The sequence below is a fragment of the Stenella coeruleoalba genome, assembly GCF_951394435.1.
Source record: "Stenella coeruleoalba genome assembly, chromosome: 15".
In the NCBI taxonomy this organism is placed as follows: Eukaryota; Metazoa; Chordata; class Mammalia; order Artiodactyla; family Delphinidae; genus Stenella; species Stenella coeruleoalba.
This window is the reverse complement of record NC_137161.1, coordinates 31,873,185-32,111,916: the sequence shown is the minus strand read 5'-3', so window position 1 is coordinate 32,111,916 and position 238,732 is coordinate 31,873,185. Positions and strand designations below refer to the sequence as shown.

At 41.0% G+C, this 238,732-nt stretch overlaps 1 protein-coding gene across 2 annotated transcripts; it reads left to right on the top strand.

The window, feature by feature from the left end:
* The first annotated feature begins 80,692 nt into the window (after window positions 1-80,692).
* On the top strand, window positions 80,693-229,040 carry SLC23A2 (solute carrier family 23 member 2). Of its 2 annotated transcripts, XM_079944026.1 has the most exons (17): window positions 106,478-109,423; window positions 110,601-110,690; window positions 132,199-132,452; window positions 169,510-169,608; window positions 184,640-184,756; window positions 186,815-186,972; window positions 198,608-198,696; window positions 199,718-199,788; window positions 200,737-200,918; window positions 209,704-209,824; window positions 210,352-210,508; window positions 214,055-214,202; window positions 215,326-215,431; window positions 220,811-220,940; window positions 221,629-221,766; window positions 222,621-222,716; window positions 224,290-229,040. In XM_079944026.1, exons 3-17 carry the CDS (start codon window positions 132,345-132,347, stop codon window positions 224,520-224,522), a joined length of 1,953 nt encoding a protein of 650 aa, XP_079800152.1. In that variant the 5' UTR covers window positions 106,478-109,423; window positions 110,601-110,690; window positions 132,199-132,344; the 3' UTR covers window positions 224,523-229,040. The 2 variants fall into 2 exon arrangements, with proteins under 2 accessions (XP_079800151.1, XP_079800152.1); XM_079944025.1 differs by lacking the exons at window positions 106,478-109,423; window positions 110,601-110,690 and adding an exon at window positions 80,693-80,790.
* Window positions 229,041-238,732: the final 9,692 nt, after the last annotated feature.

Genomic DNA, 238,732 nt, shown 5'->3' with positions numbered 1-238,732 from the left:
TTTAAAGTGATGAAGGAGAAAAAACTACAACGAAGATTACCCAGCAAGGATCTCATTCAGATTTAATGGAGAAATTAAAATCTTTACAGACAAGCAAAAGCTGAGAGAGTTCAGCACCACCAAACCAGCTTTACAACAAATGCTAAAGGATCTTCTCTAGGTAAGAAATACAAGATAAGGAAAAGACCTACAATAACAAACCCAAAACAATTAAGAAAATGGGAATAGGAACATACATATGAATAATTACCTTAAATGTAAAGGGATTAAATACTCCCACCAAAAGACACAGACTCACTGAATGGATACAGAAACAAGACCCGTATATATGCTGTCTTCAAGAGACCCAGTTCAGACCTAGGGACACATACAGACTGAAAGTGAGGGGGTGGAAAAAGATATTCCATGCAAATGGAAATCAGAAGAAAGCTGGAGTAGCAATTCTCATATCAGACAAAATAGACTTTAAAATAAAGACTATTACAAGAGACAAAGAAGGACACTACATAATGATCAAGGGATCGATCCAAGAAGAAGATACAACAATTGTAAATATTTATGCACCCAACATAGGAGCACCTCAATACATAAGGCAAATACTAACAGCCATAAAAGGGGAAATCGACAGTAACACATTCATAGTAGGGGACTTTAACACCCCACTTTCACCAATGGACAGATCATCCAAAACGAAAATAAATAAGGAAACAAAAGCTTTAAACGATACATTCAACAAGATGGAGTTAATTGATATTTATAGGACATTCCATCCAAAAACAACAGAATACACATTCTTCTCAAATACTCATGGAACATTCTCCAGGATAGATCATATCTTGGGTCACAAATGAAGCCTTGGTAAATTTAAGAAAATTTAAGTTGTATCAAGTATCTTTTCCGACCACAACGCTATGAGACTAGATATCAATTACAGGAAAAGATCTGTAAAACATACAAACACATGGAGGCTAAACAATACACTACTTAATAACGAAGTGATCAGTGAAGAAATCAAAGCAGAAATCAACAAATACCTAGAAACAAATGACAATGGAGACAAAACGACCCAAAACCTATGGAATGCAGCAAAAGCAGTTCTAAGAGGAAAGTTTATAGCAACACAATCCTACCTTAAGAAACAGGAAACATCTCGAATTAACAACCTAACCTTGCACCTAAAGCAATTAGAGAAAGAAGAACAAAAAAACCCCAAAGCAAACAGAATCCAACAGCACATTAAAATGATCATACACCATGATCAGGCGGGGTTTATTACATGAATGCAAGGGGTCTTCAATATATGCAAATCAATCAATGTGATACACCATATAAACAAATTGAAGGAGAACAACCATATAATCATCTGAATAGAGGCAGAGAAAGCTTTTCACAAATTCAACACCCATTTATGATAAAAACCCTCCAGAAAGTAGGCATAGAGGGAACTTTCCCAACATAATAAAGGCCATATACGACAAACCCACAGTCAACATTGTTCTCAATGATGAAAAACTGAAAGCATTTCCACTAAGATCAGGAACAAGACAAGGTTGCCCACTCTCACCACTCTTATTCAACATAGTTTTGGAAGTTTAGTCACAGCAATCAGAGAAGAAAAAGAAATAAAAGGAATCCAAATTGCAAAAGAAGAAATAAACCTGTCACTGTTTGCAGATGACATGATACTATACATAGAGAATCCTAAACATGCTACCAGAAAACTACTAGAGCTAATTAATGAATTTGGTATAGTAGCAGGATACAAAATTAATGCAGAGAATTCTTTTGCATTCCTATACACTAGTGATGAAAAATCTGAAAGTGAAATTATAAAACACTCCCATTTACCACTGCAACAAGAAGAATAAAATATCTAGGAATAAACCTACCTAAGGAGTCAAAAGGCCTGTATGCAGAAAATTATAAAACACTGATGAAAAAATTAAAGATGATACAAATAGATGGAGAGATATACCATGTTCTTATATTGGAAGAATCAACACTGTGAAAATGACTCTAGTACCCAAAGGAATCTACAGATTTAATGCAATCCCTATCAAACTACCACTGGAATTTTTCACAGAAGTAGAACAAAATAATTTCACAATTTATATAAAAACACAAAAGACCCCGAATAGCAAAAGCAATCTTGAGAAAGAAAAATGGAGCTGGAGGAATCAGGCTCCCTGACTCAGACTGTACTACAAAGCTACAGTAATCAAGTCAGTATGGTACTGGCACATAAACAGAAGATAGCTCAATGGAACAGGATAGAAAGCCCAGAGATAAACCCACGCACATATGGTCACCTTACCTTTGATAAAGGAGGCAAGAATATACAGTGGAGAAAAGATAGCCTCTTTAGTAAGTGGTTCTGGGAAAACTGGACAGGTACATGTAAAAGTATGAAATTAGAACACTCCCTAACACCATACACAAAAATAAACTCAAAATGGAATATAGACCTAAATGTAAGGCCAGAAACTATCAAACTCTTAGAGGAAAACATAGGCAGAACACTCTATGACATAAATCACAGCAAGATCCTTTTTGACCCACCTCCTAGAGAAATGGAAATAAAAACAAAAATAAACAACTGGGACCTAATGAAACTTAAAAGCTTTTGCACAGCAAAGGAAACCATAAACAAGACAAAAAGACAACCCTCAGAATGGGAGAAAATATTTGCTAATGAAACAACTGACAAAAGATTAATCTCCAAAATATACAAGCGGCTCATGCAGCTCAGTATCAGGAAAAACAAACAACCCAATTCAAAACTGGACAGAAGACCTAAATAGACGTTTCTCCAAAGAAGATATACAGATTTCCAACAAACACATGAACAAGTGCTCAGCATCATTAGTCATTAGAGAAATGCAAATCAAAACTACAATGAGATATCATCTCACACCGGTCAGAACAGCCATCATCAAAAAATCTAGAAACAATAACTATTGGAGAGGGTGTGGTGAAAAGGGAACACTCTTGCACTGTTGGTGGGAATGTAAATTGATACAGCCACTATGGAGAACAGTATGGAGTTTCCTTAAGAAACTACAAATAGAACTACCATATGACCCAGCAATCCATCTACTGGGCATATACCCTGAGAAAACCATAATTCAAAAAGAGTTATATTCCAAAATGTTCATTGCAGCTCTATTTACAATAGCCAGGAGATGGAAACAACCTAAATGTCCATCGACAGATGAATGGATAAAGAAGATGTGGCACATATATACAATGGAATATTACTCAGTCATAAAAAGAAACAAAATTGAGTTTTTTGTAGTGAGGTGGATGGACCTAGAATCTGTCATACAGAGTGAATTAAGTCAGAAAGAGAAAAACAAATACCGTATGCTAACACATATATATGGAATCTAAGAAAAAAAATAAAGTTCATGAAGAACCTAGGGGCAAGCCAGGAATAAAGACACAGACCTACTAGGGAAGGGACTTCATATGGGGAGGGGTAAGGGTAAGCTGTGACAAAGTGCGAGAGTAGCACGGACATATATACACTACCAAATATAAAATAGTTAGCTAGTGGGAAGCAGCCGCATAGCACAGGGAGATTAGCTGGGTAGTTTGTGACCACCTAGAGGGGTGGGATACATAGGGTGGGAGGGAGGGAGATATAAGGGGGAAGAGATATGGGAACATATGTATGTGTATAACTGATTCACTTTGTTATAAAGCAGAAACTAACACACTATTTTAAAGCAGTTATACTCAAATAAAGATGTTAAAAAATCTATGATGTACTTCATTACATTAAAGGAAAAAAATCATATAACCCTGTTGATAGATGCCAAAAGGCATTAGATAAAATTCAACATGTATTCCTGATTTAGTAACAAAAGGAATTAAAACTCTCTGCTCAGCTTCAAAGAGGTAGACCTTAGCATCATAAAGAATATGAAAAATCAACAGCAAATGCTATAGAGTAAAATACCAGGTGCATTCTAATTAAAATCAGAAATAAGGTCAAGGTGCTCACTAACACCTGTTATTCTGGTTAAAGCAAAAGCAGGCATAAATCTCAGCTCATAGACTCAAGTTTGCAAGAAGTTAGGTGTTCCAGTTTTTTTTCTGCTTTTTAAATAATTTCATTGAATTTCAATCATGAGTCACTGTTATATATACCAGATGATCGAAATTTGCTCTTGGTCATTATGAGAGTTCCCCTTCCTGCCAGATTTGCCATCTCAGTTGGAGTGGGGAGGTATCCAATACCAGGGAAAGGAAGCATCTGGCCCATGTGTATCCACAGTGGCATTTGCTGTGTTGAACTTTGTTTTGTCTAAACCTCAGATGTTGGTCCATACATGTAGCTGTGGTGTTGTTGCTTGTTCTCAGCTGCACAGTTTCTTAAGTTCTGTCTCTCAGCTCCTTCTGCACCCCATTTGGGCACCTGAGAATGTTAGGTGACCCTTGTGCCTCCATTGTGGGAGTGTCTCAGGTTCGTCACTGTCTTTGGGCTCCTTCTGGACACACGTCAAATTATTCTGCTGCTCCCACCCCCATGCTGGGGTGCATGGGAATTGTGTGGGCTTTCTCCAGTCCAGTTGCCCAGCTCTGCCCATAGCCTTTTCATTTCTCAAAGAAATGATACAGATATGCTGCTTTCCAGGCTCTACCTAGAGAAAGGGCATGGATCCCTTCTGATTCCAATTTCCCAGTCTATCAAGGATACCTCTTGTTCTCCTGCTGGCAGCTCTTCCCTTCCGCCCCCCACCCTCCATTTATGTCAATGCTTGGGCTTCTGGGAGAGGGGGACAGGATGGATGCAGGGACACATTGAAGTTTTGAACCCAGTTGCTTCCCTCTAACTCTTCTCTTTTCTCTGAATCCAGAGCCTTTTATTTAATCTAAAGAAACACTAAACTAAAGCACATTCATCTAAACATCAAATAATTTGTAGTGAGTAACCTTTAGTTTAACTTCCAATTGTCGTGAGTTAATAATTTTGGTTTATACCACTGTTCAATGAGATGAGTCTGCCAATCATGCATTTGGATGTTGTGGCAGCAACAAATTGCTGTAAAGGGTTATAAATGCTTGCTCTTGATATCTGTACTTAACTCATCATGGGCCAGTGACAAACAACTCATGGACCAGCCATGGTCCAGAGGCCACAATCAGTAACTTGATTCAAAGACTTGGTCACCTCCACATATGCTTTTCTAAATCTGGTAGACATTTGAAATTAAAAATTCCAAGGACTTGGGGACTTCCCTGGTGGCACAATGGTTAAGAATCCGCCTGCCAATGCAGGGGACACGGGTTTGATCCCTGGTCTGGGAAGATCCCACATGCTGTGGAGCAACTAAGCCTGGGCACCACAACTACTGAGCCTGTGCTCTAGAGCCCGGGAGCCACAACTACTGAGCCCATGTGCCACAACTTCTGAAGCCCATGTGCCTAGAGCCCACGCTCTGCAACAAGAGAAGCCACCGCAATGAGAAGCCCACGCACTGCAACGAAGAGCAGCCCCTGCTCACCGCAACTTGAGAAAGCCCGCGCAGCAAGGAAGACACACCTCAGCCAAAAATAAATAAATAAATATTTTTTAAAAAGAATGTAGTTGTGGAACGGAGAAGAGCAAAATGTGGTGTCGAGAGGGACAGTCAAGAGCAAGGGGGACGAGGGAGCCCTTTTCCAGTTTCCCTCACCTTGGTGCATCAACCCCACAAGGAGGCTGGAACTGTGCAACTCAGATTGGGGCTTGAACCCATGGTCTTTTGATTGAGACCACACACCTGGTCTCAGGACTTAATGAAGCTCAGGTTCTTGATGTCTAGTTACAGAAAGAATTCAGTGAGAGACAAAATGATAGGTAAGAAGTGGATTTATTTAGAGAGAAACACACTCCATAGAGTGTGGGCCATCTCAGAAAGCGAGAGAGGCACTAGGGTATGGGGTTGTCAGTTTTTATAGCGGTGGGTAATTTCATAGGCTAATGAGTGGGAGGAGTATTCCAGCTATTTTGGGGAAGGGGTGGGGATTTCCAGAAATTGGGCCTCCGCCCATTTGTTGACATCTTATGGTCGGCCTTGGAACAGTCATGGCGCCTGTGGGTGTGTCATTTAGCATGCTGATGTGTTACAAGGAGTGTTTACTGAGGCTTAAGTTCTAGTGGAAGTCTCGTCCGCCATCTTGGACCCAGTTGGTTCTAACCATTTATGTCATGTCCCAAGGCTATGTCATTCTTTTAAAGGTTGTTCCCTGCCCTCTTCGCTCCTGTTTCAGAACTAGATCTTTAGGAAGCTCCAGCTCATGCTCTTACAGCCTCATGACCAGCAAAGTAAAAGGCTCTTCCCTGCCAGCTTCAGGTAGAAAAATCCCAGAGAGTGTTCTGCTTGGCCAGTGTGGATCATGTCTCCATCCCTGCAACCATCACCATGGACAGGAAAATGGGGTTTTGCAAACTCCCCAAGAACTACATAGTTAGAAAGTAGGGAAGCATTTCCTAAATGACAGTGGAGCTGTTCTGGCCAGACAAAACAATAAATGGTAACTGCACCTGTGAGAATATAGGCTTGGCTGCAAGTGACAGAGACCAAAAATAATACCACCTTAAACAGATAGAAATGGTTTTTTTTCTCTCATGAAAAGGTCCAAGATGGTATAACATCTCAGCTCTATCATGTTGCCAGAAGCTCTGGCTCCTTCTCACTTCTTGCTCTGCCCTTCCTGCTCTGTGTTGCTTTTGACCACATGATTCAATATGGCTCCCCAGCCCTCTGCATTCCATCACTGTAGTGGAGGAAGGGAGAAAGAAGAGGGGGAGAGTATACTCCTCTTTATGAGCACAATCCAGCACTGAGTCCCATGGCCCCATCTAGCTGCAAAGGAAGCTGGGCAGAGCTGACTTTATTCTTGGCAGCCATGTGCCCAACTAAAAATTGTTATTCTGGAAGGAAGAGGGAAGAAATATTGGGAGACAACTCGTCTCCAAGACTATTTCCAAATATTATATTTATGGGCATTTAGGGAAAAGACTACTGGGATTCAAAAAAATTGGTTGATAAGCCACAGTGAAAAAGGACCAACTTAAAGTAATATTTCTCAGTCACATCTTACAAAATGCTTCTTCTAAGGCATGCTAATAGGTGTGACAGGGAATCAGAGTTCCATGATCAAATTCATTTGGGAAATGATGGGCTAAATGCTAGGGGTTCTTCTTGTTGTTGTTGTTTTAATCACATGACTTCTGTGATGCCCTCATGGACATTATGACACACCCGGGAGGACACAGATTGCATTCACACTTACTGACATCTCCATGAGGAGTGTTTTCAGGAAACCAGTTGGAAAATATTATCTTCAAAAAGGGTCATCTTTTTCTCCGGCTCTCTAATTGACATTTTTCCATTGTAACTCCTACATTAACAAAGATAACTACTATACGTATGGTCATTTTTCAGTTTGTTTCTACTAAAACTTTTGTGTAGGCCCCAAACTGGGTCAGCTTTGGAGAGGTGGAGAGATCTGTGCACACAGTCCCAAAGGTAGGGAGGAAAGAGCATCTACCTCAATGGGGTGCTGACCAGATTGATTTAACTGAAGTCAAGTACATGCAGAGTTGGTTAGTGTCAGATGATGACAGACTAGGAAAATAATTAGACTATCCAGCAGGCACTGAGGAGTCCTTGAAGGTTTTTGATCAGGGAAGTGGTATAAGTATATTTGTATTTTAGCAAGATTATTTCATGGTAGTAGGTGTGACAAACTGGAGATGGGAAGAGGATGTACAAAGTAAATGAAAGTCACTTTTGTAGCCAACCAAGTTCACATGGTACCAGGCCCAAATGTTTCTCTGTACCCTCTAGCAGATTTGGCAGGTTAGGAGGGACCTTGAAGACAGGGCAGTGCAATTCAGCGGGTAGAGCCACAGCCCCTTAAGAATGTCCTCAGACGATAAGCTTCTATCTTCTGGAATTAAGGTGACCCCAGGTCTGCAGTTCGGCACGTCTAGGTACTGTTTCTCCCACTGTTTCTTAGCCTCAGCTCCATTCACAGCTCTGTCTCTGTGGGCATCCCTATTATTGACATCCCTGACCCTGATTCCTGGGCCTTGGGAGAGGTTAAGCTGCCCTTGAAAGTATCACAAAGGTCCACAAGGATGGGTGGTCCAAGGGCTATTCTGGGCATGTAGATGGTCCCAACACAGACCACAGAAGGCCAAGGTCTGCTGGCTTTGTGCAGCCCAAATGTAGGCCAGTCAAACCCCCTAAAATGGAGGAACAAGAGCATGAATGAGTCAAAGCTTTCTTGTGTTTACTTTTTGGCATGGTTTCCTACAGAAGGACTCAGAAAACCTCCACGTGGCCAGAGTCTGCCCGTCACCATGCTAAAGTTGCTCCAGTGAACTTAGAGGCCAAACTTAGTGAATCCTGGGTCTTGAGACACATAAGAGGCAGCATCAAGGCAGGCCACGGCTCCTTCTTGGGTGAGCCAGATTTTTAAATTTCAATGTTTAATTTTCTTTCTTCTTTTTCCCTTTTGCTTTTAAATTGTTATTGAAGAATAATGTAACATTAAAAAATTATGCATAAAAATAATTACCCTCAGGGAATTCCCTGGCAGTCCAGTGATTAGGACTCAGTGCTTTCACTGCCAAGGTCCCAGGTTCAATCCCTGGTTGGGAAACTAAGATTCTGCAAGCTGTGCAGTGCAGCTGAAAAAAAAAAAAAGAAAAATTACCCTCAGCCCTTTCCCTTAACACAATCCCACATGTTTCGTATTTGATTCCAGTTTTTGTCACTGGAACATATTTTTGTACGTAATTGTATTCATAGCACACATGCTATTCTGTACCATTTTTTAAACTTGGCATTAATTAATTTTCAGGTTGCTTGAAAAGATAACCTAACAACAGTAAAAAAAAAAAAAAACTTTTAGAAATACTTTTAAAATTACCAGCCCTCTTAACCTTCTATCCCAGTCTTGTTTCAAGTTCCCAATCTGGAGAACCGTTAAAATACAGAGGTTGTCTGGGTAGGCCTGATCAAATCCCACAGGCCCTTTAAAAAGCAGCAGAAGAAGGCAGAAGAAAAAAAGATTCTTCGCATAAGAATGACTTTACATGTCATTCCTGGTTTGAAGACTGTGGGGACCACATGAGAAAAATGTGAGTGGCATTAAAGAACTGAGAGTCAGCAGCCAGTGAGGAACAAGTCCTCAGCCCTCTAACAACAAGAAATTGAATTCTGCCCACACCCGAAGGAGCTTGGAAGTAGATTCTGCCCCAGTAGAACCTCCAGAGAGGAATGTAGACCTGCCCACACTTCAATTTCAACCTTGTGAGACCCTGAGCTGAAGAACCAGCCAAATCTGCCCAGATGCCTGATCTATAGAGAAGTGTAAGATAATAAAGAGGTGTTGTTTTAAGCTGTTAAGTTTATGGTAATTTTTATGCAGCAACAGGCAACTAATACAATGCCTCTTCTCAACCATCTTAGTTCTCATATATGGTTAGTAATAATTTTTGATGCTTCATATTTCAAATCCTTCTGCAAAGGATGAGAATTGTTTACAATAAGGTGAATCCATTTTATCATGGACCTATTTGTGTGTTATCATTAATTAAACGATGTGCCACAGATTCTGAAAGCAATGTGCATGTAAAAAAAGCCTTTTTGGATCAGGAATACTCACAAAGAATCACTACTATACTCCTGAAACAGCTTGGTTGAAAACTGGATATTTATCATAGACAGTCATTTTTCAGTAGAAAAATTTCACAGAAATAAAACATAACTAGGTACATTATTAGCTTACATAATTAGGACATAGCTTTAAAAATTTCCCCTTTTTCCTGATGCTGGAAGCCCTCTATTTGCCTCGACACCCTAACTAGATGGGAGATAACTAAATGTGTCTGCTAGTCGGAAGCCTTTCCTACAAAATGTTTTATACTTTTTCTGTATCTTTAGTCTTTTCTTAAAAAAAAAACAACTTTCTTTTTGGATAAATGATGCAAGTTCATTTTACAAAAAACAGAATATATTAGATGAGCAAAAGGGAAAAACATTTACCTGCAATTTCACCATATGTAGGGAAATAAACTCTCATATATATAACACTTCGTAATACTTTTCTGTCTATCTCTCTACATGCACATATTGATATCTATATTCATCTTGATATATATGTATATATATATATATACACACATATATATATAATTGCTATAATTATGAATCTATATATTCTTACATGTATATTCAGGTCCCAGTCTTTCTCCAGCTCCCCATCTCCACACCCGTTTCTGCATCTGTCTGTGTATTTGTGTGTTCTTGACTTGCTCCTGCCCTGCATTAAGCCACACATAGTCTAGTGATCCATACTTCCTGAGCTGAGACATTCCCTAATGACTGGAGTCAAATATATTCCCACTTCCAAATTTTACCATCCAAGTTTTACCGGGCATCTACAGATGTGATCTTCTGATTTTTGAGTACCTCCTGACAACCACTCCATTGCCATTCACCTGGAAACAAGACATTGTCAGCTCCTAACAAATAAGAAAGAACAAAAAAACAAACAAAAAATCCCATACATCTTCTGAGAAGTCTATTTCTTTTCCTCTGCCACATTTGCTCCAGAGCAACCAGCAACAATAGTAACAAACAAACAAAACCTGCCAGCTATTTGCCCAAGAGGAGTAAAATCCTTTTATGCAAATATTTGTTAAGTCTTCTCCCACTCAATAATTAAATACTGCTTTCCACTTCTACCTGGATGAATGGAGCCAATGTGGTGGAAGAGTACCACCTGTCACCTGCCACAGCCCTTAGCGCTAGTGCACCTGGAACAGGGGTATGGCAGAGTAGGTGCTGGGCTGTGCTTTCTCACCAGTCAGATGCCTGGGTAATCAAGACAACTTCTTCAGGATTCTCTTCCTTAGATTTCCTTCTTTCCCTGTATCACTTCCCCACTTCTTCCTGGAATCACTTCCAGACAAACTACACATACACAGAACCTACTTTTGTAGGAACTCAAACTAAGACTGGCTGGAGGTCAATGGGAGCACCTAGAAGCTTTAAACAGGGGCTCAGATATGTGTGAGTTGGCAGCTGGGGACCCTAGCGATCAGGAGATGTTAAACAAAGAGGTCAGTCAGGAGATGAAGACGCTCATGTCCGAGAGGGGTGATGAAAGCCAACCCAAGTCAGTGATGTTCTGTCTGATCCCAGAAACATTCAAGGTGTAAATTTCATGAATCACAGGTGTGTGTAACTCTGGAAGGAGGTTCTTTGGTTATGTTTGGGGTTTTGACATATTTGTTTTTGAGCACATGCTCTTTTCCTCTGCTTCCCAGTCTTGCCTTTTCTGGAATGCTCCAGAACTCTAGGAGGACAGAGCAGCATTTCACATCCTCCATCAGGAAAGGCAGCATCCTCCAAGGAAGAATGACTCCATCCTGACTGGCCAGCATAGTGACCCAAGGGCAGTCCCAGCCCAGTCCATAAGGAGGCCTGCCACGTTGGCAATGATGTGTCACCTACTTGGTTTACTGGCCATAACTAGCCTGACCATGACTTAGCAAAGCTGTGAAGTTTCCCCGTCTGGGCCAGTGTGGGTGTGTAGGCAGAATAGAGCAGGGGGTGAGGGCAGAGGCCTGGGCAGAATGCCAAACCTGGGAAATTTTGTGGGCTACAACATGGCGGCCTCTTGCTACCCTTACTCAGTTTTGCTCTTGCTTCTCTGATCCTCACAGGGATGGGGTTTCCAGTGCAGCCCAGCCCCCATCATGGTATTGCCTATCCCCAGTGCAACTCCAAGCTGACCTACAGTTGTAGTGTCAGCATGCCAGGGGCATGACCTGCACCTGAACAACCAGTGAGTCACAGCCTATGTGGTCCAGTCCGTGGGCTGGTCACTTCCTGTCCTTCATTCTGGAGCCCTGCCCCAGAGTTCAGTCATTAGGCCCTGGTTTTAACCCAGTTATTCCGAAAGTATCCCCGTGTGAGTCCAGGGAGCCTGAGAAGCTGGTGGCAGTAAGGGGTCTCTGCTCTGGCCACCTGGCCTCCTCTAGGCCCAGGCAAACAGGCCATACCAACTGCCTGTCCCCAGCCTGCTAGTCTCTAGGAGATCATCAGAGCAACTTTGCTGCCCGTAACAATAAGGGCTGTTGGTAAAAACAACACACTGCTAAGGGAGGTGGATCAGGGACATCAAAGAAACAGAGAATTCTCTCCTCCAGTCTCCACCAACACAAAGCATCAGCCTCATTTCTCCTTATCAGGAGCAATGTCTGGTCCACCTCTCAGACCGCATGTCTGGTCCACCTCTCAGGCATCTGAGCCTGAGATGTTCCCTTCTTTAGCAACATAGGTCATGCCATTCATGAATAATTCCACTTTGTTAAGAAGTTATTCCTTATAATGAAGCCAAACCTGCTTTCCTATATTTTCCATCATTTCATATGTTTATTGTATATTTGTATTTCATTCACAAAATATCATAAATTTTGTTCAAATTTTTAAAGTTATTGCTATAAAGTTGTGCCAATTTTTTAAATTTATTTATTTTTTATTATTTTTTTTATCTATTCATACCCGACCAGGGATTGAACCCATGCCCCCTGCAGAGGGAGCACAGCGCCAAGTCTTAACCACTGGACTGCCAGGGAAGTCCCAATAATTTGTTCTTAATTAACATTTTTCAAATGTTATTTTTGTTTTTTCCTTTTTTTCTTGGATAATACTTTTCAAACATGTCTATTTTATTGTTTTTCTTCCAAACAATTAGTATTTAGTTTTATTTAGGGGTTTCATTTGTCTTCATTGTATTCATTTCTGCTTTTTAAAAACATCTTTTTTTTCCCTGCTGTGTTTACAGTTTTTTTTTTCCTTAAATTTTTGGCTGTGTTGGGTCTTTGTTGCTGTGTGTGGGATTTCTCTAGATGCGGTGAATGGGAGCTACTCTTTTTCTTGGGAGGGGCTTTATTTTACTTTATTATTTTATTTTTTTTTAACATCTTTATTGGGGTATAATTGCTTTACAATGGTGTGTTAGTTTCTGCTTTATAACAAAGTGAATCAAAGTTATACATATAAATATGTTCCCATATCTAGTTCCTCTTGCATTCCCTCCCTCCCACCCTCCTTATCCCACCCCTCCAGGTGGTCACAAAGCACCGAGCTGATCTCCCTGTGCTATGCGGCTGCTTCCCACTAGCTATCTACCTTATGTTTGGTGGTGTATATATGTCCATGCCTCCCTCTCGCTTTGTCACAGCTCACCCTTCCACCTCCCCATATCTTCAAGTCCGTTCTTTAGTAGGTCTGTGTCTTTATTCCTGTCTTACCCCTAGGTTCTTCATGACATTTTTTTTTCTTAAATTCCATATATATGTGTTAGCATACGGCATTTGTCATTCTCTTTCTGACTTACTTCACTTTGCATGAGAGACTCTAGGTCTATCCACCTCATTACAAATAGCTCAATTTCGTTTCTTTTTATGGCTGAGTAATAGTCCATTGCATATATGTGCCACATCTTCTTTATCCATTCATCCGATGATGGGCACTTAGGTTGTTTCCATCTCCTGGCTATCGTAAATAGAGCTGCAATGAACATTTTGGTACATGACTCTTTTTGAATTATGGTTTTCTCAGGGTATATGCCCAGTAGTGGGATTGCTGGGTCATATGGTAGTTCTTTTTGTAGTTTTTTTAAGGAACCTCCATACTGTTCTCCATAGTGGCTGTACCAATTCACATTTCCGCCAGCAGTGCAAGAGTGTTCCCTTTTCTCCACACCCTCTCCAGCATTTATTGTTTCTAGATTTTTTGATGATGGCCATTCTGACTGCTGTGAGATGATATCTCATTGTAGTTTTGATTTGCATTTCTCTAATGACTAATGATGTTGAGCATTCTTTCATGTGTTTGTTGGCAGTCTGTATATCTTCTTTGGAGAAATGTCTATTTAGGTCTTCTGGCCATTTTTGGATTGGGTTGTTTGTTTTTTTGTTATTGAGCTGCATGAGCTGCTTATAAATTTGGGAGATTAATCCTTTGTCAGTTGCTTCATTCGCAAATATTTTCTCCCATTCTGAGGGTTGTCTTTTGGTCTTGTTTATGGTTTCCTTTGCTGTGCAAAAGCTTTGAAGTTTCATTGGGTCCCATTTGTTTATTTTTGTTTTTATTTCCATTTCTCTAGGAGGTAGGTTAAAAAGGATCTTGCTGTGATTTATATCACAGAGTGTTCTGCCTATGTTTTCCTCTAAGAGTTTGATAGTTTCTGGCCTTACATTTAGGTCTTTAATCCATTTTGAGCTTATTTTTGTGTATGGTTTTAGGAAGTGATCTAATCTCATACTTTTTTTTTTTAATCTCATACTTTTACATGTACCTGCCCAGTTTTCCCAGCACCACTTATTGAAGAGGCTGTCTTTTCTCCACTGTATATTCTTGCCTCCTTTATCAAAGATAAGATGACCATATGTGCGTGGGTTTATCTCTGGGCTTTCTATCCTGTTCCATTGATCTATATGTCTGTTTTTGTGCCAGTACCATACTGTCTTGATTACTGTAGCTTTGTAGTACAGTATGTAGTCAGGGAGCCTGATTCCTCCAGCTCCGTTTTTCGTTCTCAAGATTGCTTTGGCTATTCTGGGTCTTTTGTGTTTCCACTCATATTGTGAAAACATTTGTTCTAGTTCTGTGAAAAATGCCAGTGGTAGTTTGATAGGGATTGCATTGAATCTGTAGATTGCTTTGTGTAGTAGAGTCATTTTCACAATGTTGATTCTTCCAATCCAAGAACATGGTGTATCTCTCCATCTGTTGGTAACATCTTTAATTTCTTTCATCAGTGTCCTATAATTTTCTGCATACAGGTCTTTTGTCTCCTTAGGTAGGTTTATTCCTAGATATTTTATTCTTTTTGTTGCATTGGTAAATGGGAGTGTTTTCTTGATTTCACTTTCAGATTTTTCATCATTAGTGTATAGGAATGCCAGAGATTTCTGTGCATTAATTTTGTATCCTGCCACTTTACCAAATTCATTGATTAGCTCTAGTAGTATTCTGGTAGCATCTTTAGGATACTCTATGTATAGTATCATGTCATCTGTCAACAGTGACAGCTTTACTTCTTCTTTTCCAATTTGGATTCCTTTTATTTCTTTTTATTCTGTGATTGCTGTGGCTAAAACTTCCAAAACTATGTTGAATAAGAGTGGTTAGAGTGGGCAACCTTGTCTTGTTCCTGATCTTAGTGGAAATGCTTTCAGTTTTTCACCATTTAGGACGATGTTGGCTGTGGGTTTGTCATATATGGCCTTTATTATGTTGAGGAAAGTTCCCTCTATGCCTACTTTCTGGAGGGTTTTTATCATAAATGGGTGTTGAATTTTGTTGAAAGCTTTCTCTGCATCTATTCAGATGATCATATGGTTGTTCTCCTTCAATTTGTTTATATGGTGTATCACAGTGATTGATTTGCATATATTGAAGAATCCTTGCATTCCTGGAATAAACCCCACTTGATCATGGTGTATGATCCTTTTAATGTGGTGTTGGATTCTGTTTGCTAGTATTTTATTGAAGATTTTTGCATCTATGTGCATCAGTGATATTGGCCTGTAGTTTTCTTTCTTTGTGACATCTTTGTCTGGTTTTGTTATCAGGGTGATGGTGGCCTCGTAGAATGAGTTTGGGAGTGTTCCTCCCTCTGCTAAATTTTGGAAGAGTTTGAGAAGGATAAGTGTTATCTCTTCTCTAAATGTTTGATAGAATTCGCCTGTGAAGCCATCTGGTCCTGGGCTTTTGTTTTTTGGAAGACTGTTAATCACAGTTTCAATTTCAGTGCTTGTGATTGGTCTGTTCATATTTTCTATTTCTTCCTGATTCAGTCTTGTCAAGTTGTGCATTTCTCAGAGTTTGTCCATTTCTTCCAGATTGTCCATTTTATTGGCATAGAGTTGCTTGTAGTAATCTCTCATGATCTTTTGTATTTCTGCAGTGTCAGTTGTTACTTCTCCTTTTTCATTTTTAATTCTATTGATTTGAGTCTTCTCCCTTTTTTTCTTGATGAGTCTGGCTAATGGTTTATCAATTTTGTTTATCTTCTCAAAAAAACAGCTTTTAGTTTTATTGATCTTTGCTATCGTTTCCTTCATTTATTTTTCATTTATTTCTGATCTGATCTTTATGATTTCTTTCTTTCTGCTAACTTTGGGTTATTTTTCTCTCTTTCTCTAGTTGCTTTAGGTGCAAGGTTAGGTTGTTTATTCAAGATGTTTCCTGTTTCTTAAGGTAGGATTGTATTGCTATAAACTTCCCTCTTAGAACTGCTTTTGCTGCATCCCATACGTTTTGGGTCATCGTGTCTCCTTTGTCATTTGTTTCTAGGTATTTGTTGATTTCCTCATTGATTTCTTCAGTGATCACTTCATTATTAAGTAGTGAATTGTTTAGCTTCCATGTGTTGTATTTTTTACAGATCTTTTCCTGTAATTGATATCTAGTCTCATAGCGTTGTGGTCGGAAAGGATACTTGATACAATTTCAATTTTCTTAAATTTACCAAAGCTTGATTTGTGACCTGTTATATGATCTATCCTGGAGAATGTTCCATGAGCACTTGAGAAAAATGTGTATTCTGTTGTTTTTGGATGGAATGTCCTATAAATATCAATTAAGTCCATCTTGTTTCATGTATCATTTAAAGCTTGTGTTTCCTTATTTATTTTCGTTTTGGATGATCTATCCATTGGTGAAAGTGGAGTGTTAAAGTCCTCTACTATGAATGTGTTACTGTCGATTTCCCCTTTTATGGCTGTTAGTATTTGTCTTATGTATTGAGGTGCCCCTATGTTGGGTGCATAAATATTTACAATTGTTATATCTTCTTCTTGGATCAATCCCTTCATCATTATATAGTGTCCTTCTTTGTCTCTTCTAATAGTCTTTACTTTAAAGTCTATTTTGTCTGATATGAGAATTGCTACTCCAGCTTTCTTTTGGTTTCCATTTACATGGAATATTTTTTCCATCCCCTCACTTTCAGTCTGTATGTGTCCCTAGGTCTGAAGTGGGTCTCTTGTAGACAGTATATATATGGGTCTTGCTTTTGCATCCATTCAGCCAGTCTGTGTCTTTTGGTGGGAACATTTAATCCATTTACATTTAAGGTAATTATTCATATGTATGTTCCTATTCCCATTTTCTTAATTGTTTTGGGTTTGTTATTGTAGGTCTTTTCCTTCTCTTGTGTTTCTTGCCTATAGAAGATCCTGTAGCATTTGTTGTAAAGCTGGTTTGGTGGTGCTGAACTCTCTCAGCTTTTGCTTGTCTGTAAGGGATTTAATTTCTCCATCAAATCTGAATGAGATCCTTGCTGGGTTGAGTAATCTTGGTTGTAGCTTTTTCTCCTTCATCACTTTAAAGATGTCCTGTCAGTCCCTTCTGCTTTCAGAGTTTCTGCTGAAAGATCAGCTGTTAACTTTATGGGGATTCCATTGTGTGTTATTTGTTGTTTTTCCCTTGCTGCTTTTAATATGTTTTCTTTGTATTTAATTTATGACAGTTTGATTAATATATGTCTTGGTGTGTTTCTCCTCAGATTTATCCTGTATGGGACTGTTTGTGCTTCTTGATTAACTTGATTAACTATTTCCTTTCCCATATTAGGGAAGTTTTCAACTATAATCTCTTCAAATATTTTCTCAGTCCCTTTCTTTTTCTCTTCTTCTTCTGGAACCCCTATAATTCAAATGTTGGTGCATTTAATGTTGTCCCAGAGGTCTCTGACACTGTCCTCAGTTCTTTTCATTCTTTTTTCTTTATTCTTCTCTGCAGTAGTTATTTTCACTATTTTATTTTCTAGGTCACTTATATGTTCTTCTGCCTCAGTTATTCTGCTATTGATCCCTTCTAGAGTATTTTTAATTTCATTTATTGTGTTTTTCTTCATTGCTTGTTTCATCTTTAGTTCTTCTAGGTCCTTGTTAAATGTTTCTTGCATTTTCTCTATTCTATTTCTGAGCTTTTGGATCATCTTTGCTATCATTACTCTGAATTCTTTTTCAGGTAGACCGCCTATTTCCTCTTCATTTGTTAGGTCTGGTCGGTTTTTATGTTGCTCCTTCATCTGCTGTGTGTTTTTTGTCTTCTCATTTTGCTTATCTTACTGTGTTTAGGGTCTCCTTTTTGCAGGCTGCAGGTTCGTAGTTTCCGTTGTTTTGGGTGTCTGTCCCCAGTGGCTAAAGTTGGTTTAGTGGGTTGGGTAGGCTTCCTGGTGGAGGGGACTAGTGCCTATATTCTGGTGGATGAGGCTGGATCTTGTCTTTCTGGTGTGCAGTTCCACGTCTGGTGTTGTGTTTTGGAGTGTCTGTGGACTTATTATGATTTTATGCAGCCTCTCTGCTAATGGGTGGGGTTGTGTTCCTGTCTTGCTAGTTGTTTGGCATAGGGTGTCCTGCACTGTAGCTTGCTGGTCGTTGAGTGAAGCTGCGTGTTGGTGTTGAGATGGAGATCTCTGGGAGATTTTCGCTGTTTGACTTTACAAGGAGCTGGGAGGTCTCTTGTGGACCAGTGTCCTGAAGTTGGCTCTCCCACCTCAGACGCACAGCACTGACTCCTGGCTGCAGCACCAAGAGGTTTTCATCCACACAGCTCAGAGTAAAAGGGAGAAAAAGTAGAAAGAAAGAGGATAAAATAAAGTAAGGTAAAATAAATTTATTAAAATAAAAAATAATTATGAAGAAAAAAAATTTTTTAAGTAAAAAAAAAAAAAAAAACGGATGGATAGAACCCTAGGACATATGGTGAAAGCAATGCTATACAGACAAAATCTCACACAGAAGCATACACATACACACTCACAAAAAGAGGAGAAGGGGAGAAAATAATAAATCTTGCTCTCAACGTCCACCTCCTCAATTTGGGATGATTCGTTGTCTATTCAGGTATTCCACAGATGCAGGGTACATCAAGTTGATTGTGGAGATTTAATCCGATGTTCCTGAGGCTGCTGGGAGAGATTTCCCTTTGTCTTCTTTGTTCACACAGCTCCCAGGTTCACCTTTGGATTTGGCCCTCCTCTGCATGTAGGTCGCCGGGAGGGCGTCTGTTCTTCGCTCAGACAGGACGGGGTTAAAGGAGCCGCTGATTCGGGGACTCTCGCTCACTCAGGCCGGGGGAGTGAGGGGTACGGAGTGTGGGGCGACCGTGCGGCAGCAGAGGCCAACATGACGTTACACCAGCCTGAGGCGCGCCGTGCGTTCTACCGGGGAAGTTGTCACTGGATCCCGGGACCCTGGCAGTGGCGGGCTGCACAGGCTCCCCGGAACGGGGGTGGGGATAGTGGCCTGTGCTCGCACACAGGCTTCTTGGTGCCGGCAGCAGCAGCCTTAGCGTCTCATGCCTGTCTCTGGGGTCCGCGCTTTTAGCCGCAGCTTGCGCTCGTCTCTGGAGCTCCTTTAAGCAGCGCTCTTAATCCCCTCTCCTCGCGCACCAGGAAACAAAGAGGGAAGAAAAAGTCTCTTGCCACTTCGGCAGGTCCAGACTTTTTCCCGGACTCCCTCCCTGCTAGCCGTGCACTAACCCCTTCAGGCTGTGTTCATGCCGCCAGTCCTCTCCCTGCGCTTCGACCGAAGCCCAAGCCTCAGCTCCCAGCCCCGCCCGCCCCGGCCGGTGAGCAGACAAGCCTCTCTGGCTGGTGAGTGCCGGTCGGCACCGATCCTCTGTGCGGGAATCTCTCCGCTTTGCCCTCCACACCCTGTTGCTGTGCTCTCCTCCGTGGCTCCGAAGCTTTCCCCCTCAGCTACCCGCAGTCTCTGCCCGCAAAGGGGCTTCTAGTGTGTGGAAACTTTCTTCCTCACGGCTCGCTACCGCTGGTGCAGGTCCCGTCCCTATTCTTTTGTCTCTGTTTATTCTTTTTTCTTTTGCCCTACCCAGGTACGTGGGGAGTTTCTTGCCTTTTGGGAGGTCTGAGGTCTTCCGCCAGCGTTCAGTAGATGTTCTGTAGGAGTTGTTCCACGTGTAGATGTATTTCTGATGTATCTGTGGGGAGGAAGGTGATCTCCGCGTCTTACTCTTCCGCCATCTTTCCCCTCTTCCCAGCTATTTCTTTTTCATGGCCCAGACCATAAACTAAAACCCCAAGCCAGTGTTTCCCACACTGTGTTCCATAACATCAGTCCTGTAGATATTAATAGGTGATATACAGAAAGGGTTCTGTTTTGGGACTGCTGAATTAAACAAAGAGAACTGACTACAATGGGTACCTCAGAGCCTCTGTATTTTCTAGTGCATTAATTGACTTAATATGAGCAGGGAAGAGCATGGTTTTGTGTCCCAACCTAATCTGGAACCCAGCCTTTCTGTGTGACATCAAGGGTAATGTTTCATAACAGACACTGCATGCCACTGCTATTCTCTTTTTTGTTGTTGTTATTAGATGTTTATTTTTACTTTTAAAAATTTAAGCACAGTTAACTTACAGTGTTGTGTTAGTTTCAAGTGTACAGCAAAATGATTATTATACATACATTTGTGTGTGTGTGTGTGTGTGTGTGTGTGTGTGTTTGCGGTATGCGGGCCTCTCACTGTTGTGGCTTCTCTCGTTGTGGAGCACGGGCTCCGGACGCGCAGGCTCATCGGCCATGGCTCACGGGCCTAGCTGCTCCACAGCATGTGGGATCTTCCCGGACCGGGGCACGAACCCATGTCCCCTGCATCGGCAGGTGGACTCTCAACCACTGTGCCACCAGGGAAGCCCCATACATGAATGTTTATATGCCACTGCTATTTTCAGATATGCTCCTATGAAGTCTTTTGTTTGTCTTGGTCAAATTTTATTTAGCTCAATGGTTAGAGCCTGTACTTCACTCCACCCTCTCGGTGTGCTTGTATCATGATTCTGCAATCCAGTGTTTCTGCTACCCCTCTAGAATTCTTACTGTAGACACATCAGATCAGCCTGCCACCTATGTTCCCATGAAGTGCACAGATAAACGCTTTGGAAGAACAGGACCAAGGACAGAGGCTTGCAGTGTGCCTCTGGAATAGGGAGGACACACACATTTCACTGGTATTTTGTAGATGCTGCCTAAGCCAGCACTTCTTATACTTCCTTATGCAGGTGAATTACCTGGGAATATTTCTTAAATGCAGACTCTGATTCAGTAAGTTTGGAGTAGAGTCTGAGATTCTGCATTGCCAACAAGCTCCCAGGTGATGCTAATGCTGCAAGCCCTGGGACTACATTTTGAGTAGTAAGGTATTAGAGCACTGAATTGAGAAGGATTCTAAGGCTACATTTGTGCTCAGTGGGAAAGAGTGCCATGATCAATTAGTAATGTGTGCCATGAACAGAGGAATGAGTTGTGAATACATGCCATCTTTGTCCTACAGCTCTCTCTCTATGTTGAAAATGATTTATTATTTAAGATAGTAGAGAAAATAAAAGTCATAACTAAGAACTTTAAGCAAGCATGAAAATGGATGTCTATATATTCTAGATGGCATACATTCCAAGATGTATTTTTATATTTTTAAAAAGGCAAAGTTGGACTTTTCTCTGCCATATTTGCTAGGAAGGCCCATCTCTATCTTTTCTGAAGTGAGTCATTAGGTTTTATCATAGGGATTTTTATCAACTGTTACTATCCAATCAAAGAATTCAAAATAAAATGATGCTGCTATATTACCAAAAAAAAAAAAAGGCAAGGTTGGAGAATGAACTTTACACTACTTTCCTATTTGTGTAAAATAATAATATACTCTGACAGTACCAAGAGTTGATAAAGCTATAGAAATTTCTTATACTGCTAGTGAGAATATAAGCAGGTATAACCACTTTGGAGAACTAGCTGGCATTATTATTAAAGTTGAAGGCGTTTGTACTCTATAACCCGGTAATTTCCCTTCTGGGTACACACATGAGAGAAATTCATGCACTTATGCACCAAGACCCATGGACAAGGATGTTCACAGCAGCATTGCATTTAACAGCCCCAACTGCAGACAACTCAAATGTCTATCAAGAGGACATTAAGATGGAAAAATTAGAAAATTTTTAAATGGAGAAATTGTGATGTTTCTTTTTTGTTGTTTTATTGTTTTGTTTTGTGGTAAATTTCTAACAAAATACTACATGGTAATAAAAATGACAAAACTACAGCTATGCGAGGATGAATATCACAAACAAAATGTTGATTGAAAGAAACAAGACTCAAAAGACAATACAAGACTCAAAGGATTATACAGACTCCGTTTTGTAAATTTTGAAAACAGGAAAAATTAAATTATATCACTTAGGGATATATATGAAGGTGCTAAATTTTTTTTTTTTAAGGCAAGGAAGTAACTATCACAAAAGTCAGAATCATGGGCACCTAAAAGGATGAGTCAGTTATGACCAGGGAGGGGCACACAGGGAGATTTGGCAAGGGAACTTCTCATTTCTATTCCTTCATCTGGGTGTTGATGAGTTGTTTTTTTGTTTGTTTTTTTTTTGCGGTACGCGGGCCTCTCACTGTTGTGGCCTCTCCCGTTGTGGAGCATAGGCACTGGACGCGCAGGCTCAGCGGCCACGGCTCACAGGCCCAGCCGCTCTGCGGCATGTGGTATCCTCCCGGACCGGGGCAGTGTCCCCTGCAACGGCAGGCAGACTCTCAACCACTGCACCACCAGAGAAGCCCCGATGAGTTTTTTTTTTAGTTAAACTCTACATGCAAGTTTTTTTGTTTCTTGTTTTGCATTTTTCTTTATGCTATATACAACACATACTATATATAACAAACTCATATTTTTATAAACATGTGTGATTATTTGTAGATAATTTGGAGGGAAGGAGACACAGAAAACTGGTAATCATGATTGCCCTGTAGAGGAGAACTGGTGGTTGGAGTATCCAAGTGACAGGTTGACTTTTCATTTTATTTCTTTAGTTCAGATTGAGGGATTCTTTCTATTAAAAATAATTAGAAACCAGTATCTCCCATTGCCTACCTCTCCCTCAGCTCCACAAATTAAAAAATAGCACCATTCTACTTATACATAGAGCCTGTGACTGACATTATTCCATTTGCCAATTTCTAATCTCCCTCATATCTGGACATAGGGGAGGATTCCAATTCCCTGTCCCCTTAAAGTTAGGTATGACCATCAACTTGCTCTTGCTAATGAAATAAGGACAAAAGTGACATGTGCCACATCTAGGAAAAAGCAACTAACAATCAGTACGTGTCCTCCATCTTCCTTTCTCTCTGTGGTGGTGACCAGTGGTGTTTCAGATGGGGCAGCCCTGTTAACTTGTTTCCTGAATTGCAATGTACATGTTATGTGAGTGAAAAATAAACTCTAGTTTTGAGCCACTTAGATTGTTGTTTGATACTGCAGCTTTACCTAACCTATACTGACTAAAACAGAGCCCTCATTTTTCCAAGCACACAGTTTCATGAAGGCTTGAGCTCTAAGTACTTATTTTCCTTTTGATGACCATACTCAAACATCCATCTTTTAACCTATTCCCTCTAGGAAAAGATTAATGACCATGAGTGATCATGGTGGTTTCTTTAGGTGTCCAAAAGATGAAAGTCAGATCCTGTGAAGTTTAAAGAAAAATCCAAAAGGATAGTCATCTATGGAAAGGACTATCTTACACATTTCCACATAGGTAGACTTAGGTGAGGGATAGTATGTTTCCTTATGCGGAGGAGAAGAATGGAGGTTAGAAGAGGGACAAAGGATGCTGATGAGGCCTACTCAGTCATGAAGGGGTTTTTCTAATCCAGTTCCTCTGCATTTATTTCCCCATAACCCTGAAGACCCTCCTAGTCTGGCCCTGGAGAAAGGATGCAGAACCTGGAGGAGGGTCTACCTGTCAGAATGGGGTATCAGAAATAGGGAAGAGGGGGCATTTCCCAAGAGTGACTGGGCCATGCGTGCTCTCTAATGGAAGGGACATGTGAGTTGAGGACTTAGAAGACTTAAATAACTAAGTGGATCTGAATATCAGCCTCTTCATATGTCCCTGTTAAGTTTGCTTTTACTTGTTCAGTCCATCATTCTAGCCCATGGGAATTGCCCTAAAACCTGGTATTATCATCTCATGTAGTAACTATTCCTTCAAGCTTGAGTCATTTACAATTTGATAAACATTTTTTCATTCCAAACCACTGATTAATACGTTAAACAGACAAGGACAGTACAGGCCTCCATGGGGCACTTTTAAAGAGTACTAAGGTAAGACTCCTTTAACAAAGGATCCACACAATTTCTTGATTATGCGCACAAAGTTATCTCAAATTCAGATTGCTTATTACCATACAAAAGTATTGGGAAGTATTGGGATTTGGCTTGTAGCAGGGGATACTATGTAAGGCTATGGGCTTTTATCTTTGAGATCCATGAGCATCTTGAAGTATTGTTAAATAAATGATAGTATTGATTAAGCTATAATTACTGCTGGTGATGTGTCTGAAATTCTCTCTTCCTTCTGGGCATGCATACAATTTTTTCCAGCCCTCAGGATTTTAGGAACAACCTTTGGAATGTATCACGTAAGGTCTACTAATCACTTGGTACATTGTGTTCTTTATTTCTTTTATCATGTAGTTATATAATAAGATACATCTTATCTTTCAGTCTAGTTGTAGTCATCAGCTTTCAGGAGGGTCCTCATGATAATCACCTCATGGTATTCTTGCCCTTGTGTAGTCTCCTCCCATCTTGAAGTAAGGCTGGCCTGTGTGATCAATAGAATATGACAGAAGTGATGGTGGGTGTCTTCCAAAGCCAGATCAGAAAAGGCAACACAGCTTCTGCCTTGGCCTCTTACATTGCTTGCTCTGGGAGAAGCCAGCCTCCATGCCACAAGACCATTCAGCAACTTCATGGAGAAACCCATAAGGACAGGAACCAACTTGCCAGCCATGAGAGAGCCCTGGCCAAGCCTCCAGGTCACTGCAGTCCCGGCTGACATCTGTGACCTCAAAAGAGATCCTGAGTCAGGAACACAAAGCCAAACAACTCCCAAATCCTTGCATGGCAGAAACCATGGGAGATGAAATTTATCACTTCAGCCACTAAATTTAGAGTATTTGTTACACAGTGATAGTAACTAATGTACAAGTCCTTGAGCTCATGGCATTAATCAATATCCTTAAGGTTGAAGATTTGGCAGGGGATAGTGTAGCAAACAGATGGAAAGTTAGGTTAGGGACAAGCCCTGCTTACCAGACTTACCAAAAAAATTCTCCCAGAAGCTTTTCTGGCTAAATCCCAGGACTTCCTACCATATGCGTGGGGAAAATCAGGCTCTTTCTGCCCCTAAAACATGTTTACTTCAATTCATGAGAAATTTAGTGAACACCTGCTATGTGACAGGTCCTGTGTGAGATCCTGGGGGTCCAAGAACAAGTCATACTGCTTTTCCTCCAAAAGTCCACATTTTAGCTGAAAAGGCAGCCTCGCATACAACTAATAAGTGGGTAGTGAAATAGCAGTTCCTGCCATGCTGTTATAATGGGGCTGGAGGGCTTGGACCAGAATGGGGGCACACAGGTGGTGAGGCCTTGAGAAAAAGCAATGTCTTCCCAGATGAAGTGGGAATGCAAGGGCAGGAAACAAGCATTCATTCTAGGCAGAGAGGGCAGGCAACGTGAATTAACAACCATCTGATGAGTCCAGGGGACTGGAAGGTTGAGAAGGAGCCAGTCTGGGAAGGGCCTTGAAAGCCATGCTAAGGAATATGGACTGTCTCCTGTAAGTAAAGAAGGGTAAGTGATGCAGGATGATATTAGGAGCAATCTGGGTGGGTATTAAAAGGTTTCAAGCTGGACCAAAGTCAATCCTAATAGTTTTACAAAAAGGCACCATACACTTCTGTACTTTAATTGAAGCCAAGAAGAATTAATAGGGACTCCCCTGGTGGCTCAATGGTTAAGAATCCCCCTACCAAAGCAGGGGACACAGGTACAAGCCCTGGTCCAGGAAGATCCCACATGCCCCGGAGCAACTAAGCCCATGTGCCACAACTACTGAGCCTGCACTCTAGAGCCCAGAGTCATAACTACTGAGGCTGCGTGACACAATTACTGAATCCTGCACACCTAGAGCCCATGCTCCGGAACAAGAGAAGCCACTGCAATGAGAAGCCCATGCACTGTAACGGAGAGTAGCCCCAGCTCGCTGCAACTAGAGAAAGCACTTGAGCAGCAATGAAGACCCAACGCAGCCAAAAATAAGATTAATTAATTAATTTTTAAAAAGAAGAATTAATAAAGAGAAAAATTTATTCAAAAACTAAGTTAAAAAAATTTATAGATTAATATCAACAAGACATATGAACAGTAAACTTTGCTGTTATAAACAAGCACTACACATACTGTATAGCACTTTGGGTCAAACATGTTTAGGAATATTTGCACCTTGGGTGGCTATAACTCTATATATTAATGATATAAATATATTATCTTTGTCACTGCATTCTAATAAAAATGTGACATACATTTGAGCGCATGAACACCAAGTATTAATTATTAATCTTAAGCTGGTTTGGGTTCAGCAAATTGTTCCTAGTAAAGTGTAAATTTTTTTTTAAAGGAAGCATTTATTATAAGGATATGAGGTACATCTTTACAATACAGAAATGCACTAGGCTGCAGGAAGGGACTGGAACTAAGAAGTTGAACAAGTCAGGAATCCAGGCCATAGTTCCCTTAACCTCTCTTACCTTTACCTTTCTTTGCATTCTTGTTCTTCTTATTCTCTTTTACTTTGTCTTCCTTCTCTTCCTCCTCCTCCCCCTCTTTCTTCTCTCTTTCTCATCTCTGCAGATTGGCTTTCTCTGCTTCTTAGGCCTTACTGCTGATGGCTACAGTGGTATGCTGGAACTAGCTCTTACAGACTCTTGAAAGAAGATTGTTATTTTTAGGAATTTTGTAGTCTAGCTCTTAAACACACTCATTATTAAAAATTAAATTATAGGGCTTCCCTGGTGGCACAGTGGATAAGAATCCACCTGCCCATGCAGGGGACATGGGCTCGAGCTCTGGTGCGGGAAGATCCCACATGCTGCAGAGCAACAAAGCCTGTGCGCCACAACTACTGAGTCTGCACTCTAGAGCCCACAAGCCACAACTACTGAAGCCCACGTGTCACAACTACTGAAGCCCGTGTGCATAGAGCCCATGCTCCTCAACAAGAGAAGCCACCACAATGAAAACCCCACGCACCACAATGAAGAGTAACCCCGCTCTCCACAACTAGAGAAAAACCAGCACGCAGCAACAAAGACCCACTGCAGCCAAAAATAAATAAATAAACTAAATGTATATTAAAAAAATTAAATTATATAGGGACTACCCTGGTGGTGCAGTGGTTAAAAATCCACCAGCCAAGGCTTCTTCAATATACACAAATCAATCAATGTGATACACCATATAAAAAAATTGAAGGATAAAAGCCATATGGTCATCTCAATAGATGCAGAAAAAGCTTTCAACAAAATTCAATACCCATTTATGAAAAAAAACCCTTCAGAAAGTAGGCAGAGGGAATGTACCTCAACATAATAAAGGCCATATATGACAAACCCACAGCCAACATCATTCTCCATGGTGAAAAACTGAAACCATTTCCACTAAGATCAGGAAAAAGACAAGGTTGCCCACTCTCACCACTATTATTCAACATAGTTTTGGAAGTTATAACCACAGCAACCAGAGAAGAAAAAGAAATAACAGGAATCCAAATCACAAAAGAAGAGGTAAAGCTGTCACTGTTTGCAGATGACATAGAGAACCCTAAGGACACTACCAGAAAACTACTAGAGCTAATCAATGAATTTGGTAAAGTAGCAGGATACAAAATTAATGCACAGAAATCTCTTGCATTCCTATATACTAATGATGAAAAATCAGAAAGAGAAATTAAGGAAACACTGCTATTTTCCATTGCAACAAAAAGAATAAAATACCTAGGAATAAGCTTACCTAAGGAAATAAAAGACCTATATGCAGAAAACTATAAGACACTGATGAAAGAAATTAAAGATGATACAAACAGATGGAGAGATATACCACGTTCTTGGATTGGAAGAATCAATATTGTGAAAATGACTCTACTACCCAAAGCAATCTACAGATTCAATGCAATCCCTATTAAGTTACCAATGGCATTTTTCACAGAACTAGAATGAAAAATTTCACAATTTGTATGGAAGCACAAAAGACCCTGAATAGCCAAAGCAATATTGAGAAAGAAATAAAGAGCTGGAGTAATCAGGCTCCCTGACTTCAGACTATACTGCAAAGCTACAGTAATCAAGACAATATTATACTGGAACAAAAACAGAAATATAGATCAATGGAACAGGATAGAAAGCCCAGAGATAAACCCACACACATATGGTCACCTTATTTTTGATAAAGGAGGCAAGAATATTCAATGGAGAAAAGACGGCCTCTTCAATAAGTGGTGCTGGGAAAACTGGACAGCTACATGTAAAAGAATGAAACTAGATCACTCCCTAACACCATACACAAAAAGAAGCTCAAAATGGATTAAAGACCTAAATGTAAGGCCAGACACTATCACACTCTTAGAGGAAACCATAGGCAGAACACTCTATGACATAAATCACAGCAAGATCCTTTTTGACCCACCTCCTAGAGAAATGGAAATAAAAACAAAAATAAACAAATGGGACCTAATGAAACTTCAAAGCTTTTGCACAGCAAAGGAAACCATAAACAAAACCAAAAGACAACCCTCAGAATGGGAGAAAATATTTGCAAATGAAGCAACTGACAAAGGATTAATCTCCAAAATTTACAAGCAGCTCATGCTGCTCAATATCAGGAAAAACAAACAACCCAATCCAAAAATGGGCAGAAGACCTAAATAGACATTTCTCCAAAGAAGACATACAGATTTCCAATAAACACATGAAAGAATGCTCAACATCACTAATTATTAGAGAAATGCAAATGAAAACTACAATGAGGTATCACCTCACACCAGTCAGAATGGCCATCATCAAAAAATCTACAAACAATAAATGTTGGAGAGGGTGTGGAGCAAAGGGAACCCTCTTGCACTGTTAGTGGGAATGTAAATTTATACAGCCACTATGGAGAACAGTATGGAGGTTTCTTAAAAATCTAAAAATAGAACTACCATACAACCCAGCAATCCCACTACTGGCCATATACCCTGAGAAAACCATAATTCAAAAAAAGTCATGCACCACAATGTTCATTGCAGCTGTATTTACAATAGCCAGGACATGGAAATAACCTAAGTGTCCATTAACAGATGAAAGGATAAAGAAGTCGTGGCACATATATACAATGGAATATTACTCAACCATAAAAAGAAACGAAATTGAGTTATTTGTAGTGAAGTGGATGGACATAAAGTCTGTCACACAGAGTGAAGTAAGTCAGAAAGAGAAAAACAAATACCGTATGCTAACATATATGGAATCTAAAAAACAAACAAACAAAAAACGGTTTTGAAGAACCTAGGGGCAGGACAGGAATAAAGACACAGACGTAGAGAATGGACTTGAGGACACAGGGAGGGTGAAGAGTAAGCTGGACAAAGTGTGAGAGTGGTATGGACTCTCTCCATGAGAGTATATATGTACAGACTTATATATACTACTAAATGTAAAATACATAGCTAGTGGGAAGCAGCCGCATAGCACAGAGAGATCAGCTCTGTTCTTTGTGACCACCTAGAGGGGTGGAAAGGGAGGGTGGGAGGGAGACGCAAGAGGGAGGAGATATGGGGATATATGTATATGTGTAGCTGATTCACTTTGTTATAAAGCAGAAACTAACACACCATTGTAAAGCAATTATACTCCAATAAAGATGTTAAAAAAAAAAAAAAAGAATCCACCTGCCAATGCAGGGGACACGGTTGGAGCCCTGGTCCAGGAAGATCCCACATGCTGCAGAACAACTAAGCCCATGCACCAGAACTACTGAGCCTGCACTCTAGAGCCTGCGAGCCACAGCTACTGAGCTCGTGTACCACAACTACTGAAGACTGTGCAGTTAGAGCCCGTGCTCCCCAACCAGAAAAGCCACCACAATGAGAAGCCCGTGCACCACAACAAAGAGAAGCTCCCACTCGCTGCAACTAGAGAAAGTCCACACACAGCAACAAAAACCCAGTGCAGCCAAAATAAATAAATTTTAAAAATTAAATTATACAAATTAAAAATACATACATTTGGCCTTCCCTGGTGGTGCAGTGGTTGAGAGTCCGCCTGCCAATGCAGGGGACTCGGGTTCATGCCCCTGTCCAGGAAGATCCCACATAATGCAGAGCGGCTGGGCCCGTGAGCCATGGCTGCTGAGCCTGCGTGTCCGGAGCCTGTGCTCCGCAACGGGAGAGGCCACAACAGTGAAAGGCCCAAGTATCACAAACAAACAAAGAAACAAAACAAACAAACAAAAAACAAGCATACATTTTATTAAAACTGAAAGTAATAAATACTTGAAAGCCATCAATTCCTAATTATGTATTTTACTACATTTTCTATTGTCTATGCTCTGGAGGCTATTTGTATCTATTTTATCTGTATGTTGGAAATATGATATAATGGTATAGCATTGTGCATCTATTTCCAAGTCTGCATTTGGTTTATCTTCATGTCTGTAGCTTGAAATTGGCCATGATAGGAATATTTACACCACAGAAACTGGCAAAAATTATCATCAAGACTTGATTCATTGTTTTGTTGATTATCAAAACTTAAGAAAGTAATAGTAAAATGTTAATAATGCAGAGTAGACCACGTGAAAGTATTACCCATTCAAAAATTAAACTTAATGGGACTTCCGTGGTGATCCAGTGGTCCAACTGTCTCGCAATGCAAGGTACATAGGTTTGATCCCTGGTCGGGGAACTAAGATTCCACATGCTGCTGGGCAACTAAGCCCACACACCACAACTACAGAGCCCACGTGCTCTGGAACCTGCGTGCCACAACTAGAGTGAAGCCCACACACCACAACAAAGAGCGTGTGTGCTGCAACAAAAGATCCCGCATGCTGCAACTAAGACCTGATGCAGCCAAAAAATAAATAAATAATATTAAAAAAAATTAAACTTAAAATAGTGTATTTTGAATTCCAAAATAGTATACAATTTACATTTTTTATATATGTAGGCTTTGCATTGGGAATAGCACAAAAATTTGAGGAAATATTCTTACCATCATATTTTTCAGCAAAGATGTCCTCATGTCACTGATAAATATATAAAGATTTTTTTGTAAAGTTTTTTTTTTTTTTTGTGGTACGTGGACCTCTCACTGTTGTGGCCTCTCCCGTTGCAGAGCACAGGCTCCGGACGCGCAGGCTTAGCGGCCATGGCTCACGGGCCTAGCTGCTCCATGGCACGTGGGATATTCCCGGACCAGGGCAAGAACCCATGTCCCCTGCATTGGCAGGCGGACTCTCAACTACTGTGCCACCAGAGAAGCCCCCTTTTGTAAAGTTTTGAAATATGTTTTTGTTGTTTTACTTTTACCTTCCTTGGTAACATAAATGAAAATTCATGTTCATAAACATTCATGTTGAAGCTATACTCACTCATCAATTGCAACTATAATTTTGCTACAGATACAAGGGTTCAGCAAAAATCAATGAAAGTTTTCTGTTAGAATCAGTTGGCTAAGTGGAATTTGCAATAAACAGTATTGTATATTTTATTATCTATAAATTTTAAGCCATACATCCTTTATTTTATTTTACTTTTTTTTTTTTTTTGGTTGCATTGGCTCTTCTTTGCTATGTACAGGCTTTCTCTAGTTGTGGCGAGCGGGGCTACTCTTTTTTGTGGTGCAAGGGCTTCTCCTTGTGGTGGCTTCCCTTGTTGCAGAGCACGGCTCTAGGCATGCGGGCTTCAGTAGTTGTGGCTCGTGGGCTCTAGAGTGCAGGCGCAGTAGTTGTGGCACAGGGGCTTTGTTGCTCCTCAGCATGTGCAATCTCCCCAGACCAGGGCTCAAACCCGTGTCTCCTGCATTGGCAGGCAGATTCTTAACCACTACGCCACCAGGGGAGTCCCAAGTTATATTATTAAAAACAATGCTTTGCAGATTGGGACACAAAATCATAACCATATGCTGGTTTACAAGCCACATCTATAATGAAGTACCAAAAAAGTATAAAATGGAAGACAAGTAAAAATTCTATCAGGGAGGAGGGAAGATGGCAGTGTAAAAGGACATGCATTCACTCCCTCTTGTGAGAGCACTGGAATCACACCTAACTGCTGAACAATCATTGACAGGAAGACACAGGAACTCACCAAAAAAGATACCCCACATCCAAAGACAAAGGAGAAGCCATGATGAGATGGCACGAGGGGCGCAATCACAAAAAACTCAAATCCCATAACTGCTGGGTGGGTAACTCACACAATGGAGAACACTTATACCACAGAAGTCCACCCACTGGAATGAAGGTTCTGAGCCCCATGTCAGGTTTCCCAACCTGGGGGTCCAGCAATGGGAGGAGGAATTCCTAGAGAATCAGACTTTGAAGCCTAGAGGGATTTGATTGTAGGACTTTGACAGGACTGGAGGAAACAGAGACTTCACTCTTGGACGGCACACACAAATTAGTGTGTGCATCAGGACCCAGGGGAAGGAGCAGTGACCCCATAGGAGACTGAACCAGAACTACCTGCTAGTATTGGAGGGTCTCCTGCAGAGGCGGGGGGTGGATGTGGCTCACCATGGGGACAAGGACAGTGGAAGCAGAAGTTCTGTGAAGTACTCCTTGGCATGAGCCCTCCCAGAGCCCACCATTAGCCCCACCAAAGAGCGGGGTAGGCTCCAGTGTTGGGTCACTTCAGGCCAAACAACCATCAGCAGACAAGTGGATTAAAGTTTTACTGAGCTCTGCCCACCAGAGCAACACACAGCCCTACCAAACACCAGTCCCTCCCATCAGGAAACTTGAACAAACCTCTTAGATATCTTCATCTACCAGAGGGCAGACAGCAGAGGCAAGAAGAACTACAATTCTGCAGCTGTGGAAGGAAAACCACATTCACAGAAAGATACACAAAATGAAAAGGCAGAGGACTTTGTACCAGATAAAGGAACAAGATAAAACCCCAGAAAAAAAACTAAATGTGGAGATAGGCAACCTTCCAGAAAAATAATTCAGAATAATGATAATGAAGATGATCCAGGACCTTGGAAAAAGAATGGAGGCAAAGATTGAGAGGATGCAAGAAATTTTTAACAAGAACCTAGAAGAGTTAAAGAACAAACATCTAGAAAAATTAAAGAATAAACAAAGAGAGATAAACAATACAATAACTGAAATGAAAACTACACTAGAAGGAATCAATAGCAGAATAACTGAGGCAGAAGAACGGATAAGTGACCTGGAAGACAGAATGGTGGAATTCACTGCTGCAGAACAGAATAAAGAAAAAAGAATGAAAAGAAATGAAGACAGCCTAAGAGACCTCTGGGACAACAGTAAATGCAACAACATTTGCATTATAGGGGTCCCAGAAGGGGAAGAGAGAGAGAAAGGACCCAAGGAAATATTTGAAGAGATTATAGTCGAAAAAATCTCTAACATGGGAAAGGAAATAACCATCCAAGTCCAGGAAGCACAGAGAGTCCCAGGCAAGATAAACCCAAGGAGAAACAGCTGAGACACATAGTAATCAAATTGACAAAAATTAAAGACAAAGAAAAACTATTGAGAGCAACAAGGGAAAAACAAAAAATAACATACAAGGTAACTCCCATAAGGTTAACAGCTTATTTCTCAGCAGAAACTCTACAAGCCAGAAGGGAGTGACACCATATATTTAAAGTGATGAAAGGGAAGAACCTACAAACAAGATTACTCTACCCAGCAAGGATTTCATTCAGATTCGAAGGAGAAATCAAAAGTTTACAGACAAGCGAAAGCTAAGAGAATTCAGCACCACCAAACCAACTCTACAACAAATACTAAAGGAACTCCTCTAAGTGGGAAATGCAAGAGAAGAAAAGGACCTACAAAAAACAAAACCATAACAATTAAGAAAATGGTAATAGGAACATACATATCGATAATTACCTTAAACATGAATGGATTAAATGCTCCAACCAAAAGAACAAGCTTGCTGAATTAATACAAAAACAGAATCCATCTATATGCTGTCTACAAGAGACCCACTTCAGATCTGGGGACACATAGAGACTGAAAGTGAGGGGATGGAAAAAGATATTCCATGCAAATGGAAATCAAAAGAAAGCTGGAGTAGGAATACTCATATCACATAAAATAGACTCTAAAATAAAGAATGTTACAAGAGACAAGGAAGGACAGAACATAATGATCAAGGGATCAATCCAAAAAGAGGATATAACAATTATAAATATATATGCACCCAACATAGGAGCACCTCAATACATAAGGCAACAGCTAACAGCTATAAAAGGGGAAATCATCAGTAACACAGTAATAGTGTGGGACTTTAACACCTCACTTAAACCAATGGAAAGATCATGAAAACAGAAAATTAGTAAGGAAACACAAACTTTAAATGACAAAATAGACCAGAAAGATTTAATTGATATTTATAGGACATTCCATCCAAAAACAGCAGATTGCACTTTCTTCTCAAGTGCACATAGAACATTCTACAGGTTAGATCACATCTTGGGTCACAAATCAAGCCTCAGTAAATTTATGAAAAATGAAGTCATATCAGGCATCTTTCTGACCACAAGGCTATGAGATTAGAAATCAATTACAGGGGAAAAAAATGTAAAAAACACAAACACATGGAGGCTAAATGATACATTACTAAATAGCCAAGAGGTCACTGAAGAAATCAAAGAGGAAATCAAAAAATACCTAGAAAGAAATTACAACAAAAGCACAACAATCCAAAACCTATGGGATGTACCAAAAGCAGTTCTAAGAGGGAAGTTTATAGCAATACAAGCCTACCTCAGGAAACAAGAAAAATCTCAAATAAGCAATGTAACATTACACTTAAAGAAACTAGAGAAAGAAGAACAAACACAACTGAAAGTTAGTAGAAGGAAAGAAATCATAAAGATCAAAGCAGAAATAAATGAAACAGAAACAAAGAAAACAATAGCAAAGATCAATAAAACTAAAACCGGGTTCTTTGAGAAGATAAACGAAAGACTCATCGAGAAAAAGAGAGGACTGAGATTAATAAAATTAGTAATGAAAAAGGAGAAGTTACAACAGACACCACAGAAATACAAAGTATCCTAAGAGACTACTACAAGCAAGTCTATGCCAATAAAATGGACAACCTGGAAGAAATGGACAAATTCTTAGAAAGGTATAACCTTCCAAGACTGAACCAGGAAGACATAGAAAATATGAACAGACCAATCACGAGTAATGAAATTGAAACTGTGATTAAAAATCTTCCAACAAATAAAAGTCCAGGACCAGATGGCTTCACAGGTGAATTCTATCAAACATTTATAGAAGAGCTAACACCCATTCTTCTAAAACTCTTCCAAAAACTTGCAGAGGAAGGAATACTTCCAAATTCATTCTACAAGGCCACCACCACCCTGATAAAGCAGACGGAGATACTACAAAAAAAGAAAATTACAAGCCAATATCACTGAACATAGATGCAAAAATCCTCAACAGAATACTAGCAAACAGAATCCAACAACACATTAAAAGGATCATAACCATGATCAAGTGGGATTTACCACAGGGATGCAAGGATTCTTCAATATACACAAATCAATCAATGTGATACACCATATTAACAAACTGAAGAAGAAAAACCATACAATCATCACAATAGATGCAGACAAGGTTTTGACAAAATTCAACACGCATTTATGATAAAAACTCTCCAGAAAGTGGGCATAGAGGGAACTTACCTCAATATAATAAAGGCCATATATGACAAACCCACAGCAAACATCATTCTCAAAGGTGAAAAACTGAAAGCATTTCCTCTAAGATCAGGAAAAAGACAAGTACGTCCACTCTCACCACTATTCTTCAACATAGTTTGGGAAGTCCTAGCCACGACAATCAGAGAAGAAAAGGAAATAAAGGGAATACAAATTGGAAAAGAAGAAGTAAAACTGTCACAGTTTGCAGATGACATGATATTATACATAGAGAATCCTAAAGATGCCACCAGAAAACTACTAGAGCTAATCAATGAATTTGGTAAGGTTGCAGGATACAAAATTAATGCACAGAAATTTCTTGCATTCCTATACACGAGTGATGAAAAATGTGAAAAAGAAATGAAGGAAACACTCCCATTTACTACTGCAATGAAAAGAATAAATACCTAGGAATAGAGCTTCCCTGGTGGTGCAGTGGTTGAGAGTCCGCCTGCTGATGCAGGGGACACGGGTTCATGCCCTGGTCCAGGAAGATCCCACATGCCATGGAGCGGCTGTGCCCTGAGCCATGACCGCTGAGCCTGCGCGTCCAGAGCCTGTGCTCCACAACGGGAGAGACCACAACAGTGAGAGGCCCGCGTACCACAAAAAACAAAACAAACAAAAAAATCCCCAAAAAATCTAGGAGTAAACCTACCTAGGGAGACAAAAGACCTGTATGCAGAAAACTGTAAGACTGATGAAAGAAATTAAAGATGATACCAAGAGATGTAAAGATATACCATGTTCTTGGATTGGATGAATCAATATTGTGAAAATGACTATACTACCCAAAGAAATCTACGGATTGCGTTCCCTATGAAATTACCAATGGCATTTTTTACAGAACTAGAACAAAAAATCTTAAAACTTGTATGGAGTCAGAAAAGACCCCGAATAGCCAAAGCAGTCTTGAGGGAAAAAAACGGAGCTGAAGGAATCAGGCTCCCTGACTTCAGACTATACTACAAAGCTACAGTAATCAAGACAGTATGGTACTGGCACAAAAACAGAAATAGGGATCAACGGAACAGGATAGAAAGCCCAGAGACAGACCCTCACACCTATGGTCAACTAACCTATGTCAAAGGAGGCAAGGATATACAGTGGAGAAAAGACAGCCTCTTCAATAAGTGATTCTGGGAAAACTAGACAGCTACATGTAAAAGAATGAAATTAGCACACTCTCTAACACCATACACAAAAACAAAATGGATTAGAGACCTAAATGTAAGACTGGACACTATAAAACTCTTAGAGGAAAACATAGGAAGAACACTCTTTGACATAAATCACAGAAAGATCTTTTTTGATCCACCTCCTAGAATAATGGGAATAAAAACAAAAATAAACAAGTGTGACCTAATGAAACTTAACAGCTTTTGCAAAGCAAAGGAAACTACACACAGGACAAAAAGACAACCTTCAGAATGGGAGAATATATTTGCAAACGAATCAACAGACAAAGGATTAAACTCCAAAATATATAAACAGCTCATGCAGCTCAATATTAAAAAAACAAACAAGCCAATGAAAAAATGGGCAGAAGACCTAAATAGACATTTCTCCAAAGAAGACATACAGATGGCCAAGAAGCACATGAAAAGCTGCTCAACATCACTAACTTTTAGAGAAATGCAAATAAAAACTACAATGAGGTATCACCTCACACCAGTCAGAATGGCCATCATCTACAAAATCTACAAACAACAAATGTTGGAGAGAGTGTGGAGACAAGGGAACACTCTTTTACTGTTGGTGGGAATGTAAATTGATACAGCCACTATGGAGAACAGTATGGAGGTTCCTTAAAGAACTAAAAATAGAATTACCATAAAACCCAGCAATCCCACTACTGGGCATATAGCAAGAGAAAACCATAATTCAAAAAGACACATGCACCCCAATGTTCATTGCAGCACTATTTAAAATAGTTAGGTCATGGATGCAACCTAAATACCCATCGATAGATGAATAGATAAAGAAGATGTGGTACATATATTCAATGGAATATTACTCAGCCTTAAAAAGGACTGAAATTGGGTCATTTGTAGAGACGTGGATGAATCTAGAGACTGTTATACAGAGTGAACTATGTCAGAAAGAGAAAAATATCGTATATTAATGCACATATGTGGAGCCTAGAAAAATGGTACAGATGAACCAGTTTGCAGGGCAGAAATTGAGACACAGATGTAGCGAACAAACGTATGGACACCAAGGGGGAAAGCGGCAGGGGCAAGGGGATGGTGTGATGAATTGGGAGATTGGAATTAACATATATACACTAATAAGTATAAAATGGATAACTAATAAGAACCTACTGTATAAAAAAATAAATTAAATAAAATTCAAAAGTTCAAAAACAAATTCTATCAGGGAAATACCAAAAAAGAAAACAAGGTAGTAAATTGACATCAACAGGTAAGATTCAATGTGGTCTTGTTACATTGATAAAATTCACAATTTTACTATTATGCATTAAAATGTTTGAAATAAAAATTGTTTGCAATCTTAAGAGGAAGTAAATAAAAGGTAATAATTATAGAGATTTACCTCACTCTCAGTATTAACCTATCAAGGAAGATTAGCAATAAATAACACTCTAGAGGATCTGAATACCATACTTAATAAAAATGATTTATGAATTAAAAATCAACACCTATCCTTTAGAAGCATAGAATATGTGATTATAATCAGCATCCAAGGGAAACTGGAAACATACACTATTTACTAGACTAAAAAACAAAATCAAAACCCAAAAAAACCACAGTATGGGGCTTCCCTGGTGGCTCAGTGGTTAAGAATCCATCTGCCAATGCAGGGAACATGGGTTCGAGCCCTGGTCCAGGAAGATCCCACATGCCGCGGAGCAATAAGCCCGTGCACCACAACTACTGAGCCCACATGCCACAACTACTGAAGCCTGTGCATCTAGAGCCTGTGCTCTACAACAAGAGAAGTCACCACAATGAGAAGCCCATGCACCACAATGAAGAGCAGCTCCCTGCTTACCACAACTAGAGAAAACCCACGTGCATCAACGAAAACCCAACGCAGCCAAAAAATAAATAAATAAAATAAAGTAACATAAATAAATTAAAAAAAAAACCCCACAGTATGTTTGCAGAAGCAGAAAACATCCAGGCCACTTTCTCTGAGCATATTGCAGTAAAAGCTATAGGCGAAAATAAAAGTTTAAATTAAAAAAATAAAAATTAGCTACTTGGAAAAAAATTTTAAATCACCCTCCTAAATAACATTTAAGGGAAAGAAGAAAGAAAAATCAAACCACAACTGTTTAGAAAATAAAAGTATACATCAAAATTTGTGCAATAGTACCAAAACTGTATTCAGAGGAAACTTCATGTCTTTTAAAGTTTTCAAAGTTAGTAAGACATAATGAAAATACATTAACTAATATAACTCAAGAAGTTGAGAAAATAGCAATGAGGTAAAACTAGGGAACATAAATAAAAGAAATCAATCAGTTAAAGGTATCAACTAATAAATTAGGATACTAAATATACTTTTAATTTTTATTTATATTAATTTTTAAAGAAAGATCAAACTTTGCCACTATTGAATAATATTTATCATGACAGTATCATAACTTTTCAGGGATTCTGTCAGGAATGATACAACACAAACTCACCTAGATTATCTGATTGTCATACTTGTGACTTTGTTGAAGCCATAGAAACTTTTTATTAAAAAAATTAATAAATCATGAACATTAAGCAAACTTTTAAAAAAATTATTTATTTGTTTATTTATTTATTTAGGGCTGTATGGGTCTTCATTGCTGCACGCAGGCTTTCTCTAGCTGCAGCGAGTGAGGGCTACTCTTTAATGTGGTGCTCTGGCTTCTCATTGCTGTGGCTTCTCTTGCGGAGCATGGACTCTAGGCACATGGGCTTCAGTAGTTGTGGCACATGGGCTCAGTAGTTGTGGCGTACGGGCTTAGTTGCTCCGCGGCATGTGGGATCTTCCTGGACCAGGGATCGAACCCATGTCCCCTGCATTGGCAGGCAGATTCTTAACCACTGTGCCACTAGGGAAGTCCAACAAACTTAAAAAACAAATTATTTGGAAAGATTGATACAATGGACAAGTGTCTAGCAAGTGTATCATTAGGAGTGATCATATCCAAGATTTTAGAGATTAAAGGGTTTAAAGAACTTTGGAGAATTAGAAAAGAATTCACAGATTGAGAGAAGAATTAAGAAAAGTTTGATGGGAATAGCATGTTCAACAAATCACACAAAAGAACAGGGAGGGATCATTCAATAAATCATATTAGGATAACTGATTAGTAATTGGGAAGGAAGATACTTAATGTCTTCTTTCACATAATTTACCAAAAATCAATTTACAGTATATTATATGCTTTCTCTAAGGCTGATTTTTTCAGCTTTTTTAACGAAAATTTTTAATTGTGGAAAAATACACATAATATAAAATTAACCATCTTTACCATTTTAAAGTGTATAGTTTATTAGTACTAAATACATTCACATTTTTGTGTATCTAATCTCCAAGACTCTTTCATTTTGGAAAACCTATACTCATTTAACAACATGTCCCCATTCCCTCCTCCCCTCCACCCCTGGCAACCAGCATTCTACTTTTTCTCTTGATGAATTTGATGACTGTAAGTACCTCAAATAAGTGTAAGTATATGGTATCTGCCTTTTTGCGATTGGATTACTTCACTTAGCATAATATCCTCAAGATTTATGTATGGTGTAGCATGGGCCAGAATTATCTTGCTTTTTAAGGCTGAATAATATTCCATTGTATGTATATAACATATTTTCCTTATTCATTCATCCATCCATGGATATTCAAGTTGCTTCTATATTTTGGCGATTACAAACAATGCTGCCATGGGAATTCCCTGGCAGTCCAGTGGTTAGGACTCCATGCTTTCACTGCTGTGGGCCTCGGTTCTATCCCTGGTTGGCGAACTAAGATCCTACAAGCCACTCAGTGCAGCAAAAAAAAAAACCCCAAAAAACAAAAAAAAAACAAACCAAACAAATAATGCTGCCTTGAACATGGGTGTAATATCTCTTCAAGATCCTGCTTTCAATTCTTTTGGTTATATACCCAGAAGTGGAATTGCTGGATCCCATGGTAATTCTATTTTTAATTTTTGAGGGGAACTGCCATAATATTTTTCATTGTGGCTGCACCATTTTACATTTCCACCAGCAATACACAAGGGTTCAAATTTCTCCACATCCTCACCAACACTTGTTATTATCTGTTTTTTTGTTTAAATTATAGCCATCCTAACAGATGTGAAGTAGTACAATATCATGTTTTGATTTTCATTTCTGTAATGACTAGTGATGTTAAGCATCTTTTCATGTGCTTTAATAGCTGTTTGGAGAAATGTCTATTCAAGTCCTTTGCCCATTTTCAAACAGGATTTTTTGTTGTTGAGTTGTATGAGTTCCCTATATATTCTGGATATTAATCCTTATCAGATATGTGATTTGCAAACATTTTTCCCATTCTGTGGGTTGCCTTTTCCTTCTGTTGATTGTGTCCTTTGATGCACAAAAATGTTTAACTTTGATGGAGTCCAAATTTTCTATTTTTTCTTGTGTTGCCTGTGCCTTTGGTGTCATATCCAAGAAATCATTGTTGAATCCAATGTCATGAAGCTTTTGCCCTATGTTTTCTATAGGTCTTTCATCCATTTTGAGCTGATTTTTGTATATAGTGTGTGGATTTAAAAAATTATTCACACTAAAAGTTGAGAGTTTTGCTTAAATCAGTGGGAATTTTTAGGACTTCAAGCCTGGGAGGCAGCATCTCAAGTAACCCTGAGAAAAATACTCCGAGGAGGCTGGGAGGGAGCCAGGTTATATAGATGTTTTGCAACAAAGGGCAAGTAGTCAGGAACATCAAAAGATTATTGTTAATTAAAGAAAACCAGATATCCCAAGTTAAGGAATTTAGCTCTTTTCTATGTATGGGAATACACTCTACGACATAAATCACAGCAAGATCCTTTTTGACCCACCTCCTAGAGAAATGGAAATAAAAACAAAAATAAACAAATGGGACCTAATGAAACTTAAAAGCTTTTGCACAGCAAAGGAAACCATAAACAAGACCAAAAGACAACCCTCAGAATGGAGAAAATATTTGCAAATGAAGCAACTGACAAAGGATTAATCTCCAAGATTTACAAGCAGCTCATGACACTCAATAACAAAAAAACAAACAACCCAATCCAAAAATGGGCAGAAGACCTAATAGACATTTCTCCAAAGAAGATATCCAGACTGCCAACAAACACATGAAAGAATGCTCAACATCATTAATCATTAGAGAAATGCAAATCAAAACTACAATGAGATATCATCTCACACCAGTCAGAATGGCCATCACCAAAAAATCTAGAAACAATAACTGCTGGAGAGGGTGTGGAGAAAAGGGAACACTCTTGCACTGTTGGTGGGAATGTAAATTGATACAGCCACTATGGAGAACAGTATGGAGGTTCCTTAAAAACCTACAAATAGAACTACCATACGACCCAGCAATCCCACTACTGGGCATATACCCTGAGAAAACCATAATTCAAAAAGAGTCATGTACCAAAATGTTCATTGCAGCTCTATTTACAATAGCCAAGACATGGAAGCAACCTAAGTGTCCATCATCGGATGAATGGATAAAGAAGATGTGGCACACATATACAATGGAATATTACTCAGCCATAAAAAGAAACGAAATTGAGATATTTGTAGTGAGGTGGATGGACTTAGAGTCTGTCATACACAGTGAAGTAAGTCAGAAAGAGAAAAACAAATACCATATGCTAATATATATATATGGAATCTAAGAAAAAAAAATGTCATGAAGAACCTAGGGGTAAGACAGGAATAAAGACACAGCCCTACTAGAGAATGGACTTGAGGATATGGGGAGGGGGAAGGGTAAGCTGTGACAAAGTGAAAGAGAGGCATGGATATATATACACTACCAAATGTAAGGTAGATAGCTAGTGGGAAGCAGCCGCTTAGCACAGGGAGATCAACCTGGTGCTTTGTGACCGCCTGGAGGGGTGGGATAGGGAGGGTGGGAGGGAGGGAGACGCAAGAGGGAAGAGATATGGGAACATATGTATATGTATAACTGATTCACTTTGTTATAAAGCAGAAACTAGCAGACCATTGTAAAGCAATTATGCTCCAATAAAGATGTTAAAATAAATAAATAAATAAAAATAAAATTTAATTGTCTTTTTAAAAAAAAACAAGAGTCTTGGCTCACTGAACTCATTCTTTTGATATGCACCTCAGCTATCTGGGACCAGTATCCTGAGTTTTCACATCCTGAGTTTCCTCAGGGCTCACATTGGAGGGTTGCAACTACTGATGACCGTGACATCCTTTGTTTACTGATACATCAGTAAATATTCCACTTCTCAGGGGTTAGGTAAGGGTCCAACTTCATTGTTTTTTTTTTTTTTTGCATTTGGATATCCAGGTTTCCCAACAACCACTTACTGAAAAGACTGTCATTTCCCCCATTGAACAGTCTTGGCACCCTTGTCAAAAATCACTTGACCATATATGGGTGGCTATTGGCACAAGACCTCAGTTTCCTCAGACATTGCAGCTGACTTCCTCCAGGGTGAATGATCCAAGGTGACACAGCCAAGCTGAAGAAGCCATCCGCCATCATTTCTGCAATGTCTTCTTCATTACACAGGTCACCACTGCAGCCCCACAACCCCGTTCAAGGTGGGAGGGGATTGCACAGGGGCTGGAGGTTGGGATCACTGGGGACCACCTTGGAGACTGAATACCATACCACATAGATAAAAATATGAGCTAACATGACTGTAGTGCTTATTTTGAGCAAGGCACTGTCCTAACACATTAATACATTTAATTCTCCCTATAGCCCTATTAGGTAAATATTGTTATTTTACATATGAGAAAACTGAGGCACAGAGAAGTTCAGTTAATGGCCCAAGATTCCACAGCTAGCAGGGATGGAGGCAGAACTTGAACTCAGATGACCTGGTGCCAGAGTACTCCTGTCACACAGGATACACCACTGCCTCAGTGGGCACTGAATTGGTGAGCAGTAAAACAATGAAGATTAAATCAAAAGGGTGAGAAAGAAGATAAGGGAAACAAAAATAGAGCAGGGGGGAAAAAAGCAGGGGCTCGGGGACAGAAAACCAGTGAAAAGAAAGGGAGAAAGTAGATCAGTAAAATGGTGATGGTTCAAAATGGAAGCTATAGAAGGCAAGAAGAAAAAGCAGAATAAGACTATAGCTTAAAATTCTGCAAAGAAAGATTAAGAGTTTTGGAAAGAACAATCAAGGGAGAAGCACAAAGCTGAAACATATGGAAAGAAGGTTTACAAAACTATCAAACAAACTGAAACAAAACACATGCATAAAAGGATAATCAGTGAGAAGGTTAAAAAGGATATAGTAGAGGGTAGGAACATCTTGCTTGAGGCAGCTAAGAGGCTGGAATAGGGTTTTTAGGACACTTGAAGTTCCTCCCCTGTCTGAAAACAGACAGGAAAGCCTCAGGCAACCTCCGCATCTGCAGCCTCCCTCTCTGTGGCTCGCAGTCCACTAGGCTGGGCCCCTCACTGCCACCTCAGGAGGCCTAGGGCAGAGTTTTCTAGAACACTACTTCTCAAAGTGGGGTCTTTGAACCAGCAATATCTCATCACCAGAGCTTGATTGGAATGCAGAGTCTTATGCCCTCTGACTCAGCAATTTACAACTGAGATACAGCAAAAGTTAACATTTTAACATATTTCCTTCAGATCTACCTTTTTTCCTTAATAAAATATTAGAGATATCCATTCCTCTGTTGATGGACATTTAGGCTACTTCTATGTCCTGGCTATTGTAAATAGTGCTGCAATGGACATTGGGGTGCATGTATCTTTTGGAATTATGGTTTTCTCCGGGTATATGCCCAGGATTGGGATTGCTGGGTCATATGGTAGTTCTATTTTTAGTGTTTTTTTATTTTTGTGGTTCGCAGGCCTCTCACTGTTGTGGCCTCTCCCGTTGCAGAGCACAGGCTCCGGACACGCAGGCTCGGTGGCCATGGCTCACGGGCCCAGCCGTTCCGTGGCATGTGGGATCTTCCCAGACCGGGGCACGAACCTGTGTCCCCTGCATCGGCAGGCAAACTCTCAACCACTGAGCCACCAGGGAAGCCCTATTTTTAGTTTTTTAAGGAACCTCCATACTGTTCTCCATAGTGGCTGTATCAATTTACATTCCCACCAACAGTGTAAGAAGGTTCCCTTTTCTCTACACCCTCTCCAGTATTTATTGTTTGTAGATTTTTTGACGATGGCCATTTTGACCAGTGTGGGGTGGTACCTCACTATAGTTTTGATCTGCATTTCTCTAATAATTAGTGATGTTGAGCATCTTTTTGTGTGCCTCTTGGCCATCTGTATGTCTTCTTTGGAGAAAAGTCTATTTCAGTCTTCTGCCCATTTTTGGATTGGGTTGTTTGTTTTTTTGATATTGAGCTGTGTGAGCTGTTTGTATATTTTGGAGATTAATCCCTTGTCAGTTGCTTCATTTTCAAATATTTTCTCCCACTCAGAGGGTTGGCAAAGCAGAAAGAGAGACACAGAAGTAGAGAACAAATGTATGGACACCAAGGGGGGTATGGGGTGGATTGGGAGATTGGGATTGACATATGTATACTACTATGTATGAAGTAGATGGCTGGTGAGTGCCAACTGTATAGCACAGGGAACAAAAAAAAGAGGGTACAGTCTGTTTGCAGGGCTTAAGTTAACCTTAAAAATGCATTCCAATATATCAATACATTAGGTGCAGACAAATGCTGTTCGATTCCACTTATAGGAGGTACCTATAATAGTCAAATTCATAGAGTCAGAAAGTACATTGGTAGATGCCACGGGCCAAAAGGGGGCAGTGGGGGGAGTGGGCAGGTGGAACAGGGAGTTAGTGCTTAAAGGGGACAGAGTTTCAACTTAGGAAGGTGAAAAATTTGGGAGATGGATGATGGTAAGAGTTGCACAACAATGTGAATGTACTTAGTGCCACTGAACAGTACAGTTAAATATAGTTAAAATAGTATGTTTTATATTATGTGACCTTTACCACAATAAAAAATATTTTTTAAAAATTAGAGGTATAGTGTCTTCCCACATCCACTCCCTCTCTCCCCTCAGTTCTCTTTCCTTCCCTTGAGATAGCTGCTAATATGAAGTTGGTATGTTTCCTTTCCTGAAGTTTATTTACACCTTTATTGTAAATGATAGAATAAACACAAAATTTTGTGTGCATTTCATTTTACATAAATATTATCATACCCTATGTACCTTTCTGCAACTTGCCTCTTTAACTCAGCGCTGAGTCTTTTTGTTTTTTACCCATACCCCCTACTGCGGAAGCACAGACCCTTAACCATTGGACCACAAGGGAAGTCCAGCATTGAGTCTTAAATGTTTGTTTATGTTAACATATAGAGGCTGAGTTCACTCATTTTAATAGCTGTATAGTATTCCTTTGGTTTAATATTGTGAAATGTATTTATTAGTTCTCTTGAGTAACAGTTGGGCTATTTCCAATTTTTTGCTATTACAAAAAAAAACAGAAAAAAAATGCTGAAATGAACATTTGCATATCTATGTGCACACGTGAGAGTTTCACAAATGCAAACACCTAGAAGAGGGTTTTCTGGGTTGCCCTGTATTTATATCTTTATATTTACTGGATATTGCCAAATTGCTTTCCAAAGTGATTGAGCCAACTTACTCCTGCCAACCAAGTGCAATTTTTTCTACGTTCAAACCCTCACCCTCACTTTATTGTCTTGGTGTTTTAGACACTGTGGGCTGGCTAACCAAATACCCTGGTCTAATCCTTTTTGCCTGGCATACCTCTGTTACAGATATTGGAAAACTAAATATATTCCTTTCTCCCTTTCCTCTGGGGAGAACATGAAACATAGTTCTGGACACTGTATCCCTCATGTTTTATTAAAGAAAAAAATAAGAAGTAAAATTTGCAAAATATCAACATTTGTTAAGAATTTATTGTAGGCACGTAAGTCTTACGTTATATCATTCCCTGTTTTTTTCTGATGTGTGAAGAATTTAAAAGTTTTTCCTTTTCTGACAAAGAGGATGGGTTCATTAGCTTTGCTCTCTCTTCCCTGATTCTGTCTTTAAAACTGGGTGAAATCCCTGAAGGCACACCAGCTACCTTGAAATCAGGTAGCTGAGCTACTGAACTGATGTCCACAGTTGCTTACCTCCAGACTTCTTGTTATGTGAGAAAAAGAATCTCCCATTTGTCAGTCACTGCTACAGTCTCCTTCCGTATCCGCAGGAGGAATTGGTTCCAAGATCCCCCTGGATAACAAAATCTGCGGATTTCAAGTCCCTTGTCTATAGTGGTGTGGTGCTCACGGCCCTCTGCATCAGCTGGTTCTGCATTCTCAGATTCAACCAACCATTCCATCTGCAGCCTAGTGTCCTTAGATCTTCTTTTATTTGCAGCCTAATGCATTCCTGATAAATATAGCCAGGCTTGCTAATTTTTGCCAGTCTGAAGGATGTAAATAGCATCTCATCATGTTTTAAGATGCATTTCCCTGCTTATGGAAGAAGTTGAGCTTCTTTCTATATGTTTCATGTGTTTATTGGTCATAGAAATCATCATTTGCCCATTTTCCTTTTGGGTTGTTTGTCCTTTCCTCATTAATTGTAGGTTAAAAAAATATTTTGGATACCAATCCTTTCTCAATTATATGCATTACATATATCATCTTCCAATCTGTAGCTTTTCTTTTATTTCCCCCAGTTTTATTGAGAAATAGTTGACATTCATCACTGTATAAGTTTAAAGGGTACAGCATGATGGCTTGATTTACATATATTGTGAAATGATTATCACAATAAGCTCAGCTAGCATCCATCATTGTAGCTTTTCTTTTTCACTTTGTTCATGGCTTTCCATGACATGTGTCTGTAAAAAAGTCTTAAATTTCAATGTAGTGTAATTTGACAGTATTGAATCTTATTAAGAATTCTTGGGACTTCCCTGGTGGTCCAGTGGCTAAGACTCCATGCTCCCAATGTAGGGGGCCCGGGTTCAATCCCTGCTCAGGGAAATAGATCCCACTTGCCGCAACTAAAAGATCTCACATGCTGCACTAAAGATCCTGTATGCCACAACCTCACAGGCCGCAATGAAGATTCTGCATGCTACAGCTCAGACCTGGCTCAGACAAATAAATAAATAGATTAAAAAAAAAAAAAGGACTTCTCCAGTGACACAGTGGTTAAGAATCCACCTGCTAGTGCAGGTGACACGGGTTCGAACTCTGGTCTGGGAAGATCCCACATGCTGCAGAGCAACTAAGCCCCGGCACCACAACTACTGAACCCGTGTGCCACAACTATTGAAGCCCGCACACCTAGAGCCTGTGCTCCTCAACAAGAGAAGCCACTGCAATGAGAAGCCCTCGCACCGCAACAAAGAGTAGCCCTCACTCGCCACAAGTAGAGAAAGCCTGCACACAGCAATGAAGACTCAACGCAGCCAAAAATAAAAATAAATTAAAAAAAAAAATTCTTCCCTATCCAGAAGGCATAAACATACTCTTCCAATATATTCTTCTGAATGTTTTACTTTTAATATTTAATTTTAATTAATTAAATAATTAAATTTAATATTTAAGCCTTTAACCCACTTGGAATTTATTTTGAGTGTGGAATAAGCTAGGGATCAGGTTGGTGCTTTTTTCTATCTGCATAACCAATTGTCCCAGTCACATTTATTGCAAAGTCCACTCCTTTTCCTGCACATTTGTAACTACACCACTCTTATGTACTATGGTGGGTAAACCCTAATATGATCCCCAATGATCCTGCCTCTCAGTACTCAGGTTCTTATGTAGTCCTCTCCCCTTGAGTGTGAGCTGGACATAGTGATTCACTTTGAAAAAATGGAATACACATCAGTGAGGGTATGTCACTTATGAGATTAGATTATTATAAGGTGTGGCTTCCATCTTGAGTTTTCTTTCTCCACTCATTCTGGGGGAAGTCAACTGCCATGTTGTGTGAGAAGCCCTCTCTATGGATTGACCTGTATAGTGAAGAAGAGGAGCCTCTTGTGTTAATGAGCTTGGAAGTGGATTTTCTTCCCTTCATAAAACTGCAACTCTGGCCAAAAACTTGCCTACAACCACATGAGAGACCCTGAGCCAGAACTACTGTGCCACTCTTGGACGCCTAATCCTCAGAAAGTGTGTGGTAATAAATGTTTGTTGTTTTAAGCTGCTAAAATATGGGATAACTTGTTATACCTCATTACTTAACTGACACAAATACCAATTCCATATATGTGAAATTCTTCAGGATTTTCCCTAAAGACAATTATATTATCTGCAGATAATGACAGGTTTTTTTTTTGTTTGTTATTTGTTTTCTTTCCAATACTTTCACTTTTCATCTTTTTCTTTTTCAATCTTTCTTTATTGTGAACAAATGTACTGACAGAGGCCATCCTTGTTTCTATCTTTAAAGGTAATACTTCTAACATTTCACCACTGAGAATGAGGTGTTTTGTTTTAGTTTTTTTGTTTGTTTTGTTTCTGTTTTTGTTTTTTTCAGTAAAATTCTTAACAACAAAAGACAGGTTAAAGTAATTAAGTAATTCTCTTCTGTTTCTAGTGTGCTGAGTGTGGCCCCTTCCATATCTTAGAGCTTCAGGGTGCCTAGGCCCACATTCAAATACCAGAATCAGCCTCTCTCAGCCTGAGGCCTCCGCTGATCCCCCCCAAAACTTAGGAAGGCTGCTCTGCCTCAGTGAAGAGAAGCCTAGACTTGCTGTGGAATCACAGCTCCAGGAGCAGTACTCAAGCAATGACTTTCTCTTAGGAATTGAACTTCAAATCCCCTAGCTCCCTCACCCCTCTGGTGGGATCATTGTAAGGGTCTGCTTCTGGGGAATCCAAAAGAAGACTGTTTTCATAAAATGGTTGTTGAATTTATCATTTGGGTTTTTTTTTTCCTGAATCTATTGAGATGACTTTTGTTTCTTGATCTGTAGCTGGGAAATTATATTGCTATTCTCTACTGGCTAAATGACATCCTTTTCTTCCTGGGATATTTCCTACATTGCTGCATTTGGATAGCTAGTGGTTTATTTATAATTGTTATATGTGTAAAGTGAAACTGAACTGTCAATTTCACTGTCCTTTCTGATTTGGTGTCAGGGTTACACTAGCAGTGGTCAGTGAATAGCCTCATACAAATTGTTCAATCTTGCTTCTGAGTTTGGGTAAGATGGAGGTTTTCTGTTCCTTGAAGGTGACAAAAGTGCCTATGAGGACATCTAGGCTTAGTGAAGTATTTTTGTGCCTAGAATTTTTATTTGGATTCAATTTCTTTAATGTATAAATCTATTCAAGTTTTCTATTTCTTGAATAATTTTTGGTAAGTGATATTTTTCCAGGTAATTGTCCACTATATCTCATTTTTCAAATGCATAGTTTAACATACAGAGCTCAGAGTTTTAGGAGAGCTGCTCATCTCTCCTCCCTTGCAGGGCTGGGCAGACACAGAAAGGTGGCAAAGAAAAAAGATATTTTTGTTCATCTCTGAGATAAGCCTCAAAAAGACATGGAGGAGGAGCTGTTAATTTCTCAGACACTCCTAGTTATATTCGTTAAAGACTTTTCATTGTAATTTTAAAAAAACTCACTAACACATTCTGAGTGTGTAGGGGATAGGGTGAACCAGGGCCCATAGGCTAGGCAGAGGCACCAAAGGTGACTTTAGGTGAAGGTGAGCACCAACTGGGCAGAGAGGAGGTTTTCTTGGCAGGATGATAAGGCAAGATGCTTACTTGGCACAGAGGCCACAGCCACATGATGGAGACCTAGAGGCCAAATCAGGAGGTAGAACTTTATCCCATAGTTACCTGGTTCCCCACATTTTGCCAAATACACCATTTTGGAGAGAACTGCAGGGTAAGAGAGGGGTGAAAGACACAGACTTTTTCTTAGTACTTTTTTTTTGGCTGCATTGGGTCTTCATTGCTGCACATGGGCTTTCTCTAGTTGTGGCAAGCAGGGGTTACTCTTCATTGCAGTGCACGGGCCTCTCATTGCGGTGGCCTCTCCTGTTGCGGTGCACAGGCTCCAGGCATGCGGGCTTCAGCAGTTGCAGCACGTGGGCTCCAGAGCTCAGGCTCAGTAGTTGTGGTGCATGGGCCCAGTTGCTCCGTGGCATGTGGGATCTTCCCCGACGAGGGATCGAACCCGTGTCCCCTGCATTAGCAGGTGGATTCCTTTTTTGTGTGGTACGCGGGCCTCTCACCGCTGCAGCCCCTCCCGCCGCGGAGCACAGGCTCTGGATGCGCAGGCCCAGCGGCCGCGGCCCACGGGCCCAGCCACTCCATGGCATGCGGGATCCTCCCGGACCAGGGCACGAACCCATGTCCCCTGCGTTGGCAGGCGGACTCCCAACCACTGCACCACCAGGGAAGCCCAGCAGGTGGATTCTTAACCACTGCGCCACCAGGGAAGCCCTACATATGTGTTTCTGTAGAGTTGCAGTCAAGAGGTCCTTCTTAGTACTTTTAAGCCCTATTTTAACATAACTTGGTGGGGAAAGGGAGATAAGGTTAAAGAGATAAGGGAGAGGCTGGATCAGTAGAGGTAGTGCCCCTAGAGCAGCTAAGTCTTAGGTGTGACCAGGGTGGGAAAAGCCTGTAATCAAGTGGGAGAATTTGACCTGGGTGTTGGGAGGAAAGGGTGTGAATGTAGCCTTGGGACAAGAATGCACAAGGGGTTTGGGAAATCCAGTGCTTTGCAGCTGTGTGACCTCGGGCAAGTTACTTAACTCCCAAAGCCTTGGAATACCAGAATAAGGTCTCTGGCTTTCAACTGAGTTCCATGCAATTTTAAATTCATGTGGCTTTGCCACAGGGATCTGAGGATCAGTGGGGTGGGTGGAAACTTTGGGACATATTTCCCAAGGCCCCGTCTTCAACCTTAGTAGCACCCGTATTCTATCTCATTTGTGCACTGGGGCTCAGAGCAATAGTGTTGTTTGGGAAAACAAAAGATTCTGTGGTTTAAAAATTAAAATACTAAAGAGAAACTGCCATGGATATTCAACAACCACTGGGATTTTTAAAATGATGAAACATAGCGTTCTAGAAAAGTAAATGCACAATGATATGCAAAATGGATTAGAGAAGGGAGAAATTAGAATCTTGGTTCTCAAGGAGTGGTCTGTGGACCAGGAACATCAGCATCACCTGAAAGCTTGTAAGAAAGGCAGGATCTTGCGCCCTGACTCAGAACAACTGAATCAGAATTTACATTGACTTTAGATGATTTAGAAATACTTCAAGCCTCTGTTAATGCGGGCCCAAACCAGGGGCTTCATTTTTAGTGACCTGCTAGGACTGAAACCGTGTAACTCAGATTGGGACTTGAACCCACATGCCAGGACTCGAACCCAGCCAAAACCCACATTGGGACTTGAACCCATGGCCTTTTAACTGAGATCACACACCTGCTTTCAGGACTTAATGAAGCTCAGATTCTTGATGTCACAGAAAGGATTCAGTGAGAGATAAAGTGATAGGTAAGAAGTGGATTTATTTAGAGAGAAACATATTCCACAGAGTGTGGGCCATCTCAGAAGGTGAAAGGTCTTGGGAGAAACACACTCCACAGAAAGAGTGTGGGCCATCTGAGAAGGCAAGGCAGCCTTGCCTGATAACTGGGGTTATCAGTTTTTATAGGGGTGGGTAATTTCATAGGCTAATGAGAGGGAGGGGTATTCCAGCTATTTCGGGAAGGGACGAGGATTTCCAGGAATTGAGGCACCACCCACTTTTTGACCTTTATGGTTGGCCTTGGAACTGTCATGGTACCTGTGGGTATATCATTTAGCTTGGTGATGTGTTACAATGAACATATACTGAGCCTCCAGGTGTAGTGGAAGTCAACTTGTCTGCCATCTTGGACTTATTTGGTTCTACTCAGTTTATGTCATGTCCTTGGGCTATGCCATTCTTTTAAAGCTTGTGCCCTGACCCCTTCCCTCTGTTTCAGGACCAGGGAGGTCCAATAAGTGAAGGAGGAGCCCACTGTGCGAGACTCATGAATGGCAAAGAGACCCCACTCCTCACCCCCAGGGGGGAAGGACCCTCAGATCCAGCCTTGAAGACGGTGGTCATACCAGAACAGAGGTATTGCTAGGAATTTTGATTTTTCAAGAGAAGCATGAAATCCAGATTCCAATGTTTAATCTCCTGACTTTTTAATCTTGACAGCCAATTTTTTAAATTGTTCCTAATTTTGAGAAAAAAAAACTGAAAAGAGAATAATAAAACAAACTTGTTTTCTTTTAACCCAGGGTTGGGGGGTGGCAAACCAAGGAGGGTATGAAACAGTGTATATGGTATACTATGTGTCTTGGTTTGGGTTTCTCCCAAGGTAAACTCTGAGACCAGAATTTGAGTGCAAGTAGTTCATTTGGGAAGTGAGCTTGTGGGAAGTGAAGAAGTGAAACAAGGAAGGGAAAGCAGCCTATAATGAGTGGCTTATTCAACAAATTACTGCTATGGGAAACTGGAGCCCAATGCTGCTGAGAAGCTCTTGGAACCAGCATAGAACTTGCACTCCCAGTTATCCCACCAGAAGGATAGGTGGCGAGTTGGCATGTTAAGATACCACTTCCTGAGCTTCTTGGATGGAGCTGTTCCTGGGTAGGAGTAATTCCCCCCTACACACGGCCTGCTGTTAGTGCTTAAAATAGTCTTCCCAGCTTCCGTCAAGTCTTCAGGCACAAAACTACACTCTTGGTAAGTGAGTCTGTAGGAGCACACTGACAAGAGAAGGTCCAAAGGATACAGCAGAGTACTGACAGCAACTGCTATGCAGCTGTTTGCGAGAGGAAGTTCTTTTTACTTACCTGTGGCCCAAATGTGTATGGATATGAAAATACCAGAAAACAATAAGAATGGTTGCTGCTGGGGAGGATAATTGGAGAGAAGGGACAGGGATGTCAGGGAGGCTTTCATCATGGATCATTTTACCTTTTGAATTTTGAAACTGGTGAATGTATTACTTATTTTTAATCAGTACAATTAAAGCATAGAGTTTTAAAAGTGTCCTGCAAGAAGAGAAAAGAATAAAAATAGATTACAAAATGACTTGCATGTGACATCTGAATTCAGGAAAAAGGAGGTAGGTGGTGGGTGAGGAGAAGTAGAGCACACTTAAAGGAAAGACAGGTGTTCAGATGGGCTGAAGTGATGAGTGTGTACAGTGACTAGGCAGCTCAGATATCTGATTCCATGCTACTTTATATATTTTAGTATATTAAATTTTGTGTAACACTTAACTAAATGGGATTTAATACTTTTATCTTTACCAGGCTATGCATTCTACTTCTTGGTACAAACATTAGGGTCACCAAACCATGAGATGGGTTTTGAAGGCAGCCAAACACAGTCACCAACATTCTTCCTAAAGTGTGTAAACGTTGACTGTTATGGATCATCTCTTCCTTTTTTTTTTTTGGCCACACAGCCTGGCTTGTGGGATCTTAGTTCCCTGACTAGGGATTGAACCTGGGCCCAGCAGTGAAAGAGCTGAGTCCTTACCACTGGACTGCCAGGAAAATCCCAATCATCTCTTCCTTAATATCAAATGGAGTCTCCAGGAGTCCTGTTTAAAAAGTAACTGCCCTCCATGAATAGCCAACACAATGTTGAAAAAGAACAAAGTTGAAGGACTTATACTTCCTGATTTCAAAAATTACTACAAAGCTACAGTAATCAAAACAGTGTGATACTGGCATAAAGATAGATATATAGATCAACAGAATAGAATAGAAACCCCAGAAATAAATCCTTAAGTCTATGGTCAATTGATTTTTGTCACAGATCTCAAGACAATTTAATGGAGAAAGGACAGTGTTTTCAACAAATGGTGTTGAGAAAACTGGATTTCCACATGCAAAAGAATAAAAGTTGGACCCCTACCTTACAACCATATACAAAAAAATTACTCAGGGTGGCTCAAAGACCTAAACATGAGAGCTAGAACTATAAAACACTTAGAAGAAAACACAAGGAAAATCTTTATGAAATTGGTGTTTATAGCTGCGTTATTCACAATAGCCAAAAAATGGAAGTAACCCAAGGTGTCTGTTGATGGACATCATGGACAAAATGATGTTTTATCAAAAAAAAAGAAAAGAAAAGATTTCCCTACATCATCAATAATGGGACAAAACAACAATGCTTCCAGATGTCATGCACTGAGAAGGATACATCACATTTGTGATTCTTGCCAAAAATGTTTAAGTCAAATCTAATCACGAGGGAACATCAGCAAATCCAAATTAAGGAACATTCTGCAAGATAAGTGACCCAAACTCTTCAAACACATCTACATCATGAAAGACAAAAAAAAAAAAAAAAAGCAAAGAGGAACTTCCCTGGTGCTCCAGTGATTAAGACTCTGCCTACCAATGCAAAGGACATGGGTTTGATCCCTGGTCTGGAAGATCCCACATGCTGCAGAGCAACTAAGCCCGCATGACGCAAATACTAAGCCAACGCGCCACAACTACTGAAGCCCATGTGCTGCAACTACTGAAGCCCATGCACCTACAGCGTGTGCTCTGCAAGAGACACCACTGCAATGAGAAGCCCACGCACCGCAATGAAGAGTAGTCCCTGCTCGCCGCAACTAGAGAAAGCCCACACACAGCAACGAAGACCCAGCACAGCCAAAAAAATAAAAAAACAAACAAATAAATAAATAAAAGCAAAGAAACTCCTGCAGATTAAAAGATTAAAGAGGCATGACAGCTAAATGCAACATGGGATCCTTAATTGGATTTAGGATCAAAAAGAAAAATATATACAAAGGACATTATTGGGACAATTAGGGAAATTTTAATATAGACTGAATATTAGAGATTGGTACAATAACAATGTTAAATTTCCAGAGAGTGATATTATGGTTGTGTAGAATGTTTTTGTTTGTAGGAAATTTATGGTGAAGTGTTTAGAGGTGAAATGCCATGATGTCTGCAGTAACTCCCAAATGTTTCAGCCAGGGGAAAAAATGAGAGAGAGTAGGTACGATTGGAGAATCTAGGTGAACGATTATGAGTGTTTATTATATCTTTCTTGGGACTTTTCCTGAGGGTTTGAAATTTTCAAAATACAAATTCGTGGATTAAAAACAAAATAAAAACAAAATTTGGGGTTAAAAAGGAACTGTGCCAATAGGTGCAAACTACTGTGGATTTACAAATGTGCCCAGATGTGGGCTCAAGGAGGGCAGATACCTCACCTCTGGGTTTTCTAGTAGAGGTGAACAGAAAAGCCAGATTTATCTGCTGCTGTGGTGGAGTCAACAGGTAGTGAGTCAGAAGCCAAAGATGGGGCGCTGAGATGGGCTGTGCCCTTGGAGCGATGGGCAAGGATGTAGAGTCAAGGAAAGAGGTACAAATGTATGATTTCCAGTCCTGATGCTTGGCTGGGCTTCCCTGCTCAAAAACATCTCTGCCACCCCTATTGCAGTGCCTAACAAGAGAGACATTACCTTACTCTCCCAATAAACTCATATTAATTCATTAAACAAGTAGGTGCTGAGCATCTACTACTGGGGTATAAAAACGGACAAGACTGATGTGGTCCCTCTACCTCACAGAGCCCAGAGTCCAGTCTTGAGGACAGATGGGGAAATGGTGTGACAAGTGATTTGGAAAGGCCCCATAACCTGAGCTGGTGAACTGGGCAGCGGAAAAGGCTCCCCAGGGGAAAGTAACCAGCAAGTTGGGGAGTAAGACAAGCTAGCTGAGGGTTACAGGAGATGAGGGTGTTAAAAATGAAGAGAGGGGGCTTCCCTGGTGGTGCAGTGGTTGAGAGTCCGCCTGCCGTTGCGGGGGACGCGGGTTCGTGCCCCGGTCCGGGAGGATCCCACATGCCGCGGAGCGGCTGGGCCCATGGGCCATGGCCGCTGGGGCTGCACGTCCAGAGCCTGTGCTCTGCAATGGGAGAGGCCGCGGCGGTGAGAGGCCCGCGTACCGCAAAAAAAAAAAAAAAAAAAAAAAATGAAGAGAGGGCTTCTCTGGTGGCGCAGCGGTTAAGAATCCTCCTGTCAGTGCAGGAGACACAGGTTTGAGCCCTGGTCCAGGAAGATCCCACATGTCGAGGAGCAACTAAGCCTGTGCGCCACAACTACAGAGCCTGTGTTCTAGAGCCCGTGAGCCACAACCACTGAAGCTCGCGTGCCTAGAGCCCGTGCTCCGCAACAGGAGAAGGCACGCAATGAGAAGCCTGCGCACCGCAACAAAGAGTAGCCCTCACTCACCGCAACTAGAGAAAGCCTGCGCACAGTAACAAAGACACAACACAGCCAAAAATAAATAAATAAATAAATTATTTTAAAAAATGAAGAGAGGGCTTCCCTGGTGGTGCAGTGGTTGGGAGTCCGCCTGCCGTTGCGGGGGACGCGGGTTCGTGCCCCGGTCCGGGAAGATCCCACATGCCGCGGAGCGGCTGGGCGCGTGAGCCATGGCCGCTGAGCCTGTGCGTCCGGAGCCTGTGCTCTGCAACGGGAGAGGCCACAACAGTGAGAGGCCCGCGTACTGCAAAAAAAAAAAAAAAAAAAAAAAAAGAAGAGAAAGAGAAGTGGGAGGCATCAGTTTAAGTGTGCTTTCTTCAAGGGACAGAATTCACACAGATTTCTTTGAATCCTAGCTCTTCACCTTAAACACTGTGCAGCATTGAGCAAGTTGCTGAACATTTCTGGGCTCTGGTATCTCAGAATGAAAATAGAGAAAATAATGCCTCCCTGCAGTGTGAGGGTGAGAAAAATATGGTGCAAGGAGCACCTGGTACCTGGTAGATACACATAAATATTAATGTGGCACTCTCTTCTCTTCTCCACCATCTTATGTGCGGTTGAACTTGCTCCTGGCCAAGAAACAAAAGCAGTATTGTCCCATTCCCCAACGTATTAGAATGAAAACTGATAATACAACAGGTAAAATTCGGAGAGAAGACATTGGAGCAGAACCAAGCGGGGTCTATAAGCAGCCCCACACATGAGGAGGCAAACATATTTATGCTGTGTCAAAGTCACTTACATCTTACCATATCACCCTGAGAACATCACTATCTGAACAGCTGGATGTATTTTATTGGGAAAATGATTTTTCTCTTTGTGTCAGTGTTTCTGCACTAGTGCTTTGGCTTGGTAATAAATATGTAAGACCTTTTGTTGGAAGGAAAAAAATGTCAATGTGAACTTCAGTTTCACAATTTTGCCTGAGGCCAGCTCTTGCAATACATGTACATGTATGTGAAAAACTCAGATAACCAGTGTCCAGAATGTATGAAGAACTTTTTTTTAAACCATGATGAAATGCTATTTATTACCACTTAAAACCTCTTACTAATTGTCTATAGGCACAAAGCACAAATTTCCATATCTTAAGTTACCAGTTGGTCATTTTATTTATTTATTTAACATCTTTATTGGTGTATAATTGCTTTACAATATTGTGTTAGTTTCTGCTGTGTAACAAAGTGAATCAGCTATATTAATACATATATCCCCATATCCCCTCCCTCTTGTGTCTCCCTTCTACCCTCCCTCTTGTGTCTCCCTCCCACCCTCCCTATCCTACCCTCTAGGTGGTCACAAAGCACCTAGCTGACCTCCCTGTGCTATGCGGCTGCTTCCTACTAGCTCTGTATTTTACACTTGGTAGTATATATATGACAGTGCTACTCTCTCACTTCGTCCCAGCTCACCCCTGACTGCCATGACCTCAAGTCCATTCTCTATATCTACGTCTTTATTCCTGCCCTGCCACTAGGTTCATCAGTACCATTTTTTTTTTTATTTTTCAGATTCCATATATATGTGTTAGCACACAGTATTTGTTTTTTTCTTTTTGACTTACTTCACTCTGTATGACAGACTCTAGGTCCATCCACCTCACTACAAATAACTCAATTTCATTTCTTTTTATGCCTGAGTAATATTCCATTGTATATATGTACCACATCTTCTTTGTCCATTCATCTGTCAATGGACATTTAGGCAGCTTCCATGTCCTGGCTATGGTAAATAGAGCTGCAATGAACATTGTGGTGCATGACTCTTTTTGAATTATGGTTTTCTCAGGGTATATGCCCAGTAGTGGGATTGCTGGTCATATGGTAGTTCTAATTTAGTTTTTTAAGGAACTTCCGTACTGTTCTCCATAATGGCTGTATCAATTTACATTCCCACCAACAGTGCAAGAGGGTTCCCATTTTCTCCACACCCTCTCCAGCATTTATTGTTTGTAGATTTTTGATGATGGCCATTCTGACTGGTGTGAGGTGATACCTCATTGTAGTTTTGATTTGCATTTCTCTAATGATTTGTGATGTTGAGCATTCTTTCATGTATTTGTTGGCAATCTGTACATCTTCTTTGGAGAAATGTCTATTTAGATCTTCTGCCTATTTATGGATTGGGTTGTTTATTTTTTAATTTTATTTAAATAAATAAATTTATTTATTTATTTTTGGCTGCTTTGGGTCTTTGTTGCTGCACGCAGGCTTTCTCTAGTTATGGCGAGCAGGAGCTACTCTTTGTTGAGGTCGCGGGCTTCTCACTGTGGTGGCTTCTCTTGTTGTGGAACATGGGCTCTAGGTGCATGGGCTTCAGTAGTTGCGGCACGTGAACTCAGTGGTTGTGGCCCATGGTCTTAGTTGCTTAGTTGCTCTATGGCATGTGGGATCTTCCTGGAACATGGCTAGAACCCGTGTCCCCTACATTGGCAGGTGGATTCTTAACCATTGGGCCATCAGGGCAGTCCCTGTTTGTTTATTTAATATTGAGCTGTATGAGCTGTTTATAATATTTTGGAGACTAATCTTTGTCTGTTGATTCGTTTGCAAATATTTTTTCCCATTCTGAGTTGTATTTTCATCTTGTTTGTAGTTTCCTTTGCTTTGCAAAAGCTTTTAAGTTTCATTAGGTCCCATTTGTTTATTTTTATTTCCATTTCTCTAGGAGGTGGGTCAAAAAGAATCTTGCTGTGATTTATGTCATAGAGTGTTCTTCCTATGTTTTCCTCTAAGAGTTTTATAGTGTCTGGCCTTACATTTAGGCCTTTAATTAATTTTGAGTTCATTTTTGTGTATGGTGTCAGGAAGTGTTCTAATTTCATTCTTTTACATGTAGCTGTTCAGTTTTCCCAGCACCACTTATTGAAGAGGCTGTCTTTTCTCCATTGTATATTCTTGCCTCCTTTATCTAAGGTAAGGTGACCATATGTGTGTGCATTTATCTCTGGGCTTTCTATCCTGTTCCATTGATCTATATTTCTGTTTTTGTGCCAGTATCATACTGTCTTGATTACTGTAGCTTTGTAGTATAGTCTGAAGTCAGGGTGTCTGATTCTTCCATCTCCGTTTTTTGTTCTCAAGATTGCTTTGGCTATTAGGGTATTTTGTGTTTCCACACAAATTGTGCAATTTTTCATTCTAGTTCTGTGAAAAATGCCATTGGTAGTTTGACAGGGATTGCATTGAATCTGTAGATTGCTTTGGGTAGTAGAGTCATTTTCACAATGTTGATTCTTCCAATCCAAGAACATGGTATATCTCTCCATCTGTTTGTATCATCTTTAATTTCTTTCATCATTGTCTTATAGTTGTCTGCATACAGGTCATTTGTCTGCTTAGGTAGGTTTATTGCTAGGTATTTTATTCTTTTTGTTGCAGTGGTAAATGTGAGTGTTCCTTCAATTTCTCTTTCAGATTTTTCATCATTAGTGTATAGGAATGCAAAAGATTTCTGTGCATTAATTTTGTATCCTGCTACTTTACCAAATTCATTGATTAGCTCTAATAGTTTTCTGGCAGCATCCTTAGGATTCTCTATGTATATTATCATGTCATCTGCATACAGTGACCGCTTTACCTCTTCTTTTCTGATTTGGATTCCTTTTATTTCTTTTTCTTCTCTGATTGCTGTGGCTAAAACTTCCAAAACTATGTTGAATAACAGTAGTGAGAGTGGGCATTCTTGTCTTGTTCCTGATTTTAGAGGAAATGGTTTCAGTTTTTCACCATTGAGAACAATGTTGACTGTGGGTTTTTCATATATGGCCTTTATTATGTTGAGGTAAATTCCCTCTATGCCTGCTTTCTGGAGAGTTTTTATCATAAATGGTGTTGAATTTTGTTGAAAGCTTTTTCTTCATCTATTGAGATGATCATACGTTTTTTATCCTTCAGTTTGTTAATATGGTGTATCACATTGATTGATTTGCGTATATTGAAGAGTCCTTGCATTCATGTAATAAACCCCACTTGATCATGGTGTATGATCCTTTTAATGTGCTGTTGGATTCTGTTTGCTAGTATTTTGTTGAGGATTTTTGCATCTATGTTCATCAGTGATATTGGTCTGTAATTTTCTTTTTTTGTGACATCTTTGTCTTGTTTTGGTATCAGGGTGATGGTGGCTTCATAGAATGAGTTTGGGAGTGTTCCTCCCCCTGCTATATTCTGGGCAAGTTTGAGAAGGATATGTGTTAACTCTTCTCTAAATGTTTGATAGAATTCGCCTGTGAAGCCATCTGGTCCTGGGCTTTTGTTTGTTGGAAATTTTTTGTTTCTTTTTTTTGGCTGTATTGTGCCGTCTTGCTGTTCGTGGGCTTTCTCTAGTTGCGGCGAGCGGGGGCTACTCTTCATTACAGTGCTTGGGCTTCTCATTGCGGTGGCTTCACTTGTTGCATAGCACAGGCTGTAGGTACACAGCCTTCAGCAGTTGTGGCTCATGGGCTCAATAGTTGTGGCTCGCAATACAGGCTCAGTAGTTGTGACACATGGGCTTAGTTGCTTCATGGCATATGGCATCCTCCCAGACCAGGGATGAAACCCGTATCCCCTGCATTAGCAGGCAGGTTCTTAACCACTGCACTACCAGGGAAGTCCCTGTTGGAAGAATTTTTAATCACAGTTTCAATTTCAGTGCTTGTGATTGGTCTGTTTATATTTTCTGTTTCTTCCTGGTTCAGTCTTGGAAGGTTGTGCTTTAGTAAGAATTTGTCCATTTCTTCCAGATTGTCCACTTTATTGGCATATAGTTGCTTGCAGTAATCCCTCGTGAGTCTTTGCATTTCTGCAGGGTCAGTTGTTACTTCTCCTTTTTTTTTTTTTTGTGGTACACAGGCCTCTCACTGTTGTGGCCTCTCCCATTGTGGAGCACAGGCTCCGGACGCACAAGCTCAGCAGCCATAGCTCACGGGCCCAGCTGCTCTGTGGCATGTGGGATCTTCCCGGACTGGGGCACGGACCCGTGTCCCCTGCATTGGCAGGCGGACTCTCAACCACTGCGCCACCAGGGAAGCCCTACTTCTCCTTTTTCTTTTCTAATTCTGTTGAGTTGAGTCTTCTCTCTTTCTTTCTTGATGAGTCTGGCTAGTGGTTTATTGATTTTGTTTATCTTCTCAAAGAACCACCTTCTAGTTTTATTGATCTTTGCTATTCTTTCTTTCATTTCTTTTTCATTTATTTCTCATCTGATCTTTATGATTTCTTTCCTTCTGCTAACTTTGGGGCTTTTTTTTTGTTCTTCTTTCTCTAATTGCTTTAGGTGTAAAGTTAGGGTTTTTTTTTGAGATTTTTTTGGTTTTTTGAGGTAGGATTTTATTGCTGTAAACTTCCCTCTTAGAAGTGCTTTTTCTGCATCCCATAGGTTTTGGGTCCTCGTGTTTTCATTGTTACTTGTTTCTAGGTATTTTTAAATTTCCTCTTTGATTTCCTCAGTGATCTCTTGGTTATTTAGTAGTGTATTGTTGACCCTCCATGTGTTTGTATTTTTTACAGTTTTTTTCCTGTAATTGATATCTAGTCTCATAGTGTTGTGGTTGGAAAAGATACTGATATGATTTCAATTTTCTTAAATTTACCAAGGCTTGATTTGTGACCCAAGGTATGATCTATCCTGGAGAATGTTCCATGAGCACTTGAGACAAATTGTATTTTGTTGTTTTGGATGGAATGTTGTATAAATATCAATTAAATCTATGTGGTCTATTGTGCCATTTAAAGGTTGTGTTTCCTTATTTATTTTCATTTTGGATGATCTGTCCATTCATGAAAGTGGGGTGTTAAAGTCCCCTACTATTATTTTTTTTAATTAAAAAAATTATTAGTTTATTTATTTATTTTTGTCTGCATCGGGTCTCCGTTGCTGCATGCGGGCTTTCTCTAGTTGCCGCAAGCGGGGACTACTCTTTGTTGAGGTGTACGGGTTTCTCATTGTGGCTTTTCTTTGTTGTGGAGCATGGGTTCTAGGCATGTGGGTTTCAGTAGTGTGGCACGTGGGCTCAGTAGTTGTGGCTCGTGGGCTCTAGAGCGCAGGCTCAGTAGTTGTGGCACATGGGCTTAGTTGCTCCATGGTATGTGGGATCTTCCCAGACCAGGGCTCGAACCCGTGTCCCCTGAATTGGCAAGCTGATTCTTAACCACTGTGCCACCAGGGAAGTCCCCACCTACTATTACTGTGTTACTGTTGATTTCCCCTTTTACAGCTGCTAGCATTTGCCTTATGTATTGAGGTTCTCCTATGTTGGGTGCATAAATATTTACAATTGTTATGTCTTCTTCAAGATCAAAGGATCGTTATGTAGCATCCTTCTTTGTCTCTTGTAATGATCTTTATTTTAAAGTCTATTTTGTCTGATTTGAGAATTGCTACTCCAGCTTTCTTTTGATTTCCATTTGCATGGAATAGCTTTTTCCATCCCCTCACTTTCAGTCTGTAGTGGGTCTCTTGTAAACAGCATATATACAGGTCTTGTTTTTGTATCCATTCAGCCAGTCTATGTCTTTTGGTGGGAGCATTTATTCCATTTACATTTAAGGTAATTATCGATATGTATGTTCCTACTACCATTTTCTTAATTGTTTTGGGTTTGTTTTTGTAGGTCCTTTCCTTCTTTTGTGTTTCTTGCTTTGAGAATTTCCTTTAGCATTTGTTGTAAAGGTGGTTTTGTGGTGCTGAATTCTCTTAGCTTTTGCTTGTCTGTAAAGGTTTTAATTTCTCCATCGAATCTGAATGAGATCCTTGCTGGGTAGAGTAATTTTGGTTGTAGGTTTTTCCTTTTCATCACTTTAAATATGTCCTGCCACTCCCTTCTGGCTTGCAGAGTTTCTACTGAAAGATCACTATTAACGTTATGGGGATTCCCTTGTATGTTATTTGTTGCTTTTCCCTTGCTGCTTTTAATATTTTTTCTTTGTATTTAATTTTTGATAGTTTGATTAATATGTGTCTTGGTGTTTCTCCTTGGATTTATCCTCTATAGGACTCTGCACTTCCTGGACTTGATTGACTATTTCCTTTCCCATGTTAGGGAAGTTTTCAAGTATAATCTCTTCAAATATTTTCTCAATCCCTTTCTTCTTCTCTTCTTCTTCTGGGACCCCTATAATTTGAATGTTGGTGTGTTTAATGTTGTCCCAGAGGTCTCTGAGACTGTCCTCAATTCTTTTCATTCTTTCTTCTTTATTCTGCTCTATGGTAGTTATTTCCACTATTTTATCTTCCAGGTCAGTTATTCGTTCTTCTGCCTCAGTTATTCTGCTATGAATTCCTTCTAGAGAATTTTTCATTTCATTTATTGTGTTGTTCATCATTGTTTGTTTGCTCTTTAGTTCTTCTAGGTCCTTTTTAAACATTTCTTGTATTTTCTCCATTCTATTTCTGAGCTTTTGGATCATCTTCACTATCATTACTCTGAATTATTTTTCAGGTAGACTGCCTATTTCCTCTGTATTTGTTTGGTCTGGTGGGTTTTTACCTGGCTCCTTCATCAGCTGCATATTTCTGTGTCTTCTCAATTTGCTTAACTTACTGTGTTTGGGGTCTACTTTTCACAGGCTGCAGGTTCATAGTTCCTGTTGTTTTTAGTGTTTGCCCCCAGTGGGTAAGGTTGGCTCAGTGGGTTGTGTAGGCTTCCTGGTGGAGGGGACTGGTGCCTGTGTTCTGGTGGGTGAGGCTGGATCTTGTCTTTCTGGTGGGCAGGGTTGATTCATTGTCTATTCAGGTATTCCAGAGATGCAGCGTACCTCAAGTTGATTGTGAGGCTGCTGGGAGAAATTTCCCTTTCTCTTCTTTGTTCGCACACTTCCTGAGGTTCAGCTTTGGTTTCGGCCCCACCTCTGCGTGTAGATTGCCCTCAGGCTTCTGTTCTAGCCCAGACAGGAGAGGGTTAAAGCAGCAGCTGATTAGGGGGCTTTGGCTCACTCAGGCCAGGGGGAAGGAGGGGTACAGAATGCAGGGCTCGCCTGTGGTGGCAGAGGCTAGCATGATGTTGCAACAGCCTGAGGCACACCGTGTGTTCTCCTGGGGAAGTTGTTCCTGCATCATGGGACCCTGGCAGTGACGGGCTGCACAGGTGTCCAGGAGGGGAGGTGTGGATAGTGACCTGTGCTTGCACACAGGCTTCTTGGTGGCTGAAGCAGTAGCCTTAGCATTAAGCCTCAGCTCCCAGTCCCCACCCACCCTGGCGGGTGAGCAGACAAACCTCTCAGGCTGGTGAGTGCTGGTCAGCACCGATCCTCTGTGCAGGAATCTCTCCACTGTGCCCTCTGCAGCCCTGTTGCTGCTCTCTCTTCTGTGGCTCCAAACCTTCCTCGCCCCCACCCCCACACCCCCGCCCAGTCCCCGTCTCCACCAGTGAGGGGGCTTCCTAGTGCGTGGAAACTTTTCCTTCTTCACAGCTCCCTCCCAGAGGTGCATGTCCTGTTCCTATTCTTTTGTCTCTGTTTTTTCTTTTTTCTTTTGCCCTACCCAAGTATGTGAGGGTTTTCTTGCCTTTTGGGAAGTCTGAGGTCTTCTGCCAGCGTTCAGTAGGTGTTCTGTAGGAGTTGTTCCACAAGTAGATGTATTTTTGATGTATTTGTGGAGAGGAAGGTGATCTCTTCTCCACATCTTATGCCTCGCCATCTTGAAGGTCCCCCCTCCTGTTGGTCATTTTATATTAAAAAAATACTTTATTGAGTGTGCAATTTAAAATTGAGTGTATTTTACAGAGTGTGTGCATTCATGAGCACAATCAAGTTTTGATCATTTTCATCACTCCCATTAGCAACCATTCTCCATTTCGCTCCAATTCCCCCAGCCCTAGGCCACCACTAATCTACTTCTGTCTTTATGGATTTGCCTATTTTGGACATTTTGTATAAATGGAATCATACAATGTGTGGTCTTTTGTGACTTGCTTCTTTCACTTAGCATGTTTACAACGTTCCTCAATATTGTGGAAGAACTCAGGAATTAGTAATCAGAGACAAATAATTTTTAAAAATGGGCAAAAGTCTTGAACATTTCCCAAAAGAATATATTACAATGGCCAATAAGCACATGACAATATGCTGTTTATCACTGTCATCAAGAAAACATAAGTTAAAATTACCTCAAGATACCTCTTTACACATACCAGAATAGTTAAAATTTTTAAAATTGACAATACCTAGTATTAGAGGGTACGTGCAGCAACTGAAACCCTCATACACTGCTGGCAGGAGTGTAAAATGGTGCAATCATTTTAGAAATCTGACTGGCAGTTTCTAGTATAGTAAAACGTACATCTACCCCATAACCAGCAATTCCACTCTTGGTATTTATCCACATGAATGGAAGATATATTTATCTGTAAAACGGCTTGTACACGAGTATTCATAGTAGTCTTAGTCATAAGAGCCAAAAATTAGAAAAATAATTCCAAATATCCATTAACAGTATCTTCATACTGAAACAGGAGGGAAGAAGGCAGGGCACAACCTTTGAAAGAATGACATAGCCCAAGGACATGACATAGACTGAGTAGAGCAAAATAGGTCCAGGAAGGCAGACAAGTCAACTTCCACTAGACCTAGAGCCTCAATATATGCTTATCGTAACACATCAGCAAGCTAAATGACACACTCACAGGTGCCATGACAGTTTCAAGGCCAAACATAAGGATCAAAAAGATAGCGGTGGCCCAATTCCCAGAAATCCCCACCCCTTCTCGAAATAGTTGGAATACTCCTCCCACTCATTAGCCTATGAAATTACCCACCCCTATAAAAACTGACAACCCCATACCCTGGGGCCGCTCTTGCCTTCTGAGATGGTCCACGCTCTGTCTATGGAGTGTGTTTCTCTCTAAATAAATCCACTTGTTACCTATCACTTTGTTTCTCACTGAATTCTTTCTGCAATGAGATATCAAGAACCTGAGCTTCATTAAGTCCTGAAACCAGGTGTGTGACCTCAGTTGGAAGACTGTGGGTTTTGGCTGGGTTCAAGTCCTGGCTGCGTGGGTTTGAGTCCCAATCAGGATTTTGGCTGGGTTTGAATCCTGGCTGCATGGGTTTGAGTCCCAGTCTGATTTTTGGCCAGGTTGGAGTTCTATCCACGTGGGTTCAAGTCCCAAACTGGGGTGCATGGTTTCAGTACAATGGAATGAAACACCTCTCAGCAATAAGAAGGAATGAATGATTGCTATATGCAACAGTAAGGATAAACCTCAAAAACATCATGCTGAGTGAAAGAAACCAGACACAAAAAAAGTATATATACTGTGTGATTTCATTTATGTGGCAAAACTAATCGATGGTGAGAAAAGTCAGAAAATGGTTACCTCTTGGGAGGTTACTAACTGGGAAAAGGCATGGGGGAAATTCCTAGAGTGATGGAGACATTCTGAATCTTGAAGTGGATGGTGGTTACATGGACGTATACAAGGGTAGATAGTCATCCAGATGTCCACTTAAGAAGATCTGCACGTTACTCCATATAAATTATACCTCAGGTAAAAATGTTAAAATTGTTCCTTGGCTTTGACCAGCAGGCAACTTATTCTTGTTTGGTTCAGCACTCCAGCAACACCCCCCACACCCCCTCCACTCGTGCTGTACCTTTAGTCATAGCAACACTAAAAGAAGATGGGTATTCTGCTTTTTGAGCAGGGCTAGGGCTGACCCTGGCTTGTGGGTGGAGCTGGCAGTGGTGGTGGGTGGCTCAGGGCAGCTACTCAGCAGTGCCCTACCAGGGGGAAAAAGAGAGTCAAGATTTATAGGGAGTTTTGACTCAGAAAGGAAGGAATTTGCTAGAATGAAAAGTTGTGTGTGAAGCACCTGGCACTGGGCTAGGAACCTTGTACTTTTGATCTCATGCTTCCTTCTGCTCCTTTTTGAGGTCTTTGCACACCTGCCTCCTCTTTTTGGCCCCAGGGCCAACATGCCTCTTCAGAGAGGCTGTCCTGGTTGCTGTATCAACATGGCACCTACCTCTTACTCTCATCTTGCTCCATTTGAATAATAAGTCGTGATCTGGAATGATCCCCTGGTATCTGTTGATTTGTCCTTGACTCCATTTTAATTGTAAACTCCAAAAGAGCAAAGACCATGTCTGCCCTGTGTGCTGCAATAACTGCAGGCTTAGTGCAGTGCCCCACTCAGAGTAAGTCCTCTACAGATATTTATGGCATCAGTGAATAGTAGCTGTTATGAAGCTGGAGCTATTACTGATTTCACTGTTGTTGAATCAAAGAGGAAAAAGGTGGTTTTGAGAAAGAGCTTAGAGGAGGCTGAGGGGTGGCAAATAGTGGGGAAGTCCAAGGTTGGTGAGAATGACAAAAAAGTCAGTGAAATTGGAGATTGGCTGGTGATGATGGAGATGGGGGTTGATGGAAGATATAAAAACTCAGGGAAAATAGTTTCGTTCCAACAGAAACAAGAATCAGAAAGTTTTGAGGCCCATAAGCCCAGGCCAGGCCTTGGCTGACTCTCCCCTGTTCTGTCTCTCCAGAATGAGGTATCCCTGCTGCTCTGTGGCCCCCAGTTTCCACTGGGTAGATTCGTGAAGATGAGGGCCAAGTCTTTATCTCCAGCCCTAAGCTGTCTCCCAAGCTCCTGACTCATGTTTCTAAATATCATCAGACATCCCTAGTTTGGTGTCCCACAAACATGCAAACCTTAACAAGCTCCAAACACAAAGTCCTTTTCCCCCTCTGGTTTCCAGCCTCTCGACTCTCTACTCACAATCCTGTGTTCCCAATAACACAGTGTCATCTGTGAAGTTGACCTCTAACCATCCACAAAATTGGGCTCTTAGATGATTTTCATCTTTGGTCTTTCTCTCCAAATCCTCTGTCTTTCAAATCCTGTCATTCCTAATAACAACAATAAAAATAATGATAATTATTATTTTTATGGCTGCCATTTAACTGTTTCAACAATATTTTGAGAAAGGTACTAGCCATGGGACCTTAGGCAAGTTAACCTCTCTGAGCCTCGGTGTCTTTGTCTGTTGTGTGGAGACAAGAATTTTGTTACCTCATAGGGTGGCTGTGAGGGTTACACTAAGGATAACAATGGTAAAGTTTTTGGAACAATCAGTATCTTGATTGTAGCAAAGTGCTCGGTAAACATTATTGCCACTAATATTGTTTTTTCACTATTATTATAATTGACCCATTTTGCAGGTGATGCCCAGTTAGGTTAAGTAACTCTTCCAAGCTCACATAGATGGGTTTTACCAGTCTGGTTCTTCATGTCTATCCCTACTGCCATAGCATTAATTATCACTTCTCATCTAGACTTTTTCATCACCTTTTAAGTAGTCTTCTCTCCAGCCATCTCTTTGCCTACTCTCCATTTTCCACACTTAGTGCAGAGAGTTTAAGAAACATCTCAAATGCCTATATGCTTTCAGTGCTCCGCCCAGATGCTCAACCCACCCAGGGTTCCATTGACAATTTCCTTATGTCACTCACCTGGTTTCTCTGTGCTTTTGCTTCCAGTGGCCTACATCTATATTCTCTTTAGAGGACTGTCTTATATCTGTACTGGGCTACTGGAACTGCTCTGCCTAAAAGCACAGAGAGGACAGGAGCTTATGACTGAAAAGTGCTGACTGAAAAGTGCTGGGGTATGAGCAGCCAGCTCCCTTGCCTTGAGATATAATTTATGCTCCAGAACTACCCTATGAGATCAGGATGAGGCTGAGAACTTACCTAAAATTGCCTGTCTTAGCTTCTGATCTTTTCCTGTTCTGTTTTCCCCACTGTCTTAGCAATTTCTCCTGGCAGTCTTTCCTTCATAAATCACTTGCAAACAAACTCTTATCTGAAGTCTGCTTCTGGAAAATCTGATCAAAGACATTGGGTCTTAGGGTGATATACAAGGCTCTCAGAAATTTGGCCTGGCCTCTGTCTTTAGTTTTGTAGTGCTTGACCTCTGTGAATGAACTATGTAGTATTTGTCTTGTGGATCACCTGGAGAGAAGAGAGAATTTGACTCTTAGGTGAGGCATCACAGTGTAGGCCAGCCAAGAAACTCATGACATGGTGTAGGAGACTAACCTGAGTACTGTGGAAAAGCAGGTGGGAAGAATCATTGACTAGAGAGAGAAAGGTAATATGCAGATTCTAGTACACGTTTATTGCAGAAACTTCAGAACTTCAAATACAACAAAGAAACTGATAGTCACTTGTTTTTGTTTTGTTCTTTAAAATATTTAATTTATTTATTTGGTTGCTTTGGGTCTTAGTTGCAGCAGGCAGGCTCCTTAGTTGCGGCTCGCTGGCTCCTTAGTTGAGGCTCGCTGGCTCCTTAGTTGAGGCTTGCCAACTCCTTAGCTGTGCATATGAACTCTTAGTTGCGAGATGCATGTGGGATCTAGTTCCCTGACCAGAGATCGAACCTGGGCCCCCTGCATTGGGAGTGTGGAGTCTTAATCACTGTACTACCAGGGAAGTCCCCTGAGAGTCACTTGTAATCCTACCACCCATGGATAATTACTATTGATATTTTATTGTATCCCTGTTAGTTACCTGTTGCTGTACAATAAATTATCCTCAAATGTAGAGGCCTAAAACAAAAGTAAACATTTATTATCTCACTTTTGTGGTCAGGAATTCAGGACCAGCTTAGCTGGGGCTCAGGCTTAAGGTCTTGGGAGGTTTTAGTTTAAGATATCAGCTGGGCCTGCAGTCAGCTGAAGGTCTGACTGAGACTGGAGAATCCTCTTCCAAGATGACATGCTCACAAGGCCTTTGGCAGGGGGCCTCAGTTTCTTGTCATATGAACCTCTCCCAAGGGCTGCTTGAGCATCCTCATGACATGGCTGCTAGCTTCCCCTAAAGCAAGTGATCCAAGAGAGAGCAAGATGAAAGACACAAGGTTTTTTATAACCTAGCCTCAGAAGTCACACACTGTTCTTTCTGCTATATTCTTTGATTACACAGGTCAGCCCTATTCATTGTTGGAGGGATGTTTACCCTGTTTACCCATGTTTACCCTGTAAACCATTCACCTACCCATAAAACATTCACAAGTGTGTGAATAATAGGGGGCAAGGGTCACTGGGGGGTCATTTTGGAGGCTGGCTATCACAATCCCCCTCCACTCTTCTCTCTCATCTTCTATTTATCTCTTTTTTACTGTACACACTATCTTTTGTAGGAAATAATACAGGTTGCTCACCCAACTGCCATTCCCTTTTTCTTTCTTGTTAATGGAGCACCAACTCATTAAGGTTTTATTTTTAAGGATTCTTAGTAGCAGACAACATAATCTTCTCTAGCAGAAAGTGATATGTGTTGCTCAAAGAATCATTGGCAGGGCTGAAGAAACATGGTCTATGTTAGAGGTAGGTACATTATGGCCAGCAGGCTTGCTGCCAATTTTTATAAATAAAGTTTTACTAGAACACAGTCACACTCATTTGTTTACATATTGTCTCTAGTTGCTTTCACACTACAATGCAGAGTTGAGTAGTGAAGTTCTAATGATGGCCACTGGAAAAGAGTTCCTTGCTCTTAAAAAGCTGCATAGGCAAAATAGTCCCTCTTCTTCAGTTGGGCATTACTGTGAATGCATGCTACACCTGGAACCACGTTGCAACCATGAGGAGAGTTAAGCTGATATGTTAAAGAGATGGGATGGAAAGATGAAAAGAATTTGGGTCTGCGAAGATGTCATTAAGCTACTAAATAAACCTAAACCCATCCTTACCTCTGGGCTTCTTGTTAGCAGAGAGAATACATTTTCCTTACGCACTTATATTCTTTATTCCTTACACATAAATAGGACTCCGCATTCTTTGCTATTTTCAGGCAAAGGTAATCTAATTTATATGCATTTCAAACTGCTTTTGGCTTAGATTTCATGAACACTTTTTCCTGTCATTTGATATTTTTCTACATCATCAAACAAAATGGTTGCAAAATGGTTGCATAACTCTTGTGTTGAAATGTATTTAACAATCCCTCTTGAGAATTCCCTGGTGGTCCAGTGGTTAGGACTCCACTTTTCCACTGCAGGCACGGGTTTGATCCCTGGTAGGGGAACTAAGATCCGTCATGCTGTGTGGCTCAGCAAAAAAATAAATAAATAAATCCCTCTTATTAAATATTTACATTTCCCATTTTTATTATTACAAATCATGCTATGATAGACATCCATGTCTGTAAGTCTTTGCACACATTCATAATTATTTTCATAGGATAAACTTCTATGGGTAGACTTGTAAGATTAAAAGGTAAGCACTTTTTAAAGTCTTACAATATATATTACTAAGGTTTCCAGAAAGGTTGTACCAATTTAACTCCCACCAGGAGTGTGGGAAAGTTTTCATTTCCTCATATCTTCACCAACACTGGGTATTATACAGTCTCCTGTGCTGGAGGAGCCCCCTCAGGCTCATCTCTGGGGCTTCACTCCTCTCCAACTGCACTCTCTCCTCCTAGATGATCCTATTGGATCCATTGGCTTTATTTATTTTTTAAAATATTTATTTTATTTATTTATTTTATTTGGTTGCGCCAGGTCTTAGTTGTGGCTGGCATGCTCTTAGTTATGGCAGGCGGGCTCCTTAGTTGAGGCTTGCCGGCTCCTTAGCTGTGGCATGTGATCTCTTACTTGCAGCATGCAGGTGGGATCTAATTCCCTGACCAGGGATTTAACCCAGGCCCCCTGCATTGGGAGCGCAGAGTCTGAACCACTGCACCACCAGTGAAGTCCCTCCATTGGCTTTAAATATTACATAGCACTGATGACTCCCAAGTGTGTAACTCCAGCCCAGTCCTCCTCCCTGAGCCCATGTACATGAATCTGGATGAAGCTATCCAATTGTTCCCTCTTGAGATGTCACAGATAGAAGTCTCCCAGACTGTCCTCCATCCCAACCCTCCTCCATTCTTCCCATCTATGGAGTGGCCCCTCACCTACCTGGCTTCCCAAGCTCCAAACCCAAAAGCCTTCCTTGATTTCTCCCTTTCCTTTATGCTCCATATACAGCCTGTTAGCAATCCCTGTCATTTTATCTTCCAAGGATATTTTGAATTGGCCTCCTTATCTCCATTTCTACTGCTCTCACCCCAGGCCAAGCCACCATCTTCCATCTGAACTACTGTAACTCCTCTCTGTTCTGTTTGCTTTACCCTTGACTCCTCCAATACATTAACCACATGGCAACAGAGTGATCATCTTAAAACAGAAATGAGATCATGTTATTCCCCTGCTTGTACCCTCTAATGACTTCCTATTATACTTAGAAACCCTGTTCCATCTGAGCCCCTCATGACCTCTTCCTCAATCTCATTTCATCACATTCTCCCTCCTACCTTCCATGTCCCACTCACACCAACTGCTTTTCAATTTCTCAAACATGACATGCTCTTTCCTGTCTCAGGACATTTATCCTTGCTATTCCTCTTTCTAGAATGGTCTTTTCACAGCTCTGCATAACTGGCTTCCTTGAGTCTTGGCAATAATGTCCCCTCTTTAGTCCTTCTTTACCACTTTACCTAAGATGGCCCCCCAACCTGGATTACAGTCAGCCCCTTTTATTGTTCCTTTTTAGCACTTACCACAGACACAAATATTATTTACTTGCTGGCTGCCATTTCATGTCTTAGAACACAAGTCTACTGGGTACCAGAAGCCCAGCCAGACGTTGGGTATACAATTATTTCTCTTCTGACCTCCCATACTTACCAGTATGTAGGCTCACTGGGGCAGGTGAGGTGAGTTTTGTCAATGATGTCTAGCCCAGTGCCTTCCAGGTAACATGTGACCAGTGAAGATTGGCTATACTAACTTATATCAGATGTAAGTGGTGCAGCCAACAATCTGGGCACAAAGGACCTGAATTCCAAGTGACCTTATATAACTGGAGACGTTATTGAAAAAAAAGAGAATGAAATTTAATATGGATGGAGTGTAAACATAGCCCATGGAAAGAATGAGTGTGTGATATTACGACTCAAAACAAATTGTGGGCTCAGTTCTACAGCTAGATTAGGCCTCTTATACTAATAGGTATTTTGTATTTGTAAAGGGCTATGAAAAACATTTGCAGAAAACATGTTCACAGTAATTATATCATTTAATCCTTATACCCACCTAGGTGGTAGATAGAGTAGACAGAATTGTCTTGAGTTTGCATAATAGGACACCTACGTGTAGCTTGGTTAAATGGTTGCCCCAAGGTCACTCAGCAAGGCAGAGATGGGGCAGGGACCCTGTGCCTTTTCTCTAAGGCTGCAGGAATAGTATGTCACATTTATCCTAGCACTAAAGAATATTCCAAATTAAACCTTCACATCCTACAGTATATATACACACATCCCTGTTTCCTAAAGTGCACATTCCTGGAGACAATAACTTGTATCAGTTCACCTTCTTGGGCCTGACCTTTTGCCCCAGAACCTACTCGAGACTGGGGCTTCATTGCTACTTTCTTTTGGAGATGGACCATGTTATTTAAAATGGGGAATACCCAATTTATTGGATATAAATCTGTTAACTGGATTTTTTTCTAAGTCTAGTTATTGCATTTACTTAATAAAGACTTTTTGTAGTATACATACAGAAAAATGCACATATCACAAGTGTGTGGCTTAATGAAATCTCACAAAGTGAATATGCTCGTGTGCCTATAGCACCCAGATCAAAGCAAAGAACGTGGCCAGCTCCTCGGAAGAACCTATGGTCTTCTCTTTAATCATTATCCCCCGACAGGGCAACAGCATCCTGAATTCCAACAGCCTGGATTAGTTCTGCTTCTTTTCTACTTTATATAATTACTGATGGATTTTTATTCTTTTTCCATTTTTTCCCCAAAGACTAAGTGTCTCCATGAGGGTCTAGGTTCAAATGAATCCCTTATTGAATAAAGTTTTATTTTATTTTTACCCTGCATTTGAGGCCTTTTGTGTTTTACCTCTAATTTGTGTTTCTCTCTTAGCTTCCAGTTCTCCAGGAACCTGGAAGTTAATCCTGAGTCTTTCTCTCCCTTCACATCTCACCTTCCATCAGTGGCCAGACCCCATTGGTTCAGTCCAACCTCTGAGATCATTAAGTACTTACTGAGAATCTACTGTGTGGCAGGCACTATTTTAGCTGCATGCAGAGTTATATAGATCAAGATCTCTGTCCTGGAGGAACTGACAGTTAGTGAGGGAGGGAAGTGAGACAGAAAAACAAATCATTTCAATATAAGTCCATTCTAAATACTAGGAAGTACCCCAGGCTACACTTACACCAGCTGAGGGGCTCAAGAGAGGTTTCTAGGAGAGGCCAAGGTGAGACTTAAAGGATGAGCAAGAATGATCCAGAAGAAAGAGTAAGATGTCCAAGCAGAAGAAACAGCTAAGCCCCTGAAGGGCTTTTGAGGGGAAAACAGAAACAGACACAACCACACTCCCCCCACCCCCACCCCTAGTGTTTGAAGCAAGCAGGAGGAAAAGGAATCTGAGAAGGAGACAGAAAAAAAAATGGTCAGAGATGTAGAAGAACCAGAAGGAAATGCAGCCACAAAGCCAAGGAAAGAGAACTTTTCCTGAGGGAACATAGCACTAGCTATGCCAAATGCCTCCAGAAAGTTCTAGTAACATGCGTACAGAAAAGATCCCTTGGATTGTGCAGTTTGGAGGAAATGGCTAATCTACCTGGGCAGTTTCAGAGGAAAATAGGGACAGAACCAGATTGCCAGACGGTGAAGAGAGGAGGGATGTCAGGATGAGGAGACAGGGACTGGAGGCAGCTCTTTCCAGAAGCTGAGCTGAGAAGGGGAGAGAGGTACATGAACTGGGAAGGAGGCAGGTTTTAGAAAGGAGTGGTCAGTGCCGGAATGCAGGGCAGGAGGACAGCTGAGGGAGGGAGGCCTCAGAGGGCTCTTTAGTCCAGAGGCTGGGAAGAGGGAACACACCGCTCATGAATGGTCTCCTGGGAGCAGGAAGCAAGTAGGGAGTATGGACAGATAGGGAATTTGAGGTTGATGGGGATGGGTAAGAAAGTTCACCTGTGAGGGACTTATAAAGGGTGGTCTTTGTCCTTTTGTATCTGACTTCTTTCACTTAGCCTAATGTCTTCAAGAATCCTCCTGGTTGTAGCACATATCAGAATTTCATTCCTTTTTAAGGTCAAAAAATATTCTATGTATAGATGTACCATAAGATGACATCTTCATCACCAGGCTGACCACCAAGAGAGACAGCTGTGGGTACCAGCAGTCAGGTAACAGTGTCCTCAAGGTACAAGGAGAGGCTGGGAGTGCAGGTGAGAAATCTGCAAGGAGTCAGCAGATAAGAGGCTAAGGCTGCCTCGGCAGGAGGGCTGGGCTTGGTGGAGAGAATACCAGCGTCTTTGTGGCTGACAGGGCTGGGCTTCAGCTGCGCTGGGTGTGGGGGTGAGAGGGGCTGAGGAGGGAGGGATCTGAGGTCAGGAGGGGCTGCTGAGCAAATGGGGACATGGAGGAGGCTGAAGGGGCAGGGGACATGTCTCCTTGAGCATCCTCAGTCATAAATCCCTGTGCTCTCCAGTGTGTGTTTGTGTCAGGTAAATTCCCTGAACTTGTATTCTGGGTTAAGGGTGCATGCATTTAAACAGATATTTTAACAGATATATGTGCATTTAAACAGACAGATATCTCTAAATCCTATTCCAGAAAGGGCAGACCAATTTAGACTTCCTCCCACAGATTTTGAGAGGATTCATTTCCCTTTGCCATAACCAACCTTGGATGTTATTAATCTTTGCCAATCTGATGGGTGGAAAATGATGTAATGATGACTAAATTTTTGTTCCTTTTTGGGGAATAGAGGCCCCAGTCCTCAGAGAGGGACTGGGTTGTGTTCTGTAGTGATCAACCACTAAGCACATGTCCCTCCAGGCCTCAGGCTAGCTCTTTCCTGCCTGCTCACCACCTGGATGCTGGTATTCTCGCTTTGCCGACCTCAGTTCCAGACTCCAGAGAGATATTGGAAATAAATATTGTAAAGATAGCCCCGAGCTACAATTACCTCTCAAAAATAAAACAGCCTGGAAATGACAGAAATTTCAATCAAATTATCCAGGACACAAGATGTTCTTGATAAATTCTGTTGATTTAGTTTAGAGAATGGAGTGGGGGAGGAAAAAACCCTGCTTGTACCAACTCTAATAGGAAAGGAAAATGAATAGGAAATAAAAGGAAATTAATAGGAAAATATTCATGTATTTTTTGAATTAATAGTTAATTGATGATAAAAATAATTATATATAAATACGGATGTATTCAAGCACTAAATAAGCATTTTAATCCTCACAAAAACCCTGGTAATGTTGAAGTCAGGGTCAGCCTCTGACATCAACTCCAGTCTGCCAGCAGTAAAAAGTAGTACTTTGTACAGAAAAAAAAGAAAAGCAGCTGGAGACGACAGAGATGGGTCTTGAATGCTGTCCTGTCTATACTGTTTCTTTTTACCCAGTTTTTCTGTAGACCAGGAGGCCCTGAAGAATTTCTAGGAGGGGTGTGAGGTGGTCAGTTCTGTGCTTTGAGATGATTACAATGATGGCTTTGGGAGATAACTCTTGAGGCCAAGAGGCGAGAGAGAAGTTTTTTCAACAGTCTGAGGAAGAACAAGTGAGGGTTTGGGATGGTGGACACAGAGAAGAGAATTCCAGACACACTTTCCCACTCCAGCTGACCATAGGTGACAGTCAAAGTCAAAGTTGATTTCAAAGTTTCTGGTGGCAAAATGAGAAACCTCAGATAGAAGCAAGTTTGTGAGAGGAGGATAAAGAGTTCAGCAGTGGAGGTGCCATATTTAAAATTCCTGGGGACTTCCCTGGTGAGAAAACTCCGCGGGCCTGGGTTAGATCCCTGGTCGGGGAACTAGATCCTGCATGCCACAACTAAGAGTTTGCATGCTGCTACTAAGAAGTCCGCATGTTACAATGAAGATCCCGCGTGCCTCAACGAAGACCCGGCGCAGCCAAAATAAATAAATAAATAAACAAATATTAAAAAGAAAAATTCTAAAAAAAAAAAAATTCCTGGATAATATCAAGGAGAGGTTATCTGGAGGACAATTGGAAATGTGTGCCTAGAAGTTCAGAAAGATGTCTGTCTGGTCTGGAGAGAGATTTGGGAGTCATGAGGAGATGGCTGATCTTTGGAGGACAGGGCAGGGGAAAAGATGGAGAGAAAGGAGATATTAAGGAAAACAAACATTTTTAGAGGTGAGCATAGGTAACTCTTACATCTCTGAGAGGGAAGTGGGGGGGGGGTGTAGGAAAAATTGTAAGACCCAGTGGTATTATTGCTAGAGAAGAGTTTTGAGAAAGAGGGAGAAGTCAATGGAATGTTACAGAGCCATCAAGGAAGAAAAGGACTGCAAACAGGCAACTGGATTTGGCAACTAGAAGGTCACTGGTGACATCGAAGAAAGCAGAGAGTGACATCACCTGAGGAGTGATGGGGAGGATAGGAAGGAAGACAGGCAGGAAGGTGGGAGAGGCCAGGCCAGAGGAAGTTTTTTAGGATAGAGAAAATCTGTAAGTGAGGGAGAGGGAGACCCTGAGGATGCAATAGTTAGCTCTCCCGTTTCTGCACTCGGGCTTTCTCTAGTTGCGGAGAGAAGGGTCTACTCTTCCTTGCGGTGCTCAGGTTTCTCACTGCGGTGGCTTCTCTTGTTGCAGAGCACGGGCTCTAGGCGCGCGGGCTTCTGTAGTTGCGGCTCGCGGGCTCTAGAGCGCAGACTCAGTAGTAGTGGCTCACCGGCTTGGCTGCTCCCTGGCATGTGGGATCTTCCCGGATCAGGGCTCCAACCCGTGTCCCCTGCATTGGCAGGTGGATTCTTAACCACTGCACCACCAGGGAAGTCCTGTTAACTCCCCTTCTTTTATCTGAGATATCTCATCCCTGGCTGAATAAAACACTTAGTACCTCCTTCGTGGCTCCACACTGATACCCCCGCCCCCCCCGCCACCCCCTCCTCGCCAAAAAAAAAGGTTGGCTGGAAAAGGCTCTCTCTGGTATAAGAGGATGGTAGAGATGTTAGATGGACAGGGCAGTGTGAATTTTCTCACTGGTCACAGAATTTTTGTCCTTTATTTTCTCCATCTTCAATGTGGATCAAAACACCTGGTCTTCCAGGGTGTACTGAATTTTACAAGCCAACTCTTGTATTTTAAAAATACATGTTATTAGAGAAGTAAATAGGATGACATTATTGATTCTCAAAGACTTGGACCACATCTCTCTATTTTATAAAATTCCCACAGTTGATGGTCACTCCCCCGCCCCCCCATCGATATCTGTGATATCTATAACATCCAGTCCCTCAAACTGTGTAAAACAGGCAGAAAACTCTGATGATAAAATCTGCTCCTCCCCATGTAAGGTCAGACACCGTTCACGGTTCTTTAGCTCTCTCGAGTTGCTTGGGGCACTAGTCGGTTATTACTCGGTTGTAATAGCAACTAGACTGCAGCCTCAAGATGGAAGGTGCTATGAGAGTGCTAATTATTAGGTTTTTGTTTGTTCGTTTGTTTAGCCATGTGTTCAGATAGTCTTCAGTAGTGGCTCGCAAAGGGTAAACCCCAGAGAACAGCATTATCATCACCTGGGAATTTGCCAGAAATGCAAAATCTGGAGCCTCACTCCACACCTCTGGCCTCAGAAGCCCTGGGGGTGGGGCCCAGCCACGTGCATCTTGAGGCAGTTAAGGTGAAGTCGCGCTAAAGATTGAGGGCCACGGATTTACCTGAGGCCTTTCCGCTCAGCCGCCCTTACCCAGCGGCATCTCGGGCTGCACCCTGACCCACGGAATCAAAACCTGCACTTAAACACGACCCTCAGGGGAGTCTGAGAAGCCTCGGTCTATATTACCGTGTTTGTATAAGGTAATGAGGACCTCTTCCCCAGTAAGTTAAAAAACCTGACAGCCTAACTGGAGAAACGGTGAAAGCGCCTTGACATCCAAACCATTGAGCCCAAGGCGCCGCAGATTGCTTATCTTCACTGAGAAATGACGGCTCGGTGTCAGGCTGAGTAAAAAGGGGGTACGAGGAGGGGGAGACTCCGGGCGAGCACTCCGTATTCCAGGTGGGTCCCCAGAAGCAGGTGTGACTGGAAGGCAGGAGAAGGGGGGCGCTTTCCACGCAGGGGGGCGGGAAATAAAATGAACTTGGAGGGCGGAGAGGACGACGAGGGGGGGCGCCTGGGAGGCCAAGCGGCTCGCTTAGCTTGGCAGGCGCTGAGGGGGAGCCCCTCCCTCGGGGGAGGCCAGAGGGCGGGGGTCGGGCGCGGAGAGGGAGGTGGGTCCGGGCCGGCGCGGGGGCGGGCGGCTCTGCGGCTCCCCGCCCCTGGCCCGCCCCTCCGCGGCGCCATTTTGCAGGCGGCTGTTGCGGGGACCGTAGGCTGCGGCGGTTACTGCGGAGCCGAGGCGCGGCGGCAGGACGGGAGCCCGGCGATCTGCAGCCAGGTGAGAGCCGGGCCGCCGCGCCCCCCGCCCGGCCCAGGGGCCGCACCTGCCGGGCCTGGCAGCGAGGGGCCCGCCGCGCCCACGAGGCCGGCCAGGCACGGCCCCCGCGCGCTGTCAGCGGCGCGGCCTGCGCCCCCACACCCTGGCCTGTTTCCGGGGTCCCCCGGCCACCCTGACCGCGGGGCCCCGGGATGCCCGGCGACCCGCAGCCCCGCCGGGTCCCCGGGCGCTCAACCCTGTCTGCGGCCGGGGCCGCCGTGCGCTCGGGCCCTCAGGCCGCGCCGCGGGGAGGCGAGTGGGGTCCCCCCCAGGACCCGGTCGCCGCCGCCTCCTCCCCGGCCCTCGGCCCGCGCGGCCTGGGGTCGCTCTCCGGTCGGCCGTCCGCAGGCGGTGCGCGCGGGCATCTCCGTGCCCCCAGGAATGCAGGGCCATCAAGAGGGGCAGCGGAGGGGGGTGCCTTTTACATTTTTGCCTTTTTTCTCCCCTACAGTGGCTGCGCCGAGTAATTTTAGGAGCTCTCGCTCCGACCCCAGGGCCTTTCTGTCTGGCTAGTTCCCCGGGGGTCGCCGTCCCCCTTGTTGCCACCTTGCTGGAAAGAGAAATTGTCATTTTCGAGTGTGACTAGTTTATGGGCGCAGAAATTTCTCCTTCCTATGACTCTAAATGTCCCTTTGATGGGCAGCTGATAGGGATTCGGCCTACAGGCTGGGGGTTTTAAGCATGACTGATGGGAAATTCTTGATTGTCAATCCAAAGGGTAAGTGAGGGCAACTGCGGGTGGAAGAAAGTCACTTATAAGGGATTTCTGGGTCTGAGGCATTAGCAGTTGCTGACTACTTTTAGTCGTGCAGTGATGGGAGAGAGGAGGGGGAAGATGCTGTCCCTGCTGATATTTGGACGTCTGTGTGCAGAGAAGGCTGGGCAGTGTGAGGACGTGCACAGTCTGATTTGAGCTGTCGTTAATTGACATGTGATCTCCCTCACCCAGTTTCTTCCTCTCTGAAGCCAGAGGTTAGAATCACGGATGGTTGGAACATTTTAATTTTTATATTTTTGCATTTGAATGCTGTTGGACTGGGGCCTCGCCCTTCCAAGTTGTCTAGACCTGCCTTTTCACCTTTGCATATGACTTGGCCCACTTGACCCCTGAAGGTGAGTCTGGTGAGATTTATAAAAAGGGCCTTTTGTCTCAGAAATTCTGAATTCTGTACAGGGTCATGGTTGACTCTTATCAGGGTCACTTGTGAACCTATCACTACTGGTCTCTTTTCACTCATCCAAAATTTAATAGCTTTGGGTCTCCTGCCTTCTAGAAGCCCAGCAGTGGGTGTGCACAGTGTAAGCCCTCATGACACACCTGTTAGTTAAAAGGGGGTGAGTAGGTGTGTCCAGCTGACAACCTGTTTCACCTGACAGCCTGAACATGCGCTGTCTGCTTTCTAGACTATATTGTTGCCAAAATGGTGACCAGCTTCTTTCTTTGAATACCAGGGCATTTCTCTTTTGGTTTCTTTGCTTGGAGTGAGGAGTGATTTTTTTTTTTTTAAAGAAACTAGGTATTTCAATAACTTTTCGTAGTAGTTCCCTCCCGCTCCCAAAGATGGTTGTGTGGCAGTTGTGTTTTCTGACTGTGGCACAGCCAAGCCGAGTTTTAATGTCTGTTAGGATGTTTGAAAACTGCTTATGAAAGTACCTGTGTAGAATATTGGATAGGGTTTTGCTAGGTTTCATGCAACACTGCCTATCTGGTTTGTGTAGCAAAGGCTAGTGGATTTATAATAGCATTGCAGAAATGAGTTAGATGTACATCAGCTAATTTGGTGACAAGTGCTGTTAATCCAAATATTATTGACTAAAACCCAATCTTTTGCCTTCAAGTAGCCTAAGGTCTAGTGTGTTGGATACTGGAAATCCTGAGTTGGTTATTGCCACCATCTTCAGTGTCTCCAGAGACAAACTGGGGATCCATTTGGGTACTCATTTCTGGCATCACTGGTGACTTAAGGGTTTTTCCCATTATGGTTAAGGGAATTAAAAGTCAGCAGTCATAATTTGCAATTACATAGTGCTTTGTACTTGTAAATGAAAGCTTTTTAAAAACTTTATTTAATCCTCTTATGCTGTATTATTTATTTATTTTTGGTTGTGTTGGGTCTTAGTTGCTGCGTGTGGGCGGCGAGCGGGGGCTACTCTTTGTCGCCGTGCTCGTGCTTCTCTTTGGGGTGGCTTCTCTTGTGGAGCACAGGCTCTAGGTGCACGGGCTTCAGTAGTTGTGGCATGTGGGCTCAGTAGTTGTGGCTCACAGGCTCTCGAGTGCAGGCTCAGTAGTTGTGGCCCACGGGCTTAGTTGCTCCGCGGCATGTAGGATCTTCCTGGACCAGGGCTTGAACCCATGTCCCCTGCATTAGCAGGCGGATTCTTAACCACTGCGCCACCAGGGAAGTCCCTCATGGTATTCTAACTTAAACATTTTGCAGTCCTTCCCTGACCTGTTTCCAGGCCTTGCCTAAAAACCTCCCAACATGCTAGTCTGTTCCCAGTGCCAGGTAACCTCATTAATTCATTTTCATTCCCTGCTGTTTTTCCAGTTATTCTCTCCTCAGAGGGCCTGAGTCTGGGCTTTCTTTCTTTCTTTTGCTGGGGAGCATTCCTGCTTCAGGTTAAGCTGTGAGCTACTACTAAGCGGTTTAAACTGGTCCTTTGTGCTCCTTGTGGCACTCTCTTCATTTTCTCCCTGGCTTTGCTATTTCTGGCCTGTTGTTTTGTCACCGGTTCTAGATTGTTGTCTCTCTAAGAATTGAGGTCTGCTTGCAACTTATGCTTTTCACAGGCCTCCCCACATTTAATACATGTATTGACTGCCGACTGTGTGCCAGGTAACGATCTTGGTGCTCCAGTTGCTGCATAGAGATTTCTTCCCCACACAGAGCTCACACTCTAGTGTGGAGGCAGACAATGAGACTTTGTGCTCTGAAGAAGAATCTGGCAGAATTGGGGGTATTAAGTGTTGCCGTGGGAGCTGAAATTGTAGGAAATGTAGAACGGGAAGCTCTGAGTCATCTTTGAGTGAAGATGTGAAGGAAGTGAGTCATATGGATATCTGGGGGAAGAACATTCCCGGGGAGGAAACTGCAGATGCAAAGGCCCTGAGGCAGGAGAAAGAGAATAACAATGGGAGTTGAATCATTTAAGGCTGTGTGGCACCTAGGAAGGCCTGTAGATTTTACTTTGAGGTGGGGTAGGAGCCATTGGAGAGTTTTGAATAGAGGAGGGATAGAGACATGCTGGTTGTTGATGTGTGAGAATAGAATGAAGTCAGGGTGAGCAGGGTAGGGCTGCAGGGCAGGCAGTGAGTACAGGGCTGAAGATGGTGATTGAGTGGAAGTGGGTGCCAGTAAGGTGGTGGTGAGAAGTGTCGGATTGTCAGGTGGGGCTGAGGAGATTGCTGATGGACCATCTGTGGGGGGTGAGAGAGGGAGTTCAGGGCAACGGCAGGGTTTCTGGCCTAAGCACCTAGAAAGAAAGTGGCTGCCCCAGGAGCCACATGCCGCATGATGCCAGCCTGATGCAACTAAATGCAGTGGTAAGGAGAGGGTGGATGTTTTGGGGGAGGTCTTCTTCCATGGAAATGTAGCTCTTCTTGGGAGCTTCTCATTGTCCTTTGTCTTAATTCTCTCCTCTGAGCTCAGGCGGGTAAGTCCCTCACCTCAGGTCTAGGTGGCCTCTAAGATCCTCCTTACCCCATGAAGGAAAGTTCCATCTACTCGTTTTTTCATAACCATGTCTTGCATTACTTCATATTTTTGTTGTTGTTGTTGTTATGCAGGCCTAAAATCTAAAGGTAGCACAAAAAGCAAAAATTCGGATTCATGAAAAATGGCCTCTGACAAGTCCCTACATCTTAGAAAGTGTGGTAGACATGATTTGCATATACACTATATACAGAAATATCTAAGTATTCAAGTGTAATGGGTACAGTAGTGGATACTGCATAGGCTCATGGAGAATCATACTTAGGACTTCAATCAAGTAGTCTCACTGCCTGTGAACTTTTCAGCAACTTAAGGGTGCAGCTGTCAGCCTCTTCCTGTTGGCCATGGTCTTGACCCCAGTTCTTCCTTCATCATTGTTTCTCTGTAGCCTTGATGAGTTCTTCAGTTTCCTCCTTCAGTGAGGGGGTCAGGGTTGCACTGGGCCTCATGTTGCCTGGTTGCCACAAACCATGGCTTTTTATGGTCTGTGGTCCAGAAAGCCTTCTTTATTCACGGGTTCTTTCCACAGTTTTTCCCAAAGCAGCTGATCTTTAAGTCGCCTTGTGTCAGTTGCCCTGGGGCATCTCAATGAGTGCCTGGTGGCCACCTCTCTCTCATTTATGTGCATGTGACTCTTACTGAGTTGAATCTTCCTATCTTCTAAGTTGAACTCAAGAGCAGTTTAAAACTCTTCTCTCCAGGAGCCTCTCTAAGCAGTAGAGGGGACCCAAGAAAGACTAGACAGTGAGCCCCATGTGATAGGGCCAGTGCAATAATGATGGTGCCAGTGGTTATTGGCTATGTGCTGAACACTTGAGTTCACTATTGTTGGTTTCAACAGCTGGCAGCCAACATGGTTCTGGTCTGCATCTTATCAGTGAAGGAACTGGAGCTTGATAAACTTTTCTAACTTAACTCTTGGGTCTTGAATTCTGCTCTTAATGCGCCAGTAAACCTTGGGACCCTCAATGATAGAATGCTATTCCCAAGTCTTGCCTGAAGGTCTGTGTTTCTTAGCTCCTGTTGGCATAGAAGAGGGCAGGGAAACTAGTGTCAGTTGGTCAACGGGTGCCTAGCACTTCCTGTGTTTACTAATGGCATTTAATCACAACAGCCCTATGGTAATAGGTATTACTATTCCCATGTTACATCTGAGGATGCTGAAGTTGGTGGTAGGCAGCTCCTTGCCCAAGGTCATAGTAGCTGAGTCAGAATTTGACCGAGGGCTGGTCTGATTGCCATGCTCCATTGGGTGGGTGTGGGGGAGGGGGAGGTGGGAATGGCGTGAGTAAAAGTGGAGAGGCTTGTGAGAGGCTCTGAATGTGTCAGGATGGTTGGAGGGAGGCTGAGGCTGAGGTAGGTGGAAAGGGTGTACAGAGCTTAAAGGTCCTTTTCATACTATATTATGGGGCTTGAATTTTGTCTGGGAGACCACTAAGAAATTCCCAGAAGGGGAGTGACTTGTAAAGATGTGCATTGTAGGAAACTCTGGGGCAGTGTGGAGGGTACATGCTGAGGCTGAAGGAGAACAGATCGTCCTCGCTTTCTCCTGCCTCCCCTTATCCATCCTGTTGTTCATAACAGGCTCAGTGTTTTCTTCTCTGCACCCCAGCTTGGGTCCTTTGTTCCTTCCTTTCCCTCATTTATTCCTGCAGGCTCCTCCCACAACCCCCTACCCCAACACATGCACATTTCCTTTATACAGGCTTCCTTTGAGGTGGCTTCGCTTTGTTCAAGTGAAGACATACATGACCCAGCGTTAATTAAACCTGCATTAACTTTTCTATTCTGGACCAAGGCTTCATTACAGAGGTCTTGGTATAATGACTCTGTGGATGGTCTTCTCCCCTGCTTCTGATGAGAAGCACTGCTTGAAACGCTGTTTCTCACAATTCAGCTGTATTGGGATTTCAGTCTCCAATTCGGTATGGCTTTCTTGTCCCCTCTGCAGTGCTGGCTTAAATTCTTTGCTGTCTCCGAAGACATATCACCTGGTTGGGGGTACAACCTCTTCCTTGTCTAACATGACAGATGTTAAACTTGAGAGTTTCTCATTCAGAAGGTCTGGGATGGGGCCTGGTCTGCATTTCTAACCAGTTCCCAGATGATGAGGATGCTGCTGATTGGGGAACCACCAGCACCTGTTTTTGTAAATCAGGTTTCACTGGGACATAGTCATGCCCATTCAAGAGACCATATAACCTGCAAGCCTAAAATATTTGCTATCTGGCTCTTGTAGAAAGTTTGCTTATCCCTGCTTCATAGTAATACTTATGTGGTCAGTGCTGAAAAGTTTGAGTTCAGGACTTCCCTGCCAGGGTAGTGGTTAAGAATTTACACTGCCAATACAGGGGGCGTGGGTTCCATTCCTGGTCGGGGAACTAAGATCCCACATGCCGTGTGGTGCAGCCAAAAGACACAAAAAGTTTGAGTTCATATTTTATTATCAAGAGCTCTTCCTTTTTCTTTCTTTTTTAAAAAAATATTTATTTATTTATTTAGGCTGCATGAGCTCTTGAGGCACGTGGACTCTTAGTTGCGGCATGCAGATTCCTTAGTTGTGGCACACGAACTCTTAGTTGCTGTATGCATGCAGGATCTAGTTCCCTGACCAGGGATCGAACCCCAGCCCCTCTTGCATTGGGAGTGTGGAGTCTTACCCACTGGACCACCAGGGAAGTCCCTCAGGAGCTCTTTCTATATTAAGACATTGCTTCACAAATTATTCCACAGAAGTATGGTATGGGGGAATATATGCATATTTTGAAGTGTTAGAGAGTATAAAAAGCATGACACTTTTAAGTCTTTTTATCTAAAATTAATGTAAAGTTTATATTCTATTCCAGAAACATCAGTGCTTGGTTTAACATGAAACACTTTTCCTCCCTAATCTTTGAGTAAAGTTGATGCTGCTAGACGTGTTACATTTGATCCTGCTTTCACTTTGTTTGAGAAATATGCTATTAAGATTTGCATTTTAAAAAAGTGCTAGAGAGGGTGTGGAGAAAAGGGAACCCTCCTACACTGTTGGTGGGAATGTAAGTTGGTGCAGCCACTATGGAATACAGTATGGAGGTTCCTCAGAAAACTAAAACTAGAATTACTATACGATCCAGCAATCCCACTCCTGGGCATATATCTTGACAAAACTATAATTCAAAAAGATACAGGGACTTCCCTGGTTAAGAATCTGCCTTCCAATGCAGGGGACACGGGTTCGATCCCTGGTCAGGGAACTAAGATCCATCTGCTGCGGGACAGCTATGCCCGCACTCCACAGCTATGCCTGTGCTCCGCACCTACTGAGCCCACGTGCTCTGGAGCCCATGTGCCACAACTAGAGAGCCCACATGCCACAACTAGAGAGCCTGTGCGCCACAACTAGAGAGCCCGTGTGCCACAACTACTGAGCCTGCATGTTCTGGAGCCCCGGCGCCACAACTAGAAAGAAGCCCGTGCACTGCAACAAAAGACCCCACATGCTGCAGTGAAGATCCTGTGTGCTGCAACTAAGACCCAACATGGATAAACAAATAAGTAAATAATTTTAAAAATTAAAAAGAAAGATACATGTACTCCTATGTTCATAGCAGCACTGTTCACAGTAGCAAAGACATGGAAGCAACCTAAATGTCCATCGACAGATGAATGGATAAAGAAGATGTGGTACATATATATATAATGGAATACTACTTAGCCATAAAAAAGAGCAAAATAATGCCATTTGCATCAACATGGATGCACCTAGAGATTATCATGCTAAGTGAAGTAAGTCAGAAAGAGAAAGACAAATATCATATGATATCACTTATATGTGGAATCTAAAATATGGCACAAATGAACTTATCTATGAGACAGAAACAGTCTCATAGACATAGAGAACAGACTTATGGTTGCCAACGGGGGAGGAGGGGGTAGAGCAGGAATGGAGTGGGAGTTTGGGGTTAGTAAATGCAAACTATTACATGTAGAATGGATAAAGAACAAGGTTCTACTGTATAGCACAGGGAACTATATTCAATATCCTGGGATAAACCATAATGGAAAAGAATATAAAGAATGTGTATATGTGTATAACTGAGTCACTTTGCTGTACAGCAGAAATTAACACAACATTGTAAATCAACTATACTTCAATAAAAAATAAATTTAAAAATATTTGCATTTTTTGGTCATAAGTTGCGAATATATGCTCTATGCTTTGAATTCAAATCTGTCAGTTTATCTTTCCCATGCCTTCTCTAGCCCAAGATTTTATAAATATGCATGTATATTTTCTCTTAGTTCTTTTTTTAATATTCAGCTATAATTAGTATTTGTGTTAGAGTATGGCATGAAGTAAGGATTTTTTTCTCTACATTAATTCCAACACCATTTATTCATTAATTCATTCTTATTAACTTATTAACCATAATAATATGCTGAATCCTTATATCTGTCATGGGACTTAATGTGTTATTCCATTTATCTGTGTATTCCTTAGCCATGACCTTGCTATTTTCATCATAATAATCACTTTATAGTAGGCTTTACTATGTAATAGTGCCTATGCTCAATTTTTTTCCCAGTATGTTTCAGTTTAGGGTTTCAAAATAACTTTTAATGGGCAGTTTCATTGAATGTATGTTAATTTGGGGAGACTTCTCATCTTTATAATATTGAATTGTTCTGTCCATAAACAAATCTTTTGATTCATACAGATCTTTAATAGGTCTCATTTTTTAGATTCTTCCTAATGTATGGTCTACAGATCACTTACTGATTGCTCTTTATTTTAAAATGCTTGCTATTTAGAATAAGGTGATTTTCCTCCTTCTCCCTTACATATATACTGTTTCCTAATTGGTATAAAGCAAGTATACTGCATGCAGTCTATATCTCTTCTAACTGACCTCTAATGTTGTTCAGCTTAGTTAATGCTAGCCAAAATCTGTACACTTAACAAAATAAAAAGTTATTTCTTGCTCACAGGTTCTCCCCTAACTGGTGAGTTGGGGATTTAGACTCCTTCCATCTTATAACACAATTGACTTCAAACTCTGGCCTCTAAGTTTGCCAGACTTTGGCAAATTTTGTGTATGGACGATTTTTTTTATGGGTCAAGCTTGGAGTTAGTAGTATTTTCTTCCACAGTCTCTTAGCCCTATCCTAGGTGCAAGGGAGCTGGGAAACAGTCATTTTGTGTGTCAACAAGGAAAATGAAATAGCTGGTGCTGGTGTACTACCTAACCAAACTCTGTTATTCTTACTTTTCAGTTGATTCTCTTTAGTTTCTTAGATAGGCAGTCATAATAGCTGCAAACCATCATTTGTTGTTTTTTTTTCTTCTTAAATACCTCTTTTTCTTAATATAAACTGCAGAGTACTTACAGAACAGGTTTAAATGTGGTAGTGGTCCTTCTTATTTTCAATATTTATTGGAATGCATTATTGTATATAATCTTTAATGATAGTAAAGTGTCCTATTTTCAATGTCTTTTTCACTAAATTACAATATACATAGTGTTTTGAATGAACAAAGTTTGTCACCTTGACATTGACCCTGGAATTTTATGTACCATAAAAAAAATTCTTTGTAGAGTCTGTTCCTGTTTTTGTGGTAATTCTCCAAATTCAGTTTCCATGCTGATTTAAGGATGACCTCAAATTTCTTGCTGGAAGGAATTATACAAGTTATATCTTTCCTTCAGGTTCAGATATTCTGTGCTGTTTGCATCTTTTGTGTCAGGGATTCTGACCCTCAGTCTTTGAAAATGTTCTCTCCCTCAGAGAAGTTTTGTGGGTTCTTGTTTCTCATTATTTTTTCATCCCTGTGAAGATAAACAATATACTAGCAATATCGATTTTTCCCTTTTCTGTTCTCCTTTTTGTACCTGCTTTTTGACACCTAGTGTAAGTTGGGGCCCTGCATTTCCGGCAGGGATCCTGAACATCCTAGGAGCAGGAGGCTCCTCTGAACCCACGCAGAAGTCCTGGGAGGTAAATGGGGTAGGGAATCTTTTATTACTTCACTAGATCAATAAAAACAGACATGGGGTCCAATTCACTTTTTCTTTTTTAGATTAATTTATATTTTGGCTGCGTTAGGTCTTTGCTGCTGCGCGCAGGCTTTCTCTAGTTGTGGAGAGCGGGGGCTACTGTTTGTTGTGGGGCGTGGGCTTCTCATTGTGGTGGCTTCTCTTGTTGCGGAGCCTGGGCTCTAAGTGCATGGGCTTCAGTAGTTATGGCACGTGGGCTTGGTAGTTGTGGCTCTTGGGCTCTAGAGTGCAGGCTCAGTAGTTGTGGCGCACGGGCTTAGTTGCTTCGCAGCATGTGGGATCTTCCCGGACAAGGCCTTGAACCCGTGTCCCCTGCATTGGCAGGTGGATTCTTAACCATTGTGCCACCAGGGAAGTCCCCAGTTCACTTTTTCTAATGTTTAGTTCATTGCCTAGGGTGATGCTCCAAAGTGGTTTCAATTTTCTTTCAATTTGTTTTTGACTCTGAGATCTTGTACTTATTGTTTTGTTTCTTTTTTGGGGGGGGGGGTCGGCACACTAAGCGGCTTGTGGGATCCTTGTTCGCCGACCAGGCATCGAACCTGAGCCCGCCTGCATTTGAAGCGCAGTCTTAACCGCTGGACCGCTAAGGAAGTCCTTTGTTTTGTTTCTTGAATAGGTGTCAGTCAACTTCTACAATATATTTTCTAGACTTTGTTTTGACTGACTCATTTTTCATCAACATATATATGTCTGTGTGTCTGTGTGTGTGTATCTCAAAAACAAGTGTCACAAAAACATTATATGCTGTGTATTCTGATATTTTCTATTTCTATTTCACTAACTAAAAAAATTAGTGTGTCACCCAAAGCGATTTTGTGATCTGGTCATGAAATATAAGGCTCAGAAGTAAGGCCTTTGAGTTACTACGAATAAATAACCTTTTTATTGTATGGTAAAGGAACCATATGAGGTTCTGTGGGAATGACAGGGAAGGGGCACTTGACCGGCTAGCCTTAAAAAAAAGCATTATTGAGATATAATTCACACACCATAAAGTCTACCCTTTGAAAGGTACGCTTCAGTTGTTTTTAGATTTGTGTAACCATCACCACTATCTAATTTCAGAACATTTTTTTTCACCCCAAAGAGAAACCATACCTATTAGCAGTCATTCCCCTTTCTTCCCTCCCCCTACCAGGCCTTGGCAACCACTAATCTGTACTCTATTTCTGTGAATTTGCCTTATCTGGACATTTCATATAAATGGAATCATGCAATATGTGGTCTTTTGTGATTGGCTTTTTACTTAGCATAATGCTTTTATGGTTCATCCACCTTGTTGCAAGAATCAGTGCCACATTTTGTTTATCCATTAATGAGTTGATGGACATTTGGAATGTTTCTAAATTTCAGCTATTATGAATAATGCTGCTGTGTACATGCATATACATTCATGTACATGTTTTTGTGTGATCATGTTTTTAATTTTCTTTGGTAAATATCAAGGAGTGGAATTACTGGATTATATAGTAATTCTGTGTTTAAAATTTTGAGGAACTGCCAAACTTTTGCAGAGTGGGTGCATCAGCAATTTATGATGGTTCCAGTTTCTCCACATGCATTATTGTCTGTCTTTGAGTATAGCCATCTCAGTGGGTGTGAAGTGTGTCTTGTGGTTTTTATTTGCATTTTCCTAATGGTGTGGAGCATCTTTTCATGTGCTTGTTGGCCCATTGTATGTCTTCTTTAGAGAAATGTCTATCAAATCCTTTGCCCATTTTTAAATTGGATTGTCTTTTTATTGTTGAGTTGTAAGGTTTCTTAATATATTTGACATATGAGTCCCTTATCTGATATATACTTTACAAATAACTTTTACCATTTTATGTGTTGTGTTTACTTTCTTGCTGGTGTCCTTTGAAACTTCGAGTTTTAAATTAAACTTTCTGAAATTTTAATTAAAAACTTATGGTTTTTAATTTTGTTAAAGTCCCGTTTCTCTTTTTTTGTTGCTTGTACTTTTGTTGTCATATCTAAGAAGATTTACCCCTGTGTTTTCTTTGAAGAGTTTTATAAGTTTATCTCATAGATTTGGGTCTTTGATCCTGTTTGTATATGGCGTGAGGTAGGGGTCCAACTTCATTCCTTTATGTGTGGATTTCCAGTCATCTCAGCAACATTTTTTGAAAAGGCTATTCTTTCCCCCATTGAATTGTCCTGGCACCCTTGTCAAAAATCACCTGACAAATGTTAAGATTTATTTCTGAATTCTCAATTTTATTCTGTTGATTTATATGTTTATCTGTATACTGGTACTATACTGTCTTAATTACCACAGCTTTGTATTAAGTTTTGAAATTGGAAAGTGTGAGTCCTCCATTTTGTTTTTTTCCAAGATTGTTTTGACTATTCTATGTCCTTTGCATTTCCATTTGAATTTTAGGATCAGTTTGCCAAATTTTTGCCAAAAAAGCAGATGGAATTTTTGATAGTGATTACACTGAATCTGTAGATCAATCTGGGTAGTATTGTCAAGAATTATATATATATTTTTTAACATCTTTATTGGAGTATAATTGCTTTACAGTGGTGTGTTAGTTTCTGCTTTATAACAAAGTGAATCAGTTATACGTATACATATATCCCCATATCTCTTCCCTCTTGCATCTCCCTCCCTCCCAGCCTCCCTATCCCACCCCTCTAGGTGGTCACAAAGCACTGAGCTGATCTCCCTGTGCTGTGCGGCTGGTTCCCACTAGCTGTGTATTTTACATTTGGTAGTGTATATATGTCTGTGCCACTCTCTTACTTTGTCCCAGCTTACACTTCCCCCTCCCCATATCCTCAGGTCCATTCTCTAGTAGGTCTGCATCTTCATTCCCCTCTTGCCCCTAGGTTTTTCATGAACATTTTTTTTTTTTTTAGATTCCATGTATATGTGTTAGCAAGAATTATATATTTTTAATTGAAAAATTTCTTGAGAATATATGTATCTGCACTAGGAGCAATACATTCTGATATTTTCTTCTAGTCTGTTCCATTCTTTTATTTATTTTTTAATTAAAAGTTGCTGGCCCCAGCCCGCTGCATTGATTTCTCTACTCTGGTGGGTCATTATCTGATGTTTGAAAAACATGCTTCAAGTCAGTGGTCCTTAACCTTGACAGCAAATTGGAATCAACTAGGGTGCAGTTGATCAGAATACAGCATAAGCATAGAGGTTTTAAAAAATCTCGCAGGTGATTCTGGTGTGCAGCCGGGTTTTGAGAACCCTTGCTATAAATGAACTAAAATGCAGATATTTACCGCTTTTAAAGACTTTGAATAGTTGACTAAACATACTGTGAGATCCTCGTGTGGAGCATTAGATCACTTTGGTGAAGAATGTATTAGAGAGGTCTATGCACTTTCTCTTAATTTAATATAATCACTGATGTTATTCTCCCAAGAAATGATTTTGCTTTTGACTTCCTCCCGGGTATGTGTAGTTGTCCCTAATCTGTACAGAGAGCAAGGATAGAGTGGAGTCCCTGGAGAGTGTCTGTTATTTCTCAGGAATTTTAGTGTTCTTTTTCTTTTCGCTCTAGGAAATGGGGTGATCTGCGAAGAATATGCAGGAAATTCACAGTGATTTCAGGGATTATGATATGGAGAACACAGAAGCTGTTGGTTAGAATCACTCTTAAAGTATATGTAGCAATTGGTCAGAATTAAGATAAGAATTACTGGGAAAAGATCTGGAAGTGGGACTGGTATCCTGTCTTAGAGATATTAAGGAATATTAGGATTGTGGTGAAAACTCATACACAAAATAGTTTCGTTTACTCATTGATGATCCTTTTTTTTCTGATTTATTTGAAAGTAAAATTTGTGTATATATGCATGCATACATGTATGTTTATTTGTGTGTGTTTCAAAATAGAGATCATACAGGGCCTTTTTCTTTTCTTTTTTTTTTTTGCTGTGGTGAACATAATACAGTGGTGAACAGCCTTGTACAGAAATCTATATGCATCTTTCTGATTTTTTTTTCTTCAGACTACATTTTTGGAGGGGATATCATTTGCATTTTTAAGGCTTTGATACATATGTAACATATATGCCAGATACTTCTGCATCCAGGTTAGGGAATTACTGTTATTATTTAAACTTAAAAAAATTTTTTTAAACAATTTGGGTGAAGGATAGAACCATGTTTCTTTTGCTTTTCTTTGATAACTAGTGAGTTTGAACACTTTTTAATGAGGTTTTTTTGCCATTTGTATTTTGTTTGGCTTACTCATTTCTTTCACCAATTTTTCTAGTCTTGTGTTCATCTTTTTCCTGGTGATTTATAGCAGTTCTCTTTTTTTAAAAAATTTATTTACTTTATTTTTGGCTGTGTTGGGTCTTCGTTGCTGCGTGCGGGCGTTCTCTAGTTGCAGCGAGTGGGGGCTACTCTTTGTTGCGGTGTGCAGGCTTCTCATTGCGGTGGCTTCTCTTGTTGCGGAGCACGGGCTCTAGGCACATGGACTTCAGTAGTTGTGGCTCGTGGGCTTAGTCGTTGTGGCTCATGAGCTCTAGAGTGCAGGCTCAGTAGCTGTGGCACACGAGCTTAGTTGCTCCGCGGCATGTGGGATCTTCCTGGACCAGGGCTCCAACCCGTGTCCCCTGCATTGGCAGGCGGATTCTTAACCACTGCACCACCAGGGAAGCCCAGCAGTTCTTTTTATATCCAGGATATTAGCACTTTAAAAAATGTTACAGATATTTTGCCCATTTTGCCTTATAATTTTATTTTATGATGTATTCAAGACATACATTTTTTATTTGTAGTTCATTTTTCTTGGGGTTTAGTTTTCAAAATAAAAATCTAATCTTTTTTCAAAGGAAATATTTTTCTTAAAGATGAATAATCAGAACATGATTTTGTTTAAAATATTTTTTAGATTTCAAGTTTGCTTGTCTGTTAAAATATGCTTGGGATAATCAGCTGAATTAAAAAATAAAATTTGAACTTGAAGAGTTTTCAACATCTTGGTCCCAGTAAATGGGAACTTTAAGTGGTATGGTCTGAAAGTTGGGTGCTCTTATTCTAAGCAGCCAGAAAGTGAGGCTAGGTGTCATTTATAAACTTTCCACTCAAGTTTTAAATTTTGGTACTTTTGGTGTTTAGTGCTTGACCCTTTGGGCACATATGTCTATTTTGAGTTGATGGAGCTCTTGTGCCTTAATTCCTTACTTTTGCTCCAGTACTATTAAAAAATAGAATTTGAGACTTCTGCATCATACTTTGATAATAGCCTTATGTGACTCTGATGATATCCTTTAGGCTTTTTTCAAAAAATGGGCTTCCCCTTGTATTCCAGGTCTCTAGAAACACTCATCCTAACTACATTTTAGGGCTAACTCCTCGAGGTTGTGGGCCGGGAACTTAGTGTAGCAGAGGCATGGAGTAGGCACTAAGAGCCCTCTGCCATCCTGGCACTGTTTTCCTCTCCATAGCTTCTCAGGAGAAATGAGTCTGGTCTGGGTTCTGGTTATCCTGCTGCCTCTACTGGATGTGAGTCTCTGCTGCAGGATTTCTAAACTCTTTGTGTTCCTTCTCCCACCCTCCTTTGTTGAGCACCGTCTTTGGGCAGAGTGCTGGGTCAGGCACTGGGGCACAGTTTGGGAGAAGCAGCCTGTCTGGGACTCTGGCATGACCATCTCCAGGTCTTCACTAGTTTTGAGTTCAAAATTTTGACTCCCGGTATTTTAATCTGGTCAGTATCTAATTGTGATCACTCCTAGACATTTTGGAAAGGTTTTAGAGTTTTTTTTTTAATTGAGGTATAGTTGATTTACACTGTTGTGCCAATCTCCGCTGTATAGCAAAGTAACTCAGTTTTACACATATAGACATTCTTTTTTTATATATTATTTTCCACTATGGTTTATCCCAGGAGATTGGATATAGTTCTCTGTGCCATACAGGGAACCTTGTTGATTATCCGTTCTAAATGTAATAGTTTGCATCTACCAACCCCAAATTCCCAATCTTTCCCTCTCCCCCTCCCCGTTGACAACCGCAAGTCTGATCTCTATGTCTGTGAGTCTGTTTCTGTTTTGTAGGTAGGTTCATTTGTGCCATATTTTAGATTCCACATGTAAGTGATATCATATGGTATTTGTCTTTCTCTTTCTGACTTACTTCACTTAGTATGATAATCTCTAGTTGCATCCAAGGAGGTTTTGGGTTAGTGTACATAAAACAGGCTTTTCAGCTTGATTGAGCTGGGCAGTGCTCATTCATACACTGAGGCACAGTCTACTAGGGAAAATGGAACCATTTGTGTTAGCTGAGTTTGAGTTACTATCACCACTGATCTTTGCCATTGGCTTGTGATATTAACTTGGTCATTTTGCCAAGAATATAAATCAGGCATTACTGCCTGATTTAGGTAATTAGGTAGATTGGCAAGACCCCCATTTTTCTTGAACTAAGTTTTTATTATCCCATTTGTAATATGGGATTAAATAAGTGAAGGAAAGGCATCTTATTTTTTTTGAAAGACAATTGCAACTTAAGCATGTGGGCAAAAATTTTTAGTGACTCTTTTTGCATATGTATTTATGAATTTTAAACTTTTTTTCTAATCACAAATATAATACAAATTCATAAGTAATGTATAAAACAAAAAAACATAAAGAAATGACACCACTTGGAATCTGACACCCAGGGAGGATCACTGTTAATGTTTAGGTAAGTGTCTATACTGCCTGGCTTTTCAAATAAGTGTAGTTTTTATATAAAAATGGTATTCTGCCTTTTTTCCCCCCACTTAGTAGCAGTTCATGACTATTTCCCCATGTCATCAGATAGTGTACTATAGAATGGCTTTGTAGTATTTTATCATAAAGTACTTTACTGTCATAATTTACTTAGACTTGTTCTACAACTAAAGTTAATATAATTATACTCATCTAGTTATTTTCTTGAACAGTGATTTTATTAAATATGCATTTTTTAGAGATGGATGTTACATATATTAAAATGATTTTGAGCAAAAACATCTGGCTGAAAATAATGGTGACTGTTTCTCTGATCTTGGAATGGAGAGGGACTTTCTAAGCATGAAAGTGATAGAAGAAATTGCAAAAAGATACTAGATTTGACTTAAGAGAAATTAATTAAAAAAATCCTTCATTTCAGGTGGTACAAACAAAATGGAAAAAGCAGTCTTTTGCTCTTTCTGGGGATAATTTTGCAACCCAACAAAGAGTTAATGTGCTTAATTTATAAGGAGCTCTTACAGATGAACAAGAAAAAAAACAAACCTATTGAAAAAAATGGGCAAAAGTCACTTACAGTTCATAAGAGAACTGTAGACATATGGATCAAAGAAATCAGGATTAAAACCAGATGTCATTCTTTGCATGTCATATTTGCAAAAGTTAAAAAAAAAATCTAGGAATGGCAAGTGAGGTTAACATACAGTTTTCTTCTCTTGTGCTTTCTTTGTTAGCTTGTCAGTTTTTCCAGAAGAAATTGGGAAGGTTACCAATTTCCCATTTCTTACCAGGAAGATTAGGAAATAACTGGCCTGTGAATTTGTCTGAGTCTGGCACCTTTCTTTATTCTTTTTTAAAATAAATTTATTTATTTATTTATCGGCTGCATTGGGTCTTCATTGCTGTGTGCGGGCTTTCTCTAGTTGCGGCAAGCGGGGGCTACTCTTTGTAGTGGTGTGTGGGCTTCTCATTGCGGTGGCTTCTCTTTGTTGCCGAGCACAGGCTTTAGGCACGCGGGCTGCAGTAGTTGTGGCATGCGGGCTCAGTAGTTGTGGCACGCGGGCTCTAGAGTGCAGGCCCAGTAGTTGTGGCACACGGTCTTAGTTGCTCCGGATCTTCCTGGACCAGGGCTTGAACCCGTGTCCCCTAAATTGACAGGTGGATTCCCAACCACTGCGCCACCAGGGAAGTCCCTGGCACCTTTCTTGTGAATAATTCTTTGCTTTCGTACTTTTCTCTATTTGTTTATTGTTACTTATTCAGGATTTCAAAAAACAGTTTTCCTAAAAAAATTGCTCATTTCATCTAGATTTTCAGGTACATACACATGTGCTTCTTTTATAAGTCCTTTAAAATATACAAACTAAATGAAGAGTATATAGTATTTTTGTGTTTGCCCATGTTTTCAGAAGATATTTTTTGTTATATTCAGCAAGTATCGTTATAATTTTAATTGAAGAGCTTTTGTTTTTGTTTGTTAAATCAGGAGTAGGTGTTTTGTCAGCCTGTTTGGCATCTACTGAATTGATATAATGATTTGGCTGCTCATAGTTTCTGACTTGTGAATGGTATTGGCCCTGGGGTTATCTCTTTCCTGCTTCTGAAGTGTTAACATCCCTTTTTAAGGAAATGGTAAAATGCAAAAATGACAATTCTGTATTATTCCTACCACATTTTTTTGGTGACTTTTTTTTCCTCTAGGAAATCAAAGTCTGGCAACCCCAGCATGTAGCACTTTTGCACACCCCAATTAAGAAACAAGAGAGGACTTCCCTGGTGGCTCAGTGGTTAAGAATCTGCCTGCCAATGCAGGGGACACGGGTTCGAGCCCTGGTCTGGGAAGATCCCACATGCCATGGAGCAGCTAAGCCTGTGCGCCACAACTACTGAGCCTGCGCTCTAGAGCCTGTGAGCCACAACTACTGAGCCCACGTTCCACAGCTACTGAAGCCCATGTGCCTAGAGCCCGTGCTCTGCAACAAAAGAAGCCACCGCAATGAGAAGCCCGCGCACCGCAACGAAGAGTAGCCCCCGCTCACCGCAACTAGAGAAAGGCCACTTGCAGCAACGAAGACCCAATGCAGCCAAAAAATAAATAAATTAATTAACTTATTTAAAAAAAAAAAGAAGAAGAGAAGCACTGTGAACAGTTTCCTGTGAGTGGGGAGTGGCCTTTGTTGGGGGAAAGTCGGGTGGCACGTCATTGTTCTCCCTCCACGTGACGTCTCCTCTGAAATGCTCTCAAGGGCCTGGGCTATGATGTCAGCTGGGTAGCCTTGTGTGCAAAGGGCAGGTTTTCATGTTTCCAGAGTACAGTGGAGCCTACGAAGGGGAGGGGTGTTACAGGGCCACTTGACAGAAGTTCAAGGATGCTCACTTGATAACTCAGTCTTGTTTTTGTTGAGTGGCTCCTCCTGCTTAATTCCTTTCTCAAGATTCCTTTTTTAAAAATATGTTTGCATTTCCCCAATATTACTGATAGAACCTCTGACCCAATTCTGTGTTTTGGTCTCTGATAGTTGTTCAGTAGCGTAGAAAGTGAGTTCTTCCAAACACTCATCTTACCAATCAGCTTAAAAAAATACTTTCCAAAAATAAGTATTCATAGAGTCATAGTACTTTCACTTTCAGAATTTTTCTGTGATTTGTCTAAATGATATTTTGTTAATTGCAACTTTGCCGTCATGGAACCTTTTTTTAAAACAATATTTTTTAGCTTTTTAAATGATTTATAAAAGAAGCATATGCATGTTGGAAAATAATTCTAACTTGTCAGAATTGGATAAAGCAAATTTTGAAAGTCATACAGACTCTTATGCCCCCTACACTCAAGGCAGCTTGATGTTTAGCCATCCCAACCCATTCCTGTGTCCACAAGTATGTTCTATGTAATTATACTTTTAATAAAAGTCAGATTATACTATACATGTTGTGCAACTTGCATTTTTCAAAGTACAAAGTATATAATTTGTTTCACTAAAAAAAGATATTCTTTTAACGCTTTTCTTGTTACTTTTTTCCATGTTCTTCCCACTATTCCTCTTCTTGACTAATCTTCACTGATGGATACCTCCCTTTTGACTCTGTAAATTTTTAATAAACATAACTTAAAATTGATTTATGGTTATGAAGATTTTATTTTGGGAAGTAAATTACCCCCCCGTTTTTTTTTTGGCAGGAAAAAACCATAATTTCTCTATTCATATTCTAATCATTTAAAATGACTAGTATTTTTTGTCCCAAACAGCAAAAGACCAATGTTTAGTTTCTGAAATTAAAAAAAAAAATACAGGATCACTGGACACTCGTTGAAGCCTGGAACGGGTATAACTCTGATGGCATTTGTGTGCTTATTTACCTAGAGTCATCTGTGAGTGGCAATGCTAAGTTGCCCTAGAACAAACAGTGAAGTTGAAAGATTCACAGCCTAAATATTTTCCAGTGAAGAACTTGTTGGTGTCTGGCTAAACTATAGTCATCTCATACGTTTTTCTTTATAATGGAGGGTCAGGCTCATAACCGGTGTTGCATTGACTATTCCAGAGACGCTGCCTGAGTCAGGCTCTGGGTTTTTATTGTGAAATGCATGCATAGGTACAAGCATGTATAAAACACGTTCATTTAATAAACAGTAAGATGAATATCTGTCTACCAAGCTTAAAAAAACAGAACGTGACCCAGCTTTTTTGGAAGCACACCCCACCCCCCAACGTATTGATACATTTTTAAGAGGCTTTAAAAGAAAGTGATTTTTGAGTAATTAAGTCTTCTGTTTTCCCACAAATACAGTACCTGCAGTTTATTCTAGTGGTAGCATTGAAGGCAATGTAGAGTCATAATGAAAAGTGAGGGTTCTGCTGTCACAGTCCTGATGGGCTCTGTCCCCTGTCTTGTCACGTCTCCTATAAGCTCCAGGACCTTGACCAGGAGGCCTCACCCCTTCTGGGTTTTCTTACTTATAAAGTGTGGGCCCAGTTTTTCCCAAGGGTTGTTGTGAAGATGGAATTTCACACATAGGATATATAGTACAATGCCTGGCACATAGTGAGAACTAAAATCTTTTAAAAGTTTTTAAAATTTGAGGCCCTGTGCTAGGGAATATGGAGTTAAAACAATTATCAAGAAAGCCCACTGGGTAACAAAATTTACTTCTTCTGGTGCTCTAAAATACTGTCTTTCAAAATATTTTGTGCAAATGGAGAGTTAATTTTTAAGGGACTGAAAAATTTGTAATCCTACCTAGGGATGCATTAGGGCCTTGGAGATATTCCTTTAGAGGGAAGAAGTAATAGAGCGAGTTCTAGGATTGAGCATGGCCCATTGAAAAGTAGACTGCATAAACCTCCTGCCAGGTTTATTATTACTTTTTATTTTGATTTACCATTTGTTTTTCTCTGGCTAGGTCTTAACTCCACTAACCAGGACTCCACATGCTGTTTTGAGCTTGGGCTTTGGCAGCACAAGGAAATGTAGCTCAGCAGCTTGTAATGGAAAGCATAAGGACAGGTCTGCATCTGAAACACGATCTTTCTTGTTCTGCATTTTGTGAGAGTTGTACTGACGGTCCTTTTGTGCTTGACTTTGCCCTTTGCACATGTCAGCAAAGGTCTAAATGCAATCCTGGGAATAATTATTAGGTTAATGCTAATGATAAGGTAATACTTCTTTAATAAAGGCCAAATTCCACATAAGTAGCTTAAACTAGAAAACAAACAGGCACGGTCTTGCCACTTACACTAATTACAAGGTAGGAGGTAAATATTTTCATTTTCATTTACATGCTTTTGACTTTTTTTTAATCCACTAACATTTGAGTGCCTGTTGCTGTTGGGGTTCTTGGTCAGGGTCACAGGTGTGAAGCCTGGGGGTAAAGAAATTGAAGACCTGTTCCCTCGCTCTTATTCAGGTATTCAGCAATTTAAGTAGTGAGACTAAGCACAAATACATTACTAAGGAACATTACTTTTTTTCTCTCCTTTCCTTCTACCATCTCCCTCATCCTAAAGCTTGATGGGCGTTTTGGTTATTTAAAAATTTTTGCTATTATAAATAATAATGTAGTGAAATTTCTTGTACATACTTTGGAGAGACTACCCATAAGTAAATTTCTAGCCATAAAATTGTTGGGCACAGTGATAAGATTTTCCAGTTTTTAAAATTTTGATAGATACTGGCAAATTGAAGATTGAGAAGCTGCAAGAATTTATATTCCTACTGATAAACATTCTCTCATTTTGTCTTGTCAAGACGAAATTTATTCAGTATGGTGAATGTCAAACACTACATCAATGGTATTTTTGTCTATTTAATTTTAATTTACATACAGTGAAATAAATTCACTAGGTGTACAGTTATAAGAACTTTCAAAAATGCTTAGAGGGGGGCTTCCCTGGTGTCGCAGTGGTTGAGAGTCCGCCTGCCGATGCAGGGGACGCGGGTTCGTGCCCCGGTCTGGGAAGATCCCACATGCCGCGGAGCAGCTGGGCCCGTGAGCCATGGCCGCTGGGCCTGCGCGTCCGGAGCCTGTGCTCTGCAATGGGAGAGGCCACAACAGTGAGAAGCCCGCGTACCGCAAAAAAAAAAAAAAAAAAAAAAAAAAAAAAAAAAAAAAATGCTTAGAGGGAATCATGCCTTTTTAAAACATATTTTTTATTTTCTAATAGAAGCTATGCTTGCTATTTTAAAAAATAAATAAAACTTGGGAAATTACAAAAATTAGGAAGAAGAAAATATCCTTGAATCCTCTACTTAATGACATCACTGTGAATATTTTTGTGTATTTCTTTCATTCCTTTTGTTTTCTGTGTGTAGTTTTTTTTCCTTAAGCCATCATCATTAAATTATATGTTTTGCATTCTTAAAAGTAATAATTGCTAAAGATAAGGGAGGTGAGGGGAAGGCAGCTGTGTTTGGGGATATCTGCAAAATAAATGGTCTCCCAATCCCAGAGTTTCAGTTACCATTTTTCTATTTCAATTCACAAATCTCTTTCTCTGCTCTGTTCTTTCATAGAGCTTCTCTCAATTTCTGGTGGTCTTTGTTGGACACTTGTCAGATGTACATGCCACCACCAGCTCAAATTCAACACGTCCAAACTTCATTCATTACTTGCCTGTCAAATCCATTTACTTATTTCTGAAGGGGGAACATTCTTGTTCTCCCAGAGGTCATCTTTGACACCAAGTCTTAGATTTTTCTTTTTTTTAGAAATCACTCCCACTATCCATCCCTTGTTGTTTCCATCGTCCCACTTGCCAAGATCCGTATAGTTGGATTAACGCAGTAGCTTCTTGATCTCTTATCTTGAGTATCCAGCGGTGGACTCTTGCTAACTCTTATCATCTGTCCAGAAGCTCATGTGTCATAAAGCTGTGTTGCATTCACATTGGACTTTGGAGACTCCGAAGATCCTGTGAGGCGATTTCTTCCTCCATCTAGTGTGCCCTGGTTAGCCTGTTTTCATGCCTACCTCTGGACTGACCCCATGGTGGCCTCCTGCTCAGGACTCTCCATCTTTCAAGGCTGGTGCCAAGTCCCAGTTCCCAAAAGTCATTTCTGACAGTTTCAAGCCCTGTTGAATTCCTGCTTTTCTGAGCTCTCATGCACTGTTTGATAATTAGGCAGTGTTTCTTTAGTTCACTAGTTGTTCCAGTCTGTCTAGGTATATTGCTTCACATGTACTCCCATTTCCATTTCAGTGCTTAGACAGTTGTGGCAGTTCAGGAAGCTAGCCAAACAGTTGGTTTATTCCATTTTCTTTGAGACTGTCAGTACAGATGCCAAAATATTGACCTCTTACTAAACTGGGAAAAAGAGAAGCCTTGATAGTACCTTTCATCATTGTTAACAGGAGCATATAGGCACTTCCCTGGTGGTCCAGTGGATAAGACTCCGCGCTCCCAGTGCAGGGGGCCTGAGTTTGATCCGTGGTCAGGGAACTAGATCCCTTATGCTGCAACAAGAACCCGTATGCCGCAACTAAAAGAGCCCACACGCGACAACGAAGAGGCCACACATGACAACAAAGATCCTGTGTGCTGCTACTAAGACCCTGCTCAGCCAAATAAATAAGTAAATAAATATTAAACAAAAAAAAAGAGCATACAGGTGAGAGTTCACTGCCTGGGCGTTCATAGCTGAGAGCAACAGCTCTGCCCAATACATGGAGCCTACAGACTGGGTGCTGATTCAGGCTCATTTTAGAAGTTGATTGAACTGCAACAGATATGGAGGGACTTAGATATAAACTGGATCAAAAACTGAGCAGGGAAGGGAAATTTCTATTTTATTGGAGGCTGATTTCTGAGAGGCCTCACTGTGTCTGGTAGTTCTGGTGTTTTTGGTTTACAGATTCTTCATGCCGTTGACGTCAGTGTCCTACTTTCTCGTTACTAAACATGTTATATGAAAATGCTGTGTTGTTTATAGTTTGATCAGTAGCAACAAGAGAAATATTTACCAGAGAAATTGAGTAGTTTTGCAAAACTATATAAACACTGATGATGATTACAGAGCTTGCATAAGAAGGTAAGGAAGGAAGATTGTAATGGTTATATAAAGAGATTCGAAGCATATTAGAACAACTCTGGCCTTTTCAGTTGGATATATTTTAAAATCAACATGTTAGTGTTGGCTTAAGACCAACTGTCTATAAATTGTCTAAGTTGTTTGCTGACTTTCTGTTTGGTATGGAAAAACCTCATCAATAAATTTGTCCCATTCCCTCTGATGATAATTTGTTTTAAATACAGGTATTTTGTTTTAGGTTTGCCATGTAAAACCAGAACCTGCAATTTAGTAATTATAAGGCCCTTTTGGATTTGAGTAGTGTTTACCCTTGGATGGACCCTGTGTTTCATTTAAATTTCTTATGCTGGTTCTGAGCTTCTCAAAAAGAGCCTCTGACTCCCCTTTTGGCCTTTCAGCTTGTGCTTGTTACCACGTGGATTTCTGCTTTGGCCTTTTTCACATCTGACTCCCTCCCTCCTCCCAGTGCTGTGAGTGAGAAATTAGGTTATGGCACTTGTTCACCTCCATCATAGTGCAGGCTGCAAAGTTGATTACGTAGGATATGATATAGGGTTTGCTTTGATATTTGGACTAAGATACATGGCCATGCCTCTGTTGTGTATATGTGTATTTGTAAAAAGGTGTCAGAACACACTCTTTGAATGGAGTCTGATTACCATGGTTATCTACTATGAAATAACATTTACTTTTTTTTCCTGATATCCATTTTCTTAGACTGGTGCTGTCCAATACAATTACAGTGGGAGTCACATATGTAATTTTCTAGTAGCTATGGTGAATAAAGTTAAAAACAGGTAAAATTTATTTTAGTAATACATTTTATAACCTAATGTATAAAGAACATTATTCATGTAATCAATATAAAAATTAATGAGATTTTACTTTTTTTTTCATGGTAACTCTTTGAAGTCTGGTGTGTATTTTACATATCTCAGTTGGACTGACCACATTTCAAGTGCTCAGTAGTCATATGGGGCTGGTGACATTGGGTGGCACAGCTCAAGACCACATTGCTTTATCTACTGAGTTGTCAAGTTGTAAGCTTTTGGATTCTGGGGTATTTCATAATGTAAGACACTTCAATTTAAGGACTGCCTAATAAAATATACTCATAGTTGAGTGATGTTTCTATCACCCCTTTCTCATTTTTTTCCTGTTAAATGGAGAGGTTTCCCATTGCCTGAAAATTGTTTCTGAACCAATTTCACAATTAGATCGATTGATAGGCAGTATTTCTAGATGTTAATCCATTTATTCCCTCGCTTGAGAAGTAGAAAAAAAATTCTTAACATAGCATTTAAAATTTATATATATATGTAATTTTTCTTAAGTAAGAAGTACAGTACTATTGTTAGATAAAAATGGGCTTTGGAAGAGTTGAAATCAGAGAATAAAAGGATATGAGGAAATACAGGAAAATCAGGAACCCCTGAACCCGGTAGGTTTGCAGCACATTAAGAACGCCTACCTTCTTAACCACACCTTTGGTTCCCTTAGTTACTCAGGTGCTCTCAGCAAATCACAGAAATGAGGAACTTAGGCATTTCGTTACAGGGAGACCCATCTGTCAGCTGCTGTTTGGGGAGCGAGCACATTGACTACATCAGTTGGGTGTGTTTCTTCGGCACTGGTTTTGAGTGCCTTAGCTTCTTTTTTTCTAGTTTGTGTTGCCTTCATATTTATTTCAGTATTGACCTTATGCAGTGATTTAAGGTTTAAAAAATTTGAAAGTGATACATATACATTCTAGAAAAATAAGAGGAAAAAAATCAGTTTTAATCCTGTCATCTGGAGAATCTGTTTTTCCGTGTGTGTGTGTGCACGCGCGTGCGTGCGTGTGCGTGCTTAAGTGTGTGTGGCTACAACTTTAATAGGATTGTCATGTATGTTTTGTAACCTGCCTTTTCCTCTACTCAGTGACACAGTCAACACATTTCCATGTCAGTGAAATGTTATTACCAATTTTTTAATCCCCATAATATATTATTATAAGAATTAACCCACGATTTAACCAACCAGTTTTCTATTTTTAGACATTAATAATTTACCTTCCAGTTTTGGATTATTCTAAGCACTATTTAGTGAACATTCTCACTTTGAAAAATTTGAGCCTATTTTAATTATTTTGTTATGATAAATTCTTTAAGAATAGGATTGTTGGGTCAAAGGTTAGGTGTATTTTTAGAGCTTTTGATTAATGTTGTTAAACGGCCATCTAGAAATGTTAAAGCCAGTAATTACTCCCACTAGCAGTATATCCAAAGTGCTTTCCTGCTTAAGGGACGTTAAAAATTATTTAGTAATTTTATGATTTGCTGAGTGAATTATAAGTAATACATTTTATTTATGATCTTTTGGATTTCTCACATTTTTCAGAAGAAAGCTTACACATGATTATATTCCCATCAGCAATATAGTGAGAATCACATTAAAATTAAAAAGGAATCTTGATGTGTTAGGAATTCTTACAGCCAAGTGGACTACTTTTAAGTGTGTGTGGCTAAGGTGTCCTAAATCCAATTCATCAGAGAACCTGCCTTCCTGACCTGGTGGCTCTGGATAAATTTTGGGGTATACCCTTCTGAAATCTTTTATTTTGCTAGTCCAAACTTAGGAACCAGATAGATTCAGGAAAATGTGGATTCCTCACTGCATGAACTCAAAAAGAGCATAAATTTGGATAAAGAAGGATACTTGGCATGAATTGCGTCATTGCTTTGGAGGGAACAGTGAAGGAAGGTGAACAGTTTGACTTGGATTTTGAGGGGTCTGGAAGGAATTTGCTGAGGAATTGATCATTTAAACAGAGATCTGAAGTATGAATAGGAATTCTCCAGATGTTATAGCATTCCAGGTAGTGAGAATAGCAGGCTGTGTTCTCCAGCCTTGATGCCTATCAGTTTTGAAGTTCACATCAGTCTGTGATACCATCCTCTCTTTACTTTGTGCCATCATCTACCAACTTCTTGGCCATTTATGTGCCTTGGATGTTGGCTCCTGGCTTGCTATGTTTCTTTCCACTGTGTCTTCTAACATCGTCTCTAAGTTGTTGGCTTATCCAGCCTTCAAACCTCACTCTCCCTTTACATTATCTTTTCCAGGGAGTTTTACATCCAGTTCACTTCAGCTTTCTTGGGCCTTGTTATCTCCCAGATGATACTTTGGGAACCTTGAGCTTGGAGAATCTCCCCTCTGCACACATCCTGTCCTTCCTAGCTCTCATTTATTCTCCTCCAGCAGTCCTTGTTCCTTGGGCACTTCGGTGTTCTCTGGCTTCCTCTTGCCTTCCCAACCCTTCTTACCTGCTGTGGACTTCAGGGAGTCTCGTTACTGTCATCTCACCAACACCTTGGTTTTCTCATTCTCTGAATTGGCCCCATAACTTGCCAACTTTCGTCAGTGGCACAGTCCTACTTGTTTAATTTTTCTATCTTTTTTTGTTAGTTGCACTCTGCTGGAGAGAAATTGGATAACAAGGTGACTTTCTCCTTTACGTATTTATAAGTTTTGGGCTCAGCTAGATCCTTGACTTTTTTTTTTTCCTTTGTCAGTAATTTTACTCATTCCTTTCCCATATCTCATCCTTGGCCTCCTTCTTCTCCACCATGACCTCCACTTTTTAGTTCATTAAGAAAATAAGTCATCAGATAAGTGCTCCCTCAACTTCCTGTCTCATTGAGTGTTGAGTAATAGTGACTATCTCTATACATCTCTACCCACTTTATTCCACAGAGGACATGAGGCAATCACTACAGACAGTCTGTGTGGACCTGTTGTTACAGATTCTGAAAGTTTTCCACCCAGGATTACAGGAGAACTGCTTATTGCTCCTTATTGGTATACTTAGAATTTCAGATCTTCAATTTATGGAGAGATGTTTGTGTTTTCGCAGAAAATAGGATTTTAGAAGTGACACAGCCCTTGGAGAGGGGTGGATTAAATCACCTCCCAAGGTGACAGAGCTCATTTGGGGCACAGTCTGGGCTGGAATCTCCATTAGTAGCCTTTCTTTATCCAAAATAAAAATATTTTAGTTTTTTTCCCCCCTTGGAGAGGGGTCAGATTTGAGGTGAAGAGTACATCAGATTTATTTGTAATTTAAAATAAAAAAGGTAGTGGATATACATGGAAAAAAATTCAGAAAGTACATGAAGACAGATATGGAAAGTAAGTCTCCCTTCTGTCTGCTCCCAGTTTCCCTCTCTGGAGGCAACTGCTTTTACCAGTTTTTGCATGTGTTTTGCATGTGTTTTGTGTGAAACTTCTGGAGTTTCTTTGTTAGAATTTTGTTTTTAATTGGGAAATTTCAAATATAAAGAAATTGAAAGAATGAACCCTCATGTGTCAGATACCCAGGTCTAATAAGTCTAACCACATTGTCTTTGCTTTAGGGTTTTTTTTTTTAAATAAGAAAATAAAACATTTTAAATATCCTTTTTGTATCCTTTGCTAATATCATCTTCTCTCTCTCTCCTAGAGGTAACTTTGCAGTCCACAGTTTTACTTTTGTATTATATGTTTCCATATCCATAAGTCAACATACAATATTGACTGATTTAAAACCCATAATAAAAGATCTCATGTGGTATGAGTTCTGCAGCCTACTTGCTCATTCAGGTATGTTTTCAAGCCATGTTGATCCAAGTGGCTAGAGTTCACTTGTTTTAACTGCTCTGTTTTATTCCACTGTTTAAACATACCAGAACTTATTTTTATATTCTCCTGTTGATGTGTTGGTTGTATACTGTTAAAATGGGGTGGAGTATGCTGAGAAGTGGCATTGCTGAATCATAGGGCACACACATCTTCAACCTGCTGGATGTTACCAAATTGTTCTCCCAAGTATTTGAACCAATTTACGTTTCTGGCAACAGTGGGAAAATTCCTGTTTATCCACAGCCTTTCCCACACTTGGTATTATTAAACTCTTTTATTCCTGCATTATCTGGTAGGTGTGAAATGATACCACATTTTAATAGGCATATTCCATGGTTTGTTTATCCATTCACTAGTTAAAGGTGAATGTTGTTTCCAGGTTTGGGCTATTGTAAACCACTGTAAACATTTATGTACAGATTTTTGTTTGAGCAAAAGTTGTCATTTCTCTGGGTAGATACCCAGGAGTATATTGCTGGATCTTAGAGTAAGTGTGTGTTTTAACTTTATAAGAAATGGCCAAACTGTTTTCTAAAGTGGTTTGCCATTTTAACAAACGCATCACGAGTGTATGAGAGTTCCATTTGCTCTGTGTCCTTATTAGCATTTGGTATTAGCAGTTTCTTTTTGTTTTAGCCATTCTAATAGGAATGTCTTTTTTTTAACCCAAAAAATTAAATTTTAAAATGGATTATATTTTTAAATGATTTAAAATAATTGATATTTGCCTTTCTTGGTCTTGCATGTTCTTTTTTCCCCCTTTAATTCAAAATCAGCATTGTGTTAGGGTAACCAAATAATGATAAAGATATGGTATAGTGCAGCCTAACATTGCAGGCTGCTGCTAGAAAGCTTGGTAAATGTATTTTTTTTGCTGCTCTCAGCAAAGTTCATATGGTTATGGAATCTTTGATTTACTGGTTGGGGATTTTTAAAATTTGGTTTTATTTCTGGAAAATGTGTATTAAAACTTTATAGTGAAGAGTATTGAGTCCCCATTTTAATGACATCATCCACCTACTTATGTAGACTGCCCCCCTCCCAGCTTTGAATAAGATTCAATTTGAGGGTGCTTGTTTCATTACTGAAAGCAAACATGCAAAAACCACAGATATGGGCCAACACCCTTATTTTACAGAGCAAGACACCTGAGGCCCACTGGATAATGTCTTTCCTGCACTTACACCATCGTGCATGGTCCGCACAACCATGGGCTTCTGGATTCTCAGTGAGTTCTGTTTTCCCACTACCCCTTGTATTCGACTTCAAGGTACTGACCAGAACACACTGTAATGTGAATCGTTAGTTTGAAGGATGTAGTCTTAACAGTGGATTTACTTTCAGAATTGAATACACTTACTTTTACTTTTATTGCTGAATTCTGGATGTGCTGTCAGCACATATTCCGAGTTGTGCTTTGAGATTATGAATGAAAGGCCAGCCTCTAAGTGTCTGCTGGAGAAGCCAACTTAATAAGTCTTTGATAGTCAAGGGGAACAGTGAATTTATTCACCTCACACAAATGTGTATCGTTTATTGTGATCCTTCCATTTGGTTCCTCTGAAGGAAAATAGAATTTAGCCAGGTTTGAAATATGTACTGATTTATTTTCTGTTGAAAATTTAGTGACTGGGTTTATTCCAAATGTGTTGTCTTGCCAGATTTTCTTTCTACGTGTGTGGGTTTTTTTTTTTTTTGGAGGGGGGTAATAGTTTTGGCTGTTCTATTATACCCAAATATGAAATAGCTTCTTTTTCACATAATCTGGGTCCTTTTTATTCTTATAGTTTCACCATTCCTAGAGTATTGATTCATTTACATGGCTCAAGATGTTTCCTTCAGCCAGTGGGAAGAGGGAAAGGAGAGAGCATGTTTACTCCAACTCACATCCCATTGGCCAAAACATAGTCACACGGCCACATCTAGCTGCAAGGGAGGCTGGGAAATGTTGCCTGAATTTAATTGGTTGTGTGCTGAACTTAAAATCAAGGCTTTTTATTAGTCTAGTTATTAATTGAATGACAGAGGACTCACACCTGGTGGTCTCTGACAATTAAGTAGAGAATTTGCCACGTGAATGAAAACAATACATAGAAATAAGTTGGATATGAAGTTAAAATGTATTTCAGTTCTGTCTACTTTTCTGTGTGAAATTTTACAAAATATTAAAAAAATTTTATATTTTATAATTTATCTTAATGAAGTGCCATTTAAATATTGTAACACTAGAGGGTGCTGTTAATATATTTGCTTTTAGTGTTTACAGAATTCCTTCCCCCCCTCCCCCCAGGTTATCTTATTACAGGATCAGAGTAGTTTTGTCCAGTTGCTAACTCTAAATCTCCTTTGTTGTTTTACTCAGTTTTACAACAGTAGGGACACTGAAATGTCAGTATGTAACATTTATTTGGAAAGGCAGAAATAGATAATCACCAAATGTGTAAGGTTTTAAAAAAATAGTTTAAATTTGTCCTTAAAGGGAAAAGATAAATCAGAGATTACATTAGTCAAATTAGATATTTTCAAATACATAATTATTTCTGAAGAATTAAACATTTTTTTCAGTATTTGGCCAAGTTTAGCCTTTTGGTTGTTTTGCCTAATTTTTGGTCCTAAATTTACTGACCTTATATGGGTGCCAAGAATTGAACTACTGCTAATTTTGCCTCCTAATACATTGGGAGGGACAAAATTAAGACTTAAAACTTTTCCACAAAGTAAAAACAATTATAATCCCACTTTACAGAGGTAACTGGTATAAGCAGCTTGGTGCATCACCTTTTGGTTTCTTAGCACACTTGCACGTGCATGTATACAGTACTTTAAGAGGGTCATCATATGAGTTAATGCTAGTGCATAGGATGGTTTTTTTTCTATGTTCATTTGTAAATGGCTACCGTTCTGAAGTATCTTATTCTAGTGCCCCCCCCCCACCAATTCATTTTCTTTGTAGACAGATCCATTACCTGTGAATAATTCTTTTGTCTTCCCTTTTCTATTATTTGAACTTTAAAAATCTTTTTCTTACTGTATTATTTAGAACTTCCAGAACAGTTTTCTGTAACGGAGGCCATCACATTCCCTTCTGTTTTTGGCTTTAATATAACCTTTCTGGGTTTTTCAGAGTAAGTATCTCATTGGCTTTTGGCATGAGATAGGGATTCTTTTTGAGGACATTTTTCTTCTGTATTGGAATGCATGAAGAATTTCATTCAAAAATTGATTTTGAGTTTTATCAAATGCCTTTTTGGTTTCTGGTTTTCTTTTTGGATCTTAATGGTTTTTCTTCCTTCTGCCTGTTGATATGAGTTGTAATACTAGCTTTTTTCCTTTTTTTGTGCTTTGTCAAGTTTGGAATCAGGGTTATGCTTAGGTTTCTAAAATGATTGACAAGCTTTTCATCCTTTTCCGGTGCTTTGGAGCTAAGTGTAAGGAGTAACTTCCTTAATGCTTGGAGACGTTTGCCTAGGAAACCACCTGGGTCCAGTGTGTTTTTGAATGGAAAGTCTCTATCTGCCTTGGCCTTAAGAGCCCTCTTGGATGTATTTATCAAATTTATCAGTTCTGTTGCTTATTTCCTAGCTAATTTTTTCCTCTTCCTCTCTTTAATTTTTTTTTTTAAGTTTCTTTAGAGTATTTTGTTGCTTATTCTTTTTTTGTAAGGGTATTTTTAACAGTCTCAGTTTCACCTTTGACCTAATGGTTACTTGGGAGAAAGGCTAAAAATTTTGAAGTTGTTAAACTTTCTTTGTTGATAATTATTTTTTATGTGTTTTGACATTATGATCGGGCACTGAGAAGTGTTCCTTTTTTGTGGGGGCTGAAATTTTCATTTGGCATGATGGTCAGTTTCCACTAATGCTCTTTAGCTGTTGAAAATAAAGCTCTACTTTCTATGTCATGGAAAGTTTGATACTTATTATGTTAGCCTGATTCATTATATTGGTCAGATTCTCTAATTGATGCAAAATAAAATTAACATAGAGATCAAGCCTGTGCTCATTACCCCTCCACCCTGTTGCCCCCTATCTTCTTGGAGGCAGATAGGTATGTTTATAGTGTTGGTCATTCTTCTGTATTGCTAACCATTATGGATCTTATTTCAATGCAATAATGTTCAGAACATAAAATTAACATATGAATTTTATAATATAGCATATAATTTTATATTTTATAATATAAAATTATATATATTATATATATAATATATATATAATATATATATTTTATATATTATATATAATATATATTTTATATTTTATATTTTATAATATAATATAATATATATATAATTTTATAACATAAAATTAACATATGAATTTTATAATATTATAATATAATAATGTAAAATGACCCTCTTTTTCCCCTTTTAATACTTTCTGGCATGAATTCCATTGTGTCTGACATTTAAAAATAATGATAAAGCAGCATTAATGTTGCTTTATTTTTGTTTCATTTTTAAGGTTTATCTTAGGCATTTATTTATTTATTAATAAACTTATTTATTTTTGGCTGTGTTGGGTCTTTGTTACTATGCGTGGGCTTTCTCTAGTTGCGGCGAGTGGGGGGCTACTCTTCGTTGCGGTGCGCGGGCTTCTCATTGCAGTGGCTTCTCTTGTTGCAGAGCACGGGCTCTAGGTGTACAGGCTTCCATAGTTGTGGCACACGGGCTCAGTAGTTGTGCCTCACAGGCTCTAGAGTGCAGGCTCCGTAGTTGTGGCACACGGGTTTAGTTGATCCGCGGCATGTGAGATATTCCTGGACGAGGGCTTGAACCTGTGTCCCCTGCATTGGCAGGTGGATTCTTAACCACTGTGCTACCAAGGAAATCCAGGCATTTAGTTTTTGACAAACCTGGGAATATTTTTAATGGAATGAATTTAACTAATTTACAGGTTTAGTTTTAGTCTATAGTCTGTTTCAAATTCTAATAGTAGTTTCTCTAAAAAAAAAAAAAGACTTTCTTCAGTTGTCATAGCTAAAATCTAATGGTATTTTCCTATTCCCGTCTGTTTGGGAGAAGGGCTTTCAGCATCTTTTCATTTCCTGCCTTCAGTCTTTAATGTACTCTTGTCCAATCTGCTTTGTTTTTAATTACGTTTTTAACATTACATAGCACATTTTTAAAGAATAATTTGATATATGCAGTCAATTTTTTTTTTTTTTTTGTGGTACGCGGGCCTCTCACTGTTGTGGCCTCTCCCGTTGCGGAGCAGAGGCTCCGGATGTGCAGGCTCAGCAGCCATGGCTCACCGGCACAGCTGCTCCGCGGCATGTGGGATCTTCCTGGACGGGGGCATGAACCTGTGTCCCATGCATTGGCAGGTGGACTCTCAACCACTGCGCCACCAGGGAAGCCCATATGCAGTCAATTTTATAACTGGGTTTATGTCCTGATCTTGATGGGTTTGGCTGGTATACATTGTTAGCAACCCTGTTTATTAGTGACCACTCCAAATTTTACCTCTTATGTGGCTGGAATATAGCCTCAGGCTTTGCTTTTTTTCTTTCTCAGCCCATGCATATCTGAAATTGCAGTTTTGGGCTTTAACACATGAAGGGCAACTTGTTTGATTATAAACTTCTTTGGGAAACCCTTTTCTCCAGTTTTCTATAGATCTATATTTTCTATTGACTTCTGGTGTTTAATACTGCCTTGGAAAATCCTGGGGCTAATCTTAATTATTGCTACTGCTCAAGTAAACCAAACATTTTCTCCATCTCCCTGGGTGTTTCTATGACTTTTTCATCCTGTAGTTAAAATATTTTGCCAGGATGTGTTCAAGTTAAGTTTCTTCTCTAATTTTGAATGACTCTGGTGTGCCCATTTCTATACTCAGATTTTTCTTAATCTCAGAATTAGTTGTGGTTTTTTCTATATCTGTTTTATCTTTAAGTCTCTTTCATTGTTCTTTTTTAAAAAAGTTTTATTGAGATGTAAATCACATACCTTAAAGTTCTCCCATTTAAAATGTACAGTTCAGTGGCTTCTAGTAAATCATACTTGTGCCACCATCACCACAATCAAATTTTAGAAATTTTCTTCATCCCATAAAGAAATCCCAAACCTATTAACGGTCACTCTCCATTCCCGTCCCCCCATTTCTACCCCAGCCCCAGGCAACCACTAATCTTTCTGTCTCTATAGATTTGCCTATTCTGGACATTTCATATAAAATGGAATCCTACAGCATGACTGGCTTCTTTGTTTTTTAAGTCCATTTAATAAGCACTGGATTATTCATGTCTTGGCTTTGCTCTTTGCTTTTTTCCCTCCATGGTACTCATCTCTGAACTGTTGTTGCCTTTCTGGACTTTTCCTTGTCTAGGAGTTTCTCAAGCTTGTCCTCCACCTTTCAGTTTTCTGCTGTTTTCTGCAGTTTCACTTCTCTTTAATGCTTCTAAGCTAATTTTGTGCTTTTTGTTTCCTCTCAGTTCTTCCCCACCCCAGTTGTTGTCTCTTGTTCTTAGTCCATTTTCTTCATATAATCATCCGATCCTATTTCCTTTGTTGATACACAACTGTCTTTGTTTTTTATTCTTTTTTCCTTTTTTCCAAATTGAAATTTTCTTTTGGTTCCTACAGTAGAACCTTTTTGAAGTTTGAGTCTTCACAGAACATCCTGATTATAGTTCTTGTATTCAGGATACAGAAACTGGAGTATTTTTCCCATAGGCCACACACTGGGTTAGCTCACCTTGGAGCAAGGGACTACCTGGGTATGTTGACCTGATGGGTTGGGTGTGTCACGTGTGACCTGTGTTCTGGGCACTTGTGGTTGTGAATCTCTTGCCCCTGAACAGTTAAAGTGCTTGCCTTTCACCCATCTCCCCAGCTTCTGCTATAGCTTCTCCCCTAGTCAAGTGGCATCTTCCTCTTATGCTCACTGCTGATTTCCTTAAGATTATTCATGAATAAGTAACACTTAGAGCTACTTTTCTCTCCAGGAGTTGTCCTTGTTCTTCTGCCTTTATCTCAGGGATCCCACCTTCCAAGATGCATCTTCTGCCTAGCTGTTTCTCATCTGAGTTTCATGGTTTTCTGTCTGGATTTGGGAAGTGCAGTGGTGTTGGGGAGATGGGGGCAAGTATTTGCCCTCTCACAGCAGAGGCAAGGTGACCATTGCCTAGGTTTTGGTAGGCCCTTGCCTGGAGTCAGGACTGGAAGGGACAAAGTCTGACTGCAGCTGCGGCTTCTTCCTTCTCACTGGTACCAGATTGTCAGTGTATGTCTGCCTTTTTCTATGTCTTCATGGCACTTTCACTGTCCAGTGGGGCCTCTGCAGCTGGGAGTGTACACGAGGTGCCACATACAGCGGGGCTCCAGCAGTTAGAGCTCTCAATGTTATGGTTATTGTTGGCTCTGCCTGAAATCTAATGAAGAAATCATACCTTCAGATCTATTTTTTTTTTTTTTGCGGTACACGGGCGTCTCACCGCTGCGGCCTCTACCGCTGCGGAGCACAGGCTCCGGAAGCGCAGGTTCAGCGGCCATGGCTCACGGGCCCAGCCGCTCCGCAGCATATGGGATCCTCCCGGACTGGGGCACGAACCTGTGTCCCCTGCATCGGCAGGCGGACTCTCAACCACTGCGCCACCAGGGAAGCCCCCAGATCTATTTTTAATCTCTGAAAGTCTTTGAGCTTTGAAAATAGTTGTCTTTGGGCCCCTGATTGGGGAAATGAAAAATTACCAGGGAGTAAAATTAATCTCCCTTTTCACTGAGCTGAAAGCAGTGTGGGTGGACTTGTTCATCTGAACGGAAGGGTTTGGAAAGATAGGTTTTTATTTGCCTTATTTGTGTGGGTTTGAGAAATGTAATCGCAGCAGCTGCTTGGTTTCCACAATAGAATATCCAGCCTGCCACATAGAAACCTGCTACAGATTAAACAAACCATACTAGAGGTATGCAGTAACCGTTTGTAACCAGAGGGTGGCTATTGTGTAATACAAAGTAGATAGCATTTCTGACTAGGTGGTGATGTTATACAATTTTGGTGAGCCTGTGTGGGTTATAAAAGCCAAAATTCCTTCAGCACCTGAAGAGTCTTATGCTGAGCATCAGAAGGATCCCAGCCTCACACAGATCCCAGCACAGAATTGGTGGGTAGGGCACTGAATACAAAATATTGTGGGGGGATACAGTAAGATTTCACTCTTCAGGTAAGACCATTTCTTGGTACAGAAGCTTTGCTTTGGGGAATTAGTGTCTGCATCTGCCTATGTCTGTGCATCTGGGTTTATGGGTGTCTGTTTCCATGCACATGCATCTGTGACTATGTGTGCTCCTGTCTATGAGACTGTGTGTCTTGTTGTTGTTGTTTTTTTTTTCCTGCGAATATATGGCTATGTGTGTGTATGTCTGTGTAGGTGGGTGAGGAGCCTATGGCTCAAGTTTCCTAAGCTGGGTTACCAGAAAATCTCCACAGTCTTTCTTGGTGCTGTCAGACATTATTTGAATATTAATAACATTAAGATTTATGCAACCCTTAGAAGGCGATGCCCTTCATTAAATATGTGAGAGTGACAATAAAAACCTGATCTGCAGCAATTAAAATGTTAGATTCAGTGTTTTTCAGGTGCTCATTTACCTTATTTTCTGAGTGAGGTCCAGTCCTGGGACTTCCAAGGCCCTCTGTGCTCTTTTACGTTTTATTTTATACAAAATTTTAGGGATTTGAGGAAAAGTAAGTACACAGGCAACAAGGAACATAGATTAAACAAACCTCAGAGAGAGCTGGAGCCTCTTTTATAGCTGAATACATCTATTTATACTCCTTTTAAGGTTTTGGGGTTGTAAAAACGTCAGGTTTTGACACCAAAAAAACCAATACATCTGTGCCATAGGATTCTAAGTAATTGTAGTCTCTATATTGAATGGATGTGGGTTGTTTTTTTTTTAATGGATTAGGAGGAACATGCTCCTCTGCAGAAAAAAAAATATATATATATAACAAACAGGCATGGGATGTTTATTAAAGGTCAGGAAAAAGGCTCCCATTTAATGAAGGTCAGGGAAAATTTATTTCAATCACTGTGTACTTGGTTTTAGTCTAGAGAAGAATTACAGTGTCCCAGCCCCAGGTAATTGCAGTGCAGTGTAGTCAAACCCACTGTTCAGCCATCAGTTAATCCATCAGGGTAGGTGAGATTTCAGAGTGCCCCTTTCCTTATCTTGGGAGAGTCTGTGGGGAGGAGGAGACAGAACTCTTAGTAAACTGGAATAGGGAGCAGGAGGGCTTGGAGGGGAGAAAAAAAATATTGCAGAAGAGATTTGCAAATAGGATTTCTTCCAGACTATAGGAAGAGAGCAGGTGGTTGAGAGAACTAAGTAACTGTGCCAAAGTCCAGCAAAACAGAGCAGGTGTAATGGGTAGTCAGGAAATTAAGGAAAGGTGGGGCTTGACCTCTCTCTGCAGGTGAGAGAAAGAAATTTGGTTTTGGCAGTTGGGGCACAGGAAAGGTGAGAACATTCCAAAGAGGAATGGTGTGGTCTGAAGGGTAATTCAGGGAGAGAGCTGATTAGTCCATTTGAGCTTGAGGCATGGAAATGCTTCTCCCAGCACATGAGCAGTGCCTTCTCTTCTCCAGCGGAGCTAGCAGTGGCAACAGTAGCTAGAGGTGAGAGATGAGTTACCTGTGTGCTAGAATGGAGGATGAAGCAGGAGCTGGGGTGGTACTGAGGGGGCACAGGGTTAGCAGGGCAGAGCCATGCCCTGGAGGTTACTTAAGCACCCAAGTCTGTTGTTGTACTGGAAAGGTGGGGGGAGACATCAAATGACAAAGGTTACTTGGAGGTGTGGAAGAGGAGAAAGTGTCTTTCTTTTTATTCCCTGACAGTAACTGGGGGCTTTCCTCAGCTTCCTCCAAAATGACCTTCAGACATAACATCTCAGGTCTTTTCTGGCTGTTCATCTTTAGAGCCTTGTTCTGTTAGTCTGTAAGGGAATAGGGGCAGTTTTCATGCTCTCAGTGATTGCTTTGTCTGTCACTTGCCCTTGGCATTTGTCCAAGGGTATATCACCCTCTCTGTGCCTCAGTTTTAAACTGTGGGGATAATAACAACTCCTCCTAGAATTTTTATACAGTTAAGTGATATCATGTTTGTATCTTGGATATAATAGTCAGTTTTGCATATGTTTTATCTTGTCATTAAAATTCCATATAAAATTAGCTTTTCAGTGGCCCCTGTACATTAAAAATAATATTAATACACTAAAAATAGTGTTTCCATAAAAATACATTATTTGTACAAAAAGTGGTATGTTAAATCACACAGTGGAAATAAATGCAATAAAATCCATCTTGATTCTGCTTGAGTTTTCTCAAATATCTGTTTATATTTTAATTCTGGCCCACAGACTATACCTTTTGCTCCACTACCTCTCCCTTACCCTCTCTCTTATCCCAGCCACACGGTTTCCTTGAGTGAAACTGGAGGGCAGGGATTAGGTTTTGTTTTGGTTGTATGGCTAACTGACCCATGGAAAAATTCTCTTTTCCTCATATATTTGAATGCTTTTTTATGTGATGAACACTGTGTCTCGGCCCCATCCCTGCCTGGTTGGGAAGCTGGACCAAGAAGCAGTGTGCTATTGAAACATGGAAGTAGAGGAACAGCTAACCCAAGAATGCTTCCTATAGGAGGAGACTTTTTGGCGGTACGCGGGCCTCTCACTGCCGTGACCTCTCCCTCTGCGGAGCACAGGCTCCGGACGCGCAGGGCCAGCAGCCATGGCTCACGGGCCCAGCCGCTCCAAAGCACGTGGGATCCTCCGGGACCGGGGCACAAACCCGTGTTCCCTGCATCGGCAGATGGACTCTCAACCACTGCGCCACCAGGGAAGCACAGGAGGAGACTTTTTGAGCTAAGACCTGGGAGCTCTGCAGGTCAACATGGTTCATATGGATAGTACCTGGGGCAGGAGAGGCACAGTGAGGATGATGAGTGTTAAGGTCTTGTCATAATTTTGAATAAAGTTTGGGGAAGAGATTTCTGTTGTATGGTACTAGCCACAGCATCTGATACCTACGACCTATAACATTAGGTCAGAAAAACAGAGATCACTGATGACTTTGTATTTTAAAGCCACCAAACTAACAAAACATCAGCTGCTTTGACCTTTTACTGTAAACTTGACTCCATCTTTCCCCTAATTGAGCAGTCAATGAGTCATTGTTTTCTCCTCTAGACAGCACGACCACCGATTTTCATGGCTCAGGCTGTGTGTAAACTGACATCAGCAAAACAACCTGTCTTGGGCTGGATGTAAGCTTCTTTAGGATTTAGAGTCTATTTGGGACTAGAGCTTATTCTGTACCAAGGGCTTCCCAGGCCACGTCTCTGGAAGAGACTGAAGGTGTCTTCTGAAGGCAGAGCATATTCTTTAACATCTTCCATCATTTTATCAGTTAGGCATGTCATCTTATGCTCCAAAAATATTTGCTTTCAATTAGGAATGATCTTCCCTGCTCCCCTCATCCTACAGATGTTCCAGGAATATTTGCCATGTCTATCCAGTGGCTTTGCATCCTCTCTGGCCCACTGTTGAGGACCCTGACTATATTTTTAGGTGATTCCTAAGTATTTGAGCAGCGTTCCTCCGGGGGCCCTTTCCCTTCCACTTTGCCTGTAGGATTGTGCCATGGGCGCCTCATAGGCCCAGAGGCTCCTGAGGTTCTCAGCATGTGGTTTCTGAGATGAAACCTGACAACCAATCCTGATTCCCCTTCAGAAATCCGGTTTTATCTAACTTTTTAAAAGTCTCTTCTTTTTAAGGGAACAAATTGACAAACCAACACAGTGACAGAAGCTTACACAGCTCATTGGGGTGCAATAGAGCCTGTCTTGATTGCAGTCACTGAGGTGGTTTGGTTTAGGGCTCTGATAGATTTTAAAGAAAGGCCACTCTGAGGCCATGATTCTGGGTGCTCTCTCCATCCTTGTGGCAAGGGGATGTTATGATATTTTGTTAATCAGTGTCATCATCTTGTACCACTTCGGCAAATTATTTCTGTGAGTATGTTAAAGTTCAGCAAATAACCTGATTTAAATTGGGCACTTGAGATATGCCTTTTGTGTCACTGGGCAGAACTTTAGTTTATATCAGTGACTTTTAGGCTCTTTTTGACTGACCCACAGTTTTTACCTTGAAACTCTGGGTTACCCTTATCTTGTGAGATGTGCTCTGAATTTTCTTTATTCTGTTAAATTTCATTGTTCTGCAAATTCTGGTTGAGATCCAGTTGGTTTCATGGCCCACTAGTGGGTGGTGACTTGCAGTTTGAAGAATAAGAGCAAGGGTTCTTAGAGTGTTTTGGAAAAGGCTGTAGGATGATTTCCCCCCCCCCCCCCCCAGTTACACCATAACTGTAATCACAAGGGCAAATGATAACCACTTCTTACAGGTTCATTTCATTACTGTTTAAATGGAATAATGATAGCTAGCCAGGGTCAATGTCAGAATTCTAAACCCCCTAAAGCAAGACTGTATGTTAGGCAACGATTTAAGTCATTATATTTAAAGGAAGTTTGATCACGTACAAGTTGAGGATATTTGTTCCAGTAATCTTTCTTTTGGCTTGAATTAAAAGCATTTAGGTCAAATGTTAGCATTTAACAGAATTTAATGGAGCAGCCACAGTTCAACTATAATCCCCTAATGATCGGATTTAAGCAGAGAGCTACAAATTGACTTTTTAAATGTGCTTTATCATTGAACCTGGCCAGCTCTGAAAGTTCTTGTTTGTATCTTGGGAAGGACCAGATTACCACTTGGCAAGTTGAGGTTTTGAGTTTCCTTATCCCAGAGTTTTCTTTCGTGATCATATAGTCTCACCTGTCTAGATAGATTTCTGCAAGTGGGGAAAATAGCTTTATCCCACCCCAGGTTGCCCATCCAGAGGTGTTGATCTGAGGACCACTAGCATCAGAACATTTGTGCATTTGTTAAAAATGTAAGTCCCAGGTTTTGATGCAGGTCTGTGGAATCAGAATTTGGGGGAGGGGACATTTTTTTAAAGTTGGTGGGATTATGGGAGTTAAAATTTTTTTTTCTTCTAAAATCAACTTTACTGAGCCATAGTTTACATACAGTAAATGGATATACATACAAATGGAGCCACCAGAATCATAGTTAAGTTATGGAACATTTCTGTCACTCCGTAGGTTCCTTCCTCTGCCTCTGGAGTCCCTCCTTCCCATCTTAGCTGTTGTAGATCACCACTAACTGTTTCCTGCCACCGAAGATTAGTTTTGTCTATAGGGATTCAGGCAGCACGTCTTGTGTCTGGCTTCTTTCACTCAACATTGTGTCTGTGCGATTTCTCCATGTTATTAGGTGCATCAGTAGTTGCTTCCTTTTAATTGCTTAGTATCCCTTTGTGTGGACCCACCATGTTTTGTTTATCCATTTGCCTGTTGATGGACATTTCTGTGTCTTGAGTTTGGGACTGTTATAATAAAAACAGCTTTGAATATTTTTCTGCCACTATATGTGTGGAAGAAATCTGCATGTTGAATAAGATTCCCAATTAAGTCTTAGGTACATGAACCATTGATTCTTATTCTCTCTATTCCTTTTTAAATTTTTTAATTTACTCGGTTGTGCTGGGTCTTAGTTGTGGCTCATGGGCTCCTTGTTGTGGCATGCATGTGGGATCTAGTTCCCTGACCAGGGATTGAACCCAGGCCCCCTGCATTGGGAGTGTGGAGTCTTTAACCACTGTGCCACCAGGGAAGTCCTTCTCTATTCTTTTTTTTCTTATTCTTTATCATTTTGGAGAACTGTAGGTTTTTGTATCCAGATCAAGTGATGGATTTGCTTTGCAGTTATGTGTTCAATGTAGTATTCGTTCAGTGCCATCTATTTGGGGTAAATGTGGCTCTCATCAACATTTGTTGAGTACTATTTTATGAACTGGAATATAAAGATGAAGTGTACACAGGGGGATTCTATCCTTCAGAGGACTCTTAGTGATTAATTCATTCAGCCATAGAGTGTTTTGTATGTTGTGTACTAGGGACTACTAGGAGCTGGTGCTGGGAATACACATTTTCTTAGCATTTGATTGTGCTTCCAAGAAACACAAAAGATGTTGGTATTATGTTCCAGGAGCAGTTCGGCCCTTAAATCCGCTGTTTGGGTAGTACCATCATACTTTCAAGTCAGGTGGCCATGGTAAGCCACAGTTGAAAAAGTTGACACTGACAGGGGAAAAATGGTCAGATAAAAAAATTCAGTGCAAAAGAAATGATCACTGGGGCTTCCCTGGTGGTGCAGTGGTTAAGAATCTGCCTGCTAATGCACGGTACACGGATTCGATCCCTGGTCCGGGAAGATCCCACATGCCGCAGAGCAACTAAGCCCGTGTGCCACAACTACGGAGCCTGCAGCGCTCTGGAGCCTGCGAGCCACAACTACTGAAGCCCGTGTGCCACAACTGCTGAGGCCCGTGTGCCTGGAGCCCGTGCTCTGCAATGGGAGAAGCCACCACAATGGGAGGCCTGTGCACCACAACAAAGAGTAGCCCCTGCTCTTAGCAGCTAGAGAAAACCTGCATGCAGCAGCGAAGACCCAATGCAGACAAAAATTAAATAAATGAATAAATAAATACATTTATTTTTTAAAAAAAGAAAGAAATGATCTCTGGCTGAATAGCTGATGAAATAAACACTGATTAAGAATTGTTATTCTGCATTTGTGCATGATTATCGGTGGCTAGAGAGCTGGTGGCTCAATCTTTAGGGAATTGAAAGATTTGTTGAAGATCTAAATATTTTCCTTTTCTATTTGCTCATAGCAGAATTTCCCAAATTGCTATTTTCCCACCCGATGAGGCTTACATTTATTGAGGTTGATTTATTATTTTTTGAATCTTCAGTGATTTCTTGCTTGCTCTAAGGTAGGGATTTTTAACTCTGGCTGCAGGAGAGTTTTATAAAATCTAAATGCTCAGGCTATACAATCCTATTCAGTAGACTTTCTGGGTGGGTAGAGAGTATTTTTAAAGTTTTTAGGTGGTTCCAACATAGAGTCAAAGTTGAGGATCACTTCTTGGGGCAGCCTTGGCTATTGATACGCCTCTTTCATTGTTAGTTCCCTCCTTGCTAAGTATAATTTACAAAGCCTTGTCTTTTCTCCATTCTCTGATGACAAAAATTACAACTTTAAACATTAGAACTTTACTCCACACCACTTTGCAATTATAGAGTTGTGTTCTGATCTCTCAACAGAAAGGACTGAATGGCTTTGTATCCCCTTGTTAAGGGAAACTGATCACTTCTCTGGATTTGATATGGGTGCTGATGTGGCTCTTGGGGGAGAAAGAGAGCATAGCATTCATTGTTGAGTAAATAACTTCAGGAAAAATAGAGGAATAAAAGGAAAAAGATAAGTCCTTTGCTGTCCCACCAGTCAACATTTTGGTTAACATTTTGGTGTGTATATGCGTGTGGCACACTTATCCATACACAGTGGGTTATTTCTGTACATACTGCTTTTTTCATTGTATAAATTTCCTTTAATTCTTTTCACTGCATTATTTTAGAAAATTGATATCTTTTATTATTAATTATTACTGAGATCTACCCTCTTAACAAACTTTTTTTTTTTTTCTTTGTGGTAAGCGGGCCTCTCACTGTTGTGGCCTCTCCCGTTGCGGAGTATAGGCTCCGGACGCACAGGCTCAGTGGCCATGGCTCACGGGCCCAGCCGCTCCGCGGCATGTGGGATCTTCCCGGACCTGGGCACGAACCCGTGTCCCCTGCATCGGCAGGCAGACTCTCAACCACCGCGCCACCAGGGAAGCCCTTAACAAACTTTTAAGTGAACAATACAGTATTGTTAACTATAGGCATGATGTTGTACAGCAGATCTCTAGAACTTATTCATCTTGCTTAATAAACTTTATACCTGCTGAAAAGCAACTCCCCACTTCCCCCTCCCTGCCAGCCCCTGGCAACCACCATTCTACTCCGTGCTTCTATGAGTGACTGTTCCAGATACCTCACATAAGTGGAATCATGTCATGTTTGTCCTTCTGTGACTGGCTTTAGTATAATATTATACTTTAGAAAAAAAAACCCTGTTTCCTTATATAACATAAGGCAGACATTTTCCCACGTCAATAAATATTTCTGTGTCATCTTTTTTAAAAATTATTTATTTATTTGTTTGTTTATTTTGGGCTGCGCCGGGTCTTTGTCGCTGTGTGTGGGCTTTCTCTTGTTGCTGCGAGTGGGGGCTACTCTTTGTTACGGTGCACGGGCTTCTCCTTCTGGTGGCTTCTCTCGTTGTGGAGCACAGGCTCTAGGGTGCGCCGGCTCAGTAGTTGTGGCTCACGGGCTTAGTTGCTCCACGGCATGTGGGACCTTCCCGGACCAGGGCTCAAACCTGTGTCCCCTGCGTTGGCAGGCGGATTCTTAAACACTGCACCACCAGGGAAGTCCGTGTGCCATCTTTTTAATGGCTACAGTGGCATTCGTTTGTATGAACATACCGTAGTTTTACCATTCAATTCCCTAGTGTTGGATATTAGATTTTTCTTGATTTTTGGTCTTATTAACAATGTTAACACGCACAATTTTGTAGCTAAATTTTTATATGTCCTAATTATTACCTTAAAATACATTCCTAGAAGTAGCATTTCCTCAGGACATATTAGAAGTGAATATGAATATTTATAATTCTTGATACATATAACCAAATTACCTTCTTATTAGCAAATTTGTATTTCATTAGGAGTGTTCGTCTATTTCTCTAACACTGTCCAATAAGGGTATTATAAATAACTGAGGTAGATTAAAAAGAAAGTATACCTCATTTCAATGTACTTTTGATTTCAAACAAGGATCGAACATTTATTTTTCTATTTGTTTTTGTGGGAGACTAAGGATTAGAAGCTCATATGTCTTGCCCATTTTTATAGTAAGGATTTTTGTTTTCTGTTTATTGGTTTGCAAGAGCTCTTCAGATAGTAAAGATATCAACACATTATCTTACCTATATTATATTTTGTTTTTTGATTTTGTTGGATTTTTGTCCATACAGAAATCTAAAAAAATTTATATTGTAAAAATCTATCAGCCTCCATCTCTTTTTCATCTTTAATGATATACTAAAAATGGAGTCCCCTACCCTAACATTATATAGTCATTTAGTGGCTTTATTACTTTTCTGGATTTTATTAATAGTGAACCAGTTGTCTTGGCATGTTGTATTGAAAAAGCCATACTTTGTTTTAAGATTTAAATGCTTCCCACATCATATATTTGTCACTTGGTGGGTTTTCTGTTGTGTGACCTATTTGTCTCTTTTTATACCTAAGTTGAACTCCTCTGTTTACTACAACTTTAGGGTCCCTTTCTGATAGAACATGTTCTTCCTATTCTTTTTTCAAATATTTATGGCTACTTTTGCTTATTCTTCCACAGGAATTTTAGCAAGCCCCCTTTTCTCCCCCTTTAAGGTATTAATTGATTTTTATTAAATTTATATACTTTATGTTTGTAGGAGAATGTATACTCTTATAGTAGCTCTCTTATCCAAGAATATTGTCTGTTTTTCTGGTTATTTTATGGCCCTTAATAATAGGTTATAGCTTTATTTGTAAAGATCATGCTCATTTTTGTTAAATTTATTAAGTATTTAATGTTGTTATTACCATTCTAAACAGGATTCCTTCATCCTCTTACCTTTGGAGTCAGCAGACTTTTCTGTAAATATCTTAGGTTTCATGGACCAGATGGCCTGTGTCATATGTTCTTCTTCCTTGGTGTTGTTTACAACCTTTTAAAAATGTAAAAATCATTCATAGCTGGGGACCACACCAAACCAGGCCACGCAGTGGTTTGCTAGCTTCTGATCTAGATGCTTATTGCTGGCAACTGGGAAATGTTAGAATCAGTCAGCACTGAAAGAGCCTTGCTCATGTGTTTGTATCTAGCCATCTATGCAAAGATTCTCTACAATTTTCATATCTCTTAATATGGCTATAATTCACTCTTTTCCTTTCAAATATTTCCCTCATCTTTCTCTGTCAGTTGAATGATAGCAGTGATGTCGACAACCTGGCTTGTCCTTGACATTAATGTATCTGTTGTATCACAGATAAGTTTGATATTGGCTGTTACTTTTCTTTTCCAAGATTAAGAAAGAGTATTAAGCAAGAATGACTGTTACATTATATGAAGTACCTTTATTATTATATTTTTAAGCATCATTTATTCGTTCTACATATTTTGGGGAGCCTTTAATACAGGTGCCAAGTTAGGCACTGGGGATAATGCCTCTTGTTCTGCACCTGTCTGGCTGAGCAGGTAGACATTATCTTGTTGTATCGTAACAATCTTTATGGTTCCCAGACGCCATGATGAGGTGTGGTGATCAGAGGCAGCACTGATGGGAGTTACCCCAAGGGAAAGGGGCGAGATGAAGGGTGCCTATTTTGGAGGGACAGCATGTGCAAGGGCCTGAGGGCTAGAGGAGAACCCAACACCTTCAAGGAACTGAAAGATGGAAACTATAGCATAGCGAGGGCAAATTTCACCATAGGCTTCACAGTGGACCTGCAGCCTTGTTAAGGAATTTGGGTGTCATTCTCTGGCTAATTAGGACGCCATCAAAGGGTATGGTAGTTTCTGTAGCATGGCCGTGCCCGCTGCAGTAGAGCTATCAAGATGGAACAAGAAAATGAGACGAGGCTGTTGTGCTGTTGAGATGATGGCTCGTGCCACACAGTGGCCAGAAGTGTGCAGATTTGGGGGTTTCTGGTCTAAGGGGAGCAGGCTTTAGCCCTGGAGAAGGAGCTTGGCCGTTTCTGCCCCTTGGACCTCCCTCAAAAATCACAAGGAGGACAGAAAGTACCCTGAAGACAATGTTTAAGGCCAGCTGGCCTGGACCTTATTCGCTCAGGGAGGTTGGCTGTAAACTGAGGATAGTTTTATGTCTTGTTTGTACAAACATTGTTAGGACAGGAATACTGATTTAAGTTTGAATCCTGCTGCTGCACTGCTTATAGCTGTGTGTCCTTTGGCAAGTTACTTAACTTCTGTGAAGCTCAGTTTCCACTTTTGTGGAGTTAGTGTGCCTATCAAGTAATACTATGCTTACTAGGGAGAAATAATTGCCATTTATATAATGAGATGTAAGACATGTGTCTGGCACACATCGGCGCTTAGCTGGAAAACTGCTGTCATTATTACTGTTTTCGTTATTTGTGAATCTGATCTTTTATCCCCCAGCATCTCCTTTCCCCTTGTCATGTGGTCAGGGGCAAGATAGCAGTGGCTTTGCTTATTCTCTTTCTTTTGCAAAGAGTAGGAAGTGGCGTCACTGGGCACTGTGGGAGGACAAACTTTCCCTGGTGTCAGGTTCCCTGGGAGATTTTGCCTTTTGTTTTACCACAAATTCTAACACAGGCCCTAAACTCCACATTTTTAAATCTTTTGCTGCGTTTGCCTTTGGGCCTTGGCATTTCCCCACACAAAAGTTCAGGTCTGTGCATAAAACACTCTGATCTCAGGTTGATGCGTGGTTTCTGGCCTTCAGGCTGTCTTCATCAGTCTTGAGTACTTGGCTGTTGAATACTCTGTCATTTTGGAACTTAAAAAGATGCGTTTTTGCTTTCAGTGTTCATTATCTTCTCCCTTTCTTCCTCTTCTTCTTCCCTCCATTTGTCCACCCTTCCCAGGCTTTGCAGCCCTCTGCCCCAAAGCCTTTCTCGAAGCTTCCTGCCCTGTGCTTTCTTTGGCCCCAAAACCTTTCATGCTCATTTGGGTCTATATCTTCAGGACTCTCTGAAGGCTGCTGTTGGGTAAGAGACAGGCAAAGGGAGTGGATGGGCCCCCTCAGTATAGCTTGTGAAGGTCGGTTAAACATTTGGTAGGGAAATGGAGTACAGAGTACTTGACGAAAAGTGGTCTTGTCAGGATGGAATTGGTCCCCCTCTGTTCCTGGTGATGGGGAGCAGTGGGGAGGGTTGGCTACTGCAGTGGATGTGCACATCTGAAACAAACATGAAGATAAAATTAACTTAGTAGAATAAATGTATTCTACATTAAAGTCCTGTCATTTTCCCCTAAAGTTAACATGGGTCTGCTGGCATCCTAATGGCAGTGGGGCTGGATGTAGAGCAAAGAACTTATTGGTCCCTCTGAATGTGACTGTAAGGCAGGTGGTCTTGTAAAATTCTAACAATTTCACCATCCTCTTTGCTTGTCCTGTCTTCTGGCAAACATAAGCTCTTGATCAAGGTAAAAATGTCAGGGCTACTTCAGGCAGATTTTATATTTAGGTATGTTTGCTGTCACACTGTATCTTTCTTTTTTTTTCACATCTTGGGAAACTGATGGATGGCAGTGGCTAAATCACAATGTAGAAGATTGATGGATTTGATTACATAAAAATAAAAACAGTTCTAAAAGATCATTCACAAAATTCATGAGCAAACAAAAAGCTGGGATAAGATATTTGCATCAAATATAACAAAAAATTACTGTCTGTCCTGTGCATGTTTAGCAGCACTCCTGGCCTCCACTTATTAGATACTAGTAGCTCTCCCCTAGTTGTGACGACCAAAAATGCCTCCAGACATTGCCAAATGTCCCCTGGAGGAAAAAAATCACTCATCGTTGAGAGCTGCTGCTTTAAAGAGACATGTATATAATGTGAACAAGAATGCAAAATGTGCATGAACATTTAAACCAAAAGAGCCACCTCAAAAAATTTTGGTGTGTGCACCTAGCTCGATTCTATAGAGGCAACTTGATATTCTGGCAACTATTTCTTTTATTTTTTCCTTTTTGCCCTCTAACTATTGAATTTTCAAATTTTGTTAATTCTTTCTCTTTTTTTATTTGTTTCTATTTCAGTTTTTCCCCTGGCTCATCTAAAGTATTTGTTGAATGAAGTGTGCGTAAGAGAATTCTTTGAACAGAAGTTTTCCTACTTGTCTTTCCAAACTTCTTGTAGGTTTGCCTTCACATTTGCAGGACAGCTTGTCTGGGTTATTCATTCCTTGTGGGAAATTAATTGGTGCTAAGGTCTATACGCATTGTTCTAATCTGAGTGCCAGTGAATGTTTTCTGTCCCTTCTCACCCCTACATGCTTGTGGTATTTTTTTCTTTATCTTAGGGAATTCCCTGGCAGTCCCATGGCTAAGACTCTGTGCTTTCACAGCCAAGGGTTCAGGTTAAATTCCTGGTCAGGGAACTAAGATCCCGCAAACTGTGCTGTGTGCCCCCCACCAAAAAAAAGTAGAAACACCTAGGCATGTTTGATTGTACGTGTGCCAATCCTGGAAGGGATCCCTTGTGCCCTCTCTCTTTTTTTTAAATAAATAAATTTATTTATTTATTTTTGGCTGTGTTGGGTCTTTGTTGCTGCGTGCAGGCTCTCTCCAGCTACGGCGATCAGGGGCTACTCCTCGCTGCAGTGCACGGGCTTCTCATTGTGGTGGCTTCTCCCATTGGAAGCACGGGCTCTAGGTGCATGGGCCTCAGCAGCTGTGGCATGCAGGCTTCAGTAGTTGTGGCTTATGGGCTCCAGAGTGCAGGCTGGGTAGCTGTGGCTCATGGGTTTAGTTGCTCCGTGGCATGTGGGATCTTCCCGGACCAGGGCTTGAACCTGTGTCCCCGGCATTGGCAGGTGGACTCCCAGCCACTGCATCACCAGGGAAGTCCCTGTGCCCTCTCATTTTTTAAGCCAAATTCTCCAAATGCTTTTTAATCTTTTGGTGGATCTCTTTTATTATTCAAGTAATACTTCTGTTGTTTGAAATTGAGTTTTTAATATTTTCTGCTGCATGGGATTGTTTTAGTAGCTTCCTGCCTTTGACTTTTACTTGGATTTTCTCTTAGTTTGGAGCGTTGTCCAGATTCTCTAAGATTCTCCGAGCATGTCAGATCCACCTTGGGTCTTGATTCTCCTCGGACCCTTTCTTATCTCTTGCCACTTTACTTCCCCAACCCCCTTTTTTGGGGTTGGATTACTTTTTTAGGTTTATGTTGTCATTTGATTTGATATTGAATGTTTCGGTTCTGTTTTTTGTATGGCATTCTAGCCCATTTAAGCTCACCTTGCCACCTTCCTGGAATTCTGTATGGCCATTTAATCCTAGGTTGGTTTTGTCTCCTCTTTTTTGTGCTTTTCAGTGTCTTCCCAGCCTTTAATTGGGCACCTGTAGGAAATTCAGAATTATTTTAATATCCATACAATTGTAGTAAATTGGCTATAACTGAACTGTCTAGTATGATTGCCACCAGCCACAAGTGGCTATTTAAACTTAAATTTGATACAGTTTAAAGGTTCAGTTTCTCTATTGCACTAGTCACATTTCAGGTGCTCAGTAGCCAGTGACTAGTGATGACTGTATTGGACAAGGCAGATGTAGAACATTTCCATCATTGCAGAAAGTTCTATTGGATAGTGCTGGGCTCTAAGATAGATACCATAATGCATGTCAAAAAAAATCCCTCTGCTATTTTTTCTCCCTAGTATTCTAATATTTTTGGTGGTTCACTTTGGTGGTTCCCCACCCACCGCCCGCTCCAAAAGGTGATTCAGAATCTGAGTGACTATAAATGAAGGTGGATGGGGACTTGAAAAGTGTAGTAAGTTTTTTTGGTGTTTGGATATAATTTGTACTTCGACTTTCCCATGCAGGAAACACAGTGTCTGTGTGTCCTGTACTGTTTGAGTGCTTGATGTAATTTGGCTGCTTTCTCTTTTTCTAGGTGTGCTGAGAGATGGCACTTGTGGGGCTCATCTCTGCCTGAGAATTGGCACTGGAAGAGCTGACTCTGATCCTGGGCTCCTTGAGTGAACAAGCCTTAACTTCCAGCCACTTCAGTCCAAAGGTCAAATTACTCGTTTTCTCTTAATGATGGGTATTGGTAAGAACACTACATCCAAATCCATGGAGGCTGGAAGTTCAACTGAAGGCAAATATGAAGATGAAGCGAAGCACCCGGCTTTCTTTACTCTTCCGGTAACAGCATTTCCTGTCTTTTTTCTTCTTAAGTCACTCTAAAGTAGTTTCTGCATTGACTAGGATTAGCTTTTTTTTTTTTTTTTTAACCCAAAGAAAGTTTAGTATTAGTTTTCTTTTTTATTTTGTTTTGTTTTGTTTTATATAGCAGGTTCTTATTAGTCATCAGTTTTATACACATCAGTGTATACATGTCAATCCCAATCGCCCAATTCAGCACACCACCATCCCCACCCCACCGCGGTTTTCCCCCCTTGGTGTACATACGTTTGTTCTCTACATCTGTGTCTCAACTTCTGCCCTGCAAACTGGCTCATCTGTACCATTTTACTAGGTTCCACATACATGTGTTAATACACGATATTTGTTTTTCTCTTTCTGACTTACTTCACTCTGTATGACAGTCTCTAGATCCATCCACGTCTCAACAAATGACTCAATATCGTTCTTTTTTATGGCTGAGCAATATTCCATTGTATATATGTACCACAACTTCTTTATCCGTTCGATTGTTGATGGGCATTTAGTTGCTTCCATGACCTGGCTGTTGTAAATAGTGCTGCAATGAACATTGGGGTGCATGTGTCTTTTTGAATTATGATTTTCTCTGGGTATATGCCCAGCAGTGGGATTGCTGGATCATATGCTAATTCTATTTTTAGTTTTTTAAGGACCCTCCATACTGTTCTCCATAGTGGCTGTATCAATTTACATTCCCACCAACAGTGCAAGAGGGTTCCCTTTGCTCCACACCCTCTCCAGCGTTTGTTGTTTGCAGATTTTCTGATGATGCCCATTCTAACTGGTGTGAGGTGATACCTCATTGTAGTTTTGATTTGCATTTCTCTAATAATTAGTGATGTTGAGCAGCTCTTCATGTGCTTCTTGGCCATCAGTGTGTCTTCTTGGGAGAAATGTCTATTTATGTCTTCTGCCCATTTTTGGATTAGGTTGTTTGTTTCTTTAATATTGAGCTGCATGAGCTGTTTATATATTTTGGAGATTAATCCTTTGTCCATTGATTCGTTTGCAAATATTTTCTCCCATTCTGAGGGTTGTCTTTTCGTCTTGTTTATGGTTTCCTTTGCTGTGCAAAAGCTTTGAAGTTTCATTAGGTGCCATTTGTTTATTTTTATTTCCATTTCTCTAGGAGGTGGATCAAAAAAGATCTTGCTGTGATTTATGTCAAAGAGTGTTCTTCCTATGTTTTCCTCTAAGAGTTTTATAGTGTCTGGTCTTACATTTAGGTCTTCAATCCATTTTGAGTTTATTTTTGTGTATGGTGTTAGGGAGTGTTCTAATTTCATTCTTTAACATGTAGCTGTCCAGTTTTCCCAGCACCAATTATTGAAGAGACTGTCTTTTCTCCATTGTTTATCTTTGCCTCCTTTGACATAGATTAGTTGACCGTAGGTGTGTGGGTTTATCTCTGGGCTTTCTATCTTGTTCCATTGATCTCTATTTCTGTTTTTGTGCCAGTACCATATTGTCTTGATTACTGTAGCTTTGTAGTATAGTCTGAAGTCAGGGAGTCTGATTCCTCCAGCTCCGTTTTATTCCCTCAGGACTGCTTTGGCTCTTCAGGGTCTTTTTTGTCTCCAAATTTTAAGATTATTTGTTCTAGTTCCGTAAAAAATGCCATTGGTAATTTGATAGGGATTGCTTTGAATCTGTAGATTGCTTTGGGTAGTATAGTCATTTTCACAATATTGATACTTCCAATCCAAGAACATGGTATATCTCTCCATCTGTTGGTATCATCTTTAATTTCTTTCATCAGTGTCTTATAGTTTTCTGCATACAGGTCTTTTGTCTCCCTTGGTAGGTTTATTCCTAGGTATTTTATTCTTTTTGTTGCAATGGTAAATGGGAGTGTTTCCTTAATTTCTCTTTCAGATTTTTCATTATTAGTGTATAGGAATCCAAGGGATTTCTGTGCATTAATTTTGTATCCTGCAACTTTACCAAATTCATTGGTTAGCTCTAGTAGTTTTCTGGTGGCTTTTTTAGGATTCTCTATGTATAGTATCATGTCATCTGCAAACAGTGACAGTTTTACTTCTTCTTTTCCGATTTGTATTCCTTTTATTTCTTTTACTTTTCTGATTGCCATGGCTGGGACTTCCAAAACTATGTTGAATAATAGTGGTGAGAGTAGACATCCTTGTCTCGTTCCTGATCTTAGAGGAAATGCTTTCAGTTTTTCACCATTGAGAATGATGTTTGCTGTGGGTTTGTCATATATGGCCTTTATTATGTTGAGGTAGGTTCCCTCTATGCCCACTTTCTGGAGAGTTTTTATCATAAATGCAAGTTGAATTTTGTCAAAAGATTTTTCTGCCTCTATTGAGATGATCATATGGTTTTTGTTTTTTTTTTTTGCTGTATGTGGGCTTCTCACTGTTGTGGCTTCTCCCGTTGTGGAGCACAGGCTCCAGACGTGCAGGCTCAGCAGCCATGGCTCACGGGCCCAGCCGCTCCACGGCATGTGAGATCTTCCCGGACTGGAGCACGAACCCGTGTCCTCTGCAGGCAGACTCTCAGCTACTGTGCCACCAGGGAAGCCCGATCATATGGTTTTTATTCTTCAATTTGTTAATATGGTGTATCACATTGATAGATTTACGTATATTGAAGAATCCTTGCATTCCTGGGATAAATCCCACTTGATCATGGTGTATGATCCTTTTAATGTGTTGTTGAATTCTGTTTGCTAGTATTTTGTTGAGGATTTTTGCTCTATATTCATCAGTGATATTGGTCTGTAATTTTTTTTTCTTGTAGTATCTTTGTCTGGTTTTGGTATCAGGGTGATGGTGGCCTCATAGAATGAGTCTGGGAGTGTTCCTTCCTCTGCACTTTTTTGGAAGAGTTTGAGAAGGATGTATGTTAGCTCTTCTCTAAATGTTTGGTATAATTCACCTGTGAAGCCATCTGGTCCTGGACTTTTGTTTTTTGGAAGATTTTTAATCACAGTTTCAATTTCATTACTTGTGATTGGTCTGTTCGTATTTTCTGTTTCTTCCTGGTTCAGTCTTGGAAGGTTATACCTTTCTAAGAATTTGTCCATTTTTCCAGGGTGTTCATTTTATTGTCATAGAGTTGCTTGTAGTCGTCTCTTAGGATGCTTTGTATTTCTGCGGTGTCTGTTGTAACTTCTCCTTTTTCATTTCTAATTTTATTGATTTGAGTCCTCTCCCTCTTTTTCTTGATAAGCCTGGCTAATGGTTTATCAATTTTGTTGATCTTCTCAAAGAACCAGCTTTTAGTTTTATTGATCTTTGCTATTGTTTTCTTTGTTTCTATTTCATTATTTCTACTCTGATCTTTATAATTTCTTTCCTTCTGCTAACTTTGGATTTTGTTTGTTCTTCTTTCTCTAGTTCATTTAGGTGTAAGGTAAGATTGTTTATTTGAGGTTTTTCTTGTTTCTTGAGGTAGGCTTGTATAGCTATAAACTTCCCTCTTAGAACTGCTTTTGGTGCATCCCATAGGTTTTGGATCGTCATGTTTTTATTGTCATTTGTTTCTAGGTATTTTTTGATTTCCTCTCTGATTTCTTCAGTGATCTCTTGGTTATTTAATAATGTATTGTTTAGCCTCCATGTGTTTGTGTTTTTTACGTTTTTTTCCCTGTAATTGATTTCTAATCTCATAGCCTTGTGGTCAGAAAAGATACTTGATATTATTTCAATTTTCTTAAATTTACTGAGGCTTGATTTGCGACCCAAGGCGTGATGTGTCCTGGAGAATGTTCCATGCGCACTTGAGAAGAAAGTGTAATCTGCTGTTTTTGGATGGAGTGTCCTATAAATATTAATTAATCTATCTGGTCTATTGTGTCATTTAAAGCTTGTGTTTCCTTATGAATTTTCTGTTTGGATGATCTGTCCATTGGTGGAAGTGAGGTGTTAAAGTTCCTCACTATTACTGTGTTACTGTTGATTTCTTCTTTTATAGCTGTTAGCAGTTGCCTTATGTATTGAGGTGCTCCTATGTTGGGTGCATATAAATTTATAATTGTTGTACCTTCTTCTTGGATTGATCCCTTGATCATTATATAGTGTCATTCCTTGTCTCTTGTAACATTCTTTATTTTAAAGTCTGCTTTATCTGATATAAGTATTGCTACTCCAGCTACCTTTGATTTCCATTTGCATGGAATATCTTTTTCCATCCCCTCACTTTCAGTCTCTATGTGTCCCTAGGTCTGAAGTGGGTCTCTTGTAGAGAGCATATAGATGGGTCTTGTTTTTGTATCCATTCAGCAAGCCTGTTTCTTTTGGTTGCAGCATTTAATCCATTCACGTTTAAGGTAATTATCAATATGTATGTTCCTATGACCATTTTCTTAATTGTTTTGGGTTTGGTTTTATAGGTCCTTTTCTCCTCTTGTGTTTCCCACTTAGAGAAGTTCCTTTAACATTTGTTGTAGAGCTGGTTTGGTGGTGCTGAGTTCTCTTAGCTTTTGCTTGTCTGTAAAGCTTTTGATTTCTCCATTGAATCTGAATGAGATCCTTGCAGGGTAGAGTAATCTTGGTTGTAGGTTCTTCCCTTTCATCACTTTAAGTATATCATGCCACTCCGTTCTGTCTTGCAGAGTTTCTGCTGAGAAATCAGCTGTTAACCTCATGGGAGTTCCCTTGTATGTTATTTGTCGTCTTCCCTTGCTGCTTTTAATAATTTTTCTTTGTCTTTAATTTTTGCCAATTTGATTACTATGTGTCTCGGTGTGTTTCTCCTTGGGTTTATCTTGTATGGGACTCGCTGCACTTCCTGGACTCTGGTGGCTATTTCCTTTCCCATGTTAGGGAAGTTTTCCTCTATAATCTCTTCAGATATTTTCTCTGGTTCTTTCCCTCTCTCTTCTCCTTCTGGGACCCCTACAATGCAAATGTTGTTGCATTTAATGTTGTCCCAGAGGTCTCTTAGGCTGTCTTCATTTCTTTTCATTCTTTTTTCTTTATTCTGTTCTGCAGCAGTGAATTCCACCATTCTGTCTTCCAGGTCACTTATCTGTTCTTCTGCCTCAGTTATTCTGCTATTGATTCCTTCTAGTGTAGTTTTCATTTCAGTTATTGTATTGTTCATCTCTGTGTGTTTGTTCTTTAATTCTTCTAGATCTCTGTTAAACATTTCTTGCATCTTCTCGATCTTTGCCTCCATTCTTTCCAAGGTCCTGGATCATCTTCACTATCATTATTCTGAATTCTTTTTCTGGAAGGTTGCCTATCTCCACTTCATTTAGTTTTTTTTCTGGGGTTTTATCTTGTTCCTTCATCTGGTACATAGCCCTCTGCCTTTTCATCTTGTCTATCTTTCTGTGAATGTGGTTTTTGTTCCACAGGCTGCAGGATTGTAGTTCTTCTTGCTTCTGCTCTCTGCCCTCTGGTGGATGAGGCTATCTAAGAGGCTTGTGTAAGTTTCCTGATGGGAGGGACTTAGTGGTGGGTAGAGCTGACTGTTGCTCTGGCAGGCAGAGCTCAGTGTAGGATTAGCTTTAATACTCCTGTTTTCAGCGAAGGTTAAGGCATTTGAAAACCAAATGCTTTTCACGAGAGAGAGGCTTTGGGAACCCTGTTGGCTGACAGTGGTTTTGGCTCTGCCTAGAGTCACCTGATGGGATTAACTCCAAGAAGGAAGCATGCCTTGCTGTGAATATTGTGAAACTGGCCCAGTGCTTACTGTGTACTGGAGGATGTTGAAGGCTTAATTTTATCTCCAAAAATGGGTTTTTGTGAAATAACCTGTCACCCAACTTCATACTTGTATTTCAAGGTGGAAGAATGAATGAATGACATTCATTGTTTGGAACCCAAGTGTCCATGACTTGTATTATGGCAGTAGCATCAAAGATAGAGGTATTTTGCCTGGACAAGTTATATCAGTCAGAGAAGGTTGATTACACACCTTCATTATATTCAATGCTAATATTTTTTCAGATGTAGGATTATGACTTGATGTGTATAAAGTTACCTAAAGTGTTGGTTTAAGAAAGAAAAAAGCTCTTTAGTGGGAACTTGCTTCAGCTGTTTTTCCCTTAATATAGGAAATGAGGTTAATGTCAAGAATACCATTCTAGGATTCCTTAAAACATGGTCCTAGAATTTGCCTCACTGAAACATTACCCAGTAAGAAAGACGTGAACACGGCATCTTTAAGTATGTTGGTTGCCCTGATTTACTGTATTTTGAATTTTACTCTGTGAATTCAGAGAGATGTTCCACTGATTTTACAACTGGTGTTACTTGTTTTCCTTCTTTCTGTAAAGTGAAATTTTGAAACTAGATTTTCTGTTACACTGAAGACTTAAGGTCAACACAGATTATCTAGAGGAAGAGATGTCAGGTTTCCAAGTTTAAATTAGAGCATCTCTGAAAAGTGAAGAGGAAAGTTCATGCCTGAGTATTGACTTGTCTCTCCTGTGGCATTTGCCCAGCAGACCATTCACCCTCACTCTTCTCCACTTGAGAGACAAAAACTTGAGTACACCTTAGCCACCCACTTGCCTTGTCATTTTGGCTTAGAGTTTTAGGCTTATTTTAGCATTCAGATTGTGATATTGCACCGTTAGCAGTTAAATTCACCAGCATGTTATCAGTTTTCATGTTCACTGTTGTTTCTTGTAGCACTCTCCTTCCCTCTTTGTTCACTTTTCTTTTAAACTACACCAAGGGACTGTGAATGGTCACTGACTTTGTCTTTGCACATCTGAAAATAACTGTATTTTGCTCTCAATTCTTGAATGAACTTCTATTAATTATACACTCCCGTTCTGTCTCCATTTCTCTTTAACTGCTTTCTCATGGTTTGTATATCTTTTTCTAGTGCTTCCTTTTGGCTGGATTCCCTAGTGTTATTTTACAATTTATTAATTCTTTGTGTACAGTCATGTGTTTATGTTGAAGTTTTATTGCAGTGATTCTTTTCTTATTTCTAAAATTACTATTTGGTTTATATCTGCCTTTTTTTTTTTTTCTTTTTTTTTTTGTGGTACACGGGCCTCTCACTGCCGTGGCCTCTCCCGTCGCGGAGCACAGGCTCCGGACGCGCAGGCCCAGCGGCCACAGCTCACGGGCCCAGCCGCTCCGCGGCATGCGGGATCCTCCCGGACCGGGGCACGAACCTGTGTCCCCTGCATCGGCAGGCAGACTCTCAACCACTGCGCCACCAGGGAAGCCCTATATCTGCCTATTTTTGTTCTTAATTTCTTGTATGTATGTATTTGTTTTAAAATGTTTGTACTTTTAAATTATTGAGGACCCTAATGTACTAAAGTATTTTTCCAATTGTTCTACTTTCTTCTGGTGTGAAATCCTTGTTTCTTTTGATATTTTCTTCTCTCTCTCTGCCACTCCGCAATTTTTTCCTATAGTTTTGCCTTTTCCTTTCCTGAATCCAGTCCAGAACCTGTTCTTACAGTGGAGGTCTTCCTGTCTTCCCCCAGTGGGTACAGACCATAACATGAAGGAGTGAGGAGACCCGCTGGCCCCTGAGCACTGAACCTGGTTCTGGTCCTCCCCTTGTGTGGGGACCCTTAAGTCCCTGTTTTTCCATGGGAGCTGCCTGACTGAGGTCTTCCAGGCTCAGAGTCTCATGGGTCCCAGTGTCCACCCATTCATTGCTTTATGTTTCTTGTATTCTAAAAGGCTTGTCTGTTTTTAGCCTTGCCTATTTTGGGGCTTTCCCAACTCCATTGTTATTTAGGGGTGGGGTTGGGACGGAGTATTCCTCAAAGCATTAATTTCCAGATCCATCTTCAGCAGGATTACAAGTACATGGGAGCTGGGAATGTGGATATAATATGTAGTTAGACATAAATATAATGTGAATATAAAGTAATTTAACACTAGAGCAGTTTCATATAGGGATGTTATGGAATTTTTACTCTAGTCTTGGGCTATAAAAGTAGGCATTATAAAGGGAGAAGAAAAAGAGGAGTAATAGAGTTGGAATCATGGGATTGAGCTAGTGGGAGGAGAGCGAAATATCAAGGGGATAAGCTGTTAAGGTCAGCACATGAATCATCAGGATGACTTAGAACAGGGATGCCAAGAAGTGTGTTAACATGTGCTACCTCGAGCTTATGAGAAAATGGAAGGTGAAATAATAGAAGGAAAACAGATGAAAACAAAAGCCTATCCAAAAATTTTTATAAAGAAATAGTTCATTTGTTGGAATTTGGGGTTGTAGAAAGTTTTGTTAGAAAATATTTTGTAATACAATGAAAAGAGGAACAGTAGTGCCTATATTTAATCACTAGTGAAATTGCTACCCTAAGAAAACTTAGACAGTAAGATAGAAGACCATTTTGAATGATTTGCTTGTTGATAGGACAGAAGTAGGAGGCTAGGTTAGAGCTGGTCCCTTTTCGCTGCCCAACTGGTAGGATTATTTTGGTCCCTGCCTCTCTGCTCTTAGGAGGTGTGTCTGTCTCTCCCTGTTCCTCATTCAGGGACCACAGGTCTACACACTAATTTCATAGACTCTGATAGCCTTAGAGGTGAAAGTGGCTTTAGAACTTTCCAAGTGGTTCTTTGGGAAGGTGAAATGTAGGGATTTGCCCAAAGCATCTAGCTCACATGGTGTGTTAATTAAGTAAAGTTTATATCAGTTGGATCACATAGGCTCTTGTCCCCAAGGAGTTCACAGCCAGTGAGCAAGGCAGGAGCTGCACATTAGCAACACTAACAACAGGTACAGGGCATTTATCTTCTGAGTTTCACAGATGTTCTTGGGAACGGTCTTCGAAATAAAGAGTTGGGAGTGGTGGTGATTAAACTGCTATAGCTGATGCTCCAGTGGGAACAGTGGTGAAAAATGAGGCTCAGTTTTGTTTCCTCCAGCTACTTGTCTGTGTGAGCATCTGACTGACTTCATGGTTCTGGTTGTGTTTTTCTTTTCTTTTCCCTATAATGTGGCCACTCAGTGCATTTGAGAATTGGTATTTCGGATTATAGGGTTAGTCCTCCTAAGAGAATCTCTAGGGTAGTTTCAAATATAGGTGATATTTTGGCTGACTTTAGAACACATCTCCCATGGAAAATATGATTGCATTAGACAAAGAGAGGTGTGGGTAAGAGGCAGGAGGTGTTGAGGTGGGGAGAGGACCCTGGCTGTGTTGGGCCCTGGACGCAGGGGCAGCTGAAATGGACCTTGAAGTGAAAGGAGGCAATGTTGGAACATGTTGGGATAGTGCAGAGGAAGGGATCAGCCTGAGCCAAGTCAGGGGTAGAAGAGGAAAGGTGTGGAGGAATGGTGTTAGAACCATTAGGCTGGAAGCCTAGATTCTGGGTGGTTCCTGAATGATTTGCTAAGGGATTTGGAAGTTTCTACTCTATCAATAAAAAGCTCTGCAAGAGTGTTGACCAGGGGAATAACCCAAAAGGTTGTGCTTTAGAACAAACTGGAGTAGGGCACGATTAGACGAAGAAAGAAAAGTGTTGTTTTAGTCACCTCTGGCTGCTATAACAATTTACAATAGACAGGGTGACTTAAGCCACAAACATTTATTTCTCACAGTTTTGGAGTCGGGGAAGAACAAGATCAAGGTACTAGCAGATTTGATTGTTGGTGAGGGCTCTCTTCTTGGCTTTTGATAGCTGCCTTCTCACTGGATCCTGACAAGGCTGACAGAAGAAGCTCTGGTGTCCCTTTTCCCTCTTATAAGAATACTGAGTCTATTATGAGGGTTCTACCCTTATGATCTTATTACCTTCCAAAGCCCCTTCTTTTTTTTTTTTTTTTTTTACATCTTTATTGGAGTATAATTGCTTTACAATGGTATGTTAGTTTCTACTTTATAACAAAGTGAATCAGTTATACATATACATATGTTCCCAAATCTCTTCCGTCTTGCGTCTCCCTCCCTCCCACCCTCCCTATCCCACCGCTCCAGGTGGTCACAAAGCACGAAGCTGATCTCCCTGTGCTATGCAGCTGCTTCCCACTAGCTATCTACCCTGCATTTGGTAGTGTATATATATCCATGCCTCTCTTTCGCTTTCTCACAGCTTACCCTTCCCCCTCCCCATATCCTCAAGTCCATTCTCTAGTAGGTCTGTGTCTTTATTCCTGTCTTACTCCTAGGTTCTTCATGACATTTTTTTCCTTAAATTCCATATATATGTGTTAGCATATGGTATTTGTCTTTCTCTTTCTGACTTACTTCACCCTGTATGACAGACACTAGGTCTATCCATCTCATTACAAATAGCTCAGTTTTGTTTCTTTCTATGGCTGAGTAATATTCCATTGTATATATGTGCCACATCTTCTTTATCCATTCATCCGATGATTGACACATAGGTTGTTTCCATCTCTGGGCTATTGTAAATAGAGCTGCAATGAATATTTTGGTACATGACTCTTTTTGAATTATGGTTTTCTCACGGTATATGCCCAGTAGTAGGATTGCTGGGTCATATGGTAGTTCTATTTGTAGTTTTTTAAGGAACCTCCATACTATTCTCCATAGTGGCTGTATCAATTTACATTCCCACCAAGAGTGCAAGAGGGTTCCCTTTTCTCCACACCCTCTCCAGCATTTACTGTTTCTAGATTTTTTGATGATGGCCATTCTGACTGGTGTGAGATGATATCTCATTGTAGTTTTGATTTGCATTTCTCTAATGATTAATGATGTTGAGCATTCTTTCATGTGTTTGTTGGCAGTCTGTATATCTTCTTTGGAGAAATGTCTATTTAGGTCTTCTGCCCATTTTTGGATTGGGTTGTTTGTTTTTTTGTTATTGAGTTGCATGAGCTACTTATAAATTTTGGAGATTAATCCTTTGTCAGTTGCTTCATTTGCAAATATTTTCTCCCATTCTGAATGTTGTCTTATCATCTTGTTTATGGTTTCCTTTGCTGTGCAAAAGCTTTTAAGTTTCATTAGGTCCCGTTTGTTTATTTTTGTTTTTATTTCCATTTCTCTAGGAGGTGGGTCAAAAACCTTTTTGCTGTGATTGCTGTGATTTATGTCATAGAGTGTTCTGCCTATGTTTTCCTCTAAGAGTTTGATAGTTTCTGGCCTTCATTTAGGTCTTTAATCCATTTTGAGCTTATTTTTGTGTATGGTGTTAGGGAGTGATCTAATCTCATACTTGTACATGTACCTGTCCAGTTTCCCCAGCACCACTTATTGAAGAGACTGTCCTTTCTCCACTGTACATTCCTGCCACCTTTATCAAAGATAAGGTGACCATATGTGCGTGGGTTTATCTCTGGGCTTTCTATCCTGTTCCATTGATCTAGCTTTCTGTTTTTGTGCCAGTACCATACTGTCTTGATTACTGTAGCTTTGTAGTATAGTCTGAAGTCAGGGAGCCTGATTCCTCCAGCTACACTTTTCATTTTCAAGATTGCTTTGGCTATTCTGGGTTTTTTGTGTTTCCATACAAATTGTGAAATTTTTTGTTCTACTTCTGTGAAAAATGCCAGTGGTAGTTTGATAGGGATTGCATTGAATCTGTAGATTGCTTTGGGTAGTATAATCATCTTCACAATGTTGATTCTTCCAATCCAAGAACATGGTATATCTCTCCATCTATTTGTATCATCTTTGATTTCTTTCACCAGTGTCTTATAATTTTCTGCATACAGGTCTTTTGTCTCCTTAGGTAGGTTTATTCCTAGATATTTTATTCTTTTTGTTGCAGTGGTAAATGGGAGTGTTTTCTTAATTTCACTTTAAGATTTTTCGTCAGTAGTGTATAGGAATGCCAGAGATTTCTGTGCATTAATTTTGTATCCTGCTACTTTACCAAATTCATTGATTAGCTCTAGTAGTTTTCTGGTAGCATCTTTAGGACTCTCTATGTATAGTATCATGTCATCTGCAAAGAGTGACAGCTTTACTTCTTCTTTTCCGATTTGGATTCCTTTTATTTCCTTTTCTTCTGTGATTGCTGTGGCTAAAACTTCCAAAACTACGTTGAATAAGAGTGGTGAGAGTGGGCAACCTTGTCTTGTTCCTGATCTTAGTGGAAATGCTTTTAATTTTTCACCATTGAGGATGATGTTGGCTGTGGGTTTGTCATATATGGCCTTTACTATGCCTACTTTCTGCAGGGATTTTAGCATAAATGGATGTTGAATTTTGTCAAAAGCTTTCTCTGCATCTATTGAGATGATCATATGGTTTTTCTCCTTCAATTTGTTAATATGGTTTATCACATTGATTGATTTGCTTATATTAAAGAATCCTTGCATTCCTGGAATAAACCCCAGTTGATCATGGTGTATGATCCTTTTTTTTTTTTTTTTTTTTTTTTTGCGATACATGGGCCTCTCACTGTTGTGGCCTCTCCTGTTGCAGAGCACAGGCTCTGGACGTGCAGGCTCAGCAGCCATGGCTCACGGGCCCAGCCGCTCCGCGGCATGTGGGATTTTCCCAGACTGGGGCATGAACCCGTGTCCCCTGCATCAGCAGGCGGACTCTCAACCGCTGCGCCACCAGGGAAGCCCTGTATCATCCTTTTAACGTGCTGTTGGATTCTGTTTGCTAGTATTTTGTTGAGGATTTTTGCGTCTATGTTCATCAGTAATATTGGCCTGTAGTTTTCTTTCTTTGTGACATCCTTGTCTGGTTTTGGTATCAAGGTGATGGTGGCCTCGTAGAATGAGTTTGGGAGTGTTCCTCCCTCTGCTATATTTTGGAAGAGTTTGAGAAGGATAGGTGTTAGCTCTTCTCTAAATGTTTGATAGAATTCGCCTGTGAAGCCATCTGGTCTTGGGCTTTTGTTTGTTGGAAGATTTTTAATCACAGTTTCAATTTCAGTGCTTGTGATTGGTCTGTTCGTATTTTCTGTTTCTTCCTGATTCAGTCTTGGCAGGTTGTACATTTCTAAGAATTTGTCCATTTCTTCCAGTTTGTCCATTTTGTTGGCATAGAGTTGCTTGCTTGTAGTAATCTCTCATGATCTTTTGTATTACTGCAGTGTCAGTTGTTACTTCTTTTTCATTTCTAATTCTATTGATTTGAGTCCTCTCCCTTTTTTTCTTGATGAGTGTGGCTAATGATTTATCAATTTTGTTTATCTTCTCAAAGAACCAGCTTTTAGTTTTATTTATCTTTGCTATCGTTTCCTTCATTTGTTTTTCATTTATTTCTGATCTGATTTTTATGATTTCTTTCCTTCTGCTAACTTTAGGGGTTTTTTGTTCTTCTTTCTCTAATTGCTTTAGGTGCAAGGTTAGGTTGTTCATTCGAGATGTTTCCTGTTTCTTAAGGTAGGATTGTATTGCTATAAACTTCCCTCTTAAACTGCTTTTGCTGCATCCCATAGATTTTGAGTCATCGTGTCTCCATTGTCATTTGTTTCTAGGTATTTTTTGATTTCCTCTTTGATTTCTTCAGTAATCACTTCGTTATTAAGTAGTGTATTGTTTAGCCTCCATGCATTTGTATGTTTTACAGATCTTTTCCTGTAATTGATATCTAGTCTCATAGCATTGTGGTCGGAAAGGATACTTGATACAATTTCAATTTTCTCAAATTTACCAAGGCTTGATTTATGACCCAAGATACGATCTATCCTGGAGAATGTTCCATGAGCACTTGAGAAAAATGTGTATTCTGTTGTTTTTGGATGGAATGTCCTATAAATATCAATTAAGTCCATCTTGTTTAATGTATTATTTAAAGCTTGTGTTTCCTTATTTATTTTCATTTTGGATGATCTGTCCATTGGTGAAAGTTGGGTGTTAAAGTCCCCTACTATGAATATGTTACTGTCGATTTCCCCTTTTATGGCTGTTAGTATTTGCCTTATGTATTGAGGTGCTCCTATATTGGGTGCATAAATATTTACAATTGTTATATCTTCTTCTTGGATCGATCCCTTGATCATTATGTAGTGTCCTTCTTTGTCTCTTCTGATATTCTTATTTTAAAGTCTATTTTGTCTGATATGAGAATTGCTACTCCAGATTTCTTTTGGTTTCCATTTGCATGAAATACCTTTTTCCATCCCCTTACTTTCAGTCTGTATGTGTGTCTAGGTCTGAAGTGGGTCTCTTGTAGACAGCAGATATATGGGTCTTGTTTTTGTATCCATTCAGCTAATCTGTGTCTTTTGGTGGGAGCATTTAGTCCATTTACATTTAAGGTAATTATCAATATGTATCTTCCTATTCCCATTTTCTTAATTGTTTTGGGTTCGTTATTGTAAGTCTTTTCCTTCTCTTGTGTTTCTTGCCTAGAGAATTTCCTTTATCAGTTGTTGTAAAGATGGTTTGGTGGTGCTGAACTCTCTCAGCTTTTGCTTGTCTGTAAAGATTTTAATTTCTCCATCAAATCTGAATGACATCCTTGCTGGGTACAGTAATCTTGGTTGTAGCTTTTTCTCCTTCATCACTTTAAATATGTCCTGCCAGTCCCCTCTGGCTTACAGAGTTTCTGCTGAAAGATCAGCTGTTAACCTTATGGGGATTCCCTTGTGTGTTATTTGTTGTTTTTCCCTTGCTGCTTTTAATATGTTTTCTTTGTATTTAATTTTTGACAGTTTGATTAATATGTGTCTTGACGTATTTTTCCTTGGATTTATCCTGTATTGGACTGTCTGTGCTTCCTGGACTTGATTAACTATTTCCTTTCCCATATTAGGGAAGTTTTCAACTATAATCTCTTTAAATATTTTCTCAGTCCCTTTCTTTTCTCTTCTTCTTCTGGAACCCCTATAATTCGAATGTTGGTGCATTTAATGTTGTCCCAGAGGTCTCTGAGACTGTCCTCAGTTCTTTTCATTCCTTTTTCTTTATTCTGCTCTGCAGTAGTTATTTCCACTATTTTATCTTCCAGGTCACTTATCCGTTCTTCTGCCTCAGTTATTCTGCTATTGATCCCATCTAGAGTATTTTTAATTTCATTTATTGTGTTGTTCATTGTTGTTTGTTTCATCTTTAGTTCTTCTAGGTCCTTGTTAAATGTTTCTTGCATTTTCTCTTTTCTGTTTCCAATATTTTGGATCATCTTTACTTTCATTATTTGAATTCTTTTTCAGGTAGACTGCCTATTTCCTCTTCATTTGTTAGGTCTGGTGGGTTTTTATCTTGCTCCTTCATCTGCTGTGTGTTTTTCTGTCTTCTCATTTTGCTTATCTTACTGTGTTTGGGGTCTCCTTTTTGCGGGCTGCAGGTTCGTAGTTTCCATTGTTTTTGGTGTCTGTCCCCAGTGGCTAAGGTTGGTTTAGTGGGTTGTGTAGGCTTCCTGGTGGAGGGGACTAGTGCCTGTGTTCTGGTGGATGAGGCTGGATCTTGTCTTTCTGGTGGGCAGGTCCACGTTTGGTGGTGTGTTTTGGGATGTCTGTGGAGTTATTATGATTTTTGGCAGCCTCTGTGCTAATGGGTGGGGTTATGTTTCTGTCTTGCTAGTTGTTTGGCATAGGGTGTCCAGCACTGTAGCTTGCTGGTCATTGAGTGAAGCTGGGTGTTGGTGTTGAGACAGAGAGCTCTGGGAGATTTTCGCCGTTTGATATTATGTGGAGCTGGGAGGTCTCTTGTGGACCAGTGTCCTGAAGTTGGCTCTCCCACCTCAGAGGCACAGCAGTGACTCCTGGCTGCAGCACCAAGAGCCTTTCGTCCACACGGCTCAGAATAAAAGGGAGAAGGGGTAGAAAGAAAGAATTAGTAGAAGGAAAGATTTAGTAGAAAAAAAGGAGGGAGGAAGGAGGGAAGGAAGGAGAAAAAGAAAGAAAGAAGATAAAGTAAAATAAAATAAAGTAAGGTAAAATATAATAAAGTTATTAAAACAAAAAAAATTAAGAAAATAATTTTAAAAAAAAACCAGAATGGACAGATAGAACCCTAGGACAAATGGCGGAAGCAAAGCTTCCACACAGAAGCATACACATACACTCTCACAAAAAGAGGAAAAGGGGAAAAAATCATAAATCTTGCTCTCAACGTCCACCTCCTCAATTTGGGATGATTCGTTGTCTAAAGGAGTGAGGGAGGGAGGGAAGGAAGGAAGGAAAGAAGATAAAGTAAAATAAAATAAAGTTATTAAAATAAAAAATAATTATTAAGAAAAAAATTAAAATAAAAAACGGACGGATAGAACCCTAGGACAAATGGTGGAAGCAAAGCTATACAGACAAAATCTCACACAGAAGCATACACATGCACACTCACATAAAGAGGAAAAGGGGAAAAAATAATAAATCTTGCTCTCAAAGTCCACTTGCTCAATTTGGGATGATTCGTTGTCTGTTCAGGTATTCCACAGATGCAGAGTACATCAAATTGATTGTGGAGCTTTAATCCGCTGCTTCTGAGGCTGCTGGGAGAGATTTCCCTTTCTCTTCTTTCTTCTCACAGCTCCCAATGGCTCAGCTTTGGATTTGGCCCCGCCTCTGCGTGTAGGTCGCCGGGAGGGCGTCTGTTCTTCGATCAGACAGGATGGGGTTAAAGGATCCGCTGATTCGGAGGCTCTGGCTCACTCAGGCCGGGGGGCACGGAGGGGCACGGAGTGAGGGGCAGAGGCCGGCGGGACGTTGTACCAGCCTGAGGCGGGCCGTGTGTTCTCCTGGGGGAGTTGTCCCTGGATCCCGGGACCCTGGCAGTGGCTGGCTGCACAGGCTCCCCGGAACGGGGGTGGGGATAGTGACCTGTGCTCGCACACAGGCTTCTTGGTGGCGGCAGCAGCAACCTTAACATCTCATGCCCGTCTCTGGGGTCCGCCTTTTAACTGCGGCTCGTGCCCGTCTCTGGAGCTCCTTTAAGCAGCGCTCTTAATCCCCTCTCCTCACGCACCAGGAAACAAAGAGGGAAGAAAAAGTCTCTTGCGTCTTTGGCAGGTCCAGACTTTTCCCCGCACTCCCTCTCGGCTAGCCGTGGCGCACTAACCCCCTGCAGGCTGTGTTCATGTTGCCAACCCCATTCCTCTCCCTGCACTCCGACCGAAGCCTGAGCCTCAGCTCCTTGCCCCGCCCGCCCCGGCGGGTGAGCAGACAAGCCTCTCTGGCTGGTGAGTGCTGATCGGCACCGATCCTCTGTGAGGGAATCTCTCCCCGCTTTGCCCTCCGCACCCCTGTTGCTGTGCTCTCTTCCGCGGCTCCGAAGCTTCCCCCTCCGCCACCCGCAGTCTCCACCCGTGAAGGGGCTTCCTAGTGTGTGGAAACCTTTCCTCCTTCACAGCTCCCTCCCACTGGTGCCGGTCCCGTCCTTATCCTTTTGTCTCTGTTTATTCTTTTTTCTTTTGCCCTGCCCAGGTACATGGGCAGTTCCTTGCCTTTTGGGAGGTCTGAGGTCTTCTGCCAGCGTTCTGTAGGGGTTCTGTAGGAGTTGTTCCACGGGTAGATGTATTTCTGGTGTATCTGTGGGGAGGAAGGTGATACCCGCGTCTTACTCTTCCGCCATCTTCCCGGAAGCTGGCCCTTCCTTCTAATCACGTTGGGAGTTAAGACTTCAACATATGAATCTGGGGAGGGGGGGCCAAAATGTTCAATCCATAACAGGTATCTGTTGCAATAATCATTTAGCAAATATTTATTGAACACATTCTGTATAAGAGGTGGCCCTTATCTATGCATAAAACCTTACAACTTACTCTTTTCCCTCAAGTAGTGAATGAGCCAGAGCAGTGAGTAGACAATTCCAGCACAGTAGAGTGAGCACTGCAGTAGGGATTCCTATAGCGTGCAACAGGAGCCCACTGGAAGGCCTCCAGACTCTTTTTGGGATGACTCGTTGGGGTGAAGACAGGTTAGGACAGGGAGAGTCAGGGAGACCTGAGAGATACCAAAGTCTTAAGCATGGGTAAGTGCAGTAGGAGTGGAGGTGAGGCTGACAGAAGAGATGCCAAGGAGATTTTGAGGGCTGAGAGAGAGGACTGAGAGTTAAGGGTGATATTAAGATTTATATAAAGGAAACTGGTTGTGTGATGGTACCTTTGCAGAAAATAAGGAGTCCAGGGAAAATCATAGGTTTGAAGGGTGGGGAAGATGGAAGGTAATGGGTTTCATTTGAACAATTGTGGATTTGAAATGCTGATGAAACTCCTAGATCCTCTAGGAATTGGGGGTGTGGAACCTGGAGCAGAGAGAGAGCAGGAGTGCAATAATAATAATAATAATAAATTTTTAAAAAGACTTGGGGCTAAGGTGGCTGGTGGCTGAATCTGAAGAGGTGGATATTGCTGCCAGGGAGAGAGCTGAAATAGGAAGAAAGGAGAGTTGAGGACCTCACTGCTGGAGATGCCCACATGTGGGTGTCTCAGAGCATTGGCACCAGGGCATCACTGCCTGCTAGGGCCTTACTTCATCCTGGCTTTCCAAAACATAAACATTGAAGAGTGACCAATAGGGCAGCTCTGTATTCGTTTTTTTCTCTAGATCTGTGCCACCCCTAGGTTCTCTAGCTCTTGTGCTACCAGCTACTAGCCACATCTGGCTGTTTAAATGTAAGTTAATTAAAATTAAATAAAATCTAAAATCTAGTTCCTCAGTTACACTAGTCAGCTTTTTTAAAAACTTGCTGGTAAGGGCCTTCCTAGACTCTAAAATGCAGGGTCTTATTTCCTTGTTTGCTTTGGAGTCTGAAGCTGGGCCTCAGGCTGGCTGTTAAGATATTTAGAAACTGGTGTGCTGGAGTGTAGGGAGGTGGGGCAGTGGGAATCAAAGCTGTCTGTTCCTCAGAACCAGGTTTGGGGAAGGTATCTCGAGTGGGTTGCTGGTGGGGTGTGTGTTCAGGGTCTCACTTGGGCATCCTGTGTTAGATAACTGCTTCCTCAAATGTCACAAGTGCTGATTTTTAAAAAACTCCTATGGGAGGAAATCACAATGTCTTTAAACAAAATAAAAGAAAGACCCATGAAAATAAAGAGAAAAAGAATAAGTCCATAAATAGAGGAAGAATAATGAATGGATCACATTAAGAACAAGAGACATGCAAAGCCCCAAGGTTGATAGAAATTAGATCATATGATCAGTGTTGATATTAAATAGAAGGATAGCAAAAGGTCTTCTCCTTATCCCATGGGAATCTTGTTAGGCAAGTTTGTGTGCTTTTAAAGGCAGCTAGGAAATGTGTAAGGGGTGAATGCAGCCTGGCAAGAAATTGGAACCAGAAAAACAAAAAGAGTCTCGAAGAACTGCCATACCCTAAGGACACCGGCCGGGGAAGCACAGCCAGGACAAAGTCATGTGTTGCCTCTACAGTCCTCCTATGTTGGTAGCTCCTGTATCTTCTGAACCTGGAAGAGCATCCAGGGAAAACCAGGTAAATAGCTTAAACTTACTGTTGGCAAAGCCCCACCTATAATACAGTCTGATGTTTCCACCACCCAGTTCTGGGCTGGGTGAAGTGCTTAGGGTGCCTTAAGTTTTTATTTTCTCTCCTTCTATAGGCTCTGTGAGAATATTTGAGTCTCCTCTCTTGGGTACCAAGAGTGGATCATTCAGTCTGGAGATATTATGGACAGAGGAGTAGTAGTTGGTTCAGTTTTAACAAGGAATGGGAGAAATACTCATCAGTGTTCATACAAATCCGCTATTTGTTTCAGATTTCCCTAGTGTATTTTCTTCAGAGCCATATAATGTTAGGAACCCATAATGCCCCCAACATGGTGGGTACCACACAAACCTGGTAATAAGCTACTTATAGCCCACTTGAGGTGTGAAGTAATAGAAAATATATAAGTTGGTCTTTGCCCCTGGTCCCTGGCACAGAACCCCTGTGTAATTTCTGAACTCCTGAACTCCTTGTAATTTCCTAAGTGAAAAGAACACTAGGAGCATCATGTTCTAACAAGATGACTCTGCGTGGGCTTCTGGATGGTGACTGGTCACCAAAAAGACCAAGCCGTGATTTGAAGCTTGGCATTTTCAGCCTCATATCTCATCCTCTAGAGAGGGAGAGGGGCTATAAATGGAGTTAATGATTGATCATGCCTACTTGAGGAAGCCTCCATACAAGCCAATAGTAGAGAGTTTGGAGAACTCCTAGGTTGGTGAAAACATTCACACCAGGAGGGTGATGCACCACAGCTCCACAGGGACAGAAGCTCCTGTGCTCGGGCCCCTCCTAGACCTCACTCTCTGTATCTCTTCATCTGGCTGTTCATCTGTATCCTTTATCATATCCTTTAATAACCTGGTAAACATAAGTGTTTCCCTGAGTTCTGTGAGCTCTAGCAAATTAATCAAACCTGGGGAGGGGGTCGTGGGGACCTCCAATTTGTAGACAAATTGGACAGAAGTTGTGGGTAAAGCTGGGGTTACTACTTGAGATTGGTATCAGAAGTAGCAGGGGCAGTAGTCCTGTGGGACTGAGCCCTTAACCTGTGGGCTCTGACACTCTTATCTAGGTAGACAGTATCAGAGTTGAGTTAAATTGTATTGGGTTGGCCAAAAGGTTCGTTCGTTTTTTTCCATAAGATGGCTCTAGTAGCACTTAGTTGTCTTTAACTTCATTCCAAACAATTTTGTTAGATTGTATTTTGACAGCTGTCATATCAGCGTGCATTTAAAAAAGACATCAAAATTGGTGAATTTTTGTGTAGCCATTTTAATGTTGAAGATGGAAGAAAAACAACATTTTTGGCATATTATGCTTTATTATTTCAAGGAAGGTAAAAATGCAACAGAAATGCAAAAAAAAAAAGGATTTTTGCAGTATATGGAGAAGGTGCTGTGACTGATCGAATGTGTCAAAAGTGATTTGTGCAGTTTCATGCTGGAGATTTCTTGCTAGATGATACTCCATGGTTGGGTAGATTAGTTGAAGTTGATAGTGATCAAATCGAGACATTAATTGAGAAGAGTCAATGTTATATACCACACGGGAGATAGCCGACATACTCAAAATATCCAAATCAAGTGCTGAAAATCATTTGCACCAGCTTGGTTATGTGAATCGCTTTGATGTGTGGCTTCCACGTAAGTTAAGTGGAAAAAACCTTCTTGACCATATTTCCGCATGCAATTCTCTACTGAAATGTAATGAAAACGTTCCGTTTTAAAAACAAATTGTGATGGGCGATGAAAAGTGGATATTGTACAATAATGTGGAATGGAAGAGATCATGGGGCAAGTGAAATGAACCACCACCAACCACACCAGAGGCCAGTCTTCATCCAAAGAAGGTGATGTGTATATGGTGGGATTGGAAGGGAGTCTTCTATTATGAGCTCCTTCTGGAAAACCAAACAATTAATTCCAACAAGTGCTGTTCCCAATTAGACCAACTGAAAGCAGCACTCGACGAAAAGCGTCCAGAATTAGTCAACAGAAAATGCATAATCTTCCACCAGGGTAACGCAAGACTGCATGTTTCTTTCACAACCAGGCAAAAACTATTACAGCTTGGCTGGAAAGTTCTGATTCATCCACCATATTCACCAGACATTGCACCTTTGGATTTCCATTTATTTAGATCTTTACAAAATTCTCTTAATGGAGAAAATTTCAATTCCCTGGAAGACTGTAAAAGGCACCTGGAACAGTTCTTTGCTCAAAAAGATAAAAAGTTTTGGGAGAATGGAATTATGAAGTTGCCTGAAAAGTGGCAGAAGGTAGTGGAACAAAAGTTTGAATACATTGTTTAATAAAGTTCTTAGTGAAAATGAAAAATGTGTCTTTCATTTTTACTTAAAAACCAAAGGAACTTTTTGGCCAACCCAATAGAACACCTAGCTGGTGTCACCGAGAATTACTTGCTGTGGAGAAAAATCCCTACACATTTGGTAGCAGGAGTGTCAGAAGTTAAGTATTCTGTGTGAGTAGTAAAGGAGATACACAGGAAAGAAAGATGCAGGAGGTAGACCAAACTGGGTTTTTCTAATATAGCAGGAGGTATGGCAAGTTGACAAACAAACCATAGTGTTAGGGTTTGAATTCAGTAAGGGTGCTGTGAGAGTGCCCACAAGGGACCCCTGCCCAGCCACAGAGGAGATCACATCAGAGTCCTGAAAATGTCTGGGTGTAGCAGGTCCAGGGGAGGGAGAACGAGGGCCTTTCGGCTGGGGGAACAGTGGAACCATGTTCACTCTGGGCACAAGTTCAGTGTAAACAGTACACCAGAGTTGGGTTGGGCAATGGAGGTGCTCATGAACGGTTGTAGCAAAATCAATTGCATTCAAATTTTAGGGTAGAGAATTCCTGCTGTGGGCACTGGGAGTGGAAGGATCTGGGGATTGGAAGGAGAGTTAGGGTATTAGAGCAGTTCAGGTGGGAACTGATCGTGACCTGATCTGGGAGAGTAGGAAGGAAAGGAATTCTTTCCTTCCCAGACGCTCCATGTGAGGCGCTGGGAACACAGGTTCCTACTGCCGTGAAATTGATCTCCTGGTGGTGGTGAGAGGAGACAAAAAATAAACAACTAAGCAGAAGCATCATGTAGTGGCTGGTGACAAATTCTGTGAAGAAAATAAATCAAGGAAGGGGGATAGTGAGGAATAGAATATAAAGTCAGATAGGGGTGATTCAGGACTTGCAGACTATTGATTAATTTATCCCTTAAAAAAATGCACTCGGTATTTCCCTCAGGTTCAGGGGTCTAGGAAACAGCAGTGAATTAAACAGCAAAAAACCCTGACCTCACAGAGCTTTCCTTCTGGCAGGGGAGACAGGTAATGTACACTAAAAATAAGTCAGTTGTGTAGGTGTTAGATATTGATAAGTACCAAGGAAAAAATAAAACCAGGAAGAGGGATAGAAACTGCTAGGGGTGGTGTGTTGACCTTTCAGGTGGCCAGGAAAGGCTGCACTAGAAGATGGCATTTGAGTAAAGGCCTGAAGGAGTTGAGGGAAGCCCGTCATGGTAGTGTGAGCAGCAAGTGCAAAGGCACTGAGGCAAGAGGCACTTGGTATATCTGAGGAACGCTGAGTAGGTGGTGCTGCTGGACAGAGGGTAGGGCAGGGTCAACAGACTGTGTAGGCCTCATTGGCTCTGGTAAAGATTTTGGCTTTTCTTGAGTTAGATGAAAAGCTGTTGGTGGCCTTTGAGCAGAGGTGTGACGTGCTCTGCCTAGTTTTAAAGGATCATTCTGGCTGCTGAGTGGGAAGCCAACTGAAGGAGGGGAGCAGAAGAGCATTCAGGAGGTGACTGCCATAGAGCAGGTGAGCTGACAGGGCTCCAGCCAGGGTGCCAGTGGTGTGGGGGTGGTGACCAGTGGTCAGGCACTGGAGGAGAGCTGACCTGGATGCTGATGGACTAGACGAGAATAGGGGCAAGAGAGAGAAGACAAGGATGGTTTCAGGTTTCCCCCAACCATCTTGGAGAGGAACTGGCCAAGTACTGACATGGAGCAAGGCGGAGGGAGTCGTCATGAGTTTGGTGTTGGCCGTGGAGACACTGGATAGAAAGTTGGTAAGGGAAGCAGTGTGGGCTGGAGCTATTCACTGGAGGTTAGCAGTGTGGAGATGGTATTTAAAGCCAAGGAATTAGATGGCATTTCCTGGGGGTAGATGCCCCTAAGAGAGAAAGGGGGTCTGAGGGCCCTGCACTGAGGAGATGCAGTGTTTGGAGGTATGGAGGCTGAGGAGGGCCAGCAAGAGGGACAGGTAAGGAGTGGTGGCTGAGGTGGGAGAGAGACCTCAAGAGAGGTCATTGTTTGAGCAGGAGAATGGCATCCTTCTTGCGTGCGTTTGCAGTCAGTGAGGAAAGCACTGTGAAAGCCAGGTGGATGAGGAGTAAGGATGGATTGCTTGATTTAGCCAGGTGAGCACCAGAGAGGACAGTGAGGGCTTGTAGTGATGTGCCATGGTCCCTAGGTAGGGTGAAGAGGGAATTAAGGTTGATGCAGGGGCTCTGGGGCTCAAGATGTTGAAAAGGCATTTGGGTAAAGGGTTTGGCAGTCCTGCTGAGGTCAAGAAACTGGGAATTGGGGTCCTTGGGGGCATCTAAGAGGAAAGATAGGTGGATGAGGAAAAGGCAGCTTTGAGAGGTGCTGAAGAGGTAGATGTGACCAGATTTGGTGCTGGGTTGGATGTGGGTACAACAGGAAGTCAGGAATGACCTGAAGGGGTTGGGGTAGGGCACCTGGGTGTATGGTGACACCCGTCCATGAAAAAGGAGACACACAAACAGAACACAGGGTACTTTTTTTGTTTGTTTTTTAGTTGGTTTGGGGAAGTAATGAACTGATAGAGCAGAATCTTTAATTCTGTATCCTTCCATCATGCTTTGTATTCATTTACAGTCAGGAAAGTCATGATTCCTTTGCATCTGAGGTCTTTTCCCTTTTGTCTTCTAGCAGCCAGGAAGCAAGTCTTCCTTCTTTTGCTGAGAATGACCATCTGAAATCAGATCTGAACATGATTTATATTGTCATCATCTAGCACAGAAAACAGCTTTCTGATTCACAGTTAGGAAGAGGATTGTAAAGAGATCTCTCTCTCTCTCTCTCTCTCTCTCCCTCTCTCTCTCTCTCTCTCTCTCTCTCACACACACACACACACACACACACACACACACACACACACACACACACACACACACACACACACACACACAGAGGCATTATAACATTTGGGTTTGCTGGGCAGTCCTGGTTTATGCCTGTTGTCCATACTTCTTGTTACAGTTCCCCTTTATGCTCATAAGAGTCCTGGTTTGGCTGATATATGGTCAGCTTAATTACAAAGAAATGTAAGCATATAAATAGCTGAAAACATTTTTGGCTCTTGAGAAACTTTTCAAAAAGTCATATGTTTTATTAGACTTACATAAAAAAGCCCTTCTCTGATTATAAAAGTAATCCATGCTCACATTAGGAAATTTAGAAAATACAGTAAAGTATTTAGAAGATAAAGGTTATTTTTGCATTGGATGGTTATGGAATTGATCAGAAAACAATTGGTTCCCCTCCCTCCCCCATTTTGTATTACTACAGGTGGGTTTTCTTCTTCCTGTAAATTTACACTTGTGCCAAATTGGAAGGAAGTCAGAGAAAGAGGCCTGGTCCAGGCATAAGAAAGTATATGAAGAACAAATAACCCAGGAGGGAGAGGTTTGGGTGGCACCAAGGTGGGGGAGGGGTGGCCAACAGCTTTATAAAGAAGAGATGAGACGTCCTCCTGGAAGAGATCTAAGACCCCAGGGCAGTGGCTGGATGGGTGTGCTATAGGAGGTGGTGAGCATCTCAGAGCTGTGCCCACGTAAGGATGAAGCCAGGGAGACAGATGGTCCTCTCCTTCCTTTACTTTTTCCTGTCATGTCCCTCTACTTCCTCTCCTTTCCTTCCCTCTCCTTTCTTCCCTTTCTTTCCCTTCACTTCTCTTGTCTTTTCTTCTTGTAAGAGAAGTGACTTTGGCAGACATGGGGAGGGGTGGGTGAAGAAACCATATAATGGTGTTAGTTCAGAAACATGCAGGACAGGGAGAGACCAAAGAAAGAGGCAGACACTCCAGATTGGTAGGTGGCAGGTTTAACAAGCAAGGGAACTTACATGCAAGGCTTTTTTCTTGGGTGGCCTCAAGAGGAGTGGATCTCCACACCTCCCCTCCAGAATCTTAAAGTTTATACAGAGGCCTCAACAGGGTTCAGTCATGTATCCCATCCAGATGGCCCCTGTTGGATGTGCTCTCTCAAAGCTGTGTCCTTGGAACAGCTCGCACTCTGGGAAGTGGGCAGAATGTACATTCCAAGGATGGGGGTGGGGAGCCTCCAATTGCCCAGGTCCAGCTCTAGGGTCAGCTGGTGGTCACGTCCTCTTGATGACCTCATCTTTGATTCCCCTGGGCCCCTGACTCTGTAATGGCAGATTTGAACATGCTCATTCTCAGCAGTGAAAAAAAGGCACAAGATTTTTTTTCTGGTGTAAATAGTCCTTTTAAAAAGAGTGAATAAGGAAGCCTGGAACATGTCCTTGTTCATATGACTTTAATACCAGGTGCTGTGGAGTTCCTTCTTGTACATTTCCTAAATAGAGAGTTCAGAGTTGTTAGATCTTAAAATTGAAAGTTTTAGTTGGATGATAATAATAGTTGTTTTAGAAAATGTTCTTTTTTTGTAATAATAATTAGAAATTGGGATTGAGATTGTGTCGTTCTAAGAAGAGGATGAAGAGAGAATATATTTCCTGGAGCCTGCCCAGAGAATTGGTTTAATTCCCCTCTTTCTGTAAGATAAGAGTTTGAATCTACTGCATAATGGCCATGATTTAGGGGAGGGAATGTTGATAGGTCAAAATTTAACAGCCAAAATGAGCAGGCTTTTCTATTTAAAAATGTATGTGTGGGAAAAATTTTTTATTTTAGAAAGGGGATATGCCAATATATGCTTTAAAATAAAAATACTGATAAGATAGGATGCAAATGAAGGTTTTATGTATGTTAAGAGATTCTTTTCCTTACCTCTTCCTTCCTTCTAGAGTTTTTGATATTTTAAAAATTAATTTTTCTGCTCTGGTTTTGAGTTTCAGATAGTTTCTTATATTGCAGCTTTTCATTTGAATGGAGTTTTGGTAGTTTTAAATGAAATCAGAGATGTTAGTAATACAAAATGCCCATCTATTAATTGGGACACATACAGTTTGGCATGAACTATCTTAAAATAAGAGTTGCTCTAGTCACCTCCTAGAGCAGGTTTACAAAGTTGATTGGCATTTTGGCTGATTATCTCTTACTTGTGTTGTGTGAGGCCAGATCCATAGAATTTGGGCCTTGAAGGACATCTTGTCCCATCTGCTCTTATTCAATGCTTGCTTTGTGCTCCAAGCTATACCAGACGTGAGGAGAATGCAACAGACATAAGTAGCCTAAGCTTCCTATCTTCCCTACCCTATAAGGCCACCATCAGCACCATCCCTGCTGCCACTGCTTTCTTTGGGTCCTCATTATTTCTTGCCAGGATCACCAGGACAGCCTCCCTGCCTCCTAGTCTGTTTCCTTTCCCACCCCTCATTGTCATTCCTGCCTGTCTTTTGCATTTCCTAGACTAGTTAAGAGTTCTTTTTCTTCTAGGTGTTTACACCTGCTGAACACCCCCAGCTTTGAATTCTCCATTCTTTCATTACCTGTATTCACCCAAGCTAGGTAGGCAGTCTCCTGAGCTTTAATGATTAGAGGTAAGATAGTTCAGATTGATTTCTTTACCACAATCTAAGCCCAAAATTCTGTTGGAGAAAAAGCTTATTTCCTGTTAGGATTTAATAAAGTAGTTGAGGAGGAAAATAGGTTGTGGGAAGTTGCATGGTAGTAATTACCTGGTCATTCCCCCTCCCCCTTTTACATTTTACATGTTTTAAAGTATCTGTATTTCTCACCAGGCTTGTTGTCAGAATGAAATGGAAGTAGTAAAAAAACCAACGTGTTCTTTCACTGTACCTTTTTTCTAGCTTGTGTATGTTTATTTTCTGTCAGTTTTGTTATTTGTATAAATTAACTCATTTAGAAAAGAAATATGTTCACTGCAGAAAATTTTGAAAACATAAAACAGTGTAATGAGGAAGAAACCAAATCAGTTCAAGTCCCATCAGCCAGAAAAACAACATGCTAATATTTTGGTGTACTTCTTTCCAGAAACTTGAAACAAATATTTGGGTATTCTGTAAAATTCTCTCTCTCTCTCTCTCTCTCTCTCTCTCTCTCTCTCTCTCTCTCTCACACACACACACACACACACACACACACACACACACACACACACAAACACATAGATACAATCTGCTTTATAAAGCCCTTTAACTTCATATTATATCCTGGCTTATCAGTGTCATTGAAATACATAATTTGTAGTGGTGACATGATAGCAAATCGTGGACCTTACTTATAACTTCGTTGGGACCTTGGGTTGTTTCTAATTCTTTGCTATTATAAATGATAGACTAGTGTATGTTAACCTTATTGTAGCAGTTTATACTCTTAGCAGCTATGTGAGAGAACCCCACCCACCCCCCTACCCCACCACTGTGCACACAGGCCAATGCTAGATGTTAGATTTAAAAATCAACAAGTCGATAAGTGAAATCTAATTGTTTTAGTTTTGAATTTTAATAGGTGGAAAACTTTTCCCCCATGTTCCTGGCCATTTATATTTTTTGTGAGTGTCTCTCTTCTTCACCCCTCCCCTTTTATCTCTGTTGAGCTATAGTGATGATCCGAAATAGCTCAGCTGTCAGAGTGGCACACAGGGCTATTAGAAGTTACAGTTGCAGAGAAAATGCCTGGATCACATAGCAGTTGGAGGGAGAAACTGTAGCACTGCTGGCCAGAGCTATGCCTGCCGTCAACCAATAGCCCCAGGGTAGGAGGGGGAGATCACATTTGGTTCCATCTATGGAGGAGCAGCTTGGTGTGTGGAAAGATGTGGCTTTGGGGCCTTAACTGTAAGTCTCAGTTTACCCCTTGATACCTGTGAGAAACCGTGCGTTCACTCATCCTTGAAGCCACAGCCACCTGGGATGTTTGAAAAGTAAATGAGATTACACATAGCAGCATCAGATCATATACACAGTATGCAGTGAATACATGTTTGTTCCACTCCTCTTCTCCACTTCTGCTGTGCCTCTTAAACCACAGAACCCAGGCAGATGGGAGGATCAGAAGGGGGACTCAAGCCATTGACTCTTTTACAAATGTTAACTGGCTTTGGGAAACAATCCTTCTCTGATAGGCTTCTTCAAAGGCCTGCACAAGTATGTGGACCAAGGGAGGGTGGGCACCTGTAGAGTGATTATCTAGATTTTATTTAAAGCCTCAGCCAGAATCCTGAAGGAAAGAGCTTGAGGTCTGGAGTAAGGTCTGCATTGCAAATGTGACTCAGACCCCGAGGGAATTACTTAACTTCTCTAGGTATCTAGTTTTCTAAAATGGGAATGCAAATAGCATCTCAGAGTTGTCTCAGAGTTGTCACAGGGATAAAATGAGAAAATATATGTAAACTTATTAACATGGTACCTGGCATTTGTGAAATGTGCAATAAATAAGAGAATAAGGAGAAACTAGTGGTTAGTTTAGCTAAAATGTCAAAATACTTTGACAGAGTTTTTCGACCAAAACATTGGAAGTCGCACTAAGATGGGGGAGAATCTTCTTTGCTCCATTCCATCTCCTTTTGAAGGCTCATCCTTGTGGCCATATTCATAGAAACCAGGAAAGAAAGAAGTCCAGATGGAAGGAGTCCTGCTCTCATGTTGGAACCGGTGGTGAGGGTCAGGAAAAGTTTCCATATTAATACATGGTTGGGAAGCAGGGTGTGTAATTCTGTCATCGAGTGTGTATGCGCAAATGTGCTGGTACTTTCGCAGACTGTCTGTAACCAGCTTTACTGAGTTTATTAACAAGGTGCCCTGGACCTCTTTCCCAAAAAGTTCAAATGGATTTGCCTCGTCCTCATTAGCAACAACATGGTATTTATCTTAGAAGATGTACCATAATTTTAATTGGTCCTGAAAGGAAGTTCTAGTTTTAAATTAGTATTTATTTTTTAAACATTAGCTAATATATATATATAATTCAAAATTTAAGAGTTCAAAGGGTATTGAGTGAAAAGCCCCTTGCTTGGTCTTGCATGCACCAATTCTCCCTACACACTACCTTTCAAGAAATAGTTTGTGAATATGTAAGCAGATCCCCTTTTACACACGTGTGTGCATCTAAATATCTATGTCTATAGCTCTGCTCTTGCTTTAGCCACTTATATATCATGGATGATGTTCTGTATGTACCTACATCAGAATATAAAGCGCACTCATTCTTTTGGTAACTCCAGAGCATTCTGTGGTATGGATGTATGGTAATTTATTTAACTTTCTAGATAGGCATCTAGATTGTTTCTAATATTTTGTTATTACAATTTGCACTTCAGTGAATAACCATGCACATGACAGTTCACTCAGATGTAATAGAAGGATAAATTTCTAAGAGTGGGATTGTTGAGGCAGAGGGTGTGTGCCTTGGTAATTTGAGGGGTACAGCTAAGTGACCTCTGTTGAGGTCATTTCATCTCCATTTGCAGGGTGAGTGCCTGTTTTCCTGTAGGCTTGCCAGTGGAATGTGGGTCAGACTGGGCCTTTGGCCAGTTTAATAGATGAAAAGTTTAGTTTTAATTTGCATCTCATGAGTGAAGTTGAACATCTTTTCAAATATTCAGGAGCCATTTATATTTCCTTATTTTCCAGTTGGAATGTTCACCTTTTTCTTGCTGGTTTGTAGCCCTTACATATTTGCATGTCAGAGAATTTAGCTTTGTTATCTATAAAGTGTTAGTGCCTGGAAAGAATGGAAGACAATGTCCCTCTTTTGGGTGGTGTGCCGTAACCTGCTGGGTGCCCTTGGGATTTTTACTGGAGTCAGTCTGAGGATGGGGTGGGGGTGGGGGTGGTCCAAGGGACATACCTACTTAAGCTCTTGCAAACATTGCCTTGAAGGGAAGATATCTGGTGAAGTGCCCAGCCCAGTGCTCGGCATGAATCTATGCCCAGCAACATTAGCTTTCACCGTCACTGCGGCTGTGAGATGTGTGTGGGAGCAGGAGGAGCACAGACAATGTTCGCAGTACGAGCCAGTGATGGCACATCAACCCATCCAGCCCTTTGGGGTAGGGGCTGGCTTTAGAGAGAGGTGATGTACCTTCTGCTCCTCTTGAAGGACAAGTCATGCTGGGGGGGCAGGTGGGACACACCTGGAACCCTGAGGGATTCTCTGGCTGCTGTGGCCCCAGGAGCTTTCTGGAGAAGGCTGAAGAAATTCAGAGCTACCCTAAGACCTGGGCTGGGCTGGGGCAGTGCAAGGGAAGGAGGCTGTGCTTTGTAGGGTTAGCTGGGCTTTTGGCTGCAGTATTGGTTGCTTCTGATGGTTTTGCTTGCACGTAGCCACTGGGTGTGTCACAGGGAGCTGCTGTATTTGAAGAAGCAGTGGAAATAAGATTAGGGGCTTTGCTGCCTCTGCCAACTTTAGGGTCAGTAGCATTAAATTAGATCTACCAGCTAGATCTTTTGGGGTGTCATAACCTAAGATTGACAAGCTCTGGAGGTTTAGCATATGTTGTATTATACTCACTTTGATTTATTTTTCATGGCAGTTAATCTTGAAGTTTCAAATAATTTGAAGGTAGGTGGGAGATTTTTATGTTCATTAAAAGGAGGCTTGGGTTAAAGGCTGTGAAACAGTAGTCTTGATATCATCTTTATTTAAAACACATTTTAATTGTAGTATAGATACACATATCAGAGGAAATAATGGTGTGTGTAGGGGGGTAAGAATAAGGTGTGTTACCTCCATACCACATTGCTTGTGGGATCTTAGTTTCCCAACCAGGGATCGAACCCAAGGCCCAGGCAGTGAGACCGTCAAGTCTTAACCACTGCACTGCTAGGGAATTCCCACCTTTTTATTAAAAGAATAGAAAGCACTTACTTTGGGGACCTTTATTACTACTCTGAAAATGATTGTTTTAGTAGAAAATGGCTCACTTGACTACCAGACACATGACAGTCAGTGGTGGGTACATTTTGCCAGATCTGCAATAGGTGATAAATTGAGCTCTGAACGTTCTGATCAGAGGTGCTGGGTTTCCCTGGTACCTACATCCTTTACCTTCTATATGAGTAACACAGGCTCATCCAGCTGTCAGCTTAAATTGGCATTGCTGTCATAATGATGCTCAGTGTGGGACTCCTGGGCTATCACTCCTGTCACTCCTGCTTCCTATACAATTTGACCGTCTCAGGATTACTGTTCAGAAACAAATACTTTAACGTTATTGTCTTAGTGGAAATAAAACACATAAGCAAGAAAGACATACTTACTGAGCAGTAGACACATACCCCCACCAAAGGCAGCATAGCCTTTTTTTGTTGGAGACAAAACCAACTGGAAAAATTTAGGCAGAGAGAACCTGCTTTCCTAAACTGATTGAGTGATTGTATAATATTAGTTTAGGCAAAAAAAATTTAACGCCACAAGTTTGATTTCAAATAGTTCTGGGGGGAGAAAGGACATGGTTCCCGAAAAATGTTAAAATAATCTGCTGATATATATATATATATTTTAAAGAAAAACATGATCAGTTCCCTGAGATGAAAGATTTCCCTCTGTTATCTGTGATGCTATTAATAACACAAAAGAAAATCTATTTTTATTAAGTTTAGAAAGCTTTCTAAGACATGTTTTATTTCCCAGTTGAAATAATATTTAGAGGTTCAAAAATATGGAGCTTTCATAGTATCAGCAACATTTTAATCTTTTTCTCTTAAAGAAAACAAAACAAAACTCTATGCCTTTCCTGAAGAACTGATCTGATTTTTTAAATTAAATTTCATGTTTTTAAGAAAATGGACCATTAGAGTGGCTAATTTAATATGCCAAAGGGAAAATATCAGTGAAACAACTAGTGTTTTACTTTCAGTGATGTTTAGTCACTCCCTGCACATAGACACAGGAGACATAGCAGGTCAGTGGTCCCTTTCTTCTATAGCCTTGGCTTCCCCCTGGTGCTGAATTCCCCTTTCCCTTGAGTGAAAACCTGTTTCATCTCCCATTTGCTCCAGAATCTCCTACCTTCTAGGTTTGTTCCCATTCTCAGTTGGAGTGCTGATGGAGCAGGGGCCTGGGAAGAAGGGGCGCATTTTCCTCTCTTAGGGGTGAGGATGGCTTGGAGAGAGGCAGTGGCTCAGCTCTGGAGCATGAGACTTCCAGGGAAGGTGGGCTCTGAGGTCCCCAGGGATTGCTTTACCTATGGAAATATGTTAGAAATCGTAGGTCAATAATATTTACAGTTGAATAAACTTCGCACACTGGCCTGGGAACGTAAGCTTCTTTACGGGGTGATTTCTGTGGATCAAACATATTTTGAATTGACTTACAAACTTCTGTTGTACCAGTTTGTCACTCTGTCTCTCCCTACACAAATCTCTTTGGGACCAGCACCTCCATCCACCGGCCACCTGGGTGAGTGAACTGGACAGCAGCCCAGATGCTTTACCCCTCTGCCCGCAAAATCCAGTCCAGGCCTGGGATGTTGCCTATCGTACTGTGGTGGTGTCTCCCCCTGCACTCGCCCTGCAAAGCTGCAGTGCTGTGGTGCTACGGCTCCTGTCTGGGCAGTCCCCAGGCAGTATTAAGGCCATGTCCTAGCTCTCTCTTGAACCAGACTACCTTTCCCAGAGCACTGTTAAAACCTTGGCTCAGGCCACTGTCCCTTCTTGTCTGGCAGTTGCCTCATAAAGGGTCTGCCCACCTCTGTTCCCGTCATCATCCCCTTTACTTCACCCCACCCTTCCACTCTCCCGCTGCAGTCAGCATGTCATCCAAAGCCAGATGTGGCACACTGGATCATGGCACACCTGTCCTGGGCACCACGTCATGACTCCCTGCTGCATCCTTTGTTCAGTCACAATTCTGTAACCTGACACCCGTTCCTGGGGCGTGTCAGGACTGCATCCTCATTGCCTGGGCAGGGTAGATTCTCAAACAGTGTTTGTTGAATGAATATGTGAGCCTTTTCCTAGTCTGGGGACCATCTCATTTTATAGTACCTATTTATTTAATTGTGTGTGTGCGAGATTGCAGTAAGTCAGGGGAGGAGTGAGAGTTGCCTACTCCTGCCAGAATCTACTCTTTGGTGACACATATACAGATTAAAAAAAATATATTGAGGTGAAATTCACACAACAAAGTTAATAATTTAAAAGGGAACAATTCAGTGACATTTAACACAATCACAGTATTGTGCAACCATCACCTCTGCCTAGTTCCAAAACATTTTCATCACCCCAAAAGAAAACCCCATACCCATGAAGCAATTTTGCTCTCTGCGGCAACCATTGATGAATGTAGATGGTTAGTTTTAGCTGGGATAGGACTTTAAATCAGGCCTGGGTTTTTCGGATGACTAAGTAATTAAATGTTGTTTGAAGACGGTTCATCCTGAGTGTGTGTACCTCTTGGCTTCTAAGTGGGTTGAGTGCTGCTGTGATATGACTTGGAGCATGGTTGTAATAGTGAGTTAGAGTTTTATGTTGTGGACTTGAACTTGGTTTGGAGCATGTATCCTGCTGGCAGCTAGTTTTATAGGCAAACAAATGCCACAAATTCAGTCGGCTGTGTAAAAAGCTATAGCATGACTTAGAGTTTTAAAAGCAACTCTTTATTTGAAATAAAAATATTTTATCCTGTAAGAATTATGTACTACTTAATTGAGATTTTTGGAATACTTTAAAACTAGCCTTAGACTTGGGTTATATAATCTATATGACCTTGAATAAGAAATTAAAATGTTCTCTGACCTGATTTCCTCAAGTGCAAAAATAGGTGGATTGAAATCTCTCTGGACTGCCTTAGTTAGTCCAAGCCATGCTGCTTGAATCTTTAGTCTTTTTAATTTCTTCCCTGTTATAAAAATAAATTGTCCTCATTAGAGAAAATTATCAAAATATATAAAGGGAAAAAGAGGGTGAAAATGGCCCCACTGCTTAAAGGCAATCACTGTTACTGTTTTGGTATACTGGTGTACGTCTTTTTTTTTTTTTTTTTTTTTAATATCACTCTATCTATCTAATCTGTGCCAAGTCTTAGTTGTAGCACTCGGGATCTTAGTTGTGGCATGTGAACTCTTAGTTGTGACATGCATGCAGAATCTAGTTCCCTGACCAGGGATCGAACACGGGCCCACTGCATTGGGAGCATGGAGTCTTACCCATTGGACCGCCATGGAAGTCCCTGGTGTACATCTTTTTATTAGCCATTTTAAAAAGCAGTATCAAATAACACACGAATATACTGATTATAAAAGATCCAAATGCTAAAGAAGGGTTGGTAATGAAAAATGAAAGCTACCCATCATTACTCCTTGCACCTAGGGCAACCTACATAGTAGTTTGTGACTTTTCTGGATCCTTAACGAAACATTTGGACAGATAGAGAGGATATTAAAATTTTATTTTATTTAGCATAATTGGGATAATTCTAGGCTTACTGTTTTGTGGCTTTTTAAAAAAAAACAGTATTTCTTGGACTTGTTTCCTTGTCAGTACATCAGTTTTATTCCTTTATTTTTTTGCGGTACGCGGGCCTCTCACTGTTGTGGCCTCTCCCGTTGTGGAGCACAGGCTCCGGATGCGCAGGCTCAGCGGCCATGGCTCACGGGCCCAGCCGCTCCGCGGCATGTGGGATCTTCCTGGACCGGGGCACAAACCTGTGTCCCCTGCATCGGCAGGCCCAACCACTGCGCCACCAGGGAAGTCCAGTTTTATTCTTTTAAAAAAACTTTTTTCATTAAATGAGTCAGTCTACGTAAAGTGCCCTTTTTTTAAAAAATTTATTTTTTTTTTGGCTGTGTTGGGTCTTCGTTGCTGCGCGCAGGCTTTCTCTAGTTGAGGAGAGTGGGGGCTACTCTTCATTGTGGTGCCCGGGCTTCTCATTGCGGTGCCTTCTCTCGTTGCAGAGCACGGGCTGTAGGCGCACGGGCTTCAGTAGTTGTGGCTCACGGGCTTAGTTGCTCTGCAACATGTGAGGGATTGAACCCGTGTCCCCTGCATTGGCAGGAGGATTCTTAACCACTGCGCCAACAGGGAAGCCCAGTTTTATTCTTTTAAATGGCTGAATATTGGGAATTCCCTGGTGGTCCAGTGGTTAGGAGTCGGCACTTCCACTGCCGTGGGTCGAGATTTGATCCCTGGTCAGGGAACCTGCAAGCCATGTGGCAGGGCCAAAAAATTAAAAACTTAAAAAAAAAATGACTGAATATTATTCTTGAAATGGATATATGATAATTTAACAACGTCTGTCTTTTTGATAAACATTTAAAGTTTTCTAAGTGTTCAGCATTGTAAATAATGCTGCAGTCATCAACCTTGAACATAGATATTGCATAGACATTTCTGGAGGATAAGTTTCCGTGAGTGTAATTGCTGGCTCCAAGAAAATGCCTGTTTCGAATCCCAGTGCTAAGTTCCCCACCACAAAGGTCATTCCACCAAGAACATAATCTCCCTACACCCTGGTCAACACCAGATTCGTCTTTTAAAATTTCCCCCTAATTTATGTTAAAAAATGAAATTATATTTTGTCACTTCTATAATTTTACGTAAGGTTGAACAGCTTTTTTTTGTGTCTCATTGGATATTTTAATTTTTTTTCCCCCTGTGGATCATAGACTCCTATCCTTTGGGTTATTTGTATTACGGATTTGCAGGTGTTCTTTTTGAATTACTAATACCAATCATTGTTACGTGTTGCACCGTGTTTTCTCTTACACCATCACTCATCTTTTACTTCTCCTTAGTGTATTTTATAACACCAGAATTTAAACTTTTTGTGTGGTTTTTCTTTTTTCCTCTGTATTTAAAAAATGTGTTGTTATTCATACATATAATTATATTCAGTATTATTTTTTTCAAGATAGATTCTTAAAAATGGAATCATTAGGCTAAAGACTAAAAATATTTTAAGGTTCTTGCAGTCAGCCAGGACCTAAGGAGACTATGCGTTATCTCACCAAGGGTAGGCATGAAGACGGGTCGTGACCTGCTGGGTGCCCAGATTCTTAGGATAATTTCTAGTCCATACCTTTAGGGCCCAGAAACTCAATTTTTTTGGCGTAGACAGCCCCTGCCCATCCACATCCCTCCAATGCCACAAAGAAAGGCACACACCAGTGGGCTAGTTTATTTAACTGCAGTGAGAAATATAAGTTAGTAAGTTAGGGTAACAGCAGTGCGTGAATTGCTCTAACTGGCACATTTCTTCCCTGTAGGGACATAGAAGTAAGTTGTTATCAGGCGTTACCTGGGAAGGGATCTCAACCAAGGCAGCTCAGAATGCCTTTCACCCGCTCAGAAACTGCAGCTTTGTCCTCTCAGCCAAGCCTCCCTTGTCCCTGGAGGCTGTTGAGGGTCCTACTCCTTGTAGTTCCTTTGGGTGTTGCATTTCTGGTCTCCTTCAGCTGACCCCCATTCATGCAGCCTCACTCTGTAGAAAACATGGTACGTTTCTCCATCAAAAACACGTGTGATCACTGGTGCAGCGCACTTGTCAGGAGTTTCATTTAAGAAAACTTAAAACTTGGCTAACCTGATAAGTGAAAATGCAGTTTTTTTCTTTGGGGCAAAATGTTTTCATACAACAGAGCGTATAGGGTGAAAAAAGCCTCTAAATGAAGTGTTTCCCTTCAGGTGGTGATCAATGGAGGTGCCACATCCAGCGGTGAACAGGACAATGAAGACACCGAGCTCATGGCAATATACACGACAGAAAATGGCATCGCAGAAAAGGTACTCCTTGCATCAGCCCCAGCCACTCACCCACCACTGCTGTCCCAGATCCCCTACAAGGAGGCAGATATCCATCTGGAGTTTTGTCTCTACCCTCCTGAGTGTGTGTGTGTGGGTTCTCTTTACAATGGAAATAGAAGGAGTGATAAGGAATAGAAGTTACTAATTTTTAATTGTTTTAATGGCAACATTAAAGTGAGAACCATGTAGAGGTCTTTATCTAGATATTTTTAAAACCTCAGCCAGGATGCCAGAGGGAAGCGTTAGGTCTGGGTGCTAATATGACTCAGACCCTGAGGGGGTCTAAAACTTTCCGGGCCTTAGTTGCCTCATCTCTAAAATGGGTATAAAAATATTAGCATCTGTCTTAAAATTGTTGTGAGTATTAAATGAAATAATATGTATAAAGTTATTAGCATTGTGCCTGGTACATACCATGTGTACAGTAAATAGGAGACACCAGTAGATAGGTTATGTAGACTGTGAAAGTGCCTTGGACAAAGATCTTTGAAAATCATGCTGAAGTGGGAGAATCTTTTTTTCCACCTCATCCCCTCTGCTTGACAGGTCAGTCTGTGTGACCGTAGAATGTGTGACCATGTTCATAGAGGCCAGGAGAGAGCTGCCTGGAGAGGGTCCACATGGCTTGATTTCTTTTTCTCTTTGTATCTGCCACTGTGCCTAACACATATGAAAAGTATGATAACATGGCATTTCCAGACTGCATTGCAGCCCTAAGACTTCTCAATTTCATTTGAGTTTCACTTGACAGACTTTTAAAACAGATTTTATTTTTACTATCATCAACTTATATAATGATGATTCTAGAACCACTGTACTGCACTGTAAACAGTATATACTGTGTATTCTAGTAACAGACCACTAGGAAGTTGATATATACAATTATAATACCCAGCTTGGGTATTAGTGCAGTAAGTTTACAGTGTAATCATGAAAATGATAAAGAACAAAAGAAATTATATTGAAATTCTTAAATAATCAAATTTTTTGTGTCTGTGATTTCTTTCTTTTTCTCTTTCTCCCTCTTTCTTTTTCTTTCTTTTCCAGTTTGGGAGATGGAAATTTCATTTTTGGCTGTCTTGACCAATATGGCTGTTATTTGGTCAAGCTATTCTAAGTTTTGTGGAAGCTAGATTCATGCTGAGATGTTGAAATTCCTGCAGTGTTGGTTTCCAAGTTGCTCCTCAGAGCACAGATTGGAGCAGCCATGGTTGTGGCTGTGGTCTGCAGCAGAGACTCATTCCACAGGGCAGGATCTGGGAGGGGCCCACTGCCTGTCTGGCTTGGGTCTCAACATCCAAGAGGTACATCTTATAGCAAAGTGCTTCTGTTTTTACAGACTTGTTGGGCTGCATCCAATCCTCAGTTATTTGGGCCTTAATCAGAGAGTCACCAGAATTTCCAGGCTGTAGGCTGTCATGAGTTTTGATGTTCATTATCCGGGAGTTGATGGCTGTCTTTTAATATACGATGTTTGTTTTTCTCTTTCTGACTTGCTTCACTCTGTATGACAGTCTCTAGGTCCATCCATGTCTCTACAAATGACCCAATTTCATTCCTTTTTATGGCTGAGTAATATTCCTTTGTATATATGTAGTTTATACTGTGATGGCTGTCTTTTTTTTTTTTTTAACATCTTTATTGGGGTATAATTGCTTTACAATGGTGTGTTAGTTTCTGCTTTATAACAAAGTGAATCAGTTATACATATATATATGTTCCCATATCTCTTCCCTCTTGCGTCTTCCTCCCTCCCACCCTCCCTATCCCACCCCTCCAGGCTGTCACAAAGCACTGAGCCAATATCCCTGTGCCATGCGGCTGCTTCCCACTAGCTATCTACCTTACTATGTTTGTTAGTGTGTATATGTCCCTGACTCTCTCTCGCCCTGTCACAGCTGACCCTTCCCCCTCCCCATATCTTCAAGTCCGTTCTCCAGTAGGTCTGCGTCTTTATTCCTGTCTTACCCCTAGGTTCTTCATGACATTTTTTTTTTCTTAAATTCCATGTATATGTGTTAGCATACGGTATTTGTCTTTGTCTTTCTGACTTACTTCACTCTGTATGACAGACTCTAGGTCTATCCACCTCATTACAAATAGCTCAGTTTCGTTTCTTTTTATGGCTGAGTAGTATTCCATTGTATATATGTGCCACATCTTCTTTATCCATTCATCCGATGATGGGCACTTAGGTTGTTTCCATCTCCGGGCTATTGTAAACAGAGCTGCAATGAACATTTTGGTACATGACTCTTTTTGAATTTTGGTTTTCTCAGGGTATGTGCCCAGTAGTGGGATTGCTGGGTCATATGGTAGTTCTATTTGTAGTTTTTTAAGGAACCTCCATACTGTTCTCCATAGTGGCTGAACCAATTCACATTCCCACCAGCAGTGCAAGAGTGTTCCTTTTTCTCCACACCCTCTCCAGCATTTATTGTTTCTAGATTTTTTGATGATGGCCATTCTGACTGGTGTGAGATGATATCTCATTGTAGTTTTGATTTGCATTTCTCTAGTGATTAATGATGTTGAGCATTCTTTCATGTGTTTGTTGGCAGTCTGTATATCTTCTTTGGAGAAATGTCTATTTAGGTCTTCTGCCCATTTTTGGACTGGGTTGTTTGTTTTTTTGTTATTGAGCTGCATGAGCTGCTTGTAAATTTTGGAGATTAATCCTTTGTCAGTTGCTTCATTTGCAAATATTTTCTCCCATTCTGAGGGTTGTCTTTTGGTCTTGTTTATGGTTTCCTTTGCTGTGCAAAAGCTTTGAAGTTTCATTAGGTCCCATTTGTTTATTTTTGTTTTTATTTTCATTACTCTAGGAGGTGGGTCAGAAAGGATCTTGCTGTGATTTATGTCATAGAGTGTTCTGCCTATGTTTTTCTCTAAGAGTTTGATAGTTTCTGGCCTTACATTTAGGTCTTTAATCCATTTTGAGCTTATTTTTGTGTATGGTGTTAGGGAGTGATCTAATCTCATACTTTTACATGTACCTGTCCAGTTTTCCCAGCACCACTTATTGAAGAGGCTGTCCTTTCTCCACTGTACATTCCTGCCACCTTTATCAAAGACAAGGTGTCCATATGTGTGTGGGTTTATCTCTGGGCTTTCTATCCTGTTCCATTGATCTATCTTTCTGCTTTTGTGCCAGTACCATACTGTCTTGATTACTGTAGCCTTGTAGTATAGTGTGAAGTCAGGAAGCCTGATTCCTCCAGCTCCTTTTTTCGTTCTCAAGATTGCTTTGGCTATTCAGGGTCTTTGGTGTTTCCAAACAAATTGTGAAATTTTTTGTTCTAGTTCTGTGAAAAATGCCAGTGGTAGTTTGATAGGGATTGCATTGAATCTATAGATTGCTTTGGGTAGTAGAGTCATTTTCACAATGTTGATTCTTCCAATCCAAGAACATGGTATATCTCTCCATCTATTTGTATCATGTTTAATTTCTTTCATCAGTGTCTTATAATTTTCTGCATACAGGTCTTTTGTCTCCTTAGGTAGGTTTATTCCTAGATATTTTATTCTTTTTGTTGCAATGGTAAATGGGAGTGTTTTCTTGATTTCACTTTCAGATTTTTCATCATTACTATATAGGAATGCCAGAGATTTCTGTGCATTAATTTTGTATCCTGCTACTTTGCCAAATTCATTAATTAGCTCTAGTAGTTTCCTGGTAGCATCTTTAGCATTCTCTATGTATAGCATCATGTCATCTGCAAACAGTGACGGCTTTACTACTTCTTTTCCGATTTGGATTCCTTTTATTTCCTTTTCTTCTGTGATTGCTGTGGCTAAAACTTCCAAAACTATATTGAATAAGAGTGGTGAGAGTGGGAAATCTTGTCTTGTTCCTGATCTTAGTGGAAATGCTTTCAGTTTTTCACCATTGAGGATGATGTTGGCTGTGGGCTTGTCATATATGGCCTTTATTATGTTGAGGAAAGTTCCCTCTATGCCTACTTTCTGCAGGGTTTTTATCATAAATGGGTGTTGAATTTTGTCAAAAGCTTTCTCTGCATCTATTGAGATGATCATATGGTTTTTCTCCTTCAATTTGTTAATATGGTTTGTCACATTGATAGATTTGCGTATATTGAAGAATCCTTGCATTCCTGGAATAAACCCCACTTGATCATGGTGTATAATCGTTTTAATGTGCTGTTGGATTCTGTTTGCTAGTATTTTGTTGAGGATTTTTGCATCTATGTTCATCAGTGATATTGGCCTGTAGTTTTCTTTCTTTGTGACATCCTTGTCTGGTTTTGGTATCAAGGTGATGGTGGCCTCATAGAAGGAATTTGGGAGTGTTCCTCCCTCTGCTATATTTTGGAAGAGTTTGAGAAGGATAGGTGTTAGCTCTTCTCTAAATGTTTGATAGAATTCGCCTGTGAAGCCATCTGGTCCTGGGCTTTTGTTTGTTGGAAGATTTTTAATCACAGTTTCAATTTCAGTGCTTGTGATTGGTCTGTTCATATTTTCTATTTCTTCCTGATTCAGTCTTGGCAGGTTGTGCATTTCTAAGAGTTTGTCCATTTCTTCCAGGTTGTCCATTTTATTGGCATAGAGTTGCTTGTAGTAATCTCTCATGATCTTTTTTATTTCTGCAGTGTCAGTTGTAACTTCTCCTTTTTCATTTCTAATTCTATTGATTTGAGTCTTCTCCCTTTTTTTTCTTGATGAGTCTGGCTAGTGGTTTATCTATTTTGTTTATCTTCTCAAAGAACCAGCTTTTAGTTTTATTGATCTTTGCTATTGTTTCCTTCATTTCTTTTTCATTTATTTCTGATCTGATTTTTATGATTTCTTTCCTTCTGGTAGCTTTGGGGTTTTTTTGTTCTTCTTTCTCTAATTGCTTTAGGTGCAAGGTTAGGTTGTTTATTCGAGATGTTTCCTGCTTCTTAAGGTGGACTTGTATTGCTATAAACTTCCCCCTTAGAACTGCTTTTGCTGCATCCCATAGGTTTTGGGTCGTTGTGTCTCCATTGTCATTTGTTTGAAATGAATAGTAGAGAACATTAATTCTTCAGGTTTTTAAACATCTGTAGCTGTACCTTTTACTGATCTGTTGGCAGGAAAAATATCTAGTACACTAAAGTTAGCACATTTCTGCTAGACATTTATTGTTTGTGTGAACATTTTTTTCATCATCTAAACTTTGATAGGTGTGTATTTCCTTGAATACTAGTGAAATAGAGTATCTTCCTATTTTCCTGGTCTTTTTTTCCCTTGTATTATGAAATGACAAGGATAGTGAGAGTTATCATGTGTTGAATAGTGCTAAGCATCCAGACCCTTGGCTGAATGCTTTAAGCAACCTGTCACATTTAGTCCTCATAGCAACCCTGTTAGAAAGGTGCTATCACTATCCCTGTTTTAAAGGTGAAGAAAATGAAACGTTTAGGTCCTTTGCTGTCTTAAATTTGTGTAAAGAAAACTTCATACCAGAAGATGCTGCCCTCTGGGATCTTGCTTTTCAGATGGCATTGAAAGGCTATCTGAACACCTGACTGTGAAATAAGAATGGACCATTCAAGAAGAGACAAGAGAACTGAGAGCAAGAGAGCCTGTCCTTTGCGTTCCCCATATTCACAGGTTTCTTAATTCATTGTAATGTATTCACTTATTTTATTAAAAACTTGACTTTTCTGATGTCCATTAAAACTCTTGAAGTTCTTATGATAAATGCTGGCTAATATGATACTAGCTATAAGATACTCATCTTGGAATTTGCTTAAAGGGATTTTTTTTTCCTGAAAGGATGAGAAGGATAATGCCTCAAATCATCAATCATGAGTCCATAGGATGGACCTCAGTATCATTGGGACTCTTAGATTAGGGATGTTGAAGGACTTGAACTTCATAATGAGGGTTTTTTTTTTAAGTGTTTTTTAGTTTTTACCTTTTTTGACTTATGATTCCTACAGATTCTCTTTAAGTTACCTTTTATCCCGGTACTAGCTGGTCTTGAAAAACAAAGTTCTCTTGAGCATACTTGTTTAACATAAACAGTTCAAAATTGTATTAAACAGTTTAAAATGTGCTGCCTCCATTCTTGGTCTACCCCACATAATTGGCAGCGGGCAGTCTGGTGTGTATATTCCACATTCTTTTCCACTCATGCCCGCACACATATCCGAGAGTGTTGTACCATGGACGGTGAGCCACTGCTAGTCCCCACCCCACCTACATAATGTATACCTCACCAGGTTAGTAAATGTATGTGGAATTTTTTTATTTTTAAAATTAATTTTAATATCTTGAATAATCTCATGGTTTTAAAAATCATTCTCTCTATATACACCTATTATTTCTACACTGTTTGAAAGTAAGTTACAGACATAATGCTCCTTTATTCCTAAATAACTTAAGTGTGTATTTCCTAAAAACAAAAACATTATGATATTCACATTGATACAATTATTATTGATAATTGGTTGATTTCATTAATTTCAATTTTAAAATAAACCTTAATAATTTTCATTTCCTCAGTTCCAGTAATGTCCCTTACAGCTAAATAATAAGGAGTTAAATAGATAAAGCTTAGTTACAGGATCCAAATCAATATCACTTAATGCATCTAATTGTTAATGTGTATCTTTTTTTATTAATTTATTTATTTTTGGCTGCGTTGGGTCTTCATTGCTGCATGTGGTCTTTCTCTAGTTGCGGTGAGCAGGGGCTACTCTTTGTTGTGGTGCGCGGGCTTCTCATTGCAGTGGTTTCTCTTTGCAGAGCACGGACTCTAGGTGCACGGGCTTCAGTAGTTGTGGCATGTGGGCTCAGTAGTTGTGGCACGCAGTTGTGTCTGTGTATGAAACATAAATATTACATGTAATATGTTGAGTGTGTGTGTATTTAAAAGTTTGTTAGCGTTCCCTATAAAGTCATCTGAGTCTAGTATTTTTTTTTGACATACCTTTGAGAATTTCTATTTCTTCTTTGGGAATCAGTCAGTTTGGGACTTATTTTATTCTGGAGTCAGTTTTGGTAAAGTATTTTTTTCTAAAAATTTGACTCATTCTAATTTTCAAGTTATATACATAGAACTGAGCAAAATGGATTTTTATGTTTTTTAATTCCTTTATTCTGTGATTATTTCCACTTTTTTTCTGATTTTTTATGCTTGTCCTTTCTCCTTCCACATTGCTCCATTTTTATTTCCCTGGATTAGCTAGTTGGGTTTTTTTTTAATTTAAAAGAACTAAATTTTAGATTTACTTAGTGCAAATGCTTTTCTATTTTCTAATGTATCCGTTTTTTATTCCTTTATTGGTTTTCCTGTTATTTTCTATTATTTTTTGAGGCATATGCTTAGTTTGTCTTTTTGTTTTAAGTGCAAAGACTATGAATTTTCCACTAAGCACTGCTTTAGCTATATCCAGTGGATTTTCATAGTTAATTCTAATAAGTTTTCTATTTTCTAAATAGTTTTCTATTTTGGATCATATTTCTTCCCCTTTGCCCTTTAAGGGGACATTTAAAAATTTCCAGATAGAGGAGGGTTTTTCTTTTTCTTTTGGCTGAGTCAGGTCTTAGTTGCGGCACATGGGATCTTTTGTTGTGGCATGCAGGCTCCTCATGGTGGTGCGCAGGCTTCTCTCTAGTTGTGACGTACAGGCTCCAGAGCGCATGGGCTCAGTAGTTGCGGCATGTGGGCTTAGTTGCACTGTGCCATGTGGGATCTTAGTTCCTGCACCAGGGTCGAACTGGCATCCCCTGCATTGCAAGGCTGATTCTTAACCACTGGACCACCAGGGAAGTCCCTGGAGGAGGGTTTTTTTGTTTTGTTTTTGTTTTTGTTTCTTGCTGTACGCGGGCCTCTCACCGCTGTGGCCTCTCCCGTTGCGGAGCACAGGCTCCGGACGCACAGGCTCAGCAGCCATGGCTCACGGGCCCAGCCGCTCTGCGGCATGTGGGATCCCCCTGGACCGGGGCACGATCCCGTGTCCCCTGCATCGGCAGGCGGACTCTCAACCACTGTGCCACCAGGGAAGCCCCAGGAGGAGGGTTTTTGATTGTCTGTTTTTTTAATTTCCAGTTTTATTGTATTGTGATCAGAAAATGTTACTTGTATTATTTTTTGGAATGTATTGATGTGTTCCTTATGGTTAAATTTTTGCAAATATTTTTTGTGAATTTTTGTGTTCTAGATAATTGAAAACAGTTAAATATTTAGGTTATATTTTATTAGTTATTACATCTTTTCTTTTGCCTGCCATTTGGTCTGCCATAAATTGAGAGATTAATTTCCCATTATTGGTATTTTTTAGATTTCTCATATTTCTGAGATATTTTGCTTTATAATTATCGACTCTCTCTTATTTGTACATAGACATTTATAACATGTTTATGGTGAATTGTACCTTTTATCATTTAAAACATACTCATATTTGTCTTGGTTATTGCTCTTTAGCTAGAATACTACCTTGTTTGAAGATAATTAAGACTTTATTTGCATTTTTCTTTAGCTTTGCTCATTCTTAGGTGTATCTCTTATATACAGCATAGAATTGAGTTTTGCTTTGAGAAGGTCTTAAAATCTTGTTCTTTCAATAGTTGAGTTTAGCCTGTTTACGTTTAGTGATAATGACAAGTATCTATTTTATTTATTTGTGTGTGTAGTTGTGATATTTAAAAACTTCTGTACTTTAGTGGACACCTATATAATCATAACTATAGAACAATATACTTAACCCTTTATTTCATTGTCTTCTAGTTTCCTACCATGAACAGTAACAAAATTACTGTTTTTCCTTCCTTCCTTTTGCTCTTTCTCTCCTCTACTATCTGATTTTGGTCAGAAATATTACTTTTGCCCATCATTATAATTGATTTGTTAGCTTCAAGTATCATCCTTTGACTTCCAGCTATATTAGATGACAATTAATTTACTCTACCGCTTGCCTTTTTCCTTTTCACTCTCACATTTTGTTAATTGTAATGACTATCTTTTTGGTGCATTTATATATTCTGGCAATCTAATCCCTATTTTTAGTTTTTTTTTTTTTTTGGTATTTTGGAATTTTTGAATTTTATTTTTAATTTATTTTTTGTACAGCATGTTCTTATTAGTTGTCCATTTTATACATCTAATCCCTATTTTTAGTTTTATTTCTACAGTTAATTTGAGACAAGCCTTCTGCTGGTTTCCCTAATAATTTCTGGGTTGACCGAAGTTCACCCTCTAGGCCCTTGATATTCAAAGTGTAGTCCATGCACTAGCATCATTGACATCATTACCTACATGTTAGAAACGTAGAATCTCTGCCCCAACCAAGACCTGCTGAATCAGAATTTGCATTTTCATACAATTCCTATGTGATTTGATATGTTCACTGAAGTTAGAGAAGTAACACTATAGTAGTAGTTTCCAAGAGAAGAGCTGGATCATGGGAATAGTTTTGGATGAGAATTTATCTATAGCATTTAGCCTTGAAGGAGAGTTCAACTGGGTGTAAAATCCTTGGGACATCGTTTGGATCCTGACTCAAATAAATCAGCTGTAACAAAGTTTTGATACAATATGAAAAAAGTTTTAAAAGCATTGGGTATTAGGTGATATGAAGAAATTGTTAATTTTATTAGCATGTAATGGTATTTTGCTTCTTTTTAAAAGTCTTTATCTGCTGAAGAGACATACATATGTGTTTATGGACAAATTTATGTATTTTGAGGATTCAGTTTAAAATAATCCATCCCCTTACCCCAGTAAAGTTGGAATGGTATGGGGAATAGATTAAAGAAGAACATAGGGCTAATAAATTTTGAAGCTGGAGTTGGGGATAGATATAGGGCAGGCATTTCATCTTCCTTCTACCTTTGTATATGTTTGAAAAATTCTATAACACAAAGTTAAGAAAATAATTGAATCATAATAGTTTGCTGTTTTCCCATTTTCTGGTGTTGAATGTGGCTATGAAGAACTCAGGCTGGTTTTTTCTTTAAGTCAGTATCTTGATCTTTTTGCCTGTCCTATTCTTTATTTATCTTTGATAATCAGTAACTTTAATGACTATCATATGATAATAATCATATCATAAGTTTTGATGCTGACCGGGGTCAGTTTTTCCTGGCACTTTCAATATTTAGCTTCAAGGCTAATGAATGTTGTCTTGAATTATATCTTTATTTTTTGTTCCATTCTCTTCTTTTGGTTTTCTTATTTGGGGGCTCCAATTATGCATATTTTGGATCTCCTTTGTCTGCCTTCTTTATCACTTCTCTCTAATCTTTTTTTCTCTTACATTTTTTTCATGTTGTCTCTTCCCTCTTGTGCTCCTACCACTTTCATCTTTCTGTTTTTCCCCCTTCTGTCCAGATTCTTTCAACTCACATTTTATTTCCCTTTGTTCTTAAATTTTTTAATACAGTTGATTGAGTTTTCAAAATATCTGAATCCTTTTTCATTAATTTATTGAGTACTTAGTGCATCTTTCTAATTTGTAGGCATATCCTTTAGTTCTTGGAAATTTCTTATTTCTTTGATTCCTATATTCTGTTTTCTTCCATAAAAATTGTTATTATTTCTTGTCTTTTGTTTTAAGCAACATTTTTATTATGCTCAAAGATTTGGGATGGCGCATCACGGGCTGGTTGCTTCTGTCATGCTGGCATGACTTTTTTTCCTCCCCCTCCCCTAAATATTTATTTTTATTTATTTATTTTACTTTTGGCCGCATCAGGTCTTAGTTGCAGCATGTAGGATCTTTCCTACATTCCATTGTGGCACACGGGCTCTTTATTGCAGTGCGCGGGCTTCTCTCCAGTTGTGGTGTGTGGGTTTTCTCTCTCTAGTTGTGGTGCACAGGCTCCAGAGTGCATGGGCTCTGTAGTTGTGGCATGCAGGCTTGGTTGCCCCGCTGCATGTGGGATCTTAGTTCCCTGACCAGGGATTGAACCCACATTCCCTACATTGGAAGGCAGATTCTTTACCACTGGACCACCGGGGAAGTCCCAGTATTTGTCTTTTTGTTATTTTGAGCATATATATTTGACTTTCAACCCTTTTGTTGAATTTTTTTTTCCTATTTTGTTTTTAGTTTCTAAGATCTCTTTTCCTGTTTTTTTTTGTTTGTTTGTTTTTATTTGCTGATTAAAGCTTTTAAAACGGCAGTGCTCTCTTCCCAGGTGCAAAATATTTTTATTTTTGTGAAGACACAGGTTTCTCCCCCCCCACCCCCAATATGTTTTCTTTCTACTACATGGACCCTATTTCCTCTGTTTATTTGGCTCTTAGTTTTGGAGGAATGTGAGGCAATAAAAAATATGACTGTAGGGTCATTGTGTGTGGATGAAGTTTGTCTACTGATGGGCCTTTCCACTGAGTAGGGAAAGCTGTCTTATCACTGTAGGGTCTAGAGATGGCAGTGTCTTGTCTCTGAGGCTGATCAATTCCTCTAGAAATAAATCCTCTAGTCTCCTCCTGTGGGTATATAACCTGGCTTCCGGCATTTGGAAGCAGATGAGGATCCCGCTGTTCACGCTTGCATTTAACCCCACATAGCATTCTTCAGTCTGAGGTGTTTCTGATTTGTATTCTTCAAACAATACATTTTTGTGTCTTGTAGGATGAAGACAGCAGTAGGCAACAGGGTGTCTGATTGGTTCGCAGAGTTAAATCCCATCTTCTTTCCATCCCTACTCTGTCTTGTGCCTCCAAGCATAGAACCTTTCTGGACTTCTGTTGGTCAACCAACTTGCTTCTTTATACCTTCCCTCTCCAGGCACCTATGTTTTAGGTTCCTTCCCTCTGCTAAATGGGTCACAGCTCATACAAATGCTTTGCATATTCCAAAATATGTTATTCTCATTTCTCTTTCTACTGTTTTCTTTGTCCTTGTAGATTTGTGTCATATTTATTCTTAGTGTTTTTAGGAGTTAGAGGAAATGACAGATGTGGTCAATGAACCATGTTTTACTAGAACTCAAAAACTGGTTATTGAAAAGACCAGTGACATTGATCTTTGGTGGACCTGATTAAGGTGAAAGATGAGAAAGCACTAATGCATATTAGCAATGTGAAAGGAAATATAAGAAACATGTATAAGAGAATATTAACTACAACTTTATGATAATCAATTTGAAACCCTATAGCAGGGTTAGCAAGCTGCATCCTGCAAACTAAATCTGGCCCAACACTTGTTTCTGTAAATAAAGTTTTATTGGAACACAGCTATAACTCATTTGTTTACATATTGTCTAATGTTCTTTTGCACTATAATAGCAGAGTTGAGTATTTGTGACAGAACCATATGGCTCACAAGGCCTAAAATATTTACTGCATAACCCTTTATAGAAAGAGTTTGCTGACTCCTGCTGTAGAGGAAATTATTTCCTAGAGAAAAAGACTACAAGTGACTTAAAAGTGCTGTACTAGATAAATAACCATAGGAGAGATTGGAAAGGTTATTAACGATCTTTTAAGAAGTCTCCAACAAGAGAACTGAATTCTGAGTTCACTAATCTTTGAAGAACAGGTAATTTCCTTTTCCTTTAGATTATCTTAGAATATTAGAATAATATGGAAAAGCCTATTCAAGATGATATCATCAAATTATTAATGTAGTCATCTTTTAAAGAAACCTCGCTGTTGGAGCTTTTTGTTTTGCAGTTTTAAGAGAGTTCATATTGTTCATGCAGTGGTAACAGAATGTGGTACCAGGGTCCACAGTGACCAAACACACTCCTTCTGTCTCTGGGAAGGGTGGTGCAGCATTTTTCTGACAGAGTTCACTGATCCCCTTGACCACACAATTCCCTACTTTTTCCTAATACCATTTGTGGACTTTTTACATTAGTTCCATTTCTGAGTTGTAGAACCACCCTCATTACTAAGAAAAATAGTGTGTGTACAGTATATGTATATGTTTGTGTACACATCTTAATCTTAGCCTTCCAGGCCTGAAAGAGGACAGATGCAGTCTTTTCATTTCTGTTCATCTGTTTTATAGTTAAAACTAGTCATTTTGGAATCATTAGAATAATAATGCGTATAATATTATTGTAACAGATTGTACTAATGTAGTAATTGTAGTGTTACTATACTCTGTTTTCAGATATTTCTTTTTGTTACTTTGTGAGCAGTAACATTCCCCATCTGTAGGTCATATGATAGTGTTGAATTGTCCTTTTTATAGTGAGTCCAGTATCCATAGTTGCATCATGTCAGCAAATGGTCAACTTAGTTCAGGGATTTCCAAGACTGATTTGGGAGTCCCAAATCAGGTTCAGTGGTTTGCTAGGAGGACTCAGAATTCAGAAGAGCTATTACACTCCTGGTTACAGCCTATTTGAGAGAAAGGGTCAGATTAAGATCAATGGAAAAAAACATGTAGGGCAAGGTCTAGGAGACACAGAACAAGCTTTCGGTTGTCCTCTTCCTAGTGGAATCATGTGAGCAGTGCTTAATTTCCCCCGGAACAAAGTGTGACAACACTGAAGGAGTGTTGCCAGACCCTCTGGAGTCAAACTGATACCATGTGGCCCAAGGCCCCATCATCAGTTGCATTGTTAGCATAATCTATGAAGGGCAGCTCAAGGCTTCATTCAGGTAAACAGATACACTCTTAAGAGGCAGGATATTCCAAGAGCACAGAGGTTATCTTCCAGGTGGCAGGCAAGGGCCAAACTTCTCTTTGAAATGTGCAGGGTTTGGACAACCCAGACCTGCTGAGTTAATCCTTTACTGTACATCACCACATATCAAGTTCCTCATCATATGTACTTTCTCTACCACCACTACAAACAAATTTTAAATGACACTTATAATAGGTTTAAACCCATTTAATAATGCAGATCTGCCAGCATCCATTTTTGAATGGAAGAAAAAGTTCTTTCCGAAAGGTCATATTCAATTCACATTTGGATTAGATAAAATGTCAATTTACATCAGATATTTACCTTTAGGCTTTAGAAGGTAAGGCTGAATTGTGTCACTTCTTTCGTTCAAGAGTATTTGGCCCCCAAATCCCTGTGCATGAAAAATGGAGTGATAAACATAAGGAGTCAGCATCTTTCAAATGTGGATCAAATCCATTGGAAAGGGGGTACAAATTGGGCTAGGTGTGGCCAAGGATCAGAATGTTATCATCTTTATCTTTTTTGTGGCACATCTTTTAATTTTATTTCCTCTTAAGCACTTTATGTTATTAAAAAACTAAAAAAAAATGCACATCTTGGATTCCAAGAAATTGTTTGTAGGGTTTTAGAAACTACAGCAGTATTGAGGGTATATGGGGGAACCCCCGAGTTTTCAGTTTGGCTCAGATACTGGATGAGTTCAAAAGTGATGCTGAAGCTGAAGCTGACTGGAAATGTCTAGACTATAACCTAAAGTGTCTGGTCTTTGTAAAGATTCTGGCTTATAAAGGATGCAAGGCTTAACATTTAAAAAAATCTTTAGTAATGGTGAGAGGAAAAGAAAAAAAAAAGTTCCCTGAAGTATAAATACATTTTTAGTCTGTTTTTTAAAACAAAATTTGAATCATCATATCTGTATACCTTTGCTCTCTTCACTCACCATTATGTCTGAGCAGCAGTGTTTTAAAAGAAGGGTGTTTAGGTACAGAAGTCTTTTTCCTTGCAGGGATGGAATGGGATAGGAGGGACAGATTAGTGCTCTCTGTTGGAAAGTGGTTAGCATTTTGTAACATTGCTTCATTAGGGTTACTACCCAAGGGCAGCTCATGCCAAGGTATTACTTTGTGGTCTCAACCTTGGGAGCATCCCTCTCCATGCAGTGGGTGCCCAGTCTTGGGGAGAAGCTCTGAGCAAGTTGGGTGCTCTTGGGTGTGAGTTGATGGAAGGAATGCTGAAGCCCCAAATCCTGAGAGCAGACTGTCCCACCAAGTGAGTGCGCTTGACACTGTGTCAGAGGTGACCAAGGCTTAATTTTACAGGAGAGCAACAGACACTTTATAAAGTTGTTTTTCAGTAACAGTAGCCTGTGCTGAGTTAACTTTAGTCCTTGCTTCCATTAAACAACTTGTTTTCTCCCTCTCGTTCACAGAGCTCTCTTGCTGAGACCTTGGATAGCACGGGCAGTCTTGACCCCCAGAGATCGGACATGATTTACACCATAGAAGATGTTCCTCCCTGGTACCTGTGCATATTTCTGGGGTTGCAGGTAAGATGATTCCTTTGGAATATAACCACCAGCAGATGCTTGAATTGTCTGTCTGGATTATTTAAAATTCAATTTTTATTTTTTATTTATTGACAACTTTAATATAAATTACTCTTTTAAGAATGTTGAATGGGAATTGTTAACATGAACTTCATAACAGTGAAAGGAGGAAAACAGGAGGAGTAGGTTAATCATGGAATGAAAGAAGGAAAATGTTCAGGGAATAAGCAAGAGAAATGACATGGAAGTAAGGGAAAAAGATCATAGATGTGTGGAAAGGGGAGAATAGAGGGAAGATAAAGGTAGAAGAATAGAGAAAAAAGGGTTAATGTTCATCTCTCATGCCTAGTTAATCAACCACAGTCACCGTCAGTTCTGCCATGAAATATGGGTGACACTGAGAAGTGCTGTGTTGGTCAGGGCATAAATGTGGAGGCTTCAATCTTATTTTTAAAGGAAGGCAAACTTCGCCTCGGTGGTGTCTGCTTTGTCTGCTGCAATTTCCAGTGGGAGCAGAGCAGGGAAGCTGCCAGGGGAGGGGTGGGGGGATGGGGCGAGAGGTGACCCAAGCTAATGCAGGACTCCTGAATCTTTGGTACCCACTCCCCCCACCACCACCACCACTCCCTTTTCCCACTTACGATTGAAGTGGGGCTTTAGGAGAAAGGGGATGGCATGGAAGCCTCTTTGTCCAGACACATACCCCTGGCCTGTGTTTGCCTTGGTTTTGCGGTTTCACTTTCCATTCTTTACGTTTGAATGATCAGTTCATGCTGAGAAAATCAGTCCCGTTATCCAGAGAGGTTTATTCACTTGGAGGTGAACTGTACCTGATGAGAGCTGATGCTTTGGTCCCGTTTCCAGGCCCCTCCCCTTAGGTATCAAAGCACTTGGTAACCTGGACAGAAAGGCATCTAATAAAGAAGACATAACCAAAGGAGCTGACTGGTCTTGGCAAATAATTTCCCTAGGGCTGAGTATCTGGAATCAGATTCAAGAAACTCGTTTTTTGAAATGTTTATATTATAGATGTTTCTAGAAGTAGTCTTCCCTGTTCAGATAGGATTGGGAAACCCTGTGTGCATCATGCCCTTCTTGACAGTGCACAGCACTCTTAAATTTGTGAGCAGCTCTGGGAAGTCCTGGATGAGAATGTTCTCTTCCCCTCACCAAACACCTATTAGTGTTACACAGTTAGGCTTTATGGGCTGCAAGCAGCACATTTTGGCAAACATGACCAGAGATGGGGAACTATTAGGAAGAAACGTAGGAAGTTTGCAGAACAGAAGTAGGAACTGAACAGGTAGGCCTCTGGGAGGAAGGGAAGTGAGCAGTGAGGGCTGGAATGTCCTGCCAGGGCCACAAGGAATGGGGGAGGGGCCCTAAAGGAAGAGTGGGATGGGCTCTTTCTGGAGGATTCCCACAGCTACTGTGTGACCCTAGCCCTTCCCTGATTGCTGTTAAACAATGCCAGACCATAGAAAAAGATGGAAAACGCCTTGTGCAATGAAGCTTGTAACTTTAATCCCCAGACCTAAAAGAATTAAAAAAAAAAAAAGGACGAATTATCTCAAGAACATAGATGTAAAATTCTACATAAAATATTGGCATATCAAATCCCAGAAGAAAAATCTAGCATGACTAACTAGAATGGTTCAGTGCCACACGGTTCATGTTAACAGATTAGAGGAGAAAGACCTATGGTTTTAGCAATTGATGCTGAAAAGCATTTTAAAAAAGCAAATATTCCCAGTAAGAATTATATAAATAAAACACTACCAGTGTTTGTGTTGAGTACTTCCTTTGTGCTGGTCTGGATTCATGCAAGTAATAATTAATAATACAAGTTAGTGATAAGACAAGAAAATGTAATGGAAAGGAGAAATGCAAAAAACAGAGATGATTTGGCATATGATAAGAGTGTGTATCTAAAAAACCAAATTCTTCATGTGTGTAACTTTTTAAAAACAACAGGGGGGTGGGCAAAGTTAGGGTAAAATCAGAAAAAATACAAAGAAGGGTTTATTCTTTTCCCCTCTGTCTCCCTGTCACCCGTAGCATTACCTGACGTGCTTCAGCGGCACCATCGCGGTGCCCTTTCTGCTGGCCGATGCCATGTGTGTGGGATTTGACCAGTGGGCCACCAGCCAGCTCATCGGGACCATTTTCTTCTGCGTGGGAATCACAACTTTGCTGCAGACAACTTTTGGATGCAGGTGAGATTGGGGCACTAAATTGGGGATGCTGAAGCACCCATGAAGCATTAAGTACTGCCATTCACCTAGGGCTGCTTAGAGGGACTGACTGGAGTATAGGGAGGTGTGTCCTAGTGGCATTTGCCCTGCCTTCCCCCAACGCTACTGTGTTTCTTCTCTAGGTGGGTGGCACCGCTTCCCACCTAGTTGTGCAGGCTGGAAACATACTCACTCTCAGCTCCTTCCATCCCACCAGTTGGCAGGGCAAGTTTTCTCTCCAGTACCCCCTCCCTGCCCCCATTCCTGAAGTTCAGGCCTAGACTGTTCTACTAGGTTCCTAGTTGGTTTCCCTGCCTCCAGGGCTACTCTCCTCTGCCCTGCTCTGTGTGCTACTCTAGTGCTGTCTTTCAGTGTTTGCATCTTCCTGGGTGTTACCAGGCTACAGCCCTACTCCCTGTTTAAAAAAACAGATGTGCCCACCCTGTAGACTTCTCCCTTGTTTTCTGTCCCACCACCCTTCCAGCCATGTCCCTGCGCCCTGCAGTCCCCTTCCCTGCACTCACCCAGGGGTGAGTTCCTCCCCGAGCCCACCCTGCTGTCTTGCCATCCTGTGCTTGTGCTTCGCTGCAGCCTTCCAGTCCTGGCTTGCCCCTCTCCTCTCTGTGAAGCATCCCTGACTTCCCAAAGCCTCCTTTCTCTCTGAATTCCCACACATGCACCTTGTGTATGTTCTTCTAATGTGGCTCTTATTCCACTTTGTCCTTTTTTGTTTGTGTCTTTTCTTGCTGATTCGTGTTTCCTTCCTTGATGCCAGAACTGCGCTTTGCATCCCCAGTCCCCAGCTTAAATGGGTATGGAGCTGGCATAGGTAGGAAAAGAACTGTCCTGTCTTACCTCCTCCTGCAGGCTTGCTTTGTCCCCTCCTGTCCCCTTCTTCCACCCTCTTCACATGCAGCCTTTTCCTCTACCCTAGGGTGCTGCTCAAGGGGTGGAGCCTGTGGGGACAGGACTGTCCTCAGGGGGAGGACAGCAGAGTAAACATGCGAGTTCTGTCTCTCACTCCATTACAGACAGTCTGCCTTCCCTGCTAGGAAAATGGGAGCAAAGGCAGAGGGAAAAGAAGGCAGCTTGGGAATCATGGAGTGTATTCCAGTGAGTCAGAATCCTCAGGGTGACCTTTACTTGAGGGGGGGCGGGGCAGGAGAATATGGGAAGAACAGTGTTAGGGCATCCTGGTTGGCGGCATAAGCAATGTCCTCAGGAGGGATACGGCAGCTCCCTAGCAGTTCTGCTGATGGAAGGAAGGCTGTGAGGGCTGGCTAGCTCTTGGGGTTCTCAAAACCCCAGCCCCTGCAGGACTGCCTGCAGCCACCATGCTGAGTAGATCCCTTACCTCAGAAGGGAGGGTCTTCTTAGGGGACCCCTGAGGGAAAGTCAGGGTGTTATTGACCTGTTAGGGGAAGGAGATGTGTTCAGGCATTCCAGAGAGGACTTGATTCATTTTCTTAGAGCCCAGGTAGTTAAATTTGGCTGGCAGCATCTTTCATTCTTTTGACACAGCATTCAAGGTTCTGTATTTCAAAGCCAGAAAGGATTAGAAAGCTTTTATTGACCGACTCAAGTGTACACAGGACACTGGTTCTCTGGGGAAATATTCTTTTTCTAAACAGCTAGCTCATCAGGGAACTTGTAGCACAAACCATCTGTAAATTTGGGCAGTGCCTCTAGTTGAGAATTGTTGGTTGACTTGAAGAGGGAATGAAAGACGTGTTTACTGATGTACAGGAGGTACCAGGTGCAGCTCTGCCTTGGTCTCATATCAGGGAGGCTAACCCTGACTGACAGTTGAGCCTGGCTGTGCTGGGCACAGTTGCCTAATGGTGACATAGTAGGGAGAGTTTGGGGTAACTTTTGGTGTGTGCTTTCAGTTATGGGAGGGCACCCGTTCAGGACCCTCTTGCCCATCGTTGGGGCACAAGAGACCTAAACAGAGCAGCCTGGGTCAGTGCAGTTTACCCCCTCCCCTCCCCCTGAAGGAGCACAGTGGAAGGAGGGGAAGATGGGAAAAGAGGAGTCAGTTAACTTTTGCTCTACTCCCTTCTTTGTGCTACAGCACCTTTTTCTTGCCTGGAATCCTTGCCTCCAGCTCCCATCTAGTAGGGAAACAGTGAGAAGGCACTCAGCGCCATGGTTTCCAGCTCCACAAAGCCTCAAGCTGTTGTTGATACATTCTTTTTAGTTTTATCCAGCATATATTTGAGGGCCTGCTGTGTGAAGGTGAACCCAGATGATGAGGTGGGTGAGAGGCATTTCCTTCCCTGCCTGGTTGGTCACCACCTCTGGGGTTTGTTTGCTGTATCTGTTTATTCATGTGTCCCATCTCCTCCATCCTCTGCATCTCCCTGTCCTTCACTCTTTTCTGTTAAAACTCTTAACTCCTCTTTACCCATCTTCCCTTCCTTCCATGGTGCCCAAAGAGGCAGGGCTACCCCTACTAGCTGAATCACCTCTCACACCCTTGCCCCTGGTTTTCCTGTGGGTTTCGTAAAAGAAGAGCAGAGATCTCAGGAGTGGCCAAATATCCCACTCCTCTAGTATTTCCAGCAGACCAAAATTGGCACTCAGACCTCAGTAGAGTGGGGACCCACCTCTGGCACCCAATACTTACTCAGAACGGGGGCAGGGTTGAGCATCCCTTGGCCTATTCCAGGGGACCCACCAAAGCCAGAGCAGCAACATTGCCAGTGTTAGTTAAAATCAAGTTGTTGAATATTGTAATGATCAACTTTAATCCCATGGGCAGTCAGAATCTACAGTTTCCAGTAAAGCATTAGCTTATGCCACATGGCAAATGATGGTTTCTTCCCCATTCGCACACGGGGGAGTGAAATGAGTGAGTATGAGAAGTTAGAGGGACCTATGCAGCGTTATGACTCTGGACAGAAGACCTCTCCAGCTCCCAGTTTCCTTTTGTGAAAATGACAGGAGGCTCTTCCTAAGGTGTCCTGTGGATGACATTTGCCATCACTGTGTTTTTGTAGATTATTATAAGGTCTTCCTAAAATACATTTGGGAAGTTACAGAGTATGAATAATGTGAAAAGCCTTTTAATTCTGCTGCTTGCTAACATAGACCCTCATCGTAGACTGTGAATTATCATCTTAACAGACTTGTGCATTTACTTCCTGATCACAACAGGATCAAACAGATAAAGCAGTTGGGGCAGAGGGAATATCAAGGTGGGACAGTGGGAAAGAAAGGCTGATGTGCCAAGAGTGGGGTTTATTCCCAGTATCACAGACATAGGATTGCAGATGGCCTGTACGTGTTTGTTGGTGTTTGTTTGCAGTTCACACTCATTTCCTTAGGCAGAGAGCTGCAGAAGGAAAATCATGTTCAGCTTTCATGATTTCTGGGACAGATTTTCAGACTTTTACAACTCTGAGTGGTTTGCCATGTGTGTCTGAGTTCTGTCCGTTTCTTCGTGTGTTTACCTGTTGAGTACCCAGTACTCCCTTGCACTGGATGTAGTGTGTACATGGGACCTAGAGACCAGCCATAGTCCATGCCTCTGAGGGGTGGGGCCTGTATTGTGAGGAAGCTAAGACCATGATCACAGGTCTAGAACCGAGGTAGGAAGTATAAGCATTCCCATCCTCTGGGCTGTGGCCAGGTCATCCCTGCTCCGTGTTTCACACGGGCACTCTGGTGAAGAGTGGCATGCTGTTCCTGGAAAGTTGTTTCATTCCATAAAAATAACCAAAATTGATATGGAAAAAGTGAGGGTGAAACAGATGTGTGCCTTTGCAAACCTGAACACAAGCTCAGAATGCCGACTTTAAGATGCTGTGTTGTAAAATACTCCTTTGGGGCCATGTTTTCCATGGGCTGGGCTGGCCAAGGACACAGAAAATGTGTCTGATGCAGCGTGTGCTGCAGACCCTCCTTCCTTCACTACACATCTCCCCTGGCATGAACATGCTTTCCTTTCCTCCAGAGATCATGACTTGTTTTGAAATGGAGGCCATATGTCTCTGCCCCAGTTGTGTGACTTCTGTGGCTTTAGTGCTTCCCAGGGCTTCCACCTGTTGGAGATGGGTAGTTTCTGTGACAGCTGCTTCTTCCATCCCCCTCCTCCCATCCAGCCTTTTCCTTCTTCCTTCTTTTCTTTGACTTTTATCCCCTGCAGTTTGCTTTCAACGAGGTCTTTACTGTCGAGTGCCCTTGGGTGAGGTTTCAGATTGCTGAAATCAAACCTTATTCTGATTGATTTCAATCCAACCTACCCCTTGGGCTCTTTCCAGGAATTAGTAAAAAACCTTTAAAATCCCAAGAGCAGGGGCAGGGTTCAGAGTCCCCTAACTCAGATGTTAGCCAGCCAGCAGCAGCTATGCCTCCCTGGCTTTGGGGAGGACTCAGTTCATGCATAACCTAGGCTGCCGTTGTCTTTTCCATCAGAGACCAAGCTTTGATAGCAGCTCTGAGCTTCCCAGAGCCCTTGTCCTCGGGTGTTATGCATAGCTGGGGGTGAAGGAGGGCCCTCTGGGATGGACCCTGCCCCCTTGCACACCATGCTGACCTCCAGCTTTCCCTGAGGTGTGCAGGTGCTGTGTTTGGGGACCACATCCAGCTTTTTGTTCCAGGTGCCTCTTGGAGGCCTTTCTCTCAGCTCTCCAGCAAAAGAAAAAATTGCAGGTGGAGTGGCCCGTTTCTTGAGAGCCTCTCTTGGCCATAACAGGCCTGCTGTAGACACACAGAATATTCCTTTGCTGAGAAAAGGTAGGGTTTTGGCTGAGAGAGTCATTGTAGCTGGTGCAGCAGCCTGGTCTCTAACAGAGTTGTCTGCCTTGAGGAGAGAGCTACCCTGTCTTCCATCTCCTTTGGTTCTGGGACCTGTACGGTATAGGAGGCAGCTCCAGGATACTTTAAAGTCTCAAGTATAAGGCTTTGAACTCTTAACTGTTGATAAAATTTAGAAGAATGGAGAGATGCAGTGCTTGGATAGGGGTAGGGGAGACTGGGATTTTCCCCCACATTCTTTTCCTGTATATGTGTTTGTGTGGGGGTGTATGTGCAATTTTTTAAATTACTTGAGAATTTCAGGCAGCATGATGATGGCTCACCCCCAGATACTCTCCTAAGAATGAGGGTCGCCTGTGTAACCGTTTACCACACCTGAGAAAGCTGAGTTATATCATCTAATATGCAGTCTATATTTAATTCCCCTAGTTGTCCCTAAAATATCTTTTATGGCTATTCCCTCCACCTCTCTGAACTAGGATCCAATCAAGTTCGTGTGGTGCATTTGTTTGTTGTGTTTCTTTGGTCTAGTAATAAATAGTCCCTACATTTTTCTTCCACATCATCCTCTTCTTAAAGAGTCCAGGCCAGTTGTCTCGTTGAGCATCCCGTGGTCTGAATATGTCCGATTGTGTCCTTGTGGTGGTATTTGATTTGTTCCACAATCCCCCTATTTGTTGTAAACTGGGAGATGGGGCCAAAGGCATAGTTGATTCAGGGTGAACATTAAAATTACTGTGTAGATGATAGTGAGCCTGTGATGTTAAGCAGGCTCTTAATAGCAAGTCGTAGGTTTTTCCTGCCCCCATGTAAAAAAAAAAATTACTGTTTATTTAACTCAAAGAATTATAGGTAGTACATTAAAAACATGGGGGCCAGTGAGAACCTGGAGGTAGTGACCTTGGAGGAAGGTTTGCCCTCACCAGCTGTGTCGAGGGGCTCTGGCTTCAGAGGTGGCGTCACTCCCATTCTACTGTTTACCAGCTCTGTGGCTTTGGGCAAGTTACCTGGTCTCAAAGTCCCCTTTGCTCCTCCATAAAATGATAATAATAATAATAAATTTGTTAGTGAGCATCAAATAAGATAATGCCTGGCACTCGCCCACACTTGCCTGTTGGTGCTCATTATTTTAGTGGACCCTCTGGAAGGGTGGGTGTAGGTGAGGCAGATGGGGGTGCAGTGGGCAAGGCTGGTATGCCAAATGGAGCAGCTTGTCCTTGATGACATGGCAGGGGTTGGGTGTGCTCCTTGGCCACATGGCCACAGGTGGACTTCTTCAACTCTAGCTTTTCTGGGTGGTCTCCCCATTCAGTGAACATGCTGTTTCTCTGTTTGCTAATATTTCTGATGCTCCAGGAGACTAGGAGACTAAGTCCTCTTAGTATATGTGGGGTTAATGAATTTAGTTCCCCACAGTCTTTTTTCTTTGAACGTCACATCTCACTTGCCCCGTATGTTCCCACTTGTTCTAAAATGCTCATCTTCTTCCTCATGGCCCACTAATTCTCCCTTTTATCATTCCTTTTCAGGCAGGTGACTGCCTGGCGAAAGCTGTACAGGGATAGAGCAGCACTACACAGGAGCAGAGGATAGAGCTTCTTGTCAAATACCCAGAGGGAAACTCTTTTTTCTTTTTTTTTAAATTTTGTGTTTTTTGTAACTATTTGACTTCATTCTAGTATTCTAAGGACCATGTTACCATCCTCCCCCATTTCTCCTCCCAGAAAGACACTTTATAGACATAATTTTTTTAAGTCATATCTATTGAGGGGTAATTGACATACAGTAAAATTTTCCCTTTTTCACTTGCATAGTTAGATGAGTTTTTACCCATGTGTACAGTCACTTAATCACCACCACAACCAGCAGATAGAGCATTGCCACACCCCAAAGAGTTCCCTTATGCTTCTCTGTGACTGGCTAGATCTTTAAGTAATAAAACAAACTTTTGACCTGAAATAGTTGATACTATCATGATTGAAAAGGTTATCAAAATTGTACCCAGCCAACCCTCCTAAATTGCTGTGCTCTGTCTGGACGAAGCCTTCTGCTGGGAGCTGGGAGAGGAGCCAGTCGGCTGCTTCCTACTGAGGTTCCCTAGGAGTGTGTCTAATTGGAAGTGTTGACTGAGATAGTTTATATAATTTTGATATTTACATATAAGACCAGAATATCATGGACTTGAAGATAAAGGTTAGATTTGCCTTTAGTTAAAAGTTTTCTTTGAATCAACTGAAAATGGATTAGAGATCCAAATGTAAGAAACATGATACTATATAACCATTAGAATAAAACGAGGGCAAATTCCTTTATAACTAGAAGTTGGGAAAGACTTTTAAACTAGGATTCAAACTCCAGAAACAATAAAAGGATAATAAATTTGATGCCATTAAATGTTTTAAAATTTGTAAGCTTTGCATTGTAAAAATATACCATAAACAAACAAAAATGACAAACTGGAGAAAATATTCATAATATAGATAAGTTCTAATATCTCCAATATAGAAAGAACTCTGAAAAATCAAAGTTAAAAATTACCAAAAATGGTATAGAAAAAAAGGACAGAAGACATGAATAGCCACATAAAAAGCTATATAATGGCCCTTCACCATAAGAAAGGATCAAATTGACTTTATAATAAGAAATACAAACTAAAGCTACCCTGAGATACCATTTGTCTCCTTTGTCAGATTAACAAAAAATGATTTTTTTTTTTTTTTTTTTTTGCGGTACGTGGGCCTCTCACTGTTGTGTCCTCTCCCTTTGCGGAGCACAGGCTCCGGACGCGCAGGCCCAGCGGCCATGGCTCATCGGCCCAGCCGCTCCGCGGCATGTGGGATCTTCCCGGACCGGGGCACGAACCTGTGTCCCCTGCATCGGCAGGCAGACCCTCAACCACTGCGCCACCAGGGAAGCCCCAAAAAATGATTTTGACAAGCCACTCTGATGGCAAAGCTGTGGGAGAACAGGCATTGTTACACATTGCTGTCAGGAGTGAAAATAATTCAGTCCCTGTGAAGAGGAATGTTACGATATCTAGAGTACATATGCATTTATCATTTGATCCAGCAACCTACTTCTAGAAATTTACCCTGGAGATATACTCCCACAAATGCAAAATAAATACAAAAAGTTTTTTTTTATTGCTGTGTAATTTGTAATGGGAAAATAGTTAACACAACTTAAATGCCTATCTGTAGGAAACTACCATACATCACACAATGAATTACTGTGCAACCCTGAGAAAGAATAAGAAAGATTTCCATGAACTGGTATACAGTAAGTTCCGGAATATATTGAAAAAACAAGTTGCAAAAGAGTGTGTATATGTTTGAAGAAACAAGAATAAGTTAGAAATTAATAAAAATGGTTAATGATCAATAAGTCAGATTTGGGGGTTGGAGGGGATAGGAGTGACATTTTCCTGGTATATCTCTATATGGTTTGATTTTTTTTTAACCGTAAAATGTTCAGCATATCCAAAACATAAAATCTAAAAGGATGAAGAAACACAAACCCTAAAATTGAATACAAACAGAAACAAGTGAACCTAACTTTATGTCAAATTGCTGACCACATGGAGAAAAGAATTAATTCACAGACTTTAGAACATAGTACTTTGCACACTCTGAATGGGATATATTCTAAGAAAAAGAAAACACAGAGAAGTCTTAAACTTAGTAGTCTTGTTAGTAGTGACATTGGTATAATTCTGGAACTGTGCTGCTGTGGGCAAGTTTGAGACAATTTAATTATTAAAAGGAATAGTCATGGAAGTATATTATTAAATTGAATAAAAAATGAATCCATGTGTCTATGGTGATATTCAAAAAAAAGGGGGGAGATAAAAATTGGACAAAAAGGGAGCCGAGAACGATTCCTAGAGGAAGTGGTATTTTCTCTGTGCCTTCAATGTTGAATAGAAATGGAGCATTAGCAATGAATTGATGACATAAGAGATGAGCAAAGGCTCAGAGGCAAGAAAGTAGACCGCTTGCCTGGAGTGCAGGCATGTAAAGTGGCCGGTGAGAGACTAGACTGGGGAATGGGTTCAGGTCACCTGGACACCGAGGAGGAAATGAGGCACCTCCAGCAGGGTTTTGAACATAGTAAGAACTTGTTTGGGGCTGGTTAGGTTCTTTTGCTGTCCTGGGGCTAGAGCCTGACATGGGAATGTGTCACTACAAAGGTGACTGTCTGCTCAGGGATTTTTTCTTAATGGCATCCAGCAACACTATTAACTTTAAAAACTTCCATCTGCAAAAATCCATTTTTGGGGTATCTTCACATATTTAAGATACACTTCACATATTTAAGATATACTTAAGGTCGGCAAAATTTTTTCCATAGAGTGATAAGCAGTGAATATTTTAGGCTCTGTGTTCTCTGTTTTGACTATTCAGCTCTACCATTGAAGCATAAAAGCAGGCACAGACAACTCGTGAATGAGTGAGGGTGGCTATGTCCCAGTGAAACTCTACTCAATGAAAACAGTAGTTTGCCAGATTTGTTTCACTGTCCAGTTTGCTAACCTCTTATGTAAAGAAAAGCACAGTTTAATTTGTTTCCTTTCCAGTCATCAGTAGAGAATAAAATAGCAGACAGTCCTGTCTGCTTGCAGAGCCCAGGGATCTGAGGTTTAGGTGATTGTGTGAGTGAAGAGCCCCAGGAATTGACCAGCTTCATGCTGGGGAAGTGCCTGAAAAGCCACTTTATCAGCTGAGAATATCAAGTGCTTTATCATCTTCAAATCTCTTTTTTGGAAAATTGGCTTTGTTGATTTTGATTTAGGGGAGCTCTTGTTTAATGAAGTAGTGTGCTCTCGCTGCAACTTTCCCTAAGAATATTTCAGTCAAGCCACTGATTTATGCTGCCAGTTATGGAGACCACACTTCACTGCTGGGATACTTACTGTAAGCCTGCTGCTTGTCTTTCAGCCAGAACTGCTTGTGGCAGGCAGTGTGCGTAGCTGCAGAGTGAACACATAAGCCGGCATGTGCATCTTTTACCAGGTCATCTTGGGAGACTTTGTCTGGGGCAGCACATGTGAGAATTTTCTGTTAGCACCCACTTTCAAAGGAACCCAGGGGCCTGGTTGTGTGAAAGTGAGTGAGCTCCTTTGCAGCAGTGCTCTCAAGGCCTTTGGTCATGGTGAAAGCCATAAAATGCACTCCCTGAAAGGTGCCCAGGCAACAGGCAGGTTCAAACTGAGACTCATGTCACCGGAAGTGGAGCCCAGAGCCAGTCTTCACTTTCCCACATCCAGTGAGTCACCAATGCAGGGTTGATTGCAGTGGTCCTAAGGATGATTTCTAAATGCAATCCATATTAATCCATATTACATTGCTTGAAACATGAAATGATAGTAAAACAGATGCTGTTTGGACCATTTGAAGTAGCATCCATTCCTGATTAGATGCTGACCTCCCTTTACCCTTTCAGTACATTTCTGAAAAATCGTGCTTAAGGAATTTTTGTAAATCAAGCAGCGTTTTCCTTTTGCTATACATTCCCACTTCAGGGGACCTTCACTCCACTTTTGATGGTACTATGCGCCAGGCCCCTCCAACAGGTAATTTATTAATGGATGGTTGTGGAGGGCATGCCCATGGGAGTGGCCGCTAGCATTGCATCTGGTTTGTACTGTGCAGCCTGCCTCTGTGTCTTAAAGCCAGCATCTCTCAATTGATTTCATTGCAGGATTAAAATGGCCAGGAGAACAAAAGAATCTTAACCCTCATATAGCTCAGAATAGTGTGTACCAGCTCTGGACTTGTAAAGCGGCTACATGTCCTTCAGCCAGAGCCACTGTTTCTCAGTCCAGTTACCGTATCACTCAGGGCAGAATATGCTGCCAGCTCAGAGGAGAGCATGCTGGCTTCCTATCCTGCTGGCCAGGACACTGATTCAAGGCTGCTTAGGAGTATTTAAGAATGATCTGGACATCTAGGAGTTCCTAACCTTGCTAACCAAAGGCTAGTTTCATATTTTACCCGCAAAGTAATGTTAAAGATAGTGATTGAGTTCCCATGTTAGCCCATTATACATCTCTAATAATAAATGACAAAATCTTTTGAATTTGAGTAGTACCAGTGTTCATAAAGTCAATATGAAGTATCTAAAATGTGATTGAATGATGGCATCTGAGGATCTCTGCATTTAGTTTGACATTGGAGGCAGGAAATTTAACAGAGTCTGCAAGCTTTCTGGGTCCTTTAAAAATAAGATTTCGAGCACTTTTGAGTATTTTTTATGATTAAGAAGAATATTGTATCTACTGTTGATTTGTAACTTACAGTTTTCCTTTTCCTCAATAGATAGATAGCTCACGTGATTTTAATGCTTACCCTCAGTGATTTAGGGCAGTTTTTGACTTACAAAATGGAACGACAGGGGGAGATAGATTTTTTTCCATGATAACCAATAAGAATTTGAAAAGGAGGAGAAAGAAGAGGAGGAGGATGGTAAAATAGAAGATGTACACTGATGTTTATTAATAAGGAGCTCACAAGCTCAGCAGGACAGAAACATCCAAATGCCCGCATCCCCCACCCCCAAGGGGAAAGGTGGTGATGGCAGGGGCTGGTGTTGGGGTGCTGGCACTGACCACAGAGCTCCCCCAGGGCCCACCCTGGGGCTGTCTGTGGGGAGAACAGCAGGAGGGGAGGACGGAGAAGCCAGCATCTCTGGCTGTGTGGCCGAGGACATCTTTGCAGACTGGGGCTCTTTCTTCCAGGTGTGCCTGCATTTACTCATGTGCTGTTTGTCTATGGAAAAGACTGTTAAGCTGTCAAATAGTGAACTACCTCGGTAGTTCCTGATGCCGTGATCATGGTTTTGGTCTCGTTTCTTTTAGGTTACCCCTGTTTCAGGCCAGTGCTTTTGCATTTCTGGCCCCTGCTCGAGCCATCCTGTCTTTAGATAAATGGAAATGTAACACCACAGGTAATTGCAGTTATTTCCACATATGTCATTGGGGTCCTTTAATGCAGGTGATAGAAGGGAGGCCTGGGCGTGCTGCCCCCAGCAGTGTTAAATCCTTTCTGGAATCAGGCACAGAACACACAACCAACAAACAGCTTAGAACGCTCCAATCTGTGGATCATGTTTCTGTCTCTCTCTATCCACTTGTTCATCCCTAACCCCAAAGCAAGTAAGGACCAGAAAAGGACCTCATTTCTCTGTGCTAATGAAATTGATAAATATGGGGAAAGAATAGAAAAATATTTGTGCTATTTTTCTGCCTCTTTCTTTCAGTGGATTTTTTTGAACCACCAGTTAAACAACTCTCTTTGCTGCAATAGCATCCCTTCTCTGAAACATCTCTGCTTTTTAAGGATCTGGCTGCTTTGGTTTTCTGCAAATGACTTTCATTCCCCCTCCCATTCTCCTCATAGTGATTGCAAAGATCCTTAAATAACCCAGTAAGGTCAAGAAGAGATCAGATAGGGGATTTGAGGAAATCACATAGACCTGTTGTACTCTCAAAATATTGTTAAATTTTTAGGTTATAGGAGCAAAGTTTTCTAGCCCTCGTTTCCTTCCTTGCTCCTAGGAGTTGCTTTGTGACCACTGATTTGATTTAGGAACAGGAAAAGGGCCTCTGTTTTATCTAGGTTTTTAAAATCTCAATCAGGCAACCTTGCTATTGGGCATGTCAAAGAGCTGCTTGCAAAGGTTGGTCTTTGTATTAGGCTGGGACTAGCAATGTATATCACTAGTTCAGTCAGCTTTTGAGAAGCCGGGAGCGCTTGTTGATGAATAAATTTGGTTAAATTAGCAATGGGGGAATCCACCTCTCAGTATGATATGCCATAGTGTTGTAACTTGAATTTTAGGGATGAGTATTTATACAAATACACTTAGAACAGGGAGGAAATTCTTCTTAAAAAGAGTGAAATGAATATGTCCCGTGAAACATCAGTGTCACTCCAAGAAAAATTTTGTCTTTGTTTTTGTTTTTAAGATGTTTTGGTTGCCAATGGAACAACGGAGCTGTTACATACAGAACACATCTGGTATCCTCGGATACGCGAGGTAAAAGATAAACATTGTCTGCTTATGGCTTCTTTGTGTTTCTACTTATTTTCAGTGTTGGTCGTGACCAGTAAATTGCAGTTGCTCTTTTTCTGTTTCAGGTACTGACATGTTCATTTCTGTTGTTAAAGTAAATGTAGATGGCATCACTGTAAAATAAAGCATGCAGAAATGCTTTGTGTGACCAGACAGTATTGTTTCTTACCCTCTTTTCCATCCTCCTTTCTCCTCCTCTCCTCATGTGTACCCACAGACCTGTCTGCTTACACCCTCCGGCATAACAGCTCCCTTTGGAAGGAGCCACAGAGTCGATAGGTTGCAAAACTATTTATTCTGGCCTCAGTGTTTGCCTGTATTGGTGGAAGGAATTAAAAACACTTGTCTTCTTCAGTGTACTTGAATAGAACAGGGCGTAGGAGTCCTTAGGTATGAAGAACAGCTGACAGTTTATCCGGATTTTCCAAAACCTATAAGATCATTCACCATTAGTTCAGAATTAACACAGATATGGCCATTCTGCACAGTAGAAACATTCCTTTAGAATTTTTGTCAATAACACTATCTTCTGAATGTCCTGCAGCGACTTACTTTTTAAAGTCAAGAATCTTTGTACTGCATTGTTCCTCTGAGGCTGGTTATGAATGTTGTGTCTTAAATGAGAATTATAAATTATGTCTGTCTCAATCAGTGAGAATAGGCAAGCTGACTTCGTGTCCAGTGCCCATTTCTGTAATACTCTTACATTAGTCAGGTTATACTTAAGTTTGCTAGATCCCAGTAACCCCCACTGGTTTCTTTTGGGGTTTGCCAGGAATTTTCCAGCTATGTTATGCCTGTTATATAATAACTTGGTGTCTTACAGAATTCTCAGTTGTCGTTGCAGGTGACATTTAGAGTGTGTGATGTATAAGCAACTTGCTCTTACGTCTGTGTCCTCTCTTGCTTCAGATCCAGGGAGCCATCATCATGTCCTCATTGATAGAAGTGGTTATAGGCCTCCTAGGCCTGCCTGGGGCTCTGCTGAAATACATCGGACCCCTGACCATCACACCCACGGTGGCCCTCATTGGCCTCTCTGGTTTCCAGGCGGCAGGAGAGAGAGCAGGGAAGCACTGGGGCATCGCCATGCTGTAAGTGTTCCAAGACCACTCAAAAGTGAACAGTAAAAATCTCCCCTCTTCCCAACACTGAGGGACAGCCTCTTTGAATGTTTTTAACATTTATATGAACTTCAGGAGACACTTAAATTAAGATTAGTCTGGTAGTTTAAACTTTATTTGCTTCATGCCAGGGAATTATTGAAGTAACATGCAGCCAAGGTATTCCAAAGACAGATTTGGCAGTGATGTGTAGAGGGAGGGTTGTAAGGTTTTAAACTTTGGGATGGGAGTAAGATGGTGACACCATTAACTCTTGACTTTTGTGGTCATGCCAAGTCTCATACACATGAGCTGGAATACCAAGAAGCTGAATCCTTTAGATGAGACTCAAAAATACTTCCAGACTGGCAGGAGACAGAGATGCTGCAGGAGGTGTGTTGACATCAAAGGTGATTTGGCTCCTCGGCCAGATAGCTCTGCACATCTGTCAGGAAGCTGTTACTCCTTCCAGAGTCCTGCTAGTCAGTGCCAGTCCTTTTGCACAGTACTTGAAGTTGATTAAAGATGTCACTTACCCCTTTTTAAGTAATGTCAGTAAAGACATCCAGGACTTTATAAGATTATTAGAGCCACAGAATTCTATATACCACAGATAGAACCCACATCTGTGTGTATCTGTAGAGCATATGTAAGAGTTGACCATATCATAGGGAAATGGTTCCAAGACTAGAATTTTACCGATCAGTAAAATTGCTTAAAAAATTTAATAACAATACAAGAGGATTTCTAATTGTTTTTGTTTTGCTTTGTAAAATGTTCTGTAATTATTAAATAACAAGCAGTACTTGTTGAGCCTGTGCATCAGTGTTATATACCACTGGTTGTATATATTATAAATTAAGATAGGTACCAGTGTTATCCCTGTTTAACAGCTAAAGAAATCGAGGGACAAAGATGCGGAGTTAGTTGCCTAGAGTCACACAGCTAGTAAGTGACCACGATGGTTTTCAAAACCCAAATAGTCTGACTAGAACTTAACCCATAACACTTAATTCTGCCTCTCTGTGTTAGAACATGGTTTACAAATAAAGTGGATCCTTGCATAATTGTAATCCATGTATCATTATAAATTAAGGTATAGGAAAATATCCAGTGTTGCTCTTAATTTTCTCATTTCACCAAAGGTTGTCAATATTTCCATACCAGGATGGGTGAGTATAAGGCACATAAGAATGTTCACTCAGTGAAATGCAGTAAGTTCCAAAAAGGAGAAATTGTATTTACCATCACGCAGTAAACTTTAGGAACCAATAATAAAAGAGTGAACAAAACCCCCAAACGACTTAGAAGCAAAAGAACACCATTGTAAATAACTCAGAGAGGAACTCAAAATTTCACAATTGCTGACAATTTAGCAAATGACGACGATAACAGCACTGGTCACACAGAGCAGTCAGTTGTTCTCAAGAAAAGTCAAATAAAAATGAAGTACATGAAGAGCTTATCTCCAGAAACTAGAAAAACATGATAAAAAATGAACACAGTGAAAGTGGGGGAAAGAATTAGTAAAGATACAAAAAACATGAAACAAATAGAAGTGATACATCCCAAAGGTGGTTCTTTGGAGAATGGCAAACATATACTATAGATAGGCTTCTGGCAGGGCTAATTAAGGTGAGAAAGGAATGCACGCACAAAGGGAGGGATAAAACTGCAGCTCCAGGGAAGATGTGTTGAATCTGCGTTCCTGCCCCGAAACTTAAAAAAAAGAATAATAGAATAGGTGGTTTCCCAGCTGTTTCATTTGATAAATAATCAAAATTGACTCCTTCTCCCCCTGACATCTGGATATTAGGGCTCCTCAGAACTTGGTCCTGGGCCTCCTCCTGTCCACATGCTCTTCCCCTGGGACATCTCATCCAGTTAGTGGCATCAACAGACATGCATTATGCTGGTGGCTTCCACAGGAACCTGAAGCCCAGGTCTCTGAACTCAGACTTACAGATCGAACCCCTGACTTGCCCTCTCCATTTGCTGTTACACAAGACATTTCAAACTTCAAAGGAAGAAAGCTCCAAACTTTTCATTCCCTCCTTGCCCCCAAACCAGTTCCTTCTGTCGTCCTCTCAGTGGCACAGCCACACACCCAGGTGCTTAAGCCAGAAGTCCTGCAGTCATCCTTCTTTCTTCACTTTTCCTCATTCCCCACGTACAGCCCATCATTCTGTCCTACCTCCAGAACAAACAAATCCCCAGTCTATCCTCTGGACTGTCGTTGCCACCACTCCCAGCCATCACTTCCAAACTGGTCTCCAGCTCCTTTTTTGTTCCCTTCCTGTCCATTCTCAGTCCTGTAAAATGCTTGGCCATTATGTCTTCAAGGCCACCTCTTCTGTCTCCTCCTTTTGCTGGAATTCTAGAAGCTTTTAGGTCTTGTCATCACGATGTCGGAAACCTCACATGCTGCCCCTTGGTGGTCTGTTTACATCTCGGGCTTGGCACTCCTGGCCTCTTCTCTTTGGAATCTCAGGTGTTCATGGGAAATGATCTTGAATTACTTCAAAGATGCCCTCCTCCCCTCCATCCCTGCTTGTCTCTCTCTTTCTGGAACTTCTAGAATGTTGGTCCTCCCAAAGTCGTCCTCTTAACTTTCCTCTCCTGTCTTCCATCTCTTCATCTTTTTTCTGTATTCATAGGAATTTTCCTCAGCTTTATGACTCCTTCCATTGAGGTTTTTATTTCTGCTCTCCTGTTTTTTAGTTTCCAGAGCTCTTCTTTTGTGCTTGGGATATCAGCTGTATGAGGGCAGTCACCATGGCACCGACAGCACCTGGTTCACCATCTGTCCCAGGGCAGGCGTTCAGTGAGAACATTGTGAATAAGTGAAGGGGGAGGGTCGGGAGGTGTGAGCACACCCTTGACCATGGGAAGAAAAGTCAAGATGTTGTGGAAGGACTTTAATTCCTAAAGGATGTGCTCCATTGATTAGACAGTGAGTGTATTACATCTTCAAGGAACAGAGAATTCCTGCACTGTTTAAACTGTTCCTGGAGCTTTGAAAAAGAAGGGAAACTTCACAGTTCTATCCTAATGGCAAATCCTGACAGAGCTAATGCAAAAGGGAGATCCTGGACCAACTTTTTCCTTCCTGGGGTTGTGTAAAACCCTGAGCAAATATATTCAGGTAGTAGCATCTAAAGCTCAGCATTTTTGTCTACTGTAAGGCTCCGTGCAATCTCTAAGATGTAAGTGTATAGAAAACTTTCAGAAAAGAGCCTTAGTAGACAGCTCTGCACATACTTAATTTTTGAAGTGCTACATCTATAAACATAATCTGAAAAGAATGTTCCTTGGAACATGGTTTGGGAAAACGCCGCTATAGATAATATAATAAAAGGGCAATGTATTTATCATTTCAGGAACTCAAGGATGATTAAATATTAGAAAATTTATTAATAAAATTCATTATAGGTCTCTGGTGGGTTTTATTAATAAAAATCATGATGACAAATTTTTAAAAATTGATCAAGTTCAACCTGTATCCCTACTGCAAACTGTTAGCAGTGATAAATAAGATTCTTAAATGCCCCATACATTAATGGTGAAAGACTTAAATTAGGCCTGCCTATTGAAATCAGAAACTGAGATAAGCATGTTTATTATCAGTATCATTTAGAGTTGTTCTGGATGTGTAGCCAATGCGTAAGACAAGAAAATAAAATAATATGGATCAATACAGAGAAAGTCAGGGAGAAGGAAATGATGACTTGCCCTTAACAATAATTAAAACACATTCCAGAATTTAATAACAACACTGTGACCTGAGACAGGGTGGACATTGGTAGAGCAGAATAGGAAGGCTAGAAACATAACCAATAAAAAAACTAATATTTAGTATATGATGGCAGGTCATATTCAAAATCAGTGAGGAATGGGAGAACTGTGTAGGAAGATAATTATTTGGAAAAAAGCTAGATTTCTGGTTTATATCAGAAATACATTTCAATTACTTACATACAGAAAATAAAACCATGAAAATGCTACAAGGAAACCTACATAAGTGTTTAATCATAAAAAAACAGGTTAGATAAAGCAGATATGGAAAGAGGAAGATTGATTTTACTACTGATGAATTTAAAACTCATATCAAAAACCAATGAAACTAAATTTTAAATGAATCTGGGAATATATAACAAACTCCACAAGAAAGGCTAATGTTCCCAATTCATAGAGTTTCACCAATTAATTTAAAGGAGAGAGAGTCCTGGTGGAGTAGTGAATGAAGGGTATTGTACGAACAACCACTTAACAGAAAAAAAGAAATACAAATAAACCAATTAGTGTTTAAAAAGGGTTGCCCTCCCTGGTTATCAAATTGCATATTCATATGGAACGTTTTAGCAGTGGGGGTATTGGTGCTGGGTCAACATGGGCTCCTGAGTCAGCCGATAGATGTGGCATTTAGAGACAGACTCTCAGGGAAGAGGAAATGTGGTGAACCAGTACCTGCCGTTTCTAACATGATGCATAAGTCCCATGTTTTTCCTGAGAATATTTATTTTCTGTTTAGAAATAGGCAGGCCTAATTTAAGTCTTTCACCATTAATGTGAGTCTGTGAGTCTGTTCTATTTTATAGATAAATTCATTTGTGTCATATTTTAGATTCCACATATAAGTGATATCATATGGTATTTGTCTTTCTCCTTCTGACTTACTTCACTTAGTATGATAATCTCTAGGTCCATCCATGTTGCTGCGAATGGCATTATTTCATTCTTTTTTATGGCTAAGTAGTATTCCATTGCATATATGTACCACATCTTTTTTTTTTAAGTGTATGTGTTTTTTTTTAATTGAAGTATAGTTCATTTACAATATCGTGTTAGTTTCTGTACCACATCTTCTTTATCTATTCATCTATCTATGGACACTTAAGTTATTTCCATGTCTTGGCTATTGTAAATAGTGCTGCAGTGAACATTGGGGTGCATGTATCTTTTTGAATTAGAGTTTTCTCCAGATATATCCCCAAGAGTGGGATTGCAGGGTCATATGGCAACTCTGTTTTTAGTTTTCTGAGGAACCTCCATAGTGGCTGCGCCAATTTGCATTCCCACCAGCAGTGCAGGAGGGCTCCCTTTTCTCCACACCCTCTCCAGCATTCGTTTTTTATAGACTTTTTAATGATGGTCATTCTTTTTTTAAAAGATTAATTAATTAATTATTTTTGTCTGCATTAGGTCTTCGTTGCTACGCATGGGCTTTCTCTAGTTGTGGTGAGCAGGGGCTTCTCTTGTTGCGGAGCATGGAGTCTAGGCGCTCAGGCTTCAGTAGTTGCAGCACACGGGCTCAGTAGTTGTGGCACACGGGCTTAGTTGCTCCGTGGCACACGGGCTTAGTTGTTCCATGGCATGTGGGATCTTCCCAGACCAGGGCTCAAACCCATGTCCCCTGCATTGGCAGGCAGATTCTTAACCACTGCAAATGATGGCCATTCTGACCAGTGTGAGGTGATACCTCATTGTAGTTTTGATTTGCATTTCTTTAATAATTAGTGATGTTGAGCATCTTTTCATGTGCCTGTTGGCCATCTGTGTGTCTTCTTTGGAGAAATGTCTATTTAGGTCTTCTGCCCATTTTTCAATTGGGTTGTTTGGTTTTTTGTTATTGAGTTGTATGAGCTGTTTGTATATTTTGGAAATTAAGCCCTTGTTGGTCACATTAGCAGATGGACATTGGTCTCTGTGTGGGATTGTAAATTCACCCAACCTTTCTGTATATATTTAGCAGTTTGTATCAAACACTTTTTAATAAGGTGTTCACTGTTTGACAGATCTGTTCTAGTCCTAGGAACTTGTCATAAGGAGACATTCAGACTGGTACCAGAGAAGGATGATTCATTGCAGTTGTTTCTGTTGCTCCCAATGTCGTACCTTAGGGGACATGTTTAAATAAGATGTGGTACATCCAGTAGATGGAATGCTTAGCAGCCACTAAGGTGCTGATGCAGGTTGCCACCTCTTGAGGTGAGGGTGTTAACTGAGGCTGCAAGCTAGTTGGGAAGCAGCATGTAAAGTATGATTCGAGTTTGGTCCAAATGATGACCTGTTTGTGCTCTAGGGGCAAGGATGACATCAGATAGTCCTGTCTCCCTCTCTAATCCTGGTGCCTGGGACCCGATGACATGCTCTAAAACAGGCGTCCTCAACTCCCAGGCCGCGGACCAGTACTGGTCCGCAGTCTGTTAGGTACCGGGCCGCACAGCAGGAGGTGAGTGGCGGGCGAGTGAGCGAAGCTTCACCTGCCGCTCCCCATTGCTCACATGACCACCTGAACCATCTACCCCCCATCCCACCCCCGTCTGTGGAAAAATTGTCTTCCACAAAACCGGTCCCCGGTGCCAAAAAGGTTGGGAACCGCTGCTCTAAAAAGCCCTGGGAATTGATAGACCAGAATGCTGCATGCTTATCGCCCAATGTGAGATGATGAGTAGTCTTCAAGATTTTTTCTCTTTTTGCTTATCAGCCTTTTATAATTTTTCTACATCTTAGTATGCATTGCTTGCATAATATAGGTAAGGTTAAAACAAAGGCAGACATCTATAACACACGCCTACACACACACACGCATATATACACACATCCCTACACACACACACACACACACACTCCTAACCACAACACACACACCCATATACACACACCCCTACACAAACACACACCCCCTACACACACACACTCCTAACCGCAGAACACACACCCATATACACACACCCCTACATACACATATACACTCCTAACCACAACACACACCCCCATATACACACACCCCTACACACACACACACACACACACACACACACACACCCTACACACACACACACACACACACACTCCTAAAAAAAACAAAAAAAAACAAAGGTAGACAAACAAACAAAATGTAACGAGATGGAAAACACCTGATGTGGTGGACAAGAACCCTGGCCTGAGGATCCGGGCTCGGATCCTGTCCCTTATGTGCTAGGCCAAGTCTTATGAACTCAGACACATCACCCACTGCTGAGCCTCTGCTTCTGCCTCTCTGCAGTGGGGCTGCCTGCCCTACCTGCCCCACAAGTGTATTTGAGGATAAAAATAGAAGAGTAGTGTTCACCTGCCCAGTTCACTTACTCAATTTCAGTTGCCATATTTGAGCCTGAGATCTGGGTGACCTTCCTTGTATTCTGTTATGTGTTTCCTTTCCATTTTTAAACGTGCTTTGAAAAGTGAACACCATAATGCAGGTGTAACTGTCAGGTGGGATGTTGTCTGCAATAATTATAACAGTAATAATAGATACCAGGCTTTTTTGGATTTTAGTATATACTTTGGAAGGAAACCAATAACTTTTTTAAGACATGAAAATTTTACGTTGGTCTAAGTTTAAAATACACCTGTTTTAGTATCCCTCATTATCATATTGGTTTTTGTTAAACTTCACCTTCCTGGGGGAGTTGGAATAACTTGGGCACCATTTATGTTTTCATCCTTGAACTGGTACTGGTCTGATGACTTTGTGGTGGTACCAGGTCAGCAAAGTGCCTGCATAGGTGGGGAGATGGTAGAGTGGTGGCTGGCTGCAGTCAACACCTCAGGTGGAATGTGACCATGAAGCTGCAGTTGACCAGCTCTTAATGAAACTGATAATTCCATCTCACCAATTAGAATTGCGCCCAGGAACACTTAAGCTTAACTTTGACTGAGAATCAACTCTTCCTGCCAACTCCACCTCAGGTTGTAAGGGAAAGAATGAGTCCCTATGGGTGATGAGACATATTGTTGTATTCCTTCATCATTTCAGCGGTGGGAAGCCATCCCACACCTGCCACACATGGGGCACCAGACAGATGAGGTTGTGTTGGGTCCTGCTGCAGGGGGGTGACCAGCCGACCTGCCTCCTGCAGCATTCAGTGTACCTGGGTCAAGAGTGTGGAACTCGGTAGAGAGAAACTGTTGAGTCAACCCAGGCATTCCTGCCTTCACAAACAGTGCGGCAAGGTAGTTCAGAACCCAGGCTGTAGAGCTAGACCTCTGGCCCACGTAGCTGTATGATCTTGGACTGCTGGCTTTGTTTCTCTGTAAAGTGGATGGTTATAGAAGCCGCCGTAGAAGGCTGGGATGATGGGCAGGAAGACCTATGTGTAATGTCTGACACAGAAACCTCTCAGGAATATTATTATTAATATTGAATTCTACTGTATATAGCTTTCTTAAATATTGAAGTTTTACTTTTTGCTTTTTAAAAGTAATTTATGTTCCTTACAAGTAAATCAGAAAATACAGAAAAGTGGGGGAAAAAAGGTCACAAATCACATTGCCACCTGAAGCCAATCCTTGTGAGCATTTTGGATCCTGTCCTTCTTACCTGTTTGTATGCATGCATGTGTGTGTGTACATGCACTCTTGTGTGGTAGCTGCTTTTTAGTTAATTTATAGTTGTAATTATACTGTGCAGTATGTTGTATCTGGCATCTTGTTTTTTTCCCTTACATAGTGTGAGATTTTCCTATCAGTGTGTACATTCTTTGGGTTTTCTTATTCTATTAAGGAATATTTAGCGAAAGCATTTACATGACAATTTCATTTCCATATCTAGAAATGTTAAGATCTAAAAATCATTTCCAAAAAATATGATTTCCCAAATGATAGAGGACGAGCAGCTTTGTAGAGAAATGAGTTGAACACGTGTGGTCAATTTTGCCATTGAAGATTTGAGTATTATTTTTAACACAGATATAACAGCCTTTAACCTAGATCATTTTCTTTCTCTCCTCAGGACAATTTTCCTAGTATTACTGTTTTCTCAATATGCCAGAAATGTTAAATTTCCTCTCCCAATTTACAAATCCAAGAAAGGATGGACTGCATACAAGTTACAGCTTTTCAAAATGTTCCCTGTGAGTAGTCACCTTTTTTTTTTTTTTTTTTTTTTGGCAATATTGCCTTTGGTTCATATGTAAAATGTTTATATGAGAAGAGGGGTTTTAAGCAGGTCATCCTGGGGGGACCATGTCTGTGTGATGATATCAGGGTACTAATGACCATCCAAATCACCATGGACCTAAAATTTAAAAGCAGTGGAAGTTTCCAATGCTGGAGTCCTTTTAGCAGTATGTGAGAGGACATTGATTGTCCTTGGAATTGAGGGAGGTCTGACTCCATGTGGCCTTTTCAGGCCCATTATCCATTATTCTTATTTTACTAGCCAGATTCGGACTAAATCACTTCACTACATAAAATTGCTCTCTCTAAATGTGATTCCATTCAAGGAATAGTTTCTAAGCAGATCCTTTATGTATTTTTTCTGCAAAGTACTGATGATGATGGGCTCTGGGGTATGATATTCCGACTGCAGGAAGGCGTCTTTTGCCAACAACCACCACTTCTGTTGGCCTGACAGAGCTTTTTCCTTTGACCACTTCAGATCATCCTGGCCATCCTTGTGTCCTGGCTGCTCTGCTTCATCTTCACAGTAACAGATGTCTTCCCTCCTGATAGCGCGAAGTACGGCTTCTACGCTCGAACTGATGCCAGGCAGGGTGTGCTTCTGGTAGCCCCGTGGTTTAAGGTCCCATACCCATGTAAGTATTCTGGTGGCCAAGAGGGGTCAGGAGCCCACAAGGGCCCAACCTAGAGGAGTTGGAAGTTGGCAGGAGGCTCTTCAACACGAAAGGCCTTCTTTGTCCCAGAGCATGCCCTGGAAGTCTTACCATTCTGGCCCTTAGAGGATTAGACCGCAGAAAAGGGAGGCAGGAGGCTTTGTCCCCAGAGGGCCATAATTAACACACAGAGACTAACCAGCTCCCTTCTCAGGTATACTGGTTGTTTCTTTTGGTTCCACTAAGGGAAAATCCCAGACATAAAGGTGTCTCTTGCCAGATTTGATCTCTGGTGGCCAGGATTTGAGGGCAGCTGCTTAGAAAGGCAAGTACAGAGCTGCACAGTACCCAAGCCACTGAAATGAACAGACTTGAGTGGGAGGGGCCTGAAGATTAGCAGATGGCTCAAGCATGATGGAGTTTGTATAATCTTTTAATGGGTAGCTATAATTATTTTTTAATTTGGTCACAGCTGTCAGGTAAACTAATATTCATTCACAAATGGATGGACGATGGATCTTACGTTATAATTTCAGTGTTGGGTAACTCTTGGCCAGGTGGCAGGGATGTACAATCCCCATCTGTGAGGTATCACTTGGATTCATGTGTAGCGTTTTCTAGACCCCAGCCCCGAAAGTGATTGGTGTGAACCCAGTGATGATTGCATGCTTGTTGTTGTATTGTAAAGAGTCTGTTCCTGGCATTTAAGGTTTTTATTAGAATGGAAACCTGAACTTAGTTGGGTTGTGCCAATTTATGCCCCTGTCCAGCAGTTACATTTTCATATTTTATGACAAGGAGGAAAAGCCAAGGATATTAAGACTGGGTTAGAGATAACTGTTCTAAGGACTTCCCTGGAGGTCCAGTGGCTGGGGCTCTTGTGCTTCCATTGCAGGGGGCACGGGTTCAATTCCTGGTCAGGGAACTAAGATCCCACATGCCATGACATGGCCGAAAAAAAAGAAAAGATAACTGTTCTAAGCATGTTAAATGATAAGGATGCTGGCAGTTGTTCCTTCTGGTCTTGACACATTTACAAACACTGTAAAAAGCTTAGTCTTTCTAAAAAACATTCTCATCAGATTATATGGTATAAGTATGTATTTATGTATACACAAATTCATCCCCCCATTCCCCCCCAGTACATGGTTCATAAACATACATGTAATCTGAGATAAAGTGAGTTTAAAAGTCGATTGGTGAGGGAGTCAGGGGAGGCATGGGAGGGCAGGTAGGAGGAAGCCCCCACGGCACATGCGGGGTGGTCCTCGCTGCCTGTGCATGTGGCTCCCAAGATGAGCACAAATAGAAACACAGAGTGGGGTGTCCAGGAGAACCAGCTGTGCGTGTGTTGAAAGACCAGAGAGATTTTGCTCAGGTACCATGGGGCCCATGCACAAGGAGGCATAACTGAGTTGGACAGGACCTTAATGTCATGACAGCAGAGAGTGCTGTCTGGCTCCTCTTGACAACAGCCCTTGACTGCCACCAGCTTCTCTATTGCCAGAGCTCCCCTAGATAAAGAGCTACTTCCAGAGCCAGAGGATGTAGTCTTATGTACTCTCTAATGATTTGGCTTAATCCAGAGACAAGTTTTCATATATCTAGAGCAGTGGTTCTTAGTCTTTAATATGCTAAGAATTACCTGGATTAGTTGTTAAAATACAGATTTCTGGTCCAAAACGTCAACGGTGCCGAGTTGAGAAACCTGCTATAAAGTAACAAAATAAATTAAAGCTTCTAGATAAGAGGAAAGATGAAATAACAGAATTAAATAGAAGGCTGGAAGCCAGCAGGTTTAAAATTTAAATAAATAATCTGAAGGAAAAGGGATCAAAAATTAAGATTACAAATTTTAAATGTTGAAGAAAATGGAATAAATATTTTTAAAATAAGGACTTCAGGCAAAGGGGAAAAAAATAAGAAAGCAGTAAAAAAGTAAAAAGACAGAAAATAAAAGGCAATTTCTGAAAAATAATAAATGGCAAAATGAAACAAAAATCCAACCCCCAAAATCAAGATACTAAAATGAAACCACAGTGCTACATCAGCAAAGGTAACCATATAAAAGGTTATCTAGAAAACACAAAATATTGCTTGATAAAGAAATCATCTTCATGAGAAGAATCCATTCCAAACCAATCCAGAGACAAGATGTTGACCAAGCCAGTTGCTGGTGGGTCTGCACCTTGAACCCCTGACCACAGGCTGCCTCTGCACCCCCTGGTCAGCTCCCACAGGGTAAAGTGAGCTCCAGGCAGGAAAAGTTCTGTCTACACATATACTCCAGGCATATTCTGCACATCTTACTTTACATGTCATCTTTTTCTTCCCAAACTTGTGGTTGCTCCCATTACCTATGAGACAGAGACCAAACCCCTCCAGGGGACTGGTCAAGGCCTTCCAAACCTACCTGCCCCATGCTGCACACCCTCCTCTGCTGAGCACTAGCCTATTCCTGCCCAGCTGCATCCATCCACTGATGCTCAGGCTGCTGCCTACCCAGAACACCCTCTCCACCTGTCTCCTGCTCTCCAGGCCCTTCTTGGATAGGGACTGTGCTACTTCCTGACTTCGTAACTGGTACTCATTGTGACCTGGTTTGGATTGCCTTCATTTGAAGTCTAATCATTGCACTGGTTCCAAGATCTTTTAGTGTTCTGATCCCTCAGTACACTGTTGGCCCCTGCACAAGATAACATTTTATACATTTCTTTTTTCACTGTCCTTTCTATTTAGTAGCTCTATTATAACTAATGGTTCAGGGAAAGAAGGTCTAGGTACTTTACAAAGAAGTCTATTCATTCTAACAGTGAAGGTTCCTCATGCTATTTTTATTAAATAAGATCAATGGTTTTTGGTATCCAAATAGATATACTTTTAAAGAAAAAAAAAACCCTACTAAAAATTAAATCTGGATAGGATACTCAAAATGAAGCTACCTGGGGACTTTGCTTTGCTTTCTTAAAGGAAACTCTTTAATTTTCCATAACATGGTTTACTTAAAAAAAAAAAAAGTGCTGGAATTATACTAGAGAAGGGTTATCTATACTTTGTGCCATGCTTTACTGTTGGGATTTAAATTTAGCTGGTGATTTTTCATTTGACGCCACCCCCTGGGCAGGAGCACTATTTTGTATCATGCTTGCACAGCAGGGCTAAAAATCCTCTTCATACAAATTCCTATGCCAACAAAGCAGGCTGTGTTGAACTGTAATTTAACAGACACTGAGTGTGGCTTGGAAGCAAGAAGAGAAGCACCCACCTCTTCCAGCCAAACAATTTCTTCTTTTAAATAAAGCAGATCAATCCTGGTTATGGTTGTCTTCATCCAACTCAGAAACTGTTCCCAGGCATATAGTGCACTAGATGACCTAGGTGTAAAAATAAATAGTTTCCATGAGCTTCAAAAATCTGAGTGGATCTTGTAGAGTCCTCTAACATACTGAAGGACTCAACGTCCTGAAAACTTTTGCCTGCCTCTCTAAGAAAGTTCATGAGGCTTTCATGCTTGTTTTCCTTCCTTAGTTCAATGGGGACTGCCCACCATCTCTGCGGCTGGTGTCATCGGCATGCTCAGTGCGGTCGTTGCCAGTATTATCGAGTCTATCGGGGACTACTACGCCTGTGCAAGGCTGTCCTGTGCCCCACCGCCCCCCATCCATGCAATAAACAGGTGCGTTCCTGAGAAAAAACGAGCTCTTCATCGGGCCCAGCGCCTCATACTTTGCTCTTTGGTTTGGATAACCAAGAGTTTCAACATGAAGTAGCCAAGCACCAGGGCTCTTTATTGGCTGTTTGTTTTGGACAAGTCACTGCCCCCATTTTGCCCTGATTTTCCTCATCCATAATATGGAGCAGAATTCCCACCCTTCTTCCTCATGGTAACAGTTGTATAAGACATTCTCTGTGAGATCACTCCAGACCTTAAACTCACCAAAACAAGTACCAGATACTGCCATTGTTCTGTGCTTGGTTTGGGTCATGGATGTATTGTCCCCTTTGATTTCTTGTTTTCCCAGCTGTTCTATTCACAGTTACAATTCATATATAGAGAGATAGCAGCAGGAATAAATGAAGTCTGTAGAATCTAGAGGTTTATGAGCTGTGGGGTTTATATTCTCGGCACATCTGGTCTTTAGTTTCTGGATGCTGGGGGCAAATTGGGCCCTATGGAAGCTGCAGAGAAGAGAAAATAGCCCAGATCATTCCGCCTTTCCCAGCCAGCTGCCGCCCTTCCAGAAGGGATTGTGTGTGATGAGATCCAAAGGGCTGGTGTCTTAGCACCTCTTGCATTGGTTCTGTTGGGGTTTAGAGTCCTGGTTTTTCTGTTTTTCTCTAATGGAGTTATTGCATATGAGTAAATTACTTATATACTGATTCTTTTAAAAGTTCTAATGTTTACAAAATTACAAAGCATTTCCTTTCTGATAAAACTATATAGTAATAGGAAAGGAATCAAATCAATGGATGACCCATGTTTGTCTTAGATTCCAACAAATGACTTTATATTTCTGGCTAAAATCTTTTAATTTGGAATAATTTTTAAACATTTGTGTCTGATGTGTGGTTCAGAGATGTACTTCTCAACGTTGAATGAGCATGGAGAATACTGTTAAAATGCAGGTCTTCAGATCTGGGATGGGGCCTGAGAGTCTGCATTGCTAACCCCTCCTGGAGAGTGTGGAGGCTTCAGTTCTGTGGACCCTGCCTTTGGGTCACAACCATTTAGAGTGTATTTCAGAGTATTTCTCCCATGGAATGAATGTTTTTCTTTCCCCCATTCCTTTACGTTTTAGGGGGATTTTCGTGGAGGGTCTCTCCTGTGTTCTCGATGGCATATTTGGTACTGGGAATGGCTCTACTTCATCCAGTCCCAACATTGGAGTTTTGGGAATTACTAAGGTACAAATATTTTTCTAATTAAATGGTTGGGCCTCTAAATGTTGATCCATTTCATTGATTGGTCTGGCCACTGTGAGTTCCAAAAGGATGGCCTCCAATTCCGAGATCATCTTCTTCCCCATCTCTTATTTTTTCATTGATGGGTTTATGGAACGCTGATAGAGGTCTCTTTCGCCTTGACTGACCTGGGTAGGCAGGCACTCTGGTGCTATTCCTTCATACATTCCACAAATTTTTATTAAGCACTGACCCTTTGCTAGGCTACTGTTCTAGGCACTTGGGATACATCAGTGAATAAAAAAGAGAAATATCTCCATCGTCTGTGGAGTTTAGATTCTAGCAGAGGAAGACAAGCAATAAATAGTAAGCATAATAAGTATGACAGAAATATGGGGCAGGGTGGGGGATCAGGAGGGTAAGTGTTAAATCGGGTAGTCAGGCTAAGCCTCGTTGAGAAGATGACTTTGAGCAAAGACCTGATGGAGCTGAAGGAGGGAATTGTGCAGGTACCTGGGGAGGGGCATTCATTCCGGCAGGGCAACCGCCAGTGCAAAGCCTATCATAGGAGCAGGCTGGCACTCTGCAGATCAGCAAGGAGGCTAGTGGGGCAGGAAGCAGAGAGGGAAGTGGGAGTGGGCCTGGTAAGAGCAGATAAGGTTCTTGGGGTAGCTGAGGGCCAGGTCCTGCAGCCCTACAGGCTGCCAGGGGCCGCGTGGAAGAGGGGGCCGCAGGGTGTGACTTGATGTGATTTTTTTTTTTTTTTTTAAGAATCACTATGACTGCCATGATGAAAGAAGAACATGGTGGGCGGGAGAGAGGGTAGAAACAGGAGACCAGTTAGGAGATGGCACTAGTTCTAGATGACAAATTATATTACTCATTACAAATAAATCAATCTTACAGTAACACAGTTTTCAAACTGCAGCAGCATCATTCTCTTTCAGATGAAATCGGTTGTGGAGTTAAGTGGCAGCACAAGCCACAGCAAGTCACTCAGATTGAAGCAGTGCCTGGGTCTGAAGTCCTCCCCACTCGTCTCTCCTCCCCACCCCACTCCAAGCACAGACACCACAATCCAGCCTCAGTAAAAAGGAGGCTACTTCTTGGCCTTTCAAATTTACTAGCAAATAAATTTTATATCCCAGTTGCTGTGGGCCAGAGCTTGCTGTTTGCCCAGGGTGTTGAGGAATGCAGCTCGGCCCTGGCCATTGTATGTTGCACAGCTAGACACCGTTAGAACTGGTTCACCACCTAGGGTGGCCTGCATGAGTCAGAGGTCTTCCTCCTGAACTTGAGAACTTGGGGGTGGGCTGGAGCCTTCTAGAACTGTTTGACCTCTTTAAAATTAGAAATCCTCCTCCAGCCCTCTGCAAGATTATATAACCAGATAAAAAGAAACCAGATACTTAGTTTGGTTAATTGTAACTGCAAATCCAAGTGAAAGGGAGCAGGGCATGCACTGTGCAAGCCTGACATGCTGGTTGATTTCCTGTAAGTTGGCCAGGCCATCACAGAGCTCAGCCTCAGGTGTGCTGGTGGTGGCCCCACCTGCTGCCTGTTGCTCCTGGCACATGACGTGTGAGGGCTGCCTGATGGGCACTTCCTCCAGGATGCCTGGGTCCTATTGCTGCCCATGGTGAGAGCAGATGCTGAGCATACAGAGCTAAGGGAAGGGTCAAATGGGCACCAAATGGGGCATAAGCCACTCACTTTTTAGCCAGTTTGCTGCCATGAGCCTGTAGACATATAACTAATCCAAAATAACAGAGTAGTAAAATTATTATAGATGGAGGGACTCTTGGGGAAACAGTTTAACAAGCCAGCTCCCTTTCTGCACCTTTTTAAAACACATCATCACATAATTTAACCAAGGTCACTGTAGGGAGTAAGTAGTGCTGTCATTAAGGTTCCTTCTAAAACTTGACTGAGATGGTTTGGAGAATAATTATCTTTATTATAATTTTGATAGTGCTAGCTTATTCTGAAAAGGCACCCTGCCTGCATTTTTTAATTGAGCCAATTGATCTTACCTCAGAATCCCTTTGGACCCATTTACCCTAGGCAAAGGCCTTATCCATTTGAGAGCAATATCAGCCCTGGAATTGGTTTCCATTGCCCTGACTCACAAGGGGGTATAATTGAGCCATCTACACAGATGTCTTGGGGTGGGGAAGTAGGACTTGCACCAGAAACTTCTCTGTGGCCTGAGCCATGTGGCTGATGGAAGATTCCTGCCCAGGAAAAAGGAAGCACAAGGTTATAGGCAGTATTCTGCCTCTTGTCCAGCTGAAGGACTTGGGACAGTCATTTTCTGATTAGAACTCAGATCTGAAATCTGACAGTTCTAGATCTAGATCTGTGTTATCTAATATGGTAGTCAGTAGTCACATGTGGCTGGTGGCCACAGGAAAGCACAGATACAGAACGTTTCCATCACTGTATGAAATTCTTCCAGACACCACTGTCTGGACCATTGTATCAGACTTCCAGAACAAATAGAAAGAGGGTGATATGTGGCTCTTCCAGAGAATCTACCTCCATTTCCTGGCAACTCCACTGTTTGCTATCCTTTATCCAGTTATGGCGTTCCATGTACAGACATGGACATTCTAACTATTTGATCAGAGTTGAGGCTGCCTACCCCATTGTGTGTTCTGAAGTTCTGAGGGTTGAATGGGTTGGATTCCATGTGCAGGACTTCTCTGCTGAGTGTGTTCCAGTGTCTGTCCCACAGAGAAGGGCAGCATGACATGGTAGGGAGGTGGCTGCTTTGGATCCAGCCTTGGTTCCATCACATTCTCCTAAAGTGACCACGGGCAAGAAACGTCACCTCTCTGAGTTTCTATACCCTTGTCTATAAAGACAACTCGCAAGGTTTTGGAATTAATAACTTGATGTAAAACACTTAGCATGTGCTTAAATAAGCAAAATAGAGATACTGTTATATGATATTTAGCCCTAAGTTTATTTCTAGGAAGAGTAAACACCATCTTCCCTGGCTGGACTATCTCTTTGATGGTATCCAGAGGGAGGTCATTTCTCCTCTGCAGCATACCACCCTGTTGAACACTTTGGAAAGTCAGAAATGCAGTGTCGATTTTTCAGTGGCCCTAGGCAAAGCCACAGTTCAGGAAGGAGATCAGAAGGGAGTCTGGGAGGTGATTCCAGGGAGTGGAGAAAGAGATGTGAAGGCTCCATGTAAGCACCAGCAGGGCAGGGATTTTTAGGGCTGTGTCTCTGGTGTTTGGAACAGAAATGTGTAATAGGCACTCACTTAATGTTTGTTGAACAGAAGAATGGCTAACTTGCTGCTTTTTTTGGACAGCATCTAAGGCAGATCAGCCTTCCTTGCATGGTTTCATAAAAGATTTATTGTTTCAGGCATCCCTAGGGCCAGCTCAGCCCTCCCCGCTGCACACCTAACTGGCCTGACCCTGCTGGGAGGTGGATCCCTCTGTCTGGTTGCTCTTTCTCTTAACTCATGCCTCAAGACCATCTCCAGGGAACCCTCCCCAACTTTTCAGAGTTTTCTCTTCCCACTGGACTCCCACGCAACATAACAATTGCAACAGTACAATTATTTTATCATAAGCTTGTGACTTACTCATCTTTGTATCCACCACCGCCCCCCATCCCAGTTTCCCAAGTGCTGGTCACGTAGTAGGTCCTTGAAAATGCTGAAAAACAAGCTATTTGTAAATGAAAGCCTTCCTAATCATGTATTACAGCCAAGTGTAAGTCACTTTTGCTCTGTTTGCCAGTTTGCATGACCTTTTCACCGCTCCCCTGAACATAGTGGTGGTATAATGGGAGGAACTGTAAATTGGAGTAATGGACGCTAGGCTCCAGTGTCAGCTGTGACTGATTCTAGCTGGACAGCTCAGTAAAAGATTCAATTCTTATTCTGAAATTGACCTTTGGGCACATTGAGAAGCTGTCGGAAGGTCCAGCCCAGCATCATCCAGTAGAACAGTGCAATAGTGGAAATGTTCTGTACCTGCACTATCCCCTGTGGGAGCCCCCAGCCACACATGCCTACTGAGCACTTGAAATGTGACTAGTACAACTGACGGACTGACTTATACATTTCATTTCATTTTAGTTACTTAAAATTTAAGTAGCCATCTTCTATTCACTGTAAGTCATACATAAAGCCCTGTGGACACTATTCCGTTTCTGGAACCTCTTTTATCCAGTTTACGTCCTCAGGATGTTTTCCTGGGAGAGGCAGCACAGAGTAGGGGCCAACAGTGTAGGATTCTTGAGCCCAGTGCTAGCTCCATCTCTCGCTACCTGGGTGACAGTGGACTAGATGAACGCTTCTAGAAGGCAGAGATCAAGCTTAACCAATAAAGTTGGGACCACATGGGAAATGCTTTACATGGTGCTGCAGAAGTCCAGAGTTGGGGAAGCCAAGCCTTGGAATCAAAGAAGGCTTTGCAGAAGAGGTAGCATTGGGGTTGTATTTTGAAGGATGTGTCTGAGAACTGGCCAGAAGGGGGATGAGAACCTGAAGACTTAGGCAGGGGACTGACCTCCCAAGTCACGATGTTAAAGAGGTCACTCCATCATAGTGGAGAGGACATGTGGGCAGAGGAAAGGCCAGAGGCAGCAATTTCAGGTGGGAGGCTGTCAAATAACCTAATGCTTCCCAGGTGCTGTTCAGACTATTTTATATTGCATCTCATTTAATCCTCAAAGCAGAAGCACACCGTTCATTGTTACAGAGATGAGGATCCTGCCACCCAGAGAGGCTAATGCCTGTCTCATAGTTAGAGGTGGAGCAGAGACAGGAGCCAGGCAGCTCCTGCACTCTTTGGTCTCCAGGCTGTGCCACCTCTAATGAGTAATACACCAGGAGGAAAAGTAGTTCCAGAAATGTTTGGGGGTTTTGTCTGATTTGCCAGAACCTAGAAGAGAAGCAGGGGCCAAGTGTAGTTTTTGCATTTGAGACACTAGAAGATCATCCTGGCCAGTGACTGTGGGCATTAGAAACCCAGGACCAGAGCGCAGGAGCAGGTGCACACTGAGGTGACATTGCCCAGGGCTCGGAGACGCAAAGGCTGAGCCCCAGGATCCCCGTAGTCAAGGAGAGCAGAACGGTCAGCTTCTGGCAAGAACCGGATGGGATGGGAACAAGGAAAGGTGGTGGTAATCTTTTTACTCTAGTTGTGTTTATAGTAATATTTATGTGTTTAGAGTATTGAGATCAATCCTCATTGTGAAATGAGACTGAACCCTCTTAACTAAAAGTTTTAAGAGTAATCCAGATTTTGTCTGTGGGTTTTGTCACATTTTCCCGCGGGGCCTGAGTACTTGTGTGTGCTGCTGGAGGGCCTCAAGGTTAACGCCTGTCTCTGCCCTCTGTGTGTCCCACAGGTTGGCAGTCGTCGGGTGATACAGTACGGTGCAGCACTCATGCTGGCGTTAGGCATGATTGGAAAGTTCAGTGCCCTCTTCGCCTCGCTCCCGGATCCTGTGCTTGGCGCCCTCTTCTGTACTCTCTTTGGTAAAATTCCATTTCCTTGATAGCCGGCTTCCTTCTCAGGCTCCTTTTCTTTCTTCACATTTGCTAAGGAATCCCTTCAGTGAGATTGAAGGTAACGATAAATTTCTTTTTTAAAATACAAAAGGATATACCTTAAAAACATATAAACAATATATCACTTTCTGAGTTGAGTTGATGTTAAAGGTAGAATAATTGAGCTAGGAAAAATCAAATTAAATTTTATTCCCTCTAGTTGCCATTTCTAATTGATTTAAACTCAGATATCTTCCCTTCTGGGCCATTTAAAACTGACCATTTTTACGATGGGACTCGATTTGATCTCTGTGCCATTCAGCTATAGTAATCAGGGACTTGATATTTGGGTGCATTTCCCAATGTAATTGAAATTGTTTGAATCAAGTTTTTGAGGGAGAGCCAATGTCCTTAGTTTTTTGCCTGGTCTAAAAAAAGCATAGTGTGATGTTTATGCCCCTTATTTAGGCCCAAATAATGCCTAGGCCGAGGGTCATTTGGATCAGAGACCCAGGTGGTCACATTTTGGTCCCTGTCCTGTCACTACACAGTCTCCCAACCTGTTTCTGATGGGACCAAGAAAGGACATTGTAGGGAGTCTGTCTTCAACAGTGTATCTGTCATCCATGCCATAGGTGAGATAATGGAACTTGTGGTCTAATGTTTTTCTCTCCAGGAATGATCACAGCTGTTGGACTTTCTAACCTGCAGTTCATCGATTTAAATTCTTCCCGGAACCTCTTTGTGCTTGGATTTTCAATCTTCTTTGGGCTTGTCCTTCCAAGTTACCTCAGACAGAACCCTCTCGTCACAGGTAGGGAAAACAGGCCTTGAATCTTGTGGGGAAGTTAGAACCACAGCCAGCACTTCACAAACAGCTCATCACCAGTTGGAGGGTACTTTAGAACTTCAGGAATCATTTTGTTGAATGTTCATCTATGTTTTTCATTTAAATTCCACTTGGCTGAAGCTTATCTGGAAGCCCTTTGCACTCCTAACCACCTGTTTTCCATAGCAGGTGAACCATTTTACATTCCCACCAGGTATGTGGGACACAGTGATTTCTATTTCTCCATATTCTCACCAAACATGTTATTTTTCTGTTGAGGATCATTATATTTTTAAATATAGAAAGTGTGTGAACTTCTGTCTTAATTTATCTCATTCATGTGATAACATCTTTAGAAATAAAGTTGCTCCTAATTAAAAGAAGCTAAGCACTAATTAGTAACCCAGAATTCTGAAGCCCTTCGTTTGATTGCTGACCCCACAAATATTTTTGTTGTCTTGTTATTCACTTTGTAAAATTTTCAGCCTTACAACAGCCATCTTTTATATTGATTTTTTTTTAATCTGCAAACAACACCACCCTCCACCCCCAAAGTCTTCATAGTTCATTACAGGTTGAACGTCACTGTATTAGATTTATCATCTGTGAACCATTGTTAGGAATTTTCCTTATGGAGATAACTTTTGATTATTGTTGAAAGCATTCATAGTAGTTTAACATGTTACTGGCAAAAATTTATCTACACATGCATAGCAGAAATTTACACTTTTATGCACTGTATTGACGGACTGGCAATTAGTGTCCACCCCAGTGTTCCTTTCTAAGTCAAGAGCAGGCCTATTCTGGCTGGCAGTGACCAGTTGCTATGTCATTTTCAGGGATAACAGGAATCGATCAAGTGTTGAATGTTCTTCTCACAACTGCTATGTTTGTAGGAGGCTGTGTGGCTTTTATTTTGGATAACACCATCCCAGGTATGTGGTATATATCAAACATGCTTATTACATATGTGACTTACTTTTTTTGACAAATAAATATGGGAAGCAGGAAGAGTGAATCAGTTCAAAGCAATCACTGGTTAAAACTGTCTTTTCTAAAGTGGTTAAGATGACACTTTCAGCCACCTTTCATGAATCACTTTTTTGCTAATAAACTTAGTTTTTTTTTTTTTCCTTCTTGCTGAATTACATTTAAGAAAAAACAGGTGAATTCCTTGCATATGGTGAAGTGGCAGCGGGATGCCTTAAGCATGCTCCAGCTGCCTGCCCTTCTGCTCAACCTTGCCTGGAGCTCTGCAGTTTGGCTTTCATTGACTTGTTCACACACTCCTGAGCCAGCTGCTACCAGTGGGCAGCACTTCTTGTGGAGCCTGTCCTTTAAATGAGTCATTGCAGAGGCAGGCCACTGCCAGGACCAGTGCCTGAGAGATGTATGGAGGCAGCTCTCTCTCCAACACCCATAGCCCTTGTTTCACAGCTGGTGCATTCTATGCCAAGTGCTGGGTGATGGACTAGGATGTGATGTTGGCCCTGCCTTGTGGCCTTCCCAGCTTCCTAGAGGAGGCTGCTTTGTATCGTTGTAAAGTGCTGCCATGGACGCACTGGTAGATTCATCCACTGTCAAGGAAGGATGATGTTTATTCTGGAGCTTGAAGGTTTTATTGAGATTTTGCCCGTAACCTACCTCCAAAAAGCCTCAATCAAGAAGAGGTTACTAGGGGCACGAGAGGTGAACACATCTGGCAGAAGGAATCACACACATGAAAAGGTGGAAGGTGTTCGATTTGTGGGAGGCCAGTAACATCCTCTTTCCCTCCTAAGTCAGCACTAAGTGAGAGAGAGACAAAGGAGTCAGGCAGATGGAAATTAAAGTCAATTTTATTACTGAAATGCCCATGGGAGAGCATAGCTTATATGTGAGAGGTTCCTAAGCCCTGCACCATAGAGTCAAGCTCAACACCCAGGCTCAGGCAGAGAAGTACATTGTTAGGGCTCCCATGTAGCTAAAAGCAGGTGCCAGTGCTCCTCTCTGCACTGGAAAGATTTTTGAAAAGGAGTCCAGGAGTTGCTGAACCCTGTAGGTCCAGATCTTTCTCCCTGACTCATCTGTCAGGGTACAGAATTGCCAGGAGTGTTATGCCAGTGGCAATTCATCCTCACAGGAGCACAACAAGTGGGGAATATGTGACAAATGCACCCCCCACCCACTGAAATGGAGCAAAACAGTATAAAAAGTGATATGTCTGGATGAGTGGTGGGTGGGTGTGCAATGACCAAGTGGTGAAGGCATTGTGAGATGTAATAATGACTCTGGGCCCCATTTTGCAAGATCAGATCGGCGTTTTAGAGAGAAGTGGTTCTTTTGAGGGATTAGTGATTCTTAGATTTCTGGATTGGGCATCAACTACTCCTCAAGTGTTCTTTGTGTCATCCCATTCCTTTCAATCTATGAGACAGCAGCAGTGGAGAATCTCAATTCTTGGTAGAACTATTTAACTAAACATTCCATTGTTCTGTTTTTGTTTTGTTGTGTGTGTGTGTTCCACAGGTACTCCAGAGGAAAGGGGAATCAGGAAATGGAAGAAGGGCGTGGGCAAAGGGAGCAAGTCTCTTGATGGCATGGAATCCTACGACTTGCCATTTGGCATGAACATTATTAAAAAATACAGATGTTTCAGCTACTTACCCATCAGCCCAACCTTTGCAGGTTACACATGGAAAGGCCTCAGGAAGAGCACTAACAGCCGGAGTTCAGATGAAGACTCGCAGGCCACAGTATAGCCGTAGCTCGCCCTGTGGCCCAGCCGCAGTGAGGCATGAACCTGTAGTTCCTTGCTGAGTAACAAGCAGTAACATATATGTTTGTAGATCTGCATTTACATTGTCCACCCCAGAGCTAAGACAGATTACAAGTAGCTTTTTTGTTGTGGGTTGTGATCCTGTCTAATATGGTGTCTCACCTATCTTTTTATTTAAGCCCTTGACCCTTTGCCCTTGAGAGCATCCATTGCTGGCCGTGGTCACTGAATTTGAAGTTCCTGTCCTCCCGTGGGAGTGGATGCTTAAAGCCCACAGCGATTCCTTGTTTTCAGTCCCCTTCTAATACCCTGTGCTAGCTTTCTTACAGGCCACCTCCAGGGTCCAGGGGCTTTCTGTGCTTGGAAGCACCAGGACCTTCACCTGCAAAGACCTCCTCTGGTCAAGGGACACCAGTATCCTTGCATTGTCAAATGAGATTCTGTGTTCCCTGATACTCCTGTAGGAGGTGGCTGCTGGCCAGTTGAAAACAGTGACATGCTTACCCTATCCCCAAATCTGTGCATGGGTAAAGTCTGTACAGATATAATTAGAATGGAAATTGGGGGATTGGACGGGAAGGGAAGGTACCTTGAAATCAGTATCTGATTCTCAACTACACTTTCTTGGTGCCACCCTGGCCCAAGCTGGGCCAGCACATCTCATATTGGCCTCTTTTTGTTTACTAGTAGCTGAGACACTCTAGCTGGCATTTCTCACTCCTGGCTGGTGTGACGGGTATAGAGTGCCCATGAGGGCACCAAGCAGGTGTTTATGGGAGTCTTGGTTCTGCTGACATGTGGATGTCAGTTATTGTTGTGTGTATCTATTATTACAAGATTTTATTCCTATTTAATGTTATTGACTATAGATTTTTGAAATCAGTGTTTTTCCATGTGACCCTCTTACCTTACATCCCTATTACTTGTTCCTCACCTCCTATCCCCCATTAAGAAAGGAACCAGCATTTGTAAAGCTGTAGACACCGTCAGGGAAGCTTGTTGTCCTGGCTCTTAAAGGCCAGTAACCATTATTGCGGTTGTGTTTTGTATTGCTTGATACCATGAAAGTGTAAATACATAATGCTTAATCTATTTATCAAAACTGACTACTGGACCAGAGCCCAGAAACCATGGGTTAAGTTATAGTGAATTTGTTTTGTGAAGAAGGGAAGCTGGGGCAGGTGACAAACAGCCGCCATATTGAATGGTGCAGCCTCCTGGTAAATTAATCACTGCAGTTGTGTTGCCATTCATATCTGGCAGTTAAGGCTTAAGGAGACTTTCTGTGAGTTGCCATGTTGAATGTCCACTGGATTTTGATTTTGCAGAGGGGAAGATTAGATCCCCTGGCCAAATGCTGCCTTTCCTGTTTAAGTTATTGCTGAAGGTAGTAAGAAGAGCAGCTGGCAGGCCCCCTCTGTTGAATTCTAATTAATAATATTAAATTGTTTCTGATAAAAATGACTTTTATTGAATTTGGCTTTAAATTTGCAATCAAAGAAAAATCCTGAGTGACCTCGTTTCTTGAGGTAGTGCTTCTTAAGTATTTACCTGGTTGTTTACCAGGCAGTGAGCACATGGCGAACTTCCTGCGCCCGCAACTGGTTCAGCTTACCACACTGGGATGTCTTTGGCAGCAGACAGAATCAGCCTCCTTGATTCCTGTAAAGTTTGGGGCTTTAAGGCCTATTCTGGCAAGAACACTTCAGAGCCACTGCATTGTTTTGCCAAGACCTTCTCGCAGATTAAGTAAAGAACTTAGATTCTAAATTTAAATTTGTATGGTATGTTTTTTTGAAGTGTATTTGGTGCATATTTACTTTAGAAGCACACTGGTTAAATGATTTTCATCCGTTTGACTTGGTAAGCCCTCGAGGCTGACAGCCCTAGTTGTCCCCTTAGTTGCTTAGTTCCTTCTATTTGTATTTTGCTCAGCATCTCCAATTTCTCTCCTCTGAACAATGGGGAAAATTGTAAAACATCCCAGAGATTGCAGTATTCTAGCTCTCTAGGTGAGCAGAAGGACCAAATATCCAAATGAAAGCCTCTGAACCATTGGTAATTCAGGAACAAGTTCCTTTCAGCTTAACTTGACCCAGGAATCTTCCCTCCCAGTGGGTAACACTCAGGGCATGTGCTTCAGATGTCTAGGAATCCTCTCCCTTCTGAAAACTCTCCTGGGCTGGGCTTATTGAGAGGTTTCAGATCTGCTGGTCTGGGGCGATATTTTCCATAAGCCTTCAAATGTGCAAAGAAGCCCTGTGCCCACACCTCCTATTGGAAAAAGAGGGTTTTTGCCTTTCTTGTTCCATTGGGGCCAACTTAGATTCTCTGTCCAAGGTGGGGGAAGGGGACAGGAGATTAGGAAGTCTGTCCTCTGGCTAGCAGATATGCTACAGAATGAGTCTGTAGTTGAAAGAAAAATATATTCATCTGCTTCTTGTGTTTAAGCACACACCTGAAGGGGAGGTTTGGGGGGACACAGTGGCCATGCACGGTCTGTGCCTGTGCACCTCCCACTTGCATTGCTGGGGCCACATACCCACTATGCTTTGGCCAATAGAATGTTTTAGGATATTTTGGATGTGAATGTCCTTGGGCAGGGCATTCACCCTCCAATTCCCACATGAACACCTACCCACCGTTTTCACATTTACATTGGTGATCCTGATGTGGAAAGTAGAAACTTATAAATGGGACAGTAGATGCTGCAATATCACTGTGGTGGCAAGGGCGAACCCACCACTGGTTTTGATAAAATATCTAAATGGTTCACAATGGGAAGTGGCTCCAGTCTTTGTAGGCGATTTCCATTCTCATTCTCACTAGGGAATTAAACATAGATTCATTGATACAGAATCTTTCTTAAGATGATTTCAAATGTTAGATTGTAGTAAGTTTCTTGTGATTGATCAAGGCAAGGGAAGTGGCTTAACCATGGGTCCTGATGGTTTCCCGTTTTCATGGTAACAGATTCACACACAGGATTTGCTTCATACTGTAGAATACTGACTTTCATGATGACAACCTGGTTTATGCATGAATATTACAGTATTTCCATATAGTAAAATAACATTTCTACCCAGGATAATAGTCACAGTTTTCCAGGGAGGGAATGATAATTTTCATGACAATGTCATGTGATGATAGAATTTCTCCATTGATGAATCTTTCGTATGTGTGTATACTTTATTTACCCATGCATATATTTTATGACCATGAGCTAAGTTGTTATTTCTTTAATTCATGTCTCTGCTGAAATATTGGTACTAGCAACTTAGACTTGAAGTTGGCAACTGTAATCTTCCATAATATCGATGCCACAAAAGTGGTCAGGCCAGATAGGAGACGAACAAGGAGCTGTGGCGGAAGCCTCATCAGAACCTGTCTGGCGCAAAGAAAGGCAGCATCCTGCACACTCACCCCCACGGCTTGGGGTGGATGCTCAGCTGCAGGCAGCAGGCCTGGCATGACTGTTGCTGCCCCCTGGTGTGCTCACCCAGCTGTGCCCCCTGGACACGATGGCAGCCTGAGCTCTCACGGTGGCAGCCTGAGTGGCTCTCACAGGGAGCCACTGTTGGCTTTAGGGAAACACCTGGGGCCTCACATGCCATGCGTGTTGTGCTCTGTCCCCTTATGATTTTGACACAGAGAATAGGATCTCCCCCACCCTCCACCCCTCCCGCAGTCACAACTGGAGTAGTGCAAGAAGATTGCCCGTTTTTGCCCGCGTTCAGCATCTGCCCATGGACCTGTGAAGCACATTAGCGCAGAGGATCCCTTTTCAGCAGCCTCCACACATTCCTGTCCTTTTAGTCTGTTCTTGACTGTGCCTCGTCTTCACTCTACACTAGTAACATCCAGCCTCCTTAGAATTGCTCGGTGTGTTTCCCAACACTTAGGACACCCTTCCCAATGGTGCCGTCTTACTGACAGTCAAGTTAATACCCTTTTTGTTCGTTCGTAACAACCTTTGTTTGACATGTTAATAAATTTCTGACTGTTCTTAAAACAGTGGGGATGCCTATATTTTCCTTAAGTTTTTGTGACTGACTTTGGCTATATACCTTTCTGGGATTTCTGTTTGTTTTTTATTTTGCATACTGAGGGTATTTGGGGTGGGGTTGTTTTTTGAGATGTCTAATTATTTTATGGAGTTTTTAAAAAGAATTTTCATATTGTTTTTCTAACATGGCTTCATTAAACGTTTAAGTATTTTAAAAATATGTAATATTTGGACCAGATGTTGTGAATAATAGTAGAGATAAAGCTATTTTATTCTGTATTTTTAAAACTGTTCCGTAAAAATAAAAGCTCTCCTGGACACAGTTCTGCTGTTCACATACCTTCTTTGGCTGGTCTTTAAAGAAACCTGTCATTATTTAAAAGTCATCACTTAGGGGAGGAAACTTGACTAGTAAAAAGTTTAGTTCAAGTTCACCTTTGTTAGATACATTGAAGACTCAAAGGAGGAAAGCAGTTGTTGAAGTATCATTGGCCCCCACAGCTAGAGAACCACGGTGGGCTCCTTGGGAGGATGCCCAAGGGGGAAGGGAGACCTTGGTTAGAGGATGCACTCATGCTGGACTTTGGCGTGAAATTATGAGTCTCTTAGTAAGTTAGTGACATCTGGAGGCTGGAGACCTTTTAGGGACCAGAAAGGCTGTCGTGTCCACACAGTGGAATCAAAGGCTCCAGAGCAGTCTTGGGCCCTTCAGGCCGACTATTTAGGCTGGGACAGGAAATGCTGAAGTGTTGGTGCCAGAAAAAGCTCAGAGCCAAGCCTGAGGGCAGTGAGTGACAGCTCATTCAGTCAGAGGCATGGCTCCTGGTGGGGTATGAAGACAAGTCCAGAAGTGTGTGTTTCTTAATTTAGAACAAACTTAGAACTCCTCCATCCCCATCTCTATCCCTGGTTTGTCTCTAGCAGTTTCAGCCATAGTGACCACCACAGCCACTCCCATAGGGTGTTCAACCTACTGCTTCCTGTTCCCAGTATCCTGACCTGTGAGCCACTGCTAGGCATCCAGTTACAAGGTGATAATGTCTTACCTTACACTATATACATGCGGAAAATATATGTGAGGTATTTAAAAAAGAATACCCATGTTCTCACCCCCAGTTGGGACAACAGCACATTTCAGTACTAAAGGCCCTGCCACCCCCAACCCCATGGGCCTCTCTCCTGGTACATCCCCATTTGGGTTTATCCTTTTCTTTTCTTCACAATTTTGCCATATATATGCATCCCTAAAAATTTACTGTTTAGTTTTGCGTGTTTTGGGACATTATGTAAAAGGTGTATGTATTGTCACATATTACTCATTGTGAGATTCTTTCATGTTGGTACATAACTGATGTAGTTCATTCATCTTCACTGCTGGATAGTAAAACTTAAGAGTGACAAAGACAAAAATAATTCTGAAAGCTTCCAGAGAGAATGAGCAAAAACGAAGCCCTTTAAAGCTGGGAACCCATGGACACCAGATTTTCCAACAGCAGCCCTGTTTGTGGAGTTACATTTTTAAGGACTGAAGAAAAAGAACTTTGAACTTAGAATTTTATGTCTAGCCACTCAAAGGCCCCCATTTAAATACTTTGGATGAGGTACTTAAATACGAGGAAAAACAAACCTAGGAAGTACTGTACGAGATAACTGAGGGAAAGGTGAGCAGTAAAGATCTGGGTAAACTTGCATCTTGGTCCTTTATGGCAGCTCTCAGGGAACCATAGACTGGGTGGCTTAGAAACAAAAAATTTCTCACAGTTTTGGAGGCTAGAAATATTGGCATGGCAGATTCGGTATCTGGTGAGGACCTGATTTGGAGATAGCCATCTTCTCTCTGTGTCTTTACGTGGTGGAATGGGCAAAGATCAAGCTCTTTGAGGCTCTTTTATGAGGGCACTACTCCCATTCGAGAGGGCTTCAACCTCATGACCTAATCACCTCCCAAAGGCCCCACCTCCTAATACCAACACACTGGGGATTAGGGTTCAACAGATGAATTTGGGTGGACACAAACAGTCTATATAACACCTGGTCATTAAAATGTAGTGAAGGCCAAAGGAAAGAAAAAATACGCATAATGTGCTCAAATTATAATTCCAGGCCATATCAACTTGGTGATGGGAGAAGAGAGGAGACTTACAGAGATGAGAGAAACAAGCCCAAATGTACCAACTATAACAAGCCTAACTGTAAATGGACTAAACTTGCCAATTAAAAGATAGTTTGTTAGGCCAGATAACAGAACAAAATCCTGATAATATGCTGTTTACAACACTGAGCTCAAAAGTGTGGCTGTGATTGTTGAAGGCTGGAGCAACTTATGTTCAGAAGTTGATAGTGGCTTAGAAACTATAAAAGTTTTATAGTTTTATGTGTGTTGAATCTAATACTAAAATATCTGGCTTGTAGTTTGCATGTCTAATTCTAGAAATTAATTTTTTGGTATATTTTACAAAAGTCTTAACCTATAATGGATTGGGAAAAACAAAAACCAATTGCTCCTTCACCACAGATATGTTTAGAAGCACTGTTTACACGAGACTGGTTTACATAAGGATGTGCAAAATTGCAAGTAAAAGAATGGGGGAAAAATCACATGGGGCAAATACTAACCATCTATTATATTATTTTCAGACAAATCCTAAGACAAAAAAAAAAATTGTTAAGGATAGGGAGGTTCTGGGAGTTCCCTGGTGGTTAGGACTCAGTGCTTTCACTGCCGTGTGCCTGGGTTCAAGCCCTGGTCGGGGAAGTAAGATCCTGCAAGCTGCAGAGCATAAACAAAAGCGGGGAGAAAAAAAGGATAGGAAGGTTCAATTTACAAAGAGGAGTCAATATTAAGCACATGCACCTAATCAGATAGCCTCAAAACTTATGCAGTGTAAATGGACAGAACTACAGGAAGAAATTGGTAAGTCCACGTGCCAGTGGGAGGTTCCAATACTTCCCTTTGATAGGTCAGGCAGACAAAAGCTAAACAAGGTTAAGTGACCAAAGGGCATGTTTAGAATTCTGCATCCAACAATTACAGAGTACACATTCCTCACAAGCACTCAAGGATGTTTCTAAAAGCTGTTCGTGTTCTAGGCACTAAAGCAAGCCTCAAAATTTTTTCAAAAATGGAAATCATATGGAACATGTTCCATAACTATACACAATGTTAGAAGTTAATAAATTTTAAAATCTCTATGTATTTGGATGTATAAAATATTGCTAAATAACTTGTTAGTTAGAGAAGAAACCAATAATGGACATGTTCTTTAATGAAGTTTATTGCTTGTCCCCTGTTGGTTCTGTTCGTGCATTCTTCTCGAATTCTGATTTTATGTTCACACTGCATCTCCCACGTCTCTAAGTTTCATGTAGTTTCACTCGTTCTATCTTTTTCCATTTCCTCTAAGTTCTGGGAGAATTTCCTGTGCAATGATCTAAGTCACTGACTTGATTTTCTGGAATACCCAACCTCTTGCTCATGTTTCTAGCGCAATTTTTGAGCAATTTGTTTTAGTAACTTTCAAACATGCACAAAAGTAGAGAGAATAGCATAATAGCCCCCCATGTGCCCATCATCCAGCTTAATGGGTATCAACAGCTGGCCACTCTTGTTTCATCTCCATACCTCAACTTTCCCTTCCCCATTGTTTTGATCAAATCGTAGACATTTCACTTCATTTATAAACATTTCAGTAGTTACCCCTAAAAGATAGGTTTTTAAAAAATTTCCTTCCTATTTATTTATTGGTTTATTTTGGCTGCATCGGATCTTAGTTGCAGCATGCAGGTTCTTCGTTGTGGTGTGCAGGCTCTTCATTTCGGTGCTCAGGCTTCTCTCTAGTTGTGGCGCGTGGGCTCCAGAGCGCATGGGCTCTGTAGTTGCAGCACGCGGGCCCTCTCATTGTGGCATGCAGGCTTAGTTGCCCCACGGTATGTGGGATCTTAATTCCCCAGCCAGGGATCGAACCTGCGTCCTCTGCATTAGAAGGTAGATTCTTAACCCCTGGACCACCAGGGAAGTCCCTAAAAGATAGTTTTTAAAAAACCAAACAATTATCTTAAAAAATTAGCAGTGTTTATTTAATATTATAAATTTTTAGTCAGTGTTCAAATTTCCAGTTGTCTCATAAATGCTAGAGACAAGATCCACATAATGTCCACACGTTGCCATTGATATTGATTGATACATCTCTCTTGCTCTCTCACTCTTTCTTTCTCTCTTCCTTCCTTGAAGTTTATTTTGTTGAGCAATTTATTTGTCCTGTAGTTTCCTACAGGAGGTGCTGAGTGCATTCCCCCCAAACATATTCCTTCGCCTGGGGTGGGGGAAGCACTACTTTATAAGTGATTGTGTGTCCTTCCATCAGGCAGCATGTGGTCTCTCCTTTTGTGATGTTTACAGCCATGAAATCTCAATTCCCAGATCCAGTAGTTTATTAGGGAGCATTCCCTTTTTAAATTTGGGCTTTGTAATTGTAACTCAAATTAAAACACAATCTTCCATGATGTGATCTTTTCATAGATGCAATAACCTCTCAAGTCCACTGAAAATGTATCTTAGGAACTTTGCTTAAAAGTTTTCTCCCATGTCATATGTTTGTTTCATTGGGAAATGTTTCTTTCAGAATAGACACTTTTTTTGACTATTGAATCTTTTCATGTGCTTGGTGATTTTCTTTTTTCCCGACTGTTTATACTAAAGAAGATTTCTGTTTGTTCGGCAATAGGACTTATGGTGGATTTGATTAGTTACTTTTTCCCCCAAAGCCCATGACTTGAAATTAAAATCCTTTAGGCCTTTTGAGTTGGCCTCTCCTTGGACTTTTCTTCAATTTGGTTCCATCTGCATCCATTTACCAGACTCTTGTTTATTCAGCAATAAAGATATCTCATATTTCAATTTTATTACAAATACCTTTATATTTATGTGAATGTGTGCTTAAAAGAAATGAAAATATACTCCAAAACTTTTGATCATTATCTTTGGGAAGTGGGGTTACAGGTTACATTTATTCCTTTTTTTCTATCTTTTTATTTTTCTGTATTTTCTAACTATTTTAAATACAAATTACTTATATAAATGCTTTTTTCAAAGGGATGAAAACTGTATTACAATTTTTAATTGAAGTGTAGTTGATGTACAATATTGTATGTTAAAGGTGTACAGTATAGTGATTCACAATTTTTAAAGGTTATACTCCATTTACAGTTATTATAAGTATTGCCTATATTTTCTGTATTATACAATTTATCCCTGTAGCTTAGTTTATACCTAATAGTTTGTACCTCTTAACCCCCTAACCCTATTTTGCCCTTCCCCCCTTCCCTCTCCCCACTGGTTAACCACTAGTTTGTTCTCTATATCTGTGAGTCTGCTTTTTTGTTATATTCACTAGTTTGTTGTATTTTTTAGATTCCACATATCATATAGTATTTGTCTATCTCTACTTGACTTATTTCACTTAGCATAAGACCATCCAAGTCCATCCATTCCCTTTTATGGCTGAGTAGTGAAAATTGTATTATAATTGTATTCAGCAATATTGGAGTTTAAGAAATGGGAAAGTCCCTGTACTCCTCTAATACTAATATAAAACATTGCACTTCCTCAAATTGTACTTAACATTAAAATAACAGTTGTAGCCAAATATATCTCAGTAAAAATATGAAAGTGCTGAAGCTAATACACCTTTTGTCCTGTATAGGAAGGTTTTGCCTAATAAATGACATGGCTTGTTGGATGAAATCTTCCAGAACATTCCATCCTTGGGAGGAAAAATAACCATGGTGAGGAATGACTCTCAGATGGTGAGATTTAGGCATCTGCCACTGAGTAGTGCCCAGAAGTCTATAGTGACCACCCTCTCGTCACTCCCTTCCCCCTAACACACACACCAAGGCAGCCCTTGCCTGAATTGGGCCAGTGCTATCTCCAGACACATGCCTGGCATAAGGGGCAAGAAAACTTCTCTTCCCTTGCTGTCCCAACCTTCCAACCTATGAAGACGCTGACCCTCAAACTTCCAATTTGTATCACCTATGAAGCAACTGTCTTTGGAGATTCACAGGTAGCAGAGAGCCTCTTATAAATGTACCTGTATGTGTGTGCATGTGTAATATATATATATGAACACATACATATCTTTTATTTGTTATGTTTTACCTCTTAGGCAGCAGGTGATCCATTGTGGCCTTGGGAAAATTGTTGGAATGAGTTTGAAGCAGGATGAATGACCCTCAGAGAGGTCCTCCTAGGAATGAGCTTCTTGCCCAATAGAAAACTGTGAGAAAAATAAAAATATTTCACCTCAAGTAGCATCCTAACCATTTTTAATGTGGTTCAGGATAAGATGATGAGCTTTGCAGGTAGACGGATCCACACTCAAATTTTGGAAAGCCCTCTTCCCACTGTAGCAGGGACCACTAGGTTTCCCCCAGGATCTATTCCCCCACTTTTCCATGGTCATGGAATTTCAGAAGGGCACAAGACTATACTTCTTAGCCTTGCTTGTAAGGCTGAGTGTGATCATGTGACCAGACTCTGGCCAGTGAGCTGTAAACAAGGCTGAAATGTGCAACCTCAGGGTTATGTTCTTAAAGGGTAGATGTTTACCCTCATCACCTCTCCTTCCCATTACTAAAAAGCAGAAGTGGTGGCCAACTGACTTGGTCCATTTACACAAGGACAACACCTGAGAGGGCAGGAGAATATGAAAGAAGGAGCCTAAACTGATGAGAGAGAGCAGCCCAAACATTGACATGAGTGAGAAATACACTTGTTTAAACCATTATTATTTGGGCCTCTGTTGTAGCAGCCAAAAACTACATCCTAACTGTTAGAGATTTTGTAGATCAAAAACAATCTAAAATTATAGGACACCTATCATATCATTCCATTTGCATGAAATGTCCAGAATAGACAAATCTAAAGAGACAGAAAGTAGATTAGGGGCCGGGGGAATTGGGGAGTGACCGCTAATGGGTACAGGGGTTTTTTTGAGAGTGACGGAAATGTTTTAAAATTTATTGTGATCATAGTTGTACAACTCTACGAATATGCTAAAAAAATGTTGGATTACATACCTTAAATGGGTGAATTGTATGTCAATTATATCTCAAGACTGTTATATTTAAAAAATAGTGATAATGGAGGTGGTGTTTCAGTTCGGGAAGATGAAAAGGTTCTGGAGGTGGATGGAACAATACGAATGTACTTAATGCCACTGAAGTGTACACTTAAAAATGGTTACAACGGTAAAGATTATGTTTATTTTACCACAATAAAAAAAAGAGAGCAGGAGAAAACAATCTAGAATTAGACTAGCAATTCACAAGCTTCAACCTAACAACTGACCAGCTATATAGGCTTTAGCATGTTCCTTAAACTCTGGTCCTCTGTTTTCTTCTCTTTAAAATGGAAGTAATACTCATCCAGAGTATTAGAAAGGACTATAGGAGTTAAGATATAGAGCCTCAACAAGCTAGGTTTCATTCCTCCTCAATTTCTCTCCTGGCCTTGCAGGCACACACAGATATTTTTATAGAGCTATAATCATATTGTAGGTGCTTTAACTGGAAGGATTGGCCAGGCCAGAACTGAGACTTGGGTGTGTCAATCAGTAGAGTTGTGGGCTCCATCCTTAGTTCCTCTGTTCTCTAGAACAGCCAAATTCTTAAGTGGCCCAGAATTTTCCAAGAACTTCACAGATATCCAGACACATTCCCTGCATTTGACTACCTCCGGGGACTTTTGTGGGAGGTAACCTCAACTCCCTCTACCTATGGGACTCAGATGTCCGCTTGCATGTGAAGTGGATAGGATGGGACAGCTTGTGGGGCACTGGGCTATGTTCCAAGCCAGATGTTCAGGGAGGAACAAAGAAGGAGAGAAAAAGAAACCCATTATTACTTCAGGGTTTTTTTTTCTTTATTGATGTTTTAAAGCTATCAAAGTAATACATGCTTATTGTGACAAGTGGAACAGTGCAATCAATACAAAGAAGTGAAAAGTGAAAACTATCCCCCTCCACACTGTGCAGTAACCATTGTTACCCCCTGTGTATCCTTTCACAGTATTCTCCTTGTTAAACAAACTCATACAATCATAAATACATGTATACTGTACAAGGGTTGTACTTGCCTATTTGGTTTTTTTAAAAATTTTATATTGGAGTATAGTTGATTTACAATGTTGTGTTAGTTTCAATACCTATTTGTTTTTATTGAAATAGGATAGTGGCATACTATACTCTACAACTGGCTTTTTTTTTTTTTTTTTTGCAGTACGCGGGCCTCTCACTGTTGTGGCTTCTCCCGTTGCGGAGCACAGGCTCCGGACGCGCAGGCTCGGCGGCCATGGCTCACGGGCCCAGCCGCTCCGCGACATGTGGGATCTTCCCAGACCGGGGCACAAACCCGTGTCCCCTGCATCAGCAGGCAGACTCTCAACCACTGTGCCACCAGGGAAGCCCTTACAACTGGCTTTTTTCACTTTAAAATATAGTATCAGAATTCCTACAGATGGGACCGTACAGATCTATCTTTTCTTTTTTCCTGATATTTTATGCATTGAGATACAATTTAGCATAAACAAGATCTTCTACACACCAATTTCTTTTTAGTGCAGACTTCTTTCCATCTTTTCTGTTTGCTGCTTCTCTTCCATTCTCCTTCCTCTGCCTGTCCTTCAGCACTGCTCTACTCACGCATGTTAGCGAGCATTCATACATTTCTCTGTATTCATATACCCATGTAAATATCTATCTCTATCTACATATTCACACACACATGCATCAACCCCACATACTCATTCATGTTTTGTCATTCTTTTCTCTACAAAAAAAATGGATCATCTTATACAAGATTTTCTGCGTCTTGCATTGTTCTCTCAACAATATCTTGCGGAAATCCCTAAGTCAGCTGACATGACTCCAATTCATTTTTTCCTAATGGTTTCATAATATTCCTAGCTGGGGATTCACTGTAGTTTATTCAAAGTTGAGGGATATTGGGATTTTCAAGTTTTAGCAATCACACATAGCTACAATAATCATTTTAGTACCTAGGTTTTAACAAATGATAAAGTATATTCCCAGGAGTGAGATTGCTGGGCTAAAGAGTGTGTTTTAAATTTTAAGGGATGTAAACAGATTGCTTTCCAAAAACTACAATAATTCTATTTCCAATAGCATAGTATGTGCATACCTTACCCTCATCCATCCATCTCTGCCAGCAATGATATTATTTTTCTTTTAATTTTTCTCAGTCTAATAAATATAACGATATCTCATTGTACTTTAACTTGCATTTCCTTGACCAGTAATGTGTTTGAGAAGCTTTTTTATATTTCTCAGCCATATCAATATGCTCTTCTATGAACTATCTGTTCATATTATCTGCTCATTTTTCTTTTAGGTTATCTTTTATATTGTGAAAGTTCTTTGTATACTATGGATAGTTAACTCTTTATCTGTATTGCAATTATTTTTTCAAATTTATTTGTCTTACTGTTTCTTGGCAAGAAATATTAGAAATAAAGTCAATAGACAAATAAATTTGGGAAAAAGAATTTTGATATTTATATAGTTAACTATATCTATCTGCGTCTCCAGAGCAAAGTGTGTTTCCTGTTTTGGTTATGATAATCTCCCCACCCCTAGGTTGCAAGTGTAGTCTAAGATTGCACTCTTGATTTTTTTTTTTATATTTCTATACCAGTTTTTATTTGCTTTGTTAAAATTGTTGTGTCACCAATAAAGCCACGTAAGTAACTAGACTCTTAGTACACCTACCAAAAAAGATGAAATTATTCAAAACATATTAAAGAGACACGCTCTTTGTCAGAGTTCTTTATGGGCCACTTCCAAGATATAAGCAGAAGTTTCCCCATCAACTTTATAAGGAATCTGGTGGCAGTTGGGTTTCATAGAATCAACACCTCATACCTCTGGCAGAAGAGAGGAAAGTAACCATTTTGAAATATGCTGAAAGTGTTCTCCATAACAGGCCTACTTTCCAGCAAAATAGACTTCTCAAGACCCTTAGTTCCCTGGTGGAAGGGCATCTCCCAGATTCCACCTTCTTCTAGCCTTCCTTTTTCACCACCACACCATCAGGGCTCAACAATGGAAGAAAGCTGTCACTCTTCATTTTTATTATTTAATTTTTTATATTTAAATGTTTAATGCTTC

Coding starts and splice junctions, on each gene's coding strand:
- SLC23A2 (XM_079944025.1), top strand. CDS start 132,345: ATGATGGGTATTGGTAAGAACACTACATCCAAATCCATGGAGGCTGGA. Junction 132,453..169,509: donor CGGCTTTCTTTACTCTTCCG/GTAACAGCATTT, acceptor GTTTCCCTTCAG/GTGGTGATCAATGGAGGTGC. Junction 200,919..209,703: donor CACTGGGGCATCGCCATGCT/GTAAGTGTTCCA, acceptor TTCTCTCCTCAG/GACAATTTTCCTAGTATTAC.